We start from the raw sequence: 282,445 nt of genomic DNA, 5'->3' as shown, positions 1-282,445 counted from the left end.
ATTTATGTTTTTGCCAGTGAACACTTGAAACACAAGAGGGTTTAAAGTAAAGAGTGGGGAGGCCTTTGGACCATTTTCAATATTTCCCCCCTCTGTGCCCCATAGGGCAAGTGAGGGGTTGCTTCTTTATAATAGTCAGGTGACCAGAGGAAAATAGTGTGGCCTTAACAAGCCCAAATTAAAAAAGAACATCATTTTCATTATGCAGTCAAACACAATTACAAGCAAATGTTTTCTCTGTGGAGCTGCCCCCGCTTTCAGGGTCTTTGTCCCTCGCTTCTTAGTGTGTGCAGAGAAAGGCCCTGGTGGTCAATGGGCAGCTGAGTGGCGTGTTCAGTGGAGGCCCACATCCTTAGCCCCCAGCGCAGAATGCGTTTTGTTAGAAGAGCAGCCATACATTCTGAGCAGATTTGTTGAATTAGAGAGCGCAGCAGGAGACGAGGAAGCGGGGGGTAAGTGATGGGGAGGACTTGTTGCTAGGTGACTGACACACAACTGCAGCATGCCAGTTTTCAGAGCTTGGCACTCCTTGTCTGTTTTCCTTTTTTGTTTTGTTTTATTCCTTATCACTCCCCCTCCCCTCCACTCCCTTCCCCTCCATGCTCCACCTTCCCATCAATTCACTTGTCTAGCTCTCCTTGTAGCTGAAGTGTGGATAACAAAATGAAGAGAAAACAGATAAAAACAGGGTGAATCATGGAGGATTCTACAGTACTCCTCTAGCACCTACTTAGAACATAGTCATCAGCTTTTCAACTGTGTTGATACTTAAAAAAAAACCGTACTGCTGCTGAGTGTTGTGGGAAAAGAAACGTGCTTTTATGGGGAAAGTAAAGGTGGATTCCTTCTTTCTAGCGCTCTAGTTAGTATAGAATCTGACATAAAGCATTAGCTTCATGGAGGCACACTATCAGCAAAAAAATAAAAATAAATAAATAACGTCATCTCTTGGGGAGGACAGATAGAATATACCTGAACCTCCAACAAACTCCCCTCCCTTCAGGATTTGCTGCAGGGTTTCTGTTTGAAATACTGCTGCTCTCAAAATATAAACCATGATATTCATCACTGATTTTCAGCTGATTATATTTTGAAATCATCACCTCATTGCTTGTATCAGTTCGTAATTTCATTTGATAATTAGGTCCACTTTAGGGGTTTAATTTTTCTGACAGCCTCATTGAATTTTCCTGAGCAAACACTTCCTTCAGATGCTCCCCTCGCTCACTAAGTGTCTTGTCTGTCTCTTGGACTGCCTGACTTAGCAGTCTGACCACTTACCCACTCAGCCTTGTCCCTACATGTCAAGCATCTTCGACCCTGTCATAAGCAGAAAGAAGTTAAGTACATCATGGAAACATAGTGGAAGAGTTTAAAGTGTAAAACCATGAAATGTATTTCTTTTATTGTGCTTTAATTTCTGAATTTATTTCTGAATATGTTAATATACAAAATTTCAGTCATCCCTGGTTGATTTAAATAATTATAATTGAAATGAATCTGCAAGTAGTGAGCATTCAGGTTTTTCTAACAGATGTGTGTGTATGAAGTCGCTGTAACATTCATGATAGACATGAGCTTTAAGGTATTTTTATTGTCATTTATATGTATATGTGGGCAGCACGTCTGTCTTTGAGAGTATTAATACATAAAAAACAAAATCACTGCAGTTGCTGGTGCTGCCCATTGTGGAGAGGCATTGCCTGCACACTTTGTCTCTGTTTGTCTGAAAATGTATTACCCTTTAAGAATTACACTTTTTTCCCAGTCATCTTTGAACAGCATACATTTCCCCTCGGTTTCGCATTTATTTGAAGCTTTAGCTGAAGGTCGAAACCAAATACACCCAAAGGAAAAACCCATTGTTGATCTGTTTCTCCACCTCGTGCCTGCCTATTCCTTTTCACTAAGAAAGCATCTTTCTTTCTTTGTGGTGCCGGGGGCTTATGAGACTATCAGGGCACACCTGTGCCCTGAGGAAAATTCCCCTGCTCTCTCTAAAGCTGTATTATACAGCACAAGGCCATGACAGTCAGTGTTTCTAAAAGCATTTAGAAGATTGTAAATGGTGATGCTAAAACTGTCACGAACCCACCAATGTACAAAAAGCAAAAATATACTGTGAACAATGGGCGCTACATATGTTGAAGTTAGATAGAATGTCTCAAATAAGATATTGGCACTTAGATTTGATAGTAAAATGACCCGCAGAGAGAGTGTCGCCTTTTTTTCCCTGGATAAGCTTCACTTTGTTGCTTTTTGATACAATATGTTGTCAAAGTATAACAATTTTACTTGGAGCTTCTCCAGTTTTGCTCACTTTTAAAAATCTACCTGTTGAGACAATGCTGCTGCTTTCATAACACCATGATCATATAAAGTTCCCCGACAAGACATAAAATAAAAAAATAACAAACATCCACCCACTTAAAGCCATCAGTTATATTTAATGCAGTATATTAATGAACGGGTGCTATGGCATTTTTCAGATGTTTACTATGGACATGTAATTATATAAAAGACATAAAAATTTGCCAATATTGCTCTGGAAAAAAAAACAACTCTAAAATATCTTATGAATATATTGATTCAGTTATACTGTATAGACATCTGATAAGTCCATGAAATAATAGCAATTTTATTTTATATTCCCTGATGATTTTTTTTTCTAAATATTTTTTTATTTCTTAATTTTTATAGCAACTTTAATTTCTTGACTCCAACAATTAATTGTAGCAGGGATTTTATTTAGTCATTTGTTCATTTATTTACTACCTTTTAGATTTGTGTGCGTATGTGGCCATAATGCTGTTGTTACTTGTGTGGGTTTTTTTTTCCTGTTTAGCTTTGGTCTATTTGTGTGTGTCAAACTGGTGTGAGCGTAAGAAAGAAAGAGAGCAGTTATTGATTTGTGTGAATTTAGAGTTTTTGGTGAGTGGATTAACAGGACATCTGTTTGACCCAAGTCAGTACATTAACACTCAGGTGTCAGCTTTTACTGGCTCAACCTCTCTCACTGCTGCAGTGTTGTATCATATTTTTAGACAATTATGCGACTAATACATGAAGCTTTTCGGCACTCTTACCTCCCTTCCTTGCATGCATCAACCTTCTTGCTATTTTAAGCTTGATTTTTTTTTTTTTTTTTATGAACCAACATAAAATGAAATGTTAATTGCAACAAACTCTGGTTTCAGCCTCTGAATTAGTGCTTCCATATCACCGTCTATCACCGCTGGCCTGTACACAGGCTCACAGCCAGGATTTTATTGATCATATCCTCTTCTTTTCTGTGATATGATTATTTTTTTTCTTTTTAGAAAAGCCACTGCTGTCTTCAGTGTTGCTCATTTACATTGACCCGAATTCCCAGCATGTCTTTTAAGTAGCATGATTTAATCTACCCTGGCAGGAGCACCCAGAGCACCCCTCTGCTTACCCTCCAAACATGCATTTTTAATCAGTATATTAAGATGTCACATAACAGTCTGAGCTCATCATCAGTGCCTTTGGCCATAGCAGATATGGATTCAGCTGTTGAAAGTAGTATTAGACCCTGGCTGCTGGCTATGAGACACTAATCATTGAATGTTGATGTGTAAAATGCATTTTTCTTACATGAAACCATTCCAAGTGAATATTCAGCTGCAAATGTAATGTAATGTGTTGTTTTTTATAAGAAATCATAGGATGTTTTATTCAGTTTGTGGCATAGCACAGCAAGGACCAGTGAGGAAATCATTTGACTCATAATCTCAAGGTCCCTGAAGTCTCCACAGGGCCTTGTCCTTGTAGCACAACATTGCTGATGCCACACAGTACAGTGAGAGGGCTGCGCACAGTTAAATATCTGAGTATGTGTGAGTAGCAAAGGCGAAATGACTCTCAGCCTGTCAGTTATGTTTGGAGTCGTGGCATCAAGCAGGGACCTGCTCAGTGACACTAGATAACTCAAGCAATGACATAAATACATGCACATATACTTTTTCTCTCTGGACTCTATTGCCCTCACCCACCCCGTTTTGTGTATCTCTCACTCACTCACACACACACACACACACACACACACACAGAGATAACCCTGTCAGCTATCTCCTGTCAGAGGCATCAGCCTGTAGGTACATTGGAGAGCTTTGTGCACACAGTGATCAGGCGGCTTGCTAGCTCTGCCTTCTCCTGTCTCTACCTAGACAACTCTTCATCTTAATGAGCTTTGTCAGAATGGCATTTGACATAAGCCATCAATAGAGCACAGCTGACAGACATTGAGAGTCCAGAAATACAGGTCTTTGCTCCCAAATCTGAGTTACTGCTCCCTTTTGCAAGGAGAAGGCAGATGATTTTGCTCAGGGTTTTACCTGATGCTGAAAAAGTGAAAATCTGCGGAACACCAGCATGAAATCCATCTGTAACCTTCTACGCTTTGAATATAAAATAACTACGTGTGTTTGTATATCAAAATGATTTGTTCTGTGCCTTTTATTTTGAAATGCATTTAACGGACAAAAATGCATGCATTTATTTAAAATCGTCAAAACTTTAGCCAATGAAATCATTTCAATTTTCAGTCGACACTGAGTGTAATAGTGCTGTATCGTACGCAGAGGCTCCTCTTGCTGTGAATCTCCACACCAATATAAACTCCAGATTGAGAAAACAATTCTATTTTATGGACACTAATCAACTTGAGGGCGTCTTCTTGATCTTTATAGTATAGGAGAATCAAATGTAATGATGAATGTACCATTTACTATAAAGTAATTCTGAGCTCAGGGTGAAGTCACTGCGCTATGATGGGATGGTATGAATTATTCCCCAGAGCTAATGGACACAATCCAGGCTTCTTTTTATTTTTTTTCTCTCTCTAATAGCCCGAAGATGTGTGGGTAACTGTTAGGGGAATATGTACAGCAAAACAAATTCAGGAAATAAATTAATCCAGCAGACTGCTCTGTATGTATTTTAGAGAAATATTTGTAGGCTTTTATTTTTTTATATGAGCCTCTTTTCTTCTTCTTTTAACATATTAAAGCACACACATCCTAAAGAGACTGCGTAAAGGTCACTGTCAAAAAAGCTGCTATACTGCAGACAAAAGAGCAAAGTCTGTTGCTAGAAGAGACGTTTATTGACAGTTGTGTGTGTGTGTGTTGGCGGGGGGTGGGGTAACTGGGAGGAAGAGAGGCTCTTAGACAATGTGAAGTGGAGGTGAGGCCCAGACGGGCATGGCTGTAGCGTTGTGACCTGTGCCCTGACTCACGCATCACGTAGCTCCATGGTGCCAGAGGACCTCCTGACTGTGATGAGTTTTGACTCCTGTCACCTTTGGGTGATGTCAAGATCCTCTGATTTGACATGCACAGATTTTTTTTAATAATAATAATAAAAATTCTAGAGAGGGTGCGTTTCTGTGGCATAAATGTTCTACGGGTGACCACTGTCCCAACCCGTCAGGTCTAGAGAGAGGAGATCTAGTTTCCAGTAAAAGACAAAAAGAGGTGAGCTTGTGTCACACACAAACTGATTCCCTCCAAAAGTAACAAGGTGTTGTCCTTTAGAAACCTCTGGAAATACTGATGCTACAAACTAAGTCAGAAATTTTGAAACAATTAATTAATGAGATTGATAATTTGCATTATGTAAAAAAAATATTGTAAGTCTGGCATCTTATAAATGGTCTATTTGTGAATTAAATACCAAGAGGGGAGGAAGAAAAATTGTGTGGGTTGCAGCAGAGGACAGTCTCAGGACCAATCAGTAAATGCACCTCTTTTGACTGTTTGCAACTGTTGTTAATTTGCTGAAAAGCTGTTGTTTTTTTGTTTGTTTGTTTGCGTTTTTTGGAGGGGGCGTTTAGGATCATTGACTTTGCCAAGAAGACCATTGTTTTGGACATTAAAAAATACTTTGGATTGGTTTTGGACAATTCACCTTCGTTTACCTATGCACTCAGCAGCTGCAGTTAATTTAGACTGAAAACAAGCTTGTGATCGGAAGGGAAAGCATAATTGATTAATTCCATGCAGCCTATGTTTTGTATGCTGTAAATACTGCTGTATTCAATTTCAGGCATTCTATATGCAGCTGTGTGAACAGATGAGCCACTGCTCCTAACTACAAGCCATGTCATTTTAGCTCTAAGGGAATCACTTTGTTGTCCAAGTGCTATAGGTGAAGGATGCATTTGTTAATTTGCAATCTCTGCTCCCTACTGCTGTGCCTCCCGCATAAACCCAGGTAATGTATAGCGGGCTGTGTGCAACATGCACTCACCTTAGTTTCATTTAGCCCTTTATCTGGCTGGAAATTGACTGCATTCAAGAGTGGAATGGAGGCAATAATTGTGTGTACTCTATAACATGTTCTCTCACTTACATTTACAACCAGAGGGGGAGGATGACTCTGGGAAGCCTTGGAAATAGAATCTCACCTTTATGCTGCATGACAATAGCTAGATTCATTGAAGTTATATTTACAGGCCGCTGATTGTTGATTCAGTCTTTCAAAATATGTACGGCAGAGATTTACACAACAGAAAACGTCTTTGACCAAGGTGTGATGTTACTCCTGCTTTTACATGACCTCACTGTGTGAGTAATCCACAGGTCTGTTTGTACACGAACGTACATTCACCACCGCTGTCAGTCTTCGATTCAAATCAAGCATTATGGAATGGTGTATTTCATGGATCATGCGAGTGTGAATTGGCTTAGAGGATATAATGTCTGATTTGACATGCTCTGTGTCATAACAGTGGTCTGGTAGTGTTGTGTAGTATATGCGGTGTCAAACAAAAGCTTGGGGGAGGAGTTTGTGTGTCAGGGCAGGGCTGGCCATGTGTTTGCCCCCACACTGCCTGCTCCAGTGTATTGGCGCTAGCTGTGTCACCAGGACTATGTAATGGAAAGGCAATGGATTACATACAGTTGGGGCCAATGGGTCAGTGGATAAGAAGTCTTCTCTGTTACCACAAATCCACAGATTAAATGCAGCGTCGAGAGCTAGTAGTGCCCTGAGGGCAAGTGGGTCTGAAAACACAACTCTCGGAGAGCTTTGGCTTAACCCCTCTGTCACTGTGAAGCCATGAGGCAACATATGAGCGCAGTGACTTCTCTTAAAGATCCCCCTGCATGAGCTTGGCCTTTAAATACATCCGGGCCATCCAGAGGTCACACACAGTGTTACCAACATGATATCTTAATTGTAAAGTTAATCCTGCTCAGGGACTGCTAACCCTGCATTAAAACAGTCTGTCACATAGGGAAAAGTCAACAAAACCTGCCTGTGGCTGCACACACTTGGATCCTAAATCTTTGCCAGGCAGAAGTGCCTGCCCACCCAAGGCAACTAGCAGCATACATTTAAACTGTGAGGCACTGTTTTATATCACTGCCTGTCTTCTCTCAATGCCATTTAAGTGCTCAACAGGCTCAGTGCTGATAGAGACGGATCTGGTATGTGCGCGAACAAAGAGTGTTAACTCGAAGCAGATATTATGTCTACCAGGTTCAGATCTTCATGTAATGGTTACATTTAGTGTGAGCAATGTCTGTTGTTCCCCTTTTTAAGTTTGCATATATTCCAGTGGGCTTATGAATATGAAGAGCAGCAGTGATGTGGGGGAGGGCAGGTTCTGGCGGTCTGTATGGGATAGTGGCAGGATGGCTGTTGGTGACAGGCTCTTGTAGTGTCTCGTCTGCTCCAGTGATCCTAGGGAATCTGGGTCATTTCCAGCCTGTTCACATGTAACTATTCCCCACTCCTTCCCTCCCTCTGCCCAGGGCAAACCGGCTACATGCTAATGATCCCACAAGATAAATATATATATCAAGTCTTACCAGAAACCAGGAGGAGAAGTGAGCGGTTGGCTGACAACAAGGTGCATCAAGGTGCACCGTAACTCGTACCCCACAACTGTTTTTGCTGCTGCTTGTCACTGAAATGCCCCCCTCCACCACGGACACGTGTCAAGATATTTCTGTTAATCAATAATTCTTTCATTTTGGGGCAGTGGTGTAGTGTTGATCAGTCAGCTGTGTAAATGAAGTTCTTCAGAGTCTCCTTTAAAATAATCTCTGGAGCCATAATGATAAACAGAGAAGTTATTTCACTTAGAGTTGAAAGTTGATTAATATTTTTGACATTACATCAGTGGAAGATTTAAGTTTCCCCAACACTTTAAAGACTTCTTGCAGTTCATACTTTGCTTTTTTTTAAGTTCAGAATCTCAATGCTGCTGTCCAATATCTCCAGAGGGTTGTCAATATAACAGGAAAACCTCATAGCATAGACCTAAATATAATTCAATGCGAAAACCCTGCAACACGTTTCATCGGAAAATGAGTATTTGTTGCTACTCTGTGTTGAGTGTGTGAAATATATTTCTAGTTATTTTCACATCCCAGTTTGCATTGTGGTGGTTTGTATTATATTGTCAGGCATTCCTGATATTTTGTCCACACCCTGCCCCTCTCCTTTTAAATCTGGTTCACTTAAACCTCAGATTATGTGATTTTTATTTATTTATTTATTTTTGTGTATAACTTACAACTTTAGGTACACTTTAATGGACATGGGGATTTTATTCATTGGAACAAAAGCTTCAATTTAAACACTAGCCACTGGTATAATGTAAAAATGGCATCAAAATCGGTTTTAGTCTGATGGACGATTGGCTGCAGTGAAACGCATGAAACAAATGGACAAAAGAGTGAGAAAACAGATGTGTTTGAATGAGAAGCACTGTGCTGCTGAATGTGTGGAGATATTGGTGTCAGGAGGCCCACCATCTCCTGATGCAGTGACATAGGCGTGGATCATTCATATGCACTACAACTCACTGGCCTTATTTAAGGTAACATATTGTATGTATCTCTTTATAATGAAGCTAAGATGATTTGAGGAGAAATACGGACAATTCAATAATGACACTGAGCGCCAACCTTCTCCAAGGCCAAGCAATCCGACACTGCTTTTGTGCTTTATTTATTGTGTTCAGTCTTTATGCCAGGCAGCCGTATGGTTCCATTACCTGCTGTGTGAAATAATCACGACAGTATTATATAATTTCTATAGGTCTTGTGAATTGTGTAATTCCTTCTCATATTGTAGATTTGTATTAGTTGCGTGTTGAATGAAGCACTGAAGAACTAAACATTACTATTTACAAGAGCTCAACTCTCTAATACGGATTCTACATTTTCCTATCATATGGATCTGTACCAAACTGAATGCCCCTAGGCAGCAGTTGTGTTTTATGGATGTTTGTTTGTTTGTTTGTATTTTATTTTTACCCGTAGATCCACATTGATTCCTGCGATACTGACTGGTGTCAAAAAAATATCTATTTCGCAGTGTTAAGAAGTGTGATTAAAAAAAAAAAAAATGAGCAAATCGTATCCGCGCCTTTGCACAGACCTGCGCTGAACTTGAATGGTTTGTTCCTTGGCTCAAGTCCCACCCCTGCTCCAAGTTTTGTGCAGATCAGTCCAGTGGGCCTGTTTTTGTAATTTTACCTACAAACAAACACGTGTAACCTTAATGTAGCTAATAGTAAGAGACTAAAAAAAGAATTTGGCAGCCCATTTGTGATTTATGGGCGCACTAATAACACAGTAACACTGGAGAAAAAAACCTCGCCAGACTCACTTCTTTTTTTAACATTATAAATCATTAAACTGTTGCTATAAGATGGGCGTGTTGCTTACAGAATTCAGTCTACAATTGTTATTTCCACCCCTCCGTTTAAAAGATCCAAAACTCGCCTATATTTTATTGATGCGCACCTCCTAGAAAAAGTATTTGTGCTTGTAAATTTAGGTTGGGTGCTGCAGCTTGCAGGGATGAAATATTTACCGGCAGCTAAATATTTCAGACCAGCACCTTGTCAGTCTCCCCCACAATTTACCTTCACTGCTGCTTCGGGTGGAGCTCGTATTCTTTATTTACCAATATTTATTGGGTGCTGTAATAATATGGGTGAACGAACTGCGACCCCCTAGACAAAACCGTCAGCTCTCTGCTCATCTGCTACAAATGGACCCTTTCATAAAGATGATGCGACCTATTTATTTGGTCAAGCAGGCCAATCTACAACAAACGAAGATCCTTTATTATTAACATTTTTTCTTAATCTGTAATGATGAAGCAGTCTCCAGAAAACCAGCAGGAGAATAAGCAGCTTCCTGCACAGAAGGCATTTGATAACCCCGCATCAAGAGTGTATAATTCATGCAAAAAGACCCCGAAGGGGATTTAGCTCCAGTGTGTGGGGTGTGCGCGTGCGTGATGGGCAGAGAGAGAGGGAGAGTGCGTGTGTGTGTGTGTGTGTGTGGGGGGGGGGGGGGGGGGGGTTCTGTGAAAATAATATCAGGCTTTTCCGTCAGAATGAACTTTACTACTGTATCCAGCCATGAAATAATCTGACCCGACACTTCAAACCATCTGCGCTATCTATCCGCCCTCTTATTTACTAAATCAGCCTGCGCACAAAACGGAGTGTGCCTGATACTAAAGCCGAGTAGCCTGGCAGGACCATGTTAATCCTATAGACACACAAATACCAACGTTTCTGCCCTGCCATGTTTTACAGCTCTCACAGCTCGGAATCAGCCGCCCTGCGCTCATGTTGTCGCCACTAATACTATCATATTGTAAATATAAGCGTTAAGTCTGCGGGGCTCACCAGCACGCACAAAATAAACAGTAGACAATTAGCCCGTGTTTTCAATAAGAGAATTTATTCATGTACCACTTTTAAAAGCACGCGTCAGGTTAATTTGGGTTGTAAAATAATTTATGATAAATAATAAAATTGTATGCGTCTTGAAAGTGTAGATACCCTTTACTAACTCTCTTGAAGGATGCGAAACTCTGTTCGGATATAATAGACGATTTAAAGATAATTTCTGCAATTCTTCTAGATAACTCGTAGGTTTTAAATATTAAATATAAGGCCATCTGAGCAAAAATCAACTCTAATCTTATTTTAAAAAATGAAAGCTTATATTCAGGTTGTAAAACCCCCCGGGTCTTATACAATATAAGAGTATTAACCAGGCCAAATGAGACTGAAGTAGATTAAAAGAATAGTCCATCATAAGTCAGGTCAGTATAAAAACCAGAATTTAGCAGCCTAAGCGGAACACATTATTAATATCGTGTTAATGTGCGCAGTAGTGTGCGGTGTAATGCCTGATCTCAGGGCTGGACGGGTTTAGCCTATAGTCAGCGGGGATGTGTCATTCTGCCCTATAAGAGCCGTGAAGGAGCCGCTGTGGCACTTCACCACATCCTGAAGAGCCTTCCTTTAACACCGCCGGCCGCACAAAGGCATCGGCTGTTTGGGAACCATGGTGGGCCAGCTAAACGCGTGAAGACTGCGAAGCAAAAAAGGTCAAAATGTTTATATTATTTTTGAAAAAGGGAGGTGCTGAGCTCTGCTTTCCGCCTGATTGGCCGAACTTGACAGTGATTGACGTGCATCCATGGCAACCGGGCAGCCAATCTGCCAAGTCCAATAGGAAATCATCGGAGGGGGCTTGACTGTCTTTTTCTCCCCCCTTAAAAAATACATCTCGGCTGAGGCATTAATTCTTTCGTAGGCTACGTTCAATCCCAGCCTACCTTGAAAAACGCATCGCTGCTCCGGCTCCGATTTCCCCGAAACCTTCAGCCCTTTGCCTGCCAACTTTGCCCAGCCCGAGGATGATGCGGTAGCCGGCCCCCACGCTGCATCGCCCCTTCCCTCCGCGGCGCTTGGTCTTCGCGTTTTGGACGGCTGGTCAGGCGGCCGGGTCGGTAACTTTGGGATTGCCTCGGTTTTCTTCCTTTTCCTCCTTTTTTTTTCTTTTTTCTTTTTTCTTTTTTTTTTTTTTTTTTTTTTTGGTAGGGTGTCTTGGATTATCTTGGCGGACGGAGAGAAGAAGCGGCGGACCCGACGCGGAGGAGAGAGAGAGAGAGAGGGAGAGAGAGAGCTAGAGAGAGGAGGGGGAGAGGGGAAACACGGGAGAAGCCTCCATGTTTCAGCTGCCCATCCTGAATTTCAGCCCCCAGCAGGTCGCCGGGGTCTGCGAGACTCTGGAGGAGAGCGGGGACGTCGAGCGCCTCGGCCGCTTCCTCTGGTCGCTCCCCGTAGCGCCGGCGGCCTGCGAGGTCCTCAACAAGAACGAGTCGGTGCTGAGGGCCCGGGCCGTCGTCGCCTTCCACACCGGCAATTTCCGCGAACTTTACCACATCCTGGAGAACCACAAGTTCACCAAAGAGTCGCACACCAAGCTGCAGGCGCTGTGGCTCGAAGCGCACTACCAGGAGGCGGAGAAGCTGCGGGGACGCCCGCTCGGGCCGGTGGACAAATACCGGGTGCGGAAGAAGTTTCCCTTACCCAGAACCATCTGGGATGGAGAGCAGAAAACCCATTGCTTCAAGGAGAAAACCAGACACTTGTTAAGAGAATGGTATTTGCAGGATCCCTACCCGAACCCCAGTAAAAAGAGGGAGCTTGCACAGGCTACCGGACTAACACCCACACAAGTAGGAAACTGGTTCAAAAACCGCAGACAAAGAGACAGAGCGGCGGCTGCGAAGAACAGGTGAGCTGCACGCATCGCCCCGACAGTAAACAACTTCTTTGGTTTCAGTAGAGGTGAAAAACACGCAGCATCAGGACATTATCAGGGCACCATGTCTGCTCATGTGCACATTGAGTTTGATGCAGAAAAACAGGCCGTAACCCCAACACGCTGCTTGGAGAGGTTGTTCTGACATTTCTCTGGAGAAACAGTCATCCTGCGACCCCCAAACCTGGGCCCTTTTTCTTTCTCAGTAAATTCTACTGACAGTGAATATATTGAAATTATGTTTTCAGGGGACTAAAATGACCCGTCAGCACGAGCAAATATGTTTTGAGAGAGCAAATTACTTACCACCAGAACAAAGCTTTGAATAAATGCTTCCGTGTCTAATTGTTGTAAATAGGATTAAACACAATACAGGAGAATATTCGGGCTAATAATGGCATTTGAACTACATCGATATGCTGTTTACTGCTTATTTGATTGCTTTTACATCCCGGAAGAGCTGTGGCTTGAGTAATACCAGGGTATTTTAAAACCTAGTGGGTTAATTATCGGTGCCAATTGCACCCTGTGTGTTGACAGGATTGTGTCGTGGGTCGAGGTCACACACCTTTCTATTAGTCATGTTTAATGTAGTTAAAATAGCCTATAATTTTCCGGGAGGTGCCGACAGTGTTCGATATATATATATTCGTTTCATCGTCGTTAACAAACCTGCATTGACCTCATAGTGTATTCTAAATGATCTTGTTGTGGTAATCTAAAATGTATAGTTGATAAAAACATAACAGTGGTATTTTTTTACAACGCATTTTTCAACAAGCGAGCAACCCAAAAAAATGCAATTAATTTGTAATTTATTTTTATAAACGAAAATGAAATAAATATCATAAGCTCTTAGGCAGTTATTTGAAAAGGCAGAAAATGCGTCATCAAAACAAAATGACCTTCAGTTCAAGAACCTTCCAGAAAGAAGCTGTTGTTATTTTCTCATCCATTTTCCCACTAACATTGTCTGAGGAGGAGGAAGGGCATTTTGACAGCCCTGAAAAGACTAAGTCTCTGCTCAGTGGCCGTTTTCACGCCATGTTGTCTCTCCGTCTGTCCGTGTCCTCTTCAGGCTCCAGCAGCAGGTCCTCTCCGGCAGCTCGGTCCGCTCTCTGGCGGACGAGGACGGCACCGTGGACCGCTTGGGGAACTCGTCCAGTCCGGAGGCCAGTCTGTCCAGCAAGGCGGCCGCCTCGGCCATCTCCATCACCTCCAGCGACAGTGAATGTGACATCTGACGGGCAGATCCAGGGTGTCGATGAATTAAAGAGGGATACGAGTGAAAGACAATCTAATAACACAAGTCATAGTGCCTGCGATGAGTTAAAACATACACACACACGCACACACGCACACACTGATATATGACGGCTGCCAAAACGTGAGGGGATCTGATCTGACTGTCCGTCCTTATCCTTTTAGGCCTACTATACTTTTATTTGCGTTTTACCCACGTGTGGATAAATGAACTAAATACGGACAAAACACATTTCACGGACTAATAAACCAACGCCCCGAGATCAAACGTAAAAAAGAGGAAAGATTAAAAAAAAAAAGAAAAAAAAAAGGAAAGGGGGTGAAGGCATTTGAACGCCTAACCTGCTGTTCTCTGTGGGTATTTCATGTTGAAAAAGAACTGTGATATTTTTACTTTACTTTCAAAGTTTTATAAATAATGTTTATTTGCCTATTTAAAACGATCTGCTCTGTCTTCGAATTTCATATTCATTTGCTTGGTGTTTTTAATACTTACCTTGTGCACAGGTGAACCTGTTGAGCATGCGCGCTTTAGTGAAAATGTGTTTCCGTAAAAGAAAAAAAAAGTACAGATAACTTAATAAAATAATTGTTCATCAAAATCAAATTAAATTATTTTTTGTTGTTGTCTAATGGGGGGAAAGACACGGAGTGACCAATAAAATTAGAAGATATTAATATTTCCTTGTAAAAATCCTCTTGGCTGTTTTGATAAAGAACACTTTTGATGATATCACATTGCTTTTTTTTTCTCTGACACGTTTTTAGAGCGAGGCCTAATTGGCCAACACGCTTGGTGTCCATGTAACGCGGGGTGACAGTGAGAGGTCACGCAGAGGCCGACTCACTAACCCGGATGATGTGTGAGGGAGCTCATACAGATCAAAACACGGTGGACTAACGGGCAGCTTAAGTCGTGCAAGTGTCCCTTTTCCCAAGACTGTGCTTTTGGCAATCAGGCCGAGCATCACGGAGCAAATGAACACAATTAGTTAAAAAGGACTCCAGCTTCTGTTATGGATAAATCTGTGTTTTGTTTCTGTTTGGGTTTTTTTTTTTACCTTAAAACACAATAATATTATCTGACAATTACAAGTTCTAGGTTTTTGTTATTCGAGTGATTATTATTTTCTTTAAATTATTGCTTATGCCCTCGATATACATACTTTTTATACCATTGTAAAATGAGCCAAACACAATATTCACAGGATAGTATTTCCCTCTGTAATGCAGCCTAAAGCCACTGTATTATTTTCTAAAATAGTCATTGCCTGACGAACCTATGTTTAATTATTTCATCGTCTTTCCAAACTGAAATCTGGGATCAGGCTGCAAATTGTCTCCAAAGTGCAAATAATTTCAATGAAATAAATCTGCCTGTATTAGAATTGTAGCCCAAGACATTTTCACGGACTACAAGTCAGAGACTATAAAATTTTAATCAGCACAAAAGAGTCAGTGTGAAGTCTGGATACGAAGAGAGCCGGGATAAAGCAAAGTGAGCTAAAGCAGATGAAAGCAGAAGTTAAAGTTGAGCTTTTCCGATTGACGGGACGGACACCTGGTTTCCTCTTATTTACAGTTAATGAAGCAACAGTAACTTCTTAACAGACAAAAGTCTGTCAGCCTGAATAACAGAGGCTAAATCTGTATGGAGAGAGAGGAAACGCGTGAAGGGAAATAAATGGGGATGGGAGCTTTTTTTTTTTTTTTCTCTACACTTTTGCAGCTTGTCTTTCAAAGCATGGGGACAAAATGGCTGAATATTTCCGTTTCTATTGAAAATAAGGACGACCGGGGGACAAGATGAAAAAGTCTTTCTCGCAGTCAATAAGGTTGTCAAACTGGTCAGCGGTAATCAGCGCTAATGATGGTCCCGGTCCTGCCCGGACAAAAGGGGCCCTGCCGCTGTTTTGTGAAGGGAAGCGACCGCGGGTCCCTCTCCAAAGAAAGGCCTCCTGTGAGGGGAGTCTGTGGCACGGAAATCACAGCTTCTCCAGTGTGTGTCTGTGCGTGTGCGTGTGTGTGTTTGTGCAGGCCTTTGTGTGTGTGAGCTCATGGCTTTGCCCATTAAAAGAATTTAATTACCAGTTGATTGTTTCCTAACTTGTGCCTGTAACAGGATTGACTTAGCGCCAGTTATTTCAGGATTTATTCGGTTTGTTGGCTGCTGTAAGTTAAATTAAAATGCCTCGGCTGCGTTTTTTTTTTTTTTTTTTTTTTTTTTTTAATAAATTTTTTTTTTACCTAACCTTGGCAAACATTGGTGTGTAGAACTTCTGCAGGTGTTTAATCTTCAGACTATCTGACAACTTGCGGTTTGTTAGATAAGTGCTGTTGTGTAAGTAGAGGCTCTTTCCGCTGTGGTTTTGAAGAATTGAAGGATGGGCTGCATCCTTGACTATATGCGTCTTCACTGCGATTGAATCTGTCAGCCTCGCTCAGTGTCTGGACACTGAGGCGCACTATAGTTGGATAAATGGCTGTACGCATATGACAACTAAATGTTTTCGTGTGTGTGATGAAGCCTCAAACCGATTAAAAACCATATCATATACTGTAATAATAGTAGTAGTAATAGTGTGTATATATATATATATATATATATATATATATATATATATATATATATATATACACATACACACACACGATAGTACAGGCCGTAAATCCATCAGTATCTACTGACGGAAATTCCACTTGATAATAATAATAATGGGGAAAAAAAGAATTTAAGCTATTCTATATTATTTTGTATTGTATGTATTGTATTGTTTTATGCTAACAATATAGCTGATATTTGATTTGATTTGCATGTGAAACTGATTAGAGATAGCTCTAGAAAACTATGCGAGTTTGAGGATTAAATAAGAACCATTAAAACTATTAAGAGTGGAAAAAAAAAGACTGAGGGGAAAAGAGATGAAGAGGATTAAAATGCACAGAGGATCTTTAATTGCCATTCCCAAAATCTTTCTATTCTCTGAGAATGATGAGACAGACCATAATGAACATTGTTTGATTTCTCAGACTCAAAGCAAAATGACACAGTGGATCTGTGATCCACTGATGTATAATACTGTGTCGGTGTTTGAAATTGAAATGTCTGACCGGGAGGGAACGGAAAGGTCACGGACACGATACACCACAATAAACAAGGAAACACAACTGTTGTGTAGAACACCGCCCCCCCCCCCAACACCTTTTTTTTTATTTTAAGTGAACAAGTCGACATTTTTCTTTCCAGTTTTGACAATGTGATTGTGATTGTGTCCTCGAAACTTTGAAACGCCATCTCAGTTCTTCAAAACCCTTTTTTAGGATCTCGCTCTGTCTCTGCACTGTTCTTTGCTTTGATGGCAGCCTATAGGACTTTGAAGTGAAGCCTGCAGCCTTAAGGAGTAAGAGTCTCACCGCTTAAATGTGCCACACACGGACTCCCTATTAAAAGTTGTCATGTGGCTGAAAAGAGTAAAAAAAAACGTTTTGGAGTTAATGATCGCTCGTCTGAAGAAGCTGAAACGTTCAGTTAAAATGCAGGATAACCTGGAATCAATGTTTTGTGTCTGTAAGAGACTTGCAGGGTCCATGCTGAGCCATGGCCGCACTAAGAATCAATCAGATCCCTTATTTATCTCGGAACAGAGCCGTCTTTCGGGGCGATGTTTGTTTTTATTTTCTGCCTTCCAGCTCCTTTGGCGGAGAGTAACTAGGGGCATTTACTGCAATTTAGCTTCGGCTTGGACTGCTCGCTCTTTACTCGAGTATCTCGTTGATGTTTACCATCACTATATCTTTATCTGATTTCTATAAAAATACACCCGGTGTCCATTTATTGCCTTTCTTCAACCTATCTTAGCTGTCCTGCCATACAGGCTTGGCTCCAATAATGTTCCGTTTGTGGTTTCAATCAAATTATGTTTTAGCACTGAAACATATTATTAAAGAATAAGCCCCCTTTTATGTAAACGAGCTCCACTCTTCACATCTAGGCCTGTACAAAAAAGCTTTGACCGCTGAAAAGATACCTTATGCTATGAAATGGCCTCTGTAGTGTAAAGGTTCGCCATTCTTGATGATGATGATAATATTTGACATTTATCATCCATACTGTTACTCACAGCAGCAGGCCTTTTGTCCAGTTGTCCTGCCACCCTCTATATCCCTATATCTTTATCTATAGAGTCAGATAGAAAGGTGTGTGTGTGTGTGTGTGTGTGTACAAGGTTATACAAAAAGTGATGTGTTCCTTTGATAACTTCAACATAGTTTGGTTAGAGGACCAAAGAAAACAACAATTTTCTGTAATTGTGTGTAAAGGCCATGAATTTGTATCAAAAATATTCCTTCAGAAATGCTCCTTCTATCAGTGTTTCCCAACCTTGGAAATACAGTTATTCCAAGGTTTTTGTGCCTCTGACATGTAATTGTGACCGCATCGATGTTTTTCTGCTCATCCGGGAGATTTGGTGTTCAAAGGAGGGAAGAACAATCCCGTTTGTGGTCTTCTGCCTGCTGCCTCCCTCTCCGGGGCTTCACAGGCTGCAGCGCCATCATGACGAGCTGAAGGCACAAACAGTGAGAGAGTGTCGCCCCCTGGTGGCACACACTTCTGTCCCGGATCAGCATGAGCATCCCATCTGTCCCAGCACACATTACATCTTCCTTGACAATTTCAGTCCAGTCCACTTAGGTACAATTAGATATTAGCAGGTAACTTGTTGCCTTTTTTGTTTGAGGTTACTTAAAAGAAATCAAACCAAACATGTTTAGAATAATGTGTCAACCTTTAGACGCTGATATGAAAGATAAAAAAAAAAAAACAATGGGGAGAAAAATAAATTAAAGATTATCTTTTGGGTCATAAAATGTTAGTCAACTCTAATCCCACAAATTTTAATTACCCCCTAAACAACCTGCATATAGTGAGAACTTAATTTGTCCAAATTATACTTATTAACTTGACTGCTGAGTAAGTTTGTACTTGTTAATGATGATCTCCCACATTTGGAGTTTAGATGCAGATGTATAAAGAAACAAAAAACCAGGATACAACAACCCAAAACGAGCACTGAGTAATCTGTCAGCAGATCTAAACACAGATTTTAAGCCCAGTTGCTGCGGTTTGCACAGATCCCTCCAGCCTCTGGATCAGCAGCGAAAACCTGCAGATGTAACACCTGATTTATCAATAATCTGCTCTGGAGATCAGATTTAACAAAGCATGTTACTGCAGTGCCTCAGGGTCAGTCATCGTCCTAACATTTTTCCCATTTCTCCTGTGCTCCCCCTGCTGCTGATCAGCCTACAGTCTATCTACAGTTGAAGCCACACCGCACATCCTCGTCCTTCATCCCCTCCTTCCCTCAGCACCTCCATCCAAAATATGAGTGCCGTTGGTATTCTCTGCCGAGCTTCTCCCACTGAGCAAAACTCCATTGACCAATCAAATCACGTTCCCTTTTTGCCATCAACTTGGCTCTCTGTCCTTCAAGCTGTTCCTTTATAGTAATATCCTCTAAAGTGTGTATGGAGGTCAGGACAAATATATGAAAGCAAAAGTATGTGGATGGTGTGCTGTGAGGCAAAATACTGCAGTGGAGGTAGGTCTACCTTAAACTACTTCAGGTAAATAATAGACTATCATTTAACCACAGACTGCATATGCGTTACTACAAATTGTGATGTAATTTGATCAAAACCACATGACTTCTCGAATGTCCACTCAGCCAATAGAGAGGAGCAATCTCCAAGGAAGAAGTACCCCATGTGAAGACCAAACATCCATCATTCATCAGAGGTGAAGTCCACCCAAAGGTCAGTGTGCTGCCTAAAGGTTTGATGTGCTGCCTTCTACCCTTCCTGTCCTTGACATAAAAAAAACCTTCACATTGTCCCACTGATTTATCATTTTGACAGCACATTTCACAGCATGTTGAATTCTGCTTTGTCTTTATAGTAAATGTTTGAAAGCTATTATAGTCAGTAAATGCTCAGTCCTCTATTTAATATTCCCACCTTCATCTTTATAGTTAACATCTAAAGAAAAAAAATTCACCAATTTTGTATAACCAAAATGTTTTTTTATAGAAGGCCTGAGGTTACTGAACAAAAGAAAAAAACATGCAAAGCAACACAATACAAACACAAAAATAGCTCAGACACTGCTGATGGCATCTTTAATTACTTCCTCACTTGTTCTTAAGTGCTCACGCAACCCAAATTGACCAATGAAGAGGCTGCAATGTAAAAAGTACATCAGAGAAAAAAAATCTCACAATTCCAAATGTTACAAGACTGCCAAAGATCCTGAACTTCCTGTTATTAATAGATCTGTTCTTAAAAAATGTTCAAACTTCTAAGACAGGTGCAAGAGAAAGAAAATCAATCACAGAAAACTGAAAGCTGGTAATGATTGCAGAAAAAAAAAACATCACCCCAACAATCTAAAAAGCTTTAATCTGACCTGGACCAAGCTGGAGAGGAGAGTTCAGAGAGTACCATTGCACCACACACAAAAGCGAGGAGTGCTCCATGAGCAAACACCAAGAACACCCCTATTGATGGAAGCACCAAAGGGCAAGACTAACATTTGAAAATAACTTTTACATGTACAGATGATGATGTGTGGGGGAAACCACAGTAGAGCTCTTTGTGAGTGTATGTCATCAGTTTGTAGGCAACAATATGAGGCCCATTAAGAAAAGTGACAGATTGTAGGCTCCTCTGATGCCTCTAGCTGCTGAGGCACTAGATATATTAGAGGAATAATGACATCAGAAGATTACCATTCAGAGCGTTTCAGAGCAAAATATTTCTACCAAAACTAAGTTTGAGGTGAAGGTCTCGGGTCTTTCGGCCCAAAGAACTCAACAAGCAGCTCAAAGGAATCGGTGATGGACCGTTTTACACTGGTCAGCAGTGAGACGCACTGAAAACCTTTGTACGCTCTTCTTAAAATACGCTTGAAAGGCTTACGAGTGACTGAAACTGCTCAAAGCTTTTAGATTTCTGATAAGAAACTTACAGGTTTTAAACATAGCAAATGCTGCTGGAGGTCCTGCAAACAAATGCTTGTCAAGGATGGGAATAATGTCTGGGATACCTTTTGTGTTTCGTGTTTACAAAACACCGAACGGGTTAAATAAGGGGTTGGCATTTATTTCTGAAGATTAAGAATGATATTTTTGAAATTAAGGGGTGAGCTGAGACTTGGGGTTTCTGCATTTCTTTTGATTTATCAGGGCACACTGTCCACGTCTGAGAGGTACTGGGTGTAATGTATTGGCCTCGTATTGCTTTATATTCCAGAAGTCTAAATGCAACCGATGGTTTACACTGAAGACATGAAGTTCAGCCAGCAGCAAGTTCGGTTAACATTTTTCTGATTTAAAAATGTGGCCTTTCTCAGACTGTTGCCACAAAATGAAAAGTGAAGCTGCATAAAGCTTCATCTGTGCTGCTGCATGTAAATACAAATCTTTAGTTGACAGTGATTCTCTACATTGACCTAATACAGTTACGACATATAGCCCAAATATTCTCAAAATCACAACAGCCTCAAAAACGCTTCCCCTCTCCTCCCGTTCGGTCTGCTCATTGACCATGTTGAGCCACCATTCATGAATACACTGATGTGTTTTAGGTTAAGCCTATTGCTTCAGTGGAGGCCTCTTAATGTTCAGTGATTGACCCCTTTATTTCCTTCTCTTACTTCTCCTCTCAAATATATGGTGTTTCTCAGCAGCAGATATGATACAGGCAGGCAATTATATGGCTGCGTTGAGCAAAGTGAAGTCAGTGAGTTGCTCATATCACCAGGCTGCTGTGAGCTGGTCCCAGCACGTCGTGGGAGAAAAACCAAGGACTAGTGGATAGATATGTGTTAGATTTCTTATTGATTCATTTATTTTAAAGTCAGTCTGACTGAAATGTCTGATGAGAGTGATAATTTTTTTCTATGAAAAACATCTGAGGATTTAGTTTTTATTTCCAGTTATCACCGTAAAGTCACCTTGTGTTTTATGAGCTGCAGTGATGAAGAAGGTTTACTCAAACAGGTTTGAGTAAAATGAATAAATCAGCGTTACACTGTTGTGACTTGTACAGGAACTGCTGTCTTCTATGGCTTTTCCTGCTCTCTGACAAGTCAATATGTCAGCTGTGAAAACAAAGTGGGGCTGGGTGAGTTTGAAATGCATTTTAAATCCCCAATAAGATTTCTATGAAGACTTTCTGACCACATTTACTTCAAACTAATTGGCTTACAGGAAATCCTTTTTTTCCCTCTTCTTATTCTTCTTCTTCTTCTTCTTCTTCTTCTTTTTGGGCGGTCCTGACTGTCTTGAGTCCCAGGCCGGTTGCCCACTTTGCCTGGTTGGCAATTAAATCTAGCCCAATGTTGAGATAAATATACAACTTGTCAACTGGCAAGACATCAGTGTTTCATAAACTGATGTTTTTGTGTCTACATTCTGGATTAAAAACACATGTGAAACACACTACACCATGTGGGTCAAATATAAATCCACTCTATAAGAAATGCTTGCATAAAAAAACCTGTGTACATCCAAAAACCTCCACACACAGTGCTTAGAAACGCACCGGTGTAATGGAAATAAGATTTAAGTGCCACACTGGCAGGACTTACAACCTGAACAGGTGTGATTTGTTGTCTTTTAGTGATACGCAGCATCTGGCCGCTAGATGGAGACAGAGACTGAAGAAAGACTCCGTCGGAACGAGCATTTATTTATCTTGCTCTCATAAAAAAAAATCGTCTTTTTTATTTATTCCACGGCTCTTTGAAAAACATTCAAACATATTCTTTCCTGAACTAAAAACATGTGGCCACTTACTGGAATCTGAATTCGTATTGTTATACGCCAAAAATGTCTGTGTTTAAACTGAACCAGCGAATTACTGAAAAAACATAACAGAGGCAGCTTTTAAAATAAAGGTTCATCATTTTTGGAGCTTTAGTGTATCAGTTTTTATTTATTTAACGTGGATATAAAGCGCAATTGTGTCAAACTGTTGCTAATCTATCTTCTCTGCCAAAAAACAAAAAACAAATAAAACAAAAAAAAAAAAGAAAATGACAGACTTCCCAAATACTGTGAGATCTTTCTAGACTTTGTATCTGTCAGCCCCACCTATCACTTATTTTAATGAAAGTATAAATAATTAATTAAAATTAAGAGAATAATAAAATAAAAAATACAGTACTTATCCTTACGTATCCTTATTTGTACTTCCGCCTCTCTTCCACATGATGGTGCACATGAGTCGGGATAGGAAAAAAACAGCTCAACAGCGTCACAGCCTCCGGTTTAAAGACCTCTGTCCTGTTTCAGTACATTAGGAGATAATAAATTATGTACATAAAGGGCCTCAGAGAGCATTACTCTTTATGGTTGTTTTTACTAAATAAAAATGAATGTTTCTCTTAGAAGATATTCAAATATTGACTTTTCTCAGTCCTCTGTGTAATGAGGGACAATAATTACAACTGTAAAAAAAGGATAAGTTTAAAGATTTTAACCAAAACCAACCACAGCTACTCACTGCACTTACAGTTTTGACCCCGGTGTAAATGAGGGTGCAGCATTACTGAGTGGAGAGTGTGAATGTACATGTGTAAGAAAGTGTTGAAGCGGGGCAAGGGCACCAGTTGGGATTTTAAGAGTCTATATTTAAACTCTCTGGTCTCCAGTTTCTGCAGCTGTCGCCAAGTTTAAGTTCAGCACCTTGAGCCTTTCTCGGTCATGCTGTAGGGTCATCGTAACAAACCTGACAAACTTGACGGCAGAAAGAGTGATGTAGAGAGGCTCGTCTTTCTCTTCATCTCTTGCAGCTTCACAAAGTCAAACCTTGGAAGTGCCTTACTAACCCAGGGTTAACTTGAGACCTCATGCACAGTGAAATGCATGGAAAAGTTTGCTGTACATATCGACAGCTTTTATCATATCAGCCACTTCCTGCCTTCCTCAGCTTCAGCCCTTGAGGTATTGTGAATTGAGTATCAATGAACACAGTTGCCTTCCTAATGCTCAGACCATCCTTATCTTTTATTTATTTCTGACACTACCTTCTTGGTTTTCCAAAGATAATATAGCATGATCAACCATTTGGTTGTGAAAGTCTCTTTCTCATTTTATCTAGCTCTCAGTATATTATGATGAAATTGAAAGTTGAATATGTTACAATTTAATTGATCATCATTGTCGAGTTTAAATTTTAAGGCAGGTCATTTATTTGATACCATTCATCAGTTTAGTAAGAGGAACTCATAACCTCACGACCATATGAATGCTGATGAATGCAGTTTGATCAAAACTTCCTCCTCGCACTAAATACTTTATGCTAAATGTATTATTTAGTTAATGGATAAACAAAAAGAAGATGAATAGAAATTCTTTTTGCTTTCTGTAGTGTGGAGCTCAGATCAGAACCAATTATGCTTACCCAGAATTAACAATTTGGTGTGATTGTCACTGCAGCAGGAAGTGAAAACCTTTGGCACAGTAACCAGAACTTTTTACAGCACTGACAGTGAAAAGCCAATCATTGTTCATAAACAGAACCAGCAGAAATGCAGTCAGTTATTCTACAGAGAAAGGCTCCCAAAAGTTTTAGTACTACTATTCTAAATAAATGTATCATCTTAAAAAATGTAGGGTACGTTCATAGTTTGAAAATATTGTATATAGGGATAATTCCAAAGGGCCTGAAAAGGTTAAAATTGAAATAGTTTCATTTCACTGAATATTTATCAGTTTGCAAATATTATTCATTCTTATACCATACTGCTCTGTAAATTTCCATGTGGCTTAATATGCTATACATTTAACAATCAAATTTTTTTTTTTTTACATGTTTGAATGAATGTATTGGTATAAAAATATTTGAGTCGGGTTTAAAAAAAAACAAAAAAAAAACATTTACAAGATCCATTGGGAGACTCGTGTATGTACACTGTTCAGAGTGCTGAATGTATCTATTCAATCTTTCACACAAATTTCAATAAAAATATGTGTCTAACTGTGTAACTTCTCTTCAGGTTTCTCCAACATTCACCTGGCAGTCTGAACACAACAGGATGATGAGCAGAGCTCTTCTTCGCTCCGACTGGTCCAATCGGTGAGTGGCTTCCTGAGGCTTCACAGCTGTACTGATGTGACTTCACGGTTTTTTGTGTTCCTTTTGTCAGATGGAGATGATAACTCTCCTGTGCATAATTATAGCAAACGCATGATAAACATGTTTCCCCCCATATGACAAATATCCTACTAATTTAGCACCCTTGGCCTGTACTTTACAGTGAAGCAGTAAAACAATCATTCATTATGTAGACAGACAGGATGGATAGATAGACTCTTTGACTGCTAAAGAAGCGCCTGCTGTGCAGTGGCAGCTCTGGGCCTAATAACAGAGCTTAGCTGGCATACCAGAGCCGGTGGCACATTGGTGTAGCGGTAACTCAGAGAGAGCCTGGTAATTACCACCGGCCGCTGACACCATGCCACAAATGCACCAGTCAGCAGTGAGAGGACCATTGGAGCATTCCCCCCTCCATACCCCCCATCCCTCTGCTGCCAGGATGATCTGGTAATCAGCCATGGAATACAAGTGGTTAGAGAAAGGGAGGAAAAAAAAGAGCTTTCACCCAAAAGCAGAGAGAAAGTTTACTTTTGTCAATGTCTTTTTTCCCCTCCCGAAATGAGCGTTAGACTTTTTCCCACTTTGCTGTCAAACTTCAAAATTCTCTCTCTCTCTCTGTCCTCATCTTGGACACACTCAACTGGACCATAAGCACTCAATGAGGAGTCATGAAGGCTTGCTCTCAGGAGAGGCCCGCTGGAAAACATACTGCAGGGCCGGAATGGGAAGTTTATTTTGCTTGGTGCATGCATATCTGAGGGGTTTGTGGGGCTCTGTGCACAGAGGGCTGCAGGAGCACTCCAGTCTCTGCACAGACCAGTTCATCATTGCAGAACCTGCACAGCCCCCCCACCCCCCCCTTCGCAGTCTGAGGAAATGGTTTTAGCTCATCTGCACTCTCGATTTCTAATCCTTAACTCCTCATAATTTTATTCCTTCTCTTTCCTTTTCTGTTTACCCGCTCCTCACCACCCTCCCTCTTCTTTTATCATCTGCAGGCTAAAATAGGCCCAGCAGCTTTTCTCCTTTTGTCCCTGCTCAGGGAGACGTTTGGCACACAGAGGATCGTGTTACAACTTTCATTTCCTGAATGTTTTTCTTTTTTTCCTGTATGGAACCAAGAGGGGTATTTTATTCCACTCTGCAGTATGAAGATGAAGGGTGAGGGGAGCAAGATGGCAGCTCAGATTCAGGCTGCTGTCACTCCAACGTTGGCAAACAAAGTACAAACTGCACATAGCTCCGAGGCCCTCGTAGAGAGTGGCTGTGGTGTGGTTTGGGCACAGCGCGTGTGAAGTGGGGAGAGACTTGTTACATGAGCTATTTGTGAGCCCCAGGAAAGGTGAGGTGATGCCCCTTGGGAGCGTGAGGTAGATTTCATTATCCTATATCCCACACCACTTCCTCTTGTTGTGTCTGCCACCGATGCTCCTCCCCAAAAACCCCTTCTGATCAGCGATGTCTGCGCGTTTAGGTCCAAAGATCTGGCTTGGCTGCACATGAAAGCAGAACAAGCCATGCTGACAATCTGTAGAATAATCAATTATTAATTGTGAAATATTTCCCATAATATGATATTAAATCCAGACAAATGTGACTCTGGTTAAGCCTGGTCTCTGTAAAGGTCCCGTAAGGCTGATTTATGCTCAGCGCCTCCCTGTGCTCCATAAAAACAACCAAATCCCCATCTTTTGCTCAACTGTTTTTATATGAACTTGTATTTTATATGATTGAGGAGAATTTTGGTGTTGTTTTGTTTTATTTTTGTTTGTTTTTTTTTATTGGGATTAAATCCCATTAAAAAGGGAGAATTTAACTCTTGGTACTTTTAGACGTCAACCCTAGCATGGGACATGGAGCTTCAGGATATATTAATCAAACAGAGATGAACAGTGTGCATGTTGCAGATTGAGTTCAGATTGTGTCACCCTGTGCAGTGGAGGCCCCCCTTTAGTATCACTTACTATTGTCATAGTTTCAGGACAATGGAGGCATCTCTGTGACATAGGGGAATAACATCTATCTTTGCACACGCAGACAAAGACTTTTCTTGGGTTTTGAAGTTTATCACCATACTCATCCTTGAAGTGTTTGTGATGTACTTCACCTGCAGCATTTTTCTGTTTCCATAAGCATCAGCAAGAGAAAAGTAATGGAGACATTTTCAGTCAGTTCAGTCATCCGAAAAAAGGAGAATGTGTGTTTTATTTTATATCTGGTTTTTGCATTTTAAATTGTAACTCCTAAACCTTTCAAAGCAGTGAGATAAAAATGAAAACAGTTTAATGGGCTGCTGCACCGTTTCCGTTTCTTGACTTGCTGCTGCTGTAAATTCATACATATATTATAAAACATAGTATCGTGTGGCTCAGGTAAAAATTTTTGTAAAGTTTCAGAATCACCCAAAGACTCTGATACGTTCGAGTTTTTCAAAAAATTAAATATGTTTGTCATGTGCATTTTCAGTCACAAATGGGTTGGGGAAATTTGAACATTCTGATATTGTTTTTGATAATAATATCCAACATCAGCCAAAACTTTCAAAGATTCCAAAATAAGATTAAACAATTTCAGCTTTTTCAAGAATGAAAATCAGTCACATTTTCTATAATTTTTCCTAGATTTCGTGTAAGCATGAGGCAGCGAATGACTGCGTACAGCAGCTGTCTCTTGTTTTAAGTTCATTTCTTCATTATGTATCTTGTAGCTCACATGGGGAAATATTTACACTAAATTTACAGTAGATAGCATGCGGATCTGTTATAATTTGGCTTCATAAGGCTGAGACAAACATAAAAATCTGTTATATCCCCCCAAAGTATTCCAAAAACATCCCAGACTGAAGCCACTTTCCTGATCAAAAACATGAGACTAATGCCACTATCACTTTTCTCTCCGAGCTCCAAAAATACAGATATGTGACTCTCAGCAGTCAGGGCTGGGTCTTGTCTCAGGAAGAGATTGTTATACGAGCCTGTGGCTCCTGGCTACATTTCTTTAATACAAGTCCTCTTTCGTAGACACACACACGCCTTATCTTGTCCTCTGTCGTCTCTTGTAATATATTAGAAAATGTCTCCCCCTTTCATCATATGTATGACTCTGTCCTTTATTTGACATAGAACACGCTATTTAACACCTTAATTGTTAGGGATCGTCTGCAGAGACTCCTCCTCCTCGTGTCTGAACCCCAGGTCATGCATCACTCATCCCACTGGAAGAAAGAGATAAATATTTCTTTCAGCTCTGTCACATAAGAGCTTCCTGAGCGGCTTCCTATTCTTCTGTGAGGAAACTATGTTTGGCTCACACCTCCCGCACCGCTGCGATGAAGGCCGCATACTATAACCTCTCTTATCTGCACACTCTCATGTCACAGAAGTAAAGCAGACACATGCTGCCTTTGAAGAAATGTTTTGCAAGAGTTTTACTTTTCATCAGTTTTAATTTTCGCAGATATACAAACACTCAAAGCCTAGTGCACATTGATACACACACACACACACACACATGCAGACACACAGCCTGCATCTGCCTCTGGGTATGGCCATGCAGGAACATTGTCAGATCCATGCATCATTGGTAAGAAAATCTCTCCACCACCCCCACCCCTCTGAGGCAGACCTGAAAAGATCCTTTTGTCCCTCATCACCCGTCTGCCCCCCCCCTCCCCTCCACCCCCTCCTTCCCTCCCCCTGTCGTGACACACACCCCTCACACAGCCTGTGGTTATGGATACCTGGGACTGTCTTGCACCCGGCTCCCATGTGGGGTAAAGCTACCTGCAGGCACCAGACCATGGAAAGTCTACACTACCGAAAGTTCCTCTGCTCTGGATTTAGTCCTAACTCGAGATGTACACTGATGCTGATGCCAGAGAAAAACATTAACCCAGCTGAGGTAGACGGCTCAGGCTCATACGGGCTTCTCTCCATGTTTATTTGCACACGTCAGGGCCCTTCCTGCTGTTGATTTAGAGCCACTGCCACTTACGCCCATGACAAATGAAATGCACTTATGACGACTCGCACTCTGTTTGCCATCAGCAGCTGTTGTTGCTGGCACTGGCCTGCTTTAGGCTGACGTTAGCTCCAGCTTTTGTCTGTAGTCTATAGGCAGGAATGAGTAGATGGCTTGCACTTGTGGCATAGCTGATACCAGAGGAAGCCACACTGTGCGGCTGATATGGCCCATAAATTTATGAATGCTGGTCGTCTGAATTTCGGAAGCCAGGGATTCAAGCTTGATTAAATGCACTATCAGAGTCTCTGAGTTGGATTGATTTTAGTCTCTTGCACATCCTGAAGGTGACTTAGAGCCTGTTTAATCCTTGCTGTGCCTGTTCCCTTCTGTTGTTATTAGATTAACGGGTATGAGGAGTCACTTTTGTGGCTTTGTGATCACCTGTTTGTTAATTTGTGAATATTTAGCCACACTGTGTGCCAAGAGTGTGGGGGCACCTGCTGTGGTCACAATTATATATGATCTGCAGAACCTCTACTCTCTGCTGACCTCTGCTGAATATGGCATTAATGCTGTAGGGGTAATTTAAAATGTTTTAAATCTGTTTGGATGCTCGTTGAACACTTCTATCTTGTGTTATCTTTAGATCAGATTGGTCTGTGCTGTAACAGGTTCTCTATTTTCAAAACATCCTTTGATGTTTTTAATTTGATGCTTGAGTACAGTTGCTTTTTCTACAGTGTAACAGCAAATGTCGTCAAGTAAAAGTATAAATAATTATCCCCAGTGATGATTTTGTACTTTTGTGCCAGATTTTTTTTTAAACACACGTCGTAATAACACTCATCATGTTTTACAGTGTACAATCGAGCGAAAACATACTTCCTAGTGTGAATGACGCAATTTGCAGCTTAAATGAAAAAGTTTTGGTTTTTTTTTCTACCTGAGAAACTTCAGCTCTTTTTCACTTCATTGATGGGCCTCAAATTGAAAAGCGTTCAGTCACATATTGTAACTGCACCACCCACAGTCCTGCAACTTTTGAAATCAAAATCTGGTGAATGGTGTGGACTGTTAGCTAATGGTCACAGTGCTGCTTAAGGACATTTTTTGAATGATGACTATTTATATAGATTGCTTATTACTTCATATTTCACATTATAAAGAAATCCATAAGATTTCAAAACAAGTGTTTAAGGTGTTTGAATATAATTTTCAGGCATTCAGATATTTGCATTTTATGCCTTCCTATTTTTTCACTTTTATCAGCAATTTAAAGCTTTACAAAAAACAAAAAAAACAAACCTCTGCTCAGTTAATAAAGTATACTGATTTGTTATAGATTTAACAACCCAGAAACCATTCACTCTGGTCAACAGCAAAATTAAAAAATACAAATCTGTGAACTCATCTTATACATTGTTCCAACATTAATAATAACAGATTGATAGGAGCCATTAAATAATATTTAACTTTCTACACAATTTTTTGTATCCTACTTTGTAGGTAAAATGAAGTAACATTTTGAATATCACAGAATACTTTTATTATGTGGCCCGAGTAAATGGTCTGACTACCTAACCCGTAAAAATAAGACTGACCCAAAATCCTGCTGATGGAGGGTCTGCTGAGGACAGCCAAACAGAAACTTCACTCAAACACAGCCATATGGAAAGCTGTGGCTGATGGATGGGGGGCATAGCCCTGGTGTTTTTAGTGGGCCTAAGGGGTTGAGAGAATAAGAGAGAGAGAGGCCTCTGGGATGCAGAATACTTCAAGGTCCCTCGACTGAAGCCAGGGCACTGCAGTCCTGCAATCTTCGCAATCAGGCAGTAATGCTAGCAGGGACTGTTTCAGATTATGCTCAGGAAATCCACGGTGCTCTCCGCTCAAAACAATTTACCCTGACATGAGCCCAAAGAGAGAGAGAGAGAGTGTGTGTGTTGGGGGGGAGGCTGTCCTCACCAGATTCCTGCTCTTAGGCCACCATCTTCTCATATTCTGCCCTCTCTGCGTTTATTATTATTATTATTATTATTCATAATAATAATAACAATAATATTAATATTATTATTAGGATACGTGTAGCAGTAGGAGTGTCAGCTAATATCTTATTTTCCCCTTTGTATTAGTATCGTATTTCAAATATTAAAGTCCATATGTTTGTTTGCTTTAGTTTAGTTTTGTTTACAGGGCATCTATATTGATGCCATCAGGCATTTGGGACCTTTTTTTTTTTTTTTTTTGCTCTGTCGGAGGAGCCGGAGCCGGTGGATGCCGATCAGCGGCTGTTTCCCATGGCCCGGAACCGACAGAGCAAACTCTCAGAGAGGGCAAAGAAAACACGGCAACAAAAAGCCAATGATCCGCAGCAGTGCAGCTAAAAATGACGAAAACGAGAAACTTCTTCTACTTCGCTCTCTCTCCCCTTCTGTCTGTCTCTCTGTCCTCCAGCCAAACGTGTGTCACAGAGCAGACACAATATTCAAAGCAACCAAAGCAGCTTGGTGTGTACACAACAGGCTCCTGGCAGACAGCTGCTGATGCTGACTAACACTGGTATAATTAAATTTCCCTTTGAATATCTCAGTTATTATTGTCAAAAAGCAAAGAAGCCGGAGCGGAGCAGAGGCTTTAATCTCCTCTCCGTAATGACTCGTAATGTTGTTGATGGAGATTCATATCACAGTGTAGATCTGATCGCCTGAAGGAGACTTTACGCGTATCATTTTTTTTAGAAGATCCACGCGATCAATGCAGCAAGCAAAATAACCATTAAATGAATATATGTACACTGCCATTCAAATGTCTGGACAAACTTTCTCACTCAAATGAATAGGAAAGTGTGTCCAAACATTTGACTGTGTGTGTGTGTGTGTGTGATGATAAAATTAATGAAAAATTTCCCCCAATTCTCAGTGAATTGATAAAATGTCAGATTATCCCCCAAGTCATTTGCTTTGAGGGCCACGATCTACCGGATAAACGTCTACATTAATGTCTATAGGCTTTTGTATTATTCCAAATACACAAATAACACAGAGACAAATGTGTTACTTTTGTTTTATTGGAAACTAATTACCATGACTCTAATGAAAACGTTACCTCTTAGTTTCCATCGCAGAAGGTTCCTATAATTATTTAGTTATCTTAACAAAATATCATAAATTAAGCAAAGGGGCAGTCCAGTTAAGTGTTTCGTTGAGTTAAGAGTTTCAGACAGCTCCTGTTTGTGTGTTTCCGTGTGCAGGAGTTCAGAAAGGCTCCTGTCAGGGGGATATACAGGTTAAGCGCATAAAGGAATTTTTTGTTCTAACCAAATTTAACGACAGACAAGTCAGTCTATATTATAAGGTAGGCTACTATAGCGTTATTTCATACATGTACTCAATCTGTTACACTTATCAGTCTTCTTTTTTTTCTGCTTTTTGTTTTTGCAAAATAGAATAATCTGGCAGCCTCTTTAAGAGCCCAAATCCACAAGACTGGAGGTTAGAGGTCCCAACAAGGAGTCCTGCAGTTGGTGCGGGTGTCCGTGCATGCCGTGCACCGGCTGTGGGGCCCCCAGGCCGGACATGGGGTAAGCGGAGGCCCCGGGGTGGCTCATGTTGCCCTGGAGCAAAAGCGCTGAGTTCTGGTCGGGACTCTGAGGTGGAGAAAACTCGTCCTCCGAGCTGGACATGAGAGACTTTCCTCCGTCCAGCGGGGACAGCTGGTTCTGTTTGTTACCGCCTGCGTTGCTGTTTTCACTGTTCTCCCTGGAAATGACAACAAGGGGAAATATCATAAATATGTCAGAGGATGGCATGAGATCAGTACGTCAGTTTGGGTCCGTGTGATGAAAACGGTAAATAAAACATTATGAAAGAGGCAGCCATGACTGATTTACAGCAACACAGAAATATAACAGGCCTGCACGTCGAAGGCGAACTGAGCAGAGGAGTTTAGATTTTCTCCATTTGTGAAACCTAGTTATTTCATTTAAAATGTCGAGTTTGACTCTCTGTTGTAAGATACAGAGGAGGTGTGTTTTGTTGGCTTCATTCTGTATCCTCAGCTTTACAGTGTTATTTAAAAAAAATGTGGCGTCTCTCCGCGATTTTTTTCCATCATTACTAAATATCAGAAGCATCGTTTTATGTCCATATCCGCATATTTCGGATCAGCCTAGTTTGTTATAATTCAGGTTTGGACTTTTCTTCAGAAAAACGATGGCACTGGCTCTGTTTACCACCGTCCTGACATCAGGACTCAAACATGTAGAAATACAAGCCTCAAGTAGAAAATGAAACGATTGCACCACACACTCCTCTCCCCCCCCCCCACCCCGTGTTGTCACTTCTCTCCGGACTGAGTATCGTCAGATCCTCCTTTATCTACGCGGGATGGCGTCGAGCTGGCCGTGAACTGGCCGTGTGTAATCTGACAGACTCACCTCTCCTTGGCCTCTGCGGCTCTGTCCCTCTGCCGTCTGTTTTTGAACCAGTTGCTGACCTGCGTGGTGGTCAGTCCTGTGGCCTCGGCCAGCTCTCTCTTTTCCCGCGGGGACGGATACGGGTTGTGCGTGTACCACTCTCTGAGCACTCCCCTGGACTTCTCTTTAAAGCAGTAGCTGGTCTCCTCGCCGTCCCATATCGTGCGGGGCAGCGGGAATTTCCTCCGCACCCGGTACTTCCCTACCGCTCCGAGCGGCCGGCCGCGCAGCTTCTCCGCCTCCACGTAGTGCGCCTTCAGCCAGAGCTGCTGCAGCTTCGGGTGGTTGTGCGGGGAAAACTGGTGGCTCTCCAGGATCTTATAGAGCTCTCTGAAGTTCCCCCGGTGGAAGGCCACCACCGCCTTGGCTTTGAGGACGCTTTCGTTCTTGTGGAGGTGATCGCAGGCGGGCAGGGACCAGAGGAAGCGGCCGAGCCTCTCCAGATTCCCTCCCTGCTGCAACACCTCGCAAACGCACGCCACTTGCTCCTGCGTAAACCCAAAGGACGGTAATATAGACATGATGTCCGAGCTCACTCCTCCGTCCAAAAACGGTGGTATCCAAAACGATCGCCTATTTTTTTTCTCTCTCTCTCTCTCTCTCTCCCTGTGTGTGCTCGTGCGTGCGCGCGCGCACGCGTGTGTGTGTGTTTCTTCTTTCTTGTCGCAATGCAATCCAGCACGATCCTTCCGCGCAGCACAGGCCTGTCGGGCTATCCACTCCGCTGCAGCCCCTGATGCGCGCAGCAGATTGGGGATGTTGATTGTAGGGACAATTTGTTCCTGCTGGAGATATGTCAGGCTTAAAGGGAGCCTGTGCGTTTCGGTGATTGGCTCTCCCTCTGCCCTGCACCCTGTACAGCAGAGCAGGACTGACTTTGCAGCTCCGTTTCCTCCCCAGAGGCAGTGCGTCAGGGGCTGAAATAGGAGCGCTTCCACCTCCCGCCCCCACAGTCTCTCTCCAGCTTCAGCTGAGGGAGCTGAGCAGCACCTAAACACTAATCAATTATTGCAGACCTCTTAAAAAGCCTTATTAACATCTTCTGAATATACATCTCCAATAATGGGGCCTATATGGGCGTCCCACGTGGGCCAAACCACATGCTGCATCTCCACATCAGCAGTCACAGTCAATGGAGAGTGAACCCACAGAAACACACATCTCTGTTTTGTGGAGGCAAGTTTATCCACTTTAAGGGGTGAAACATCCTCTAGACCAATATAAATGAACAGTATTAAATAACAATACATGCAGTTAAAAAAAAAAACAAAAACAAAAACAACTTTTGGCTTATTTTTATTTTGTTTTCTTTTGCAGCTTTATATTGTGAAGCACTTTTTTAGTCTCCCCACAATTGCATCTGTTTGCAGTTGTCGCCCACCAACTTAATTAAATTCAGATTGGACATTTTTGTTGTATTCCCACCTTTCATAGTCTATTAATTGCCGAAGCCGTTTATTTTATGGGATGATATAATTTAATAAGTTCCTATGGTAGGTGCGTACCATTACGCATGTCTTTTAAATGAGGAACCTACTACCTGCCAAATGTGTTATGGGCCATAGAACAGTAGTAGGAAATCAGGCACTTAAGGGTGTGTGTGTGTCAGAGAGAGAGAGAGAGAGAGAGGGAGAAAAAAGGGGCTGGTGGAGGGGGGACTGCTATGAATTGCCACATGGTCCAAGCTTGTTAGACAATTTGACTAACACCTTCAGGATTCACTATTTCAGGAGCGCACACACGCCCATCACCTGCTGTAAACTGGGCGAATAAACTAGTTCATAAATTTCGACCTTCACACATTTATATTTATATCCATGTAAAACCTGCTGAATTGTTTATTTGTGAGATCCAGTTGGTAAAATTCTCCCACTGAGGACCCCCAAGTTGTTTGAGTGCCTCTCTAACACAGATAATTAAAGGCCCCTAACCTCTTCATATTCGCCGTGTTTCCTACATCACTTGTTTCTGCAGAGCTTCCTCCGCCCTGTAGCCTACATTTATATTTCAGGGATTATACAGGCACCTCACTGGCTCCAGTGTTTTCTGTGGGGTGAAACATTAAACCAATCCATTAGTAAATGAGTTCTGTGCGACAGTGGTTCTTGGTGGTACAGTTGTTGGTTTGGGCCATATAGATCACGTTTCTTTATCTACACTAACGTCTGAAACTGAATTCCCTTTCAGTATGTCAAAGAATAAGAATGTGCCCGAGAAAATAATATTAAACGTCAACAAATTCACATAAAGCGTTTGGAGGAGACGACTGCTTAATAAAGGGTTTTTATCAGAGGGATAAAATGCTTTGAACTTTTGTTTTTGGGGCGACAAAAAAAAAAGAAGAACAGAGAGTGCTATGATGGAAAATCCAGTCTTTATGGTTTAGCCTTCAGGGTTTTGATGGACCAATATGTTTTGAAAATGATTTATTTTTTTCAAAATTAAAATTTCAATATCAGGAAACGGTGTAAACCTCCTTGTTTAGGATACTGAAAAAATGTCATTTTAATTCGAGCATGACAACTCAACGACAACAAATATGATTTTTAAAAAATAAAACAAAACCGCAGCTAATACGTCTGTAATTTTGTCCATTGTTTTATCTGACGTTTTAGACTTTATCGTGTAATAGACTGGGCCCAATCGTCTGACTATCTCCTGAATCGCTCTTTATTTCTACCTGACAGTGCTGAAATTAAAAATGCTTCACGTGAGCATTTGATTTTCAGCCTTTACTTCGAAAGGCATCGCGTATGATTTTGTTGAACGCTGATGCTGCTGATGTGGATTTGGAGGTGGACACGCAGACTCCCAGGCCTCTGGAGCCCCGGGTCCGGGTCTGTAGCTGTGTAAAAACCTCAGTGCTTCAGTAAATGAGCTGTCTGATGAGCGGCTCTCGGGTTTCTCTAATATCTCTACCACATTGCGCCGCGCCTCCTCCTTTAACCCGAGCAGCCCGGGGGGCGAGATTATTTCAAGATGTGGACTCTCCGCCTCTGCCACGGCCAGTGCGAGGCTCCTGAGAGCCCGACGAGTAATGCAATGCATAGGTTAGTGCGATCGGTCCTTATGCGCCTTTATAACCGGCCGGGGGGTTTTCTGCCTGACCACAGCACCTCCTCTGTGGGTTCAGGGCTGCTGGACGCTCCCATTTGTTGTCATGAAGATCCGGGAAATCTACAACGAGTCAAACATTTATCCAACTAAAATAAAAAAAAAAACAAAACAACCCTTTTTGTCATTTCGTATTAAATAGCTTTAGTTTAAGGTCCAGGCGTGGAGACGTGTGGGCCCCTGGCTTTATTGAATTAGTAACCTCTTTAATAATGACCCTCGTTGCCGACCGTAGTAACTGTAATCTATTACAGACACTGTTGGGTTAAAGAAAAAACAGCGTGTGATGTCAAAATTACACCTCAGTCCGGTGGGAGAGAATAAGAGAAGGAGAGGGGATCAACTCAAAACAGGAGAAAACACTCCATAAAAATGTCATCATCACAAAAAGAGACTTATGTTTTCTATTGGATGGGTTATTTTTTAAAAAATATAGGGGAAAATCGAAACGGCCACTGGCTCACTGAACAGATGGTTTTCCCTCTATCTAAATCCAAAGAGCTATTTCAGCTGTATCGACTGGAACAAAGCCGATACTGTTTAAATCAAGTAAAAAAAATGTCTGATTTAGTTCCCAGGATGGGGGATGTTTATTTAAAGTGGGGTGGCTTTGGTGACACTCAGAAAAACTAACATGCTAAAAGTAGAATTTCTTAAAACCACTTTAAAAGTCGTTTTCATCGATTACAGAGAGCGTCCAGTTTTTATTAAGAGCATTTATTATGTTGAGTTTGTTTTGTTTATATTTAAATATTTCGAAGTTTTCTTAAATTTTTCCCAAGAAATTAATTAATAAAATTAATAGCTTGTCATTGGTTTAAAGTCTTCTGGTTTATTGGTTGATGCGTGAGGCAGTGGGGAGAAAAAAATGTACTGCTTCTCTCAAAACAAAACACAACTGTTGACATGAGTGAGTTAAATGAAATTGGAGCTGCAATTATCAGCTTAACAGAGTTTCCTGTCATGTTGGAAAATTAGACCTGGTACAAGTGCACTGGGGTTAGCGACCCTCTCTGCCCCCCCACCCCACCACCCCCCCACCCATCATGATCATTACGCATTTCCTCAGAGGACAACCTCCACAAATACACTATTTCGGCTTCAGCTTTTACAATGCCGTGCTCGGAGAACACGTGATCGGGTCATTTGTTTTAGGGAAATGATTGTTATTAGTATTAGTATTGCTATTTGGATGCGGGGTAGCAGTATGTAAACAAACCAGAGGAGCAGACAAGCACGTAAACAAACAAAAGAAAGGATTTCAGCGTTCCGTGCGGAGGCCATGTGAGGCTGCTGGCAGGGAGGGGGCGCCATGGGGATGCAGTCTTACAGTCAAACTCCTGATGGAAGACTTGTTGTTTGCGCTCTTGCAAATAAAGTTTAGGCTTTCGTGCAGTTGAGGAGCAGGTGTGTGTGTCAGTGCATGGTCTTCACTGGTCATGTCATGTGGCCTGCTCCTGTTACAAAGTGCTGTTTTTCTGTTGGGGAAATACCATTAGACCACTGTGGTGTGGCCATGATGCTGCCTCCCAGCTGCTGCCACTGCCTATCCCTGTCTCTCTCCTTTCCTGTGTATGTGAGGGCGAATGTTTATGTGCACATCACACCCAGAAATACACTTGGACACTTAAAACTGTCCTCACGTCTTGTGTTTTGCTGTCCTTGTGGTCCAGAATGAACTGGTGAATCACGCTGGTTGAATCTTCCCCTTCCCACCGGGGGAAGGGGAACATAGACCTGTAAGGATTTATTTCCTCCAGCCTACTGTCCGTAAACACCACCTACTCCATGGCTCAGTTAGAGCCAGGAGAAGACTTTGTGTCTGGACGGGGAGCTACATGGGCAGTAGTGGTGGGTCTGTACAGCAGGCTGGTACCCGCTGACCCTTGCCCTCTCATTAGTGGGACGTGGAGCAGTGGAGTACCGCTCTCCCCAGGTCATGTTACATATGGCTTGCAGTCTGCTGCGCAGCATTAAATGTCAGCTTTGAAACCATCTGAAAGATCAGAGGTCAGTGTTTTTAATAAGGGCAGAGTTCTGGGGGAGTTCCCTCTTCTTCTTCTTCTTTTTTTTTTTTTTTTTACTGCACACCCAAGTATGTTTTATATTGCATGTTTGAAATTGTGGACAGAAATGTTCCACTATTTAGATACGGGGATGTCCCAATTTTCACACATAAAGAGAGCAGTAAAATGTAAAAATTCAGCAACTAACTGTGTCCAGTCCCCATGAAAAATGCCCTACACATCCTCTCCGAGGATGCAATAATGTTCCTTTCCCAGTCTAATTTATAGGCATTATACAAAGGTGGAATTTGGAGTTTTCTGTGGCCCCCTCCCCGTGAGACCTACAGACCATGGGCTGCGGCTGCAAATGGGATATTGTTCTGTGCTCCAACAAAGCTGTTTTCACCCTCTTCAATATTACAGGAGGAGTTACCTGATACCTAACAATCAGCTAATCCACTGCCCATGGCGACGAGGTCACCTGTGCACAGGTAACTTTATCCTGGCAGCCTGTCTCTCCCTCCCTCTCCTTCTAGTCTCTCCCATTTTTTCTTCTCCCTCTCTGTGTGCCTCAACAGTGAGCACAGACAAACAGCCTCTGTTTATTTAGGTCATCAGTTAGATCATATATAACTCCTCCAGCCAGGATATGCTCAGAGGACAACTACTATAATTCACCACAGACACTGTGAATAAAATAAAATCCCCTGCTGTTCATCCATTTGTCAAACTTTGCCTCCATCTTATCTCTCTGTGCGGGTTTGGTTGAGTACCCGTTGAGAGTACGAGACCTGGGTGGAAATTCATGAATTCACTGAGAATCCCCTCAAGCCGTGAGAAGAGTTCAGGCTCTCTTTTGGATAGAAACTCAATGTCTGTGAGTGACAGCCCCTCAGATTCCTTCTTCCATGTTAAAACCAAGTGGGGGGGGGCGGCCTTTGCTCAGGGAAAAAGGCTATTGGATTGGTTTGAGTTGTGGGGAACTGCAGACCCCCCACCCAAAAAGAGCTTTACCTCTGGAAATCTCGTTGCTGTTTATTTGAATTACTGGGGCTGAGATGAGAAAAGGAGGGCTAATGAACTCCAGGTTGCCAGGCATGTGCAAACGATCACTGCAGGTTTGCAAAGAGAAGCGCCAGGCTTGCTGGATTACTGCATGCCCCCTCACCCCTCCACTCCCGATCCAACCCCCCCATTCTCAGCTTTTGGCAAGATAGACATGTTCCTTCTTGTTTTTACCTTACATGTTGTAATCCTGAAATCTCGGTGGGGGGGGGGATACAACCCAATTCTTTAATTTTATTGGTGACCTTGTCACTAAATTAGTCAGAACAAATTAAAAATGCTTTGTTTTATGTTTTTATAAATATAAACTTTTATTGCAGTATGGAGATTTAGAAAAATACATTCACATAATTTCAGATAACAAACATATTCAAACTAAGATAAAAAACAAAACAAAACAAAACAAATGACCAGGAGTTTACTATTTGCCCACTCATTTTTGGTATTTTCCATGAAAGCACTGAGGATACTTTCACTTAAATGTCCATTCAAATTGATAAGATCATGCCATTAATCCTGACAAATGAAAATGGTGCTAGTCCTCTCAGATGACAACATATAATGCACTGATGCATGTGCGTTATGAGACTTGGCTCTGAGGCTAAAATGTGCTATTATGGTCATCTATGACAGTGAGGAATTCGACTCCTGTTGTGAAAAGCTCTGGACGTGAAAAATGGTCTCTACATTCTTGTTTTTTTGCCTCATCTGACACCCATCAAGTGTTTCAGTGATGGCAATGGCAGAGTTAAATTTCTCAAGCTGCTGCCTGCTCACTAAACGTAAGATCTACAACTGTTTATTCACAAAATAGTAAAAGGCACTAGTGTCCAAAACATTATGACGCCATGCAAAGAGAAATGATTACAATTCCTCGCCGGTTTAAAAGGTGGGACTATTCCAAAAACAGATTCCTTCACTTCTACTGTCTGTCCATTTGTTCCTTATAGTTGAACATACACACTGTAGATGTTTGCATCTGGGTTTATAGAAAAATATTCATGATTACTGACATTTGGAGAGACACATCAAAATGAAACACGATATAGTGTAGCATCATCACATCTACATAACATAGTATGGTTTGCAGCGTAATAAACAACAAATGATGAACAATCTGTGAACAGAGTGACCTTTCGATCATCATTCATATGTCGGTCTCACTTGTTGATGATGAGGCTTAAAATAGGAGTCACTGCTGAAATAATGCACATTTGATGTTGTTGCACATGACATACCACCCTATATGAGGGCAGCTTGAAATGTATACATTGTAATGTCATCATGGTTAGTGCAAATGCCAAAAACAGACCAATGCCATGGTGTATTTTAAGTAGCAGAAAGGCACATTCAACTTAACTCTAGTCCCATAAACAACACTCCTAGTTTATTTGGTATGATATAAAACACAAAATCCGGGTCTTTGCCAGTGACTTGAAAGGCCATCAGAGAAATTAAGGTGCTTACTGAAGGACACTTGTATCCTAAATCAGCAGCTTTCTGCCTCCAATTATTGTCTGTATGTGTGTGTGCAGTCCTTCAGTGAAGCCGCCGCTGTTCAACTGATCATTTTCACAGAGGCTCTCTCCCTCTTCCCCCCTACTGAATGACCTTTTTGGTTTGAGCCAGATGACACATTTAGTTTGGAGGAACATCCTGGTCACGTGACTCGAGGCATTCCAGCACCTGCTTCAGTGGATCAAATCCACTCAACAGGAAGTAGCAGGTGTTGTCTATAAAAATGCATATTTAAGCATGGCCCGAACACATACAGCAACTTCTTCCATTGTGTTTCACCTCAGAAATGGGCCTTTCAAAACTTCCCACTTTCTTTTTTAACCTTTATGATAAACTGATAACACCCACCCAAAGAGCTCTCCTCTGACTAGAGTGCATTGCAAAAGTCAAATTAACACAAATAATTTAACATTTAAAGGAAACGAATTGTAAAAAAAAAAAAAAAGAAAAAAGAAAGAAAGAATAAAACACACACACACACACTCACACAAAGGTAAAAAGATTCACCATATCACTGCTTGGGAGGACACGAGTGCTTCTGTGAGGGGACTGGTATGAGGTTAAAGGTCAGCCATGTCCTCATCCATTTGCACTGTCTGTAATTTGGCTAGCTCCTTCCCCTCCACAGCCTCCATCTCCCCACACATCGCCCGCACCATCTCATTCACTCCTCCTGAGCTCGAGTCGTCCACTTTGTTCTCAGAAAGGTTCATGTATTCGTTGTTCAACAGGTGTGAGGGTGGTGGACCCCGGACCTCATGGCCCCTAAGGTACTCTGTGGATTGGAGGTGGTGGCTGCTTGGGTCCGTTTGGGCCAATAGAGGCGTACTGACGGTTAATGTGGTGTAGACCTCTGGCTCAGGGCTGGATGAGGTAACAGCAGTGACATCGGTAGTCGAGGTGGGACCTTGGCTGGAGGGGGCCTCTTCTGAGTTGGGTGTAGTGTAGGTGATCTGACCGCTGGGGGTCAGGTCCAGGTGAAGCCCGTGGTGGTACGAAGAGTAGACACCACCCTCCAGAGGCTCCTTCTTGATGGACGGCTGGCCGGCATTGCTCATGCTGTAGAGGACTGTGCTGTGGTGCAGAGACGTCATTGTCAGTTTGTCCTGCTGCTGGAACGGCTCGTCGCTGGAAGTACTGACTGCTACATTGTTCAGAGGCATGGTACCTGTGGCAACACAACGACAGATCAGTACATATACTACCTCCAACTCCGGTAGAGATCGCATAACTTCTGCTGGATCCCCCTTCGTGTTCCTCAAAGTGTTAGATGTTTCATTAAGAGCAGACCTTGGCCCCAAAATTGCTGTTGTGTGTCTCACACACTTGGTGCTCTTTAAGCTTGACCCCACAGTGCCCCAGAGAATGAATGTGGACGAATACCCAGCCAGAACTCAACAGGCAAGCCGCAATTTTCTGTTTTTCCTTGTAATTCATCCTGGTGCAGATTCTCTGCTTTCTGTCAAAGTAAGTGCTGTTGTGGTTTATACCCTGTTAGTGCGTTTCGTGGCCTCTGATTGTCTGAAACATATTTCTCCACCTCCCTGCTCTGCAGATCAAGAGCGCAATGATGATGAGTGATGGTGACTTCAGAACTTGTTTTTATCCATCTCTGGGGTTTTCAAAGGACCACCTCTTGTGTGTACATGTGTGTGTGAGTGCGGGGCCCTTCCCTGTTTCTTCTGCTCTGTGTTATGTGTAGTATCAGCCCTTTGGGCTAAGGCCCAATCACACTCAAGCCAAGAATAAAGCTGCTTGGATATATTGGGTGGACGTAGTGGAGAGCTGTTGACAAACTAGAAGGGACGTGCGGCACTGCACTGGAACATTTAAAGAGGGCAACGGGCACCACTGACACAACGTTAAGCTATAATATCTATTTGGTGGTATAAAATCCTTTACAGTAGACCTTATTTCTGTCTTTTCCCGGTCATAAAAGCTGTAATCATTTAACAGCATACGTTGAGAGCTAATTTGTTGTACTTAACTGACAGATGAGATGAGAGAACGAATGCCTATAAATGTATTATTTATAGGTTATATACTGCTATCACTTCATATCTCCCACTACTTCGGCATTAACATATGATTCATCAGTGGTCACATGATCAAAGCACTGTAATGTTTTTGATGATTATTGCTTTAAGTACTTCAGCTGTATGACTTATTTAGAAATCACTTCCTGTACAAACCTTGCTGTGGGATTGTTGAGGCAGAGGATGAAGAGGAGAGCTGCAGGGGAGGAAGACCTACGTCGCTGTTGAGTAATGAGCTGCCATCGCTGTCAGAGACTCCAGTCGGTACTTGGACCAGACTGTAGCCGCCCAGCTGCAGAGCACCTGATGAGGAGCTGAACGTCAGCACAGAGGAGCCCCCGTTCTGGGCGGCCATGGTGTGAAGTCCCTCCAGCTTCACCTCAGCTCCATTCACACAGCCAGTGTAGGGCGCATACTGCAGACTTGAGTCCTCAGTAGAACTGCCCAGTCCCTTCTCCTGCCCTGTCTGCATTTGCATGTCCACTCCAGAGCCCCCCAGCAATACCCCTCCAGATGACCTCAGGGGGTTGAAGGCCAAGGGCTGGATGCCCAAATTGAGCCCGTTGAACAGGATGTTTCCAGGTGTGTGGAGGTAAGATGAGCCGCCGTTGTGAAATACGGTGGAAGACGTGTTACTTGTCACTAGACTTCCATTGTAGAGACCGCCACTTGTGGATCCAGCGGGCATCTTGATGTCCCCAATCTGTTGGATGACCACCCCGCTGTCTAAAGATCCCGTTTGAATCCCATGAGTGATGGCCCCATCTGAGGAATTAGAGAGGGGCCGGGGTGACAACTCCTCTTGGCCTTTACTGGACTCGTCCTCTGTGCTGTGGTTTCCATCTGATTCACTGTCAAAAGAAAAGAAAAAAAGAAAGAAAGAATAGAAAGGAAGTTAAAGACGACAAATTTATCACAAATCAAAGGAGAGAAAGACTTATTTGGGGTAAAGAGTTATAATATAAAATTACTTTAATTCAAACTGCAATACAACTGCAGGGAAATCTAACATCCTGGTATAGAAGTGGCTTGTTTTCCCTTTGTGGGTTTTTTTGGGAAAGAAGACACACTCTAAAGCAACAATTAGAGACTATAAACCAGTATAATGGCGTTTATTTCCTTTCCGCCCACATCTTGCATATAACCCAGGCAGACAGTCACATTTGTTGGTGTGTTATTACACAGCTTTGAAGAGCAGGCTGTGTTTGTCAATGTGTTGCCCTCTCTTACCTCATGGAGAGAGCTGCACTCACAACAACCAACCAAGAACCAACAACCGTGCAACCATTTGCTGCTATAAATTCTGCTGTGACGAAATTCCAGAGCTGGTGGCATGGCAGAACAAATGGTTGATTTATTTTTGTTATCCCAGCATAAATTAAATTATTCTACCCTTTTCCAAAAAGCACATTTCAAAATCTATGAAGATGTAGCTGTAAGATTTTTTTTTTTTTTTTTTTTTTTTACTGCCCCTGTTTGAGACTGATAAAAGCAGCTGCTAACACCCCCCCACCCCCCATCCCAACACAGGCATACTCCAAACATCCAAACCCCCCACTTCCAGACAAGAGATATAAAGCAAGACTCTTTAGACCTTCTGTGAATGTGAGAAGATTTTGTCTGTTCAAAAATATTCACAAATGTATTAAAGCAACTTTTCGTTATAACAGTAGTTCGGATCTAAATGCAGGACTGTGATGGTTTGTGTTTGCTCCCACTCGTCTTTATGTGTGTGTGTGTGTGTGTGTGTCTGTGTGTGAGAGAGAGACAGAAGGGGTGACCTCCACCAGGTGTGCCTCACTCACTCTTGTTCATAGAGAGGGAAACATGAAAGAAGTTAAAAATCAGCGTGTTGGTGTGGAAGCCTTTTTACCCTCTGGGATCCCCTTTGCTCTGAGAGGAGGGGAAAAGAAACGTGATTATGAAAAGGATTTATGCTAAACTTGGGGGACGTGCACGCACTAGAGTGTGTGTGCGTGTGCGGGATTGTGCACATCTACACACACTTCAAAATACAGGAGATTAAAGCGAGTCCTCCGGTCGCCATTTGAAATGTTTGATGAATGTTAGTCTTCATCTGTGTGTTGGTGGAAACACCGAGCTGTGCGAGGCGAATTTATGATATATATATAGTTTCTTATGGTTTCCATGCCTCACACCTCCAACACACCTGAAACCGGATCTGAAAGGCAACCGCTTCATATTTCAAAACATTAAAAACGTGCTCCAAATCCGTTTGCGCCTACTTTCTTTGCTTCTTAATTATTACCAGTTAATGGCTCACGTTGTTGGGTCTTATAAGTGAGTCCTACTGGAGATTATGAAACACACATGAGCACTGTCAGTCACTGACTTAAGTGTGAATGGTTACAGACGCCCTTCCCTGGAATCAAGAGCTTTGGAATAGTTCGTTAAATTTAGCCCGAGTGTATTTAAATGCGCATTTTACGCACAGCGCGCTCAGGTAATTCCTTTAGTAATTAATTTCATGTTAGGACTAAAATGCATCGACTGTGCCTTTTGTTCCTCACCTTTTTGATTGTGCCTCGGACGGGTTTCTGTCTCTCTGTCTCCTGTTTTTGAACCAGTTGCTGACCTGGGTCAAGGAGAGTCCTGTAATTTTGGCGAGATTTCTTTTCTCGGCAGGAGAGGGGTACCTATTCTGATTATACAGATCCTTCAACGCGTTCCGAGACCTCTCTTTGAAACAATACACAGTCTCCTCGCCGTCCCAGATAGTCCTGGGGAGGGGGTACTTTCTCCTGATTCGGTACTTGTCCACGGCGCCCAGGGGTCTCCCCCGCGCCTTCTCCGCCTCGGTGTACCGGGCCTTGTACCACAGATCTTGCAGGAAGGTGTGGTTGGACGGACTGAAGCTGTGGTTCTCCAAAATACTGTACAGCTCCTGGTAGCGAGCCTGGTGGAAAGCAACGAGGGCTTGGGCTTTCAGGATGCTTTCGTTGCCGCGTAGCAGGTCACTCTGTGGCAGGGACCACAGGAACCTGGCCAGCCGGTCCACATTGCCTCCCTGCTGCAGAGCCTCGCAGACGCACGCCACTTGCTCCGGGGAGAAAGCCAGAGAGGAAGCGGCGCTCACCAGCAGCTCCGTGCGCACCGCGTCCGTGTTGGGAGTCGTGCGCTCCATGGACAACTCCGCCGCGTCCAGCGCCACAAACTTGATGCACTCCCGCTTATCCACCTCCTTCACATTTTCCCTCTTGATGTCATTTGCTGTTGTGACTTCTCCGGCAGAAGAAGAAGACATTTTTTTTGTTCAAGCCTTCCCTGGTAAAGTCACTCCTCCCAGCTCGATCAGGTTACCTCCTCGCCATGCGAATGCGATCGGATATCTGACAGCAGCTGTAAGTAGATATCTCTCTCCCCTTTTCCTTCCAACGTGACTTTTACTCTGCGGGGACTGGAGCTGGAAGGAGATACACTGGGGTCTATCTGCAAGAGAGCCACGCTATTGGCCGCCGATGGGCCCATAAGGGAGGAGCAAGCCGATTCAGACCCGAATGTTTGCTTTTCAATTGTCATTCACACAACTTCCAGCATATTCCCGTAGCTCACCTGTCCAAGGTGAAGCTGTAGGGATCGTGGGAACGAGGTGTCCCCGTTATCTGCATGGCCAGGAGCTGCGTTTACTGCATGTTTGAGGAACTATTAAAGCTTAAGACTTTTCTTATGCTCTTCTCGTGATAGCGGGGACATTGCAAATAGCCCGTCACTCCTTAATTGATCAATGTGACAAAAAAATGTCAAAAAAATAAAAATCTTCAGCGTCGAGCTGAATCAGTCGCAATTTTAAATTTCAACGCGATCTTCCTGAAAGACTCCTGTTTCTGGTTTAATGATTATTACTGCAACTCTGTAAACCACAACTTAGACACCCACTGAATAAAGTCACAACGAACGCAATATGACCTCAATAAAGACTGAGATCAAACCCAAAATGTCTCATATTGAATAACAACCACAGAGACGAACATCCATGTGAATACAAAATTTAGACCACCCCATAAATATGTGTGGTGGAATATGCCTTATTCCCCTGGAGCTGGAAAAATATACTATTAGTATTATTTTTCACCACTCTAGTATAAACATTAATATAAGATGAAGTGATATTTGCAAAGTAGTGATCTCATAAAAGCTTATATCATGTGCCAGTTATTCAGTTTGCTGTTTTTTGCAAACAGTTTAAAAGCAGGAGTGGAGTCTAACGTTGTCTCAACAGACATTCATACACTGTCAATAAATCCATATAGCACATATGCTTAAGCTTTTAGTAGCCTAACTGAGATGAAATATGCAGCGCATTTGCTCTCTTAGCTATAGCTTTGAAAAGACTGGATTTGGAATTAAAGTCTTCAACAAGCCAGCCTCAAATTTAACATTTTTCCACCATGATATTACAATAGACGTTTTCTGTCTTCATCTTAGGCAAGGTCATAAATCAAATAACGTATCCATCATTCTTGGTGAAATATTTCCTTCAAACATTAACACATTAAAGCAGAAACTGTATGATGTCAGATGCCCTGGGGAACAACATCTGGACAGAGTTTTGGTTTTAATTATGTTTCTGTTCAGATTTACATTGAATCACGGAATATATATATAAATACAAACTAATGAAAATAAACACCTCAGCATTTATTTGCTTATTTATTACCTCAGACCCCCTGGGACTCCTCAGGGACCCCCAGTGTGTGCCTGCACCACAGTGACCACTTTTGCTCTGGAGGTCGTCATTAAGTAGGAACCTTTCTTATTAGCGCAGGTTCCCCATCGGACCAAACTGAGCGGGGGACGCAGTGGTTACGCTCCTGAAAAGTGACAGGAGAGCAGCAGGCTGTTGACATCCTTTCTCCTGGTGAAAGTAGTTTTGCGTGGCTCTCACAGAAATGGACGACCAGGGCTGTCCCAGATGTAAAACAACCAAGTACAGGAACCCGTCGCTGAAGCTGATGGTGAATGTCTGCGGACACACGCTGTGAGTATTTACGTCCGACAGCTAAAGAAAGCAGAGAAACAACCCCCCTCCACCAACACACGACGTTTGTTTGGTTCAAAATGTGCAGAAAAACACACACACCAACACCAAGAGCCTCTAAAGCAGGAGACCCAGTCCCATTTGAAGCCCTTTATTATAGTTAATGTTGGGACGTTGATACATTGAAACGTATTTCAGCTTCTGTAGCTTGTTGCTAACAGCTAACAGTTGATATGCTCAGCAAAGAGGAAATATAAAGGTGGATGATGAACTGTAATGGTCCTGTTGTTTTATAACTTCCTTAAGATACTGAGGCTGAAGCAGGAGGAACAGTGGAAAGTGGGTTTATCGTTTGTCACACAAAGTGCTGTTTGAGAACACAGTCTGTGTCTAACCCACTTTCTCATACCAAAACTTGGTGGGAAGAATAAAGACTGTCGGATGATATTAAACTGAGGGACTTCTAAAGGAGAGTGTAAAATGTTTAGGCCATCCAGAGGTGTTTAAAGGTCCATCTAAAACAGAATTTGACTGACACCAAGTTAGGAATCATCAGCAAGCCGTACCCATCACCTAACCCAGACCATCAAATGCATCCTAAAGGCAGCCGTTTGCACTTCTATACCAAAGTTTACACATCCAGCTAAGGCTGACCCAAAGTCCCATCTATATATCTATACCACTGTGGCAGGTCTGTTTTAATGGGTCAGAAAGACGGCATAGAATACAGGTGTCAGCACAACAGCAAATAAATGTCAACAGCAATGCACCATGACATACAACCAGGTGATGCTAGGCAGTCTTTGCCCTTGCACATTTGTAAGCCAAAAAAAAAAAAAGTTGTCATAAGTGGAACATTTTATTTTGACTGACTTGGTGTCTCAATATATGCATTTTTCTGGCACTAGTTCATACTATTCCCCACATATTTTTTTCACGACAGATTTGATTGTGCGCTAGCATGATATCAGTGTTTTGGGAAACACGTTTGCTGTGTTTGACCTTGGAAAATGTTTAACATTGATATCTGATTTTAAAAACCTGGTCATTCAAACCTAGGCAGCATGTCTTCATGTAATGACTGCCATAACCTAATGAGGACATTTCTTTGACCATGTCTGTTTATTGACCAAACCATCAGGAAGCGGCGGTGCTTTGTCATCAGGTCAGCATGCTCATAACTCACCGGCGCTGTCTAAATGCAGGGCTAGAAAATTAAAATGATTCTGCAATGAAGCAATTTGTAGAGATGTCCTAGCTCAGGTCACCTTGTAATTGTTCCTCTGAGCTGGTGAGACAGTGAATTTATGCACCATTTGGAAAGTGCCGTACTCTCAAACTGTATTAGTATTTTCATCACTGATGGCATTTGTCTATTTGTTTCCAGCTCCTTAAGCTAATTATGAAGCAAAAATGCAGTACAGTGTTATGTTTTGTTGTTTTTTTTAATCTTATTTACATTAATTGATTTTATATTAAAAAAACTTTAGTTATTCTATGTTGTAATCTGTAGATGCAGCTCTAGCATGACGTTCTGTACATATAAGTGCAAATGGCTACCTGTAGGATATGTTTGATGGTCTGGTTTAGGTGATGGGTATAGCTTGCTGTTATTCATTTAATTAAGTGTTTGTCTCTCTCTGGCCTGACTGAGCAGCCATTGCAGTCTTGGTTGACCAGGCTTCCTGTTCCAGCAATGCAATGCAGTATTGAGCTTCTCCACCTCTAGCATGCATCTAAATTTAAACTCCACCACAGCACATTTTGTATCCCTGTCAGCAAGGATGTTTGATGTGTGTTATTTATTACCTTTGCACAATGACACCAGGCTTATGTCCCTTTGGCATTTGACACTGGGCGCACAGGGAGGCACAAACAATGTGGTGAGGTCGACATGTTGGGGTTGACAGGATGGACACACCTCATTAAGTAGAAACTAGTTTCCTGTGCCTTATGCATGTATGTTTTTGGTTAATAAACAGTAGTCAAATGGTAATATTTTCCTGGCTCCAGAAATAAAAGTGCCTTTAGTTTTCTCCAAAGACATGGAAAGGCATGTGGAATGATGCAAGGGTGTCCAATACTCTGAGAGTAGTAATCAGTGCAGGGGGTTAGTTACAAGCTTAAAGGAAAGTAGTTTAGATGTGAAGATAGACACATCCATAAGGTGATTTTCCAATGAGGGTTAACAACACATTTAAACACTTGTTAAACTTATTTCATTTTGTATCTTGATTCATCAAATTTGATATGATACACAAATCATAACCGAATGGTCCAAAGACGACATGTTTAGGTTAACTGTTGACTCTAAATGGCCTGTAGATCTGTGTGAGTGTGAGTGGTTGGTCGTCTGTGTCTGTCTGTATATGTTGGCCCTGTGATGGACTGGTGAACTGTCCAGGATGTACCCTGTCCTCACCCAATTTGAGCTGGGTGAGGACAGGGACAGAACCCTCCCCCACCCCCCCACCCTCACCCCCTCAGATATGACAGTAGAATAAGCCTCAGGGAAAAATTCTCCCAAACCATATTTCCTAAATGCCAAAGCAATTTTTAAAACAAGACGCCAATCATAAGTTCCCTGAGCCTAAACGCCTGTTCCGTTTGTGACTAACAGGTAGCTTGTGTTCTGGATCACCTTAGGTTAATTTTAAGGGTAAAAGCTTGTGGTTCTCTCTGTATTTACAGTAATATAATGAAAGTGATTATATCCCTGTGTTTTATTTCAAGAGACATAGAGCTTATTACTTAAAGAAAAATCCTGTCTGACAAGGAACCTCTACCCACTTTGTACCTTTTCTGAAATACTCCAAATTTGTTGTTTACTGTGTTAGAGCAAGCCAACACTAGTTTCCTGTGTAAACAATCATACTTAAGGGCCTCAGCATTTTTCGGCTGTGCTGCTACAGGTATTGCAGGTCACAGGGCAGGATAAAGCGTCATAGCAGGTTTCAAGAAGACACAAACCCAGCTTAGCTCTGTGTGAACTCAATCATGAACTGAGAAATTCCTGAGAATGTCATGAGATTCCTGTTAGGAGCAGGTGAATCCAGCTCCTCCGTCGTGTTTTCTTTTTTTTCCTGACCGTACAAAGATACAGGCAGTGTCATCAAGTGGTGGTGGTGGTGAGGGAGGCTTTGCTGAGCCAGGACACTGTTTACCCCCTCTAGCCACCCCCTTCTCTGACCTGCTGACAGCTGCAGATGGCAGAGATAGGAGCCTGGAGCTCTGAGAAGGACAGGTGAGAGAGGGCGGAGTCGGGAGCACTCAGTCAGCAACAATAGCCCTGGGACATAAAGATGGCCAGTTGCAAGAGACCTGACTGTTCCCTTAAGTGTTTACTGTATATGCCATGCACTATGGGTTGGCCTTGGTGGAGCTTTTTGAGTCCTCCTTTTATTACAAATTGCAACAGGCACACACTCCAAAAGCTGTCATTTAGAGAAGGATCGTTTCATAGGAAAGATGGCAAATTGTCACTAACAGTCTCCTCCCTCCCCTTTAGACATTCACCGCCTTGCTCTAGAATTACAGATTTCCCCTATGGAGAGTTCATTTGTGTGGTCCGTTTATGGGGCAGGGGGCAAGCTACGCCCCACTCCTTGCCCTGTGTTGATGAATGGTCTCTTTGTGGGCCTGTGGAAACAAGCTGAATCCCTCCATCTACCTCCATATGGCCAGGCCTATACATCTCCTGTAGCCTGAGGCCACAGTGAACATCTGCCTTTCCAGGGCGCACTTGAGCAGTGAGTCCCCGTGCTCTGAAGCACCAACTGCACAACGCAGATGTTTCTGTCAGTCGTTCAACTTACATTTTCATATTACCGCTTCATTTAAGCCAAGCTAAACTGACATGCTTGTAAAATAGTCCCCTGTAGTGCTTTGTGTACTTTACATCTGTGTGTGTGCGTATGGCTGGAGTCATACTTGGCAGGTTGAGCTTGTTTGACCCATATCTGGGACGCTTTGCGTAAATAGCCAAACTCCATGGCTCTGCAGTTTCTTCTTTAACTGTTTTTCTTTGTTTTGAATCCTGCTGATGAAGTGAAATGTCCTACAGGATTTTGCTAATAGGCTCAGTCCTGGGAGACAAGCTTTTGACTGGGCAAGAGTGTCTCATGTCCAGGCCCCGACTTTTGGAAAGAAGTGACTCAATCATATTGTCAATGAGTTATGTTGGAAAATCAGTTTTGTTTTTTTTTTTTTCTTCCAAACTTTGCTATATTTTATTATGAAAACTATCAGTAACCAAATGCAGATTACATTTGGAAAACAGATGTTATTCATTTTTGCAAAGGTGATCATAAGCAGGAAGGTGAAGTCCTCTGGAAATAAAGCTCCACAAGGACTCAATTAAAAGAGTGTACCGTGCAAACGTTTATCCAGGCCCTCCGCCCCATCAGGGGAGATTTAGGAACATTCCCTTTGTCCTCAGTGTCCACTCCTCACTTGAGTGTGACTGATGGGTAAACGCCTACCTGCATGAAGGTGTGATTGATGGCTAAGCTCAGGGTTGTGCCCTTGGGTAGGTTGCTAGTTCGTTGCTGTGGCGTCATGATGGTACATGAAGTAAAACTTCCTTTTTTTCTTCTCCTTTTTTTTTTTTTACCTAGGCTGAAATACCCTAACATTGTCTGAGAAGTGTTTCCATCCTTTGGTCCATATTGTCTCACTGATGTGCTCTTAACTGAATAAATCATGATTCATTGTGGCTTTATATGAGGAACCAAAGGCCGCCTGAAAAACTCATCATGACTGTGCTGTTCTGCTACATATTTTGTCTTGGAAAGTAATCATGTCCATTAAACAGATTTATAGTAGATACTTTGATCAATAAGTATCTGGATTTTCATGGTATTTAAAAATGCGGCTTAAACTTTCTTTGAGAAACCATGTGCAGAATAATAATGATATTTTCTGCTGAAAATTCAGAGAGATTGGTATTGTATGTGCACCACTGCTGACTTTTTGAAAGTGAGAACTTTGAGATCAACACAAGTTTTAAATGGTTCACTTCACTACTGAAGTAATGAATATACAAAGCTCTCCAGTTGTATTTTTTTTTTTTTTTTCTTTCTTCAACAAATTACGTAAGACTTAGTCCATTCTTATGATAATGGACTGAATTACTGAGCTGGATTTTATCATATTATACAACGTGGCAGAATGACTGAGGCCCACTGAAATAACAATAAAGCAAATGTTTTTCCAGACAGACACTCCACTGATGGAGTGTCAGACTAATTTCCTCTTGTCTGAGAGTGGAGGGCAGCCTAAACGACATTCCAAGCATAATCCCTGCCATCTTTGAGCACTCAGAGGAAATAGTCATATGCTCCATTATCACCCACTGTGCCTGATGATAACTTGTAGGCAAGAAAACATAAACTTGCTTTTCTCTGGAAAATTATGTTTCAGCAACCACATACTTTACATGATCACATGCTGCAGAAACATCCAAGTCAGGGGACATTAAGGAACGCTGCCAATGTCATCAGTGCGCTCTCCTCACTTGTTTTCTATTTTGTTGTCTCCCCCAGGTGCGAGAACTGTGTGGAGATGCTCTTTGTACGTGGCTCGGGCAACTGTGTACAGTGCGACACGCCCCTGCGGAAGAGCAACTTCCGCGTGCAGCTCTTTGAAGACCCGACCGTTGATAAGGAGGTGGAGATCCGCAAGAAGGTGCTGAAGATGTGAGTAAGGGGGACAGGGAGGCTGAGGGATGCGGCCCTGTGTGTTTATGTGTCATCTCATGCCCCCACCCACTTCTTAAGCCACCTTTGTCTTTCTCATTACACTGTTTGTTTTGTAGACAATGACTCTCCCCAGGGGGGCTCAAACGGGAAGGCTCTTTCCCTGCCAGGTTTTTACTTCGCAGCCCCTCCCCACTCCTCATTCTTTCCCTCTCATCTGTTCTTTAATAGCCCCTTAATTGACATCTAATGTGTGCCTATTAGGCTCTATGCAGACCTGGTATTATAAAATGGTTGATTTAATGGAGGCTATTAATGTCAGTGCATATTTGCTTTCCCCAGGTTTTACTCTTTGTATGATACGTTCTGTTCTCCTTCTGCAGATACAACAAGAGAGAGTTTGATTTCTCAAGCCTGAGAGAGTATAATGACTATTTGGAGCAAGTGGAGGACATTGGTAGGAAAACTTTTTTTTTTTTTTTTTAACCATCTCATGCTGAAAACAAGGGCAAAAAGGATGGTTACAAGAGGTTATTTCTCTTTGATTCTGGCACTATAGGGCAATGTTTTACAACCATTCATGCCTGCCAGGGCATGGATCAGAGAATAGCTTTGCCAACACTAGCACATTTTGACTGGCAAACCACCGTGGAGTTGTAGCTTGGATCTACTGAGCCAGCCTTGGTTCCAGGTCGTCCAAGTGGCCCAACATACTGTTGCAAACAAAAAATGCATGTATAATGCGGCCCTCAATGTTTTGTCAGGACACACAGCACTGCAAGCTCAGTTACCACTCTTTGTCTTACACAATGAAATTATGAGGGTTCAGCCCTTTTCCAAGGCCCAGAGAAGCTGATTATGTTGTGTGAGAAATACCACTTCAGAGTAAAGTTGTTGAGACGAGTGTTAGTGAAAAGATGGGACCAGGAAGAGCAGTACTAATGTAAAAGTCATGTTGAAGTCAGGTGTTCAGTTTCTATAACAAGTTAATGGCTTTTAGCCTGTAATCTGGGTAAAAATGCTTCCCTAACAGTTTTGGATATAGCTCTGTTACTATGTTAAAGCTGACTAATAAAAGAGGAATGATGACTACCAAATTCTCCTGAATATTTTCAATCAACACATATTTATGATATTGTGATCTTTTTGGCCTTTGAATAGAATTAAAAGTTTTTGACATTGCTTCTGCTTTCCTGTCCAACCGAATAACTTAAGCTACTTAGGTTGAAGTGGCAAACTTTCATTTGTGTCTCCTCTTTGTAGTATATAACCTGACGAACAACATTGATGTGGAAAACACAAAGCTGAGGATGGAGCAGTACCAGAGGGAGAACAGAGATCTCATTCAGAGGAATAAGGCGACACTTGTATGTATCTTTTTTGTTTTATTAATCCTTCCAAAGTTTTAGGTACAATATGGTTTGATTGGGTGTTCCAGCCTCCAGAGAAAATGTGCCACAGTGTAGTTTTCTGCAACATGCTTTTGCTCTTGCTAACCTGTCACCTTCTCAGACCCGAGAACAGGAGCAGCTGGAGGAGCTTCTGTTGCTGGAACAGCAGGGGAATGAGAAGCGGAGACTGGAGGCACTACAGGAGGAGCAGAGGCAGCTGCAGGCCAAGAGGAAGAACAAGCAGGCTCTGCTGGATGACCTGGTAAGAAACATACATGTGTCATGTACATAGGTCCACAGAGTGACAAGCCTAGTAATGCAAAGGGCAAGTCACATTATGACAGGTGTCTCTCTCTCTCTCTCTCACACACACACACACACACACACACACACGCACACGCACACACACACAAAACAGCACAAACTCTCAGCCTGGGGCTTCATGGCTGTGAGATCATTAAGAGCTTATTACCAGTCATTGTGCTACAGGCTGCATTGTTCTCATTCTGTGATTCCAAAGCCTCTTGGCTCCATTGTGTTGAGCTACAGGCTTTGGAAGTGATTGTTCCTGCAGAGGGAACTGCTGAAGGACCATCACAGATAGCAGGGTAAGCTGTGTGTTTGTTTGTTTAAGGCACAGGGCCTTTTGAATGTAGGCAGATGAGATCAGCTCTCACACCCCTGGGGGAACTCTCCTGAGCTCTGACATCTGTACCTCCCCGTTGCCAGAAAGCTCACTGTTCTTACATTTTCTGTCTTGCTTTTCTGTTTCCTGGCGCAATCAGTGTATATAATCAATGAAATGTATCACAGGGAACTCGGAACACGTCTTGATTATTACTCTAATGAAAAATAAATATTGAATTCACATACATTTTCTGGAGGCAAATTTTTTGAATTTGTTGATGAAATGTGACCCATGTTATTCTTAAAATAAAGCATATAAATTCACGACTTAGGACTTAGCCATTAAATCAATTTTAGTTTACTGGTAAATTCTAAGACACCTTTACACTCTCCAACTATCACTGTCAACAATGTCCTCCCTCTTCAGTGAATGTGTCAAAGCTTGTGTTCTTAGACCTCTCTTCTTGGCAACACTCCACTGGAGAAACTGAAACATCCGACCTTGCATTTAATGGAGGTGAAGGCGGTGCAATGCACTAGAAGCAGCATCCCCCGCAGTGCCACAGTTTTGTTGATATGGCTGGCATTAATAATGTGGCAGCTAGCCTGAGAGCACCGGTTATCCAGGTTGACAGAAATGTTTGATATGAAGAAGAGAAACCAAGGGTTGGTCTGTTTGTGTTTTTATCTTTTCTCAAAATAAAAATAACATTAGAACAAGTACCAGCTGTTTTTGCAGAAAAGAAAAGTATGTTGCAGCATGCAACATGTACATAAAGATTCTCATGAATCACATTTGTTTCTCCAGGAGCAATCTCAACTTCCTGCCACCATCTTGCTTGCCCAACACAAAGTCCGTGCTGCCCAGCTTGAGACCCAGATAGAGCAGCAGAAACAGGCAGTCAAACCAACTAATCTGTTTTCAACTGGAATTCATATGGTGAGTGTATATTTGTTCTTCAATGGCAGTTCACAGATAAAACTTCATAGAGGCTCTGTGGTGCCTCCCACAGATGCTTGTACACACATTTCTAACACTAACCACACTAACACGTTGCCATTTTGAAACCAAAACAATCCCAAGCCAGACGAGAGTTTTAATTTCAATATGGAAACAGATTCTGTCCATACCATCATACCTGAAAACACATTTAACATGACATCACAACCACTGGGTAAACAATAAGGAGGCTGTCTGATCTTGCAGCTGATCAGTTGCAAAATTATATTGACATCAAAAGAGGCAATTGAAGCATTATAAAATACAAATTTGAACTGTACTGGCACTAACAAAGACAGCAATGCTTGTAATTTGCTGTGTATGTTGCATTCACTACTCGCGTTTCCAAACCACAACTCAACCCCAGAGGTTTCAAAACTAAAAAGGGCCACCTGCATTTCCAAAAGCCTTAGTTTTTGTTGCCCGGAAACTCCCTAGTATGGACACCATAAACATAATAGTACGAATCAAGTGTGGAGGCAGCCATAAACAACTATAGTTTTATGTTGTTCAATTGGAGTACGGAATAACCATGCTCAGTTTCCTGCAGAATTCAAAAACGGCACTGGGATAAAGCTGAACTTCTCTCAACTTCTCTGTCTGTTGCACTCTGCGTGCTTCAGTCTGTGTGTGTGTGTGTGTGTGTGTGTGTGTGTGTGTGTGTGTGTGTGTGTGTGTGTGTGTGTGTGTGTGTGTGTGTGTGTGTGTGTGTGTGTGTGTGTGTGTGTGTGTGTGTGTGCGCGCGTGCGCGCAACAGAGAGAGTGAGAGAACAGAGTAGTTCTAATGATTTTTGTACATCAAACATCGGTTAATTTGTTTTTCACAGTAGAAATTATTGAATTTTTTTTTTTTTTCAGTTGCAATAATTGCGACTTAGAGTTCACTAAGACTACACTTCACAATGCTTTGATTTCTTCGTCAAATGCTACTCCTCCTGCATTAACGGGGACCTCTTGTTCAAGTGAATGAAGTTGGTGCATTTTTTTCATGCAAGGGTGGTTTCATAATGTTGTTCTGTACATAACCTTATTATATGCATTAGTCAGTATGGACTCTGCTGTTTCAGGTAAAAGCTGTGCAAACTCAGTGAAACACAGGACCTTGAACAAGCTATACAATAGTACAATGAGCTTATGTAGGTTAAGGTCATGTGGTTACATCTTTCTATCCAGAGGTATTAGATGGTTTTAGTTTAGCTCTATTATGAACTGAAGGCTTGTTGACAGTAGAGCGGTGTTAACAGTCCAGACCTTCAAAGGAAGGATATGGGTCTGTGTCTCGTGCGTCTTCAGTGTTGGAACAGGCCATCACTCCTTCAGTCATGTCATTGCATTCTTTTGGGCAAACAATGTGACACAGAGAGAGCATGTGGGCTGGTTGCTCTGAGCTTGCAGCTTTCTGCTCATCTTGTCTGGTGAGATCTTCTATTTGGCTGTTGCTCAGGTTTGCAGTCATTTATTTTCATTTTACAGGGATGAGATGGGCTGTGTCATCAGCCCCCCCCCACCCCAAGCAACCCTCATGAGACATGGTTGTCTTCCCACAGTTCAGTGATGTGTAGGAGAGATATCTGCTCACCTCGACTCAAGTTGTAGCTAGGTGACATATTTCCAAATTCTCTCATAGCACCTTTGTTGGACGATTCAGTCAGAATCAGTTTTACTGCGTTTGCGGTTTCATTGCTGTTTCAAATTCTTGATGAAATAATCAAATGCGGTGATGAGCAATAAAATCCTATAAGAAGTTTTATTTTGTTCTTTAATTCCAAAGAGGACAACAGGCTCATCTACCACCACCTAAAGGAATATGGTACTGTGTATCTCACCACCATGATATACAGCTTGAAGTTAAACTTGCTGATGGAGGAAGAAACAGCATGATTATGTTGCTCTTGGCTTCTTCGGTGGCTGTTTTTCTTCGCTTCTCTTTTCCAGTTTCTCCTCATCCTTCCATCCCTAAGCTCCTGTTGGTGGAGGAGAGCTCTCACCATGCATCTGCTATGTTGGACTGAGAGACTTGAGTCAGGGGAACGTGTGGGTTTGGATTTCCCTTCATCTCAGAGTCCATAAGAATGACTTCTGTTTGACTTGGTGGGGTTTCAGCACAGAGCGGTGGATTCCTGCAGATTGCTGGAATTCATTTATCTGCTCAGTTGTGGTCCTTTGCTCTGAGCGGGACTTAAGTTTTTCCTCAGAAGAAATTAGGCTAAGCAAAGGTGAAAAGCATATTTCTAAGGTTGGGACACATTTGTATATTGGTTGAACGGATTTACACCCTTCTCTTTACAGGTAGTAATATCTATAAGGACTGTATTGTGAAGTCAGTTGATTAAAATAAGATTAGTCAACAACACATTGGTAATTAGTCATATTAGTAATTAATTAAACAAGAATGAAAAATACTTGCTTGTAACGTTCTGGTTCCTTTCCTGTATAACTGTAGACACAATATCTCTGGGGTTAATTTACAGTTGCCAGTAAAAGCTTCAGTGTCAATGTTTTCGTGTGAAACACTCACACAAAGGAGACAATTATGAATGAAAGAGGATTCATTTGGGTGGATTCATGCCCACTTGTCTTTCTCCTCTGGGTGTCTATGGTGAAATGCAGATTCATCAGTCACAAAAGCAGAACATCATGCCACCCCCCCCCACCCCCACAGCTATCTACCACACCCCCCAGCGACTCAGCCAGCTGCTTCACCCAGGACCAAGGTGAGCCGTCAATGGTGGAATGACATATCTGCCTGTCTTTAAGCCGTCCATTCTGTGGAACGCGAGGATGCCAATTCTTGTTTGGGATCCCAGCAGCTCTCGTATTTATTTAAAGAGTGATCTAATGATGTATCTAGTTGTGTCACGCTGTTTACTAGGGACATCTCGGCCTGCTCACATTGCTCTTAGCCTGGGTAATTTTCCAAGAGTTGGTAAAGGGGACTTTACTGATCCTGATTGCTGAGGTTTTGTGTTAACATGCAGCTAAATGGATGCTTGAGGAAGTAGTCGATACTGAGGGGAAAGTAGTCTCGGTCCAGGTGTGATGTGAGGTGGGATGGGCCTGGTCTTGCCTCAGGAATGGTCTGAAATCACTCACTAATCCCTCACTTTGTAGGCACTCTATTGAACTAAGACGCACGCATTCTCATGTGCGGGTGCATGCACACACACAGAAACCTGCACTCCCCCTACCCAGTCTGAGTAAACATCCTTTGAAGAATAAAGTGCCTTTTTAAAGTGGATGTCCGCTGATATCAAAAGAGACTGTCTGTGTGGGAGGGAGGTGACTATTCGCTGTTTAAACAGGTTGCTTGTTGTTGTCTGACATATAAGACCAGGCCCTACTGCTAAGCATGATAACAAGAGTCGTCATGCTTAGCACCTGCTCTGAAAAAAAAAAAAAAAACACACACACATGAGATGAGTGTTATTGGCATATGAATTGTTTTGTAATGCATGAATAGTTGTTTCTCCTTTTGTTTTTGATTTTATATTGGCTTTGTTCATTCCTACAAAGTCATTGTGGTTCCCAGGCTAAGAGTGCATGTAAGAGTTTAGGGATTGTCCTCAGCTGCTATAGTGTGCCATTCCTGAGAACAGTTGACCGATGGGGAATCTCTCCACCTTAGGACAGCTTTCAGCGCCATCTTAAATGAAAGGTCCCAGGTTCCAGCACTGCTGGGGCCCAGTACACTCCTCACAGGCGGCAGAGCAGCTGACATACCTGATGAAGCCACCATGGGCACCTAATGAAAGCAGGAAGCGCGCCCACACACACACAAACAAAGTGGAACTCACATACACAATCAGCTAAATGTGGGTGGAAAGTTTATCCCTAAACATAGATGTGTAGCTGACTGAAATAACCCCGGGTCCTCTCTGGCCTTATTCCATTCTAGACTTAGGCAGTGGAATCTGACTACCACAGAAAACACAAGCACAAGTACATACACACATGCTCATGCTGTGAGCCTGTTTGCTCAGGTCTGTTTTACTTGGTTAATTTGTCCTCTACAGTGACCTCTGCATGGTAGACATACTCGTCAGAGCAGGCCGAGCTCTGCTTTATTCTGACAGACTGGCCTAACCTGTTTTGCCTGGGAGATTGTCACTACTTTATGCAACTCAAACTCACTCTCCCATGATTCTCATTGTTATTGTTATTTGTATTTCTCTTATTTACACCCCAGGCATATATTAACAGACACAGATAGATTGAGATATTTATGCTGTTGCTTATACTCAGAATTGAGAAATGTAACACATTAAGCAGTTACAAATCAAAGTCATTTAATTTTATGAGAATGTGCATGACACTTTTTCTTTGGCCTTTCTTTTATTGGATTGTTGGCATGTAGCTCAGGCAGCAAAGGGAGCTATCAGTCCTGATTGGCACCAGCACATGTCAGTATTCACACATCTGCCCCTGCCCCAGGCTTGGCCCTGTTAAAGTTGGCCTCAACAACCCTTGCCCATGGGCAAGCCAGCCTGGCCTAGCCCAGCAGAAAAAGGAGTTGTCAGCTTTAGGGGCTTTGCGCGTAGGCAGCTGCCACTAGTCAGACAGTTATATTTAAACTTGTAAGGCGAGGGAAAGAACTATGTGAGCAGCAGCGTTTACACTTGCTACTTGCTGCTCAGTGGGCCAATGGGTAGCCCAAAGCTCTTTATCCATACAGAAGCACTGGCAGCGCCAGGGCACAAGGTGGAAGTGAGGGCTGTGGATGGGATGGCACGAGTCTGGCTCCTAACTAGGTTTATTAATTTTACCCTCTATACAATGCAGACCACTATTTCCATTTCCATTGTTCTCATTATCACTTTGCGGAGAAGTTAAAGGGGCCTTGCTGCCTCTGTAGCTGTGCTTAAGATAACAGTAGCCCACCAAACCCTTGGGAACCCACCAACTGTATGCCTTTCCCTGGATGTGGTCGAGAGGTGCTGATGAAGAGGTCAGTCTCTAACTGACCTTGATGTGTCCTGCTAAGCTGCAAAGTCAGGGGAGAAATGGGCAGCCTGGAGAGTGCTGATGACTTTGCTGTGAAGGTGTCTGTCACGTGTTTCTGAGGGCACTCTCTCAGCAACCTGGAGTTTGAGTTGACCAGCCTTTGAAGTAATACACCCAAGGTGTCTCTTGGTTTTTAATGTAGATTTTTGTCTCATCATTGCTTCTGCTCAGGGGTAGACCTCTCATATCTTACAGGTAATGTGACTTTTATGAGATCTCTGTCCCATTAAAGTCACATGAATGTTGGCCACATCACTATGAGTCAGATGGGCTAACCCCATTGCTTTCCCAGATGGTACTGTTAACACAGACAGCAAAGTTAAGAAAGAGTAATGTGACAGCACATCGTGAGCCAAATTCAACCCCGCATGGGGTGCAGAATGCTTAAAGGTTTTCTAAGCCAGCACACCTGTCTCTTCACCAATTCTAGGATTGGCATGAGTGGCTGCTTTACTTGACCTTTCAAAATGGGCCCATTCCTAGAAGTTGAATTTGGTATTACTACATTCGTAGGTATCGGAGGATCAGAAGAGCAAAAAGAGGAATACTCCCTTTTGGTACAATGATGATTTCCTAAAATCATCCTCTCCTGTGGTTTTATTAAGATTGATGGTCCCCAGTGTTTCATTTTAGTGTCACAGGAGTAATATTAGAGCCCTAAATACCAGTTATACACAAACATGAAAGCATCATGAGGGCCCACATAATTTTGCATAGGTAGTAAGATAGGCCTCCATGATGTGAAAAGCAGATGTTTGTGTTGGCTCTTTCAGTTTCAGTGGCCCCCTAGTCTCTTAGCCATTTCTGTCTTGCTGGGCCTGGCTGGGGGTCCACACTCTCTCCCCTTCTGTTGCTTTCTTTCACCAGGGCATTTGGAAAACAACATTCATAAGCTGTAATTCACACAAGCTTTTAATAGGATGTGATGAGTTCATGATTAAAAGTTTCAGCAGTATTATTTGTGGAAGGTTGTGTGAGCCTGAGGGGATGCAGGTCTGTGTTAGATGGACAGTTAGACAGCCTGTCTGGTATCACAGCAGTTTATATCGTTACATTAACCCATTTTTGTAAATACATCCAAAGGAGCAAAACCTGTTCTCGTGTGTGCGTGTCCTATGCTCGGTTTGTTTGGACTGATGTGTGTGTGCCAGTTTTCAAGGTGCCCTTGCAGAGGAATTCAACAGAAATTTCTGTAGTCTGAGAGTTGGCTCTGTTCTGCTTGTTGTTTTAAAAATCTGATTTACTGCCCTTTAGCTATCTGCAACTCCCAATTTGCCCCTCTCTTTCTCAACCTCCCCATCGTGGTAGTCTTTTCCTCTGTTTCTCCACCCCTTTGTCCTAGTGCGTCTCTTTCATTGTTGCAGTAGAAAAGTTACACAGTGCTGAAAGTCTGAAAGAAGATGGATGGAGAGACTGAGGGAGTGTGAAAGACAGGGAGAGTGACTGGGTATGGGTTGGTTGGTCTGGGTTTCATTATCCTGTGGTGGAGCTCAACTGTGTTGGATGAATAGATGGGATAGGATAGGGGATCGATGGCACCTTGGGGTTAAAGGTTGAGTGAAAACTGGGAAAAAATGTGTGCCTAGTATTTAAGATTTTTAAGGGAAACAGAACTTTTTAATGGGAAAATTCTGGCATTCCCATATGGACAGTTTTTTTTTTTTTTTTTTTTTTTTTCTCCTTAATATTTTGTATTCAAAAAATTCCAACCATGGATGTGTAAAATATCTGCATTCCTCAGAGTCAAAGAGCAAGAGATTGATATGACTGATTAGATGATTTACTCTAAAAGATGGGGGGGAAAAAAGCAATGGTAGTTATTCTACATTTTGTAGCTTCAAGAGAATAAAGCAATGCAGCAAAAGGAAATGTTTTGAGTAGACATTCAACTTTCATTATTTCTTTGCTCTCTCACTATTAATACACTAGCACTGTTGGTATCCATGCTACTCTCCCTGCATGTATAAACCACTGCTAATGCAACAAGTTCAGGCTTGTTCTGTTACGTCACAGAACATGTTGTTTTGTATAGATAATTGTGATGTATATTGCATTTTAGTATATTTTCATTGGATAAAAAAGACCGTGCAAGTATTTCAGTTTTATTGTCGCTAAAGCTGTATAAAAATACAATATTCTTCAATTCACATTCTGAATGAGACACATTGAACTGAAATGTGTAGAAAAAACATCAAATCCTGGAATGCGTCACCACATATCGATCGTGTATGTTAAAATGTTAATGTATAGCATAAGTCCTTTTTTGTCTCTCTGTGTTCACTCACAAGGTCCAAAGCATGTGTGAGGGCGGGCTGACCGGGGCCGCAGGGCACATGTTATTCGTTTAGTTTGGTTTTCATCAGCTCCACTCTGTGTTCTGTTCTGTTGTTTATACTCCCCCTCAGCTCGTTTCTTTGCTTTATCTCTTATCTTTTTATCTCTCCTTTGTCCATGAGTTCTCTTGCTACTTTGTAGAACAGTGCATGTTTGTTTAGACATCATCTTTTTAATTCCAGGTTTCTTGACTCTGGCTTGTCTTCTGAGTCTCATTTCTTTAATGCTGGCGAAAACATTGCGGTCTAACGCTGTGTGGAAATTCCCCTTTTGATGGCAGAGCCCTAAATCGAGCAATTCTACAATGTCCTTAAGAAGTATCATATTTCTCACTTGAACACCATGGTCAAGAGCATTAGGAACTTGAGTAGCCTGACTGAAATCTCAACTTTAAGTAATTGTAGATCTAAGGGGTTTTGTAAAACAGACTACAACTTTAAGTTTTTAACACTAAAAGGCTCATAAGGTAAAACCTCACATTCAGACTCACCCAGTTTGAATGGACATGGTTTCACCCAGTTCTCCAGAAAGACAATTAAATGACAGATAAACAAACTAAGCACTTCCTAGTCACACACTAGATATGCAGTCCACCTTACCTATGTTTGAATAAATAATTTACTTCCTCTACACTGATACGATTTCAATTGATTTATCTTCTGGTGCTTTCATGGATGGCTGTCTGCCAAAATCTGCTTGCTTTCAGTTATGTGGAACTACATCTCCTCATCAGCCTTTCCAGTTATTCTCTCTGATTTGAATGCTCTTTTTTTCTACAGATTTTCATCAGGATTGGTTGTTAAGTTGCCAAATGTATAGTTGACTTTTAAAACATGCTTACTCATTGTTCCAGCGAAGTAGCCCTACCAAAGCAGCCTGGGGAAAGACAAAATGCATTTTTCCTAACCGGTCTATCAAGAACTGGTTGTTGTAAGGGCTGCAGTTTGACTGACATTAAGTTTTTCCAAATTGTGTGTGTTTTTTTTTTTTTTTTTCCATTTCACTCTGTGTGATTATGCCATAGCTATAGTTTCCAGTATTGCAATGCTACTCAAGGGACAATGAAGATAATTGTTCTGTGTTGAGTGATGTCTCTCTGTTATGTTTTTTCATTCAGCGTCAGACAGTGTCCCTCCTGCCTGTGGCCAAGATTGAGGAAGTCCTGTATGACTACAAGCCTCTTCATGTTGAAACCTACGGACCCCCAGTGCCAGAATTGCAGCAGCTGGGAAGACTAGGGTAGGGCACCAACTTATTTGACCATGCTCCTAGTTTGCTCAAGCCACACAGGAACTATGTTTTAACATAACATTGACATTAGTATGGTTGACTGAGGAATTACAAGTCCTTGACTTCCTTACAAATTCTTCAGGAGTCTCCTGGAAATAATTCTGCAAAGTGGTCCTCAGATGGTTATAATAGAAACAGAGACAAAGAAAAAGTTGAGAGAGAGTTAGATAGTTGACATAAGCTTGCTCTGTCAGATTCATAAATAGTTATTGATTTTCAGTAAAATTTCCTTAGAAGAATTGCCTCTTTTAAACGCAAGTTAATGTTAAGCAAAAGTTCACCTAACTTCAGTTCACTGTAGTCTGTCCAAGCATCCACTTTATTACAATGAATGAATAAGTAAATACATGTGCACACATACTCGTGTACACACACACAAAATACAGTTTTCTATATAATTAGTGCCAAATTAAGACACTGCAAGTGCAAATAAAGTGTTCATGATTAAATTTAGATCATGGAGTTTTGGAATTCTTCACATAACAACAGTGTATTTTTAAGTCCTTGGTGTTGGGTTAGAGCGTTGCTAGAAAGCCATTCTGCTTGGTAAGCCTTGCTCGTCTCACTTGACTCTTCTATGATTAACTGGGAGAGTGAGAGCAAATGAGGAGGAGGAGGAGGAAGGCCAAGAGAAGTGGGGGGAGTAACAACCATCACCCTGCCACAAGCCGCCACAGTGCCTCTGCAGAAGCGTCCATTAACACACACAGGAAGTGCTTTCCCCGACAGCCCCTTTGGGCCAATCAATCCACGACGCCATTGGTCCAGTCCTCACTGAATGTAAGCTATCCATCAGACAGCCCAGCGCCCAGCCGTCTGCACTGTAACTGGCTGGCACTAAAGCCTGCCCACACACTGAGAGCGGCCTGCTTTTATTGGGTGAGAGGAGCAAAACAGGGTCATATTCTTTTTAGGTGAGCTCATTGACTTTCAGTGCTGCTTCACCCTGACAATAACCTTCATTTGGCTGAGAGGTGCGGATTTGAAGATAATGTCAGCATGTTTAGGATAAGGATTTTCTAGTTTATTCTTCTTTATTTTCCAGATAAAAGGTGCTATTGACTTTTTTGTGCAATCACATTTACCTAATTACTTGGAAAAGCACCTACTTAATGTAAAACATTTTCCTTAACGGATTGCAGGAGAGTTTAAGCAGAATAACTGGCATTTATTTACATTATATATTCAGTGAAGTGCTGAGGTACTACTTCTTCTGGCCAGGCTGATCAATATGCAGATGAAACACATCTCACAATTTTTGCCGCATACTGGAACTCAGAGGACAGTGGTAGAGGAGTGGGGGGTGGAGGGGGGTGGTGGTGTCAGCAGTTCAGGGGTCCAGGAGGACCGAGGCTGGAGAGGAAGGGCTTTGCCACAGAGATAAATGAGGTTCAGTTCAGGAACACCGGTCCCACTGGTGCAGACCTTAGGCAGCGATGCAGACTAACTCGCTCAGACAAACCACATCTCCCAAGATGCAATGGGCTGTTTGAGAAAAGCAGGGAATAGTGCTGACACTTGTGAGCAGCAGCTAAGTTTGAGGTTATGCACATGCAACCTCATACATACATACATAGAATCTTGTGTCCAAACACGTGCATAGACGGTGTCTCTTAAAGCTTCTATACATTTGTTGTCATACACACTCATGCTCACCATAGTTATTGCAGCCTCAGCATTTTTACCACAATGGAACTTGTGTGATGTGGTAAACATTCAGAATCGTTTGTGAGAGAGAACTCAGACAGTGTTGAGAGAGTGAAAAGTGAGTCCCCTGTGTAGAGCTTGACACTACAGCTCCAGTCCTATGACCTGTGAAGGGAATATGCTTGAAAGTGTGAAGAGATACGGATGTGCCTGAGCTTGGATGAGGTGAAAGGACCCTTGAGGGGGCAGGTACTTATTTTAAAACATGGCTGTTTATCTTGGTCAAGGCCCAGGGTGACAGAAGCACCACTGGCGATTTGTCTTGAACACAGCCATCAAGTGAGACTGGAGAGTTAAGCTCATACACCCCTGTCCTGGTGGCCCCAGGGCCTCTGCGTTTAGTTGCTAGCACGGGATGTCCAGTCACACAGGAGTGACTGAAACCATGCTTTTCATTTCAACTCACTCTTTTCTTCTCCACCACTCTCTGTCTCTGTGTCTTTTTTGCCTTGTCCCTTTGCCCCCCAAAAAACCGCAGGAGTGTTGCACAGCTGCCAGGAAAATAAGGGCCACGCCTCTTTCGCTGTCCCTCGCTCTCTCAGTCTCTCTTTCTCACCCCTCTTCGCTCACTCAGCTGTACCTGAATAAATATGGGCTGAGCTGAGCTCTTATATTAAAGACAGCTGCCTCAATACTACAGCAGAGTAAAGGCTACATGTCCAGGCAATATGGACATCCAAAAATGCCCATTCAGCTTCCCCTTCACACATATCTATAACCAAATGCTCTTGCTCTGATGTGCACAGGCATACATGATTTACAACACAGGACTGGACCCCGACTGTGTTGGCTTTCTGTAATCGTAGTTTAATACTGTCCATCTCATTGACTGGTACATACTCAGAACCATGCGTGAGCCGTAAGGATTATGAGCAGACTATGAATGTAACACTACAGCCCATATGCCAAATGTCCTGCCATGGCTCTTTGCTTTTATGTTGAACTTTAAAAGCCTCTAATAAACAAAATCAAAGTAGAAGTAAACACTGGTTTTGAGACACAAACAGAAACATATGATGTTTATGTTGACATGGCTGTGATATGAATCCCATCACACAGCAGCCAGAGACTAAAGTGATAGCTGTTTTAACTCCCACCTCCTTCCATTGGTCCTGTGTCTGCTGATGGACACAACCTGAATGGATGCACTTCTGTACATCAAAACACACTGCACCAATGGAGTCATGTCTGCAGTTTAGTTAAATGAACACTTGCTTATGAACAAAAATACCGGTCTCAATGCTCAGTTTTGTTTTTGTCTGTGTAGATGAGCATCTGGATCCGAGTTCATTCTCAACAAGGATACTTTTTAAAATCCTTACTGCGTAGGCGATGAAAGACTGACTGGGATCTTGGACAAGGACAAATCATATGGGGGGAAAAATTGGGGAAAGAGAAATTGGCTGCGGAGCGTTGAAAAATTCGACTCAAACCTCAAGTGCTGACAATGAAACCCAGCCAGAATAGTTGTTTGTGTTGGCACGCGTCGCCCTGAAATTAGTCCATCTCTTTCTGACAGACGTTGCTCAATGTGCATCGCTGAATGCCAGTGTGTATAATATTTTGAAATTTTGCCTCCTCCCCCACTTTGCATTGCTTTTTGTAATTGGCGGAAAAAGTGAGGTTTTCTGTTGGGAGCGCTTGTCACGCATCCATCTCTTGTCGGTGGGGTAAAAGGGAGCAGCTGAATGAGCAGAGTGTTTAGTCTGGAGCTCCTCTCCAGGGGTTGCACTTTTCTGCACAAGGAGGCAGTCCCCAGACAACTTGGTCTCGCCAGAGCAGACAAGCTAAAGGGTTAACTAGTCATAGGTAGTTTGCTGTCACCATATTCCATAAATATAGAGGACAACTAGTACTTTCAATCACCTGGAAACTGCCCCTACAGCTTCATTTACAATGATGCAATATTTTCATGGACATAGTACAAACACATGGACTTACTGAAGTAACACATAAATCATTTGTGCTCACACACATAGAGTAGAAATGTTTAACGGGTGCCTGCTCACTGTTCTGGTTAGAAGCCAGGGGTTAATGGGTCTCTGAGTGATGTTGTCCTCCTACCTCTGTTCTTTAGCTTTCCAAGCATCCCTTTGCGTCGGCGTGTTTATGTGAATGGTGTGCGTATCTGTTTGTTTGTTTGCTGGCTAATACTGCATGTTAAGTGCTTTGGTGGGCAGGAGATATCCAGAATAGTCAGTGGTGCCATGACAGACATCAGTTCCTGGCAGTTGGCTTTGCTGGCCTCTCCCTGCCGGGTTGGACTGACTCCAGGTCTCAGCTCTCCATCTTTCCAGCTCTGGCCTAGCTGGCCAAGCACTACCAGTGACCCTTGATTTGGCTTTGGTAGTTTGCAGGACCACTAAACATGGTCCATAGAGTACTCTTGAATCCATTTCTGCCATCAGTAAATTAAAGTATATGAGGTTTAAATTGCATACAAATCATTCATTCCTTCCTCTGTTTTCCCATCTTACTCTGTGATGAAAGTGCAAGTCGGCCATGATATACTTTTTAGCCAGTATGCAGAGAGCACTCATAGGAATCTTGTGTAATGGCCATGAATAGCTTTTCCATGTATCTCATTTTCTCTGATCCCTGCAGGGCACATATCCATCTGATGGTCCTGATGGGCCTGCAAGAGCCTGGGGGGGTTCAAAGGTCACTGACCCCTGGAGACCTGAGGTACAGCACTGGGATGTCAGAGTGCTGAGAGTGACAGGAACAGAGTGATGGCACCTTAGAGAGACGGGTCTTGTGTTTTGGGCCTCAAATAGTCATGCACACATGAACACTCTCTCAGCTTTGATGCTTAAGTTATGAGGTGGAGACTGAGGCGCCGGCTAGCATGACCTCAGATGAACTCCCTTAAGAGCAGTGGTCCTTGATCTTCTTTTACTACTATTAGATAATGTCTCAAGGCACGAGTTTTGCTTTCATTCAACCAATTAAAATGTGGCCAAATAGTACCATTTATGGTGAGTGCTTTAGTTGGGTCTTGCGTAACAATAGTGCTCACCCTAAAATACTTTAGGGCTGCCACCATAACCAAGACCTGAAGGTGAACTTGGTCTCTCAGATATCTGATATCCTCTGTTCTTCCATACTACACACACATTGCACGTGGTCGTGTGTTGTGTTACTAGAGCCAGTAACTATGGACTTCATGGCCAGACAGTGCTTGTCTGGCCATGAACATGTTTCCATAGCCTAGATGTATGAGCTTCACTGCAGCTATGAGGCTCACAGATTTAAAATTTGCATAGCCAAAAGAGAGTGCAGTCAATGTACTAGTGTGGAGGCTCAAGTCTATCTAGGCTATTTGACTTGCAAAACTGTCCGTGTCAACAGGATGCGCCAACTTCATTCACAGCATTTAGCCACAGCCTTGCTTCGGTACTCAGCCTCTTGTACTGTAGATGGTTTCTTTCCTCGTTACTAACTAGATCAGAAATGGAGTTGAGTGTGCCCATCGTCCTCCAGCCCCCACCCAGGCCATTATCCAGTCTGCCTCAGTAAACAGACCATTAACAGACAGAGCTGGTGGAGGCCAGATCACTATTGTTTTCCCTCCCATAGATCTGTGCAAATATTGATCTTCTCTTGAAGCATGAGTCAAAATAAGCACCCACTGTAGTTGACTAGAGGCTTTTTACTTGTGGGTGAGTCATTTTTGACCCAGAGAGCAGGCGGAAACAGGAGGAGCCTTACAGAATGACAGAGCAGGAGGTACATTTGACTTGTGTGTATTCTGGTCATCTGAAAGAGATCTGCTTTTAGTGTTATTGTTTTCCTCTGTGGGCTGTGTGCCAGACAGACCAGCAGTCTCCTGCTAACATGAACCCGCCAGGCCAAACCAGGCCACTGAAGGAGACACCAACGGGCAGGGAACTCCGGGGATAACAGCCCTGCTTGCCTGGTTGTATTTGTGTCACAGCCTAGAGGGAGCAGGGTCAACACCCACCAAAGGGTGAGGTGATGTCCCCCGACTATTTTAACACACTGATCTCTGTAGAGGTCTGCAAGGCAGCCATAGGGTTGGGTTGCATGCTTTGATTCTGAGTCTGATTGTGCTTATAACTATGCAGTTTACACAAGCAGACTGAGAATCTGTCTCTCTCCATCTTGCCTTTGCTCTTCATCCCTTGGGCAAAGGGCCTGTCAAAGTACAGGAGTATTAGCTGACTGATTTTCCCCTCTTAAGAGCTAGAGAAAGAAAACAAGCTTGCGTCATGTGGAGCTGGGCTGTGGGGACCTGCCGCACACACCTTATGGTAGGAGGTACTTATCTACCATGATATATGAATTGTTGCCCCCCTCCCTCTGTTCCTTTTGTTTTCCTGCATCACCCTTGTATATGTTCTTTTCCCATCTTTCTCCTTGATTAAAATCCTCTTTGCCTCTCCCCAGTGGCCAAGGTGCATCAGTAACTGATACCTGTGGAAGTGAATCCCCCTTGGGAAAACTCTATTCTTCTCTATGTATTGGTGCTCTATTCCCGTGATGTTACATCTAACTGTCAAGGCTTCTTTGCTGTGTGTGCGCTTGCATGGGTGTGCCTTATGCTAGCAGCCATTCACTGGACAGCATATGTCCCTCCATTGTTTACAGCCCCATTTGGTTAACGATGACACTGATGTCATGTCATTATCCTCCTTCTTCAGTCCAGTTTGGCCCCCTCCTCCTTCCTCCACGCTCTCCAGGGGGCAGAGTTATCAAGTGGCAGCTCAGCAGACAAGAGAAAGATGCTCTCTGTATCAAGTGGCTAGTGGGATGTGTGATGGCTCTCCAAGCCCCAAGGCTGTTGCAGTTATGTGTAGCCAGTGGCCTCTCCAGTCAGTCAGTCTGCCAGTCACTGTCAGTCAGTCAGCCTCTACTGCCCCCATAAGGTTAGACAGAGGAGGTGCAAGGCTAAGACACAATTGAGCTCTGGATGAGTAGTGACAGGTGATGCTTGGAGCAGGAAGAGGTTGCGTTTTAAACACGACTTTGACATTAGGCTGTCATTATAGGCACGGACACAATGCTGTTTTTCTGAAACACAAAAAGACATATGTCTCAGTCGTCACTGGTACTGAAAAGCTGTCTTTAAGACAACTTACAGATCGTCAGCCACTCAACATGTGAAAGCATTTCTATAAGCGCTAATGTCAAGTGTCTCCCAAGTCTTCTGTTAGCACTCTAAACACATTTTACAAGGTCTGTCCTTTACTAAGTGTTAGTGATACCGACCTCCCTGTCCTCCACTGTTTTAGGTTGCAGAGAGGCAGGCCCAGCCTGTCGCTGGTGATGATATGACACATGATAACAGATAAGCAGTCTGCAGGCTCGTGAGGATATGATGTAACCACACTGAGCCCCCCTTCACAGTACAACTTGAGATAATCTAGTGGACACTGGGTCGGCTCATGACTGAGGATCTGTCTCTCACACTTGCACATCCCAGAGGAAGCTGCATTCATTAGAAAAGAGTGTGACCTCTGACCTGTGTGGAAGAGACACCTTTGTTGACAGATATAATATACCTGTGAGAGTCCTCAGAGTTTGGCTTGTCTGCAGGGGTTTTGTTTCTGGACTACAGCCTGGTCCAATTCACACGTTCTCCACTGGTAAACGTTGCTCCATCGCTTCATCGTGGGCATTGAGAAAACAGTTCTGCCCCTAGATAAACATGTATTCACACACATGTGAATTGTGTGGAGATACACATGGGGACATAAGCACACATCTCATATCCACACAATACGCTCAGTGTGCTGTCTCTCTCACAGGGGTACATTTTCTCTCAGGGTAGAGTATAGGGAAGGAGGGGCAGATGGGGCAACAGTGCTGTGAGTGAAACCGGAGCTGCCTGAGGAATGCTGGGGGTGTTTTTTGGAGAGCTGGAGTGGAGTTTGGGAGGTGAACGAGAGTGGGGGGGACTTAAGGGTAAGATGGGTGATTAGGGGGTGACAGCTGAGTGCTGACCCCTCTATAATGACAAATCATCTGGCAGGTGTGTGGCTCTGCTCCCCCTACTCCACCATCATTCCCAGGCGAGGAATCCTCAACCGCAGCCTTAGCAGAGTGCTAAAGGAAGACTTCCGGACATTCACTCTGCCATCCAGCAACCTCATGACTGGCCTTTCAGCCTCTGTTCAGATATAGCTTGCCTCTGCTTGTTAGCTGCCCTCTTTATGCACTCAACACACCAGTATAAGCTCCCTTGCGTTAATAAACATAGCTAATGAGGCTGTAGTCTTTGGAGGAATCTCAGGTAGGGTAAGATTTATTGATTTGTCTTTCCAGATGTAATTTTTCCTTCCTGTGTGGATTGAACAAAATCTAAAGTTTGACTACAGAATAATGATGATGACAAGATGAATCCAAGAACGTTTGTGCTGCGAGAACAAATGCTGACCCAGGATCAGTTTGTTGCTGAGAAGGGGGACAGATGCCATGCTTAGGCCTTTTTGATTGGAAAATGTCAGGGGGATTCAGAATTCATGGATTTTCTCTGAAAATCCCTTTCATTCTTATATTGCCTCAAATTTTCTGTTCCATTGAAAGAGCCAGTTTAACTGCTTTGAACTTTCAGTATGGTGAAGAGGAATTTAAAGACTTTGTGTTTGAAAGCAGCCAGACCACATGCAGTAATTCTACAGTGTGCGTTGTTTGTAAGACTGATTCAGATTTCTCCATTATCTTTGTGCGTCTGCTCTGTGGTTTGAATGTTGATTAAGTGTCTTGCTGAAATAGCCACTGTAGCATTAAAGGCCTCTTTTCCTTCCCATCAACCCTGAGCTTCCACAGCTCCTCCTAATCCAATTCCAGCCAACACGTGGAGTCTAGACAAGAGGCCCAACACAGCCTGCACCTCCGTCTGATATCTACCGTTTTCCCTCTGGAGTCGCAGCCTTGCAGCAATTTCCCAGAAAGAGCCAAACAACCTTCATTCCACAGCAGCATCAGCCATCCAAACACAAAGAGGAGCCACACATTCTCAGCTGGAAATCACACAGAACCCACTGGAACATTTTGCCACTTATCTTTTCACTTTGAATTAGGGACGGGGCGCTGCAGTGTTTTCCAGGCAGTAGAGGGGAATAGTTTTGGTGTCCCATCAGAAAAATCTCTGACCATTTATTAACTTTAGCAGAAGACACAGTCCAGGTATTCATAGTTCCAGACACAAATGGAATACTGCCATTGAACATTTTTGACCCAACTGCACTTTTTTTTAATAAATAGAGATTGGAAAATAATGCAAGCACTTTAGCATCTTCAGTATTATGTACATGAAAACATAAACATTCTTGCCATTGTTGACTTCGAGGAATTACCGCATTGATTCCTTTAAAGTAAATGGAAATATGTTGGAGAGCTGGCAACCTATACATGACTAATTTGAGAGCATATGCTAATGGAAAATCCCATGTAGCACTCCCTTGTGGCAATTGTAGTCTGACACACAAAATGTCATACCGTGTCATTCGGTTGTCTTCATCACCTGCATTCGTCTTTTCCCGCTTCCCCCGAGCGACATAATGGGCCAGTCCAAAGTGACCCATATTTACCCAATAATACAAGGCTTTGAAAAGACCCATATCAAGTTGCAGCTAATGCTCCAGTGGGGCCTGGAGAGTGAAAGATGTTACCGGCCGAAACGGCTTGGGTTTCAGGGCCCTGCGAACAAAAGCCAGTCCAGTCCTCAGAGAGAAAGGGAGAAAAAGGGTGCAGGGTGGGGGGTGAGCGTGTATGAGTGTTAGTACACACATTGAAACAGTAGCACAGCGTGTGTTTCAGAGGGGTTGTGGGTAGTGTAAAGAGTTTGCCTGTTTTTTGTAAGAACATGTGCTGCACATTTTCAATACATTTCTTGTTGTTGCACGTCTTTGTTGTTGCCAGTTGCTCCTCATTTGTCAGCATTGTCAAGTACAGTCATGTGAAAAGACTGGAGTTTATCTTTCAGCTCCATGAACATCCATAGCTGGTAATGTGTACCTACATGTATCCGGCTAGCCTTTCCAGGAAGATGCGGATACGCCACTGAGTTAATGGAGCAGAACTGAACTAACCCCGAGTGTTAGGGGTGAGCAGAGGGCAGACAGGGTTGGTTTAAGAGGAGAGCGTTGTGATGATGATACCCAAAGGTGATTTCACCTCATATTTCTCCTCCTCTCTCTACCCCCCTCCCCTCTCGGTTCTCTTCTTGCTCTTTTGCTCCCTCTCTCTCCTTAGGGGCAGGCAGGTATAAAGTTACACAGAGCTCTCAGCTTTCTTGGAAGGAATGACCACATGAGTAGCTTGGGGATTAGATTAGCAGGAAGAGCAGACTTAGCTGGGCTGTAAATAGCCCACTTTTTTCACCATTAAAAAGGCCCAGTACAATATAATCAATAGATAGCACTCATCTGATGCAGGAAGCCATATGAGAAGACCTCCCTCAAGTGCTCTGAAGGACAGGCTACAGCAGCTTGGGCCTAATGAAGTTATTATTAATCACTGGACCTCCTGTTTTGAACTTGTGTGTTGTTTCTCTAGTGGCCGATGAGTGGTCTTTGTGTGCAAGACCAGACTGACATCACTTGCTGCTCTTCTTCTCACTTTCCCTCTCTATTATATAAGACCTGACAAGGTCGTCTCCTGCTTGGGATATTCATGCACGTTTTTCTTTGTGTCACAGTCTGGCCAGAAAGTGTTTCAAACTTTTCCGTTAAGGCTGTTTTTTATTGTGTCACAGGGAATCTACCAAAATACCTGAAGTATCATGACAGCAAACAGTAAAGCAAAAAATATGATCTATTCAGTGTGCAGTCTCACCGGCACCATTTACTCCCTGTCCATCACTTTCACGCACACACATGCACACATCCATCCATCTCAGCTGTCTCTCTGAACCTCCCCACAGGTGTTAGGTTACTCTGTAAAGCAGCTTGAATTGGCACAGAAATCACAGAGGGCTGTCTGTGCTCTTGATTCCTGTTTCACTTTGAAGTTTCCCCAGCTCACAGGAACAAGGGCTACAAAGCCAGACTCGTGTGAGGGCTTTAGACCTCTCTGCCAGGGCTGTGAGTTCTGTGCGGTGGGGGTTGAGGGTGAGATGGTATTGATGGGCAAATCTACGTGTTGTCTCAGTTGTTGGAGGACTTTGCTTTTTTAGCTTTGTAGTCAGATGCTGCTGGAAAGACATAAAGACGTGTGGAGGTTTTCTCCCCCCGTTGGTTCTTTTTGATGGCACCCAACAGAAGAGGAAGGATTAGAATAGGGACACAGGTTAACCCCCGACTCCAAAACACACAGAAGTACAAGGGCATCGATCAGTTTGGGGGACAAGATGTGGAGACTAAATTAGTAGCTCGGCTGTCTTTGTGCCAATGTGAAAATAAACAATGACTTTTAGCTTTACTAGGAACCTGAAAAAGGGGTTTGGCATAATACATCTGTAAGCACTTAAAAAATAAAAGACACCTATAATACTTTAATGGAGCTGTGTTGGAGAGGCTTTTAGGCACAAGGTGTTCCAGTGTTAGGGTATGGGCACGTCTGTCTACGTTGATCTCATCAAAGGGGCCCAGAGAGCCAGAAAAAATAACTTCAAGTGTGGATTTAATGAAGAATAAACTTGCCCTCAAGTTACACTCAGAAGAAGTACTTTTTTGAAAACAACCCTCAAGCTGCTTGTCACTCACGGTATTTACAAAATGCCTCACTGCCATTACTGACCACAGCTTTTTGTGTGTTCTCAGTTATCTGAACCACGTGCGGGCTGCCATGCTTCAGGACACAGCTGGAGGATACACCTCAGCTCTGGCGTGTCATCGAGCTGTTCAAGATGCTTTCAGTGGACTGTTCCCTCCAAAAGGATGACGTTTCAGTACCAACTGCTACTGGATAGACATGTCACTGAGTAAACTATAAACACTGCCCCAGTGCGGCTTCGGAGAACTGCTGTGGTTGATCGTGATCTGACTCATTATTAGTCAAGTTGTATATGACTTTTTATATTTTATGTTAATTTTATAATTAAATAAATCACAGTGCACACTGATTATCTGTCCATCGCTGTACAGATTTATTTAAAAATGAAGCAGTTCAGAGAGCAACACATAACTTCTCATTGCATTCTGGTATAAACAAAAAGGGGAGGTGAAGCATTCAGCTAAAGCTCAGTCACGATTTCTGATGCTTCAACATCTCTTAGCAGTGCGCCAATTACACAAATTCTTTCCCATTTAAAAAAAAAAAAAAAAAAAAAAAAAAAAATTCACCTTAAATCTTTCTTTCTTTGTGTTTATTGTGCTGTGTTAGGTTGATTCTGTTGTTTCTTCACACTTTTGTTTCTTTGGGGCTGGTTCTTCTGAAGGTTCTGTGATGATAAAAACAAATATTAGGTGAATACATGAGGAAAAAAATGTCAGTTGGAAGCTCAAACATATTCATTTTAGTATTGATTAATCTGATGATTATTGTAAAGCACTTTATTAATATGCTCTTTTGGTATAAGCGGTATGCATGTTCACATTTAAATGCTTTACACTAAGATCATTATCACTTCACCACTCACTTCCTCACCATTTTGTAAATTAGCTCTCACCTGCTTGTACATGATGGCTGCTGAAGAGGACTTCTTTAGGGAGTGTGAATCTCACGCACAGCATATCTTTGTTTGGGGCCACATTACGCACAAAATGCACAGAGCATTGTTTGTCTAGGGGGAGCCCGAGGCTGCCCGACGCCCTTTTCACTACATCAGTGTCAGGGTTTTTGTCCTTGGAGAAGCCGTAGCAGTAGACTGTGGGCAAGTTGTCATCACAGGGAACCTCATGCTGCAAGAGGCCCCTGAAGGCATCCAGGAACTCTAAAGCCAAGGCCGGCAGGTTCATTACCACGTGAACATTGGCTTTTTCTTTCAGAAGCACAGGCAGCTCCCTCTTCACAGGGCCCTGGATGAACGCTCTGCCATCAAGGTTAAAGGTGCGGACTTTACTGTCTACCTTGTTGAGCTTGCAGTTGTGCTGTAGCCAACGGTAGGACTCGGGGTTGAGGTCATTTGCTAACACGTTGGCACCCAAGCGAGCTGCAGGGATGGCGAAAGGCCCAACACCAGCAAACACATCCAGAACTGTGTCGCCACGTTTGACAAGCTCCACCACACGCTGGTGCTCTGTGCTCAACCGAGGGTTCCAGTACACACGAGAGAAATCAAACTCGTATGTCACGCTGTTTTCTTTCACCTGCAACACACAAAACTCAGTGGATATTGTGTATGCATTTAGGACCAACTAACAAGTAAGAAAAGGTACATACTGTATAATGGATGCGTAACTTTATTGGCAGATTATTTCATATTTGTACTGTAACTTACTTTGGCGACCATGTTCTCCTCTCCAGCCAGTACCTCCATCTTAAAGTTGCGGTAAGTTGAGTCTATTATGTTTGTTTTATTGACCACACAGGTGACACCTGGGTTTTTGTCCATGATTACTTGACCTACAGTGGAAACAACAGATAAGTTATGGCAATCAAAAGAATTTCTTAAACTAACTATGGTTGTCTTACAAATAGAATTTAGAAATACATTTAAAATAATTGTCTTTGTTCCATTTTTGTCTTAAAATGCATACATTGTTTCCAATAGCTTTATATGCAGGGGCAGCTTTAAATAATTAAAAATATTGAAAATCCCAAGCTTTTCTGGCAGCTGATATAAAATATGTGCACCTCAACCTCAGGTTTGAGGTAATGCTTACCTTTTAAAGCAGTGATTTCATGCCAAAACAGGTACTAATTTGTTAGTTTATGCCCTTAACATTTCACTTGATAGTTTATTAAATCTTTATAAACGAAGTGAAACACAGTTATAATTCCTTCTAAGGGATAGCAGCCAGCTTTACCTGTTGGCTGCCTGTGACACAATTAAAAAGAAAAATCACCAACTTTGCTAACCTTTATTAGGAAGCTGCTCACATCAAATGAAAGCACCAATTGTGAGTAATAACTATTGAAGAAAAAGGAGTAATACTTTGTATACAGTCCTTTATAACAGAAGCAATATCAAATCCCCAACACAAACTTGAATGCAGGCAGCTGAACTTAGGAGAAACCTGAGTGAGTGGACGAAGACAACAAGTATGCCTGAATGATTTGATCAGTATAAAGATACTGGGCCCTTTTCCACGATGTGTTGAGGTCAACACTTAAATCCTTTTGATTCTTACCAATGAGGTTCTTGTAGGAGAGCTGGTGGTCCCTCAGGTTCATGTGGGCGATGTGTCCGACCCGGCTGAACGCAGAGGTCACATCTTGCCCCTGAGGGAGCACGGCCTCCAGCACTTCTTCACTCTTCAGGTTGTCGTAGGTAAGCTGGAGCTCATGGTACTGCAGCTCCTCAGCTACACCGAAGGACCTCAGGGCCTCTGCTTCGGCCTCAGAGAAGGAGCTTGTAGAGGAAACTCTGTGAGGATCCAGCAACACTAAACGAAAGTCACTGCTCTCTTCTGTGTCTTGGACCACTTTGGGCACCCCTGGGCGCTGAATGGTCGACTTTTTCAGGCTCTTCATCACTTTGTTTAAAACCCGAGTGGGCACCCTCAGAGCTGGGACTGCAATGGTCTGTGTGAAGGCGCCTTTGTCCAGAGAGGTCATCCCCCTGACCTCAGGAGGGGCCTGGTACAGTTTCGGCTCCATGACGGGCTTCACAGCTGAGTGGCTCAGCTTTTCTGCGGCAGATGTTGCTTTTCTATGTATGCAGGCGGATGTTAAGACTCTGCTGAAGAGCCTGAAATAAAAGCGGAAAAGTTGACTTAACATTTAAACATTAGGCCGTCTATTAACAACAACTGACTTAAAAGGTGATAAGAAGTGATTGTTATGAAGAAAATCAGGAGTTCAGACCTCGACATCCTCCGGTCGCAGACAAGCATGGAATATGTCATCAGTGTTGGACCAGAGCTAACTGCTGATTGGGCAAGCGGGTGCAGCGACGGCTCCTGATTGGACAGTGTCCTCATGACGTGTAAAAGCGACGGAAGAGTACTGCATGTCCCCCGAGTGGACAATAACAACACCAAACAGCTGATGAGCAGACATGACGTAAAAGTAGTTTAAAAGAATCGGCTCTCATGTTAACGCAAAGTGGAGCTGTTGTGGGGTCACAAACGCAACACTGAGCATTTGTGTTCTGTAGGTTGTTGAGTTTTTTCCGGAGGAGAAAATGAGTGTTAATGGAAATAGAAACACAGTTTTATACGAGTCCATCACCGGCGACTCAGGAGGGAACGAAACGACTCATTTATTATCAAATGTAAGTACAAAAACAACAACGATCCACAACTTGCTTGAATCTGAAAATGTGAACTTGAACTTTGACGATGCAACAGTCGTGGTTTTCATCAACTGAGTTTTTAGCTGTGTCAGCAGTCACATGCTTGCTTTAAAACTTTCCTTTCAGTTTGCTCTGTCAGCAATTATGGAGTGATTTAACCCCGAAACTTCAGCTATGGCCCTCTGATTATTTCCACTGTGAACATAGCTCAAGTTATATCAAACTACAGATATATTGAAATTTAAAAAAGCAGTGTGTCACATACACATACACATGAAATTTACTGTCATTCTTCGCATATTTGGTATTCAGAGAATGAGAGTTCCTTCCATATCACACACTAAAATTAATAACATCATAATTAGTTATATTCATATTCAGATCTTTTGAGACTGGGGGATGCTTTACTAAACATTTGAAGATATCAATTCTAAATGCTGATAGAACCAGAGTTCAAGAAAACTATTTGTCATTTCACTGTATCCACAAAATATAATCACGTCCTGTGAGTGTTAGAATTTCATCACCAACTTGTCATCGTTTTGGTGTCTGTCACTATTGAGGCATCCTTTGATTGTGTCAGTATCACTGACACCGATATTTTACCAATATAGTCCATTAAAACTGTTCTAGTCATTGATTCATTACACAATGCTCCAAGAGTATTTGGTTTAATTTCAGCAAGGTGTATTTAAATTTGGGTCGTCTGGTTGGAATTGGTTATTTTTCTCTTGTCTCTTGGAGTCCCATCGGTGCATACGGTCTGTTGTTCCATTGCTCAGTGGCTTCAACAAATCACAGGGTCATCTAGTCTTTTGTCCCTTTGATACTGAGCAAAGGAAAACATGGATTAGATTAAAGAAACAGCCAGTATTGTTTTGCAGGATTCATCAGTAGAAATAAATAATTAACACAGTGCCAGTAGATGCAAATAACCCCAAAACGTAATCATCTTTATCAGTCAGTGTGATTAATTTACTGCTTTGATATCTGAAACACAAAGGAAGTAGACAATAGAAGAGACAGTAGAGACAATGGAAGCTGAACTTGATTGAATCACACGTCATGTAAGTTACTAAATGAAATGTGTCTCAAAAGAGTTACATATTATCTAGATTGGCCCTATCACCAGAATGAAATCAATCACGAGACATCAAATAGAAGTTTTGAAGATATGCAGTGAATTGAGTATGTTTCTGGTGGACCTGTATTTTCAGGTTCAGCTAGGGGTCAAGCTGTGCTCGGCCCACACTGACTCTGAAAAGGAGCAAGACGATGACAAATCAATCTTTTCATCGCATTCATGTTGTTTCTGTCAAAAGTCACATTCTCAGTAGTTTGGTTTTTATTTTCCTAATTTGATCCAGTGTATGTTTATATATCTGGTGTCATAGTTTACTTCCTATCATTCATTACTATAACTCAGGTGTTATAGCCCAGGCGGCAGACGTAACACCAGGGTGCATCAGATTCAGCGGCCCACAGGTCAATCTGAGCTTGTGGTGACACTGACACCAGAGTTGCCACTCATTCTCTCCAGGATATCCCCTATTAGAGAGGTCAAGCAGTTCGGGCAGCTCCCTTATCCTGAGCTCAGGCAGCTGTCCCACAGCCAGCAGCTCAAATCCCACACCATCCATTCCCATTTCCATTGCCTGATCCTACATACCACTGCAGTGTTGTTTCATGACATCCATCATCAGGACTGGCCAGTTGTTCTTAATAGTCAGGTGCAGCTCTCTTATAAAAATAACCAAATTTCTTCTGCTTCATTTTTTCCTTCACAGCCACTGATTACAATTTAATCTTATATCAGTCTCTCTGGTTTTTCAGCTATTTATCAATGTGTCATCTCCTCTGTGTGCGCAGGGATCCACGCCGACCAGAGGAAGAGGAGCTTCCTTTGCCTTCTCTGTGTTTAACCTGATGAATGCTATCATGGGCAGTGGCATCCTGGGTCTATCTTATGCTATGGCTTGCACTGGCATAGTTGGTTTTATGTAAGAGTTAACCTATTACCTGTTCTACGACTGTGCAGCTCAAACATTTTACACTTTTTAAAATAAATTGTAAATAAATTTGACTGCATGCCGACTCTAACATTTCTTTTTAGTATCCTGTTGATACTGGTCTCTTCTCTGGCGACATACTCTATACACCTCCTTTTGAAGCTCTGTGACAAAACAGGTGAGAGACTAGCAATGGATGTACAGACTAACTTTATCTGATCCATTTATCCAGTTTACTTTCACCAACTTCACTCATGATTAAAGATCTAGACTGGCTGCCGTGTTGTCTGTTTTCAGAACTAAAAGTCTCTTTGTCTCTATTTGAATAGATTAAGTATAATGTACTTCTGTTGAGACTTTTATGTTTGTGCTGTCCAAGAATGACTTTTATTTACCTTGTACTAGTTGAGTATGCCTGATTAATTTTCATTTGACTCTCATAGGCATCAATTCATATGAAGACCTTGGAGGGAGAGCCTTGAGAAATCCAGGAAAAGTAAATGTTTTCTTTTGAGTGTGATTCACCTTGTCAAAAATTTCTTCCCATACTTTTTAAGATGACAAGTAAACAAATTTATACTGACTTTCCACAATTATTTTTCAGGTTCTGGTTGGAGTTACTATTCTTATCCAGAATGTTGGTGGTAAGTCGGTTGTTTTGGGGTTGTTGTTATTTTTTATTTTTTTTGTGCCATTAAAAGCATCATCCCTGACATGCTGGACAAAAACCCATTCAGAGGTTTTTCTAAAAGCAAGCAGGCACGGGTGCAGAGTGTTATGGGGGTTAGACTCTGGCCAGTTAATTGTGGAGGTAGACAGTGCCTCCTACTGGATGGCTCTGTGTCTGCTGAGGTCTCCCTCCTTCCTGCAAGGCCATTATCTGGATTCCCTGATAACCTTTGACACTGTAGCTGCTGTCCTCTCAGCCCCCTCCCCTGGGCCTGAAATCTGACTTCACATCTAATTGATCACTGATGGTAAACCCACTCCCACCCTCTGAGTGTTGAGTAACCTAATGGGACCCCTCCTTTATCCCCCCTCACCTCTCTCCACTGCCACCTCTACCCATTCCTCAGCCACAAACTGTGCTTCTCAGACAGTATGAAACTGAGGCAGTAGCTCCTCTGCAGTCATTAGTGCCACGGCTGAGTGGATTATTGCCATGCCCTCTGGTATGTTTGTGGTTTTCCCAGCATGGGGCAGTATGTGTAAGAGTGTGAGAGCCAGCACTCCAACATGCATCTGTCTACGTCCCGGGCCCCTTTTATAAGAGTGCAATTAGCCTCACTCTGGGTAAACATTCATCTGTGCTGCCACAGGCTGATGGGCCAATTGACCTTAATTACTGACCAGACCAGGGCTCTCACAGGCTGCCTCTCTCTTCACTCTTAATGAAATGAAAGTGGCTGTGTTCTGTTGAACACACTCTGTCACTATTTGCTGACCACACACACAAGGTTTCCATCAGTTTTCCTTGAATTTTGCGTACATGCTTATTATTGGTATATGTTTTCTTACCACTGGGCCAATAATCATCCCTTCTCTTCACTCAAGGGCCGTTTTGTTTAGAGATGTAAGTATTATCCCTCCAGGATTTCCAATTGAAGCGTTGTTGTGCCTACAGTAACCAACTGCATGAAACTAAACCATTGCATCATTCCTGTTGTGTGATCCCTGTCAGTGTGTGCGTATGCATTTTTGTGGTTGAAAAGATTTTCATTTTTATGGTCTGTTTAAATTGGATGAACTTTCACAGGGAAATATTTTGGCTAAAACACTAAAGCAACTGCTCCCCTATAATATCCCACTATTGACAGATTTTAGTGCTTATAAACAACAATAGTTTGCAGGCTTACTGTCCCTGTCTCTGTGTGGGCTGGACGGTTATTGGAGGAATTCTCTTTTACAAATAAATACAGGATCTTAGAGATTATGGTCTAGGCTTATTTAATGGTGAGTTCAAGATCTGCCTCAGGGGCAAAAAGGTCCCAGCTAACTGGCTATGCCTGACTTCACAACTTTAAATCCCTGAACATTATCTCCCTTTGTGACTGACCACACACAGCATCTGAATCACTGTTTCAGACCAAACACGTTCCATTCTCCTGCTGCAATCTTCGTATCCCCTTTCCCCTTGTCTTTCTTATGTTACGGGGCTGATAATGACCCTCGGGGAGTAACTCGCATCCCTTTTTTCATTGGCTGCCTGAGCGTCCGGAAAAGTATGTTGGAGCCCGTCAGATAATTTGGATAATATCCTGTTTCCTAGTGAGGTGGAGAAGGGGGAGAAATACCTGGATTAGCGTCAGAGATCATTATTGTTAGCATTCCTCCCCCCTTGCAATTCTCCATCCTGGCTTCCACTCTCAGTCTCCAGCAATTGGGAGATCTACATCATGTCTGCTCCTCTGCACCAAGGGCTTTGCTGGTTATCCCCTTTAGCTGCCTGCCCCACCCATCTGCATTAACTCAGAGCCGCGGTACCCCCGCCACCCTGCCTTCGATTTCCTGGTGCTGGAAAGCACACGCCACCAGCCTCACACAGCAGTTTAGGATTGCTTGTAGCAGCATAATCATCTATTGTGTTTATGATTAACTAGTTTAGAGTGAATGCGTGCTTTTCTGTATGTTTATTTGATTTGGAAAACACACATTTACTGAACTTTTTTTCCCCCTTCTTCCCAGCTATGGCATCTTATTTGTTCATCTTGAAATCAGAGCTTCCTGCAGCCATCCGCAGTTTCATCAGCTCAGACAGCACAGGGTAGGTGTATACTTCTGTGAGCTCCTTCACCAATAAAACATTTTGGCTCGAAATCTGTCCCAGCTGCAGTGAGAACAAAGCTTTTTATTAAATTACCTGAACTTAGATAACAAAAGAGACATTTCTGTTCCCACAATGTTGTACATTATACCTTTGGCCCTCAAGAACCAAATTTGATGCTTCTCCACCACAAAGCTGCACAAAGTGGAATTAGACAGGGAATGAGAAATGTATGAATAATACATTGGAAGAAGATCTTTCACCAAACCACAGCATGATAATAACACTTTGTGAGCAATTGGAGGGAAACTTTTGCTCTGGGTTGCGTAGCATGAAGTATGGCCAGAGGAAATGTATTTATGATGGAGAGTCATTCATCACCCTGGGCAGCAGCCTGTGTCTTTCATTGGCCTGTGTGGACGAGCCCTCAGAGCAAAGTCCCTGGCCAAGAATGTGACTTCTATCACTTTATTATTGGCCACACTGGTTTAAGCAAGAGTTGTAGCTGCTCTCAGCCCAATCCGTCAATATCCGAATCTTCCACACACAGCTGCTTTGTATTAGTGCTCTCCTTTCACCCCCAAATCTCTCACACATGTTCCGCAGAATCAGACTGATACAAGGGGATATCAGTTTTGCCATTCTAATTACAGCTCACTGCTGAGGGAAACAAAACATTTCTGTTAATGAGTGGCTTTGGGATGTTAACAGACACTCACTCAATTCGCTCAAAGTCTAAATAAACAAGTTGTTTTATAATAAGAAGCGTTTCTTTTTTCTGGCTCATTTATTTTAATAGAGTAGAGTGAAAACATAGCCGTGCATCAGCCCTTTTGTGTTCATTTGCACTAACAGAATGTATGTCCCATTTAAGGTTCACTAACCTTGTTTAAGTTTAGTAACAAGGCCAGAGACGCAGACAGCTGTAGATCACAGTTTGTGTTGTATTTGCCAGATTTATGCTGATCTTCAACACTTTCTGGAGATTGACTCATTGGCAGCAACAGCCCCACTTGAAGTGAGAGCTTTCCTGCATCTTGTTATACCGTGAAATGTTCCACATTTCATGGGTCTTCTAGACATCCTGAGCCTTTGTAGTAAGCCTTGAGCATCCTGAGAGTGGATCTTAATGGCGGTGGTGGAGATTTTTCACATCCCTTTCTCTGCATAACAGTCTGTAAAAATGGAGAGGGTGGTTAGCTAAGCTGCGCTCAAGCGCTAAACTTAGGTTGGGGTAGAAGTGATTGGACAAAAGAGAGTGGAGGTCAGGAGAGAGGTCTCTCTGACATCCAGTTACAGGGTAGGGACGATGTAGACGCAGAGACAAATCCATCAGCGCCTATGGAAACACCACAGCTGTGAAACTGCCAAACAGGGGTCAGTGGGTGTTGATGTGGCCAGAGCAGGTGCTGCTGACTGTGGGAGCCCCATAAAGAGCGGTGGAGCCAGTCCCTCGTGACCCCATGCTGCGGTCCAACATACAGCAGCGCCAGGCAGCACCCTTTCCATATGACCCCGACCTCAGCGGAGCCGGCATGCCTTCCTTATGCGTCACCTCAAGCACCTCCTCCTCCTCCTCCTCCAGCTTCCCAACCCCGAATAAACCGCCAAGGCTATCCTTCAGCAAAGGAAAATATTATTCCCCTTCTCCAAAAGCCCCACAAGTGAAATGTGGTCTCATCTGACAGGGCGACACAACGTTTGCATGTGAATTACATAATTGTTTTGGTTTGCGAGAGCCTAAGCCCTTAATTCGTACCACATGATGAATATGTCGCCCATGTTTGAGAACGAAATGGAGACAAATTTCCAACCTGGTCTATTTTAAAGAATTCATCTCAGCCTTCACTGACATTTCAGAACCAGGGAGACATTGATGAGAAATGTGGCTAACACAGTCCTTAACATAGTTCATGTCCTCTCTTTGGCTTCCAGAAATGCCTGGTATGACAATGGCAGGTTGCTGCTGATCCTAATCACACTCTGTGTTGTTCTACCTCTATCAATATTACCCAAAATTGGTGAGTACATCAATCAAATATTTTTGATTTGCTGCTTTAATGGTTGGAAGTAATATTTTTGATCTGATAAGTGTTTTGCTGTTACAGGCTTCCTGGGATATACCAGTAGCTTCGCTTTCTTCTTCATGCTGTACTTTGCTGTTGTGGTGAGTTTTGATATTCTCTCTGCAAAGGATTTTATCTTTCAACAAATTTCTTTCAGGAAGCTGTTACGACATTGTCTTGCCTTATCTTCAGGTTGTGGTCAAGAAATGGTCCATCCCCTGCCCACTGCCTCACAATGTTACAAGCCTTTCAGGAACCTTCCAGGTAACAACAACCCCCAGTTCCTTCTATACTTGCCCATGTCCACACAAGCAAGTATGAAATACCACAGATTTGATTAAGCTAGTCTGGAGCAGGCGGTCATGGCCACAGGATTAAGAGGAAAACCCAGGGGACTTAGTTTACTGATTGGGCTGGCTCTGGCTGATGGGGACCAGCAAGGACAGCAGAGAACTGTGTGTAGTGAGTAGTGCCGATCCTAATAGGAAGGAAGTTAAGGTGACCTTGCCTAAGCCTGGAAATGAACTCTGACCTTTAAGAATTACACAGAACATACTATAATGTCAGATGTGGCATGGGTTAATTTAGGGTTAGGGTTATCCTTTTAAGCTCTAAATCGGAGCGGTGCGGTAGCTTTATGTTTCTCTCATTTTCAGCAGCAGTGCAGAAGTCATCTCCTCTCTTCTCTCTTTGCTTCCACAGGTATCAAATTCCTCTGACTCAGAGTGTACGCCCAAACTCTTTGTCATCTCCAGTGAGGTACGTAGTTGAAACTAGTGTTTGTTCAATGCTGCGCACGCAACCTGTGAGGTTGTAGAGATGGGTTTGCTGCAGATGTTTCACTCTGGTGACAATTCAAACTCTACCTACCTTTCACATGTCAGCAGTGATCTCTGCAGCTGCCACTTACATGTATGTTATATGTGCATGTGGCACCACACATGGGCTCCATTTTTTCAGACTGTTTGAGACAATGTCTCAATAAAAGTTCCACTTGAATGGTATTTAAACATGCACATTTACTACAGAAAAGCATACCTTGACCCACCTGCCCCCGCACCTTTGTTTAACAGTGTGTACTAATAATATTTTAATGATAGCTGTGCTTTGGCTGATGTGTTGCAGAGTGCATATGCCATCCCCACCATGGCCTTCTCCTTCCTGTGCCACACGACTGTGCTACCAATCTACTGTGAACTGGACCGGTCAGCACCGACACCCCTCTGCATTTCCTTTACTTCCACTCTGCACTGTAACTCTCTGAAGTGATTGTTCAATACCTGTTATGATGATGTGACATGACTTCCTCCGTGTGTCTTTCAGACCTTCAAAGGCCAAGATGCAGAACGTTGTGACTGTCAGCATTAGCCTCAGTTTTTTGCTCTACCTAATTTCTGCACTGTTTGGCTACCTCACCTTCTATGGTAAGTCTGCATGGACACACAGGGTTGAGTAAGAGTAGTACTGTTTCTGGTCTTCCAAACTAGACTGCTCACATTCTACACTAACTTGTTCCTGTCTCCTGTTTAAAGCTCACGTGAACTCAGAGCTGTTGCTCAGCTACGATGTGTACATCTCTGGGGACATCATGGTGATGACGGTTCGGCTGTTTGTCCTCCTCGCTGTGTTGCTGACCGTACCCCTCATTCACTTCCCTGTGAGTAGACCAACTACACAGTATACTGTTTGTTTGTTTTTTTTTATATAAATGTAAAAGTAAAAACTATTATTTGCAATTTTCTCCCACTAGCCATTTTCTTTTCTTCACTTTGGATTTAATATTAAATTCTATGACATTACACAAAAACAGGAAATAGTAGATGTTGATTTCATTTCAGTGTATGTTACAACAAACCTCTAATACAAAACAAGTTTTATTTAATTCTGTACTTTATGTTTTCCTGTCACATCTTTTTACTCATTAAATCTAAACTGTTTTACACTTTACACTATCATTTAAAAGAATAAAAAGATTAAAAAACTGTAACTATTATTTAAAGTTCAAAAATGTTAAATACCAAATACACACTTTCTCAACTACCGACATGATCAATTTAATTAGTATATGAAGATGAAATAATTTGCTCATAGTATATTATGGTTGTCAGCAGCTATAACAGTTAATAATATATTAATTGTAATGCTCTTCCTCCCATGAGCACACATAAGTTTAGACTTATTTAGGCTGTACTAACAGATAATGGATAATATAGTATAGCAGGTGAAGTGAGAGAATATAAAACATTGAGAAGTATGTTGGAAGAATACTAGCTGATTCAGTCTGCTTATAACTGCATTATAGATGTTTATAAACAATCGATCAAATGATGAAATATTAATATGTAGCCCATCAGTGTGAATATCAGGAGTCCTGGCACAACACCACTCCATTGTTTCTGTCTTCGTCTTATGAGCTGTTTGGACAGAATCATTTTCACAGCGCCTCTTTTCTCAGTCTATTTGAGTGTGTATGAACTATGTTTGTGTGTGTGTGTGTCTTTACATCAGGCCCGTAAAGCTGTCATCATGCTGCTGAGTGGACAACGTCCATTCTCCTGGCTGACCCACATCATCGCAACACTGACCATCCTGGGTGTGGTGCTGATCCTGGCCGTTTTTGTCCCTGATATCAGAAACGTGTTTGGAGTTGTGGGTATGTTTTTGTTTTTTTTTTGCTGGATACTATGGTACTTGTAAATCAATATGATTAGTCGTGTAATTTTCACAAACACTGCAATTTTTTGCCTTATTGTGGCCTTTTAAATATTCTCCTCCGTTTTCAACTACAGTAGACAATAACAGCAGCCTTGATCTCAGCAGTGATGTCAATATTCCACATTTATTGATCATGATGGCTAAAATCACAATATCCTCTCATGCATAATTGATTGTGCAGACCTGCTGAAACTGTTTATGAAACCACTATTATCAGACATCGGACACATTGTCTGTGCATTACAAAGGCCTGTCCTGTTTCTTCCCCAGGATCAACAACATCCAGCTGTCTTCTGTTTGTTTTCCCCGGCATCTTCTACCTTAGGATCAGCAGTGAGCCCCTCAGATCCCCTGACTCCATTGGGGTAAACACAAACTCAAATTATACTGATGAGACTGAGTCATGTTTCTTACTGTACACAGTGTTCACATTTCTTGTTTTCTGTCAAAATGTGCTTCCTTGTAGTTGAAGATGCTGACTGCGTTGTTTGTACACTTTGTGTTTCCAGGCTGTACTTCTGATGGTTTTTGGCATCATTATGGGACTCATCAGCTTCTCTATCATTGTTATTACATGGGTACAGAGCTCCTAATCCCAGCTCTCTTTTAGAAATCAAGGAAAAGAACAAAGAGAGGGAAAATTCTGCCAAACAAAGGAAATACTGGATGAAGAAAGGGAACTGACCGATGCTTATATGAATTATCTCAGGAAGATTATTTGCGGTAAAGGTGCTCTAAACTGTGGTGTTTTTGTTAACTCAGTAATACCAAGTACATACATGCCAAAGCAAAACAAGAACATTTCATGTTCGACTCACAATTTTTTACACCTGAAAAGGTTATTTTTTAAAGCTGCTTTGAAAAGGGATGAGACATTTACTGAGACGTTTACATTTACCTTTCTAGAACAATACTAGCAACTTTTCCATGAATTTTTAAGTTTTTTTATTCAGTCAACCTTCTGACAGCTGTGCTGGTGTTCTGACTGGATGATTGTGCATCTTATCTCTGCCTTCTGCTACATGACATTTGAAATATGCTGTTGACCAAGTCACATCCAGAAATGTGTCAGCCTTACAGCTTACTTTTTGTTTTTGCACATCTTACATTTTTATAAACTTTTTATTTAACTTTTCACAAATTATAGGGATGAATGTAGATTCACAAAAGCTATCGTTCTATCTTATTAGCTTGATTGTGTTGAGGATTTCTTTTAAGATGTAGGTTGCCGCTCTACTAACGCTCCAAACCTCCAGTTTCAAGGCTACTTTGTGTTTCTCTTTTGACCAGCTAATTACAATTCGCTCTCTGTGGTTGCCATGTAAAATAATGTAACATTATGACAAACGGCATGACATTCAATAAAAGGGAAAACTGTTCTTCGACTTACAAATCAATTTGCTGATTTAAGCACTGAAATTTCTTTATCGGTGTTGTGGCAAGCCCATCAGACTATCATGTCACATTTATGGCTGTGTGTTTGATTGACAGGCCCAGTATTGACACTGAGCTCTGCTCCTCACTTTTGTAATGTGGGTTCAGCCTGTAGCTAATGAAAGCCACATGCTCAGTACGTTTCTAATCATGATGCTGTTTAGATTGTCTTCAAGCTGCCTCTGGAACCTACGGTCACCAGACTGCTGCTTTTAATCTAAGGAATTAGACGGGCCAGCCCGCCGCCCATCCAGAAAGAATTGGCTACCCGCTCTTAGCATCCCCTTACAGGAGGTTCCCCAGCGCCGGAAATATCCTTGGCCTCCATCCACTGCTCTGAAGGACACGCCTTTGAATAAAGTGCACCGCAAAGTGGGGCTAGTTTAAGTTAGGTAGTTGGTTGGTTCCTCCTTCTACAGTGGCCTTGGGTTCAAAGAGGAAACTCCAGTCATAAGATAATTAATGGGGTAGAGACAGTGAAGTTAAGCTACTTTCAATTATAAAATAAATTAAACCTCATTTTGTGAGAATTTTAATAATTTTGACTCAAAGGGTTTTGTTTTTTTTTTCTGAAAAGTTTAGAAATGATAGAAACTTAATATCTGAACCATGGTTGTGGCAGTTTAATCTTCAACAGTACTTTTTGTGTTATAAATGATCCTATATGTTACTTTTTTGAATTTGGAGATTTACATGTGAAAATACCTAAAGCATTTCCATCGGCCATCACATCTGTTGAAATACAAGCTCTGCTGTGGGATGAACTAACCTGTGATGCTCATGCTCTCCTTCATGGGAAGCTGAGCTTAAACCATCTACAGCTCAACATTACCACCTGGTGTTGGACTTTGTTCACAGCACCTCATGTTATTCTCATTTCATCGACATTCCTCTTTTGTTTTGTGCAAGCCTAACTAGGAAGAGATAACCAGATGCTCCAGCTTTCTCCCAATTTTATCATGCGTTGGAAACATGCACATTAAGAGAGACCAGGGCTGTTTTTATAGAGGTTTGACAGGGGCATGAGTCCTTAGCCCCAGGTGGGAGTGTTTTTGTTTAGTTAAACTCACTCACACCCTGGGCCCATGTCCAGCAGTATGACAACACATCTCCCATGGTTAAAGGATGGAAAGAGGCGGAGGAATGATGGTGGGCTGAAATTAAACCCCTGTTGTTGGCTGCTGCTCGTATATTGTTTTAAAAGGTGTTGTCTGTGTTCTTTGAAAATGATTTTTTGTTGTTGAAAAATCAGTATTTTTGGATAACAGCTGGGACTGATCTTAATGTCCGCACATTGGCCTTTGATAAATGCTGATATTCTACCATCTGATGAATCCACATTCAAGGAGTAGACGACTTCCTCTGTGAATAATAATAATAATAGAAAAATAGCAGTTATGTTTTGATTAAATACACAAATATGTGGCAAGGTCTTATCAGCCCTAACAGATTAACACTGACATTCACTTGCTTTGTGTTTCAACAGCGTCAGAGCAACATGCCTTCACAGGTAGTGAACATCAGAAATAGCAGAGCTGACAACGGGAACAACATCTGCTTTCTGTTTACCCACATGATCTCGTTTGGCTGACATTCCTGGCTGAAAGGTGCTTCAAGGGTCCTTTCACATGGGTCTTTTAACGCAGGCTGGCATGATGAGTGGTTTTGCTCGTTAGTCATGGTGGTAGGCTGATACTCACAGCCACCATCAATATGCAAGTGTCATCATTTATGAAATGCCCTCTATGTAATTTTTCTTCTTTCCTTCCATTCTCCACATTCCCTCCATCACTCCATGCTGCTTTTCTGGTTTTAATCGATTTCCATGCTCTATCAGTAAACGTGCTCTTCGTGTCACAGTAAGAGCATTCCTCGCTCTTGCTCTGAGGACTCTTTTTGAGACAGCTCTAGTCATAGTACAATTTACTCTTAAAACTCACATACTTTATGTCATGTTTGAAAATATATCGCTGAAAGGCCCATAAACGAGGGAAGAATACATTTCAAGAAAAGACACTTATGGTTAATAAAGCATGCTGGAAGGACGGAGGGACATTTGTCTCATACAATAACATCTCAACAGGACATGCTTGTGTTCACTGGTGTTGATTCGTAACATCACAAGTCTTGATATATTTATCTGCTTCTGCTTTAAATCCAGTGTAACTCAGACAATCTACACTGAAAGGGCCAACAAGTACCATACATCCACTTTCAGTGTCCAACAACCAGAGTACACACAAAGCTGTCTTTCATCAAAAAACTGAAACATACACACATATGTACCAAATATGTTGCTGTCTTAAAGAGAGGCTCCCAAAATCACATTCAGTGGAAAAATTGGCTGTCATACTCATCACCTGTCAGTCCAGTTTGGTTCAACACAATAGCAACAATACAATAATAAAAAATAGACTTGACTCCAAGATTGCTGTCAGCACACTCTCCAAAACATAATAAACCTTTGAGAGAGAATCATCACAGAAATCAAGATTAAGAGTGAAAAACATCTTTTGTTAGAAAGGTGTTCGTAATGTGCTAAGAAGTATTGAGGAGCTTTGTTATTTTGGCCAATGATGAGGGTGTGTGTGGGGTAGGAAGGTTACTGATGGAGGCCAAGTGGTCAGCAGCGCAGTATGGGGTGCAGTCTGTGTTCTTGGGGTGGTGAGTGGGGGTTGACTCATCTCTCTGCAATCCCATCAGCCCTTGGCTGAGCTCTTAATGCAGCCCTGACGCCTTGCTGGCGCAGGGGCCACGCTGCCTCACATCTGGAGCCAATTACCCTGGAGGGGCTGTGACAGAGTCACCCCCACAACCACAACTCTCCACACTCTGCTCTGCTGTCCAACACAGCTCCGACCACTCTCACTGTTACATTCCTCCAGTTTTCACAACGCTGCACTTTTTTTTGCTCCTCTTTCCTAATCATTGTTTTAGAAAAAACACACCCTGCAGACTGACCAGGGTTACTCGGATGTTTTTATCTTATCATCAGAATTGATGTGTTTGCAATTAAGACACTGATGTTATAATCTGTGTATTCTTTTTCCGGCCCTTTACTTCCCCACCCTTCAGTCAGAGCTAAAGAAAGCTTTTGAATGAAAGATGGAACATCCTCAAGAATCTACAAGTCCAACTTCCCTAGAGTAACTTTCTCAGCAAACCATGACATGGACTACTGACAGAAGGACAATTTAAGATATAATAATAATAAAAAACACTTTGTTAAAAAATTATATCATTGGTAAAACATGAAACAAAGTCATTCGACCTTACCACTACAGCTTGGTATAATTTCTGCAGAATTATGTCATCCTAAATCATGTTTCCTGTGGTAGAGCACTGGCAGTAAACACCACTTGTGAATAAAGCATGTTTAGTACCAAATCAGCTTTTACAGGTGTGATTTATGGAGTGCCTTTGCTTCTACACAGTAGAGCCCCTGGGTGTGTGTGTGTGTTTGAATGTGTGGCTCAGTAGAGCATGTAGATTTCTATCCAGCCTTACCTGAGGAGAATTTAGGATCTTGTGACTGTATGATGGGGGTTAGTTCTGGTGTTTGGACTCAGTGACTGATGGATGCAATTGAGTTTGTGGCGGTGCAGAAGGTGTGGTGGGGTTGTATAATGGCCCCGTAGGATTCCTCTCACTGGGGTCAAAAGAGTTGGGAACAGGTTTCGCCCTATCTGGGCCATAGTTTCTGTATTCCCTGCTGCCCTGTTTGGCACCAATACTATGCTTCATTAGCTGCAGCTATAGGGTGTACCTGGGCAGTGAGCCAGAGGACTGAGCTGTCCTGAGTTACACACACATAAATTGGACTGTGGACTGTGAAGTGAATGTGGAAACTCTACCGGTGGCTAAAATTAAGTCAGTCTGCCCTGAAGTATGGGAAGCTTTTGGTCACTGGCTTTGTGCTTATGTGCAAAAAATTTTTGGCATGTTGAAGAAATATATCCCTAGTACTGTATATATTTGTGCACATGCAGATATATCTTGGGAATTTACAGATGGGCTTGAGTCAGCGTTCTCAGTTAGGTGTCTAAAGTATTTTCAAGTTTGGCCATGGGCGCATGATTCACCATGACAGTTAGACAACGCAGTGCAAAGAGCCACAGTTGTCAGAGAAAAAGAAATGAGGCTGCCGGTAGAATAAAGAGACACAATAAATCAACCTGGACTGTAAAAATGCTAGCTCTGGCTCCAGGGAGAAACGAGTAGGAGAAGAAGTCAAATATTCTTTCTTTCTTTTTTTTTCTTGACTGTTCCTTAACTGGAAACAAGAGGAAAGCAGAGAGCAGTAAGAGGTCAGAAAAATTATTTTACTAGTGTTATTCTGCCCTCTGCTGGACAGTTCAAAAACAGTGCTTTGCGTGGAAGGAGCTTCACGGAAAAGAGGAGCACTCAATTGTGAACTTTCTTATCCTTTTCCACACAAAAATGTAATTAAAATACCTTGACTCCGACGCGTTAATTCAGGAAGGTGGAATAAATATCCACGCATAGTTTACTGCTGCTGGTCAAGGTGATCTGCAGCATGAATTCAAAAATGTTTTACTTTAAACTAGCAGGTCAGACAGAGAGTTTCAAGCCTTTGCTGCTGTTTGCTCGGGGTCTGTTCACACTCTTACCTTGAATCAATTCACTATCTGGCGGCTTTACCATTACAGGCTTCCCAGCTCAGTAAGGTCATGTCTGAGAGGTTGTTTACAAGACAGTCTGTATCCCAGTGATGTGTAAGGGACACAGGCTCTTTATTTATAACAGCTGGAGTACAGAGATGTGGAGTGCTGACATTTGGCAGAGGCGGGTGAAAGGTCAAGTCTAACACCAATAAAGAAGAGACTTTGATCATGGCATTTATGGATGTAGCAGGCACAACCCTTGCAGAGAGAGAAAGAAGAGGAATAAAGCTGAAGGGATAGTATGGCAGCATTTGAGAGGATGGATTGGGGAAAAAGAAGCAAGGAGGACATTTTGGAAAATATTCATTTTATACTGTCATTTCAGAATTTATTCTTGCTATTACCAGTTAAAATGCCTATTGATAATTTTGTAGCTTTAACTATGTTGTCTGAAAAAAATTCCTATGTGCAATAGAAATATAAGGGTGTTTATTTCAAATATTGATTTATCCTAGGATCTTTTAAAATGATCTGACTCGTCTTTTGGACTTGGATATGCTCAAAAATTGTGCCCACCATACTTTTACTGTGTCTATTTTTACTTTTATTAGATTCAAGACAAGAGCAGACAATCTTCACATCTGTGACCTTGACATTTCTGTTTCTATTGACTTAAAACCACGATGAGATATCCAACATATGTTTTATGATTCATTTTCTGACAGACTTTTACTGACTTGAATGAACTAACAGCTCTTGACAAAGTATTGATCCACAGTACTAAATTGTTGATGTGCATCACAGCATTTTGGACTTGCCACTGTGAGAATCCTGCTGATACTAAATGTTTCCTGAGCAGAAGTGTGACCCCAGCCAGGATTTCACCAACACTGAAGTCATGAGTCAAAATTCTTCAGAGGCACACAAAACCCTGAAGGAAATGTGTGCAGCCATCAAAAACCCTCCAAGTAATAGTAGTGTAGTTTGGGGGCCATATATTCTGAGATTTTCTGGAGTTAAAAAAAAAAATCCTGATGGTATGATGTGTTATCTTGAGTTAGAGGATTCACATTTTTAACATAAAACCAGAGTTACAACTTGAAAACAGTGGGCATTAAATGCAACTCTCAAGGTGTCTCACTAATTTAATTTTGGGAAAAAAAAAAGTGTCTTTGTCTTGTTTTTTAAAATAATGTTTATCAAGGATTTTCAAATCAGTCCATACTGCTGTGTATGTGTTTCTAATCTATATAAAATTCTCAGATCGTATAAAAAAATGGGGAAACTGAATGTTCCCGCACACAGAGAAGAAAACAACAACACCGTGCCTCTTCAGATAAAACTGTTCTGCTGTCGTGTGCTTCAGTAACATTTCCAGGCGGTGGCACTACTTTCTCAGCCGAGTCACCGCAAGACTGTCCGTGTGCAGAGCAATGCATCATGGTCAGCGTAGTCCCAGGCCTGTCTGTAGGACTACAACTTCAGACATGTGACACAGCAAGCCAACAGTGACAGGTTCAGAGCCTGTTTGTGTGTTAAGTGTGTGTGTTATGCGGAACTTGTTGTGCTCGGCGTGCCAGTGTTGTGTTTCCTCTGTGGCTCACGGTGAAGGAGAGCAGCAGAAATGTGTGGGAGCTCAGAAATAACAGGTTATTAGGATGAATGGGACTTTTACCACAAAGCTGGAGCCAAATTAGACTGTCAGCTGTGATGCAGGCGTGAGTGTGTCTTTGTTGGGTTTTCGTCTTTACACAGTTTTTAAACTTTGCATGCGAAGCTCGGTAAGAGTTGAACTCTGAGATGAAGTTTAACGGGTACCTGAAGCTCCGGATCGGGGAGGCGGTGGACCTGAAGCCGACCACCTACTCCCTCCGACACACTGTCATCTTCAACAAGCCCCCCCCGTCCCTGGACCCCTACATCGTGGTGAAGGTGGACGACTACAAGATCGGACAGACTCACACCAAACAGAAGACCAACATGCCGACCTACAACGAGGAGTTCTGCCTGAACGTCAGCGACGGGAAGCAGATCGAGCTGGCGGTCTTCCACGACACCCCGATCGGATACGACGACTTTGTGGCCAACTGCACCATCCAGTTCGAGGACCTGATCAAAACCTCCAACACCGGAGAGACCTTCGAGGGATGGGTGAGTGGAAAAGTCGCGACCTGGCAGACTGAGCCGAAGCGCACCAGAACAGCGACCATCACACACATACCTGTCATGTTTCTTTAATAAAGACAGATTAGTGTGCTTTCTGCTTTCTGATATATGAGCTGTTTATTGCTTCACATGCATAAAGAAGTAAAGCACAGCTGTCAGCGGGTACAGAGGGGCGCGCAAATTATGGCACTCTGACGTTTTTAGGTCGTTTGTTAAAAAAAAAAAAAAAAAAAAAAAGACTTATTACTGATGTATTGAAAAGGGGGACGGTAGCTCTGTGCCCCAAACTTTATCTAATGTGATGGGCTTTACCAAACTTCAAAATAAGGCCTCATTAGTTAAAATGCATCCAGTATATATCTGTGTTGTCACACTGGAAATGTTACAATTTCCACCTCAATATCAAAAATTGTTATCAGGAGGTGAAAGCAAGTGTGCTAGGGGTTCAATGAGCCCCTACAATGTTAGCTGGTAATGTAGGAATCACAAACAAAAGTTCGATCAACCAAATGCCAAAGATCAGTTGGTCTGCTGGCCCTCATCAGTCTTAACTTAATTCAGTGTTGACTCCAAGACGCAACAACCTCATGAATAAATGTCTAAAGAGTGACATGTTATTTCCCTTATTAGATTAGGGGTCATATTCTTTATCTGGATCATCAGTCGAGATGTGAAATTCCCTCTGACATGTATTTACATTTAGAGAAATATGCTTTAACACAGAACCTAAAAATGATCTAATGGTTTATTAATTTCAGTTGCATTTATATAAGTCGGACATTTAACATAAATCATTACGGACCAGGCTTCTTCACTCAGGAATATTGCTTTCCATCGATGAAAGGTCTGATATCTGCTGAACAGTGTCTGAAAGCAGGTTCAGGAAAGACAACACGGTACTAAGCTTTAGGAAGGGTTCAACACACTTGCCACAGTCACTGAGAGTAACTTTGCCAATTGAGAGAAGCATCAACAGTGCCTTTAGTGAACAACAACACCTCTCTGAAAGCAGATCTACAGTAAGTGCTGTGAAAGCATGGGCCTAATGACAGACAACACCCATTATTATCTTGTCTTAATTTGGTCAGCATGAAATTTACAGGAACTTAGTGTGCCCTTCAGTTATTGGCTTAGCAGCTTTTAGTGTGATCATCATTGTATATGATCTGAAACCACACATGCTGCTGCTCAAGCGATGTGTTAATTCTGTACAGGAAGACTGGTTTGTGTTGGTCTGTGCGAGATTTGACCTCCTTGCATGCTCTTATAGGAGTAACGGCAGGCGTACTTAATGTTAAGCTAATCGTACATTAAGAAGAGAACCTGGGGATGAAACTGACTGGTCATATTAGTTTTATTTGCTTTCAGGAATGAGCAAAAACTGGCCATTCACACTGGAGTTTCCCTCTTCTCACTTACGTTGATCCTTCTAGGACTATAAGCCACTGCAGGTGCTGCTGACTGTAATCTGAACCTGTCCGGGCCTGGAGCTGGCTGCGGTGGTATCGACCAAGGCCGGTAGCAATCATATATTTTGCACATCACTCCCTTGTATGTGGGTAGTGGATGACTTAGAAGCTACTTAGAAATTAAAACCGTTGTGTGTGGCTAAGCCTGTTAGCATGGCATCATCTTTGAGAAGTGAAGCAAAAAAAACACACCATAAACGTGTGAGAAAATCTGTTTATTTTTGATGCAGACAAATGTAAAATATACCGACAGCAATGAGTAACGTTGAAAAGTGATTAGCAAAACCTTCACAAGACCCTTGAGCATTGAGGGGAAGTGGTATGAAAGTGAGGCTTGGTCTGCAGTTTTAGAAGTTGTTGGTTAGTACAGTTTTGTGTTTGTCAGTTCAAGACACATACTTTGCACTTGTTATCCGCGAGATCTGAACTGTGAAGGCTTTTTGTTCTTTGCTGCACAGAAGAAGTGCCGGCCTGGTTAGCTTCATATATGAGGCACAAGCCTCCACACGCCCACGCTGCTGTTTATCACTGTGTTCCCACCATCCGATCAGTGCTCTAGGCCTGGCTGTTGAGGAACTTACTATCTATTGGCTCTTACAAACATTTTTAAATTCCTGTTATCCCTTTCACCCGCGCACATGATCCACTTTGATGCCCTGAAACACTGCAAAAGTGCTGAGTGTCTTTCCTGCTTTTGAATCACATCTTAGTTCAATGTAAGCGGAATCTGTTGGTTACTCAACTGCTTCTTTTTACCCGGACGCTGACATCATCCAAGTGAGACATCCACCATCTGACATTTAGACACAAGGCTAATCTCCTTTGACAGCACATTGACCTTTTAATTGGTTATTTGATGTAAACTACCGGTGTAAAGTTTGGACACACTGTCTCCTTCAATTGAATAGGAAAGTGTGTCCAAATTTTTGGCTGGTTAGTGTATCTCATTCATGTTTTGTTGGCTACGAAATTGTTATCTGTTTGCTATCTGTCGTGTGGGAGGTTTTTTCACATGCTTGAAATAAGTCCTCATGAGGAACACTGAAACTGAAAGCATATTAAATATTATACATTTTCCTGTGTAGTTTTGCTTAGTAGACAAAAAAAGAGGCACCGTGCTGAGTTTTATGCTGCTGCTTGTCCTGACCCTTTCTGAACCCACAAAATAGTTCAGGCGTCCTCATTCTGTGCAAAAACATGATGAAAATTTTATTTCAAAGCAAATATGATGGTTATTGTCCAAATATTGCAAAGAAGTGTCTAAATTCAAGTCAAGTAATTGTAGTAATGGACTGTGGCCATGTTTTTTTTTTTTTTTTCCTTTACAGACACTTTTGAAAGTATTGAGCCCATCTTACGATCCACCTTCATTGTCAAGGTTAGCTGTCTTGAAGGGTGAGAAGGAAAATTCAGAAAGTCCCTACTTTGCAGCTTTATAGTCATCAGGTGAAAACACCTAAGATGGGCAAAAAGAGGAAGTCTTCACAGTGGACATGTCAGTTTCTGTCTAGACTACAGATATAGGATATGAGCAGGCAACAAATGGGCATTTTTGAGAAACAGTTGAATGTGCACTTCCTCACATTTAGTTTTTCACTCGATAGTACCAACTAAGCTGCAGCCTCTCACTGTTACGTGGGCAGTGAGTATTTTCCTGCTGAAGTCTGTAAATAACAAAACCCATTTATTTAAAGCAACAGTGACCTAAGTTTCCAGTCAGTGGTTACTTCGGGGAGTATATGTTTGTATGTGTGTTAGTCATTCACAGCTGAACATCACTCTCAGACTACCTTTGCAACCTGCCCAACCAGCCATGCCTGCTGTGCTGCTGTGGTGTCCAAATTCCTTCAACATTACATATACACTGAAGAATGCAAAGAAAAATGCAGCTTGCATAGCTGAATTTTGAATGAGTTAGAGCTGAAGGGATGATATGAAGTCAAGCTGATACCACCACATCCCTCCCTTTAACTCAGTATTTGAAATGAATACACCTTTCTTTCAACACGTTCCAAGTGGATTTTCAAAACCATATTCATTGTGATTTCACTTTTTGCTTATTGTGTAATTGTTTGCTTATCCTTAGGTATTATTTTAGAATGATTTTCTTGCGTGTCTTTGTCTACAGATGGACTTGGAGCCAGAGGGCAAGGTCTACATCCTTGTTATGCTAAATGGCTCTTTCACTGATGGTAAGTTTGCTACTGTAGTTTTAAATGCAGACCTGAGTCCAGAGTTTTTCTTCATGCCTAATTATAACCTTCCCACTTCTGCTTCTGCAGTGTGAACTATTTATGCCAACTCATTTAGTCACTGTCTTGTAGTAAGTAAAACTCCACCTGCTGTTTTGAATAGCTATTATCAGTGAGCCATTTAAAGAAAATTTCTGTAATAATAGGCTCTGACAAAGTCTGTGTGCAAACATGCACAAATGTGAATTCTTCTTTGTGAAATGAGTAGGGTGGTGGATCTAACTAATTTGTGATGGGAGGAATGTTTGCTTTGCTCAGACTTCAGATGACGTTGGTGTTGTGCACATCTGTGGCTTCGACATGAATAGGATATTTTGTCCAATATGAGATTTAAGCAAGACAAGCAGGATGTGAGCTCACAGTTTACGGAGGAAATCTGGGGATTAAATTCTCAATTTTTGATCTGTTTCCACAATGGCTCACTGCCTAGCAAACTCCATGAAACACTAACTTTCCTTTACTCATGAAAAAGTAGAAATTGTGCCATTTCGAGTTCTCTCTGTGTGCTCTGGCTTCCTCCCACTGTCCAAAGACAGGCACATTTGGAGATTGCAAAAGAAGAGTAGAGAAGAGAAAAGTAGTCAGATTGGTTGGAGCTGAGAAAAAGGCTCCAACAACCAGTCTTTACTCCTATAGAGAGCAGAAAAGCATCTTGGCATGTGCAACACTTCAGACCTTGAGCTGAACAGCAGACCATGTCATGCTCCAGGCCACTGAAACCTGACTTACCAGACATAGACAATTAAAGACTGGTAACTCATTCCGTTCTGATGAATCTTGGTTTCTGCTCATCAGAAATGGAATTTGTCGTCAACAGCATGAATCCATGTGCTCTTGTGATGATCTTGTAATAGCATGAGAATGAATATATTATCAGCCCATTTAGAGCCATTAGAACTATGGTTTGACTCTACGGGCAAGATTTTCCATCTTCTAATGGCTACTTTCAACATCATAATGCAGCACTACACAAAGCAAAAGTCATTTGAAAGTGGTTTCGTGAACATGATAACTTTAGTGAACACCTGTGGGATGTGGTAGAATAAGAAAGGTGTGACATGAATCAGAATTTCCTTTATTAACTCCCTCACTTGCTGCAGGGTCCAAAGGAGTGTATTTTTCAAGTAAAGCCACATACTATTAGAAAACAATCAGCAGTGCCGATGAATCTAAAAGACAGTCCAAAAATTTTTGCAACATCACTGTGGTGGCCACCACAAAGATGGTGCAGGCGGCTGCTGACGGCAAGTTTTAGCTGCAAATATCACTTAAGAATCTCTTCAGAATGATATTGCCTCACGTTGAATAGGCATTTCATGAAGATCATCAATACGGATCAAATTGTTAATCAGAACTCAAAAAATGTGGAAAAGTCAAACAGACTGGGTTGGATCATTTACAATAATTTATTAATTGATAATTCACTTTATTTTTATTCATTGATTTGGAAAATGTGATTATACAAAAATATATCTTCTTATGTTCACTTCATGATACAAATTAACTGAAGGTGGATACATAGCTCTGCAAAGACATGAAGAGAAAAAAACAAAAAGAAGACTTCTTGATCAAGTTTTCTGTTAGATTGTTTACTGTTGGCCTTATACAGACAAAATCAATGTATCTGTGCACAAGATACATGAAACAGAAGATTTTAGTTGGAATATAAAATCATCCTTTTCACACCACCACCACAAAAGAATATGTTTCGCGAGTGGGTGGGGGGCTAAAAACAAGTTTCCAGAATGCACATGTGGTTTTCGCACACACATAGACCAGCGACAGTCACTCAGAGCTAAAACACATAAGGCCAAACTGTGCAGATGTATACTCAAGTAGATTTAGATATGCAAATGAATTGAGACAATATGATGCTTTCAGTTTCCATTTCTTTTATTCCTTCAATCTTTGGTTACATCCTTCCACTGTCTTTTCTAGATGATATGTCAAGTAAGAGGGATGAAATGACACAAGTATCATCAATTCATCATCATCATCAAATGTCTTTTTTTGCAATTTAGGTGCACATAGTAGCCTTCATTCAGAGTCATGCTTTTACTCCTACAGAAAATATATGGTTCTCTGTTAAATGTGTTAAAGGCTCCACTTTCTTCAGCTGGTTGTGAAATTTGTCTGCTAGCCAATGGTGGTGGGTCGTGTGCAATGTTCTGTTTTGTTTTTTGGTTTTGTTTTTTCTTTGTTAGCTGAGAACTGCTACTTGCTGTGGCCTTAAAAACTGACTTCAAATATGCTTTCAGGCTCAGTAGAACGTTGTGATGCAATCCCTTTATGATGGTTGCTGTTTAAAAAAAAGAAAAACAACCCTCAAATCTAGTCTACAGATTGGGAGGTCATGTAAGGGTTTAAGACTCTCAAAAAGCGTTACGCTCATCTTGTTGTTAGATGATGCCCTAGTTAAGGAGAAGACCTTCAAGCAGTTTACAAGGAAGCGGCAGGGAGCTGTAAGACGGCGGATTCACCAGGTCAACGGACACAAGTTCATGTCCACGTTTCTCCGTCAACCCACCTTCTGTTTTCACTGCAAAGAGTTCATATGGTAAGAAAGTCGGACAAGGATAAACCATTGCTGTCTCCATAGTTGGTGCAGACCATAACTGTGTATCTGTCTCTGTTATAGGGGTGTTTTTGGAAAGCAGGGTTACCAGTGCCAAGGTTGGTTGGCCTTATTTTCTCCTCTTCTGCTTTTTGACATGGTTTCTGAGAGATAAAGGCATGAATTATGATTCCTTTTTAGTGTGTACCTGTGTGGTTCACAAACGTTGCCACCAGCAGGTCGTCACAGTGTGCCCACGTATGAAGAAGCCAACAAAAGAACAGGTAACAACGGTTAAATTAGTATTAGTATCATGCTTATTAGTGACAGATCAGTTGTTGTTGGCATTGAACAGATAGAAAGCATTGTAATATTTATTTTATCAGATCTGTAGCAAATAAGAGACTTGTTAAGGCAGAATTTCTTTTAGTTAGTTATTTATTATTATTTTTTTTTTTTACACAGACACACCTCCGACAAACACCTGCAGTGATCACCTCATACTGTTCATGTTCCTCTTTCTTTATGAAGACGGTCACTGACCCAGAACATTGTAATACATAGTAATTTTCCACACGTGCTTGCTGTGGCATTTTCATGTATTACTGTGAATACACGTGTGCTAGTTTTAGCACTTGTACGCTGTCGAACTATTGTTTGCTGAACCCACCATGTTTCTCGTAACTGTGGAACTTGTAGAAGGGAAGCAAAATGCAGCATTAAAACAGCAATAGGAACTAAACAAATTTCACAATCCGGTCTGTGTCCAAATATGTTTGTTTGGTTTTTTTTTTTGTGTGTGTGCGTTATGTATATGGTCAGACCTGCTGTTGTAAAGGATGGTGGTTAGTTTAGTGTCCCTTCTCTGTGTGCCTTTTCTCAGCAACCCACGAACCAAGGTTTCAGCATCAACGTTCCTCATAAGTTCAACATCCACACCTACAAGTCGCCCACTTTCTGTGACCACTGTGGCTCCCTGCTATGGGGAATAGTCAGGCAGGGACTGCACTGTAAAAGTAAGAACCAGTCTCATTTTCAAGTCCTAATGTCAAATTCTCCTGATCTGTCCCTCACAAGTGGCTTTGTCTGTTTGCTTTGTCTCTTCAGTCTGTAAAATGAATGTTCACATTCGCTGCAAAGGCAACGTTGCCCCGAACTGTGGTGTGAACAGTGTGGAACTGGCTAACACGCTTGCAGAAATGGGTCTGCAGGCTGGAGGATTAGCCAAACGCAACTCACTGGTACGAAACCCCATTTTTTTTTTCGCAGTTAATTTTTAAGTTTACCCATGTGTAACTTTTAATCTCAGTTTTGTAAAAGGTGTTTTGTTTGTTTGTTTTCTTTTGTCCTGCAGGCCAGAAGTCCAACTCAGGTGATGAAGGCACCCTCTGAACGGAGAGAGAGTACAAAAACTCAGCAGCAAACCACTCGATTAGGCATTTCAGAGTTCACATTCCTTCAAGTGCTCGGCAAGGGCAGCTTTGGCAAGGTGGGAATGATAGGAAGATGAGAATAAGAAATGTTGTGTGTAATGAAATGACAGCCTATTTGTTGAATGAGAAAGATGGCCCATTGTAATGATATAGATGCAAAGAGAAATTGTACTCATGTGGTCTCATGTAGATCATTTTAAAAGCTATTCATCAGTCAGTTGCGTCCGATACTTCAATCTGTGAGCCCACTGAATTCTTATCATTCAGACTGCCTTTATGTTGTGTGTGCAGGTGATGCTGGCAAGACTTAATGACAAGGAGCGAGTGTTTGCTGTCAAGGTGTTGAAAAAGGACATCATTTTGCAGGACGACGATGTGGAGTGTACCATGACTGAGAAGAGGGTGCTGTCGATGGCATGTTCTCACCCCTACCTCACCCAGCTGTACTGCTGTTTCCAGACACAGGTCAGTCACAGATACGCACACGTGCACTTCTGTCACAGCTCAATAAGTTTTTACTGTGTTGGTAAACTGTTCCGACGGATTAGTGCCGTTTTCAGAACACTGGTGTTCATAAGCCTGAATTGTTTCCTCTACTGCCACTAGCAGGTCAATGTTTTTACTTGCTCAGAGAATTATCACAGTACTTATTGAGAGAGTTGGCACAGGTATTCCAGAGGATGGACCACTCTACTATCAAGTAGCATTAGAAATGTGTTCTCTTTAAATTGAAAGCAAATCTTAACAATAATCATATAAATAGACAGCCAAACACAAGTGGCCCTGGAAGTAAACTGAAAAAACGTTGGTTTTCCTGTGGCACTCCCTTCAGTTCATGACACCGGCTAAACTAAGAGCTGGTAAGCATCAGTGTGTTGGCACATGCTGTGGGGCAGCCTCACACACTGTTACAGCAGTTTAACTGATACTGAGAATACTCTCTTAGTTAAGGCATGAATATAAACACTAAGCACTCCCTTAATAAAAATGTTAAGCCATAAAACTACAGCTGAGTTTATAATCTCTGATATCTGATCTTTGGCCATTAGATACTCTACCGAGGCTGCAGAAAGATGATTCTTACTGCATTTGATAAATAAAAACCCTCGTAATACCGAGCTGTACTTTTATTAACCTGTAGTTGAGGTTTTTGTAAACCATCACTCCAGCACAGTGGAGGTTAATGGAGTTATTTGTGTTGTTGAAAGAACAATGAAAATGGAAAAAAGACCTATTATCCATCAGTGCTCATGTTATTTTGCATTATCCAAAATAGTTTCTAAATGGTCTTTAGGACTCAGTAGCAATTTAATGAGTCTCAATGGATTGTATCGTACTCATGTTATATTTTCATGATGTGAGTACCACAAATGAAATTCTGTCCACTTTAACTGTATCAGGCTGCACGAAACTCTTAAATCTCATCCGCTTATTAGAAATCATTCTGTGGATTGTGTTTCGGCCCTTTCTGTTTAAATATTTAAGGCTGCTTTGCAGGAGATGATAGGCAGGTGGCAGCAGTACCTCAGTCCCAGTCTGAGGAGATTGAGGAGGTGGAAGCCAAAGCTCTGCTGACAGGGGTTGACTATCTGCTGCAGACAAGACACTTAATCTGCTTTAGTTTCGCTTGAACCACCACCAGCCTGCATTAGCTTGGATCAAAATAGAGCACCACTAGAAGTGAAGAATGGAGTCAGTGACGCTTCCCCACTTGCTTTTTTCAAACCCACGCACAAGCACACAGCACTTGCAACACAAGCATGTTAAAAAAAAAATGTCACATTCCACTCCAACCTTTTTTTGAGTGGGCTGTTAGCGAAAATGACTTGAAAGGAAAAGCATTTTGTAATTGTGACTATATAGCAAAGTTTAAAATGTTCTGCATTGTTAAGTTTGGTGTCATTGATATTACTAGAATGCTTATACAGTTCTGTGATTATAGAAAAATGATCCGTGGGAAGGGTGAAGGAGGGGAAGGGATGAGGAGGAGGGTCGGGGCTTTACCTTCAGTGAAGTGGACAAAGGATGTGTCTTTGTTGAATTGTCCTCCACCACAGCAGTTTGTCATCAGTTGCTCATCTTAACAATTAAACAGCAAGTTTATCCTTGTGCAACAAGACATCTGGCTCATCAAGTTCAAGAAGTTTGGAGAAAAAAAATGTCCCAAAACAGGAAAGATTTGACTAATACTGGAAAGACCAGAGGCATTGTTCACTGGCTGTGGAATGAAAATGTCCACCCCAAGAAATGCAATTACGTCAATGTTCAAGAGAAGACAGATTCTCAATGTGGAATTTCAGTTGGTGAAAGAAAACTTTGAATGTTTTATTTTTTCTTTTAATTAAATAGTTGTGATTTGGATGTAAAGCTTCTTTTAGCTGTAAAGCTTCTTTTAGCTGTAAAGCCGGACTCCGCATAGAGCAATGCCTGATTTTGCATTTTACATATTCAGAAAAAAAAGGAAAAAGAGGGCCAACTTGAAATCACTGAGGAACTAACCAGAGTTGAATGTGCCTGAATGTCCTGATCGCTTCTGGAAGCTTTATGGACAAATCTGTGCATCACGTTCCCCTGCAGTCTTTTATTCCCCAGGCTTTCATTTTCCAGATCATATATTGACCAGTGCCTGGAAAGAGACAGAAGGATTAATGGGTTTGATCAAGATTTTTCTGCCCAACTGGCTTTTGAAGTGTGATCAGTTAGATGGAATCCCATTAAAAAGAAATGTAGAATTTATGATTAACAGCCATTTTTCATCCCTGAGGAAATCTGAGTATGCTGAGTGAGATTTATTTATTTATTTTTTTTTTAAATAACGTGAGCTTCTATGAAGGTTGTGTGGGTTGTGCGTATGGGTTTCAATGTCAAGTGCTTTTCTTTTTATTTCAGGATCGCCTGTTCTTTGTGATGGAATTTGTGAATGGTGGTGATCTTATGTTTCACATCCAGAAGTCCAGGAAGTTTGAAGAGCCGAGAGCGCGATTCTACACAGCAGAGATCACCTCCGCTCTAATGTTCCTCCACAGTAAAGGCATCATCTACAGGTCAGACACAAGACCACAAACAGCAGTTGAAGTGAGAGTGTTTATCCAGAAATGAATAGTCTATTGCCATTTGGTCTATTTCTAAAAGAGAACTTTTGTTGTTGGGCAAAAGGTGTTAGTGAGACCACAAATTCAAATGAGGGAACAAGTGTTACGAATCAGCTTCGGACACATGAAGTTTAATACGTGTGGGCATTTATGAAATGGTAGTTCAATTAAAAAAAAAAAAAAATGCTCAAGCTAAATTTCAGTGGACTGTGGTTTTGCATCTGCTTCATTTCCACTGTTTAATGTGTTTTTTTTTTTTTTTTATGCTGTCGAAATTATTGGAAGTAAAATTGGAAATCTCTGGCATACTGGCATTGGAAGAAGGATGTGTAATCACTCGACCCTGTGACCTTGTCTCAACTTCCTCCTCAAACAGTTGGCATTCTGTCTTCTTGAAATGTATTGCATCAGTAATTGTCAGACAGCTTTCACAGCCATATGCTTGGGTTTGGGTATTGAGTTTTAAGATGATTATCTCCAAAATTTTGTCATGAACCTGGCCAGGCCTATATCCTATAATAGCAGGCTCTGTTGTCGACTTGTAGTTCTGTGGCAGTGCTGTGAGCTTCCTACTAGTGCATGAGGATGATAAGAAAAGGGGGCATCATGTGAGCTAACAGTAAATCCTGAGTTATATTTAGTGGTCCGTGTGTTCTGTCAGCCCACACCTTATTGCATGTCTCTTGGCCGCACACAGTTTGCATGCTATAACTTAAATAATGAGCCAAGTAGTTGCTTGCACATGAAGTAAGTGAAAGAGGAGCAGTCACGCTGCCTCCTTGAATTAACTTAATTCACTGTCTTGTGTAATGAATGTTTTCCCGTGACTTGACTGACTGTCTCTGTTTAGCCTTTTAGCTCCAGGTAAAGATGTGGTTCAAAGCCTCTCAGGTGACGTGTTGAAGTTTCCTGTTAGTTATTCTCATAAAGAAATTAAAGCTGTTGAATAAAACATGCAGTAGTACAATCATATTGGCACTGACAACTTGAAAGAGGCCTATAAAGTTTTGTAGCAACTTGAAAGGGAGATGTGAATTTGTCACATTAGAAATTTTGTTTTGCCTCCAACACTTTGCTGGAGAACAAACTGTTTTTAAAGAGGACTTTTTTTTAAGGATTTAAAAAAGTAAATAACTTCATACACACTAAAATGTAAATTGTACTACTGAAGTCTAGGCTTGACTCGGTGTATTTGAAATCTACCAGAAGCGATAAGGCTGCGAACCACAGTCAAAAAAAAAAAAATCATACAGTTTGTGCGTCATAGCCACCAAAACTTCCTCTCTTCTTCTCAGGAAATGTTTATGTTAGAGCAACTGTATCTGGTCTTCTCAGAGTAGAACAGAGTTTAATGCCTCAGTGTGTCAAAGTTCCTGCTGGTATTGTAACTGTGGAGACCACAGTGCCTGACTAACCCACTTCCCATAGAAAGAGGTTCAAAGACCGAGTCAGACTAACAGGAGCTCTGGTGACAGTAGGTTATTTGCACAGTGATATATGGTTCTGTGTAGCTCAGTGATGAGTGCATGTTAGTAAAACTGCCAGAGCTGAGGATTCATTTCTCACTGGACCCATTCAGATGAATTGTGCTGGAAATGTGCTTCAGAGCATAAAAATATTTGTGAAAGAGCAGGACTGGTCATAAATTTTAGAGGGGAAATCACAGACACAATTTCAAAAATCCGTACAATCTCCACCCCCTGTGTTATTTCTCAAGGGTCGGTTTGTTATTCTGGTTGTGTTAAACCCTTACTTTCCCTGTGCCCTGAACTCCACGGGTGAACGCTCATGATGCAGTAGCATCACAGTTGCTCTCTTTCAGCCGGTTTGTTATACTGGAATGGCCAGGCAACACTGAGTCCGCATTACAGAATCGGCTTACAGTAGAGAAGAGTAAACCAATTTAATCCAGCCAAAGTAGTGTTGCTCTCTGTTACATTCAGAATTTATGTTTCTGCATGTGTCATCCTTTTTGTGTGGAAATCACAGAGGCCTTGCATTGAGTTATAGGGTATTGGGAAAGAAATCAGTTGCTGTCAAAAATGTTGTAAGTTACAAGCATCATCCAGTGCTTACATCGCATATTCTCTCTCAAAAGTAAAATGACCTTGGCCTAAAGTGGGTCACCTGATCACAGATTACAGCTTGACTCCACGACCCACACTCAGCAGCTTTAATCACTCTGTTAGATGACAAAGCACCAGCTGACCATAACACAGAGCACAGAGAACAGTTCTCCAGTCTTTTGTTGGGCCATCCTGCACTCAGCACAGTCAGCAATGGGGAACTTGTAACCACTAATATTAAAATACATTTAATTTCGATTGATATGAATAATTAAGATATACTGCTATCATTGATTCCTAAGTCTAATGACTTGCACTTTGAGTGAGTCACCTCAATAACTGCAAAAAAAAAAAAAAAAAAAATTACCACACCAACCTAGCAATGCAGAGAACATAGAAAGACAGATTTTATTGATCTGGAAGAAATGCCTAAATAACTTAACAAAAAGTTCGGTCAGCCAGTTCCAAATGTTTGTTTAATAACTTTAATTTGGAATACAAAGTAAGTAATTAGCAGCTGAGTCAATTGAAATTTCTTCAACTAAAAATGTCATTTGACTAAGAGAGTTTTAAGAGTACTATATTACTGACTGTATTCTTAGAAAGTCCAGTTCAAGCACATGTGCAGTACTGTTCCACAATTTAGCTATGAAAATGAAGTATTTTAACATTTGGGGGAGAATTATAAATCTTATTGTAATTCTCAGCGATTTGGGGAAAAAAACTTAGAAACAATACATGTATGTGTTTGATAATACATAAATTACCAAAACGACAGTCTATATTTATTCACCTCTAATACAGGTGGCAGTGAAAGAACAGTCTGTTTCAAACAAAAAACAAACCAAAAATAAAACAATAGCTCAAGCTTTTTGCCTTTCCTGGAAGCAGAATAAATATTGACAGGAGAGCTCTTTCCCCTTCATACTGGACTGAGATGGTTCCTGGCTGCCATGTCAGGGTCAGGGAGTTGTCTGCTCATGTCGCCCGCTGCCACAGAGACTTCAGTGTCCTGAGACAACCTTTTCCTCTCGTCTCCCCGCAAAAGTCTACCTTCGTCAGATATAATTAGAAAGAATACTCACAGGCAGCCAACTGGAGACTGAACACAAACATTTTAGCAGTTTTTGGCATCACTTGAACAATGCCATATGATTGGCTTCAGGCCTGCCACATTTTATTTATTGGTTAACTTTTTTGCTGAATCATAATATTTCAGGGCGGCACAGCGGCAACAGTGGTTAGCGCTGTTGCTCCACACTAAGAAGCTTGCTGGTTCAGTTCCCAGGCCTGGGGCCTTTCTGTGCGGAGTTTCCATGTTCTCCCCGTGCCTGCATTGGTTTCCTCCCCCCCGTCCAAAGACATGCATGTCTAGGATAGCTGGTGACTCTAAATTGTCCGTAGGTTTGAGTGTGAGTGTGAGTGGTTGTTGGTCTCTGTCTCTGTGTGTTGGCCCTGTGATGGACTGGTGGCCTGTCCAGGGTGACCCCATTCTCACCCAGAGTGAGCTGGGATTAGCTCCAGCACCCCCCATAACCCAGAAATGGATAAGCAGTTAAAGATGAATGAATAAATAATGTTTCAGAAGAAATAATTATTTACTACTATACTAATCTGTTTATTTCTGTGTTTCTCTTTCAGGGATCTCAAGTTGGACAATGTTCTTCTTGACAAAGATGGACACTGTAAACTGGCTGATTTTGGCATGTGCAAAGAAGGCATGTTTGAAGGCGTGGCCACTGGAACCTTCTGTGGGACACCAGATTACATTGCCCCTGAGGTCAATTCCTGCTCTTCAGTTTTAGTCACATTTCTAACTAATAGATTTTTCGCAGTTTTTTTTTTTAACTGTTTTGAGCAAACAGCAAATTGAACCACATGGAGCTGCCTGGAGTTTATATGATGCATGTTCCAGTATTACAACATGTTCCCTCTCCCCATCACACCACTACATTAAAAACAACTGCAATCCACTCCAACACTCCAAACTCCTTCTTTACTAGCACGCCTATTACGTCAGCTTGTGAACAGTTCTGTTGACCTGACAAGTCCTAACCCCCTCATCAGAATGCAGCTTTGCAGGCATGGTTTGATTTCATAATGAGGGATCAAGATGCTCTGTGTCCTCATGTTGGGGAGATTTTCCTTCGACCAAGAATGTGTGTCTGCATTTATGAAAGGCCTCTTTGCTGTCCTCAACACTTACCCCTCAGTCTAGGCTCACCGGCATCTTATTAATCAAACATCTGCAAACTGTACTACAAACTGTCAGTTTTCACTGAGATGCTCTATTGCTGAACTATGATGGGTAACTTTATTTCTGTGTTTTCACATTTCCCCAGATTCTCCAGGAAATGCTGTATGGCCCCTCTGTGGATTGGTGGGCTCTTGGGGTGTTGTTATATGAGATGCTGTCAGGACACGCCCCATTCGAAGCTGAAAATGAAGATGACCTCTTTGAGTCCATCCTAAATGAAGAGATTGTTTATTCATCTTGGCTTAGCACAGAAGCAGTGAACATACTCAAAGCTGTGAGTCCACATCTATTGATTTTGTTTTCACGGTTTGTGGTTTAGTGAATCACACATTTCATGCTAGATTGAGTTGAATTAAAGCCATGTCTTGTTTGTCTGTTTGGCAGACATTTCCTCTCCTTAGGCTGCCTCTGTTGGATTCTGGCCACATTATACAATTGCAGGAAATGTCTCTGAACCTTTTTTTTTTTTTTTTTTAACTGAGCTAATGATAGAGGAAATCAATTTCTCACTGGATTTGTGACAAGCATTGGGGGGAAAAAACCAATAAGCTGTAAACATTTACTACAAAACCTATTCCCTGCATTTCTACACAGTGTAATTTGAGCTTGTAGTAAGATATATTAAGATATCAATGGTTTGATCACGGTTTGTGATTTGTTGCCCTTTAGACTTACTGACACTGTGAGTGGAGCCCCACAGAGCTCTGCCGGCCAGCTGTTTGTCAGACTCTTACATAACTATATTAAGGCATGGTCCACTGCCCAGCCGCCACACCGAGCTATAAATATGATGGCACCTCCTCCCCCCACTCCACTCCTTGCTCCCCGTTCTTATCCTTGTTGTTATACCAGCGTGCTTGAGGAAGCAGCCAGCCAATCTCTGAGGTGGATTTGTGTTACTGCTCCTAGTGTCATACATTACGTAAAGATCATGTCAGTGTGAGTGGATTTGAAGGCTACCGCTCTATTTATACCAAAGGTTGATCTGTTGTGAGGTTCTCTATGATCCTGTAAGTAAGTTCATGGAGTACTGCTGTCAGGTTTCTCATTGTTTATGCAGAGGTGGACAGAGTACACAACTTCACTATTTGAGTAAAAGTACAGATACTCCTCGTCAGATATTATATAGTATATACACTACAATACAAGTAAAAGTAGCTTTGTCAAAATATTAGTAAGTAAAAGTACAAAAGTATTTGCTTAAAAAACTACTTAAGTATAAAAAAGTAAAAAAGTATAAAAAAAAATACCTCAGGAAATACAGGAAAGGAAAGTAGCTTTATTGTCATTGTACAATACACTGATGCAATTCTGCTACAGACATGTTTATAGCTCAAAAATACCTTCAGTTAAAGAGGTCCTACAAGAACAGGTCTCTGGAGGGTTTGGTCTAATCCAGAGGCCTCCAACTCCGGCCCTGGAGGACCACTGTCCTGCCACTGTTAGAGAGAAATTAAATTAAGAAATTAAAATTAAAAACAATGAACAGCAATGTTAGACTAGCGCAAAAGTAGCGAGTAACGAGAGCACCAATTGAAATGTAGTGGAGTAAAAAAGACAATATTTGTCCTTCAAATGTAATGAAGTGTAGTGAAGTAAAAGTAGCCCCCAAAAATAATACTCAAATAAAGTGAAGATACTCAAAAACTGTACTTAAGTACAGTACTCAAGTAAATTTACTCTGTTACTGTCCACCCCTGTGTTTATGAGAATATCTATAAGAAGAATGTTAAGTTTGTTGGCTCATTTGTCGGGAATAATTTTGAATAACTTTTCACTGATAATTTAAAGCTATGTTAGTTATGCTAGCTGTGGCCACTGATAAACTGGTGATAATGAATACCAAAAAAAAAAAATCAACCTGTTACTTGTATTGGTGATTTTTTTTTTTTTTTGGGACAACCATTTAGTCTGAAAAATGTCATTAGAAAGAACACATGCACAACACATTTCTCAGAGACAAAGGTGATGTCTTCAAATTGCACGTTTTGTCTTCCCAATGGTCCACACCCCAAAGATTCTACATTTCATGATATTAAACCTTAAGCACTCACAATTTAGAAGCCGCATTCAGCAAATGTATTTAATATTTTTGCGTGAATAACTAATAGTCAGTGCAATTACTGAGGCAGCCTAACTGCTTCATTGACCTCATATGAGCTTAGTGTTCTTTTCAGATATCATAGAGTTGTTTTGCTGGTGTCATGGAGAACTGCTTCTACATGTAGAAATGCTGACACTGTAGGTTTGGTGGTGAGGATGGCACAGCTGCAGCCACGGAAAGATGGCATCAACTTATGTGGAAAAAGTTTTTCTTCAGTTTTGTGGTCTCTGGGCTCCTGAACTCATTGACCCCTGCTACTCTGTCTATCTCCCAGTATACATATATGTATATATATATATTATATATTTGAGTTGCTTTTTTTTTTTTTTTTACCTAGTTACCAAAAGTTACATCATCAACAGCCTACTTGTGCAGCTGCAAATGCACGTGTACAACGACAGTGAGATTGAAGTGTAACTCTACTATCCAAAAGAGATGCCTTGATCATGTGTTTCCTTATGAACTGATAGCAGAAGCTGCCTACAAGCTCGGACATCAATTCGAAAAAAGGATTGTGGGCGAATGTGAGGCATTTGGGATTTGTGAACTAAACAGTGCAGCTCAAATATAGCATTTTCAGTTCTCCTACTCTTTCCCTTTTCTTGACAGTTCTCTTTGCCCAAATCTTTCTCGTCTCCTTTCGCTTTACTCTGTGAATGACAGAACAGTGGTGTTTAGGCCGGGTCTCAGGTAGTTTATACAACTTGGACCTTGTTTTCTAACCCATATTAATCTTTCAGTGACTTGGGGTTAGTCTGGCTGCTGTCACTCTGAAGATGGAGGCTTATTAGTTTGTTGTGGCCTAGTGTGATGTCAGTGCAACCTGGAGGTGTGTGAAGACACTCAGCTGTCCAAAAACAGATTTGTTTTTTCTTTTCTACAGTTTGTTCCCAGAGGCATATTACAACAAAGTTTTTCAACTTCAGTTTGTTGTTTTTGGGCCTCTCCCTTTAGGCACTCCCACTTGTTTTTCTTCAGTGGTACAGAGGCAGTTGGGGCTCAAAAGGTGTTCCACTGTTCTATTGTTTATTATGCAACACCAGGAAGTTTAGACTCCCTAGCTAGGCTTTAATGAACCCGGTTGAACTCCACTTAAGAAGCGTTGTGGGTGGTGCAACACTGTGCGGGGGTGTCTGGTTGACTTTAGGGGTGGGGTTTGGCTGGATGTCTCCTAAATTGAGTCAGTCAGTTGAATAACTCACACTTCCTTAATTTGGAAAAATCATGCATAAATTATCAATTGAGATGTGATCATTTGCTTGAATTACTCTGATAATATGCCCATATTCTTAAAAAGGGACAGTTTTTTTTTTAATTCCTTATTTAGACCAAAGTGTCTATGTATTTATCCACTTTTGGACTTTACAGTTCTTGACCAAAAACCCAACCCGGCGTCTGGGCTGTGTGGCCTCAGAGGGCGGAGAGAATGCTGTGACCAGCCACGCGTTCTTTGCAGCCATCGACTGGGAGAAACTGAATCGCAGAGAAATAGAGCCACCTTTCAAGCCCAGGATCGTAAGTCACATGAATGACTTAATTGATGGAAGTGTGTGTAAACTAATAAATGGACAATATGTTGTGTTTCACTTTATTTTCTCCCTGTGGCTGTGACTTAGCATTTTTGCAAAAAAGGTTTATTATTGATTGTTTATTATTGTTTGTTATCCACCTCCAGAAATCACCAGAGGATGTCAACAACTTTGACCCAGATTTTACCCAGGAAGAACCCATCCTCACACCAATCGATGGCCCGATGATCTCATCTATCAACCAGGAGGAGTTCCGTAACTTCTCATTCACTTCACCTGAACTGCTGGACGGCTAAAAACTTCCTCACTGATCCATCAGTCGTCTTACTCTTATAAGTTTCTGTGTCTCTGTCTAAGACAGTTCCCACTGGTATGTACAGTATGACACTGACACATTCCCCACAGATAGGAGGCACAGAGGGGTCAGCCAAGCACATGCTCAGCAAGAACTGAGGCTGCACTTAATGAACTCTTAACTACTCCTGTAATTTGTGAAAAATCATTATTAAGTCATCAGCTTGTGAAATGGCATTTTGGTTTTATTGCTGTATTGGAACACATTTCTGCGAGTCACTGCGTAGAGTAAGTATTTGAAATGTTGATTTGTTGTAAACTTATTTGACTGGGATGTACAGCATCGTTTTTTTATTTTACATTTATTGTTGTACAGATGCATGACTTTTTTTCCAGCTAATTCAAATGAAAAACCACTTTTTGAACCAAAATGTCACAGTTTGTGTTTCATTATTTTTTGTTCTAGCGCTTTCCAGAGAAAGGAAAAAATCAACAGCCAGTTTTAAACAGTCTGCCAGACATTCCCAGAAAAGTCAAGCTGCCAGTTGAAATCCTGGAAGCTCTGAGTGAGCAGATGAAATAGTTTCTCAGTGATGTGACTCTGGAAAATTACAAATACACACAGACCAACACACACATGCTAAATGAAACTATGTCCATCCACTCTCAAAATAAAGGCCTCAAACTAAAATTATGCTTGAAAAACAGCAGCAACTAAATTACATCTTTCAGGGTAGAATTATATTAAAACTCTAGCTAAAATAGGAAGGTGGCTTTGTTGAGGTTATTGGAGTGTCTTACAGACGATTTGTCATTTATTGTAGCAGTTACAGCCTGTAAACTTGGCATCTGTGCCAGTGACTCATTGATCAGAGCCTGTTGAGGATGATGCAAAATTTTATCTGAGGTGAAAACTGTGGTGATTCATGCTCACTGTGAAATACACAAAAGTTTAGAGATTTCAACACAGTCACCTGAATCGAATTTCAAATATAAAATGAGTTTGTTTTCATGTGTATAAAGGTTACTCAGTGTCCTGTGCTCCTCTTACGCACTCTTTCTCTCAACAAACATCGAGTCCTTGAAAGCTTCCAGGTCTGTGTGCAGACTGACTGGGTAATGGGAACTCACATGGGGCCATTTTCAGTCATGCTAATATGAGAGTGTTCAAGAATATTTTCCCATCTGAACGTTTTTTTTTTTTTTAATGATTTGGACTGAAGAGTCTGAAATAAAGTTGATTGAACCTATACCTATCTCTCTGTAAGAGCACAAAATTGAAACTAAGAGGAGGCAGATAAACGGGAGAAAGAGAGAAGAAGTCAAACTTTAACCCTGCAGAAACACTGGCCTATTATGTGATAGGGGCCTTTGGTAAATCATTTCGTCATCCAAACTGTCTGAGAATTAACAGGAAGCCGCACAACATCATAGCTCTTGCCTTTGTTAAATAAAAAGACTGAGTCATGCTTTTTGTGTCACTTTGGAAAAATTAACACAGTGTGTCTTCATTAAAAATGTAAACTCTTAAAAATACAAAGAGAAAAATTAGCATGAATGTTTTTGTGCGGCAAACACTGACTGTTCAGAGATTAATAACCCTCCCTGACCTGACGAGGCGGAGATGATGTCTTCCTGTTAGTTTAAAAGAGGAAGCCTTCAGGCGCCGCATCGCATCTGTTTATCTCCTCGGCCTCCAATACTGTGGAGGACTGAACCTCTAAGATAGCAGTATGCATACTATGAAGCCAAAAATGCTACTGCTGTTCTTTGACAGCAGAAAAGAGCTACTTTATTTGTGCAATATTAAGTTTACTTATTGAAACTACAAGGTTAATAACTGCTTCACCTAAATCCCTTTTAAGATTCTCTACAAAAACTATTTAAACTCAAGATGCATATGAGTGTTGAACTCATCGACTTCTCCAACAAAAATGCTCGGTGTGGTATACAAAGAAATTATGATTGGATTAAATCCGTTGAGTTTTTGTTTATCCATAATGTGGCACTTTTTGGTAGCATTCGTCTGGTACTGTCTGAACGAGAGCAGAGATTTAGAAACCTTATCTAAGCTTTCATTACTGAGATTTTCTGATGGCTGCCAGCAGTGTCTGCTTGATTGAATTGCTTTGACTCTGCTGTCTTGTCTGTTTGATTGATGGCCCCCAAAGGTGGCAACAGATAATGAAAAAAGTTCCACACACTTCACACAAAGACCTTACCTCAGTCATTATCTGGAGGAATCTGAATCTTTTCAGTGCCCCATCCTGCTGCTGTTAACTTATAGTCATAACAGTCTCTACGAGCTACATAGAACAAAAACACTCAAAAAGTACATTTAAAAAAAAAGGCTCTGTATGGTAATGCAACCATTCGTGTACATTTAATTTTTTTCCCTTTCAGACGTTTGGCAATTATGTTACTACACAGTGACACTACACTACCCTACTACGCAATTTAGATTGTAACAATATCTGTGTAGTAACAGGTATGAACTGTTCTAAATTGACTGCAACACAAGGTGTGGCTAGCACCTTAGACAATCATAAAATAATCATAAAGTGATCAGAAGTAATCAGAACAAGTCCTGCCAGGCAATGTACTTTTTTTAACCTGAGTCAATGTTTGTAGTGCAGCGAGTCACACTAAAGTGTTGTCTCACCCAGCGACCAATTCAGGGAAATGACAGCCAAAGCTCTGCTGGATTGTAATGGCAAAGGTAAACAACCAAAATGTGTTAAGTAAAGTGATAAAATGTGACAAAAAAACAAGGAAAAGATTTGGGATTTATGGGGACATTGTTATTCTCCTTCCATTTTTTTTTTTTTAAAGCAAGAGCTGAATACCAGGTGCCATGAATAACTGGCAAATATGACCATCGGTGGTTCAGGAGGAGTGGCCTGACTGGGCAGAAATCTCCAAATGAGTACAGGAAAATTACCGAAACCATATGCAAGCCAGGGACTGCGAGGTGGAGCTTTACAGAACTGTTCACATCTGGCTAAAAAGTTTAGGTTCCCTTACTTTCTAATGACAATTATATTCAAACATTGTTTTTATAGATCAGTTGTTGGAAGCAGTCTTGTGTAATCAGGTGAAGACATATCAAGCAAGGGCATCACTTTCTTCCTTTCATAATACACGCAGTTTACACACAAACATGATCTCAGTCATTATGCTGCAATTTAGCTTTTCTAAAGTCTCTCTGTACATTAGTTGACAACAGAAGATAAAAGCTATGCTGGTTTGAAGTTTTCTGCGAGGCCCTGTGGGTATGGTGAAACATCACTCTTTAAATATACACAGGGGACATGTGAAAAACAGTTTTAAAATCAGCTAATATGGCAGAGCCTGGTTTTGGTAATGTTGAACTTTACTGGTTAGAATTTCTTAACAAATGTGCAGTCAAATAAAATACTAATAACCTTGTGAATCCTGGGTGTTGGAGCCCTTTGGATTAATATCCTGGAGACAGGATACACCAAAGATGTACAATTGTTTTGAAAGACAGAGCAATGTCAACAATATAGTGGGAATTGCATTTCATTTTGACAAAAAAATAGTATATAAAAGTGAGCGCAGTCTTTTTCAAACAATATTCCCATAATCTTGAAAAGTACAATTCCTGTTATTTCCTGGTGCATATCTGTAGCACCACACTGCTCCATTTTCAATGATATATTGTGACACATTTACTTTTTACGATTTACTTTTAACATATAATACTTCAATTAACCGTCCAGCTTTTCTAACAAAAAAGACACCTACAACAACACAACGACACAGCTGCAGAAATAGAAGTGTAACAGTGTCAAACCACTGGCGATGCAAACAGCACGGCCGTTTTTGTTGCAGACTGTGAGTTGAATGATCCAAACGCACGCAAGTCTGGCTGGAAATTGAAGTTATTTAGCACGTTGTAGCGCGCACACTCGTGATTCGTTTGCGCGTGCCCGACGGAAGGAAAAGCATGTGATGCCGCGCGGCCTCGCGAGGCAGGGGAGGAGCCAGAGAGTCTCGGCTGAGCAACATTGTCTGAGCGAGCAGCCCGTCTGCAGCGTGGCACTGTCTTCGAAGAGCGGACCAGCCAGCCCACCATCACCGCGGAAAGCTCGGCTTCTTTCACCAATACAGACAGCGACAAAGTCGTATGCAACCCGACTGAGGATTTACGGAACCACTCCAGTGACAAATCGTTGGATTGTTTGGGGGGGTTATTTCTCTGCGGGCCCGGATATAGTTTGATTCCGATAGAGAGAGACAACTCAGGTCCTTCCGTCCTGACATGGACACAGGAATTGTACCCGAAAAGAAAAGGTAAGCTTCGTGCTAGTTAATGCTACGTAGCGGGCTATCTTGTTGTTTAAAGGCTAGCTGGACAACTTTGGTCGTTTGTCGGGGTTGGATTGTGATTATTTATAAGACATTATGAGCTTTCTTTCAATGTTATTTGACGGCTTTTGGTGTTTTTTTCGACAAAATGCGCGTGCAAGTGACGGTTTTACTGCTAGCTTAGTCGGCTAACGCAGCTAGTTAGCCGACAGAGCTAACCCACCAACTGTTGTTAAATTGTTTGTTTAGCGAGCTGTCAAAACGAGGCTTAGCGCCGATCTTGTCTCTTTTTGTTTTTTTTTTTTTTGTCTATTTACATTGATTATTTCTGCTTCGAAATCAGTTTTACCTCATCAGCTACAACGATTTTACGAAACCAAAGCTTGGTTATTGCATCTTACCGGGGATGTGAGTTCCTGGTTGCTATATTTGTTGTTAGCATTTTCCTGAATATACATTTTATTTAAATTAGCACACTTTTTGAGATTAGTGTGCCAGCATTGGCAATGCTCACTGAGAAGTTGTAGTTTGGTCTTTGAAATGTTTAAGATTGAGGGAATGTGGCCTTGGTCTGAAATTCTCAACATTTTCTGTTAAGATACCTGTTCGTGATAAAGTTTATCATGGTTATCAAATTAAGCTATATAGCTTGTAAACATGTGGAATATAGTCAAGAGTTGTATTTAAACTTACTTTAACTTCTTCACGTGTTCAGTCTGTTCCCATGACCTAGGTTTGAAGATGAAAGTCAGCTGGTGAAATATAAAGATGGCTGCTAATCATTTTTCTTTTTTCAGTTTCATGAGAAGTCCAAACTTATTTGGCTTGTAAAATAATAATAAAAATATTTTACCAGAATCTAAAGTGGCTTAGTTGAACTAAATGCTTAATCTTATCAGTAAATAAATGGACAGGGTAATAATTGAATAATTTGAAATGCAGACAATAGTTAAATCGTGAACATTTATTATAAAGTGACATTAGCTTTATAGAAACAACAATTAAGTCTAGCGTTTAAATTGGTCATTACAAACGAAAAATATTTTAATGGCCAGTTAATTGATAGTTGTGGAAACTGATTTTAGTATGTAGATGGCCTTCTTGGTAGTTCCTCTGTAGACAAAACACAGCAATTAACATTAATTGAATAAAATGATAATTTACCTCACAGTCTTAACATCCAGCAAAGTATTGGTCTGGGCCTTCGGTTCAATGTGTGATGATGAGTATATACTCAGGCTTCTGTTCTCTGCTTCTGGTTTGAGCATACACTTAAATGTACTGGTTGAAAAAGTCATCTTGATAAACAGACATTCCTGGGATAAATAAATCATAAGAGTTACCAGCAGATGGTCAGCACCGTAATCAAAGTGGTTGGGGGATGTTGAGATTCCATTGCTGTCAGCTGGGGGCAAAATACTTTCAAAGGGGCAATAGTTGAAAGCTTCACTGTGGAATAAACAGCCAAGAAAAAGCTACAAAAGCTGTAAGTGATTGTTGCCCTTTTAATTGGGATAATAAAAGTATGTGCCTTACACAAACGTTCACCAGTGCAATGTCTGAAGTTACTACCACAGTAAAATTATTATGAAACAGATTTTGGAAGACATCCTGAAATTTACCTTAATTTTGTAATTGGTTGAAACTCATCTTGGCTGTGCTTTATATATATATATATATATATATATATATATATATATATATATATATATATATATATATTTAAATTTTCTTCCCTACATGCCAGCACCATGCTAAACATAACCCTCAAGATGTGCACTTGTATCAAAATAGTTGATTTATATTGGTCTAAATGGCAGTTACTATGTGTTGTTTATATGTTTTGTTTTCAACTCTGTTCATCTACTACATATGCTTCACTCCTTCTGCCATTTTGATACAAGAACTATCAAAAGGTTATGGTATGGTTGGATGCGTTTTCAGCAGGTTTCTGTGAGGTTCCTTGCTATTATTTCTCTCATTTCTTAATAATTTGAGCTCGACGTCAAAAGGAGTGGCCAAATGTGTGTTGTGATTCAATGGCTGGTAGTTTGCCTTGAGACATTCAAATACAATTTGCTGTATCTGTGCAGTCTAGTTCAAACTTGAAAAAGAAATTGGGTTACTTGTCGGTACAGAGCCTCGATTTTTTTTTTTTTTTTTTTTTTTTTTTTTTTTTTGGTGTGTGCGCGCGCGTGTGTGTGTGTGGCCAAAAAGTAAGTGAGGTAATCAAAGAAATCCAGGCTTCCTAAACCTAAATTATTAGGACTAGGAAGAAATTGTCTGCTAGGGTTAAGTTGTGCACTATGATGTGATGTCCTCATTTTCAGTGAGGGTGGATGCACGTCCTTTAAGATTAATCCTAAAATATCATGAACAGACATTTACTAATTGGAAGCCTTTAAACATATAAACTGACTCATGCCTGTACACATCCTGACATTTGTACTTTCTTCAAGAGAAATCCACCATAAACACAGTGGCTTTGACGCTGTCTCATGAACAATGCAAGGAAGGATGTATGAAAACCAAATCCACACACATCCTGGATTTTGTTGAATATATTTGCCACTGCTTATTCATTCTACTATGTACTTAAATACTGTCCACTTGGTGCAGAAATGTATCCCCTAAAAAGTTATTGTAGAATATTGCATCTTATGATAAAGGAAATAAAATCAACATGCAGTACAGTGGGGCTAAAGAAAAAGAAATACCTTTTGGGCTTTAAATCATTAAAAAAAAGTCAGACACTTTTGGTAAGCTGCAATCTATACAAAGTTCTGGGGAGGTCCTAAGGTCAGTAGTGTAGGTGGTTAAATTTCCAAATGTTTGACTCTGTCAATTTGAGGGACGAGCTTTGTAAATGATAATGTAGAAGGAGCTGACAAAGGTCAATTACTTGATCAACTGGAGTCTGATTTTTCTAATCCATGTTAGGTCAGTCGGGGAAGCCTGAACTCCAAAAAAGAGGCTCTTTTTCCTGAAAAATGGGCCATGTATATATTACAACTTACTGACTTCAGGTGAAATTATTTTGGTTTGTTTTCTAGTTCTAGTAAATTAAGGTTCTTGCCAGGCTTCAAGTTATTACTAGTAAAAATTTCAGATGCAATCACAAGTGAACTGTGTAAGAGGAAGGAATATAAAAGTTATATAAAATGGGGAAATAATACTGTCAGCAAGAGCTTCCCTCCACTGTTCTATATAATTAGATGATCAAATATGCAAAATACCTTGGCAATGTACTGTAATAGTATTAATAGTAGTATAGTGTTATACTGTAATAACAGCAGATCTGTAGAAAATGTACTCAAAATGTGATTTCACATAGCTGATTATAATGCAGAGGGTGGACGGGCTTTATTCTGTCTTGCTTTGTTTTTTTCCCATATTGGGTAGAGATTTTCTTTGTGATGTTTCCAAAAACTGGATTATATAAAAGATATCACCATGTTTACTGTCAAACTAAACATTACTGACTGAAAATGTTTCGCTGTTAAATGGACCAGCCCCTAGGAACAACATATACAAGCCACTTGGCTGAACTGCTTATGGAGTATTTCATGGTGTACTAATGTCCCATTAATATCCCATGAATCCTCAATCCTCCTCTCCACATCTGGTGACTGCTCAATAAAATTTTGTTCATCTAATGGCACTCATTCTTATTAAAACAAAACGAGCCTAATTAAAGCAAGCCAAACTGTAAATATGTGTGTGTTGTGTTATGAGGCATGTTGAGGAGACGACAGTTGGGCATGCACCACCATGTGAATAAATAGTGTTATGTAATGGTTGCCTTTCTGCTTACCTTTGTTTTATCATTGAAAGAAGCATGTCTGTTTGATGTAAACAAATAAAAGCAGAATGTTCTGTCCTTTTTATCAGTTTCAGGAGGAAGTGGAGGTGGGTCATGAAATATTACGGCTTTACTTTTTATTATTAAGTTTCATAATTCTAATTAGGCCAGGAAGTACACAAGTAATAGATGTTGGTGTCTCAAGGCTACGCTTTTAAAATTGGGTGCTGCTGCTCTATGTGTTTGGAAGTTAACACAAGATGTGTACAGTGACTTAAACATTGCATTGTTTATCATGATTACCTTTGGTTTAGTAAAATGCCCTACTCTATGTATTCACTACTGGCTTAATCTGAACAAGTTTAGTGTAGTCATTTGACATAACAGGGAGCAACCACTACAGCAGAAAACAAATTGTTTTCAGGCAAGTATTAATCGGTGGTCGTGCCTCGTGATGGGACTGCAGTTAATAACGATGTGTTGAGTTTATTTGCCATTAGATCATTAGAGGTTCTGCCAGTTGCATAGCAAGAGAATTGCCCCAGTTTCTAACCTGTGTACCAACAATCATTTGTAATAACTCAAGCCTGTGATTTTATATCAACCTGTTTACTTGAATATAAGATGGGGGAAGCTCTTGTGTAAAAGTGGAACATTGATAAAGAGTTAAAAATGAAGGAAAGTCCACTGATCACTCTGGCTGTGTTTCATGCTGCTGGTAGAAGATATTGTAAACATTTGTCTGTGGTACTTGTGCAAACATCTGACTGAATACAATCCCTTGTAGTTGTAGTTGTTGTTTCAGCCTAGGTTGAAGCATGCTTATCTTCCAAACAAGTTATTCATAGTGGGACTTTTGGTATGTGAACCAACAAAAATTTCAGTATGAAATCATATAGGACTGTGCTGGCAACATTACTCAAAATCTGTTGGTTGAGGGGATCTTGTTCATTATTTTATTCTTTCAACTTTAAATATCTATTTCTGAACAGTGGTTTCTACTTATCCTCTTTTGTACTGAAAGGTTGCCCCTCGTGCACTGTTTGTGCTAAGTGCAGGAAGCACCAGAGCAAATGTCTCAAGATACAACTCTCATCATTCCAGGATGTTTGTTGCAGGCTTAGGTCATTGCTAAGCTATGCTTGGTCTTGTGATAATCTTACCCCAGAGTGAAATTGTCATAATTTTTAGGGAACATTGCCTCTTTGATGGATAGTTTAGGAATAGAGCAAAATGCTTTACTGCAACCCTGTCAGGTGATTTGATAGGATAGGCTAAATTTAGTTGGATGCATTTTCTGAGCACTAAATAACAATGTGACCTTGGCCAAAGCTGTAAGTCCATGCCAGATCAATTTGAATTAGGTTTACATTTCTAAGCCACAGGTTTTTGAAGCACCATCCATTTTGTAGTGATGCTGCTCCAGTGTCTTCTAAAATGCAGTTCACGCCATGTCATGGCTAACAGTCTAAGTGAAAAGTCAAATCAGTGCTTTGTTTGAAAGCCATTGTGAAAAAGCATTAAAATCAACATAGTGTGTTTTGCAAATGGTATTCAGTCCTTTTTATTATTTCTGCCATGTGCTGTTAGATCTTGTTTACAGTGTGGTGAGAGTCCATTAGCCTGACCTTAGATGACTGCCTGGGATGGGTAAATGCACAATCTAAAATCGATAACGGAGAGAAGCTGTGAGGGATGCTGATGGAAAATGATAGAAACTTTTGAGTTTGTTTGTTTGTCCTAGTAGTTGAAGGCATCACTCATTCTTCTGTATATGTGTAATATCTTTGTCAGTCCAAATATTTTCGTTCTCCTCCCTGCAGATCTGTTAATCTAGGCTCATAAATGTCATTGTGATTGGTGTCCCACTGTAGTTTTGCTGCACTCAAATACAGAGAATCCATTCCCATCCTCCCAGCCAATCACCCTTGAGGGGGTGGGCTCCATTTCATTTGGTCAGGGGCCAATAATAGGCTCTCAGATAAAAATGCATTTAAATGTGTCTGGTAGGAGTCCAGACGGCCGCCTGGCTGTGTGAGCTCTCTTGTTGCTGCTGCTTTCTCCCTCCAGATTGTGCACACACTTGAGTCAGTAAAGAGCAATGCCAGCTGTTGCAGTGCAAATTGTACAATCAGAACCAGTTTGTTACAACTCTGTTTTACCCTCCACCTGTCTGCTTCAGAGTGAGCTCGGAGCGGAGGAAGGAGAAGTCTCGGGATGCAGCACGATGCCGGCGTGGGAAGGAGTCAGAAGTGTTCTATGAACTGGCCCAACAGCTGCCCCTGCCCCACAGTGTCAGCTCCAGCCTGGATAAAGCCTCCATCATGAGGCTCACCATCAGTTACCTCCGCATGAGGAAACTGCTCAGCACTGGTCAGTGTCTCTGAGTAGTTATACAAAATGGTTTTTAGGTTGAGCCCTTAGTTATGCATCCATTGTCTTTATTGTAGAAGGAGTGAAGAGGCCACATATAGAATTTTCATTAGATTAACTTAAATACCATCACATTAAATGAACAAAGCACTACTTGATGAAAGAAGTACTCCCTGAAGGAAGTGAGATAAATAGCTGGCACAGCCTGAGCTACAGAGGAAGGAAACTGTTAAATATTGAGTTCGCCACTCTAAGAAATCCACTCACATACATAGGGACCTATTTAGCAAACATACTTGCCTGTGCAGTTTTTGTGGTGCTGCCTTCCCTTCCAACATGTTCTTTTAACAACAGGGATTTCTGATCATATCCTGAAATTGGCTTCTTCATGCTTTGCTTTTCTTTCTCAACCTTCATTTATCCCTTATCTATCTCAGATGACCCAATGGGAGAGGAGGAAACAGACCTGGATATCCAGCTAAACAGCTCCTACCTTAAGGCTTTGGAAGGCTTTCTCATGGTGCTGTCTGAGGACGGAGATATAATCTATCTCTCTGAGAATGTCAATAAGTGCCTCGGGCTGGCGCAGGTTAGTCTAATTTAACCTGCCTGCCAGCATAAAGACTGGTGGGACAAAGTCAGAAGCAAAAATGTTGTAGTCAAAGATGTGTTTGTGCTTCGAATGTAAAATGGAAAAAGCATTTTTTTTGCCATTTTTACAGATACAGCTTAATAAACAAATACAAATGAGGCTTAATGTGGAAAAAGATTAGAAGAGGTCAGATAAACTGCAAATTGCATGTACATATATGTGTAAGAGTATTTAGATTCCACTCTCAATCTGGCCACCACAGTTTGACCTGACTGGGCATAGCGTGTTTGACTTTACACATCCCTGCGACCAGGAGGAGCTGAGGGAGATGCTGATCCACAGAACGGGTAAGGCAGAACAACAGAGCACTACAATGGCGGGGGAGGGACAAACACAGGGGGCCCATACTGTAGGCAGGGAATCTTTGAGCTGGCAGGTTCAGACTAGGAAGCTGTCAGAACCAGTTATAATTTCCCCCTTCAGTACTGAGGTCACAGTGATTAGAGTTTACTAGTGTGCAGACTTCAAACCTTTCATTGAGCAATACTGGAGAGTAATGCACACTGGCATGTTTCTGTTTTGCTTGCAATTTAGCCTTCGTTTGTGTCAGTGTATATAATTATTCCAGTCTTTTATTACCAGTAATTTATAGTTTCTCAGTACAAATTTTCAGGGACATTAACTCAAAGCATCACTGAGAATCTACTTCAAAGCATTTTTTTTAAATCATCAAATGCTCATTGAGCATGTTCTGTCGTCTGCTAGACATTACATAGTGATATTAGCTATAGCAGCAAGCAACCCTACTTCCTTTATTTAAATTGCAGTAGGTCATCATACTGCAAAGGCTTTCGCGCTCAATGATCTTTCTTTATAAGAAATCTGAAATGTTGGCAGGGAGAAAAATTGTTGATGCAGAAGGATTTGCAAATTTCCATACACAGATGATGTTTCTCTGAACTGAATGATTCTCATTTCAGGCTCAAAAAAGGGAAAGGAACCAAACACAGAGCGCAATTTTTTCCTCAGAATGAAATGCACTCTGACAAGCAGAGGCCGCACCGTCAATGTCAAGTCAGCAACATGGAAGGTAAAGACCTACTGAAATAATTGAAGACATATACTCTCACCAATGAATCAGAAGTAACCTTTAAAATCTTCTATTCAGCTTTTAAAAATAACATGAATGACTAACTGTCTTTGAGTTTGTAGGATTCTTAAAATGTGTCTTACATGCGTCTTTACCTCCTTTAGTTGAGAATTTATCAATTCGAAGTAATCCAAATAGTTCTTAAAATTTTCTATTGTCAAATGCTGACAAATTATGGATTAGGTTTATAGGGAGGTCAACATGACTAATTTCCTTGGATTTCCATGTAAATGCAGTAATTTGCCCTAAAATGTCCTCTGATAATTAGTTCCCTGTCTCTGAAAGTTTTTAGTAACGCTCGACTGTGGGAACCACGATGCAACATGTTATGATCCTTCTGTGATCTTCCCCTAGGTTCTCCACTGCTCGGGTCATGTGCGTGTTTATGAGAGCCACTCTGAGCAGGCCAATGGGCACAAGGAGCCACCAGTCCCCTACCTGGTTTTGATCTGTGACCCCATTCCACACCCATCCAACATTGAGGTCCCCTTGGACACAAAGACCTTTCTCAGCCGCCACACAATGGACATGAAATTCACATATTGTGATGAGAGGTGAGTCGGTTGGACTGAACACCAACAAGGAGCTTATCATGGACAAAAAAATGGTTCAACATCTTATGCCCCTTTTTTAGTACTTTTTCTATTAGTACCAGAGCTTTTATCAGCATAGGCCATAAAAAGCCACCTAGTGTTCACTGTGGACACTACGGAAGCTTTGTCTCACTTCCTCGTTTCTTCACCAGGATCACTGAGCTCATGGGTTATGATCCAGAGGAACTGCTGAATCGATCTGTCTATGAGTACTATCATGCTCTGGACTCTGACCATCTTACCAAGACTCATCATAACTGTAAGCAGTAATATTAAATTTCAACCGGAAATTAATTAGGATTTGGACCATCTTCATTAATTTTGTTTGTATGAAACCATATTCCTAATTATTTCTAATTTCCCTTTTTGCTTTCCTTTATGCGCTCAGTGTTTGCCAAGGGCCAGGTCAGCACAGGACAGTACCGAATGTTGGCCAAGAGAGGAGGCTTTGTGTGGGTGGAAACGCAAGCCACTGTCATCTATAACAACAAGAACTCCCAGCCACAGTGTGTCGTCTGTGTCAACTTTGTGCTCAGGTAATGATTCTGTTTCTTATTACACTGACTGTTGTGTGTTAACGTATTGGCTAGTTTAAATAAACACTAAGTAAACTTCGATGTATGGCTGCTTAGATGTAATGTCTTTGTCCTTTCCTACAGTGGCATCCAGGAGGAGAAACTGATCCTGTCTCTTGAGCAGACTGAGGATGTGAAGCCAATGAAGGAGGAGCAGCCACAGGAGGAGGAGGAGGAGGTGGTAGAAAAGGGTGCAGTTGAGAGCTGCATGCCTGATATGTCTCCAAAGCTACTGAAGGAGGAGGAGAAGAAGACTCCAGAGCTGGATGTGGTCAAGTTATTCACCCAAGCGGGCGAGGCCCAGCCACTGGCTAGCCTGTATGACCAGCTGAAGGAAGAACCAGAGGCCCTCACTCTGCTGGCTCCTGCTGCTGGTGACACAATAATTTCCTTGGACTTCAGCTGCCCTGGTTTGTAACTATTTTATACAAACTTAAACTTTCACACAGCGTTACTTGTGTACTTAAGTAAATGCATAATTGCAATAATTTGAACCTGCTGTTTTGCTACAGATTCTGAAATCCAGTTGCTGAACGATGTCCCTCTCTACAATGATGTAATGCTACCCTCCACCAGTGAAAGGCTGGCTCTGCCTCTTTCACCCCTGCCAAACAGCAAGCCCCTCCATGTCACCACCACCTCAGAGGATGTAAAAGTTGAGAGCTACACTGCAGCTCCATCCACTACAACGACCAGCCCCAACTCCTCCAAGGTGAGTGAATTATTGACTTGGAATATACACTTAGCTTTTTGCCTGTTTGGTAATATGAACCAAGATGTCACTGACCTTTGACTTTTCCTCTTCTTAGGCACACAGTCCAGTGGACTTTTGTTTCCCAATGGACTCAGAGATGAGCTCAGACTTCAAATTAGACTTGGTGGAAAAGCTGTTTGCCATTGATACAGAGCCCAAGACCCCTTTCACCACACAGGTAATAATGTCAGGAGGTGTTATAGGTCTTACTATACTTGATTTGACTGTCAGTCAAGTTCATCAGGGATTTTTTTTTTTTTTAAACCTAGAGTAGCTGAATTAATTTGAATCTTTTCTTCCCTTAAGGCAATGGAAGACTTGGATCTGGAGATGTTGGCTCCCTATATACCCATGGATGATGACTTCCAGCTGCGCAGTCTGACCCCAGAAGAACCTCTGTCTTGTGGACCAGTCAAATCCCTCCAAAGTTCTCCAGATCCAGTTGCACAAGATGTCAGCAGCTATCCCAGCTCCCCATTCAGTGCAGCGGGCAGCCGCACAACTTCCCCGGTTCCACCTGAGCCTGTGAAGGCCCCTCACCTGGCTACCATCATCGCTAAGAGGTAATGTCTCCAAAATGTGCTGTATTGATTAATTCATAATATCACCAATTCGGGTTTAAGTATCAATTGTGCTGTTTTGCAGGACACCACAGTTGGACAAAGAAGTTTCACTCAGGACCCTGGCAGCTCAAAACGCACAGCGCAAAAGAAAACTGGGTGACATAAAAGAGACTGTTGGACAGGTGAGCCCTCACTAACCAAACATGACGCCTAGGGGAAGCTTTCCATTCAGGAATGAAGTTTGAACATCTTTATCCAAATGCTATTTGCAGGGGAATTTGCTTGAGGCACAAGTGGAGCAGGGCAAAAAGCTGAAGGCGTCTGAGTCCGGAACCACCAGGACCATACTTCTGCTGCCTTCAGGTGAAAAAAATAGATTTAGACTTGACTTAACTGTTGCCTGAAACTCATTTTCAGAAGAACCAAAACTCTATCTTTTTTTCCCCCCTTCAGATTTGGCAAGTCGTTTGTTGGGCACCACATTAGACAACACCCATTCTCTCTTCACCTTACCACAGCTCACTCGCTACGACTGTGAGGTCAACGCCCCCTTGCAGGGCCGTCAGTACTTGCTGCAGGGGGAGGAGCTGCTGTGCGCACTGGACCATGTCAACTGAGTCAATGCTTAGCCTGCTCACTGTTGGACTAGACTGGACACTACAATTTCTTCCTCACACTGTCACTCCCTCTCCAAGACACCCCCGACCCCCCACCCCACCCTACCCTACCCTGCTGCCCCTTATTTATGTATCTGTATGAGTTTGATAGTTTGGCTGCTGTTTGTGCACATCATGTGATATCTGCAGCATTCCACCGTGACAAACACCATAGCAGCATCTGGGTTTTGGTGCAAGGGATTCAGGCATCATGAGATGTCCATTTGTCATTTCCTTGTTTTGCTTTGTTGTTCTCTCCGTCTCTCTCTCTCTCTCTCTCTCTCTCTCTCTCTTCTGGGGAGTCTTAGCACACAGCGCCTCGACAGATGACCCTTCTCCAGAAGGTCACCACGGATCCTGGTGCTACTGCCAGCAGTGTATTGTAAGCTTTAGTCGCACAATTTATATTTTCTTAAAGAAAAATATTACCAGCAATATATATTAAGCCTTTTTAAAGTAGTTTTGATGGGATTTGAACAATATTATTTTTTCTCCCATACTTGTATGTTGTAGTACTTGTACTTAACAAGATGTCTTTAGTCCAGAATTCTGAAAATATTGTTTTAAGCCTAATGTTGTCTGAATGTTATCTCCATTTAATAGCGATCAGTCTGAGGTAAATACATTTAATTGTGTAGCAGTCCAGTACATGTCACTTTATTATTTTACTGTAAGTGTGTGTTACTGTACATATACCAGGGAAATTTTAATCTACTCATTATAGCTTCACAGCTTTGCCACGTTCTCACAAAATCAGAGTAAAGTCATTACTTTTGTCTCTGTCATGGAGGATTGTCTTTTTCTCGATGTGAACTGAAGTCATGTTTTGGGTTTTCATTGTGACATTCAAAACTGTCCGTATAAATTAGTGGGTTCTGTCATTCAGATTTTACTTGTGTAATCATTGTCATCGTAGCAGCATTTGTGAGTTGTCAGACTTATTTGCTGTGTTAATCTCTCTGCCATATTGTTGGGTCACTCATGCTTACTGTTGCTGTCTAACATTAAATGGCTTTAAAGTGCATTGTTTCATGAAGTTATTTCACAAATACTGGATTTTGGACCATAGATACAAAATGCTTTGTACAAAAACGTGGTTTATTGTAAAACCTGGGATAAATACATGCTGGCAAACTCAGCGATTCAAACGGTTTGAGAATAGTTCAGAGCCATCAGCAACTTAAGAGACAACACTTGAGTTGATAAATGTAGCTACATCCACCCATTGCTTTATTCTAAGCAGACTCTGCACTAATAACAACTTAAATTCTTGGCAATAGTACACAGTTTCAAAACACAGTCGTCACGATCAGTTTTCACAGTTCGCTTCTCATCTATCAATCAGGTCATTGTAAGTGTCACTCTGTGTACTCCGGAGTCATTTGCAGTTTAATTAGCTCATCCCTTCTCTGCACCACCATGGTGATTTTATCGCTGCTGCGGACGGCCTGGTAGATCTCCTCTGAACTATTCACCTTTACACCATTTATCTGCACAACAATGTCTCCTGGTAGCATGCCAGCTCTGAAACAAGTGTGACAGCAATGTGGGTAAACAACCATTAATACATGCTGAATATTTTTCTGGTGGAAAACTTTCTGGAAAAAAAAAATTGTATATATTATGTATTTGTTCTAAATTATGATTTATTAATATGGTAATGTTCTTCATTTTAGTAATCCCACCAGAACACTGTCAAACGTGAGATGAAATTCAACGTTGAAAACAAGAAAAGTTCTACCACTCGTCCTTCTCTTCAGCAGCGCGGTCTGCTTACCTGTTGGCCGGGGAGCCCATGATGACTCTGTGAATCAGGATGCCATGTGTCACGTCTGGGAAGGATGGATCTCTCATCTTCAACTCAGCAATGATACTGAAGTAAAAGTGACAAAACAGAAATACCTGATTTCAAAAACATAGCTGCAATGTTTCTGTGCAGACTGCTCAGTTTTCCGACAGACAGATTTACCTTGGGGTTAGTGTCAGCATCATTACGCCGATGTATCGACGTTTCGTCTCCGACTCACGAAACCAGGAACCTTGAGGTATATGCACACATAAATGGGATGCTTTGAATTTGTCATGTGAAATTTCCTTCACATGACAAGAGTTTGAGGTTACAGAGAGTACAGAAGAAGAGGTTTGACTTGTCGCTTTTGATTCTTCATCTGTTCTTACTCTTTCTTTTTGCCGATTGATCCAGGAAAGTTCTCAAGCGATCAGATGGAATAGCAAAGGAGATCCCCGCTGTGACCTTCATTGTATTTATACCAATGACTTCACCATCCTAATTTGAGGAGAGAAATTCAGTTGAGGTTTGAGATCAGATCACACCTATCTAATCAAAAAAAACAAAAAAAAAAAACAAAAAAACATATGCAGTTTTTACATTTTTTGTGTGTTATTTGGCAGCATCTTGTGCACACAAACAAATTACACTATGCTAAACACACCGAGTTTGAATTTTCTGCTACAGCAAAAAAGGCAACACAAAAATATTAAGGTTCCTTAAGATTATCTTCAAATTCAACTTTATGTAAATAACCTACTACAAACACTAAATTCTACACTGATTCTGCAAGCTACAGCAATCAGAACAGGTTTAACCTTTAAATAGGAACTGTGACTCACCAAGTTAATTAGGGGACCTCCAGAGTTTCCAAACTGTTAAAAGAAATTAGTCAAATGACATAAAATCATGAGAACTCCACAATATCCACTCCAGATTTCCTTTACACTACCACCAGGTTACATGCAGAGATTTCCCTGTTCCTTAAAGTAGTTAATTTGAAATCTTATAGATATAAAAATGACAAACATTGCAATCCTGAATACTCACATCAATGGTTGCATCTGTCTGTATGTAGTCCATGTTAGAGTTGGACAGGCCCAGCTCTTTACTGCCTCTCTGCACTGAGCTGACTATCCCCGACGTGATTGTATTCCGTAAAGCAAATGGGCTTCCCATGGCGACCACAAACTCTCCCTGTCGGACGTCGGATGACTGACCCAGGGGGAGTGTGGGTAAAGGTTTCTGTGTCACAGGAGAGAACAGAACAGCTAAACTTGAACAATCCAAAGAAAATATCTCCCCATTTCTGCCCATGCTCCATTTTTATACAGATGCTGCACCAGCATTCTATTGTAGAAAAGGCCAGCAACAAGATGATCTCTAAATGAAATGGTCTTTTGTTTAAGTCATTAGCCAAGGAACAAATTCATATTTAAGAAATCTGGCACTTTGAAAACAGGAATAGTTCCAGCTTTGTTGGACTTAGGGGAACTAGAGAACCAGGATGAAGCCTGAATGTTATTTCATATTAAAGTCATCTGCTGTGATGGCATTTCAGGTTGTTTCATGACATTTATACTCCATTTATCTTATTTTAAATGTTTCTTTTCTGATTTGTTCTGTACATTCATTGTTCTAAAGGGACTGTGTGAACGCATGGCGCTCTCATCCATCTATTATAATGGAAGATGGTGAGTGTCCAGTGATATAAAAACATTTACTCCATTCAGTAGATACAAAATGTCTACACACCCATGTTAAAATACCTGGCTTTTGTGATGAAAAAAAAAAAAAAATAGACCAAGAGAAATCATTTCAAAATAAATAACTAAAATAATATGTACTACATAGCCAGTACTTGCCAGAAATTCCTGCAGCTCCTTTAACGTTGCCATGGGCCTCTGACCAGTTTTCTTCTTTTAATTGATTTTGGACAAATGTCCAGTTCTTGGTAATGTTGCTGTTGGGCCATCCACTTGATAAATCACTCCCATGGCATACCTAATGCCTTTTAACAATGAGATCTCATTGATGCTTTGGAGGCTATCCGAGGCTTTTGCTGTAAGATTTGACGAATAAAATGTTAAGGAAAGTCTGCTACAACAGTTGAACCTTATTTGGGGTTAAATCAGAGGTGCTTGAATTGATGGCAGATGTGTACCGAATCCTACTTAACAAGAGTATGAACCTGAATGGTTCATTCAAATCACAGCCACGGTCCCAGTTATAAAAGGTGTGCACAGTTTTATAAGACCACATTTTTTTCCTCTTCCTCTAAAATATTTCAGTTAATTTTATAGGTTATTGGTCACATTAAATGTGGAAGGGTTCTAAAATGATTTATCTTGGCCTCATTTTCTTTACATCACATAAACTTGGCATTTTAACAGGGGTGTGTAGACTTTTATATCCTCCAAGTTGTTGCTCACGGTTGCCATGATCTTGATGGTGGCAATGTCTGCTACTTGGTCAACATCCTGTACAGTGGCCTGGTACATGTCCCCATTGTTGAGCTTCACACGGACACCCCTCTTGTTGGCCACAACATGGGCATTGGTGACGATAAGACCATCGCTGCTGATAATGAAACCAGAGCCATTGGACACTGGGACTTCTCTGCCTGAAAAGGGGTGTCTGTAAACAGAAAAGGCAGGTTGTATTGTGATGTGTAGACGGATTGTTTTTTCCCCCTTAAAAATGCCTGTGAGATGACATTTGATTAACTGACATTACAGCAACTTTCCAGTCAGCTCACCTGCCCATGATTTCGATGTACACAACAGCTGGGTTGGATTTCTCCACCACATCTGCGATGAAGTTGTATTTATAGCGGGGCCCGTCGGGTTTGAAGGGGGAAGCGCACTGAGCTGCCGGCAGGATGCGTTCAAGGACCCGTCTGGACGTCGAGATACTTCCGTGGTTCTCCTTCCTGTCGCTCTGGCTGTGGAGCAGAGCCGCAGCACACAGTCCCAGTCCCAGAGACACTGTCCCGAGCAGAGACCCGCTGCTGCTGTCCCCACCAAGGGCTGCCCTGTCCAGACTAGTGTCCCCCGCCCCTTCCCGGTGGTTCTCTGTGACTACAGAGGACACCCGGCCGCCTCTCCTGTCCGTCTGTCCCGTCCATCCGCGGCTTTGACACCGACTGTGTGTCCTCAGTCCTGACAGTAAACGCCTACTGACAGCAGCTGTTGCCATGTTGCATCACTTCAGTCACACGGACTTTTCAAAGCAACAGACAACACTTTTTGTCCAAATATATTTACAATGAGAATGCCCTGTTTTGTATTTATCCTAATAATCGTCCTCGTCCCTTTAAGTAAGTGACAAATCTAATTAGAAATACTCACTTTGAACCGTATGATTCAATCTGCCAGTCAGAAAGGTCCACACTCGGTGGACTGACAGCTGTCTTCCGTTCATGCGCAGTGCGCGTTTCTGCTTCTGCTTCTGCTTCTTCGTCTTCTTCTTCTTCTTCTGCTTCTTCTTCTTCGTCTTCTTCTTCTTCTTCTTCTGCTTCTTCTTCGAAGTTTTAAGGCAGCTGGTATCCTATTAGTTTCATTACCGCCACCTTCTGGTACTAGTTATATCTACTGTCTAAATTACTGTTTACAGTTTAAAAAAATAAGTTCAAATAAATATCTCCGGCCTTGTCCACTTTCACCACACTCAAGAATACTTTTTAGATCTTTGCCTATCATTCCAATTATTATCATCCCTGTAATCATGCTCAGTCTTTCTTGGGTATAATTTCTATTAATAATGACATGTTCTATTGTTTCGGTTTGTTTACAGGTGTTACACTCACCAGTTGGATATTTTACAATTATATAAAGCGTACCATTTAGATGACTATCTGATTCGACTCATCGCTACACTTCAGCCCTCCAATGGATTACCGTCGAAAATTTAATTTTCCCTTCCATCCTTGCAGATGGCGGTAATTCACCGTAATACTGGATGTCACGCGCTTTCAATGCGAAGTAGAAGAAGAGCAGACGGAAGTGACACATTTGTTTTGGCATTACGTCACAGCATTCTAGCCAAAGGCGGCAGTGATTAAAATTTTGAAAATTGCGGTTTAGTTAGCGAGCATCCCGTCGGCTGTTTGTCCACATTTCTTAAAGGCCATGGCGTCGTATCATTTATTAAAACACACAAAACCCGAGTCAGAATCTCCGGCCAAAATATTCGCGAAGCTGAAATCTAAAGTGCAGAGAGAAGCGATGTGCGCGAAGGAGCGGCCGTGTAACGTTAGAGACAAGCGTGGAGCAGATTTTAACTCTCCGCGGGACAGACCCGACAACTTCCGGATGACCACCAAGCTCAGCGAAAATCAGACACCCGAATATTATCACGGTGAAGCTCGGGCTTTGACCCTCTCGCCTATATCGACCCCCCAGAAACACCCGGATCACTCCTTTTCAGACATTAAAAACGACTACACGGAGGACGTGCCTCTGCTGATGGGGGCCGCTTTCATGTCGAGGAACGCGCACACGCCAGTAAAAAGATCTTTCCTGGAGTCAACAGCTGTGTCCCAGCCTCTGTCCGAGGTCAACCGAGAGCAGGCCCGCACAGATCGGCCTCAGACGACCAGCAGGACTCCCGGGCGTGACCGTGCCCCTCCCAGCCATCAGCTGTCTCCGGTGAGGACGTTTTCCCCCAGGAGGCTGAGAAAGAGAAAGTGGGAGCAGCAGGGGTTCGGCGACATCAGCAGCAAGGCACAAAAGGTCAACCATGGCGGATCAAATGAGCCCTCTGCTGCATTCAGCAAGATCACCCACGACAAGACTGTCGGGGAGGATTTGGGAGATGTCAGAGGATTCCCTGTGGGCCGATCAGAGATGAGCCAGTTCATGCCTGACAGCATGTACCCACCACCAAGATCCGTCGTAGAAAAACGTGAGGCATGACTATTGCTTTCCAAGTGAAACTCGTTTTCTTGTGTCATCACATCTTATAGAAACATAATGTGGGGTGAAATAAATATTATGGATGCACGTTCTTTCTCTTTCTTAACAGGTGGTGTCCCTATGATGGGAAAAATTCGTCCGATGTCCCCTGCCAAAATGTTTGCTTATATGAAGGAGAGGGAAAGTAAAAAGGAGCAGCAAGAGGTTCATGAAGTTAGCAGTAGCACAAGGGATCTCTTTGATAGAGGTAAGGGTATCAAAGAGCAAGTAGCTAAATATTCAGGTAGGCATATACAATACATACATACATACACACACACATATATATATATATTAGACCATAATAACATTTTTTTTCCATAGGTAATACTTTCCATCAGTCCAGAGATGCACCTCTCTCCAATCCTCATAATATAGCTGACATGGAGGATGTTGCCTTCCGAGGTGTTCCTGAAAGTGCAGTTCCTGTCAACTGCTCTAGTGTAGAGTCAGCAGACAGCCAATCAGAAGATTTCCGGACCTCTCCTGCCCCGCTAGAACCGGTGTTGCTCGAAGACCCGCTTGTGCTCAATTCACCACGGATCTCCATCCCAAAGAAACACCAGCCTGTGTTCAAGCGCAACAAATGGCCCCAGCAGGCAAAATTCCCGAATGTGAGTAGAAACAAATATATCAGCGATGTTGCTTTAGGAAGAGCAAAAAACTAATTTATTATGATTGAGCATGGAAAAATCAAGTGACTGACTGATTGTGTATTGGGGCAGAAGGTTTTATTTGCAAACATTTTACATGTAGGAAATGAAAATCAATGGTAGTTTATCCTTTTTGGCCTTTTGAACTGTCATAGTGTTTAACTGGATGTGTTTTTCTGTTTTCCTCTGACAGGAGAGTGTCATTTATCTAAGAAATTGGTTTTTGAGGAAAAATCACAATGGCTTGTTTCTTGATGGAACACACTGGTAAGTATTTCTTGATATATTGTGATCTCAACAATTTTGATGTTTAAAATAACGTAGTTGGCGTCCTCTACTCTGAAAACATTTTTTTTTTCTTGTCTCTTCCACTAAGCCAGGACAATATACCATGGAATAGCAACATCATTGTGGACAGAGTTTCTAATTCTGTGGTTAAGACTGTCACTGGCAGGGTTTACATTTTGGTTGGCAAGATGTATTCACGTGCTGAATCAGGTAACTCATTAATATAGGTGGATTTTTTGCATTAAGAATCTCGGCATCTTTTCCAGAGAAAATTTTAAAAGAGAATTTAAAATATAAAGCAAACATTACATTACATTCACATTTCCAATATGTATAATTGTGTATTTGTTTTTCTATCCTCTTCCTTTTTCTCCTGCAGTGTTTCCCAATTGGTTTTTGAAGAAGTTTGTCAATGGTTTTCCACCAAACTGGAAGGTGTTTTTTGAGAAGTTTCTGTCAGAGTCAAAAGAGTAAGGACATTTGGTTCACTCCAGAGTGACCTGCATAGAGTAGACAGAATTTATGCTTTTATAGATACTCAATTGTTGTTTATTCAATGTTGTTGATATTCTATTATTATATATTTGACATAGAATTTAAATAATGTTTTAATTAATATATATAATTATCTCTGCCCCAGCAGAAAAACAGAGAAGACCAAATGTGGGAGAGCTTCCGTATCCAAGACCACATCTGAGACATCCCCCATCAACCTCTCTTTGAGGCAACAGAGGCAAAAGGTTTTCAAGACACGTAAGCAGACACATGCAAAAGCCTCAAATGTCCTATTGCCTTCTTTCATCATTTGCTGGCTGAGAGCAATGTAAAAAATGCCTTTTATTCTCAGTTTTTGTTATCTGGACATCTGTGCTAAAGTAAAGCAAAAGTAAAGTGCTGTTTGTATGTGCTTTTCTTTTCTTTTCTTCTACAGCTGATTCCTGTCCTCCAACACCCTCCTCAACAAAAGTGTCTCGAAGTGGCCGGGTCATCAAGCCACCCCTGGAGTATTGGAAAGGAGGAAGAGTCATTCTGGACGCACAGATGAATGTTACCATCCATGAATGTTATGATACCTCCAGCTGTGTCCCTGTAAACACCTTAAATTTGAGGGCTAGTTTTTATGATTTTATACAGCTAATTGATATTGGTGATGAACGTGAACACGTCATTTCTATGTCTCACAGGTAGTCAATCCAACAGTGTCTGCAAGAAAATCACCAAAACCTGCCCGTGTGTTTCTACCCTGTAGTGAAGGTAAAAATAACTGAAGTTGTGATGAGACAAGTTATGAGTTGCATGTAAATAAACTTTGCTGTGCTTTTAGGGAGTGAAGGAAGTGAAACGGTTGGGGATGCAAACGTGTCAGCGCCATTGAGGAAGGTTAAAGTTTCATCCCACAGACACAACCGAGCCAAGGTCAGCCATGACCACAGGCTTTCTAATCCACCTGAACCTCCTGTAGAGATATCTAGCAGGCAGGAGCAGCCTGCCAGAACAACAAGGTCTCGTAGAAAGTGTACAGCTGTGGAAAGACTGTCATATGTGGACACGGTTCCTCAAATGAAAAAAAGGCATGAAAAAGCATCAACCCAGAAGTCAAAAAAACAGACACATGATACAAACTGGCTTTCAAAAAATGAGAGGAGACAGACTGTTCGAGGATCCCCTGAATCCTCCACTATGAGTGATATAAGCTTACAGTTAACAGATGAGGAGTTTTCGTGTAAGACTAAGAAGAAAACAAAAGGAGTCTACAACAAGAGTGGGAAGGTCCTTAAGTCGCAGTCATCTCATGTGACTCCACTGAGAACGTCTTCAGAGAGCTCTGACAAAAGTGGGAGGAAGCAACAGACAAGAAGAAGAGTATCAAAAAAAAGCAATGAAACAGAAGCAGCACAATCTCAACCAAAGTCGAAAAAGAGCAAATTTATCAATGTTTCACCCCCCACACAGCCCAACAGCCCAAGTCTGCCCAAGTCTACAAAATCCAGCAAAAGACACAAAGCTCACAAAGGCAGCACAGTCATTCCAGAGGAGCGAGATGAAGATGGGTGGTCCGAGGCAGAACTCCTGAAGCTACAGGAGTAAGTCATGTATTTCTGTAGCATAAGTTTAAATCCCTTATGAAACAAAGCCCTTATGGCTGCTTGATATTTCTTTGTACGTGCACAGGGCTGTGTCCTACTATCCTAAGTACATGCCAGGCTACTGGGCAAAGGTGGCGAGTATAGTCGGAACACGCTCTGCAGAGGAGTGCCACAATCAGCACACCTGCCAGGGAACAGCACAGAGTCCTGCTAAGAAAGCTAAGAACCCCAGAAAGGAAAAAGGGGAGGCACCAAAAGATCCAGGTAAAAAAAATAATCCTCCAGGTAGTAGATTGAGCAGCCTCTCAGTACGAAACAGCAGGAACTATATTTAAACTTGTAGAATCTAAAACTCCGTAAGAACATCCATATAATTGACAAGCTATAAATATGTGTAGTTACAGATCATCCTGTAATATCTGCCCGAGTTGGAACATTAAAGCGAAAGCAGCAGGTCCGGCAGTTCTTGGAGGCGATGCCCAGAGATGTTGACGACGTTTTTAGCTCTGCATACATGCAGGATAAACGTTGTGAGGTTTGTCTCTTCCTGTTGTTTTATTTTTCAAAAGTAACATTTTAAACTAAGTCTCCATCCAAATTATTATACAAAATGTGTGACTTGCTTACACTTGTGTCTGTCCTGATTGACAGATCCCTTCCATATGTCCAAGTGAGGACCAGGACTTTGCAATGTCGGACCTGGAGCCTTTAACCCCCATGTCGAAGATCTTCCCTGAAGTGAAAACTCCTCAGTGTCTTCATATCACTCCTGGCATGATGGGTTCTCCAAATAGGTGAATAACTGTGATTACTGCATTCTAGAAGGAAAGGGATGCACTTGAGTGCAATAATGAACCTGCTTTTTTATTTATTTATTTGTTTATTTTTAAGGAATCATGATGACAAGTATGTCTATCAGCTTCAGAAGAGGATGAAAAAAAATCAGTTCAACGTCTGCAAACAAGCTCGCCCTTCAAAGGTATAAAGTCATAAAGATTCATGTCTGGCTTTCTTACTGTCTTTTAGTGCAGGGATTATTGTTTTTTAATCACTGTTTTGTGTTTCCTCCAGAGTTTTACTCCCAGCCCATCAGTTAAACGAACAATGAAGAGATGCGGTAAAACAGGTATATCTTCCAGGGAATGTACTGATGCTGGATTTTACACTTGTGGCATGGCAGTGTTAGAAATTTAATCCATGTACATTAACTCAAGGGACAGCAAAACTAATAGAAATAATCTGGAATTAAGGAGCAATCGTGCACACAGCAACTATGAGTTTGAAGTCTGTGTTGCTTTTTTGTGGCACTGACAGTAAATATATTTAACTTGTATCTTTCTAACCCATTTAGCCATGTTGCTTAATATAATATTTTTTCTTTACTTTTTGACTAGAAGATGATGCCTTCGTTGTTTGGGAGATGTTCCCAGGAAATGATGTAGCACTGTCCGACAGCGAAGCGGAAGAGGATTTTTACTTCTCAGATAACGACTGACTAGAATAAGAGTGGATACGTCTTATCATTGTAAAAAAACAAACAAAAAAAAAACCCAAACAAAATATGAACTGAAATTTATCACGTTAATTATAATCAGTGAAGCCGAGGAGAGATTACTTTGACAACAATACAATAAAATTGTTTCTTCTGTCCTTCACTTGTAATCAGAGAAATCATTGGGGTTTTTTTGTTTTGTTTTTTTTTATGGAAATTTCACAAAAATTACACACATCTGTGTTGTGTCAATATGGCCTGATGCCAAAAACAGACATTGCTGTGTACACTGTAAATAGAGTTGTTGTTAAGACACAAGGCTCAGTTTGAACTTTTGTTTTAATAAACAGTTTTAATTCTTAGTTATGGTTTATTTGTGTATATTACACATTCAGAGAAACAATCTATGTAAGAGTTAAAAATGTTTCATCTTTGATCTTTTTACATTTTAAACTGTTGAATTTAAAAGATTTTTAGAAGCCTGTATTTTACAACAAAAAAGTGAAGTATATGTTAAAATAAACATGACAACTAATGTGGATTTTTTTTCTTTTTACCTCAGTTTGTCATCTCAGATTGGAAGTAGCTGCTTTGACCATCCTCATCTCGTACAGTTGTCAGTGATTTCTCATTTTGAAATGCCCTCTGACAACACGTAATTTTGAAAATAACACAGGGTTGGGATTATGAATAAAATAGGAGTGAGGTACTGAGGATATGAGTTTTCTTGAACCCGATTCTCTCTTTATGCCTCAAAATATTTCCACCATCATCAGCTCAGATTTTAGGAGCAACCAGGTTAGATTCAGGTCCCGAGGTCATTATATAACAGATATCCAACTGCTCCTTGAGGTTATTATGTAATGAATCAAGGGGATGCTGCTCCTCTTTCATCTTGCTGTTTATGCTATGTTTTGGGGTATACCTGGAGGAACTCTCATCCACATTTACTTTAATACACCTGTGTCATATCTGAGCAAAAGTGCGAATGGAACCACAAAGTAATAACTGAAAGCATGATATAAATGAGCCATAAAGACAAGACCATCAGATTCTCCTGTTGCTGCTTTGGAAATCAATAAGGAAATTCAAAACAAAGTGTTGTACTGCTGTAGGGAAATGAAGCTTTCGTATGAGCTCCAGCTTCCTGTTTACGAGCCGTTGAAAAGAACGAAATCAGTGCTGCTGATCACGTGAGAAGTTGTCATGTGATCGCTACGTCACAGTGCCCGCCCACTGGCTGCAGCAGCTGAGTTTCCTGGAGCGGCGGAGGACAAGATGAAGGAGCTGTGAGTGCCTTTAAATCACTTTCCAGTTCAAGCCTTTCCTCTAGACACACAATGAAAACAAAATAGTCACCCAATCTTGACTCTTTTGACTCGACCGGCCGTCACGCAGAGCACGTTGTGTTTGTTTTCACCGGCTGCAGTGACCTAGATAGAAAGGTGCCGTTAACATGGCAGGGTGAAGTCCACACGAGGTTAAGGCGGAGGTCAGTAACGTTAAAAAAAAATACAGAAACAAACTAACTGTAAAATCTGCCCATTATATCCTGGATGTAAAGTAACGGTGTGTGTCTGTTCAGAAATGCGTTTAGTTTGACGTGCTCCGTCACAATAAAGACTCACTCACTCACTGACATGAAATTAAACGCTGAAATGATGTTGTGTCGCTAATATTGTCGGCTCCATTCGTGTGTGTGTTTGTTTGTAAGGTGATTTAAGGTTTTGTCTCGCTTCCCACAGACTGACCTTCTCCATCCCTTTGTTGCTCTGCTCGCTGGTCTGGAGTGGATATCTGGAGTATGACCAAGATGTCTTGTGAGCAAATATATATTATATAAATACATAGTTTAAAATTTCGTGTGACATCTTGTGTGAAGACTTGTTTGTAGAGGCACTCTGGTCCTGGCAGGCCAAATGATCAGTATAGATCTACATGAGGTTGACTCTGATGGAGGTCTGCTCAGCTTTGACCTCATTGATTTGTAACACCAGAACAATCTTAGACCATTCAATCAACTCATGAACTGTGGGGGAGAGTGACATCAATTCTGGCAAGCACTTTAACTAAAATCTGGCTTTGGAATTCTGTTTGCTTCTAAGGGTCATTTGTATTTAGAGTCATTACATAATCAGCAATCCAAATACATATTCAAAAGATTGGCCAGCAGCTGTAAATAATAACACAACACCTCTCAGATTCCAAGGTCATGGAAAAGCTCTGTTCTTTGTTTAGGATACCAGCTGACTGGAATCATGTTGGTCGGGTTGATCCCACAGAGGAGCTGGAGCTGACCTTTGCTCTGAAGCAGCAGAATGTTAATCTGCTGGAGGAAAAACTCCGACTTGTGTCTGATCCTGACTCACCCCAGTATGGTAGGACACGGTTGGCTGACCTTAAGCAACCCAAAAAGATCTGCAATCATTTGTTCATCCTTTCTATACGGCACACGGAGTGACAGAGGCCCGTTTTGTTCTCCACAGGTAAACACCTCACCCTGGAGGAAGTAGCCTCACTTGTGCGTCCATCTCAAATGACCCACAAGGTGGTGCATCACTGGCTGCGGAGTCATGGGATTACAAACTGCCTCACTGTTCACACTCAGGATTTTATACAGTGCAGTATGACTGCAGAGTAAGCATATCTTGTTTGGCAACATTTTTTCTACTTACTTAAGGTTAAGTCTCACTTGCCCATGACACAGTTACAACATATGCTAGGCTTCTTCCTGTATTTAAATCTTGCAAAATCCCGTGAGATAGTTCCTCTTTATGTGGTTACTGATTCAAATCAAACTGAGCTGGAGGCTTCTGCTATTCAATTCAAATAAAGCCAAGCTTGTTGGATTCTAACAAAAATAACATACTACCTTAAGCACTTTCATCTCTTAAACTTGGACAGGAGCAAATTTAACTTGCATTATGTTATATAAATTTTACATACAAGCCAATGAGTTTCTTAAACACAATCTTGGAATACAACATTTGTAGGCCCATGTTGCACGAGATGATTTCTACAGCCAGGTTATGATTGTCTTTGTTTGGTTTCTATGTTTAGGGTTGCAGAGATGCTGCTTCCAGGAAGCAGGTTCCACCGCTATGTCAGAAACGGACAATCGATAGTGAGATCTTCAGCTCCGTACTCTGTTCATGATGATGTTCACCAGCATCTTGACTTTGGTGAGTATATTAAAAATATTTATCTGTCATCTAAAATGTTCTTTGTATTCTAAGATCAGGATTGTTAATAATGGCTAAAACTATTAGATGAGTACTGATTGCTTCCTTCATTTTATTTTTTTCTACAGTTGGGGGACTTCATCGCCTCCCTCCCAAAGGTCAGGAACTCAGTCAGGAGCAAAAGCAATCTAAAGAAGGACTACACCTGGGAGTGACCCCCGCCATCCTGAGGACTCGCTATAACCTGACAGCAGCTGATGTGGGAACAGCCCAGAATAACAGCCAGGCTGTAGCTCAGGTATAACTGTCACTGAGTGTTGTTGTAAAACGTCACACTCCCAGCAACTTGTTGTACTCACCTTAGTTATCTCTTCTCAATGTTAGTTCTTGGAGCAGTACTATCATCCCGCAGACCTCGCTGAGTTCATGAGCATGTTTGGTCGGGGCTTCCAGCATCTGTCTCAAGTGGATCGAGTTGTAGGCACCCAGGGAGGAGGAAAGGCTGGCATTGAGGCCAGTCTGGATATAGAGTACATCATGAGCACAGGGGCAAACATCCCAACTTGGGTCTTCACCAACCCAGGTTTGTAGGACAGAAGCCACTGCTGTATGTGTTCATATGTGTTGTCCTAAATGTTTCTGAAAAGTGAATTATTAAAATTTGCATATGGCAGGGCATGAAGAAAAGCTAACATTTTCATGTAGTCATGGCACATTTTACATTTTAAAAATAGTACCTACAATTCCTAATTTTGCCGTAGGCCGTCATGAGAGCCAGGAGCCTTTCCTCCAGTGGATGCTTCTGCTCAGCAACATGTCTGACCTGCCCTGGGTTCATACAATCAGCTATGGCGACGATGAAGACAGCCTTTCCACTGCCTACATGATGCGCATCAACACAGAGTTCATGAAGGCTGGCGTCAGGGGAATCTCCCTGCTCTTTGCTTCTGGTCAGTAAAATGTAGTTATAACACACAGAGACATTGTAGAACACCAACAGATAACACCTAGTAAGCGAACAAAGCCTTTGCTTGTCCTCTCTTTGAAAATGTGATCATCACACTTTATCTGTTTTTGTTATCTCTCCTGATACTCTTTCACCTCTAACTGAAGTTTTTTTTTTTTATCCACTTAATCAGATCAGATCACAAGAAAAATTCCTTTGTTAGTAATACTAGACACATACACATTACTTCAGTTAACTGTAAACTAAGGCCACAAAGACATAAAAACTTATTATGTAATAAAAGATGAGGGGGGAAAAAAATACCCTTTGTGTCTATGTGTTAACTGATTGTAGTGACTTTGCACCGTTCCTATAGTCATTATGATATAGTGATTATCTTTCTTACCAATACCACAATGATGTCATAGGAAATACTTCTTTTCAGCATTTGAACAGTATAATTTACCAGTAAGAAAGGCTGCATTATGATGGATTATAATTTTTTTCCTAATCTCTCTTATTTTGTTTAATGTTCAGGTGACAGTGGTGCTGGTTGTAAACATTTGGGTAAAGAACAAAACTCCTTCAGGCCCAGTTTTCCAGCTTCAAGGTAAAACATTAATAACCTGTTTCTACATTTCTGTGCCAAACGACTGGAACTCTGCATGTGGTATTATACAGGAAAAAGAAATTACATTAAAAAGTTGTTAAGGAAAAAGGACAAATATCTAATAATCAGTGCTTTGCATCTCGTTCACAGCCCTTACGTTACAACAGTTGGAGGAACCTCGTTCAAAAACCCATATGAGGTCACGTATGAAGTCACAGATTACATCAGTGGAGGAGGCTTCAGCAACGTCTTCAAGATGCCAGAGTACCAGGTAACAATAGTTTTAGATCATCAGCTCTTTTCGTGCTCAGTTATTACAGGCAATTTCATTCATATTTACATCTGTTTCTACTCCTGCAGGTCAGTGCTGTGGAGCGCTATCTGAAGACTGTGGCCGCAACCCTCCCTCCCAAATCATACTACAATATCAGTGGCAGGGCGTATCCAGACATGGCTGCCCTGTCTGATAACTACTGGGTGGTCTCCAACAGAATACCTGTGCCCTTGGTATCTGGGACCTCGGTAAAGTATACCAAAAATGCTAACTGCAATTTTTTATATATATATATATATATATATATAGTGTAAAATACTAAAGAGATACAACCTGAAATATTAACAGTATCCCAGCTACAATAATACAATATTTATACTGACAGAAGAAAGATTAATTTTACTTCATCACCTCAGGCTTCAACCCCTGTGGTGGGAGGCATGCTGTCTCTCATCAATGATCATCGGCTGCTGAAAGGCCTGCCTGCCCTGGGTTTCCTAAACCCTCGCCTCTACAAGCTCAAAGGACAGGCTCTATTTGATGTGAGTCGAGTTGTTCGGGATGAGATTTATGTTCTCATTTGGCTAAGATTTTCATTCATTTATTTTTATTTTTTTACTTTTTTGGGTATTGGTTACTTCAGTGAAAGCAGCACGTGTGTTAATGTTGTGAGGAATTGAGTTTAAAGATTGAAAGCTTTGGCACTACAGATTGGAATCACTGCCTGGTTCCTAAATGTTATGCTCTCTTGTCTCCAGGTGACAGAAGGCTGTCACCTGGGCTGTATCGACGAGCAGGTCCAGGGAAAAGGTTTCTGTGCTGCACCATCATGGGACCCTGTCACAGGCTGGGGAACACCAAACTACCCTGCACTGCTGGCCGTCCTGCTGGCTTAATCAACACCTACTGCATACACACATCCAAACTCAAGACCAGGTGCCTGATGCCAAAGACAGAATGGGGTAATGGATGCAAACGCTTAGTTTTTTTTCATTTTGGTTTGAAGTTAAAAATGCATTATTCCAAATGGTAACAAGGTTTTCATCTATTATCATAAATCATCAATTGTTTTTTAGCAACTTTCATTTTTACGAAAAGGCTAAAGGCCATTTTCTTGACTATTTTTAGTTCAAGGATGGTTGAATTTAGGGATTTTAACGGCAAACTGCAGTTGCCTTTTTTTTTTTTTTTTGCTGCTAAGTGCATTTTAACTGACCCAGATCTCGTTCTAACAAACTTACAAGCTGCTCGGTGTTCATGCATCTTATGCTTTAAAGTAATGCCTCAAGATACTGAGCCATTGGGGGCATGGATTATGGTTGCTATGCATAAAGCCTAAGTTCGATTACTTAAAATCAAACAGAAACAAGCCACACATTTTAGATACATAGTACTATTTTCATATTTTATATATTAATATATATTAAGACTATGTTATATGTAATATTTCAATTAAAACTAGACTGGGTACAATAATTTAGCTAATAAACTGACATATTTAGTTTGTAGGTAACACTGAAATTACCTTAATGTTTAATGTGTTGCCGTCTTAATACTCTAGGGATGAGCAAGCAGCAAATGTCTCAACTTAATTTAATAATATATAGATTTAGCATGTAAAATCTCCATCTGTATTTTCAATCTAACTCTTTAAAAACCTGATTTTACTTTTTTGCTGATTGTTTTATAGCTACAAACAAACTGCACTGTAATTATGTGAGTTCAAATGACACAGCATTTCTACCCACCACCATTTTTGCACTCAAAAATCTTTTATGTTAATCCTCAGATTTGTTAAATATGCGTAATCACATGTAACAAATGATTTTTTTAAAATGTGTTTTTTTTTTTTAAGCTGGCCTTTTACTTTGAAATGTCCTTTGATTGCTCAGTTTTATCCTGAGTTGTGTTTGTGTGTGTGTAAAAGCTAGATACTGCAGGTTTTGTATCAAATGCTCGAAAATGTAAAAAAAAAATACAATAAAAATCTGACATTAAAAGTTAACTTTTGATTTACAATACAATACAACACAACTCTAGTGTTCCCTCCAGTTTGTTTTTGTCTAATGTCTTGTTTGAAATTCTGAGTCAAACTGTATTTGACTGGAGCTTTAAAATGTGAGAACCATTGTTTAAACCAAGATTTTTCACTTCCTTTTTAAGTATAACAGAAAGAGGAAATTCACCCAGTGGCCGGGTATCACTACAAATGCTGGTTACACCACATTGAAATTTACCTGGCTATGATTGTGACAGGACAGATGACAGTTTTTGTGGTAGTGCAAGGGGAAAAAAACATTTTAATCAGTGATCACTATTGAAAATTACATGGCTATTATCTACACGATTGGATATTGTGTTCAACAAAATGAAAATATGCAAAGACCACCAATCCGTCTGTGAAACAAACTCACATGAAGGGGAAAGGGGGAGGCAAAACAAACTGTGAAACCTCTTCCAGAGGAGCTACAGGGACACTCTTACTACATACATTACCACAGAGCTTATGTCAAAAAGTGTACAATATGCACACTCAGGGAAAAGTACAAAATTGAAAAGGCGTCATTTCTGAGGATTGATGCAAATTTAACTTACATTGCAAAAACTTTGTAACTGGCTATGTCAAGGTATAAATAAGTTTTAGGTGCAGATCCATGAATTAACATCTTCACAAGAAGAAACAATAAATTGTTCAATCCAGGTAGCGCTAAAGTTGGGTGGGAGGCCTGAGGGAGGTGGGTTTCTCGTGAGTTTATTGTTCAAACCCTCCAGGTGTTTTATCAAAAAGTTTGAGAAAAGGTAATTTCTCTTGTTTCAATCTAGAGATGATACAAAGGGGATTTCTTATCTCACAACAAAGCAGGCCACGGGACAATATCTTGTCTGTCAGGGAGCGAAGATATATGATCAGATCCTCCGGTGTATGCTCACATTGCTGTTGTTGTTAGCCTGGTTCAGAGATGATTCACTGGTTGTTTTTGGCTTTGGCGTGTGTGAGGATGTGAGACTTCAGGTTGGTTGATTGAGCAAATTTTTTGTTACAGCCGTCAAATGGGCACACGTATGGGCGGTCTCCAGTGTGAATACGCACATGTGTGCGCAAGTTAAAGTCCAGAGAGAACCGCTTTCCACAGCCTTCAAATGTACACTGGAGATGAGAGAGACTGGATTAATGCTTTGTCTCCGCTGTGCACACAGATAAATTAAATACATGAGTAAAATAAATATTTTTTTACATACATACATTTGCTTGCAGACTTTATATAGCTTAAGATCTTATTATATATAAATATGCAATACCTGGAAAGGTTTCTCTCCTGTGTGTACAAGTTGATGCCTCTTCAGTTTTGAACTCTCCACAAAGGCTTTGCCACACTCTGCACAGACGTGCACACGAGGCCCATGGGTGTGCAAGTGCTTCCTCATTGCCGAGTTGTCCCTGAACATCTTGGTACATCCCTGAGAGGGAGAGAAAGTGAATCACTGGGGTTAGCTTGACAACTGAATCATGTCACTGTTAAGAGCCTGAAATGTTCCTTATACCAATTACCTGAATGCCCACATGATCTCAGGAGAGTGATGTCAATATGAATCACATACTGAACAAACTGTCTACATCTACCTCCATTTCACTGCTGTGACAAATAAAATGCACTTACTTTGTGTGGACAGGCTATCGTCCTGGGTGCATCGTCTTCTTTTACTTTTCTTGGCTTCATTCTGCAAAAGAAATAAATCACTATGCAATTCCGAATCACACAAATATTCTTATCGGTTTACGTAAAAACCAAAACTGTACACAAAATGTGTAAAACACAATCACATGTATGTTCAATAACGTACTGCATACATAAAGAAAGATAACTCTGCAATGGCACATGTGATCAACTGAATGATTTTTTTTTACACCAGTTGTTAATAAAGCTGGTTTTGCTGGCTCTAGTGAAACCTACCTTGCAAACTCTGCCAGCTGTTTTGGATCTGAAAGATCGATGCCGGGGATGCCCCCTGGAGGAAGTTTCTTCCCTGTCATGTATTCTGAATAATCGGGAGGCGAGTTTTCTCCTGTGATTTGCTCTTCATGGTCTATGTCCTTCTTGTCATCTAAATAAAAGGGATATTTTAGTACCAGAACATGTGGAAAGAACCGATTAAAGTCCTTCAGAGTTACAGCTTCATCCCATGTCCCAGTCGTTCCTGTTATCCTGTACGGTACTATACAGATTCAGTATGAATAATAAGGGGGAAAAAAGAAAAGCTTCATAGATGGATATGTTTTGTGATATAATATTGTTAAACAGCAAATCATCACATCATCTGTACTTAGAAACCCAGGCTGTAAACATAATCACTAAATGGGGCATGTTGCTTTACAACACAAACAGTGTGGAAAAAAATATTATAATGAACAATTATTACATTCTTGTTCTGTATTTTTTCCAGAATATGGCAAGTTAATCACTCATATGAAACAATATCTGAAAATTCGTGTTACCACGTTTAAAAAAAAAAAAATAATAATAATAATAAAAAAAATGTAACTCATGACATGTCTACAAGCATAATTTACAAATAATCCAACATGTAGAAGTCATTTAAACACTGGCAATACCGTTTTTACCCCCCCCCCCCCACACACACACACACAAAAACACATATTTCAAGCCATGTGGTTTGTGTTTTGTTTTTTTTTTCCAAATCCAGCTCAGATCAAATTTACATCCCGTCCCCCTCATGGCTGATGCTTTGGTGTGTTGGGCCACCGGCTTCAGCTCACAGCACCGTCCGCACCAACTCCTGCGGTGCGTTTAATGTATGAGCGGCTCCTGAAGGCACCGCCTCCGCCGCTCCGGTTCAACTGAACTGCGCCACAGCGGCCTAGCGGAGCCAGCTGCACTCGCTCCCACTCTCGCCGCCATCTTCGTCGGCCAAATAAACGCCATTTTTTCGGGCCGCCATACTTTCTAGACCGGGGAAATATGGCGGCGCCCATCGACACATAAAACATGGCTTCCCATAAAAACAAAAACATTTCAAATGGGGTTTAAGTGGCTCAGAGTTGGGAAACAGCCCCCACTTTAGCCGTCGACAAGGCCCCAGCTCGGCCCGGTCACACGGCACACACGCCGAGAACAAAGCTTACAGGAATTCACTCCGGACTCTGAACTTACCTGATGCCCACATAGTGACTGAAAACTCCCCCTCCAAAGTCTTTATCTGAACCTGCTTCTGTTCCCATTTTCGACCCATTTCCCCGCCGCCCAGGTAGCTCTTTTTGCCAGCTTTCTTTCCGCTTCCAGCCTTCTTCATCCGGCCCGACGACGAGCTTTTCCCGGCGACAGTAACCAGAGTCTGTTCGATATAGTCCTCCTCCACGGCGGGCACCGGGATGAGGATTTGGTCCTCGAAACCGTCATCCGTGTGCAGTTCAGAGTCGTCCTCGCCCACCACCTCTTCCCTCGTCTGCACCAAAATCACCTCCTGGTGCGGGTGAATGCTGTTCGGATCATCCGTGTCCAGAGGCTGTAAGGCGATCATCGGCTGGTGCTCACCGTCGTCTCCAACTACTGTTGTCTCGATTGTCTCTACTTCGATTTCGTGCAGCTCCACTATCTCGGCTGGCATCTCAGACCCATCCGTTTCTATATACAGGGTGTCCCCCGATGCCATGCTAATTTTTATATTTCCTCCTACTTAATGTGCAGTTTTTTCCCCCCAACGATAGCTTTCCCTCTGCCGACTCTGAGCCTTCCTCCTCCCTCTCCGACAACAACTCTGCCCCGGTGAGCTCTCGTCGCCACAACGCTCCAGTTATGAAGTCTCGCGTGATTTGGCGAAGTCATTTCAAACATTACCTGCAGCAGAACGGAAAACAAAGTGAGTGTGGATGTGTGTTATCTATTCAGGACAAATAAATAAATAAATAAACCATCTACTTCTATCAGTTCTCATGTTCTTTTCTTTTAAAAACGTCTCTCCTCGTAAACTTTACCTAACACAGCTTCTTGTTCCACGTCTGTGTAGCCGCAGATTTCCTTTTATAATTTATTAAGACGGAAATCTCTTAAATGAATGTATTAAGTAATTATTCTTTGAAATGCTCAAAAGTCTATATTTTGAAAAAAGACAAACCAACTCTTTTTCTAAAGCTTTCTAGCGGCTTTGATATTGCTCTTTGCCCATTCTTACTGTGCACAACTGATGGAAATTGGGAATAGGACCGCCGATCAGAGGCAAAGATGAGTAGGCGTTCACGCACGAACCACAAACGCCTCTGAACAATTCAAGGTATCATTTTCAAACTGGAACTACAGACATTACAATGACCTCTGTTAAATATGTACTGTATTCAATGTCCAATTCATCAATTTAAAAATATATAATATATAATATTCACATACTAACCCATAAACAATTGAATAATTGGTTAGATTTAATGTTCCATAAAAGCCCCATAAAGTAACATTATAGTTACTTTTCCTGGTAAATAGTTAGTTTTATGTGACTAGATTACTAATTTTATGTGACTAGATTACTAATTACTTTTGAGAGAAGTAATTAGCAACTATAAACATTTTTCAGTAACATTCCGTGTACGCAGAGAAATTGCCAATATTTCCAAAAAAATAACCCAATTTTTACATAATGGATTCTCCTATTAAATAGTGTTCATGGCCAACACTTCACTGGGTTCTCAAGAATTACAGTGTAACACTGTGTTTCCGTGGTGGGGGTCTCTTATGAATACAAAAGGAATGGCCTTTATCCTACAATGCCGAAAACTACATTTAAAAAAAGCTCTGCTCTGGTGTTGAATGAACAAACGTGCCTAATTAAAACAGGACTGCGGTTGTGATATTTTTAGTGAGGAGTGGGAGCTCACGGTGAGCGGAGGATGCGGTCTGTGTGTCGGACAGGTGAGCTGTCTGTCGGCTGCCGGCGGGGGGGCGGGGCCTGTGGTCACACCTTCCGCCCTCACCCTGTAACCTGTGAGAATGGGTGCGCCCCGATACTGGGAGGCTCTGATGACAATCACAACTCCACAGCTCTCAGCGGCTGACACGCTGACAAACACACGGGAAAGTCATGGGGAAGACAGGTGGAAGAGGCGACTTTGAATGGGTCTACACTGACCAGCCGCACACGTCAAGGAGAAAAGAAATTCTGGGTAAGAAAGTCTTCAGATCAAATCAGATGTGTCCCCGCTGTGGACTTGCTGCTTAAATCCCTGTTTAGCTTGCGAAGTAAGTTAAAGAGTGCGTCTTTTGTCCGACTATATAAGTGGTGGCCGGTCGAACCTGTTTACTTGCTGTTGCTTAATAAACCATGCCAACTATGGACGCAGGGCCAGTTTAGAAATTCAACCCTCATGGAATTATTCCCTAATTGTAACTGGAACTTATTTTATATTTAACAATGCAAACAGAAGCTGATAAAATTTGATCATTTTTAGAGGTGAACAGCTGAAAGATTGGATTTCATTAATCCACTTCACGTGGATGTTACAGATAAAAGTTCAATCCAAATTCCATTAAACTTTAGACACATGGTTTTCATGCATAACACACCTGACGGCGTTGCTCACGTTTCTTCTTATCACAGTTAACTCATAGAGTTTTAGGCTGCATTATCTTCAGCTACAATTCTCTCATGACATTTTGTAAGAAAAAGTCACTTATTCCTTGAAAGAGGAATTTCAAATAACAGAGGAGGAGAAAGGCGACAAACGTGTCTGCCCTCTCTTGTCAGGGCAAAAGCCTCAATGTTAAAGATACCCAGATAGCTGTGAAGGGAATATCCTATTTCAGACTCTGAGGAAAATTAGATAAGTCACAGAAGGGATTAACCTGTTCTTTGGTGCAAACCAGTCTCTGTCATCTTTTCCTGACCTGTACTGATAGCAGGTGCAGTTGACAATGCCTCTAGGCTTGCTAGGCAACAAGACACAGCCCTGGCTCATGACAAACACTGAAACAATACTATACATGAAGTGTGAAGACAGGCTTTGTTAGGGGATCTGGGAGGATCCCTGAAATAGCACCCCTCATTCACTTAAACACCGTAAGCCACATCTTCCATCATTACATTATTAATTAAATGCAGCAGAATATTTATCCAAACTTGTATTTGAGCTCCTGCACATGTTCTTAGTTTTTCAAGCAAATGAAACCTGCACGAGCAACAGTGATCTTGTTCGACTAATCTTTCAATTGAAAGCGCTTCAACTTAACAAGGTCAAAAACAGGTGATGTATATTTGCTTTAATAGCTTTGTTCGGCGGTCACATGGTAGCTCTGGTGGGAAAGAAGCACCTAGAAGCTAATGGGCTGTTTATTGCCACTAAGTCATGAATTATTGATGTGTTTTGTTTTAATTATCCCCTGCCCCGCCCTGAAGGGAAAGAATGTCAAGTGGACACTGTGCCTCAGTTCTTGTTGAGTTATTTTGATTTGATTTTGGCTTTATCAGTTGAAAGGCTTGTTGCTGGCTTGGTCTGAAGTGAACTGTTGCCTCAGCTTTTATTTTATAAACTTGATAATGTAAACTTTGGTCAAAGGAAATTGGGCCTAGCGGCCTTTTTTGAGGCCACGGAAAGGAATTACGACACTACACTATAAGCCATTGCTTTTAAGCAGCTCAAGAGAATTTCAACTCTTTCACGCATGAGTCAGGGGGCTTCTGTATCTCAAATAATTTTAAGTTGAAAGGGGGGACTGAAACCCTATAAGAGCAGTCACTGAAATGACTAGTTGTCTCTGTGAATTAGTAAGACTGAGATCCAGTGATGGCTTTACACCCTGCTGCTGTGGCTTTAAGGATTCGTTTATGGTGTCTGGTTATTGATTTAACTTTATGCCCTGCAGGTGAGCTAACACCTACATCTGAGAATAGTAGGGGCTGTAAAGTATGGCTACAAATGGCAAGAGGAACTGACGATTTGTAGGTGAGGTCAATTATAGTGCAGATAAAAAATAAATTGTCAATATCATGTTGGAACAGCTTATTGATTGTTTACTTTGATAGAGCAACCTCAAGGGAGCGGTAGTGAATTTTTCTTTGCTCAACGTGAGCTGATGAAGGATGGTGTGGTTGCTGAATTCTGTCATTGATATCTTTAAGGTTAGCATGTCTATTTATCATAAGGATATTACAGAGGTGAGCTGAAAAAAAAAAGAAAAAAAAAGAGGCCAGCCAAATTTGCATGTGCCATCACGTGGTGGAGGATGCCTGATGGGATATGTTCCTCCAGAGCTCATACTGAAATTTGGATGAATGTAAAGTAGTTTGCTACAAGGTGTGGTCAGAATAATAAATCAAAGTCAGTAGCTTCTACTGAGTAGATGGTTTAAAGGTCTCGGGAACCAAACCCAGATCTTGTCGTTGGAGTGAACAGCTCTTTTGTATCTTCCTGATTCATCTCCCTCAGCAAGACAACACCTCTGCCAATTAAAGATGACTTTAGTCAGCAGGCTCTTCCCAGGAGAAGGGCTGGTGCCGTACAACATGGTTGAATATGTACTTTGGGTGTTACAGCATGACCAAATAACCTGTTAAATCCATATATTACATCCTACAAGGGGATAATATTATAAACATGGCAATAAACACCTAGTATATCCTATAATTACTTCCCCCCCCCCATTTGATTCCCTCATTGTCTAGTTTTTAAACTGTCTGCCTTTTTGCTTTTTGTGAACCGTTGTTGCTCTATTAGCCTGACTCTTCCTTTCCTACTATCGTCTCATCTCTGGCCTCTTTCTTTGTGTTTATCTCCTCAGCCAAATATCCAGAGATCAAGTCTCTGATGGGTCCAGACCCCCAGCTGAAGTGGGTGGTATCAGGCATGGTCCTAACCCAGCTCCTGGCGTGTTATCTGGTCCGCAATCTTGCCTGGAAGTGGATCTTCTTCTGGGCTTACGCCTTCGGAGGTTGTATCAACCACTCTCTGACTCTGGCTATTCACGACATCTCCCACAATGTGGCCTTTGGCAACAAGTTGGCGAAGTGGAACCGGTGGTTTGCCATGTGGGCCAACCTGCCCATTGGGCTACCCTATTCTGCCTCTTTCAAAAAGTACCACATTGACCACCATCGATATTTGGGAGGGGACCAGCTGGATGTTGACATCCCTACAGACTTTGAGGGGTGGTTCTTCTCCACCCCGGCCAGGAAGGTGTTGTGGCTCTTCCTCCAGCCGCTTTTCTATGCCCTTCGGCCTTTGGTGGTGAATCCTAAACCAGTGTGTCAGCTGGAGATTCAGAATGCAATAGTTCAGCTCGCAGTAGACTTAATGATCTACTATCTTTGGGGGCTGAAGCCCATTGTTTACCTAATTGCAGGATCTATCCTGTGTATGGGATTGCATCCTATTTCTGGACATTTCATAGCTGAGCATTACATGTTCCTGAAGGGACACGAGACATATTCTTACTATGGACCGCTGAACCGAATCACCTTTAATGTCGGGTATCACATGGAGCACCATGATTTCCCCAGCATACCTGGCAGTAAACTACCTCAGGTGAGACTTTGCCTGAGATCAATCATGGCTTCATTTCCAACAGGCAATTTCTGAACTCAATTCATTTTATTATATATTTTTAAGCTATTATTAGTTCATTGTGAGGAAATGAGGACAGTTACAACACTTACATTTCCTCCAGGCATTAACAGATAAAACAGGCTTCTCCTGTCTTTCAGAATCCAAAGGAAATGTTATTAGCAAACACCACCTTTTTTTTTTTCCATTGACTGCAAATATTTATCAGATTAAAGACAGGTTTTGTAACTGATTAACTGCTGCCTCTGTAGCACCACCAGAGCATGAATAGATTCAAAGTGAGCTACTTCATGGAACAATTAATGCAGTTTGTCAGGGAAGCATTTCGTTTATGAACTAATTTTGCTATTGACAGAGGGAACATTTTCCAGTTTAATCATCAAATGACAATGTTTAATTCATTGTATCTACCATTTTGCCAGGAGTAAGATAAGATTTGTGAATGTGTTGTCCTGCCTCTCTTCAACAAAGGCATTAAATGTCACCTTTTATTATCTTTTGTGTCTGCTCTACAAAAGTTATCTGTGCATATCTGCAATATAGAATAGCTGTGTATTTCTGATTGGTATTATTATTCTTTTCCCACGCACACTCAATTTTATTTTTGTTGACAGGTCAAGCAAATTGCAGCAGAGTATTATGACTCCTTGCCTCAGCATTCGTCCTGGACCCGGGTATTATGGGACTTTGTATTTGACGACAGCATTGGCCCCTATGCCAGAATCAAACGGGAGTACAAGCTAAGCAAAAAGGAAAAGATTTGTGACTGATTTACACTTTACATTAAACAGGATTGTGAATTTCCGTTGTAAAAAAATCTATTGTCCACCATGAAATGTTTTCTAGTTTCAATTGTGTTTTTGTGTTGTGTTGTTTTTTTCTATGTACAGTGTGGTTGTCACATCTTAGATATTGGACATTTTCAACCGAATTTTGCCCAGTGCTGGAGTTACTCTCTGGTAAGGTAACGTGCACATTATGAGTTGCATACATGCAGTTCATGGAAACTGGAATTCAGCTAGTACACATGTACAAGATGAAACTAATTCAAGGTCGCCCAAAGTCATGACAGTGACATTTTTCTTGCTCCCAGAAGTCAGTAAGACACCAAGTGACGATGATAGTATAACAGTACACAGCTGTCACCACCTCTGATTTCTTTCCAACCCGTGAGCATTACACCAATTCTCTTAAGGATTATAGAATGTGAAAACAAGAGCCTCTTGGATCACACAATGCAAGTTTACATCTATCATGCAGTGCAGTGCTAAAGTGGAAAATGAGCACTGAAACTTACCTTTTAGTGAGAAGAGCTTTTTCGTCTGCTATCTCCACTTCTGCAACGTTTTATTATATTTATCAGGTATAGATAAATATAACATAAACAATGTACAAGGTGAATTCAACTTGCTTGAGATTTCAATGTTTGCTGAGATTGTCAGGACTCAATTACACTTCATTTTAGCTTGCAATATTCATGAAATATAAATGTGTTGCTGAGGCTCTTTTCTCTTATTTACCTTTTGATCATGCTTTGCAGGTTTTTTTTTTTTTTTTTTTTAAGTTTGTCACCAGTACCTTAGACAGCAGCTCCTGACAAGCACAAAGAGGGAGACCTATTAAAGTGATATCAATCTTTTTTTTTTTTCATGCTGCCATGAGGAGGAGGAAACGCCCTCTGAAATCACAAGAAAACACAAGTTAAAAAAAAAAACAAACTGGCGGTCATGAGTAGATGTTGAGTGTCACTTAGAGGAAGCCTTTTAATATAAGCTGAAGAAAACACTGATGACTGATCTATAAAAACTTAATGTTATTTACTTCTCTGGGTGTCATGTGGCCCCATTAGTTTCTCCTCCCTCTGTAGCCACAACTGAATCTATGTGATGTACAGTAATTGTAAACCTTTTCTATTTAAATGACAAATCTTAAGAAGATATCCAGGAAGAATGAGTTTGTGGTTGACTTTCTGTCTGTTAACCAGATCTGACCCTTTCTTTTCTTTTGATATAAAATTCAACAGGTAAAAGCATTTAGACCTTTTTACCCCAAAGCGCGCACACACACACAAAGCAGGATATTGTGTAGAAGGTCGACACAGCTATGGTTTGTTTTTTTTTGTTTTTTTTTTTAATGAGTTTACTTCCAGCTTTTAAATCAGAACGTCGTTGAGAGTGGACAGAGTGGATAGAATGCGACATCCGATATTCACCCAAACTCTTCCTGCAAATACAAATTTTTCTACCATCACATAGTCCTACCATTCACTTTCTGCACATTCTTATCTAGGTTAAATTTGCATATTGCCAGAGCAACCCCCTACATTTTTTCACATTGCTATCATTACCAAGTTCAACATCTCATATATAGACAGGGGAATCTTCATGGAAACAAACCACTATAAATAAATGTACCACCGTGTGTGTGTGTGTGTGTGTGTGTGTGTGTGTGTGTGTGTGTATATACATATATACACACACACACACACACACACACATATATATATATATATATATATGTATTTTTTTTTTACATTTTTGTGAAACCAAATGAAAAACAGAGAAGGGAGTTTCATGCATACTTGTTAGCTTCACAAAGCATAGGATGAATAATAGATAGTACTACATTGCTTTATACCTATTTAAAACCAGGTGGCACATTTAGAGTTATCGGCCTGTTTTGTGAATGATCCCCATATTTCAATTATCTCGCACATCTGAACAGGTAGATGGGACCGTGTAGCTCAGTCACACTTTAGTTGTAGAGCATGGTTGTGTTATTTGATTAAATGCCAAGAAATGTTTTGGAGGAAAGAGGTAATTTAAGTGGTTAACTGTAGTTCAAACATTAACATGTTTTCCACCATCTCTGGAGAGAAAAGGTTAGTCACATAACACCAGTATGAACAAGGTCATAAAAAGCCTGTTTTGCTTTTATATATATATGCCAGTTGTGGGCAGGTGAGCCTGCAGCACCATCTTGCCCAAGTTGTGCTTGTCATCATCAAATAGTTAGGGATAAACTGAACAAGGAAATAGAAAATATAAAAGGCTGACATGAATGGTGTGCAAGATTCCTTTCTCCTTCTCTAATATCAATAAAATACTCATTGTCATCAACAGCATCATCATTATCACCACAGTTTTTAAATAATAAAACAGTAAAAACTTAGAAAACAAAAATATTTTCCTCTCATGACTTGGACTGAACAGAGAACAAAGAGTTGCAACACTGGGCTGACTGAGTCTATAGGTGCACAGAGAGGACCACAAACACCGAACTCAGCACAAATGTTCGTCCTTCCATTTATCTTTCATTTTAGTTTTCATCCTCTGTTTGGTTCAGAAGTCTTTTAACCTTTCTTTCTCCATCCATTTCTGCTGCCCTTCTGTCTCATTTATTCCTTCTCTCGCATCAGTTTTTTTTTGTTGTTGTTTTTTTTTTTTAAACTTCCATTTTCGCTGTCCAGCAGACTTAAATGTTGGCACAACATCTCTGCAACTTGCATCATCACAGAAACATTGAGAGAACATTCCTTGGTCCTCATGTCTGTGCATCTGCATGTCCATCCTCCTCCAGTTCCTCTACTCACTCTCCTCCTGCTGTTGCTTAGATGAGATTAGGATGTACTGATTCTGCCAATTTCTTGTCTGATGGCTGCAAGAAAAGAAGGTGGCATTTAAAGAGAAGCCAGCTTTCTGCAGCAAAAAACACGGTGCACTCATTCTGCACTGCATTCAGATCATTCACATCAATGACCAATATTTTTAGTGCAGGAATGTGTATAAAAATATTTTATTGGCGGTGGGTTGTTAAGAAACTACTGTGTGGAAAAGATTAAAGATTAAACATGTCCAGTGCTACAGGCTTCTGTAATCAACTTTATAAAAACTGCACTGCTTACCATGAATGATTTCGTCCTTCACCTTATGCAACTCACGTACAACTTCATCCAAAATTTCCTGCAGGACAAGATCAGCTTGTGATTTTTACCTGTACAGGGTGTGTAAAGCCATTTAATTCTACAAACTACACCAACCTGTTTCATCCTGTCAAACTCTGTATCTGTTTCACTACTGCTGCCGATGGGTCTCACTCTGCACACAAAGAGATGTTGTTAGAGGATAAGCCTCCATAGACGGTTGCCATTTAACACTTATGAATAAATGAAATATTTCATTTCTGGTGTATTTCATAGCATCTGCCGTGCAAAGGGATGCTTTAATGTGAAATCCCCCTATTTGAATGTTTCATATTCAGGTCACAATTCCTTTACTACTACTCCTCCTATCTGCTGACCTGGACACCAGCGAGGACTTTTCTGCAGAGTTGGATCGCTCCCATGGCTTCTTCACAGCATCTAGAGAGGGGGAAAGAATAAATGACCTAAAATAAAACATTTTTGAAACAGTGATAGAGCAGAGCAGGAGCTATCATGTTGTCATTTAATAATGTGGGTAAAAGGTTCAACTTTACCTGTTGAGTTCTGCTGACCTGGCCCCCGACCACCAGAGTCGTCCTGTAAAAATGGATGATCATGAAATTATTTTATTGAGTGTTCTTACTTCCAGCTTTGCTTTTCACTAATACAACTAGTCTTTGTATGAATTAAGAAAATCAGCTTTCAATCACCACTGAAGCTCCACCTGAACTGAAACACTGAAGTGTTTCTGAAGTGTTTCAGTTAAATGGAAACCTGATATTTTTATGTCACACGCTAGACTTCTGCTTCATTTTATAGAGACAGACATAATACATATAACATATAGTTGCATGAATTGTTTTTTAATGTCCATTGTTAAGTGTGGTTGCATGTACTCATGCTGACATACCTACTTTCCACTCTTGCTGCTCTAACAGGTGAATTTCCCCAAATAAGAGATTAATAAAATAAAGTTTATCTTATCTTATTCCTTTACTCTCACCCAAAACTTACTTCATCAGGTTTCTCTGAAGCTTTCCGCCTGTGAGAGGGAGGAATGAGTCAAAATGGGACCAACATTAAGTCGGTGAACAGAACCAGTAAGATCAAACAAAAATGTCATCATGTGTAAGAGACCAGCATGTAACCTGCGAGCTAGTAATGCATTCATCTCCTGCATCAGTCCCTCCCCACCACCGCCACTGCCGCCACTAGACCGGTTGGAGTCACTCTTTCCACCAGACCCTGGAGGACTGCTCTCATCCTGAGGAACACATTATAAAATGGGTTTCAATCCATGGCTTTCTGGACTTTGAACTCTCTTTGTCTCTTTGCCTTTTTGTCCATAAATAACTTGGCTTCAAGAGTGAAAGACTGATAAAAACAAAACCACAATGACTGAATCAACACCTCCTGAGGTTCAACCAGGGAGGCTCACCCTCTGTACTTTACGCAGCTTGGCTCCAGCCAATGCTGCAGCCAGTCCTGAGGGTTGGTGCTGGACCCCAGGCGGTGCCCCAGGAGGCCCCCCGCCAGTGGGCAGTGGAGGGGGCATAGGTGGGGGCACTGCCATTGGGGGTGGGGGACCAGGTGGTGGTGGTGGGGCTGGAGGGCCAGCCATGGGTGCTGGAGCTGCAGCTGGAGGAGGTGCCACAGAAAGCATAGATGGGTGACCTGCAGAGACAGGGGGGCCTGGGAGGGGCAGATTTAGAGATGAGTTAATGCCTGTATTGGTTTTTGATCTTAGCCCCCCATCAGGAAGATTTGGAACATCATCTCAGGAATGATAAGCTGCACACTCTCACTGTGTTACAAACACCTATTAACTGCTTAGTGCAAATGATTTGCAAATGAAAGGTGTTTGTAGGGGACAAAAACTGGATGTTTGATAATGTAAGAGGTAAACAAGAAAATGGTCAAATGTTTTTGTTGTTAAAATTCATACCTGACTGGTTTCATTTTGTGTAAACTAAAACCAAATAGAACTAGAAACTCCCTCACAGTTCCATGGATTCATATTTGTAGTCCAACTATATCATCACCTCATAAAGAAGAGCAAGAAGTGAGCACTGTAGGAGCATGAATGTTTTTATGTAGATACTAATGATAGAGATATTTTTGACAAGTTAGCAAAAATGAAAAAAAAAAAAAAAAAAAAAAAAAAAAGTTTACGTGCAATATTGAGTTGGAAACCTTTTGCAGCTCATTTACAAGTTTACAAGCTGTCACTTGGAAGCCCTGCAATGTAGCTGCCATCTTTCTTTGCTTGCTTAAGGATCTTTTTGTCTTGTGACACAAAAGAAACACTCGTTGAACTGGAATAATGTCAAGTTGACCTGGCAGCCAAATATCTAATCACTTGATCATAAAAATTTCTTTGTTGCTTGTTGCTTTAGATATGTGTTCAGACATTTTCACATTCCCCAGGAAACAGCTGCAAATAACATTTGGGAAATATCTGTTTCGCCCATTTACTTTACATGGTCCTGTTCATGTTCACCTTATAACTTCAGCACACCTAAAGCTTTCATCTGTCTTTGGTCTATTGCTATTATCCTGGGAATTATCATTCACATTTCCCTCACCCTAAAGCTAGAACAGGGTGAGGCAGAGTGTGTTCACACCCTTGCACTCCTGAGAAGAGGTGTAATGGAGAAATACAACATCTTTGGTGTAATACTGTAGGTGAAGTACATTCCTTAAAGCAAATGTACATGACCCACTTTGCACACACAACCACACACATTATTTACGTATTTAACATGCCTCTGCTGAGAGACCACCTCCTCCTCTCTCCTGCTAATACTTACTGCTGTTGGCCATGGGGACCTGCTGGGGGACGGGGGAGGGGGTCTTCTTGGGTGAGCCCCCGTCAGACATTGCAGTGTAAGAGGGGGGCGAGGAAGAGGTGGAGGAAGTGGTGGTGAGGGGCTGGGCCTGCTGGTGGTACACCTGCTGCTGTTGTTGCTGATGCTGCTGGGGGTGGAAGGTGGATGTGTAGTGGGAATGGTGGCTGGGGGCGGCGCCTGGGCCTGGATGACTTATCAGAGCAGGCAGGGGGACAGCCTCACAAAGCTGAGGGGTGAGTGGCAGATGCTGAGAATGAGGAGAGTAGGAGTCCTCTGGCTGGCCGTTGGAGTGAGGGTGGGGCTGATGCTGGGTGTACTGGTGAGGGCCAGTTATGGTGTTTGGGTCAAGAGGTGGGGGTTTCATCCTAGTGCTGAGGGGTGGGAGGGGGTGGGCCACCGGCAGGACGGGCTGTGGGGGGAAAGCTTGCTTCACAGGCATGGCCATCATGATTGGAGGGGAGGAGGAGGGGGGCAACTGGGAATACATTTGCTGCATGTGAGAGGCTGACCAGGTGCCATGTTTAGGGGGAAGCATGATGTCTTGCTGCTGCTCTTGTTGAAGGTGTAGGTGGCGGGCTGCTGTGGGAGGAGAGAGGGGGATCTGACGGACCTGTCGGCCCTGGGTGGTCACTCCTGCCTGGACTGGGGAAAAGGCTGAGGCCAGCGAGGTGGAAAGCTGGGAGGAAAGCTGGGCCTTGTCCCTAGCTGCCCCTACCTCTTTCTCCTGAGAAGGAGAGGAGGAGGCAGAGGAGGGGGGAGAAGAGGAGGCCACACGGACGTAGGAGGGTGGCAGTGTGCTAGCTCTGTACTGTCTGTACTCAGGAGGGGTGTCTGGGTGGATGGGAGGGGTGGAGACTTTATATTGGAGAGTGGAAACGACTGGACAGGTAGAAAAAGAAAGACAGAGAGATTAGAGAGAGAAAAGAGGAGATGCAGACGAAGGAGGGCAACAAACAAAGGAAAACAGAAAAGAGAAAAACGTGAGAATGAAAAGCAACCAACTGAGCAAACCAAGCAAGTAAAGATGAGAAAATCAGGAGCAATCCAAAAACTGAAGCCAATAGCAAATAAGAAATAATCAAAATATCATAAAAAGAACAAGCAGCAGAATGCAACATGACTGAGCCATGATCAGAAAGCATATGGCATTTCCCCCCAACAGTAGCTGGAAGAAAGAGATGGCAGTAGAGCATGTTGCAGGGACGGGGGGGTACTGATATCACCACTGGGAGCAGGGACAAAGGAGGATGTTTAAGTCTCTGTGTGTATTTTGGTGGTGATAGTAGTGGTGGTGGTGGTGGTGGGGGGGTGGGGGGGGGGTTTGCATGGATAAAAAAGCGTAAGGGCGTACAGACTGGGGAGAAGTGGTTGAAACTAAAGTGGGGAACACTAACAGACCACAGTGGGGAAACCTATTTACCTGCTGTATCAGGGAATCTCTGGTATTTATTGATAATAAAATCTCTTGTTTGCTTTGGTGAAGTAATGTGTGCTTAGCCTGACCCAACACAGATAACTCCCCCTCAATTAAAAAAAAAAAAAAACAGACAAAGCCCAGCAAATATCCATTTGCTCCCCATCAACATTGTTTACTGACACCTGGAATGAGTCACAGGGTCTTCTGTTGACCGTTTTGTCCCAAATGTTTGCGCAGCTAAAGCCATTTGCAGTATAGCCCACAATTCATTTCGGTCTCCGGAGCAGTGTGTGTGTGTCAGAAATAGAGGGCATGTTTGTTTACTGTAAACCTCACCTGATCCTGACGTCCGCCGCTCCCGCTCCTTGTGCGCCTGCATCTGATGTTGCTCCATCATCCTATGAATCGCAAGGATGTCACAGCTTGTAAAAGCTGTAGCTTTTGAGTGTGTGGGCTGTTTATCTCTGTGTGAGTAACACTATTGTCAGTGTTAGGCTGCAAAGTCCTAATGTGACCTGAGGTTTTCAGTGCACAGTGCTGCTGAAGTAGTCGTAAGAGGAATAATTAGCAGCAGGGATGATCATCATAGCTTTTTTCTCCCATCCATAATACCAAAGCCTGGTGAAGCCAAATCAGTGCGTATGAATGAGACACATCATTGTATTAGATGACATGGGCCTTCGTTAAGATGAATTATGGTTAATTTGGAGTCAATTTAGCACCATCTATTAATAAATGTGTATTAATCTACCCATTATAAGAACTGGGTTTAGCTGCACTACAAAAAAAAAATCATACCTCCTCTGTGCCTCACTTTCATCTGAGGAGGGCCCATTTTGGCGCTGCACAACGGGACCTAGGAGAGAGCAGGGGCGGGATATAAAATCTGCCATGAAACCCATGAAAATAAAAAGTATCAGTACACAAGTGCTGGACCCAACATCAAAATGTAGCAAATAGACAAAAGTGTGGGAATAACATTTCTCCTTATCCTGCTTCTTCCTTGTTTCTGATTTTTGAAATCTTCTCTGGCCTTTGACCTCGTTCTTCAATCCTGTCATCTGCTTTGTCCCTTTGTTTCCCGTCTTCTCCTTTCCTTTCTTCTCACATTAATCAATCAATCAATCATCCTTCTTCACTAAGGGGATTCTCTCCTGATGACCACTCAGGCATTCATAGCAGCTCCAAACAATAAATACCTCCCATCTTACCCTAAATTTATAGTTGTTTTTAATCAAACATCTTTGTAGAACAGTATCAGTAATTACATCTTCATAGGGAGGAGAATCCTAAAGATTACACAGACCAGGGCCTGTAGTGAGTACAGAAAGAAAAGCTGTGTTTACCGAATGAGCACACAGCAGCAGGCATCATGTGAGGTACAGTGACTTTGTACCCAAGAGCCAACAAGCTGTTTATAACGTAATTAGCACAACATGTTGCAAGCCACAGGAATCTCAACTACAAACCATGTCAGTAAAAGGATGGAGAAGAGAAGCGAAATAAACAGCAGTACAGAGAATATCACGAGAAGAGATCATGCAAATGTAAAAGATCTCAAAACTAAAAAAATCTGAACATATAGCCTTCAAATTCTTTCAATAAAAGATCAAGATTTATCAGCAGTTTAACTGCTATGTAAAAGCATTTAGTAATGTTACCACAACACAAGCATCAGGTTAACAGCTGGTGCTTAAGGTCAATTAATCAACATCGGCCACATGACCATCTCAGTTTAGCACTTCACTTGTTGACCAACTACAGGCAATACTCTCACTTCAGATTCTGGGGTGGCTATTAACAGGGAGCATCAGGGAGAGTGCTTATCACATATCACCAGAATACCAGTCATTAAACCTCAGCGCCCACTCTGACATCTAGAACACCCACAGGTGATATTTCCGTTCGCTGTGTCTGGAGCATGAGGGTGGCAGGCGGCACCATGGGGGCTGTCAATATTAAGCAGTCTGGATCCCGGCAAACACTCAAAGTTATGAAATCTAACTGCACTGCAGTGATTCATCAAATGAACTAAATACAGTGTTTTGTTTTCATTTGAGTCTTTGCTTTTTTGCACAAAATGGCTCCTTTCTTTAAACCAGCTAGAGCGTTAAATGAGCTCCGTTCAATTATAGCTTATATGGAAAAAATTATACAATATATTATCTGTATTATTTACTGTAATAGTTACTATTACTATTATTTTCCCAGAGTGCATTTCTGTCTGTCTAGGAAGAAGTATCACTCCTGTGTTATTTTTTGCAACATTTTTCTTATGCATAGAAGTGACTTGACTGGTGGAGATTACCGTCATCATGCGGTAACTGAAGAAGCTTGCAAAATGCAGCTCTCGCTTGCTTTTTGGTGTGCTGCAGAGTAAAAGGCGCAATGTCTTGTTTCCCTTGCTCCCTCGCACTCCCTTGAACTCTGCTTGTCAGCTGATGGAAATTATGTGCCCAGCAGACAAAGCTGTCAATTAAATTTAGCAAACATTCTAAGGTGTAAAAAGAAAGGAACTGTGCTGCTCATCTTCTCTCACTGTGCCACTGCAAAAAGACAACACTGAAGTAATCAGTTTGCTTTGATCAGACATAACTAGGAGTTTCAGAGCTGCGCTCCTGATCTATAATAATCACACAAGACATTAGATGCAAAGAAGAAGTGGATAGCAGACTGCAGAAATCCATCCTGACAACATTTTGTTGCAGACTCTATATAAAGAGCAGATGCAGCATCTAATATTTGATTATATTTGATCTGCCCCACCTTCCACCGACTAGCCTGCAGTATGAACGTCTTCAATGAGGCCTCAGGGATTCAGTCTTTAGGCACTGAATCAGCCTCTCCTTCTCCTGGTCAAGACATTCATGAAGTAGATGTGATGGAGACAATTATCACCCTGTTGGGCCGTGGCAGTGTATTCATGTGTATGTGTTTCTGCTCTTAACATGCTGCAAGGCATCCAGCTCCGGCTGTTGCTAAGGTGAAGGTCAAGTAACGATGGGAAGCCCAGGGGATGGCAGGGCCTGATCAGACTTGTAAGTATTTTAATTGGAACTCAGGAAAACATTGTGGGTGTGTGCTAATGTGAGCTGTCTTAATGTGATCAAAGAAAATGTGATTATTCATCGTGCTTGTATTCTGCCATTCTCCCACTACATCCAAACATGATGAATTACAAGAGACGGAAACAGACAGTGGGCACGATCAATGTACCACCTTCCTTTCCATCTTCAGCTTCCAGTTTAGTATTATCTTCTTTAATAAAATTAAGTACAAAATGCCATTTGTAAATTAATCACTTTCACATCACATCACATCATTTTGCCCTCTGAGTCTGAGCAGATAGTTGCTGAGCGCCAAACAGCATTTCCATGGTGTCCTCCTGTGTGCAATAAAGCCTTCTGACTTCTCTTTGTAAATATATTACTCAGAGGCCAGCTCTCTTTCTGAATCTATTCCAGAATATCTGGAATATTTTCAACAGCTTCATCTCGTTCTCTACCTTGCTGTTTGGGGTATAAATGCAAAAAAGATATTTTAAGGTTGTAAGAAATTATTATTTTCATTATTCACCAGTCAGCCTATTCCTGTCAATGAAACACCCAACATAACTGGAGCCCAGTGGGCTGTTTTGTAATATTTCAACACAGTAATGACTGGCATGCAACCCTTGCAGGACATGCAGGAAATGGCATAAGCACAACTTCTCTCCCCTGTACCATGAAAACATGCACGAATAGTCGTCATATATCACAGTGCAACACTTACTGAGGATGATGATGGCTGAAGAAACCCGCCTGAGGACACCAGGTGAAATCTCTGGAGTCAACATAATGAGAAACTTTCCTAATGTGCCCAGTGTACTAAAGAATAAACAAGACTTCTGCTAACAGTAAGCAGCGTAAAAAGCGAATAAGGAGGTGTTTTCCATGAAAAGAGGTACGTTTGTCTTCCATGATTCCATCCAAATGCACTCCAAGAGAGGAGGGCTACCATATGAGCATGCTAGGGTACGACACTAAGGCTCCATGTGGGATATTTTAGCCACCAATGGGAGTCACAAGGATGGGATGGGATGACACTGCAGTTCGACACTCACACAACTTATAAGTAGTTTGTAACCAGAGCTGGTCAGAAGCTATTTAGTAAACGAAGAGTAGGTGTGAGTTAGACTTAGACCAAATACACTTCAGGTTTCCAACAGCCTTTTTCCACTGCGCATGGAGAAAGGTTTCTGCCTCAGAGGCAAACCAGGTAACTGAAATGCCGCTGGTTTGATTCCAGCGGTGGTTTGTGTCAATCCTCTCTGTCCACACATTTTCTATCTGTCTCTCTATCAAGTGTCCAGTAACACTTGATGCATAAAACCAAATCTTAAAATAAGGACAATATAGTTTTCACACAGTGGTCAAATTGATGTTGGCTGTTCTAGTGTCAAGTGGCGCTGTGTGCTGCAGTACATATGATCAACCAGTGGAGGGTAGTACAGCTTAGTTTAGTGGGGACACTTCATGGGCTTTTCACATTTCAGTTTACTAGATGTTGACACATGAGAATAATCAACTGCTCCAATTATTGTGTATTGCATGAATCTTGTCTCCATCATGCTTCATATTTCATCTTCAACATGCTTGTGCCGCATATATCACCAGTCACCTTCTGTATAAAACAGGAGGGTTTGCTGAGAAAATATACACCAAGCAGTGCCTAGACACGCATGGGGATTGTTTGATTGTGGTTACCTGACATTCTTCAGAGAGAAATTACAATTTTAATGGACCACAGATGACACAATTGTTCAAACTCATATGCATGTAAAGCCGGAAAACATCAGTCCTTTCCAACTTCCATCCCCCATTCCTCTGTGGAGATGAATTGTTCAATGTGACTCACTGAAAACATTCAGAAAATGTCTTAGAATAACCCAAAAGGCTGCCTGGAAGCCAAATACAAATCAGGACACACAATCATAAGAAGCATTTTTCCACATATCATGAGGTCTTACCTCCGGTATCAGGTGAGCTGAGAACATTGAGGGCGAACAACATGGCGTTGGAGAAGGTGGTGGCCTCCTCCTTACTGGCAAAGTTCAGCCCATAGACTTGGCGAGCATCACGCCACTGGTGGAAAGTCGGAGTAGCCTGATTATATTTCAGGCCCTTCACTATGGAGTAGTTGATAACCACCTTCGAATGAAAATGAAAAATGATACTATGAATTCAAAAATTCTGTAAAAAATGTTGATAATGTGCAAATCTTATGGGAAAAAAGTACAAAGATAAGCACGAACAACTGTTGCTCGTCAACAGCTGGTGCTGAAGAAGTCTGAGGGAGATTTTTGCTTCTAACCCAGCTGCTTGATTCAATTTGACTCCAACTTCCCTCTCACATCTACAGAACCAAATGTCTGAAGATGCCAATAATACAATAATTGTTTTGTTTTCTTTTTCTTGTGGTTATATGACAAATCATTATGTTGCACATTCAATAATCATATTAAATCAAATCCATAACAGGTCAAAAAGAAACACACGGCCCTAAAAACATTAACACAAAATTGGATTTTGATGAAATGACCTGTTAACTTACCAATGTTTTGTGTAAGTCAGATTCAGTTGGTTACAGCCTTTTTGTGACAATACATTAAAACAGGATGTGATGTTGTTGCAAATGGAGTCGTCGTTGAGCTACACTAAAAGTTGTTCTCCTCATGAGTAACATGAACAGCTTTGTCGATCCCAGGAAGAGTAGTTACTGCCCAATGCAACTGCTAATGAGATCCTAGTAACTACAATTAAATTAAATTGCATATTTGCCACAACTGGAAGTTTGGTTTAAATGTTTGGCTATTGCTAAAGCTGCCGTACCTGAGATGTCACAGGAGTGAGAATCAGATGCAAGTCTTTATGGGAAATGCGGGAAATAAATAGATGAAGAAATCAGATGTGTTTTGAGAGATAATGCTTCAGTAATACTCAGAGCATCACAGATATGCGATCTGTGAAAATGTGAGGATGAACAATGAGGACTGATAAGCAAATAACTGTGGAGGTCCAGACTCACAAGGAAATCTTTTCACATCACCAGCCATGTAGTGCTGATCACTTCATCGCATCTCTTACCTGCTGGTCCTGCAGTTTGACGCCCACCACTCTGAAGGTATTGTTGGCAGTGTTGTGGTAAATGTTGATGCGACTGAAGCCCTGCTGTCCTGGTTTGATGGGCACCCACTTCTTACTGGCATCATCGTAAACCATCACAGAGGCCCGTGCCTGGCAGATACTCTGTTCACTGGAGAGCCATAGAAGGAGAGAAAAAATGTTTTGTTAATATTAATCTGGAGGTAGTTAGTCAATGTAATTCTTTCATCTACTCTGTGGGACTTCAATAATTGTAATAATAGTGATCATTTTGTTATCATTCAACAGCAAGATAAAACTGTAGATGTGCACAGTGCTATATTTAGAGATGGTGTTGGATAATATGAAGGGAAAATAAAGAATATATCTACACAGCTGATCAAAGCCTCTATGACTGGGTGAACCCAAACCTCACCCCTCACCCTTCGCCACAGAAGACTTCAGAACTTAGATAAAACACAAAATCTCAACCATAGTATTTCCTGTTTTTGAAATAGACCAATGAAAGGAGTGCTCTATGTGAAACCAAATTGAATGATGAAATGGAATAGAAAATGACTGTAAAGGACCCAGCCCCCCCACTGGGGATAAATAATGGGTTAGAGGAACTCTTCACTGCCTTGTTACTCTTCATACTATTAAATGTGTTGGAGGTCAATAAATAATAAAAAAAAAGAAAAAAAAAATCGAATTTCTTTGTGATTATCTGTTTATCGGATTGGGCTTTGGGAGCCACACCTTTCTGCAGTTTCCAGACCTGGACATCAAACTCAGCCATGGTAAATTGCCGTTTCCCTCCTAGTGTTGGGTGTGGTGTGGATACATCATTAGAGCATATGAAGAAATGTGTATTGGTGTCATTCCAGAAGAGTGTTTGTGATGTGTTGCATAATGATAACAGTGGGTTAAAAACGTAAGTGCATTGCCAGCTGGAGACACATTTTAAGTAGTAAAAATAAAATATCAAACATCACACATGCACACACAGCTATGCGGGAGCATAAATGAACCACAAAGATACGGCTTGAATTTGTAAAAGTTTATAATGGGCATATGTGTCAAGCTTGACAACTGTTCTCACCGTGGCACCTTATGAGTCTAAAGGTTTTAAAATAGCATCAGCATGGAAACACATAACAAGGAGGTGACATGGACGTGGCAGAGGTGACATTAACAAGCAGAACATATGAAGTGAATAACTGGTTGTCTCATTACCACTTTGCACAGGTCAGGAACTGACTCTCTGGCAATTAACAGTGTGACGTGTCAGGTCCAGGAAAGGCTAACAAGGGAGCATTGATGATGGCCTGAATGTCACTGAAATACACTGGCGATAGTTCACACAAAGATGGCATGAAAGAAAAAAGTAAGAAGTTACATTTTCACATCAGGATTGTGCCATAGTTCACATTTCACATCTAATTTTACATTAAAACCAACAATGGCATAAATAATACAAATGGGAGGGCAGATATGCATATACTCGTGAGGTTGGGCCGGGACTTGTTTCCAATGTCCTGAGGGCACTGGTCGTATTTAAATGCCAACATGTGAACACGCTGCCCCTGTCCTCCACCACCAGCACCTCCATTTTCAAAGATGCTGCCATACTGTGTTAGAGAACCGCCACTTGGTTTGGTCTCAGCTGGTTTCCCCTTTCCTGCTCGGCTCCTCTGCAACTCTCCTTTCTTTGCAAAGTCTCAATGAACTCAGCAGTGATGAGATCGCAACATTGTTTCAGCTCCGTTATTTCGAATGAATAGTTTTATATTAAAGAAAAGGGTTTTAAGGACGTGACACAATTGTCCTAATGTTAGTTTATGAAGCTTTAAGGTCACAAAATTATATGTATTATATGTATTATGGTTAAAAATCCTTGGGAGTATATGGTATGCAACCTGTTATATGTCTACAATGCGACAAAATAACATAACATCGATATACTTTTACTTCAACGTGAGATCTTTGACGTAAATATCACAATCCCCCCACAGCAGTCTGGATTTAAAGTAGACTTTATCACTTTAAACTGCATAGTGATATTACATCCCATCATTCCTCAAGGAAAAGCCTTTTAAAGCTTAAAGCTCCTTCAACGATTGCACGCTCCTTCTGCCAAATGTCCATCTTATTACTTATTGACAGTTAGTTTACAGTTAAACCACATAATCAAAGGCATCTACATTGCAGGCGCAATCTCATGTTTGGATGTTGAAAGAGTCCAGAAGCAAAACAAGCAAGATGCCGGAGGTTGGAAAATGGTTACACAATAAATGGTAAAACAGGAACTTGAGAATCAAACAGGAAACACATTTGTCATTGACTCAAGCAAATCCCAGTGTTATGTTTTTTCCCTAACAACTGTTAGATCACGCTGAGACGGATGCAAACATTCAAGCTTAACTTTATGTAAATGTCATCTTACTGCAAAAGGAGGACATAGCAGAGTGAAAAGTTCACTGCCTCTAAATTTGGGAGGAAGCTCCTAACCTAAATGCAAAACCACGAGGGACAACCACAGACATCATGTTTCTTATACCTCTAAATAAGTTAAACAGACTCTAATCACATAACAGACACCTCATTCCACTTCAGAGACTCCACAGACCACCAGAGTCCCCTCTCTGGGAAAAGGGGGGGAGGGGGCTGCACCTCACATGGATCCTCTTACAAAAACAGGCCCTATTTCTGGAGCAGTTTGGGTCAAGAGGGATGGAGTGCCCTGAGCCTGATGCTGATGGTTGCAGTTGTCCTCAAGCAGTCACATATAAAACCACACATCTGCTCCCTTTTTACAAATGACATGTTATTCAAACAATATGAACAATGATGAATGATGAGTTAAAGAAAAAAGGAAAAAATAAAGCAAATTAGTTTCTCTGCGTGAGCTTGACCTTTGCAGAGCAGCTCAAAATATTTCAGTAAAAAACATTGACTGTGTGCTAAATGCCTCTGTGTGTGATGTCGTAAGCGAGGGAAGCAGACTCTCTGGATCAGATGACAAAGATGAGACAAGGCACAATAAATCACATGATAGCTGCTGAACATCACAGCTGGCTCAACTGTGATGTTCCTGTGAAATTCCAGAGGCCCATTTTTCTCAAATGCTTTTAAATTGATGAATTCTCAGCCTCACTGACCTTGCAATGTCAAAAGGTCAGACTGCTGAAAATCACAATCGGTGACTTTAAAGTCAAGTGATGAATCGAAGTTATGTTGACAGCAGGAAAGTGCAAAACATGACAACTGGAGCTCAAGCTTAAGTGATCTGAAATGTTTTTTATGTACAATTTATCTAAATTGAAAATAATGAAAATGTATAACTAAGATTAAATGTAGGTAGTTGGTGTTTTACCTCCTCCTACAAAGACTCTACCAACATTTTCAAACTTGTAGGTGTTGGAGACACAAAGTGCCCGAAATTCTTTACAGATGCATTTTTTGTTTCCTCATCTAATGGAGATGTTTGCCTCTTTTGCTGACAAATGCTCCACTATGTTCACGAGCTAGTTGCTAACTTTGTGGGCTGCTGTGCAGAAAACACAGCAGATTTATCAGCTTAAAGTAAATCTCTGTGAGCAATGAAAGCACAGCAGAGAGAGAGGAGTTGTTTTGGATGATTCAGTCAATGACCTAAAAGATGCTGTCATGCTTATTTGTGTGACATTTCTGTGTGGTGGTCCATTGGTACGAAAGGTCCACAGTACTGTATGATCTGTTCAGCTGACTAATCACCTGGTCTAGTCTGGTCTGGTCTGGTCTAGTCTCTGCAGATAGTAAAAGATTCCCACGCTTAAAAAAACAAACAAACAAAAAAAACGCACAAACTGCATAAACTAGCAGCTCATACATAAAGAAATACACACTTTACCTTTCTGACACTGTTTTGACAGACTAATGAGGTGAGTGTGAACATTTGAAATGTTGTTTTGAAGCTCTGCCTCTCAAAATATCCTTTGGCCATTAGCTGATAATAATTTATTTTAATTTTAGTCTATGGACAGAAAACACACATACTCTGAAGCCCAAGTGTGATTCTTTTTTTGGAAAAAAGGATCATCTTGCTTTCATATATCTTAAGGCTCCTGCTCTAGAATCTCACCCAGTTTTTGCCACAGTAGCTGAATAATATTCAAAGACATCCTGAGAAAAGCAAGAAGAAAAAGGTACAGAGCTCAGGGTGAAGACCACAGAGAGAAAAAGAAGAGCAGAGAGGATATGATGGTTTCTGCCACACTGTGCGCTTCCTTCAGTCAAATAGGGCTTATCTGCGAGTGGTGAAATGGAGGCCATATTCCCAGGCTTTTGAATTAGGTAAAGAACTTTCCTGTACACATGGTCAGACATATGTGCCCCCTCCAGCATCCAAATAAATCCTACAAAAGCACAATGACTGACATGACTGTGGTTTTTCCTCCCATTAGCACCCAATTCAGTGCTGGAAGAAATTATTCCTCAATCTGATCCAGTCCAGAAAATAACAATGTTTAAATAAATGACGGGAACATATCAGGAACAGTAATTTTATGTTTCTGTGAGATTAAGCAGCTTCATAATTACATCATTCCATGCATTTAGGCTGGGAAAGTGTTTCCCTGGCATATTGTGGGAGTAGATTGGGGTGATGGGGAGTACGAAGCAAGCACCCGAGGGCAGGGCTTCTGCTATCACTGCAATTAACTTTTGTTGCTGGGGTAATTGTTTCACCCTGCTGGTTCACGGTGGAAGGCACCCGAACCGACCTGAACAAATGATGAGTCATTCAGCACAGTCCAGCTGCTCATGGCAGCGGCTCAGATAGGACTGTTGTTTCTGTCATGAAGCTAAATGTTAAAAACACTTCCGAAGGCTAAGCCTTCACACTAGTTCATAGTCAGCAAAAATACAGTCATAAAATAACATGGATACAAACCTATGTAAGACTGGGGGTACATGACAAAAGCCATGTGCCCCCAAGAAAGTTCAGTAGTATTTCTTTGAATGAAGTAGTTAGTTAGGTTGAGTTAATTAGAAATGGGTAATGCTGCAATGGCTTTTTTTTGTATTAATGCAGGGATAATTACACACCAACAGCACATTCTTCTGCTACATCTGCTAGTTTATCCAACAGACATCCAGCTAAATGAGCCAAGTCTAACAGGCCATCTCTACGCCCCTGGTCTTTCATGTCTCAGTCAAAGCTCCACTGGCTGATAAAGTCTAAACTGATGTATGAAGTAATGAAAAGAAACCAGACAGTTAGCTGGACGCAAACAGAAAATCCAAATCATTAGCATTGATTGTTTGCTACATCGTAGGGCTGCAGCAGTTGATCTGCACAGCTGGTTACAACTTGATTTATCCAATTAACGAGTTCACTTCATGCTCATTCACTACACTGAAAAACTCACGTAGAAGGAAGACCAACTAAGAGAAAAGGAAGTATCCAGAGGCACTCAATGTGCAGCAGGAGCGATAATTACACAGTTAAATGCACATCAGGTTGGTGCTGTATGCTAATAAAGATGTACAATCAGTATCAGGGGGTGTTTCAACTCAGGGGCTATATAACAATTAAACAACTGCATCTTCTGACTGAGGAATATTCTGTTTTGAAAGGTGAGCGACTGAAAAATGTCAACAGCTTAAATAACTTACTTAAGTATAGTTAAATCTGTAAAATAAGCAGTTTCCAAATAATCCATCACGTTTGTTTTCATGCCAGAAAGAAGGAAAGACGTGGACACACTATACAACCCAGCAGGCTGCTGTGAAATATAAAACGCAGGAATACAAATGCAGTTTCAACTCTGCTCTATGTTGCAAATCTTTGTTCAAACAGGAAAAAGAAATGGATAATTATATGCCCATCCCAGCACATTATGGTACCCATACTGCGTATACACCCAAAATAATAGTCACTGATATTTTTAGTGAAGGGCCAGCTTAGGGCAACAGAAAGAGATGCACAGGGATTGGTTCCTGCGTATGGATTCAGTTAGTTGTCTGTTATTATTATGCTCACCATGAGGATTAAAGCCTCCAGGGTTCACTGGAAATTTTGGGGCAGGGCACAGCCACCGCCTGTGTGTAGCATGAGTGGGTTTCGCTGTACACATTTACAGTATGGATGCCTGTGTGTGTGTGTGTGTGTGTGTGGGTGTTTGGGTGGGTGTTGGGGTCCAGCTGACAGAAGGAAAAGGGCCGACTGACTGGATTACAGACAGAGCCAGGCAGGCAGCTCATTACCTCACTGCAGTCTTAAATCTAAATTAACCAGGACTTAACTCTCGCACAAGACCTCTAATCTGCTCCACAGGGAAAGTACTGTTCACAGGCACACAGCGGGAAGGAGGCCCAAGGGAGCTAAAAACAGCACACACCAACTTTATAGCTGCGAAACAGCATGAAGCCTGGTGATTTGTAACTGAGTAACTGAAGCACAGCTAGTCTATCTGGAAGAAACAGTGAGATTTAGGAGTGATGCCAGATTTTGATGTCACACTACAGATGTGTGGTGTAACTCTGGTGCCAAACTATACAGAACAAACTAAGACTAGCATATAGCCACACAAGAGGTATTGTTATCTATACTTTGTTGTGTGTCTGTTCTCAGTTTCAAGCACCATCTGTACTGTCTGTCCGTCTTTACTATCTGATTAAAATGGTGAACATGGTAGATATACCTACTGCAGTTAAGGGTTTGGGTTAGCCACATTAGCACTGGAAAAGCTAATATGTTGCTAAGATAGCTTCAGCTGTTTTGCTAAAAACAAAACACAGCTGTTCTAAAATAGCTCAGAATAAAGTTACAAGCATTAAAGTCCTGTGCCATTAACGCTGCAATTTGGGCTTGAAAGATTCAACTCTGATATCTGTCTACAAGCTAGAAGATGATCTTCAACAAAATAATATTTCCATGCCAAAATGAGCAAATTCACACACTTATCGCGTAACAGCAGTGATCATCCATCCAGAGCGGCCGTACCTCCGATGAAACTTTAGCATTATCTATCTATCATAAATGTGAATAAAACACCGACCGTTAAAGTGTCCACTTTTAATCGATGAATGCGAAATAAAGGCGCATGTGTCAATTCCAGATATTTTTAGATAACTTACTCCAGTGATTTGTGCCGACACACCCCCAGCATATTGAACTGGCCCGTCCAAGTCACGTGACCAGAAGAGCCGCGCGTTGTGCGTTTACATCCTGCTGGCAACAACAGCGAGTGTGTGTTCTGAGAAAGACAAGCTAACTCGTTTTTGAGAAATGTTATTATGTAAAAAAAAAAAAAAAAAGGTGTACACTTACATCTCTGTCAGGACCAAATTATGCTGGTCATCAAAGTTATGGTTAATTTGACAAAAATAAAAGTTCAAACGTGTACTTGTTTGTTTTTCACTTTTATTTATTCTGTTGTATTGTATTGATGGTAAATGTATTGATTTACATTTCTGTCAGGATCATTTAATTGTTTTGAAAATAATGCAGCTCAGCAACAGTTCAAAGAAAGCTCAAATGTGATTTGGTTTATTTAATTCATATTTATGTGAATTATTTGTTTAACTTTAATATTTTGAATTGTGCACATTAAAGTTGTTACATGGCCAAGATTTGACATGATTTTTTTTTTTTTTTACGGTACTAATATTATGACTGAGAAAAGTTTCACCAACAAGAAATTACCAGTAATAGGTATTGAATATTTTATGCAAAAAGTAATCAGTACTATATCGAGTGTGTGGTATTGCCCATTACTATGGGAAATGGAGTGGTCAAGTCCCATGTCACTGTACAGAGGTGATGGTGGGAAATTTAGGATTATCATACATCCGTCAAAACCAAAATAATAAGCCCATTGAGCTGATATAGTCAAATATGGTTGATTGGGTTGCACTAATGCATCCCCCATAAACAAATGAAAACTGAGAACTAATAAGTCAAATCAAGAGGCCTGGAGGCCACCTCCTGTTGAGGAATTGACATAGCGGGTTAATTTGTTTTCATACAGACACCGTGCGACAAAAAAATCTGCCTAGCTTGTTTGTTCTGAGACGAACGTCATTCGTCTTAAACTCACCAAAGCTTGATTGGCTGGAAACATGTCACATGGGAAGAGATGCCTGCAGAGTTCACAAAAAACTCAGACAGACTGTGGCAGAGTGATCGTACATCGTACGAATCCGATAATTATCGTACACCTGGCAACCATTATTTTGGTGTCAAACCTTTCACCCAACTCCAAGAAAAACAACAAATAAACATATTTTCCAAAAAGGCAAACAATCTCTTTAAATGTACTTGGGGTTTTTTTATGTCTTAATTCATCAATTCAGCAATTGCTGTGACATCACCCTCAAAGGCAAACCTGCTTTTTGAATGTTGACTTCAGTACTGAGTCATACTGCAGATTTTCAAATGCCAATGCTCAAAATTATGTTAAGTCTTATTTAGTGTCACAATAGCTGAAACTGCATTAGTATTTCTATTATATAAATGAGGGTATATGAGACCTTCCATTAAGAATGTTCCTGCTGAATATAGGCTAAGATTTCCTATGTGTGAGCAACAATAATACATATTAAGACCGTACAACTAAAGTTTAAAGGCATAAAAATATTTCCGTCTCCTTGACTAACGCATTATAACTCCACTAAACAACAAGACACAGCACTTCATATTTTCATAATCTTTACAGCGTCCAAACCTCAGTGTCTGTCATCCATGATGTCACCCAGATCGTGACCACAGTCTTACACCGTAGTGTTTATCTAACCCCTGCCTGAGACACTAAGTGCAATGGTGCAGAACGGGCTAAAATTAAGCCCTAAATGGGTGATGGAGAGAGCGGGAGAGAAAGAGCTGGGTACTGCAGACTTAATGGCATTAATGCAAACCCAAATTAATGTGCTTATGCGCTTAGCTAAATGTCCCGGTTGTTGTGAGCAATATGCCCTGTGCCAAGCCATGATATATCACTATGCAGCGCTGCTACTTTTAATTTACACACAGGACAGGAGGAGTAAATGCCTGACCTATATTCTGTAATTCTTTCACTGTGTAGTTCACTGTATTGCTGTCCACTTCAGTACATCATATAAAAATACTGTAGGAAGTGCTGAGGGCTCTCTTTTTTTCACAAAAAAACAAAACAAAACAAAACCAAACCACGAATAGGAATCAAAAGGATCAACCACATCTATGTTACCAATCAACCTATTTACCCAATGCATATGTCATAAGCTCTGCACTTTATAAACTCAATATAGTTTGTCTTCAATTCTACTACTATGACTTATTAATGCACTGAAGCAAATTCTTTTACAGACTACTGAATCAGGTATTGAATTTTTGCTAGTTTGTAAAATGTTAATGGATAAAATAACCTATGAATGGCATGAATGTCTGTTTTGACAGTTAAATATCAAACTAATCAAGAAAATCTTCATTTTAAAATAGCCATGTGTATGTTACACAGTACAAAAACAGCATTAAATATTTTTATACATATCTTTCATCACTTCCTGTATGTTGTTATCATTAACTGTCACAATTAAATGTACTTGTTTGTATCTGACTCTACACACATAGCAGTAAAAGAGACAGAAACCAGAACCATCATATTGGAATGGTCAGGAATGGGCCTGTGTCTTAAAAACTGAATAGGCCGGGGCAGTTTTAAGCAGCAGCTGGACTATACACATAAATCCAAACCTCTCAAGATAACAGCACTGTTTGATCCTACACTTTTCATCTGGAACAGCAGCAGAGACAACACCCCGCTCCCCTTTCTCTCTCCCTTCCCTGTCTTCCCTGTCTTCCCTCCATTCTGCTCCAGCAGAATATGGAGAGCAAAACAGAAGGGCACTGGTCCAGAATGAAGTCGTTCTAGCCGGAAGACATGCTATCTTCAATACTTGTGTGAATTAAACATGTATAGAGCCATGCTATTCTGAGACAGCCCTTGCGAGGCTGTGGAGCCTTTAGAATAAAGAAGACACTTGCTGTCATGTTTACACAGTGGCCTGTCTCACTTCTCTCTTCTTCTGAAAAGATGCGACATGGCGAGAGGAAAGAAAAGAAAATGATCATCAAAAGAGTCCAGATTTCTACAGGAGAATTTTTTTTTCCCACAAGATACAAGCAAAATGTTGATTGCAGTTGTTTGCCAAATGAAATTATTTGCACAATAACTAATCCAAATCCAATCCTCAATTCTGTGTCTAAATGACAGTTTGCTGAGGCCAGATTAAGATTAAAGATTAGTATTTTAGCTCTGATTAAAAATGCAGATTTGCCGGTCTGTGCTGCAGGAATATCACATATCTTTCTTTACATGAGATAATGAGACTCTTTTGAGCAAATTATCTCATGGCAAGTACAAAAAAATCTGAATCACGTCTCACCCCAGAATGTTTGAATTTCTTTCTGCTTTAACTTTACTTTCTGCCTTTCACATTAAAAATCATCCATCACTGAAATGCACTGGAAGCAAACTTGATTACACACTCAGGTATGCACAAAGACACACAATGCCAACCAAAACGTTGGTACAAACCTGGCAGCGATGTGGCTGTAAAACAGTCCTGAGTCACTGACACTCTGAGGGAGGCAGTAACGCAGCACTTGGAGCCGATGTATGTCCATTTTGCTCAGTAAAGTAACACCTGCAGTTTATAAAAAAAAAAACAAAACTCTCTACTGTGATGCTCCACAACCTTAAAACAACTAATTAAAAGCAGTTTAATCTTCATACTAAGAGCCCATGGCTTAAATTACAAGGAGTGATGGGCAGACAAAAAACAAAAACATCCACCTAAATATTCCAAACGTCCACCGGGGTTGAATTCTTCTGCTGCTGCGTCCACTGTGATGAACAAAGAGACGACTGATGGACAGACTGGCAGAGATGAAGTCATCGATCAGCATGCCGTCTGACTGCATAGCAGATGAGCAAGTGCTTATGTCTGTGTGTGTGTCCCACTGAACCTCTGTGCTATTGTCATACTCTTAACCCAGGGGAGATTACCTCATATCCGTCTCAGCTTCGACCCCCCACCCACTAGCTACAGTTTTGAGTGTATGCATGTGTGTGTGTGTTGGCACCGTTGCTGCTGTTAACCCCCCCACCCACAGGACCCCAACTCCAGCCTGCTGTTGCCATAGCGGCCAATTATCAAGCAGAGGCTGAATGAATAACCAGCACTCACACTGTGCTCTGCATCTATTGACTGGGATCCCCTTTGCCTCAGAAGGCCATCGTTGATTGTACATCAACATGAACTAAACATTAACTGCAAGAAGTGTGCGTGCTAAATGTCCATTAACATCCACCGAGCAATTGATTGCCTCTAACATTCAATCAGAATGTGACCCATGCGAGCGGCAGTTTGCAGGTCATCACCCTGATTGTTGGCTTGGGAGGAGCTCACTTTAGTCAGAGTGTTTCCAATGTGTATTTATACTCGAGCTACACCAGTAAATCAGCTGATGTTGGCTTAGAAAATAGCTTTGTAGTAGGGAACACAGCTGTCAATCAGATAAAAAAAGCTATCCGGAAATAAGGATATTCTTATTAAAATTCTAGATTATAATGAAAAATGGTGGCAAGCTACTATGAATATATACCAGATGGTTTAATCTATCAATCTGTATCTGAATTGCAATTAAGTAAAAGATACAGATCTAAGGAACACATACCAATATATCGCGATTGGACTGCTTCTACCATAAAAAAACAGCTTTTTCCGGCACATTGAAAGAAACATACACACTCAAATTCTCTCTCTTCCACACACACGTTGATGTGCATGACAACATATTATTCTTTGAACTTTGACCTCTGGAGTTCACTAGCTTCAGCCTTAATAGCTGACCTCATATGCCATACTGACAGCAGAGAACACCAACAACAGAGTCACATCGCTGGGGGGGACAAGACGGGGCACTGGGCATCACTTGTGATTGGTTAAATTGGGTCACAGTCAGCAGGGATTGGTTGAGCTTGAGTGCCCCTCTAGAGCAATTCTTTTTTTTCCTGAAGTGCTCTCAGTGATGCCTGTGCCAAGCAGTTGGCTCATTTGTAGCTCAAAGTCCAGCTGGACTGCAGGACACTCCTGTGGTAGGCAAGGCAAATGTTAACTAGCTTGATCCGTGACAGGAGAGGCTGTGTCGTGCCACCGTCTGTGAAATCACATTTATATAATAACTACAGGCAACAAATGATCACATTTTGATATCTACGGTGCTGGGAAAATGTGGATGTGACTATTTCCAGCGTGACCCATGGCTAAATATATATACAGTACAGACCAAAAGTTTGGACGAACCTTCTCATTCAAATGAATAGGAAAGTGTGTCCAAACTTTTGGCCTGTACTGTATATATATATATGTATATATGTATAGCTCAAATGGTATGGAACATGTAATATTATAATAATTGTTTACAGCTGTAGTTTGGGTTATAGGTAATACCATGATTGTGACAAAATAAGCAAATAATAATAAGCAAAATGAATACAAAGAAAATGTATACGGAAATGAGATTATCTCAAATTTATCCGGCTCGTTTCTCAAATATGTAACCAGTTTCTTTTTGTTCTCAGACGATTCCTACAAAAAACAGAAATACACAGCAATTCCAGTCTATCAGTTTCTCACTATCTCTTCAGATAGCCTTTACTTAACACTTTCCCCACAAAAAAACCACTGAAAATAAAGATCAAGATATATATAGTAGATGTACTCCAATATAACCAGAGCATAAACTAAGTGACTAATGCGGCTCAGCAGGTATTTATTGTTGATTACAGTCTATTAGCATCCTTTGACCAAAGTGTGGGGCTCTCTACTATATCACCATACTGGTTGATGTACGGCATCTTTTTTTATTGACACTCACTGATTCTTGGATGGAAGACTGATTGCAAATAATTTTCTTAATAACTAGATGTACTTTAGGCATATTTACAGCAAGCAGCATATTGCATCCCTCAACGGCATCACTTATTCATTACGTACAAGAGATGCCAGTTGGCCCTGAGGCTAATTGTCACATATAGCACAATATGGATGGCAACCCCCCACTGCACTTCCACCCATCCCCCACCTCTACTCTGTCCTCTCCTGTCACTAATCCTGATCCTTAAAGGGAAATGCTGCTTCCCTTTGAAGAAGATACATCTGAGGATGTGTATTGGACACATCCACAAGGACACAAGCTGACTAACTAGACCATAGCCATATCTGATATCACTCTGTGATTTAGAAGTGAGTGAAGAGTTATGCAAACCTGAAGCCTTAATTTAAGCTGTGCCACATCAAGAGGTTTTCCTTCTGATGTTCTGCACTTTAGATAGATTACTCGAATGCAATGTGGTCAAGCATAAACCTCTGACGTTATCTCTGCCTCGCATCTGTATTTGAGCTTTAACAAATCACCATTCCCTGCTGTAATCTGCCCAGGCTATATTATACAGACCCCTCTATCCTTGCATCATCTGGTTTTTGATAGTCCCACTCATTCAGCCATTCAGAGATTAACTCTATCTCTATCCCTTTCTTCCTGTCCTTCTCAGAAACACACACACACACACACACACGCAACGAGTCAGATGGGATCAATCCATGAATGAGCGAGAACAGCTGAGCGGACACACTGACAGACATGGAGAAGCTCATTCCTTCTTCCCAGGAAAAAAAAAACTGAGGAACCAATGACGGATTTCTAAAGGGTAACCAATCAGGCTAACAGCTGGCTACAGAAAAAAAGAAGAAGAAGAAGAAGAAAAAAAAAAACACAGACAGACGAGTGGAAAGGAGGAGACAGACAAGAGAAAGTTAGCAACTCCAGAGTCTGCCCCCTTACATTTTTCCTTGCTCTCTTTCTCCAACTCAAGTTATATTATTCAACAGGAGCTGGAACAATATGTCTGGGGGTTACATAGAGAGAGAAATAGTTTCAAAGTTTTCAAACAGTGTGTCAGGAACCGCACGGATTCTGTGGTCTGGAAGCTGAGCCATGCTTTAAACAGAAACACTAGAGAGAATGAGCAACGTCGTTACCACACACACACACACGCCCAAAACACAAAACACAAAGGCTGAGAGAGCCAGAGAAATAGATGACAGTGATCAGGAGTGGTAGTTTGCCTTACCCAAAATCGTCCAGGGAATACATGTTGCTGGACAAGACCGCACAGCCCTCAAGCAAAGGATGAAAGCAGGTAGAGATTATGGAGGAGAGGGAGAAGAGTCAGCCTGAGAGGAGAGCGCCTTACACATGCTGGCCAACACTGGAGCAAACGCAGCGTTTTCCCCCTCCTTGTTCACATCCTGCTCTAAAGATCCACTACGCCAACATAGCAGACATACAATAAGACAGAGAGAGTAGGAGGGAAGAAGTAAGCTGGAGAGATGAGGAGTGTTGCAAAAGAGTGAGGGAATGTGTGTGTGTGTGTGTGTGAGAGAGAGAGAGGTAGAGAGAGCGAGAGAACATGTGACCAGTGCAGACCAGTCACCTCTCTTTGCTTGAAGGATTTCAGTGCTGTCTTTCAACCTCTGAGGAGTCATTTCCACTGGATGGAAATTACATGTTAGACTTTATGGGAAACTGGAGTGTTTTGACACCCGCATTTCTTCAGTGTGTTACATTTTGAAGAACTAGAGTGAAGCTTTTAAAACATTTATAGTAACAGAACTGTTTAAATTAGCAATAAATGAACTATTGTGGGAAAAACTAAAATCCACCAGTACATTAATGTAGAAGCACACACAACATTCCAGGTTAAAATCAGCCACACTGCAGGAAGCAATGGGGTGATTAGTTTTATATTATGTTTACAAAGGTTTCATTCTTCAAGTGCAGCAGTTGTGGTTTCCTTGTGGTTTTATCAGAATTTGCCACCCGGATGGTCCATCTGGCTGAAGCAAACTTAAGAGACGATTAAGCTTCTTTGCTACGAGGCTGAGGTGTGGGAAACAAACAAAGAACAGTGTAGTCCATGAAAAGATTTGGAGGCTTTGTGGGTTTTCAAAATAGTAAGAAACATGCAACAATAACAGACGCCTGGGTCTAAAATAGAAGCTGAATGGTCAGAGAATTAAAAGACTAAGAGCTGAATAAATAGTGGTGCAGAAGTTAATGTATGTGTATGTTAACATAAGGTTAGAGTGTTGGTTGGTGCATTCAAACGCCTGCAGAGCTGAGACAAACAAGCCCATTGTGCTGTAAATATACTTTTTTTAGTATGTGGTGGAGTCATCTCATACAGTCTGGTCGTCTTCTACCAGAGCGAAGCATGCAGATTCATGGCCAAATCCAGTGACGCAAAGCCAATGTATGATGCATGTGATCTGAAGAAGATGGCCCGATTACAGTGTGAAGGGAATGCATCAATAGGGAACCCTCTAGGCCTTCTAGGGTTCGAGGAGATAGAAAATATGAGCATCTGAGCAGTTGTGTGTTATCGCTTTCATTTCACAAGTATTATCTTCTAATTCTAACTTCAGCGACAGTTTTTATCACGTTTGATTCAGAAATAAAAGGAATGTAAAGACAAAAACTTGGGAAAAAGTAGGTTCTTTGTTGTTGCCTGGTCAGAGAAAAGCCTTTCTGGCTCACTCATTGGTTAAGAGTTCAAAGCATGAACATAAGTCCCATAGCTGTGTGTGTCTGTTTGGAAAATGGCAGGTGAATTCACCAATCACATTCTGAATTGAATCATTTCCCCAGGCCTTTCCAAAACTCAGGACTGGATCCACCTCACAGAGTTTTCCAGGGTTTACCTTGTTCTGCACAGACTGGCAGATCAGTCGGTGAGTCCCAGCACAGATGGCAAAATAACATCAGCAACAGATTTCACATGACAATGTTCACAAATAAGAATTTCTGAAGACTAGATCTTTTTCATCTATTGACTGGAGGAATATGAATAATTGAGGAACAGACATATAATCTGACCTCATGACCACTTCCTATATTATTTATATTGCAAACTCATCATAAAATACATTTTCTCAAGGCACTTAGGTAAAGTCAATGCCTTACATTATCATAGAGAGAAACAGGTCCCACAATAGAGCAGCACGTGCCAACAGTGGGGAGGAAAACTCAAGAGGACATATCCAAGAAAACCAGACAAGGGTGGGTCGCTGTGCCTGAACCTGTTAGGTCAAATGTAATCAGTTGTCACCACGCTGCGTTGCTGGTTCAAGAGGACTGAAAATATGAATGAATTATACTTTTGTACTCATGACTGTAACAACTGAATTGTGAAGAACTGAGCTAATTAAAAATGTGTAGCCAATATTAAGAAAAATGTAAGCATTTATGTCTAATCCCTGTTTGGTGCCCCTGTGAGGCGTCAGAGCCTTTGTGTGAGGCGGTCAGTGATTGTGCGTTTTAAAACTTACTGTCACGTCCACTGACAAAAGGGCTGCGGTCTGAAGGGGGCTCAGGCCCCTCATTTTTCACTCCACCTGTTTAAGCTTGATGTGAAATAATGATATAAATGAAATAAAAGATACACGAGGAGTCACAGGAGAGAGACAGAACACTCAATTCTGTAAGTGAGAAAAATAACTGGAAGACTTTTTCTTATAAATATATTTTTGCATAGGATTATTAGATTTTTTTCTTGCTTCATCTAAGTAATCTCCATGTAACTCTTCTTCTCCTCTTCATCACGAAGGCCCTTGAACGACAAGAAAAATATGCGCATGTGGAAACTGTATCAAAAGATGCTAGTTTGGATGAAATCTAAAAATGATAATCGATGTTTCTTTAGGCCTGTGTAACAACTCAGATACAGCACCATGTGTTTAGACAACACTTAAGGTTTGTCTTTTGATATATTTGGTATTTGAACACAACCATTGCAGTGTACAGGAACGTGTAGTTAAAGCTCTTCCTCCCATTAAGACTGAAGGATTATGTTATCCTTGTCGATAAAAGCCCGGAAGACATCTGAGTGCTGGAGTTGTGCGGGCACTGCTCTGTGATCAGCAGCAGCCTGCAGTACGATGCATAACTCAGCGTTTTACCTTCCACTCGCTGCACTTGCTCTTTCTACCTTTCCCACAATGAGTCACCACAACACATGCTGCAGGAATCTTGCATTAATAGCACGGGACAGATGCCTCGCTTTTTGCCCTCACCCACTCTCACTCTTTCAAACTCCGCTCGACCTCTCTCTATCGTACACGGCAACACCCGCAATCAGCCAACCAAATGGCAGCAGCCTGTCTGACGGCACAGAGGAGCCATGGCATAATAAAACCAGTAACGTTGCCAGACTAAAAATAACATCACTCATATCTGTGTGTACACACACACACACACACACACACACACACACACTCATGTGCACATACATAAATGCATGTGTACTCTTACATAAATGCTGCAATAGAAGTAGTGATGCTGAACAAACCCCCTCATTGAAATAAACCTTCTTCTTCCCTTCTCTAAAGAAAAGGGAGGTGACCTTGTTGTTGCTTTATGGAGATTTAAGACTTCCCTCCTGGGTTTGAGTCAAAGAGCAGATCAGCCCCTGGCAAAAACATACACACAGGACGAGACACAAGCAGCACAGCTTTACAGGGAATAGGAAACGGTGCGTTCATCCAATTGGACTGGAATATATAAATCTTACATGTTGACTGTCTGACAGTGAAATAGTTCTGCTGCTGTCTTTGAGTTGAATGAGGTCACAGGAAAGGGCCAAATTATCTGAATCGAGACGGCATGAAAAAAAAAAAAAAAAAACACAGCCACACTTCTCTTAAGACATCCAGATGTGAAAGCACCTATGTTTTTCTGTTTTCCCCCTTCTCTCTCCATCTCCCTTTCCTCTCTGAGGGGCTACACATCCACACATACTTTACAGACAAACGTGGTAGCTACAGCAAAAGCAAGGTGGGTATCTCAGCTGGGCCATCAGAGTAAACCTGTGGCTATAAAACAGAATGGAGCTGGCTGCAGATATAGAGAAGGTGTCAAACTACAGACAGCAAGGGGAAATATAAAAAGGACTGTTTCATAAATAGAGCAGAATATAGAGACTCTGCTGCTAGGGGAGAAGATGTGGGCCTCGGTGCATTCTGCATTCCAACATGCCAACAGGGAAAGGGCTTAAAATATCACCCATAAGGTCGGCTATAGAATAAGGTTTCTATCATTACACACATTTTCTGAAGGCATGTGTGGGTCCGTCATTGGGTGGGCTTCTGTTGGTGTGTGTGTGTGTGTGTGGGGTGGGGAGTGGGCGATAACCTGCCTGGCAACCATCAAATTGAACACCCTCCTCTTCCTACGATAGATATGATATAACGCCCTAATTTACCCCCCCCCCCCCCCCCCCCATCACTCACACCGGCCGGTGCAACATATCGAGCATTTTATTTCACCACTTGCGCCGCATCACTTATGTGAAGACATACATGATGCTGTTGTTTCCATGACAACATCGGACCGGATCAAAAAAAAAAAAAAAAAAAAAAACTGGATTCAACACAATATGCGGGTGGGTCTTCAGCTGACAATAGGATGGAAAGCAACGCAAGTCAAATGAAAGGCTTGTATGTTTTATGGGTGAAGGAGCACCGGGCTGTGTGGAGCTGAGGCCCGGTGGGTGGGCCCTTGGATGCTCAAAGTGTTCTCCCCACAGGGAGAAAAACGAGCCATTAGATACCTATGGTCCTGAAAGTCTTCAGCACACGAGTATCTTTTGTGTATTCTGATAAGAAACGCGGACAAAGAGATGCGGGCTGGAGGCGGAGGGCTCAGTGTCGGTGCGCATCTGTCATGACGCGTCAAACGGAGCGCATGGTGCCGAGCGCCGCTTACCTCATTTTCTCCTCCTTTCTTCACCCGGAGCTGATGGCACCGATGAGGCTGATGAGACGGAGCGCCAGTCTGCCTTTTGTCTCTGTGCGGACAGAATCCGGGCAGGCTTGAAATCAGCCCCACCGGCCTCCTCTCCACCTCGCGTCCCTCGCGTGTTGTGAGTCTGTGGAAATCTTCTCAAAGGCTGATGGACGAGGAGCGGTCACTGCGGGGCCGCTAAGCGCAAAAAACCCGAGCGGCGTTTCCTCCGGTCGGCTTTGTGCTCCAATGTCCCTGCTCTGTCCGCGTCTCTGCGCGTCTCCTGAAGTCCATGATCAGCCGGAGTCCGAGCTCGGGAGAAGAAGGTGAACGGTGATGATCGGCCGCCGCCTCCTTCAGGCCATATTTCCTTCCCATTCGGAGTGTTTTGGTGAGGTGGAGAGATTTTTGGGGGGAGAGAGCTGCTAAAACGGCGTGTGAGGAAGGAGGAGGGGGAGAGGGGAGGGGGACTGGATCGGCTCAAGGCTGCCCACCTGCGGAGAAGACGTATACATGCAGCCCCCCCCCCCCCAAACCCCACCCTGAGATCCAAGACACACAATCACTCCCACACAATGCTCCACACAAGCTGTTATTCCACTTCAGCTCAAAAAGGCTTTCACCAGGATAAGGTTAGGAAATGTCAAACTTCTAGGAATACAAAAGTGACTTCAGGGCATGTCAGCGTTATACTCACGTAGAAAGAAGAATACATGGAAAATGTATAAATATAAGACACAGCATCAAAAGAATTTTATGTTGCATTTACTTCCAGACAAATGTTAAATGACGAATGGTGGGCTTTTCTGCAGCCCCAAGTGTTAGGTGGCAAGACAAGTCATGTTACATTCACTCAGTGGAGCGGTGACCTTATATCACTTCATGTTAGATATCAGTGGCATTTCCTGATAAGACAAGTCCAACAACCAGCCACCCGCCTGGACTTCAAAACAACACCAGCAGAGCTCATATCAGAGGCAGTTGGGGTCACACTAACTCCGCAAAATGATCGTTTTAAAGTGGTTATAATTCTTCATGCATGTGTGTAACTTTTGCTTTGCTGTTGCCCATGAGATGTGGCACAGTGTGACATGCGATGAGCCGGTCTGCAGATCTGACCAGAGGGTTCACAGGTTGGAAGGTTTCCAGAAAAGACATCGGTTCATGAGAAACTCCAGTAAGTGCTAAATGGTGATTTGCTCAATAGACCTGCAGTGTTCATCAGGCTGAAGAAGCAGTGCAATAAAAAACACCAAGAGGGTTCAGTTCAGTTAAATATTTTGCAAGTGACTGATTGTGTGCACCTGAGGAGCAAATCAGACATAAACAGTTACAGTGTAATGGTCTCATCTTTCCCCTTCGTTAATCGATCTGGGTGCAAAAGAAACTGGAAAAAGACAGATCTGAAAAGGTTTCACATCATTGAAAACCCCCACTACATGCTTGAATAACGCTTAAAAAAAATCTTTAGACAGTTTAAAATCCCATATATTCACCCACATAGTTCTTCTGCCTGTTTTAAGCCTCTCTGGATATTTACACATCAGGGACAAATCTGGGTGTTATTATTGGAGGAAAGTCAAAGGAACTGATATTTGCATCAATGGATTTGAAACATGATCAATAAATAATAGGAAAGCATTTTAAGACCTGGAAGCACAAACATTTTGAAAATGTCAAGATTATTTTTCTAAAAATGCTTGAAACTTTGACCTTTCTTGACACCCAAATAATACAATTCTTCCAAAGGGTGGTTTCTTCTGAGCAGCGCGTCAGCTATATTATTCTCCTTGTACCAAATTCAGCATCAGCACTGACTTTATATGTAGTTTTAATACACAATTAGTTGCAAATAAGCCAGTCGTGGCTACAGTTGAATCAGAAATCGGGTATGTATATGTCAGGGAGATGTATTTAGGGCAGCGATGTTAATAACAGGGGAGGGTCCTGCTTCACTTGGGCTTTCCTGAGTTGTTGAATACAAAATAAAAGGAAGTTTAACAATTATAAAATCTCTATCCTCTTTCTTTCTGTGCACAGTTTTTGTCCCAGTGCTCTTGGATCTCCATCGTCATGATATTCAGCCTAGAACAGGTATTGAAGAAAAACCTATTCAGTCTGTTATCTGCGGCAGAAGTTTGCATGATACAAGAACAGTGAAAGTCCAACTGTACAAATGCAGTCAGAAAGTCAGAGCCTTTGGTTCTGTGTTGTTGGATTTGATTTTTTTTTTTCTGTCATGTCATTGGTGACTAGGCTACAGTGCATGAGAGAGTGAGTGAGAGAGAGCGAGAGAGAGAGAGAGAGAGCGATTTCTTTCTTTTTTTTTGTACATGTAGTGTGAATAAAGGAAGAGGAGAAATATTCATGATTTTTGTATTTTAAGCAACCACACTTTACACCTCTGCCAGTTCAGGACGCAAGTTCCTCTTCTGTCACCTCACTTCATTTCAGTCAGATCCACATCTTTGTAGCATCTGAGTTCATTTAAGTTTGGTTCGGTTCAGTTTAGTGCAGTTCAGTTCGGTTCAGTTCAGTTGAGCTGGGTTTCAGGTCCCTTGCTCAGACTATCCTCCACTGCATCACACTCATGTCCTTCCCACCAGTTGACACCAGGTAACTGTCGTCGTAAAGGAAGCTCACGTTGGTCACATGACTGCTGTGGCCGCTGTAAACATGGCATGGAGCCTGAATAGAAAAAAAAAATTATAATTTCAAAAACGTTTTACACATTTCCCTCTTAGTGTCACTGGGATGTATATTATGCACGTTAGTTCGCTTACCCTGAACTGTGAACAAGGGTATGAGAAGAGATGGACCTTCCCAAAGTCATCTCCAGTAACCAGGAGGCTCTTGTCATGAGACCTGCAGACCGCATTGATGTCGGTGCCGTCCGAGCCGTCGGGCCACAAACCTGAGGAAGCGAAGGCAGCATAATCTTCTGTTTGGTGCTGCTAAAAGGAACACTAAAATGTGCAGGGGGAAGGGAGCACTGCCTTACCAAAGACCTGGAAGCCCAGAGCGCAGGTGTAAGTGTCCCACTCGATATCCCTGGTGGTCTCCACACTGACCACCTGCTTGCACACTGATGGGATCCCTTGGAAAACACATATCAAAACCAAAAACGCATCATTAAATTCACACCGCTGTACGTATCGGTTAATATCGTCCATCACACTTCTAAGTCAGTTTGACGTGTGTGAGCACGTTCCACAGCAAACCTTCAGCACACGTCAGCTGCATATTACTGTCACTGAAAAATGTATTTTTATATTTTACTGTTGACAATTTCTTTTTGGGATTTGCCTTCACCTTTGTCTTCTGTCAGACTTCGTGTATTTCAAACTACCTTAAGATAGATTTTTAAAACTGACATTTTGCTGTCGTGCCTTGCCTACTTTTATCTCTCACATTACACAAATGTAGACACAAAAGATAAACGGGCTGTGAGAGGGTGATGGTGAAGGTGGTCATACTTACAGTACAGTATCTCATAGTCTCCTGAATTTGACACTAGATACTGGGAGTCCACGGACCAGTCCAAATGGGTGATGAAGCTGGAGTGACCCTGGAACAGGATATGATTGCACCATGTTGGACAATGCCTCCTCTTATGAACACTAAAACATTATTCGGAGTGTTGTTGCAGTGGGGCCAAGATTGGTTTTCAAGTGCCACAAATGATCCTAAAAACACTGATCCAATTTGAGACAGCAACCACTAGTCATCCCACCCACACTGACTCAGCATTGCATGACTCAGCTTATTGTCATTTATCATTTTAAAGCCTCTCAATCAACACAGTCAGGACAAAATGTACAGAGCAAATATAGAGCCCAGAAGGGAACTAAACACTAATTAGTTGATACGGACAGGAACTAAAAATAGAAGAGCCAAGGATGAGGCTGGAATATAAATACAGGTGCTCACCGAGCATTTCCCCACTCGACTGTACTTCCTCCCATTTTCTGCCACAGCGTAAATATAGATGTAGTTGTCGTGGGAACCGATGGCCAGGAAGTTACCATCTAAATAAAATAAAAGACCAAGTAAAAATATTGTAAGAAGACATTTTCACGTCATTGGTTTATTAATATGTAGAGAGACGGTATATATACGTATGTGTATCTGTCAGTGGTTTTGAACTTACCTGGCCCGTAGCTCATAGCCGACAGCTGTTCATTCCCATCTGTATGCACTGTGACCAAGTCCTTTGAGTCTGTGTCCAGCACCAGCCACCTGCAGGCGACAGGACATCAGCGACATGCTCCTGAACAATCTGCTTGTTCGTCAGTTTAATAATCAGTTAAAGCTCAACTTCATTTCTTTTTTTTTTTTTCTGTTTTTGTTGAAGCAGCGAGGTACTTCAGTAACTCTAGAGATACACTCGAGGTAATCTACCCAGTAAAAGATTTTTGGTGATGGGATCTGTACCTGCCAATTTGGGTTCCTATGGCAACCACAGCTCCAGATGGGTGGAAGCCTGCTGATTGTACAGCATCCTGTCAGGGTGAACAATAAACAAGTGGAAAATTATATCCACGGTGCCTTGACAGCAAAAATTGATATATGATATACAGCTCTGTTTTATTGATTTGTTTATCTTGTTGCCACACGTTGTTTAAATAAGTACGATTCCTTCAGTTTCTCAACGTAACAGTTGCAATCCAGTTGCAAAGACATTTTGAGTGCTTTGTAATTCCCCAGACTGAGCCCTAGAGGGCAGTGTTGACTAATATTACCTCCATGCTCTTGGTCCAGATGAGGTGATGGGTGCTGGAGTCCCACAGGCTGACCTGCCTGTCATATCCACAGGTCAGGAAATGAGGCTTCGAGGGGTGGACAGCCAGACCCCACAACTCGTCTGTATGACCCTGGACAAGAGAGGAGAGATTTTCATTAGAGGTTTTTTTTAATCTAATATCGATTATATTAATCAATGTTAAAAAATACATTAGCCTTTATTTTTTCCACATGTACAAAGACAATTCAGCTTAAACAATATTCAGGCAGAGCAGCAGCAACAATTGGTGCTTTTATTGATCGGTCAAAAAAACAGAAACATAATTTACAATTATTATAGTTATGTCATTTTCTTGTAAAATAAATAAATAAATAAATGTTGCGCTTTGTCAGCTGTTGGTCGGACAAAAGGGGAGAGTTGAAATAAAATTTCCAGATTGGCAGAAAAACGCTGATATTAGCTGTAGTCCCGCATTGCAGATCCACTGTTGGAATACTTGACTAGAAAATTGCATCTACCTGTGTGATAGGCATGAAGTCTCCATCCAAACTGCCTTGCAGAACAAAGTTCTTGGTGGTCCCGATGAGTACGGTCTCCCCCCTGCCCTCAGCTATGGTCCTGATGGGACCAAATAACTCAGGCACCTGTAGTACAAAAATAAGAACCACCTGTTCACCTGAAATTCTGCACCTGCCATAAAAACACCAACTTATCTTTTCCTGCATAATGTAATGTGGCCTGCTAAGAGAAAATAAGGCATAAGTGATTCATGAATGTCAACACTGTGAATGTCCACGAATCTCCTTCAGAAGGCAAACCCATTTAACCTTCTGTAATATTTATAATGTGGCGCTGTATTCAGAATGATAAATCTGCAGCCTCAGGGAGGGTCGCAAATAAGAACTCACTCTTTTGAAGACCTACTTCAAAAGAAGGCGCTGGATGTGCAGTTTAACATTTTAATGATCCATATTAACAGAATGAGGTTAAAACTTAAAGCCTTGAACTACTTTTATTTCATAATTTTCTCTCACCTCCACCACTTGCGTCTGTTGGTAGCTGTTGTCCCAAGAAATGAGCCTGCGGTCTTTACCGCCGGACACCAACGTGCCGTTCCTCAGCATGGACACAGCAAAGATGCTGCCCTCGTGAGCTCCTTGGATGACGTGGCTGATTCGATTAGTGCCTACGTGACAGAAATGGGATGAGAAGGTAGGATAGGACATAAAGGTCGGCTGCTTGGATAGAACAGATTAACGGTCGCCTGTCACACTGCCAGACAAAGTGATCAATAGATAAATCAGAAACACACAAAGAGAGCTTGTGACACCGAGGAGGGAGAGTTTTCCCTCTGAATACTTGCTCATGAGATCCAGTTCTGTCTCTATCCTTCCTGTGACCCCTTCCTGATCCCTGAATCCCTGATCCCTGAAAGCTCCAGAACAATGAGGCATCTTTGAGCTCATGACCACAAAGATATTTTTTTATAGATGCACATTTTCCAATTGGCTTTGACGCTCTCCTAACACAAGTTGAATCACTTTTATTCACTTTTTTTATATAATTTGAAGAGAAAGAAGAATTTTTAACCCTTGGACAGCCTTACAACTTCTGTTCCTCTGTCTGTCTCCATTGAAACCAGCTAGAAATCTTTTGGGGGCATCTCCCTTACAGACACAAAGCAGCACAGACTTTCTGATGTACCTTTCCCCCACACCAGGATGTTCCCACTTGAGTCTCCAGTAATAGTATCTCCATTTTCTGCAAAGGTTACGCACAGAACAAACTTGGGCTTCTCCTGTTTCTGCAAGACCAGAACACACATTAAATCATCATTTAATTTTTTGCTAGACCATAGATTTTCTATGAAAAGCTACACATATACATCATATCAAAGGCCTTTGATTGAATCTGTGCATTTACATTCAACTTTCCTTCTTTACGTTGGAGAAAACATTTGATCTACCTCAAACAGTCCTTGCTTCTTCACCAGCATGCCTTTCTCCAGGTTCCAGAAATAGAGATGCGACTTTCCGCAGGTGACGATGATGTGGCTGTCTGTTGGGTGAAAGTCTGCAGCAAACACTGACTCGTTGGAGCACTGAACCAGAGCACATAAAACATGCAATATGCTCCGTCAACAGCGTAAGAAGTTCAAAGTGTTTGCACATTTGCACATTAGAAATAGACTAACCTTCACCTCAGCCAGCCTGTCCCCTCTCTGCCAGTCCCAAACAGACAGGACATGATCGTTGGAGTCATCTACAGTACAAAGCGTGTTGCCTCCATTCTAACAGACAGACATAAACACAATGCTTCACACAGGAGTCAAACAGGAACTTTCAACTTTTTGTTAAAGGTATCAATGGACCGTCCATACCGACTTGGAGAAAGACAAGCAGACCAAGCCTCGGTCAAAGAAGCCTGCCCCCAGAACATGGAGGGTGTTGAGGCTGACAGAGTCCCACACACGGATGTGAGGAGCCAGCTGCTGCCAGGAAAATAAAAACACATAGACACACAAGCATTGGCACAACACCAGGGGAGACATATAATCAGGGTGATAAGAGGCTTATAAGCACAAACTGAGTTCACACAATATGTAAATGAGCTCAGGTGGAACGTGTTTCAATTTCTCAGTCTGTTTATTTAGCAGGATTGCCTGAAGTGGTTCAGTGAACATCAGCGCTTAAAGAAGAAAGGAAAGCTGTAACTCCTCGGCACGGTAATAAATCAGATGTCGAAAGCTAAAGTAATAAAATATCAAAAAGAGATTTCACTCACTTTTCCATCTGAGGAGGTGCCTGCCACCTGACCGGTTGCTATGGTGATTTTGTCTGGATGGACAGCCAGACTAGCGAGGAAATAGACATTAAATGTTTAAAAGGATGTTTGACATCAAAAGCACCATTTGAATAAAGATGGGCAACGTGCTGGCAGCACATGAAAGGTGAGTCTGCTGACTGAATGTGATTTTCGCTGCAGCTACGACCCCTCGTCTGCCATAATGTGTGTGGGGCGGATGAAACAGTTTAAGATGAATTCTTCTTCTTTTGGGTGTAGCGGTGCAGCAACACTTGTGAGACTTGTAACACTCCAATACTTTGTCTTCAAAGCAGTGAGAATCTGTCTCATCCTTTGTACTGTGATCTGAAGTGATGATTGAAGCTGAACCTTCATTAACCTCAGAGTGTGATAACAGTGGGAGTTATGGCAGTGGCTGCTCAAGGGCACTGCCAGCGCACAAGAGACTGCACAAAAAATGTGACTACATCTGTTTACTCCTGCTTTTGCTGGAGGAAAACACGGACCACCTAATCACGGCATCCTGCTCCCTGTTTTTCTGCTCTCGTTTGGTGTAAAGACATGAAAAGCTGTGAACAACCTCAGCAGCAGGGCTATTCAGCTATGTTGTCCGGGAAAACATTTCTAATAGGCCTGCTGTTCAGCCTGTGAGAACGGTAGGAATGGAGTATAAATAAAAAGATGCCGGGCATGTGGCCGGCAGGTGGGACAGTGAGGAAGCGGCTCCTTGGCTTGTGTGTGTTTAAATACCCAAGTTTCTCTTACCATTTGATGTCGTCTGTGTGTCCGGTGTAGTGTCTCTGCAACTGCTCATCCACATTGAACAGAACGACCACTGATGCAATGAAATACACCGTTTCTCCTGTGGGCAGCAGGTAGAGGTTGGAGCGACAGTCTCGACCCCGGTAACCGTAGCTTCATATTAAGAAGGTCAAAGGATCAAACAAAACTAATGTCCAAAGTCAGATTTGTACAATTAAAAAAGAGAAAATTTATCAGCAGCTATTTGACAATTCCACTCAATAATCCATTAGATGTTTTTCAAACAGGAAGTCAAACATTTCCTTATTCTAGCCAAAGTGACAGAAACTTGATGAGAGGCATTTTGCACAGTTTTCGAGTAACCAACTAATTAAGTAAGCAGTAGATGAATTAGTAATGAATATCACTGCAGCCCTAACATGAAGGGTGAAAAAGTGAATCACCATCAGTGAAACCAGCTGCATGGCAATATAATTACTTTTATTAAATACGGTCCACAAAAAGAAATGAAGATGCATGTTCAATAATTTCATTAAATCACATTATCTAGTATGTGCATGTGTCTAATTTATTTTTACAATCCATCCGGTATTATCCCAGATTTAATATACACAGCTCATGCAGTCCACATTTCTGTTTCTCAGAGTGTGGGTGTGTTTTTCTCCCCAAATGTAATCATTTCTTTGTATCTCTGGCATATTTTTCCCTTGTTTTTTTTTTTTTTTTTTTTCTAAATCCCACACTAAATTCATGTTTTCAAAGCCAAAATAAAAATAAATCAGCACAAGATGAGCTGCTGACTGTTTTTGCAGTGTAACAGTAACCGCAGGCTGCAGAGCTCTCACTGCGTAAGCTCTACATGCTGAAGGTGTCACAGTTGTAGCTTTCTTTCCGAGCAACATCACAGCACAACCTGGGTTATTTTCTGCAGAAGTCTGCATTTCGAAACTTTCCAAATCTGAAACTGGGCTTGTGTTGGAAGAGCTAAAAAAAACAAAACAAAACAAACAAAAACAGACACGAGGCGGTATCGCTCCGTCTCTATCCATCTGTAAAAGGATACACCCAGTCCAGCTTGAGTTTGCTGATGGACAGCTCGCCTCTGGTCTCCAGGCAGTAGCTCTCCACCTGGTCTTTGGGCATGTGCATGGTGATAGGACGGCCCTTCAAATACATTTTCACATAACCTTCCTCTAGAAGAAGCAAAGTATATGTTCAATAAGGTGACATACATGTAAAAAAAACACAACAACAACAACAAAAAAAACACATACATGACATCGGTTTTTATATTGACATTATTTGACATGATAATGTGAATACATTTATCGATGACATGGCTGAATGTGTTGAATGGAGTGAAATGAGATGATGAATGCGTGATTTTTTTTTTTTTTTTTTTTTTTTTGCTGTGATCAAAGACTCAATTAAAGACAACAAATGACAGAATTTACAAACACAAAGAAATTAGCTTTTGATCTGACTTTATTAGTCATTTCAAACACATTTGTATGACAACAAAGAGCGCAAAATGAACTGCAACATTTGTTAAAGACTCCAGCTCATAAATATTCAGCTCACAGCAGAGATTAACCAACATAAAATGCAGACACAAGCAGAGCAAATGGAAATGTTATGGGGGGAAAAAAAACACATACTCAAACTTTTTGAAATTCTCATTAATTTATAACATGCTAGGACTGAAAATAAATCATGCAGACCAAGGGAACCAAAACAAACAAAATGAACCATATTTTTTCAAAACTCATTAGAAGAGAAAAATATGATAGCTCTTATCTTTTTTAAAGAGGTGTTGCTGTAAAATCTGTGATTTCTCTTGAATGTCCATTGACAGACATGTCCAGACCAAGACATTTGGTGCAAATATGACACCTACTGTTGACCGTCTTTTCCTGTACTGACCTGCTCCCACTGAGTATATGATGGTTTGTCACTGAAATAAACCTACAGGAACTAGTAACATATCTGGAAGTACTGGCTCGGGGATTTAATGGGGCTTCTGTAACTGGGGGTGTCAAGAGTGGAGTACGAGGACAAACTCCCTGACTTCCTCAACTGGAGGCTAAAGTTTGGGGTCTTTCTTGTGGGTGGCACCTTGGTGACACCCCCCTTTCTGGCCGTGCTGGCCTTGAAGTTTTCTGAGGTTTGCCGGGGGCTGGCAGCTGAACGGGTTGTCACAGCTGAAGCAGCGGCGCTGCCGCTGGTCCCTTTCTGTTTGGCAGAGCGACTGAGGTAAATCTGTACTGTGACTATAATGTAGATGGAGAAAAGAGCAGATGACGAAGAGGGTGGTGGAGGTTGTCAGGACCAGTTGGGTGGAGGGGACAAGAAGGATCAAGAAATGCAGAGGGTGGAGGAGGTTGGTAGAATAAGTTAGACGGATGTAATGGCTATTTTCAGTATTATATATCGTAAGACCACCATCAAATTGTAAGCAACACAAACTATTCAAATTAAACTAAGAGAGTTGACTCCTATTTTGATCCACTATCATTTCTTATTAATATCCAGCAGACTTATTATTAGTCCAAGTATCAAGTAAGATCTGGCTCAGTGGTCTAAATCAGTGGCTCCCAAACTGGATTTTCGGATCCATGCAAGAGGTCACAATATAATTACTGGGACAGCAAAGAAAGGATAAGCCTCCTGTCCTTGGTGCTATATCAATAAAAACATATTTGATTTGATTTTAAGATGTTGGGAACTACTAGTTAAGATGCTTTTAGCGTTAAATTTCTGAAACTGTCTGAAAAATAGTTATCCTGTCACAAGCCTGGATAAACAGCAATATTCTGTAGAGGAAATTAACCTGGCTTTAATAGCAGCCTTTTTTAAATCCTATTCAGCTTTGTGAGCACTTTGTAGAAAGGGACTAAGCCTACATACAAACAGAAAACACTTCAGGCTGGGTGAGAAAACTAGAAGCAGTAATATCAAACAGACTCCAATAGGAACTACCTCAGAAAAGAGACTGAATGTGTTTGTTATGCAAATATTCATTTTGAGGGTGGGAAGATAATAAGAGCTGGGGCAAATCTACTTGCTCTGAACTGCAGCGAGGAATCTCAGAAGAGAGGATTTAAAGAGTTTGCCAAAAAACTCAAAGCGACTGAGAGGAAGCGAGTGTCAGAAATCTTTGTGCTGTTACTATGGTGACAGAGATAAAATGCCTACAAGTGAAAGTGAGCAAACAGACACTCTCTGGTGAAGCTCCAACTTTCTCTGAAGTCAAACAAGTATGGCGGCACACAAGAGAACTGCAAACACTGCAATCACACTCCGACGCAGCGTTCGGTGGGAGTTAAATAGGGTGGTTGCGTGTGTGTGTTAATTCAGTCTCAAAACAATTTACAGCAGGATAACTCACAGACACACACACAGGCCAACTCCTGTCCCTGTCTGGACAGCTCTCTGATCATTGCATTGAAGACATTGAGGCAGAAAAACCCGGCACATTACTTATAATATCAAAATAATAGTCCAGATTTCCTTCCCTGAATATGTAAGACAGACAAGAGCAGAGGTGAAGCATTCATATGGATAAAAATAATTCATCTGCATTGTTCAGAGAGCTGTGGCAGCTTGGGGGCATTGGAGGAGTGGGTGGGTTGGGGGTGGGGGCATCCTACCTTTGCAGTGGGTCACACGTCGCATCCCTTGTAAAAGGTCACAGAGAGAGAGACACAAGCACCAGGTGAGGGGTGGCATGGCTTCCTCACTTCCTGGTTCATCCTAATACCAGTGCACTTGCACTTCCTTGTGCCAACGAACAGCAGCGTTTGTCCTTAATGCTCTTAATGACACTCGTTTTCTGGGTGATGAAGTCTCACCCTCTCCTGCTATCTGGTGTGTAAATTATTAAATCTAACTGCCTCATTGTTGGTTTGTTTATCCCACTATGAAGAAAAAAAAAAAAAAGCAACAGACTTAATATTCTAAATTAACCTTTTTTTAATTGTGGAAATCATTCCAGCATTTTTTTTATTGAAACTCCTACAGAACACTGTTGCTTTCACTTTCTCAACGTACAGTTTATTGAATTAGATAAACCCCTCTGCATGTAATCTTCATGGATTACAACTAAGCAGAATATTGGCAGAATTCACTGTTGTAGCTATCATGTGTATGGTTGATTGCCATGCGGGGGCAGTTTGGTGGCCACCACAGTCCTGTAACTCACAGTTTGGAATGTGATTATTGCTCCATAATCAATTCTAGTGTCCATCAATTGTTGTGCATCAAAGACGATTATTCCTGCAGGACCAAACCAGGGAGCAGAGCTATTTAAAGCCCTTTAGCAGGTCAGACTTTCACATTGACATGATTCATTGATAGGGATATGAACTGACTAAACAAGTCTATGCCATAATATGATGGGTTCAGTCTGACATGCAGAGAATACATAATAATTTTGCATTTGGATCATAGTCATTATAATGATACTATTAGTGATGGAGCACCCAGTTCTACATTTTCAGTCTACAAGGCTCAGATAGGCTCATTTTGGGTCCAGCTTGAAACCAAGATATTGTGGCTCAGATGTGGGAACCAAACGAAAAATTGTACTGTAGTTCAATTTAGACCAAAGTCAATAGCATGCTGGGGATGAAAACTCTGATCAATACTAATCTCATTACACATTCAGTGCCAAGTATTTCCTGGTCTTCAGTTAAAAAATAACTGTGTAAGAGTATGTGTAGCTGTCAGGTTCATGCTTTTGAAAACATTACAGAAGTCATTCACGACTCATTCTCTGCTCTTTTCAAAAGCTTTCAGATCTTTCTCTTGCTCGTCTCCTCTGTTTGTCTGTCAGCCTTTTTGCTGCCTTTTTGCTGAGCAAAAGTTGCAAAGTGGTGTATTAGGTGTCATTACTTAAATGGAAGTGAAAGTTTTTTCAAACTAGTTGAAAATTGCTCCCTCGTAGCCATTTTGACTGAAGCTCAAGTTAAGATTATACTTGTAACCACGGACCCATAGCCAGAACAGCAGGATATAAACAGTAGCTTTTCATCAAACTTAACTGAAAACCACAAATAAACACTCGTGTGTTTTACGTAAATTATGGAGAAAGAATGTAACAAAAAGAAAATGTGAACAGATATTTGGATGTGAAGATGCAGTAATGGATGATGTAGACAAGTTACTTGTTAAAGAATGGAACGGTGGAGAGGATGATTCCTTGACACTGGCATTCAAGTAGGAATATAGAAAAAGTTAATAAATAATTCCTTATTTTTGTTTTCCTGCTGAATGCATTGGTGTGTCTCTAACACAGAGAACTGCTGAGCAGCAGCCCGGTGTAATGCTCCATGGGTTGTATCATAGCATGAAAACTATCATAGCTGTCAGGCTACAGCGCCATAACAAACCTTCTGGGTCTTACCTGCGTTGAACACTGGATCCCTCTGTTTGCTGTAAAGTAAAGGAGGGAACACGCAGCTGTCAGTCAGGAAATGTATGCCATTGTGATGAAAATGCTTTTAATCTATTGTTATTTATTTATTATTATGCCCATCTTACCTGCTGTCACTTCTTTTGCCGCTGGAGTTGCTGCCAGTGGATCCGGCGCGAGTTCGGTTGCCCTTGGAGTCACCTGAATCTTTCCGTGTAAGTGTCCCAACGTGTTCGTTTGAGTTGGCCCTCCTCACAGTGCTGTGGTAAGAAGGAAGGTGGACATAGGAGGTGGAGGGGGGCACAAGAAATAGGTCATAAAACTAACTGACGGTGCTTTCCTAAAAATGGCTTCTGCTAAAGTTTTCATCCAAGAAACAGCCTTGTAAGCATATTATTTTGATTATTCAGCTGAGATGTGTCTCTAGACGTTGCAATTTTAAGAAAACTCTCACTACCAGAGAAAAGTAGCTATTTGTTTTTTTCCCCAAAAACTTTCACTGTGGTAATTGCAAATGCAGTCAGTGCAGACCTGTGCAGATCTGCATATCGCTGGTGCCGACACCCTGCCTATTCACAACAATGAAAAGGCTCCATCAGCAATCCAACGGCCAGTAGGCGCCTAATCCATTCTATGGGAGCATAGTCTTTTCAAATCCTAAAACTGGCTGGTTGTTGTTATCCCTTCTGGAGAGCCTGCATGTGTTCGGTCAGTATTGAGCAGAACAGCAGAACATAAAAAAAAAAAAAAAAAAAAAAAAGAGCGAGAGACACTGCTGGACTGTTTGCTGTGTTGTCCCATGAGGAGTCATAGTAATTGGACATTTGGGAAGGCTGTTGTGCGGAACGCTAATGTGACCAGTCTGCAGGTTAGACAATCTCAGGCTCTGCTGGAAAAGTTTATGGATTTCTTAATCAAAATGAAGTGAAAGTTACAGATGAGACGAATGGCCAAAGTCACACATTTTTAGTGTAGTTTTAGTGATTTAGTGATTTAGTGATTTACGGTCACAACTGAAGATGATGGTTAACACCGTAATGTCTGTGATGCGGTGATGGTGTTATACTGCGACCAGTAACATACTGCAACTGAATGACGCTCTCACCTCAGGGGCAGATAGAGAATTCTGGTAGAGCGAGACAGAGAGGACAAACTGGACAGACTGGCAGGACATAAGCAGGATACAAAATGGTTGAAATGGTGTGTTTTCAGAGAAGAACAACACAAGAGAACAGACAAGTAGACAGGAAAGATGGTAAAGACAGATGACATCTGTTTATCTTGTATCTTGTACCCACAGTTTATATCCACATGAATCTCATGAAGATTTCTGCTCTACATCTACACCACTCAAGATGAGATCAAATGGTGACAGCTTTGGATTTAGTGTCAGGAAGATGTCCTTTATGTTCTGTACATTTGAGTCAAATATTTAAGACATGGAAGAGAATATAATTAATATATTTTTGGTTTGTATAAATTGGGGGGGGGGGTTGTTCAAGAGTGTATGATCTCTGCACTTCTTTATCAGGAGTAAATGATCTTTGAGTAAAGGAACAAGTCAGCTAAGCTGGAAACTGTTCAGAGAAATACAAGTCCAGGTACCATCAGGACAAATGGCACTTCCTGCATCAACACTGTCCTGCTGTTTGCCTAGACGCTCCAGTATCACGCTGGTTACATTTCAATTTGTCATTCTTCGTCCTCACCAATAAATCTCACTGCGTGAGTAAACAAATATTAAAAAAGTGTCAGCTCTCAATGCTGTGAAATAGCCCCAGGGGAGAAATATAGACACACATGGAAAAACAAGAAAACAACACCTCAGGAGAGTTAACATCTGTTCTGGCTGGAGCTGTTCTCTGCTGTCTGCAGAGCTTCATCTGATTATGGTAATATCATTCAGACAAAGGAAAAGCTTATTATTTCGCTGACAGACAAGACTGATAACCTGCACTCCACATTCAGGCACAAACACTCACAGATGCACACACACACACACACACACACACACAAAAACACGCACACAAACATATCAGGGCGAAGCAGAGATCGTGATGACAGCACAGTGTCTCTGTTTATCAGCCATGTTTGATGGCAGGGGTTTTCGGCTGATAAAAAGCCCCAAATGAGACGATTTATTGCTAAAGTTAGCTGATACGACAGAATATCTGCAGGAAAAACTAAACGTGTGGAAACAAAACAAGCTGGCCTCCTTTAAAATTGAAAACGATGTCAGTTACAATAATTCACTTTGGTTGCCTCACCTCTTGCTGGCTGGTGTGCTGGTGTCCTTCCTGGTTCCAGATCCAGATGGAGAGGGCAGAGTGCTGCTGCCCTTCTTTGGTAGGATGGTCCCATTATTTACCGTGGGCCGTAATGGCAGGGTGGCAATCATTGGCCTGGCTGGAAGTGACAGGACAACAGCAATGACTTAACTCTGGCCTTCAATCAGCATCAGCCGCACTAGTGACAATTTAAGTAACATCCGGGAGTGAGCCGTTGCAGCATGCTGGCCTCAGAGGTTGGCATTCCTTGCTGTATTATATAATCTTGATAATAACTGCGACGAGAAAATAATCCAAGATTATATTTAGAGAATAAAAGAGTAGATGAAGTGCAAAGCCTCCAAACATGCATTGGTTTATTTCTTGTTATTTCAGACAGAATGAAATAGAAATATGGTTAGACTGAGACTGTTCTGCTGTTAAATTATTTAATGAACTGACTGAATTATAGTCACCTGAATCTAATGAATAGAAAACAAAACAAAAACAGTGTAGCAATGATACACGTGTGTCTCTCACTGTGTAAAGTCCACTTGTGTGTGTTTATAAGGACAATAATAATATTACCAAAATGAAATCAAATTGAGCCTTAAGCAGCACCTGTATCCAACGTTCCCTGGGATGTTACTGTGCCCTTAAGAGGGTTTGAAGAGGCACAGATACACACATACCATACAGTCTCTGGAGTCCTCCCTATGAAAATGCATTTTCTCAGTTTAAGGCTTTGTTTAACATTTAACATTGTTCTATTAAATTGAGTTTCTATATAGCAGCTCTTCATGTTCATACATCATTTGTAGAAGTTGGTGCGCCAACACAAAAAGTGCATCATGCACATACATAGACATGCACGCACATGCCCCACCCCACCCCACCCCCCACCACACACACACACACACACACACACACATCCCTCAGGCCCAGAATAACAAATCCAAGCCCCAGCTTTATCTGCAGTGATAAATATTTAATAGACACTGTTTCATCCAGCACAGATACACAGACACACAGACACACACACGCACGCACACGCAGACACAAATGTGCACTCAGGCCTCCACACACATTTCAAATCGGTTATCTTTCATGTAGCAATTACGCAGCAGGGGTAAACTGAGGTTGTATTTTAGTTAGCATGTTAAAGAAGACGAATGTGTGTGTTTCTGTGTATCCATGACTCTCTGTCTGCAGTCTGCATGCATGTATTAGGCTTTCCAAAGCAGATCATTCTGCCTCGGCAGAGATGAGCAGGCTGCTGGCTCCCTGCAGCTCAAAGTGGAAACAATGAGGGAAAGCGGCTCTGAGTCTGAGTCATCATGATTCAACTCCCAAATCAGACCAAAACTCCTTCCACAGAGTCACTGGCAGCAGCTCAGACTCTTAATCTGTTCCTGTTTTGGGACCCAAATGCACATAAAACGCTGCATAAAGTGCAGATGATTTCATACGCAGGCGTCACTGTAATGTTCGAGTGCATCAAGCAGCCCTTAGCTGCAACATAATTGTAACTCATTCTCTTGCTAGAGTTAGATGGAATGAATAAGACCACTCATGTTTATTCAACATAAATGTAACCTTTTCTCATTCCTCTGGTGTCTGTAATATGGTATAGTTGTATAACAAGTAGCATAACAAAGTGCATCATACTTCCTCGTTATTGTGAGTTTTAGAGGGAATTGTCCTCCAACAGAATGAACACAGATACGTCATCACCAACTTACTTTTGCAATGGATAATTATATCATAAAGTTCTCAGACCCAAAAACACTGGAAAGGGGCTTGTTTAGTGTTTCCCAAGGTAAACAACATTATTCCTACTTAGATCACAGTGCATTGACCTCAGGCAGTGCAGTACTGACAGTCAGAGTCTGTTTCCAAGTGAAATACTAGACTATAAACAACACTACAACAGTACTAGCAGGCAGTGACTGAAATGTGTTTGTTTGTACACACAACAGCAGGCCTGGTTAGTGTAGAGAGACTGGACACAGTCAGCCTACCTGTCTTCCCAACATTGCTGTCTGCTGAGGGAGACTTTCTCATCACAGCAGGGTCTATACATGTAACACACAGTACATTTCACAACACAAAACAGTCCAGGAAGAAGAAAGGACAGGAGATCGACAACTAGTCAGCCAGAAACAAAACAGGATTTGAAGGAGACTTCATCTGAAGAGAGAGGACAGTGGGAAAGGACAGAAAGGATGCCTACCAGAAATCAGGCGTTAAAGCTTGCGTGTGTGTTAAATCAAATTAGATGGCAACGAAGTGTGATACCAGTGAACCTGCAGACCCTTTTCTTCACTTTCCAGATGAACTGGCTCAACGACTCATTACCAAACACAAGCGCTTGTTGTATGTTACCTTTGGTCGGTCCCCTGCGTGATCCCATAGCCTGCTGCTCCTCAGACAAGTTGAGCCTGCGGACCACGTCAGCCAGAGCGGACTTCAGCAGCTGGATTTCATCCTCCTGCATCTGGACCCTTTGCTCCAGGGAGGCGATTCGGTCGGTCACCTCCATACTGCTGGCTGCTGACGCGCTGTCATCTGAGGAGACACAGAGACGCTGATGTTAGAGATGCAGTGAATGACACTCAGCTGCCACAACAGAGGTAAAGTTGTCTTGTGAGTCAGTGTGTGATTATATGAGTTAGCTGGTGATTCCTCATGAGAGGTACACAACATTTTTATTAACAGCTTGATTAGTTAGAGTTTATTATTTACCTCTGCCCAAAGCTAATGCAGTGTAATTAGTGTAATACCATAAACTGCTCCCTGCTAAAGCCATACCAGATGAATACAGATAAATACATACAGATGAATCAACAGCTCATAAAGCAGTTCTACCAAGAACTGAGCAGTTCAACCTTCATGATGTGTCCTCATCAATTCCTTGGCAAGAGTTAGATCAAAAGATCAATATCATGCTCACATCTAGACAGTAAATGCCACGCTGGAGACAAGAGACAGCAAAGATTCACAGGAAGTCTGGAAACAGGACTGGAAATGTATTAAAAACAGACATAAAGTACTAATAATTAAGCTTTACAGTTACATGGCTGTTTTGCCTTTGGCTGGCTGGACCCAGTTTTGGATTTAACTATTTCTGTTTGGTCGCAGCAAAACTGGAGAATACAGTACAGAGTACAGAGTCTAACTGACATACTGAGACTGTAACATTTTCAGCAGACATCAGCTTGATGTATCCATCAACATCTGTACATACTTTTAATTGTACAAATGCAGAATGGAAATTATTTCTAAGGAGTATTTTTTTTTTTATCATGTGCTCTTCTAATCTTTCAATAACTGTGTGAGCTTTTGTTTATCTTATTTATTTTTTTATTTTTTTATTTTTTTATTTATTTCCAGCAGGGTTACGGTTACAAAATACACTGTACATATATATATATTCTCTGAATTATGGAGTTTTCATTGAAAGAAAATGAGACAGAGAGAAAATCCAGCACTGGAACAAAAACAGTAAACACAAGCTCAATTTTACCCTCTTTGTCTGAATGTCTTGTCTTTGAAGCTTTCACTTTGTGCAGAGAGCAGACTGCTTTTCTTTTCATTCATGAGCCTGTTCTCAAGGTCTGTTCTTTGAGCTTAAACCAACTTAACACATTATTATCACCTCCCCACCTGACACCCCAACAGGAGCCAAGCACTGGCCACCAGGGTCTGCTCCATTATAACACTCGTTGATGCACACACACAGACACACAAACACACACAACCTTCCTCATTAGGGCTTTCATGTCACAGAGGTTTGATGAAATATTAATGTAAATCACTGCTGTGTCTTCCCTGCAGACTTGTAATAACAGTCTGATGCATTATGTATTAGGGAGCAGGCATCTGGTGATTAAGCAGATCTGCGCCGTGTGTTCCCCCGTGAATCTGCGTTAGACCCCAACGGTCTGCCTCTCGACTTCAGTAAATAAAAGTACGGCAGTCTTGAAACTGTGCCTGAAATCAGACAAAGTAGTCTGATGATCATCTGAGTCTCCCTGGGGATTCAGGAGGTCCCTGACCAAAGCCTTTTCCTAAATAATCACTTGTTGAGAAAAGAAATACAGTCCATTCGATCAGTGCTGTAATGACACAGAAGGATTGGAACAATCACTAAAATGTATAACAAAAAAACTTTTTTTGCTGTGATAATATCATGGGAGGAGTGAAACCCTGATGTGTGTTGCTGTCGGACTAATGATAAAATATACTACATTAATATTAATCAATGTTGGTAAAAATAATGTACTATTTAACCAATCAAAACATGTTTCTGCTGCAAAAATTACACATACTCAGGCTTGAAAACTATCACATACAGCCAGATACATCTACTAAACTCTCTCTGATGATAATTAGTGAAATGATATACTTGTGCATGGGCCACTGCAAGATTGTCAAACTCTTTTAAATACCCAGCAAGTAATCCTAACACAAAGAGGTCAGGGAGGTCATATTCATTTAATTGGCAGAACAGGTAAAAAAAAAAAAAAAGAAGCAATTTTCCAGATTTTTTTGTGAGTGGGCAAATTCCATTAGTGAGGAGAATCCTGCAGCTGTTAGTTGGTTATGAATGGCTTTACTCAAGAAGACTCTCCATCGGACAGGATGGTAAATTGGTGCATTAAGGACTGCATTGGGACGCCTGAAGCTTGTAACAGAAAATGGAAATGAACAGATTCAGAATGGCCGAATCAATCAATTACAATTTCTCACACAGAAACACAGCAGTTCCATCTGTAGCTGCACACACAGGTATCCTCCGATGTCCTGCTTTATTTTAGTCACTCTTGTTGACTGATCAATGTTACCACCTACTCAACATTTCTGACTTAGAAAATGCAGGAAAATATTTGCACAGTGAAATTAGACTTCAGGGTTCATGAGCTTTGACAGCCTGCAATTTCATGATTGTAATACTGCCATTTCACTTCATTTATGAACTGTCTAATATTTTCATCTGCCCACCAAGTGAGAATCCCATAATAAAAATCCCCCATCTGGAGAAATGAAGTCAGATGAACACTGCAGGTGTGCAGTCTAAGACATTACACTCCCAACAGTGACCATAGAAGTGCCATGAAAAATATGTCTGCCTCAGTTAATGCACTCATACTTTCATTTACGGACTGGTTTCTCCTCAAAGATGAAGCTTTCTTGTTTTATAACACACAATGTCAATCTTACTTCTCCACGCCACAGAAAAAGCACACTCCAGATATAGAGCTGGATCTTAATATCTTTCTGCTCACCTGAGATGCTTTCCTTGTTCATATTCACATGCGGATGTGTGTCATAGAGTGAATATCCAGAGATAAAGCTTCTATTATCTGCTCAACATCTGTTGTGGATCTGTTCCCAGCAGTGACACAATGACAGCATGATACCATCAGCCGCTGAAGTACAATGACTGGCTGTCATGGCCGTGATTCTCCCAGCTCTGTGCTAACATCCTCCGTCTGTCACCCTGCTCCCTGGTTGAAACCTCTGGGGTAAATCAACGCCCCGAAGTGGTTCAAGGAAGAAAGTCAGAAAAGGTCAGCAAGTTTGGTGTTTGCTTTCATACAGAAAAGTGTGTTGACGGAGTGACGCTGATGTGCTAACAGTGGGGTCGTTGGGGATTTGGCTAAATGTATTCCTGATGTGTCTCGGCTCTCTAAGGTTTAGGTCACCTGCTTGGCTGTCCAGAGAGGCTGCATCATCGAGATGCCAATCTTAATTCAACAGAAAATCCATCTCCACATGTGTCCTCCTGCTTAACTTTAATTCCCACAAAAGCAGTTCGTTGCACCCCACCGACCTCCTCCAGTGTGCCGTTCACACCTGTCAGCCAGCTGCTTAAATGACTTCATTTGTGTCATTCTTCTTCAGCAGCTGGCTGTCTTTCTTTTTTTTGTGCCCGTTTCATTATCTGGTTAAAATGTGGCTGGGTCACGAACCCTGGACAGCTTCCTGAGATTTATTTGATCACGCTAATACATCGTGATAGGCTGCTCCCAGTTACCTTCTTCTGCAAGTCAAAGTCACTCTGTCAGGACTGCATTTATCTTTTATGTATCCCTCCATCACTTCAGCCACAGACATTCAAAGAAGGGCAAATAGTAAACAAGCTCTCTCTGCAGGTCATCGTTCTTGTTGTAAACCAACCACAGACACTCCACTTTAATCTTTTCCTTATTTCTGAGTCATTTACTGACCTCATTGTCATCAATAATAAATGCTGGGGGGTAAACACATGCCCTGACCCCCACTTAGACTCTCATCAAACAAAAAGATCAATACACAGAAGGAGTAAAAAGATTAAAATAGAGCAGTGGAAACATTTTTGATCAGCACAGAAGGTGCTCTCTAACACTTTCAGCAATGCACCGCAATATCATGTATAAAATATCTCCCGCAGCATCCCTCTGCTGACTTGGGATGTCTGTCCTTCAGCTGACTCACTCCCTTGCTTGGTAAACACTGGCACATTTATTATGTAAGGACGCACACACAAATGAAGGATAAAAGAGGAACTAGGTTAAAGTGATTCTTTTGGAGGAAATCCCATGAAATATTAGCATGTGCTCAAGCATCCCTGCGACTCTCCACTGAGAGCCGAAATGATTCATGTGTATTTTACTTTCACCCAGCAGTACAGAGAAACCAAACGATACGGCTGAATTGACTTGATGGAAAGTTTAGCTGCCAGATTAAGCCCCGCCACAATGGAGGGTTTTGAAAAACCACAACCAATGTTTGCAGAAAGCCAACAGATCAAAGAAACAAGAGGCTGCAGGAAATGGCCTGTCACAACAAAATGTGAATAATTCTCGTTTTACAGAGACTAAAAGCTGGAGCTGATATCTTTGCTGCTGGCACACCTATCATCTAACTGATTGCAGACAACGCAGTCCCAGTTCAGCAGCACCTTGCCAAACAGTTTTAATTTCATAACATAAATGCACATGGCCAGGTGGTGTGCTGCCATCCAGCCTGCTACAGACTGAGCCTGCAGGAAAGACGTTTCTGCAATGAGACCAATAAGTTATCACACTTATTAAAAAACCTGACTTCAGTCTGCTGTTGGTTGCGCTAATGGAAGTTTGGCCCTACTCATAATGAAACGTCGCAGGGATGTGATTTAGAGACAGAGTGAATGACGGCTCAGGAGTATGTAGAATATGTGAGAAGGAAAATGGCAACATTTTGAAATAGCAGACTCTCTGAGTATGACTGAAGCCATCCATCAGGTACATGTCAGAATGAAAAATCGCAAAATAAATGTAGTTAGAAATTTGAGACAGAATAGAAAATGAGAAAAATGAGAAGGAGAAAGTTTTTGGTTTCAGTGCCATGAATCCTATGCATCACTTGCAGTAAGCTGTGGTGGATCTGATGGAGTCGTATTAGTTGTTTTAGCCAATCAACAGCCAGATAAGAGATATAGACTCTTGGTTTATTTACAGCTCCTGTTGGACTGGGGCTTAGGAGCTATAAATAGGTGGATCAGAGAAGGGAGGGAAGCCCTCACACACGACCAGAAAAGATTAAAATGAAAAAATCAGCGCAGGGATGGAGGGGTAGCAAGGACAGATTGTTTTCATGTCAAATCCGCAACACTGAAGAATCACGAAGATAAAGGACTAAAAAAAGAGCTGGAAGTGTGAGTCCGAAGGGTCAAAGAGGGGACATGATGAGAGCCCTAATACCCACCCCAGAAATCCTACTGTCCTCATATGGACATGTTAAACCCTTCCTTCCTCCCATCAGTCACATCCTTCCTGAGGTCACATGCCATACACCGTTTGTACACACACACACAGCTTTTAAAAAGAGAGATGCTGGAGCCAATGATATAAAGAAGCAGCACTTGGTTTGCGTGATTAGATGGTACAACAGACACCATCTGTATTTTGTCTGTCTCCTGAGGGACTCAACACAAATTTATTGGGACAGAGGTAAGGAAGGGAAAGGTTACAACTGTTCCTCTCAGGAATAACAGTGAAATACAAACAAACAAATCCTGATCATTCTGGTGTGCAAAGTGGCTCACATCATATTTCTCCCATCACATTGAATGGTGTCATCTAAATTTTATGTGCCCTACAAAATTATATTTTTAAAATTCATGATCTGATTTTTATTGCGTGTCCATTTTCAAAACTATAACATCAACTTCCTGTCCTAATACTTTAGTAAGTCCTTAAAAATATTCTAAGACAGAGAGGAATTCGAAAGCCAAAAAGAGGAGATAATGAAAAAGAAAAAATATAGGAAAACAGTAAACACACACCATTAGATTAGCAATGGATCAAAAAGAAAACAGTAAGACTATTTTTTCGCCTTTGTCTAAATTGAAAAACCAACGTGTTCAGCGCCTCAGCTCATGTAGGAATCAGGAGCTTGAGAGCTTTTGTATCCATCTTCCAGCTAAAATGAGCTGGAATGTGAGAAGAGCAGGAGACTGACAGCTGTGAGCTCTGTGGTTTTATCTGTTTCTTTAGAAGGAAATTTCTGCTCAAGGAGACTCACCTTTGTAAGCCAACAAACCTGTAATGGGGCTCTCTGAGTTTTGAGCTGTCTCTTGACTGCTACTACTTTCCTTCTGACAACAATATATATCAGGGGCCCAGTTATGACAGCAGCAAATTTGATCACAGAACCAAGGTCTTAACCACTTCCAAGAAAATCACACACAACTTTATGACATCTCTGTTTGAATTCAACCACACAAACAATAAACAGATTAAGAAAGACATCTCTCTTGTTGCTCTGCCTTTTAAGGAGGAGAACAGTAGCACCAAGTCACGCTTGGCAGCACCTCCAGGCTGTGACAAAAGCCTCTTTCTCAGTCTCAACCTTTCTCCACATAAACCAGTGCTTTGTCTCTCAGAAACAAACAACCAGGAAGGAACAGGAGGCGGGACGCTCGTTCTATCCAATATGTGTGTGTGTGTGTGTGTTCATTGTTGTTCGTCCATCCAGTAACAGTGTTGTTATGGGAAACCAAATTTCCATTTTGGTGTGAGAATGGTCTCACACACATACAGAGACACTGAGCGAGAGATTGAACATGGGCCAATCATATATCTGCCATCTGGAGGGGAGAGAACATGCAGTCGCACTGTTGGCAGTGGACAAGATCATTACACAACAACGCTGAAGAGAAGTGTCTCACTTTTGGTATGTTGGTGTCTATTCCTGAATTCTGTCCTCCAAATGCCACATTGCATGGCTACAGTGAAGTTCAGTACATTTCACGCGTTATTATCTGAGCACTTACATGTTGGTGGTCTGACATTCAACTAAATCTGCATGTAGTCTATTTTCATTACCCGACCATTGACATCTCCCTGAAACACTTGTAAGGCGGCAACATCCAGCTTTGTTTTGTCTGAAGCTTATTATATTTCTCACTGTGGTCACAGTGGATTACTGGACAGACCTATTGCCCAGCAGCCACTGTTTGACTGGTCAGTGAACAAAGAAACACCCAAGAACCACACAGAGACCGAATTCATGACCAAAAAGACACAAATTAACAGCAAGATGACACAAAACAACCACAAAGACAAAGGTCTGTGGAGCCTCTGGACCCTTTGTCTCATAATCTGTCCACATGTACACAAATCTATACACAAGCTGCACATTTAATTCACTGGATGCCAAGTGGGTTATCAATATGATGCAATATGACAATTTGTAGCATCAAAAATTAGTGCGTGTTCTGTTCAATTTATTTCATTTGAGAAAATACCTTGCTGCTTCAGTTGTGCTTTATTTTAATCCTGAGCTTCATTTTTTAACAGTCCAGACATCATTTAAATTCTTCCCATAGCTCACTGGGTGGACGTTCATACAGTCACAGGGCTGAGAATATCACGTTTTCCTTTACCCATCACTCAAACTGACAGACCGACGACAGCAGAGGGGGAAACAAGCAAAATAATCATATCCACCATCTCTGCACCTGTGTGGTCAACATGATTTTTTATGGAATATTAAATGGGATTCTCCTCTTATCTTGTGTTCCTCCATCTGTTACAGACAGACTGAATGCACACACAGACACACAAAGCTGGGGCTTCCCACTTGGGTCTTCCATTAACAACAGATGTAAGAGACCAATTAGGGTGCTGCAGAGCCTCTGGGAGCTGCACTGCGGGCACCGAGAGGTTAATTATATCTGTTCACATCATAACTGGTCAGATGAAACCTTGGCCCAAAACTACCGGTGTGAAATAACCACACTGATGGGCCACAACTTCAGGGCCACTTGAGACAGCGATGAAGATAATTACCATGACTAAAATTGAGCTGATGCTCAACTTGTCACAGTAATTGAATTTATCTGTAATTAACCGTAAAACGGTTTGCCAATGTACTCTGATATTAAAGTGGGAGATCTATGCAACTGCACACGTAAATGCAGGAAAACATACTTTCTGATGCAACTCATTAGCATACTGGTTTGAGTTTTTTTTTTCTTACAGGATTTTAATGTATAAAAATCTATAATGCAGTTCACTTTATGGCCTGACTGCACTGAATACATTTAGTGATAGCATCAGGAAACAAGCGCAGACTGAAAATAATGGCATCTCTTTGGGATTCTGCTGACTTGTGTGATTTATTACTAGTCACCCTCCCCCACAGGTAGAACTTAACATTCTGCTAAGCACATTTACTGATACCATGTACAGTGAAAACATCCAACTTGCACACACACACACACACAAAGTCAGTGATTATATTTAGCACACTCCAGTTTTACATGCCTGATTGTCTTAGTGGGCCATGCCGGGAGGCTGTGTGAATGTATGTCAGTGGAGGAAAAGATAGGAATGACAGAGAGACGGGGTGAGGAAATACTCATTTGAACAACAGTAGGCATCTTCTGCCTGCTGGCTCAGGGAGCTGCTGAGCCACTGACTCCTAACCTTACCTCTGAGTAAAATACAATATGAGACCTCTTAGAGATCTGTTGAGTCTGCTGAGAAAGCTTTGTGATGCTTTTCCTGGGTAATGTAATGTACAAACTATTGGATATCTCAGGATATCCAATTTCAGTTATGAGAAAATAATATAGATAATATAGAAAATATAGTCTATAAATCTGAGAACTGAGTTGCAGTAGTAACTTTCCAGTGTTGTAAAATTCAATTTCTTGACAATTTCACTCAGCAGCGTCAGTGTACTCACCAACCTTGCATGTTGTCATTCGTGATAAATATTAGTGACTGATGATACTCACTGGAAAATTAATCAGTGAGTATCAGGCACCACATGGACACCAGGCTCTTGAGACAGATCATGAGGCAGGGGGCATTGCTCCTCAACCAGCAGCAAGCGAGGCTCACCAATGTCAAACACACACAGCTTGACTCTCCTGCAGTACAATCTGCTGTTTTAGATGGCACACCACAGAGAACGAGAAGCAGCTTCTGGGGAACCTGCTGCGGACGCTAAATACAGCTGCAGCATGTACGTGTTTAATCAGAACGCATTGGCGCTCTTAGTTAACGTTAGCAGTTGAATGTTCACCATTTTGCAAAATGAAAGAGAAAGTGAACCGCGAAGCCTTATCAGGAGAAAATAGGGGGCTGAAAATGTGGGACAGATAAGGACTGTGGGTACAGGAGGGAAAGGGTGCAGCATGACTTGAGAAGTCCAAACTGCCACGCTCGACATCTAGAGATAAGAAAAGAAAAGGCAAAAAAAAAAAAAAAACAGCGCAGAAAAGCACTTTGAGAGCCACTTGGGGCATTTTCTCAAGATCAAACAGTGTGGGACAGAGTCTGACGTAGTAATGAGGGTGGAATGTAACAGAGAGAGCTCAAGTCAAGGATAGAATAAAGTAAGGTCAAAGCTAGCAAGAGTCTCTGGAAATCCTGTGACACTGAGCAGGATAAAAAGAAGTGGAGAGCAACGTATGCTCAACTCTTACACTGCTAAAGGAAATCAATGTGAGCCTTGAAATGAACCAGCAGGAGTGGATGAGTTATCGCTTTCAGATCAATATGTAAGATATTGCTGCTCTGATACATGTTACAGATGAATATGGGCACACACATCATCTCAAAATATTCCCCTGTCTCAGTGCTTCACCATTGGCAATTTTTTATTTTTTTTTTTACAGCTTTGTATGATAGATGGGAATGCTATAGAAGACAGAAGAAAGGTGAAACATGCAGCAGGAAAAGAAAATAAATTAAATAAAATATTTTGAATTATTACTATGTGGCATAAATTTGAACTAAAGCAAAGGTCCTATGATCACAACTTCAATTAGCGTTTTTGTTCAGCTTCTAAATCAAGGAAAACAAGTCACCTTCCTCCCCCTCTTCCCTGCCATCCTTTCTTGGCAAGTGGTCGGTAACGCAAACAAGACTTTAATCCTAATCCCTCAACACGTGCCATCACCAATTGGGGTTTGGATGGAGACATGTACAGATGTACAGCCAACAACGGGTGGAGACTGGATGGAGTCACATCACCTCTACTGTGGATCAAAGCACCTCAAAGAAACATCAAACAAGCCTCATCTTTATTAATTTCCCTTCATGTCCCATGTTTCCATCCCATTCATCTGCACTCCATTTTTGCTATGGTTTGCTGACAAAAAGTTTCTGTTTAAGTCAACATTTGGTTTTTCAATTGAAAAACGTTCTTCCTTTTTCTGGGTTTGGGCTTCAGTTTGCAAACTACCCCGATCATCCTTCTCATCCTGCCCCCTTTTATAACGCTCTGGCATGTTGTGGTGCCACAGTCGGATTATTGTCGGGGTTAGAGCTCCGTCAGAGTGTCTGTGGCTGAAAGGGAACAAGTATAGATCAGGAAGATAAAAGGATGTGTGATCTGAATCTGAGCAGACATTATTATCTCAAAAGGTAATTGGGCGAATCACATGAGTGAATGCAGGAGGATGGATTTATTAGGATGGAATGTCAGGTAATGTGAGATTAACATGAGTGGGTAATCATCAGCATTAAAGTGCTATAACCGAGCCGGATTTACAGATTTACTTATTAAGACATCAAGAGCTTCGGGTGCATCAGGAGCCAATGAACAAGGAATCACATGAACTTGTGTTATCGTGGTAGCAGATGTGGATGTATTAGCAAACACAAACTCAACATAAATACTTCTCATTACCGTCTAAAGCAGCCTTTTAAACCCAATTTAACTCATTCTCTACCTTGCATACAGCTGTTTTTTTTATGTGTCCTGCAAAATGTTGCAGAGAATTTAAGGCCTGTTACACATTTTTGAAGTCGGCCTAAAACAATATAGATGTATGCATGCTAGTATGCTATGTGTTATTAGTTAGTGTAATTGTTTTAACTTGTCCACAGCAGCCAGAGATCTCTTTTTTCAGTGTTGCAGGATGAGAAATGGGTCTTTTAAATTTTAGACAGACACAGAAACTAGAATAAGCTAAAGTGACAATAACACCAGAATGAACCAGTAAATTTTATAAAAACAAGGTCAATCTTATTACCAGCTGCACACACCAAACTAATTCAATCAAACCTATCTTCTCCCAAAGTCCCAGCTGATTGTAAATGTGATTTAACAGAGGAAAAAGCTTCTCTCGAGGATTCACGCCCTTCATCCATTGTAAATCAGTGTGTGTATCCCAGTGTGTAACAGGACAAATTCTCAGTTAGCCTGAGCTAGAACCCAAAAAGCACGCAGCCTCCTCTGGTTCCTGCAGTTTAGCTGACCTAGACTCTGAACATTAGTCTGGTCGGATGCTCCACAACACAGAGGCCAAGAGAGGGAACGGATGACATCATTTTGCATTGAGTGTAGCTGGATTCAGCTGGACGAGTAGCATGAAGTCATTCTAGCCTACAGGCCCAACACATGCAAACACATGAATGTACCCTGCTCCCGTGCATGTGAGCATCCTCCTACTGACATACACATATCAGCCCCCACCACCCACACACACACACACACACAAAGCTCACCCAATTAAGCACTCTGTTGGAACAAGGAACAAGCCAGGGCTGCCTTTCTGGGAATTTGTTTTTGAGTGTGAAGTAAAGAGAGAGAGAACGTGGAGGCTGGAGGTTGGAAAATCCCTGGCAACAGGCCCTGAGCAGCATTTGTAATTTCATAAGCCTTCTCTCAGAGAGGGAAATATGACATTGTGAGGGATTACAAACAACCTCACACTTTCAGACATTGTAAAAATGTAAAGGAGACAAATATTATTACCTAAAACGTAGTATTCAAAATTATTTTAATATCTTTGAGAAGTATCTCAAGTTTAGGGAAATAGAAGACAAGACCACATTTGAAAAAGCGCTTAAAGTTTCTTGACATATTTCAAGGCTTTGATGGCAAACTTTTGTCACAAACTCACTGAGCCTGGAGGGCAAATTGCACAGCTTATAGTGTATTTGACAGTAAAGTAGAATTTTAAAGGTCAGTCATTTCCTCAGAGGACGTTCTAAACCTTCGATTGGTGCGCAGCTGCCTCTGCACCTGTTTTTCAGGTCCATCATACCAACCCACCTCAGGTGTTATCATTGGCACGCTGTCAGCAGTTTGATCATCACACAGGAATACAGCACCTGAGCAGGAAAGACACATTCACACTTCTTTTCTCACTCTGCCACCACAGATCAGGACCTTTTTTTTTTTTTTTGTAACTTGTAGGACAGAGGCTTTTTGTTTTCTAACACGCAATCCGCAGACACAATCCAATCAGTTTTGATGCCTCCTCGTTGTTACTTTTTCTTGCTTCGATTGTATACAACATGTACTATTTCTTGGGCAGGAAAACCTCACTTCCCTGTAAACATTTTCTGCTTTACTTAATCTATATCTCAGTGATAACCTTCTCTACGTCACCCATTTCCCTTTGACTGCATCGCCTCCTTTGTGATAATTAAATAAGAGAAATCCATGATGTGTAAAAGCTTTTAACTGGATTCATGACATGCGTGATTCATGAAAGTAGTAAAGTAACCAGTATCCATGGCAAAAGCTACATCTATGCAATTCCACAGGCAGGATTTGCACAGTTGATTTGCACAGACAATAATATTCCCTCAACCTGTCAACTGATAGTGCTTACACAGCATAGTACGTAATATTGATTCTTTCATTATCCACCAATGGCAACTGTTTTACTCCATGTCTTGCCAGTGATGGTTGGTGCTCACAAACCAGCAGCACTGAGTCCTTGGAACTGCTAAGTACAGTGTGGGGGGGGGGGGATTCAGATGCCCCGCTGATGTTGACAGCTGGTATCTGTTTTAGGGAGATTCCTCCCCACAGGCTTTTAAGTTTATCTTTAGTTAACTGGCTAAGCAAAGCTCAACCACAGCAAATTTAATCTCCCTTTGCTACAGTAATTTCTATTAGGGACACAGGAGCTAATCCTCTTTGTGTGGTGAGTTCATTAACTGTCAGTAGTGATGTATGACTCAACTTGCTAACATACATTTAAAAACAATACATTATTTCAAAGGAAACGTCTAAGACGGGTTGAACTGGGATACAGGTATGACTCTCAACAGAAAATTATCAAGGTGGGACATTTTTGAGTTTTTAGTTCAGTCTGATGATTTTGATTTAAAGCAATGAATTGAGCTTCTTGGACATAAATCCTAAACTGATGGCATTCTGATGTGTCATGCTGCCGTCCCTCTTCCCTGAGTCACCCTCACCCTCCCATAACATTAGCAGCCTGAAGTGTGACTTCTCTCTCTGCCAGCAAAGAAATCACACTCGGACACCGAGCAGAACACGGCCAACAGTTCAACAAACTGATCACAATCACTGAACAGGGGAACGATATATTCATGATATGCATTCACTGCATCGAGCAGCGTAATCAGAGCAGCACTGCAAGTGAAACACTGTTCCTCAGCTTTCCTTGTTCCTTTGGCTGTCATAGTCTGTTATGTTATGTTACATTATACCGACACTGATTCCAGGAACTTCCTTTGTTTTTTGTTTTTTTCCCAGTAAATATCCCCTGAAGTAAAGGCTTGACCTCACACATTTAAATGATGTCTTATACATTTATCAGACAAAGAGCAGGGTGGTTCAAACAATGTTAAAGTCATGCACAACAGCATAAAGGCTGAGCTCACTGCATTTTATCCAAGCCCTGAGAGCTGGAGCCAAAATAGCTCATGCCTGCAACACAGACGCACAACACACAACTCTGCTTGGTTTCAAGTTTAGCCAGTCAGCTGATGACATGTCAAGTCCAGAGAAACGACATGCACCCGGCTGAAGGAAGGAAGGAGGGACGGGGGAAGGAAGATGGATGAGTTAGTTTTACCGTTGCAGAACTGTAGCAGTGATGAGGTGTCATATAAGCTGCTATAGCTGGAAAAGCCGTCCTCCATTCTCAACGTCTGCTCCTCTCCTCAGTGCTCCCTGTTATCCTCCACTCCTCCACTCTCCCCTCTGTCGCTCTCTCTCTCTCTCTCTGGTGTCTCCCCTCTCTTAGTTTATCGTTCACTTGGCGTCCAAGGCTCTCCCTCCATTCACTCTGCTCGGGTCAGGCTCCCTGGGTGAGTCACCATGGCAACCCATTCACTCTGACTATGTCATGTGAACTCCAACCCTTCTTCTTCTCCTCCTCTTATTGCTTCCTCGCCTCTGACTCTGGCGAAAAGTCTTGAACTACAGCAGAAAAACACTCCCTGCTGAAGAATGACTGCGCCGGACTGCCAGACACACACACATACACACACAGACAAGGAGTTCAGAGGCTGCTGGTGGTTTTGTTTTTCCCCTGAGCTTGTCCTCTCCTCTCTCCTTCCCCTTCCCTCTCTTCTTCTCTTGTCCTTCTTCTGTCTTCAGCTGAGGCAGATGTGTGTCGTTAGCACTCACTGATCTCCAGCACAAAAACAGCTTTAAGAGGGCTTGAGCTGGGAGCACATTGAGGCTCTGGCAGAGGCTGTTCACTGTGTGTGCGTTTGTGCATTTGTGTGTGTCAGCGGCTGTGTGTGGGTGAGTGTTTAGATAATGCTTGGGACAGCCCAGCCTTCCTCTGTCAGACCGTGTGGACGAGTCACAGCACAGGGGGCAGGGCCTGTCAGATAAACCCGCCCCTTTTTGGTTGGCAAGAGAGCAGAGGAGAGATGAGCGGAGAGGAAGATTAAGAGTTTACAGTGGAGGAGGTGAGGACCAGAAAGAAATCAGGGAGAAGGCGGGATTGGTAATAAAAAGGGAGGAAAAAAGTGAAGAATTAGGAGAGAAGTGGGGAGCAGAACATGAATTTAAGCTAAGTCATGACAGGAGAGGGGAGGACAACAGAGGAGAGAAAATGGGAAATGACAAGAGGAGATGTAGGTTAGGACTGAAGAGCAAGAAAAGGGCGGGGGGGGGGTTAGGAAAGAAGAAACGAGAAGAGAGGAAAAGATAGGGATACGACATGAGGAGAGAGGAGAGAAAGAATAGAAGGTGGAGAGCAGAAAAGAGGAGCCAAATGACAAGGTAGAAGCGGAGGGGAAAGCAGTTGCCACCATGTAAAGTAGCGCGCATTCACACACACACACACACTGTATTTCTTAGTACGGAGTCACACGGGGACACACCATAACAAGCCAGCGTCACATCTTTCCTGCAGCTGCCACCAAACACAGTGAATACAGCCAGGGGAGCTCAACTATGGCTAAACATGATTATCATTCTGTCCTCTGTCTGTCTTATCTGGCCCAGTGCAGACTGCTCAGAGACCGAGGGATCCTTAAAACAAGGACAAGAGGGAGAGAAAATGAAGGGGAGACTGGGGGGTTGATGAAAGAGAGAAATAAATGGGATAGAGGGGGAGGGGGATGGAAGCGAAAAAAAGAGGAGTGGTGGAGGTGGGTGAGGGGTATACCAAGAAGGCTGAAATTAAAAAGTGTACAGGGTGGGAGTTTAGTGACGGAAGAAAGGGGCATATCCTACAGAAGACAAGGGGGAAAACTTGGTACTTCTTAATTCTGTTTGGAGGTTTTGGGTATACATGCGTGTGTGTGTGGGTGGGTCTTTGCATTATTTATAATTTATAATTTAAGCTTGCAGGGAAAAATAATAAGCCTAAAGAAAACACAGTCTGTGGCCTACATTCATGTTGGAGACACTCCCATCATTTCTTCCTGGAACACACAAGGAAACTGACAAAATTACACAAAGGCAGGGACGATTTAAGGAAGACCATGGTAGATATCTTCAAAGGAGACGTTTGTTTCTCTCGCTGTGTTTATTCCTTTCCATCTGAGATGATGTAACCTGTGTGCGCAGGTATCTGCGGTTTCTGTGGTCATAGGCTGCCTGGTTAAATTTGACCTTTAACTGGAGGATGAAAGGTGGGCAGTAAAACACATTTTTGATGGTAGATGAGTGAAGCAGTGATCAGTTTACAGTTGACCTCAGAGCTCCAGCCTTCGCTCTCTCCCTCTCCTGCCTTGCCCTGAGGAAAGCACAGCACTCTGCTTCACTTATTACACAATAACATCAAGCCACCCAGTAGATCTACTGAGCTCAGCAGCAGCAGACAGGATTACGTGAGAAAAACAAGGTGCTCATTGTGACGCACTATAAGGTCAACATTGCATTTGCACACTACAGCACTTGTTTTCTGAAATCACATGGATATTCCAATTTCAAAAAACTCAGAACGGAAAATTCTGCATCCATTTTTACACCAAATGTACACACAGCTCCTTGTCTGCATTTAGAGCTAATGATCTGACAACTGGAATATGTAGAAATCCACCTAAATATTTATATTCATGTGAATTCAGCCTTCAGATGTTCCATAAAACCAAAAAGCAGCCACCATTTCCAGTGTTTTGATTCAGATACAGACCCATACAGACCCAGAGTACAACACGTACTATAAACACCCTTTGTGTCACCACAGCAGTCGGTGAATTGTTTTGTCTGAGAGCTCCAGATTACTGTAAAGCTCATTCTGGATCCAGATTTGGGATCTAGATTTGGGACAGGTCTGGTTTTTGTGTGTTTGTCTCTTTGTGCATATGCTCACGTGAGAAGAGGCTGCTAAAACTGGGCTATATTCCCTCCAAAATCCACCCCCAAGGGTCTCCTAAACCCCACCTACGGCTCAGTGGGTGGCAGGTGGTGGACACGCTGCTGTTCCACCCCTCCTCGCTCTCCACTTCACCCTCGCCTCCCACATTCATACCACTGATCAGTGAGTCCAGAGGGGACACAGACAAATATGGGAAATCTAAGGAAACAAAAAATTAAATCCTGCATAAACAAAATAAAAACTTATTTTTGCACAACCTGCGCGGTCAGAGCATCTGGTCAACTATCTCATCATAAAACATCTGTTAGGGGCTGACTATCTTGCCCAAAAGCAATTTAACAGGACTTGGCAACAGACCTCCTTTGCTTTCTCACCTGCCCTGCTGACTCTGTTTTTACAGCTTTTTCTCTCTCTCTTTTTTTTTTTTTTTTTTGGAACCACTTTAAAGTTTGTATTGAAACTGAGTGTGTTGCTCATCTCTTTTTCTTGTTTCCAATTTTCAGAGAGAAACTGCTGACAATGTTTTATCCAGAGTTTATCAGTCACTCTGTCAGTGGGCCAGGATTATAGACAATAAAATCCAGAGCTGAGGAGGAAACAAGGTCAATCCTCTGTATGATCCAGCCACCATCTGTGTGCCTGTCCTGGTTATTGGGCTGCTTTGTACTTTGCACCAAATTAATCCAACCTGTGGTCTGACCTAAGTCCTATAAACACTGAGTCCAGTCAAATCCTTGGGACACATATGATATTTACTGTCAGTCAACCTCATCCAGCTGTATACACACATTAATGGCAAGGTTTAATCAACCTCCACAATAACGTAGCAGTGACAAGCTCAAATGAGATTTACAAGCGATTTTATAACTGTCCTTGTCATGACAAGGACAGGTTATTTTTATTGAAGACCAGGGAAGTGAGACATGAATGTGTTAAATCTAAAATGCAAATGTGGCAGCAGGTAGCAAAGGTCACCTAATACGAGCCTGTGCGAAAGAACAAAGAATATGAGCCAACACGAAGAAGAGAGAGCAGAAACCCCTCACCATGAAACATTTATTTCCCTGATCATAACATTCATCTGGACTTCATGAGATTAACAGTCTGGTTATTACGCCAACCTATTGTCTCACAGTGCAAGCAGCAGCGAGAGACTGTAGGGCTTGATTTTACACCCAACGTTATCATTTTGTGGCAGTACTAACAGTTGGCTATAGCTACGTACATGGTTGTCAAGACCCAAATATCTGATTACTTTGTTGCCTGCCACTGAATTTATTGTGTGGAATGGAATGGAATTTGGTTAAATGTTATATATTACATATTATATTTACATTTAATGCGAATGAAGAAGTTTGAATGCTAGGACGCTAACTAAGATAGTGAAAATAAGTAAGAACGACACCTGCTGAGAATCAGCGCGCCAGCAGGGTCATTGCAAGCATGTTAGCATGCTGATCTTCGGGCTGTGAGTGCCAGCGTCCAGGGGCACAGGCTGCTTATGTTGTTTTGTTATGTTGTTGTCATCGAGAAACACTAAATCTTGAATGTGATATTGATTGTACATAAACTCTAACTTGTCCATCCTACCAGACTAAAAAATCACCTTTAGAAACATTGATATTAATATTGTACCTCATCTTAGGCTTTGGTCGATAAAAGCGCCACATCTCTTAACAGTAACAGGGACCAGACCAGCCGGGGGTGAAATACTGCTTGAAACGGACAGGCTCACTATTTTTAATAACTGTCTGGATGGGAAAAGGAGACAGATTGAATGTGAGAAGGCAGAGTAAATCAGTGAGCAACTGAGTGACTGCTGAAAATACATCATTTCCCCCTGCTGGAGAAAGTAACCTGTCATTTCTAATACTTATCAGGGTTGATGTCAGAGTCCATATTAAACTGCATTTTATAACTCTGAATTAGGAACTATGATACCCTTCAGCTGGTAATTATTAGCTTCAGGAAGTGAAAGTAGAAACACTGCATTTGTGTTCATGATTCCAGCTCATGATCCATTTATCAAAGTCCGACAGTAATTAGGAAGAGCAGACAAGGGTCTGTCTGCTGTGTATGAAGGGGAGACAAATAATTTAGTTTAACCCAGCAAGACTGACTTTAACCCACATAAAAGCCTCTATTGAAAGTTTCTTGTAGGCATAAATTTTGTGGTAGAAATGTGACCTAGTTTCAATGGGGGTAGAATCCAGCAGATTGATAACATTTCATTCACAGCTCTGCATAATAAAAAGCACTTGGGGCTGCATAGAGCACAAGATGAGGACTGTCATGGCAACAGAAATACATTCATTGAAACATTCAAACCCACAGTATAATCCATCTTTAAAGGTTCATCCAAGAAAATAATCTTCTCTCTTACCAGCCATCATTTGTTCATTCATTCATCTTCTGCTTATCCATTTCCAGGTCGCAGGGGATGCTGGAGCCAATCCCATCTCACATCAGGCTAGGGCAGGGTACACCCTGGACAGGCCACCAGTCCATCACAGCGCCAGCACACAGAGACAAACAACTCACACTCACACTCAGAACAACAGGTATGATTTAGACATGCTAACTTTACCTGATTGCCTTTAAAGTGGCATCAATAAAAGTCAGGGGTTGACTAGAGTTAATGTATTTCATCCACATAATTCTGACCATAAATGGAAACCTCATAGTGGCAGGAGAGGAAAAGTCAGAAAAGGTCGGTTGAAATTAATCTCTGTGGTCTATAAACGTTTGGCATTTCTGTCTGGACCTAAGTGGTCGTACAACAGATCAATACTGCCATCCATTGAGCTATTTCCAGGGCTAAAAATCTTAAGATCACATTGTATGCAAATATGTATCAATACTTTATTGTGCCATCTGCTGCTCCAAACTCAAACTTTAAAAACTAGACGACTCACAAGATTGCACAGAATATTTTTTGTGCCTTCAATACAGAAATAAAGCTACGGGATGAAAGAAAATGGCAGCAACACAGGGCAGTACACTGGTGTGGGCCACACGAGCTACAGCAATGCCAAATGATGATGTTATGATTTGGGAAAACTGGGTCACCCCTTGTGTTTTTAGTAAAGTCTTTTGGCCATGGTCTCTAGTAGCATTATGCGTGTAGAAATCCACTGCCAGACTGTATAATATCTACAAAGACCCTCATTTCAAAATTTTAGAGAAAGGAGGTGGGAATGTATCACATATTACTGTCACAGTAGGGATACTTTAAAGGTGAGGGATGGTGAAAGTGTTCAGTGGCTCAGAGATGAAGCACAACTAATCCTTTTTCTGTGTTTAGTCTCCATGTGTGCTGCATCAAAAACAGACTATATAGGAGAGAGACAGTAAAGGCATGTGAATGTAAATAGGGGGATCTGCTTTTGGTCTGTAAATAGCTTCTAATCCTGAGGCTGTAGAGCAGCATTATTATGTCAATCACAGGTTAAACATAGTCTGCTCTCCTTATAACAGGTTAGCTGACGACGCTCTACCGAGACTGTCTGACATAAATACTTTTGGTAAAACATTTAAAGCATGAAATGTGTGTGTAGTTTTTTAGGACAAAAGGTTTTTTAATTTCCCGCAGAGTTTAAAAAATGCGTAACATGAGTTTTAAGATTTGTTGTCTGACAAATGCTACTTATCTCAATCTGCTATGAATGTTTCACCAACTGTCCAGTGTTGACTCCTGACTTGGGCTGTCTGTCACCACCTACAGTATGTGGTTGTAGTTACTGAGCAGCAGTAACCTGAACCCACAGCTGTCCGAGGTGTAAAATCTACTAAGATAATGATGACATGAGTACAAGGCTGGAGATAAAATTCAGATCCTTCCCTTTAAGAGTAATAATAAATAAATTACTTTAGTAAAAGTAACGCATTCAAAAGAAACCTTTAGCTGTTTTCAGCATATTTGTGTGTGTTTTTTTTTTGAAGTACTAAGTACTGATTGTAAAGTGAAATTCCAAATTGTGTTATTATATTGTTGTATTATTGTATGAATAGTATTTTGTAGTTGTTAACGTTGGAGCTAATTATATCTATTTTGTGTACTGCTGACTAATACTGTCAAATGGATTTATTTATTTTATAACCAGTGACTGACTGTGTGCATCATGCTAGCTTTCATCATGAATGAAGTAGAGCAAGAAGAGGCCTGCTATGTTATGTAGAGTAGAACAAAAAAAAAAAAAAAAATCTAAGTATTCAAGTAAAGGTTTGTCCGAAATATGAACTTGGATCCTGTATCAGAGTAAATGTCCTTAAATCTGCTTCACTACTGGTTTAGGTTGAAGGACAGTTAACAGAAGCTGCTACATAAAGCTTATATGTGAAGCCACAGTTCAAAAAATGAATCTTACTGACAGCCCAAAAGTGAATAAAATGAAAAATTAAAGTGAATTCATCCACCACAGGCAAAATAAGTGAGCCCTCAATCCAAATATAAGCTGAAGACCAGCCCCAATGGTTTGTATACAATATATGGCCTAGATTTAAGAGAATATACTTCCACAGCTAAACAGCCAACTGAGCTTTCATCTTTTATGCACCATAACAATACCCCTGTCTCTGTCAAGTTTGTGCAGTAAGTCCCCGAACAAGTATCTGTCTGGAGTCAAGTCAGTTTTGTTTATGTATATGTATAATTTATTTATGTAGCCTAAAACCATCAGCCATCTGCCTCAAAGGGCCTTGAAATCTGCACAGAATAAAAAACCCTCTATGTTTAGACCTTCAATTTGGATTTATTCCTGGATTTAGTGGAAATATTCCTGTAAATCCACCCTAAAGAGGAAACAAATTGTAAAAAGGAGTGCTCCGTCCTGCAGGGTAGAGCGGGCAGACATGCAAAGTAGATAATACATATGTCTGGAGAGGGGGATTATATTTTCAGTGAGCACACAGGGACTTTGAGAGGACCAGCGTGTACAGTATCAGCAGTCATAACATCACGGCACTGTATCAAATCATATTGTGGATATTACTTGATCTTTCCTTGTGTCTGTGTCAACCTTTGGCATCTCTTCCTGCCTGACCGCACCACCCCCACCCCCGCCTTCACACTAATATTGCCATAGAAGTGGGACAGAAGGGTTATAAACCACACTGAGTTCTAATCTATATGTTAATGAGTCATAACTTGGACCCAGAACAGGATTGCTGTAGTTCAGTTAATGGGAAACAACTGCTGTGCATGTGGCCATTAAAGAGCAGCAAACAGCACCTTGCAGGTCAGTGCAGGACAGTGTAATTCCTCCTACAACCCTGACAATGATCCATCTATGCCACCATGGCAATCCACGCTATGAGAACCCAAGAGTGCCATGGTGTGTATTATGGACACACACCGTGCACTGCAGACTGTGCTGTGTGTTCTCTCAAGCATCAACAGCATTAATGACATTTGACTTGGCGGCAGAAACATCCATGTTCACCCTTCCCCCCCATTTCCTGAACGACCAAGAACTCTGCTCTGCTATTTCTTTCTGCGCACAGGGAACACGCAACATATATGTACTGTGAATACACAGGAAATGGACATGACCAAGCGTGAAAACACAGCTCCTCCTGCAAACAGTCTTATCTTTCATTCACGTTTCATGCACCGCTGCCCACCACCTCACACAATCAATTATTTTTTGTCTATTAAATTGAGAAATTTTCCATTTCACGTTGTTCTGTTTCTATTTAATCTTCATTTTGTCTGCATCAAAAGTCTTTCCTTCTTGCACTCTCCAGTACTTCGTCTCCTTTTCAAAGTCAGAGCAGTCCTTCAATCGATGCAGCCTAAAATAAACTCTGCTGTAGGAACATGCTGTCTGCTGCTGCAGAGTTGACTGTAATGCATATTTTGTGGCAGTCACCCACCCGTCTAGATGTCACAAATACACACGTCCACAACAAAACTGCATGTAACTGTGCTGAAAGCTGTTCAGCCATTTTGTTAACTAGAGAACTAGGTTTGAGCAAAGCTACTTGTCCTCATTCAGAGCACAGATGGAGGGCTGACGTCAGTCGCCACTGTCTTCATCTCTCATCTACCTCTCTGAACACACACACACACACACACACAGCATCTGTATTACAGGTGGATGACTTCCCCTGATGCCCCCATGAGCCTCAGTTATGACACACAGCAGCCAGTGCTGCTGTTCATTTTTCACCACACTAATCTGCCTCTCCATCCATGTCCACTTTTCATTTCCCACTCACTTCTCTTTAGTTGTATCTGATTTTCTCCAGTTTTTCCAATTTCACTTTTCGTCTGTCTCAACACTTCACTGCACTCGGTGGTGAAAACCACCATGCATACAATATACTAATACTGCCGCCTGCAGGACATCGGTTGGACTTCAGCACAAGGAAACCGAATCTGGATTTCAAAATAAAACTCCACTTGGGGACAACATGAGCAAAAAGGGTTAATCCTGTCTGGAATAACTGTCACAGCTTCTATTGATTTACCATACACTTTGTCATTACAACAAAACAATCCTAAAATAAATTACATTCAAAACTGTATAATATTTGCAACTGAACCTTGTACAGGAGTGTTGAAGATACATTAAATTTATATGTAAACTGTTGCTAAAATGTATTTTGTGTGTTGCTCAGTGAAATCATTGGAACTAACTTAAATAACTTCCCTGGCTCCCAAGCTTCTTTTCCATATTTCCAAAGTGCTGTTTCATTCAGATGATTCAACACAGCCTATTGGTAATGTCTTCAATGGCGGAGATGTGTAAAATCAGTTGAGTTCACTTTTACTACTTTCATTCATTTGGATAATTTCCACTACATACATACATAAATATTATTCCCTGTGTAGAAAAACATTTCCAGGGTGACATATAGGTTTGTCTTATCAGTTGTTTGGACCAAAGAAGAGTTAAAATAAGGATGTTTCACGGTGTCAATCAGAGAATCACTGATTCAACTTAACAAGTTTAATGCCATTTCCTAGCAAATGATATGATCTCATATGATAATGGAGGTTTGGTCAGTCGTCTAGCAAAGAAATTAACTACAAGCCTTGTGGTTGTTGCCAAGGCAGTTTATGCAGCTGAAAAACATCAAACAGTTCTTTTACTCCTAAGTGATCTTCAATTACACTAAACAGGGAGCCATGCATGAGTTGATCCAAATAGGAAACAGGAATAGAGGGCATAAAAGGAGAGGGAGGGAGGATAGCGAGGAGGAGGTGGAAGGAAAAGGAGTAAGGGAGTGAAACATGAGCGAGTTAAAGGAGAAGACAAGGGGAAGGTTTCTATTTATAACTGATTGTTTTTGTTACTCTGTCAACTGGGTGGTAGTAATGCTTCAGCTCTTTCGTCAGCTTGGCTGCACTTGAGGGAAATGACCATTCATTTAAAGCTTTGCTACCACAAACACACACTTGTGCCGGCACGCACACACCAGAGTATATACACAACACATCTGTGTAGCATTTGACCACATGGACCAGGAACAGCCAGGTCACATGCAGCACTGTTGAGTCCACCAACCCTCGTTACAAAAACAGTAGGAGAGACTGACAAGAGGTACAACTTAGTAGAAATTTTGTTCCTCTGCACTGTTTGTATCCTCTCATCGGTTCTCTCCATACATCTAATTAAAACTTCTGCAGAATCTTTCCCCATTTTTTTTTTATGAAATCGGAGGGGAATTACTCCAAGTTTCCATATAAGGGCGCAAAGTGAACTGGCTCCTCTTTGAGGCTGAACGCTAGCTGGGTGAGCTGTCCCTGTGGAGGGGCTTAGAGTGAAACAGGATGGGCTGAGAAAGACCCACGCCCTCAAACATATACACAGTGACAGAGAACACTCATACACACACACACACGACCTCTACATCCAAACAATTTACAGACATGCATCCAAACACATGCACCTCATATATCTCTCTTGAACATGGACATGAGCACTATTCTGTGGAAGAGACGAGCAGACTTTCAGTTTATTCTTACCCACTGGCAGCCCTTCACAGTCAGGCATGGCCACAGAGAGTGAGGAGTATCAGGGCAGAGTCTTCTTGTGTTGGCTGAGTTCCCCCGGCCTGTTGCTTAAGTATCTGCCTCTCTGTTCTCTACTCCAGTAAAACTCTGTTTTAGTCTTTTGGCTGCTGGCCTCTCTCTCTTTAGCTTTCTTACTTTACTTCTACCTCCTCGGCCTCCCCCTGTTCCCCCTCTCTCAACAACCCGACCAGTGGTCAGTAGATGTGCCAATCACACATCACACACTGTGTTATTGGACACTAATTTTGAAATGAACAGCTCTCACTGGGGATATGGTTTCCTGTAGATATAGCAGGGGTTTTTTTTGGATATGATATCACGCACTCTTGAACATTACATATCACCACCTATTTCACCGTGAAAGTCAAATAAGAGACGGAAAACTTCACAGAGAAAATCAGACTTTCTCAAAATCTTTCTCAAAACATCACCAGAAAACTTTCCCAATCCCACTTGTTTGCAACCTAAATTTTTCACTTTGTCAAGAAAATGAGCTTCATTAAACTTCTTATCCCTTGAGAAACAGGTTGGCCAAACCTTGTCATTGCAGCTGAGAACTTTTTTTGGAAGGTAGTAGTTTTTGTTTCCTGTGAGGGGCACTAGTGTCTCATTGTAAATGTGCTTCCTCATAAGAGAAGAAATTCTTTGTTGTTTCCAGCTCTTCAAGTGTCCCGAGAAATTTTCAGGGTCAACTAACTCAGGATTACAGTTCTCACAGCTACGCTTAAGCTCAGTGTTCTGTTTTATCCCTATGAATAAATCAGGAGACATGTTTATGAGTAGCTGCAGCTTGTATGGAACCCAGGCAGACAGCCAGGCAGGCAGATGGACAGACATGAAGCTCCGTCTTTTGCAGCGAGATGAAGTTAAACCATACATAAAGGGGAAAAGCAGGGGAATAAAAGAGCACAGCCTGCTTTGTCTCTCCCTCTAATCCAAAGACAAAGAAAAGGGATACCAGGCATTTCACAATGCTGTACAGGTCACTGGTCCACTCGAGTGCAAAAGTATTCCTTAGAGCGTTCTTTAATAATAATAAAAAATAATAATGAATCAAATTTATACAGTGCTTTTCATTGTATGCAAAGAAGCAAAGAGAAGTAAAAGCAGAACAGGACAGATGTACATCAGGAGAATGGGTGGTTGGGGGGGGGGTGGCTTTGATTAAGCTCACTGCAGACCATCCTACACACTCATTCGTGAATTAATTTTCAGCTTACTCAGCTGACCCTTTGTCACTTGACTTAGAGGTTATCACGAGGGAAGGCTCCAGCATGTGACTAAGAGGGGTCAGATGGCAGACGGGTCCATCAGTGCCAGTGTCACAGAGGTTAGGATTTAGTATTAGGGGACCAGGGTTATCTTGAGATTTGAGAGGGAACGGTACGAGACGTAAAGGGGATTCCTGCTCCATTATCTGTTCTCCACAGCTGTCAGTGAACCCCGCCTGCCTAACACAGCACCCGAGCCTTAACGCTCAGGACCAGCTTTGATGTTTGATCTCCATCCCTTATTTGCAGAAGAGCTTGCAGGCCCTTTTGCAAACGTAACCCAAGCCTTCACCCGAAAGAGACCTCTCGACCCTTCTCACTCTGGTAAACAGAAAGTGGGCCATTCACCACTGCGACTGTTTATGCACACCAGTGATCACATGCAATTACTTTCGGCTGAGGTAATATACACCAGTGCCAGTTATGCTTAACCAGATTGTAAAGTAGCTTAATACTGGTTTTCAGGATTTGCAACTGTTGTAAACATTGCAAAGTTTCCACAAACAGAAGACGCCACGGTTGGTATGAGAACAAGTCAGGCTGAAGCAGGAAATCAGTGAATTTGTCTAAATGTAAATTGCAACAACCTGAGTACTGTAAAACATCTGTTCACCTCTGGTTACTTGGTTCAGATAGCTTAAGTGATAAACTGGCACCCTTCAGCCAAAATACAGAATATTTGAAACAAAAACTATTTTAGTCAGTCAATGCTTACACATCGATCCTTAGTAAAAGTTAAATCACCAAGCTTTTCTTTTTATTTAAATACGTTCTCAGAGAGCGATCCATCATTTTCAATGGTGAAGAACAGTTTGTTAAACGCAATGTTTCACTTTGTCAATAGCACCATCAAAGATGTGGATCTAATATCATCCCTCACAGACTGCACGCTGGTGAGGTTTGGTTAACTTAACATAAAGACCAAATAAATGTGTAGGAAGAATTACATATGGTGACTATTTGATTGTTGATTATTTGAAGAATTTCCTCAACTTCTGAATTTGCCACCAAGTTATTGTGTGGCAGCAACGTTTTCACAACTGATGTTCACAAACTACCTTTCTGATGCGTAACTTTTTCTCCTCAGTTCCGCTCTCTCCGTCATAGTCTGTGACTCATCCAGTCTCTGTCGACCTGGTGCTCAATCACTCTCTCTTTCAGCCAGGATGTTTTTCTTTCTCTCCCCTCCCCAGTCAGCCCTGCTGTCTGTCTGCTTCAGTCTCAGTGACACTAAACTTAGCAGATATGAGCTGAAAGACAATGACAGTGGGTTATTGATAGACTTTGTGCGATCTTAATTACATAATGGTGTGGTTTATGTAAATTTGCGAGTTATAATTTTAATAAAAATATGTTAATGTTTGTTAGTCTAATGTGTGTAATTATTCTATATTTCTTCAATAGTAGTTATACATAAATTATTTTAAGTAAGAATAATGAAATAAATGAACCATTCTATAATTACTTTGCACCATTTAAAATGTTTTCTTTAAAAAAGAAGCTACATGAAATTCTAAATTGAATTAATCATTTTGGAAAAGTAAAAATGTAATCAATATATTGCACTAATCAATTACCTTAATCAGTTGGGTCTTCATGCTCTCATTAGGAGACTGTTAAGCTGATTTTCAATCCAGCTGGAGGTTTAAGTTTAAAAACCTGTTTTTGAAAAAGACTAGTTCAGTTTCTGATGTCATACAAAATAAAATTAGATGTGAGTGTACGATCAAAATGCACTGCAGGTGAATGCCAAAAGGGAGTGTAATTAATATGAGTGAAAAGGCCTGTGGGTTGTTTTAATGGGTCCATGTTAATGATCCTCCAATGTCAGCAGCAGTTGTATATGCAGGTACTAATGAACTCTTAATAGTGTTAAATCTAACAGCCTCTGAATGATTCCACTAACTGTTTTATGGCTGTGTGGGCAGAACCCTAATTGGGGACTTGTGGCAAAGAGCTGCAGTTCACAGCTCTCCCCAGGTTTAACAACCTGCACAAGCCATCTAAATCTACACTTCGCTGTGCTAGAGACAAGTATCGCTATTAGAGGTATACTTAATTACACTATTGTCAAATATTTTTGCGATCAAAAATAGAGTAAGGCCGATAACGTAAAACTCCTGCGAGAAAGATATCGGTGACTTGAAGCAACTAAAAGTGCATTAAAAATTAAAAGTCTGTGTGAAATGGGAAGAAACATAGGTCTAAAGCTAAAATCCCTCATTGCAAAGCATACACCTCATAAACCTTCAACATGGCAGAAGTGGAAGTTAGTGCATCGACAGGATTACTCCGAGAAGAGTGTTTACTTGTTTTCTCCGAAATGAAAAGGTCAAATTTTATGAGCAGAACAAGAACGAAATTTATTTGTGTGTTTCAAGAAATTAGAAAATCTTGTTAAATTTAAGGTCCTGAACGCACAAATTAATCTAATTTGAGGATTATCCTGTAACTCAGTGGAGACAAAGGATGTATTTGAGATAGAGGATTAACTGTAGGGGAGGAAGTCTTCCTCTGTCTGGGGGCAATAGCCCCCCACTGAGAAATGGCCGAGGTGTGACGGAGGGGATTCCAGAGCATGCAACAAAAGGCAGGCACTTTGATTTGAAAAGCAGTGGTAGTCAGCAAAACACACACACACACACACACACACACACACACACACACACACAACCACAGTTCCTGATCCTCAGCAGACCTGCCCTCAGGTCTCAGCTAGTTGAAAGACGGGGGAAACTCCAGATGCTTCACAGCAGCTGTGGGTTGGAAGAAGACGGAAGCCATGGAAGACTGGCAGGCGGAGGACAATGTTGGAGGGGAAGAATAATGTACAGAGAGGAACAATTCAGCAGCAGCGGCGGCGGCGGGGGCTTAAATTAATGGGAAAGTGGTGGTGGGTTTTTTGGCATGGGTGTTTTAAACAGAGAGGGAGCGCAGTGGCAGAACCCCCACAGGTGGATGGGTGGGGCAGAGGGAGGTTCCACAGACTGGCTGTGATGGATGCACGGGAAGAGAGGTGGTACGGGGGGGTTCAAAGGAAAGATGACCCAGTCTGCTGCTGCGATGTAGTGAGAGGGAATGCTGGGTAGAGGAACATGTGGGGATCTCATAACGAAAAGGTACTTCAGTTCTGAGCGGTGAGACACAGAACATGACAAAAATACATTATTCTCAGGCTGCTGTGAAATATGCTTGAATTGTTCATTCAACCTGGACTTTTTGGGCAAAATTATGCTGCACTTAGATATATAGGTTTTGCCATAAAGCAGGGCCCATGGAGATGTCACTGGATACAATACTGAACTATTATACCTTTCAAGATGCCTCTGCGGCTTTAGCGGTAGGTATAAACCTTTTGACTGGGGTTAACTTTGGGGCTTTTAAAACATGATCCAACCACACACACACCCCCCCACCCCGCACTGCAGACAAGCAGAAATGAAAACTTCTCCTCCGCACACACACCTACTTGCTCTCTGCTTCAGGGCCTGTGAAAGCCATTATGACTAAAAGAGATAGTATCAGCTCCAGGCAGACAGACAAATAGTCAGTTAGACTGTTAGATATATAGACAGCAGCTTTCAAACTAAGAAGCCTCTGTGCTCGGGACAGGCCGGCTAAATGTCTGGCTACTCTTCAGAGGCTCTCAGGTGTGACCGGCTGGTCTCCTGTGTACGGCAGCCAAGGCGGCAGACAGGCACAGAGGTGTTTCTGTGAGCCTGGAGTCGAGTGAATATCTGCTCTATCTCTCCCGTCACAGGCTACATACGCTCCTGCAAGCAACTCAAACATAAGCCAGATCTTCTTTCCTGCAGAACTATGCAGGCTTTCACTGAGTTAATGCATATTTTTAGTCTGAGCCAAGGTCAAACATTTTGCCAAAGACCTGCCTGACACGTAATTTTTCCCAGCAGCTGCGGTTTCTATCATTTGATGACTAACTTTGCATTCGAATCAAAGACTTTAGCCAGACCACAAATGCATTGCATGAGGATTTTAAGAGAGCATGAGCGAAACTTTGCCTCTTAGCTCAGTTTCTTGCTGCACTAACACTGCTGCACTGGTGGAGCCTGAATCCCACAGAGGAGGCCCTAATGTCCCCCTCACACACACACACACACACACACACACACACACACACACACACACACACACACACACACACACACACACACACACACACACACACACACACACACACAAGTCTTCCCTGAAATTGCTGATGGCTTGTTTTCATGGACATATATTATTTCCAGATGGAGGTCATGAATAAAACCCGACGGAAACAAGTTGGGTGAAACTGGAAACTTGAAAAAACAGAAATGGAGGGGTATGGAGCTGAGTAAAAAAAAAAAAAAAAAAACAATCTTTCTCCTCCCCCACTTCTTCCCTGAACCTTTCACAAAAAAAAAAAACAAAAAAAAAAACTTGTCAATTACATGGTTAAAAACAGAGGAGCACTGTACCGCCAACGACTACAAAGACAGTAATACGACATGATCATCCGAAATGTTGCACCACAATTTACCATGGAAATATCCAGAAAAAAAAAAGAATATGACTCATAACTAACAAATACAAACAAGCGAAAAGGGGCTCTGGGCCTTTTCAGCTTCCCAGCTAAATAAACAAAGTCAGGAAAGAAAGGGAATATTTTCAGTCTCGACTGAGAATACAAAAACTTTGCTGTGAAGAACTCCTCTGGAGCGACCGCAGAAGATGGTGCTGATTCACCAACCCCAGGCTCCCCGCCCATCCTGAATATGAAGAAAGATGCATTGTTAGGTTAGGAATATCGTCTGTATTCAATCAAAGAACCTAATGAATATACCCCTGCTCTTTCTTTAAAAAAAATTGAGCAGAAAACAACATGAAAGCTTTATCTGAAGCCAGAAAATCCATTAATTCAGTCCAAATAATTGCCAAGACAAACTGCTTCAGACACCAAATGCCTTATATGGAAAAAGATGAACCACAGCTGTAAGTTTTAATAAATAACAGCTCGTCAACAGATGAAATTCTCGGGACAAGATGTGGATTATCACATCGTTCACGAGTTTAACTTAACATAAAAAAAAACCAGCACGAAAAGGAAACAAAAAGAAATTCACCAACTAACATCTCTTAACCCCACAAAATAGCGTGGTATTGGTTTGTTTAATCTTAACCTTTTTTTTTTTTTTTTTTTTAAAGAGCACATGTATCATGTTGTTTTTTTTTCTTCACATTTCCTGTCTGTGTAATTGGCTAATTTGGCAAGCTGCTAGCTGCGGCTTTTCCCCTGAAACTATCCTTTCACTGCGTAAATGACCGAAACACATAGCTGTTGGAAAGTGCCTCGTAGTATCAATCTCCTCATCTGACTTTTAGTAAGGAAGGAAATACATTTCTCAAACTATTCTTTTGCTTTCTGACGCATTTTTGTAGCTCTCTACAGCTCCAGCAGTGTTTAAGTCAGTTTAATGTAGCACAGATAAACAGTCCCCACCATGCAGCCAGTCCTTCTGCTCAGTCCTGCTGTGTTGGTCCAGCGAGTTAGTCTTATCTAATCTGAGTCAGACTCCTTATCTCCATAATCAGAGCCTAATCAGCAAGCTTTGTCCAGACAAAAAGGGGCCAACATGAGCCAAAGAGGATCCTCAGGCCTCTCTGGTGTCTTAGTCATAAAAGTGTAATTCGTGGACAGGACATGTCTTTTCAAGTCAGTTGTGGTGGTATGGATGAATGGTAAAGGAATTGCCACCAAACTATGAGGAATTTGCTTTATCTTCTCAACTGGAGGACTTCTGATTTCCCGTTGTGCTCTTTTCTTTGGTTTAGCTGTGTTTTTCTCTTTAAAAGAGCAACAGGAAATCATGTTGAGATGTTACAGAAATCTCTTGCTTGTATCAAGACATTGAAGGTATTTGCTCTGCTCTTTCTCTCCTGTCACAAACTCTGTTGAATTTTGATGCTACAAGTCCGGACCTCACAAACCCTTCAATCTGCCACCCAGCAGGTCTGCCATTATCAGAGCCTCACCGGGTTCCTCCTGGCAGGCACAGATGGCAAGTCCATTCGTGTGCAAACCGCAGATTCAGCTGATTGTCCTGATTACTGTCTTTGTCTCACAGCATCACCACCTCTCTCACCATGACAAAGGGCCTGTAAGTAAGCTCATTTACATGTATTAATTAAGGCTCATAATGAGCACAGCATGACAAGGCATTTGAATGCATTCCTCTGGTATTGTGCAAACTCCGCGGAGCCCTGAAGGTTTGCAGTCTAACCCATTCAGATGGGCTACAGATATGAGATGTGGGGGAACGCAATCAGATAAAGAACATACACAAAACCAGGTTAGTATACACAAAAAAGTTTCAACCCTTTCCACTGAAGCGTGCACGTGCACGCACACACACACACACACACTTGCTAAGGAGAAGTACAGTTATTAAAGGTAGCCTAGATGTAAAGAGAGTAAAATGAAAATAACTACAATATGAAAAAGTAGAAACAATACATTTATATTACAAATAGTAAAACTGTACAGTTACAATTGGTGAAGAAGTAAAAAAAAAAAACAAACACTGAAGTGAAGAATTTTTCATTGAAAATAAAAGTTTCACCCACAAGGTGCACATAAGATATAATGCACAATCATGTAAGAACAATTACATTTCACTTGATCATATAAATATTTATGAACTAAGCAGGATAAAGTTTACAAAAGCAGACTGCTCTGGAATGGTTTTAATCATCTTTGCTCACTGTTGATGCGTAAATGCTTACATGGTTGTTGCCCTCTCATACCACAGTGCAGCCAAGGCACGGAACCGTGAAAAAACCGCCGCAACCTCAGTGCATTAACTTCAAAGTGTATTTCTATAAGAGCTTGTTTTCTTTTCTCATCCTCAGGCTTCAAACGCTGAGCTGCAGTGGCTGTTCTCATTACCTCTTTGGCTTAAAAATCCTACTACGGGGACACAGCCTCACAACAAAAGCCAACACACACACAGCAAATAAAGACAAGGTAGGAAAAAAAAAAAACCTGTCAAGGGCAGAAGGCTCTCCCTCCTTAATTGTACCTGAAGGGAAATCCCTTTAAATAGCAGTTGGCAGAGGCAGTGAGCTGGCAGGCAGATCAAACAGTCACTGAGCAGAAGCCCTATAAATACATCACATTCACTTGCCTCACTTCAAACGCCTCCTCCTCAGCCCCTACGCTCCTCCTGTGAACCCACAGAACTGAGCTGCACTCATGTTCGTGATGAGGACTTAAGTTTGTTAAGCGCAACATTTAGCTTTGTTTCACAACCGGCTGTGTGTTATCTTTCATCCTATTCCACAGCAACTCCAGCTCGAAATAAACAGGACTACTCTGTTTGTTCCTCACGTCACACTGCAGACGTTTCAGCTTTGGTTTTCTTCACATACACCTCTGATGTCCCATCAGGCACCAGATGACTGAAGCCGCTCCTGAAAGAGGCCAGGAGGCGACCTGCAAAAACATGGGGGGGGGGGAAGAGAGAGTGGAAAAGAGGCATGTTTAACACGTTGGCAACATCAATCAAATTGCACGTTTTGGCTTAATAAGCTTTTATAGGCCATTCATACTTAAGGCCTAGCTTCTTGATAAGAAATAACTATGAGACTTTTGAATGTGGTGACAGATTACAGGAAAATAAAAGGTAATAATGTGTGACTCCACAAACCCGTCCACGTCTTCTGTCCGGTCAGAGTGAAGCTGTTGCACTGAGAGTGCGAGTTACAGATGTACGCAGCCTCTCTGGCACTGTGGACCGACAGCACACAGCCCTGCTGGCTGTAGGAGGGCCAGCAACGGTAGTCCACATTCCCAGAGGTCCCCATACCTCGCATCAAGGTGTAATCTAAGCACAGGAGACAAGATGTCATTTTAGCAGATCAGACTACAGGAAGATTTTCAAGTGTTCTCCAAGGGCAAGCAGCAAGAAGAGAGTACAGATTAGGAAGCTAAGGAGAGCAACTAATAAAACATGTTAAAAATATTCAGCAAGAGACCACAAAGCTCCCACTGAGTCAGAGGGATTATTACGGTTATGATTGACAGATTTAAAGTAAACAGGAACACCATAATAAAACAGTCTTCAATGTGTTTTTGGCCATTTTACAGCATCAAGTTAAAAAAGGAATTTCAACTAAATTATTTTACACACCTTACGGATCTACGCGCTACCACAACAGAGAGGATGACCATGAGTGCCTAACAGATGCCTAACAGATTTACCCTCAAAATTTGCTGCCACTTTTCCATGAGTCGGGCAAAAAAAAAAAGAAAAAAAAAAAAGCCTCACAACAGAGAAGCTGGAACCACAAAATATTTGGCAATTTCTTGAACAAAGCTGGAATATAAAAATAGTTGTTGCCAATCTACTAAACATCTAATTGCTTGAAAAATGCCAAACACACACCTTTTTTGTTCATAACCCCGAGGCTTGGACATACTCTGGTCTTTGTAAAAAGGAAAATAGTCTCAGTTTGACACCAGTTTGACTTCTTTCCCCACAAACTGTTGCTCTGCGCTGAAAAATCCTCTCACTTCCTCCCTGCTCAACATTTGCATTACATTTATCATTTTAATTCTTTCAGTCAGACCTCTGGTGGATCTGGTCTTAAATCATCTGCTACACATTAGCAGGAACAGAAACACACATGCCTGCAAACATACTGAAACACACACCAGAAATGGACAAAAGCCTAGTCTGTGAGTCTGTACGGAGGAGGCACACTGTTGCAAACTGTTAACTGTTCTAAATGGCAGGAGCTGGTGTCTGTGTGTAGGGGTATTGTTAGGAGGAAAAAGACACGAGGATCTGCCTTCTTGATATGAGAAGAGGGAACAAGGAGAAGGAGTCTTTAGAGGATCCTTCTCAGGGGAGAAAAAAAATTTAGCCCTGTTGGGGAACTAAAGGGTGGTGGGCCTCAGATATTGAGGACACAGGCCTCTCAATGTAAGCATTGTCTTCCATTTTAATATACAGACAATCAAAGTATTTATATGTTTTTAGCACACAGCTAAATTTATAGATGCTGTAGCAGCTGTGTTTTTTTTCTTTTTTTAAACCAGATTTTGGTTTCCTTCATCAAATCACAAAGGATCTCAGTAAAAGTTACATCCGCATTATCATTGATTCTCCATCTGTCAGTAATTTCAAATTAAGACTTGGGATGTGATCAGCATCTTTTTTTGTACACACATGCACACTTGCGTTATTGCGCCGTCTTTCTCTTTGAGCTCTGCTGCCATTTGGCTTCTTTTATCAAGTTTTAAATTTGTGTCCTTGGCTGCAAATCTGACCGTTTTCTCTTTTTAATGGGCTCATGTGTTTTTTAATGTACAATAGCAGAATCTTTTGATATTTTCGCCTCTGGCTGTTTAGTCCTTTTAAGTAATAGCTTCACAGTCAGGGAAATGCACTCCTACATTTATTAGCTGGCCATTAGAAGATCACACCACACTAATAGCTATCTGGTAAATACACAGCTACAAGTAAAAGCTGGATAGACAAGCCTGGCGCTGTCCAAAGGCCCGACAAAAACTACCTCCCAATACCCCAAAAGCTCCCTCGTGAACATATCATATCACATCTGATTAGACTGCACAAACGTGCCGGAGTCTGAAGCTGTCTAAAGTATAATGTGATAAATTCATCTAACCGGTTGCCATACATTTACTGGAAATATACTTAGAAAGTGGTCACCATAGCTGATTAATAATCATATGTTAAACTATTAAAAAAATTAAATAAAATATAGGGTGAAATTGAACTAAACTGAAAAATATCATTCATCATCATTCATCATTCGGCCATTAAAATATAATAAAATTCACATATCCAATTAAAACTCTGTGTCTTGTTTGATTAAACCCTATAAAATGTATAAATGACAATTCAGCTATTTTGGTGGTTATTTCCTGAAACTTAAGAACTTACATCATCTTGATTTGAGTGGACTGTAACTTGAGATGGTTATGATTTTATGTATTTCAACTGTGTTGAATAAATAAAAAGTAAAAAATAAAAAAATAAAAATATAACATCTGTTATTATTTCTCCGCAGACAGAGCCAAGCCGACTAGTTTCCCCTTGTTCCCACTCAGCAAGATAAATTAAATTAACTGGTTGCTATTTTTATGTTTAACTGGCAATTACTGTTTCAAATTATTAATCTCCTCCTAAAAACCACACTAAACTAAATTAATCTAAACTAGGTTTAACTAACACAACAAGAATGCCACCAGGTTCGTCCTTGACCCAAAGTGGACTTCACTTCCAACAAAGTGCACAAAATGCTGAAAGAATACACACACACACACACACACATTTCATAGGTCTTCTCACACACACTTAGCAGCAGCAGGGTTGCTCATGGCACCTCCTTGTTAAGCTAAAACATTCCAGCCTGGTGTCGGCCTCAGCGCCAAGACCTCTTTACCCTGAATCTGTGATTAAATTCACAAAGCGCTGCTATATAAACAGTCCAGCATCTGGGGGATGGAAAAATCTTACCGCAAGAACGCATGCCAGTCATTCTGTTATTAATATTTCATAGAGCTGAGTGGAGCGGCGGAAGGGACGTGGGGGCTGCAAAGTGAGCGCAGGAAAGTTGGAGAGAAGAAAAGTGAAGGACGTTTGGTGCTTAAACTGAAAATATACAAAGAAGGATGGAAAGTTTTCACAAAAAAAAAAAACCAAAACAAGAAAAACCTTATCCAACTTTGTATGTTCATTTTCAGAGTAAAAATTCTTTAGAGTTTTTTGTTGTTTTTTTTTTTTTTTTTTTTTCCATATGAGGAATCCAAACCTCTACACAAGATTTTCTATGCGGCTATCTTTAAAAGTCAGAAGAGCTAAATAAAACACTTCATTCGTAAAGAATAACTCACTGTAATCTCAGCACTGTTTTTTTAAATAATGCCAACTATGCTTTCTGAGCCAGAGACACACAGGATTAATCCTACTTTGTTGGTCTTGTCCTGTCATTCCAGCTGCCTAATAAACCTGTCAAAACAGCCAGAATGGGAGAACACCCCGCCTTCATTTGTTTAAAGCTAGAAAATGAACGTGGCATCGGTTGTCTGAGTTTTCTCTCAAAGTGAATGAAAAAGGGGCCAAGCATTCTCTCCAAGAAAGGGTCCACTGTACTTCATAAAACACACACACACACACACAAAAAGCAGCCTTCATTCCAGTCTCCAGCCTTCTTACCTCTGATTATTGATGGAGGCAAGTTATCCAGGTGCAGGCCAGACTTGTAGAGCAGGAGGATGTGTTCAAAGGCCTCCAGCGTCTGATTGATGTCAGCTTTCAGCTCCCCTGGACACATACAATGCATTAAAGTTGATAAAACATCCAGCTGACTACAGGCAAGAAATGATCTGATGATTTGTGTTTTTCCATCCTCTGCTATCTAATCCAAGTGCTGTGATCTTAACAGATAACAACTTGTGTTCACTATTGTCTTACATGTCGTGAAGCATTTTGTCGAGATCGTTAAAAGAAGCACTTACACCAGGACATGTCATTACTCGACCAAAATCATGGAATAATTTGCGTTCTGATCTTCAACAGTTAGTGTCCTGTCATGTCAAGACATCTCTTGTTCTCACCTGTGGAGTTCATGATGTGGTCTACCAGGTGTGTGAGGCCGGGCGGGGCCTGGTGCGGCAGCAAGTAGGTAAAAAAATACCTGGAGCCAGGCAGAGACAACTCATTTAGACAGACAGAAACAAAGACAAGTCCCATCACATAACTCCCAAAGGTGTTAAAACAAACAGTCCATAAAGCTGTCAAAAATACAGTTTTCCCGATGGAATACCTATATAGATCACAACTTGTCCGTCAAACATGACATTTTCCGCCACATGTCTCTACTATCTGCAACAGTTCAGGTGTCATCGGAGCCTATACTTAAGTAATCATCGATTCAGCGGCTGCTTCACCCGTCCATCCATCATACCTATAGGCGTTGTAAATGTTCTTCTTCTCATTCAAGCCATCACACACTCCACGAGCCGAGCAAGGCAGAGTGAAGTTTCTGTGTGGAAACTGCAGGATGCAGTCTGCATCGCTCTGACAGCGAGTTTCCTCTGCGCTGGCGTCATCCAGGTCTGTGAGCTTCAGCTCGCCAGACACAGTGACGAACTGACGGGGCTGGAAGTCCAGCAAGGCTACAGAGCCCAGAGGAGACAGGGAGAGAAAGTGGAGGAGCCGGACCAGGTCCAGACACACCTGGGAGATAAGAAAACATGACTGTCAATGCTGCTTTATGCTATTTTTAATGGAATATTTTTGACTTTTGTCACGCCATGTCATGTTGACCAGATAAAATTCAATTTAATATACGTTTCCTCCAACTCCGGAAGCATCGCTTGGGATGTCCTAATATTTTATTATAATTTTCAGTGGAATTTTTTGGGTGAATTGATAATTTGGACGATTAAATGTATAATCAGCATAAACCCCACCATGATTTCCTGAAACCCAATTTGAAAGATTAAAATTCTTTGTTTCAATCAACCAACCATGAAATATTCAGTTCAAAAGCCAAAGTCGGCCACTTCAGCTTCTTTCACTGATCTTCAAATAAAAATGTGCCAAAATTGTTGGACAAACCAGCACATTTCCTGATGCAAAAGCTACAAACTGAGTGAAAAACACAAAGAAAGTGACAATATAATTAAAGCTCCATAGCATGGCTAAAAATAGTATAAAATAAAAATGTTCGCGCTTGCAAAAAACTTGTATTTTCTTTTAAGACATTTCAACAACCACATTTGCAAGCCATTTCCCGAGACAGTTTTTATAGCGCTCTTAAAATATAATAATAAAAACAGAAAGAGAAAATCAGCGGGCCACTGAAGGCAAAATAAAGGCATTAGCTACGCACTGACAGAGCATGAAAAGATTCTGTCACACTGCAAACATAGCAGCAGTCTGAGGTAATGTGAGTCTCTTGGACGTCACTTGGTGGGATCGAAGCACTGTAAAAACAGGGCCGGGTGAAACCAAACACCCCCGGATTACTGTAGTCTGCGCAGATGCAACGTAGCTGAAGGGGGCCGAGAAGCTCAGGCAGGGGGTGTTATGGACGGCTGTTTGAGTGATGTAGCAAAATGAGGCCCACGGCTGAGATGATTCTTGCAGGCTGACGCTACTCCTGCTAATTGTAACATAGAAACATGCAGACTGACATTTTTGTTTCGCGCGTCCACTCATTCTGTCTTTCTTTTTCCTAACACCAAAGTTCTTTTTCCAATCCATGGATGAAGGCGTGCGCACGTGCACACACACACACACACACACACACAGGGATTCTGCCTCAGTGGTTTCCCAGAGAGAACATACCTGCGGTGGGGGTCGAGCTGAAGCTGTGTGTGTGTGTGTGTGTGTATATGGGAGGAGATGACATTCCTAACCTCCAGTGGATTAACTCCAGGACCCATCTCCATTTCAACCAAGGGCTGATCAAATACACTGAGGGACAGATGTCAGAACTTCAGGAGTTTCAAATGTCCACCTTCATCTTTCTTACCAAGAAGAGCATGTGCTCGTCCATGTTTCACATGCACAATGTGTGTAGTGCAGTTCTGAGGATAAATGGCACAGTGTGCGCATTGAAAGCTAAAAAAGCTGAAACTAAAGTCCTTACCCTAAACCTGTCCTCCCAAGGACTCTGGAGCAGATGGATCATCTGGAGAGGATCCCCCTGCTCTAGGATCACTGTGACTCTTCCTCTGTCTGATCCTCTTCCTCCCTGGTCTCTTCCATCTCCTGCACAATGGCCTTTGAGCTGTAAAGTACAACGTTAACATTGTTACTCACAGTAAAATACAGCAAATGCTGTAGAGCTTTTATTTAAATCATTTATTTGCAGAAATTAAATAAAGCAACAGGCGTAATTGTCCATAAAGTGTGTGTGTGGGGGTAAATTGTGAGGACAGGGTGTCCTGCCAGCTTTCTGCCCTGCGGCTCGGGCTTGTGACAGTAAAATGACATTATAGCCCAAAGGGGAATGTGTTTAATCGAGCTGTCGGACACACTGCTGTCAAACGACTGCTGGATGCGACAGACAAACTTGTCTGCTTAGTTCTAACTAGTTCTAAATTGGGCTGTAATAGTTTGAATGAGTAAGTGCTCGGGGGTCTCAGATGCAACCAGGGATAGCAGACATGGACAGAGGCACATTGTCAGCTCCTGCCAAACTAGACCCAAAGGTCAGTAGAGGGTCAGTGAATTTAATTTAATTACATGGGAAGGTCCCGCAGAGCCAAGGAGGCCCTTCTTTCTGCTCACTGTGTGAGACAAAGGAAAATGTGAGCAGTGGTGCATGGATTATGGAAAAACCTAAGTGTTTAGAAGTTAGATGGAACTTCTGATGTTACACATGCTCCACAACTTTAAAAGAAAATATATTGTCTTTAATGTGTAACTGGTATTTGAATTCTGGATTTATTCTTACATGGATAAAGGTTTCAAATGGATGGAAGCAGGCAGAGACAGACACTTTACCTTTATGACATTTGGGTGGTGGAGCCTCTGCAACAGGACAATTTCTTTCTTCAGCTTGTAGGAAACGAGCTCCCGGCAGCCTTGCGGGTCTTTGAACTCCTCCAAACATTTCCCCATATCAATTCCCTGCTCGTTGACCAGTTTTAAAGCCACGGGCCGACCTCCGGCGAGATTCACTTTGACCACCAGCTTGGTGTATCCAGAGCCGAGGACCTCCACCGCCTGCATGTCCACCAGGGAGTCACAACCCATCTCATCCAAATGCGCTTTCCTGGAGCCATGCGTGATCTCGTTCCACAGACTATGATCCCAATCTGAGTCCAGCCGAGAAGCCCCAGATAGTCCGCCTTCATCCTCTTCGCGGTCGGGTAGAAGTAGTGGGATGATTTCTTTGCGCCTCTCGTTGAGTTGTTGGATCAACGCCCCGCGGAGCGACGCGGACTGCGGCTCATCCGCAGCGGGGGTCGCGTTGGAAAAGTGCGATATTCTGGCTCCAAACTGCTGCATGCTGCTGATCAGGAGTGACACCAGGATAGAAAGAACCACGAAAGCCAGCAGGGCGGCCGCGCGTAAAGAGTTGCCCATCTCGGGCATGTCTCCCCCGAACCACCTCCTCCGGTGTGCCACGGACTGCTGCGGGAAAAGGACGCACGACCCGCAGGCTGCGAAGCGCCTCTCGCTCCGCTCTGGAGGACTCCTGGTAGGTTTTCTGCGGCAGGAGCGATCGCCTCCTTGTTTCCACCTCCCCGGGAACTCCCTCTAGAGGTGTGTCCTGCGCGCTCGTAACTTTACACCCGCTGAACGAGTCTGCAGGAGAGCTCGACCTCGCGTTATCACCCGGCCGGTCCTCCCGCAGCTGCAGCCACCGCACCAATCAAGAACCGGGTTTCACGCATCTGCAGACAAAAGTGAAGCTGCGCGACCAGGAGCCAGGTTTGATTGAACACAGGCACAGGAGCGGGTCAACTGTCAACACCAAGTTTTATATTTATATAAAATGACATGAAATGTCACTTTGAGGAGTCATTTAGTTTAACGTGCGGCCCAAGTCATGGTGGTACAAAGTAAAACGTGTGTTTAGAGAAGTGTTCTTTTACAATATGATCGAAAAGGAGGGAAGGCTGACTGCGTCCATGTGCTCAATCTGCCCAACAGGTGGCAGCAAAACGCCCCTTTTTCCCCCCAGCCGGTACAAAATGGCCTTTCTTTATCACCAGGAGCCTCATCAGTTGAATCAAAATAACACATCACATCTACACAAGTTCTCAGAGTCACTTTTCCGTTGTGTTTCCATTCAGTGTCTTGTGGCTGTTAGTCTTGTTGTATTTCTGCTTACGCAGCTGTCCTTGTTTCACAGATCTGGAGGCAGCATTGAAGCCATAATGAAGCGTTTCCCAGAAATCTGCCACAGGAAATTACTATGGCTGTCACTTCAACAGCAGCCAGAAGCCAACCCCACTCATTTCATTATGTATATGTGTGTGTGGTATCCTGTATGTGCTTGTCAGCCTTTGGGTCTGTGTGTGTCTGCGTGTTTTGTTTTTTCTTTCTTGTGTGTCTCTGTGTGTGTGTGTGTGTGTGTGTGTGTGTGTGTGTGTGTGTGTGTGTGTGTCTGTGTGTTTGCAAAGCTGGACAGCTAAACAGTGTAAGTTAATCAGTGTCTGAAGTCAACAAGGCATTAGCCACGTCAGCTGTAACACAGGCTGTACAGAAAACTGTGGCAGCCAGCATCACAGCAGGCTTTCATTGGATATGAGCATGACATTTCACAAAAACATGCCAGACTTGAGCTCATTAGTAGTAAAGAAAGTCCTTGATTCAGTGATTCACTCACTCATGTAAAAACTTTGTCACTATTTCACTATTGACATTGTGTTCAGTAAAGAGAGAAAAAAAAAAGTGGCTACATTTTTGAGATACAATTAAAGACGCCTCCCTCCACTGTCTCTGCTTTTTTAACACCATGAAATAGTACGTTCATTTCTGCTTTGAAACTTTCGCACACCCTCCTTTTCTTGATCTCTGCTTTTCTTCCAATAAATCACTTCCTCCTTTTCCACTGTGGCCCTCGGAGACGAGGGCCCAATGCCATGAGTCATATTTATAACCAGAGCCAGACCAGCGGCCGCCTCATTAGCAGTATGTCACACTGGTTTGCTGTGTCAGTTTCTCCTTTCTTTTAAACCACTTGGCCTTGGCTTTCCTACTTTCCTACAGCTTGCTCAAAGTTGTAAGCATCTTTCTTCCTTCCTTTCTTCTCTTCTTGTGTTGTTGTGTAATTATTTTAAATTTAGAGCAATTTCCAAGAAACTAGCTTAGTCTATTAATGTTTTTTTCTTAGGAAACTGGAAAACATTTTTCTTGTTCATAATGCAATCACTATGAAGGAATTCACTCTGCAAGTAAAACATAAAACATAATCTCATTAATATGCCAAATTAGTACTCTGCTGTTCTACTTTTAGAGAAGGCCTTTGGCCAGAATTACTTAATTGAAAGACAACGCACTCAATTTATAAAATGTCTGGTTTTGTTAGCAAAGGAAACATTTTAAAAGTGTAGTTAGTCCACACAATGTCACTTACATACCATTGATAAGGCACCAATTACAGTGTGAAAGCATTAATAAGTAATTTTCTATTGCCTCAATTGTTAAGAGTAAAATTTGAGATGCCAGGTTGTGAAAATTCTCTTGCATTGGTGATTTTGACCAAATTGAAAAGCTAGTTATGACAATGCTGCTTAATGTTAGTCTGCAAATAAGAAATGTTAGTTCATTAAAACAAGTAAAATGCTTGAAATAATAATAATAATAATAACAGTAAATTTGATCTATAAAGAGCTTTTAAAGCGCCAAAAGGAACTGAACAGGAGGCAACAAATAAAACGATAGATACAGAATAAGGACAGTCAGTGCAGCGCAGCTGTTGTCTCAGAAATAAAAGAAATGGATAGAAGATGGGGCTTTTTAGTGGAACCCCCCCTCTCTCAGCAGCTGACCGTCCGCCGGCCGGCTCTCTGAGCTCCAGCACCGCGGCCGGTAGGACAGCGACCGGCCAGCGTCCTCAGCATCACCGCGGCTCCGCCAATCAGAGCGCAGCTCGGGGGCAGATTAACCCGAGCGGCCTCGGTGCTGCCGTGCACGAGCAGCCTCGGACACGGGAACGCGTCTCCGATCCTCGTGGACCCAGCCCGGGCGGATGGGGGGCTGTTTGGGTTTACCCCCGGTCCTACAAACAGCTCTTTGAACGTTTAGCCCTCAGAGAAGCAGCAGGGAGCAGGGAGATGGATGCTGGCTCGGTAAAAGGAGAGAGCATGGATGCGATAGTGATGGATGATTCTCCCTCAGATGAAAGGGAAATTCAGGAGGTTTGCCAGAGGTGGGTTGTGTTTGTTTTGTTTTTTTTTTCTCTGACTGGGGATTTTACTGTAGTTTACAGACTAACTTAATCAACGGAGTAAAAAATAAATAAATAAAAATAAAGCGAATCTCCTGTGAGTAGACGCGGACGTGTTTTTACCCTCATGTGGTCGTTGGGAGTATTGTTCATCTATCCTGCTGTGGACAATGGGAGTGTAACCAACATATGTTATTTCTCATGTTACTACTTTTACTTTCCTATTATTTGTATCATCACTGTTCTGCACTTGGTCATGGCCGATGAGCTCAGACGGTGCAGATGTACTGTGGTACATTTCGTGTTTTGCTTCATTGTTTCTGGTTTAATTCATCATAAATAGGATTGCGTGTGGTTATTATACAGTGATATATAATCTCTGTTTCACACCCAGCAGGAGGACTGTGAGGTCTGTTCTGTGTCATCTGCCTCCTGCTTGGCTCATGGTGCCTCTCTGGGTCGCTGCTGTCACCCTGTCACTCACTCTATAAACTGGGCTTGTATATGTGGCCCAGAGGCTTCAGACATGAAAGTGGGGCTGGAAACAGCTGAGGCCTGCCACTGTTTAGCCCAGCAACAGGCCACATATGTGTCCCTCCAAGAAGGATCCTCAAGCTCTCGTCCTTTAATAATACCCCCCACACAGGAGCAGCTCTGGCTCTGGCAGTTCGCCTCCCTCACACAGACTGAGCTTTAGCCTTTGCTGTGTGTCCGTGTGTGTGTGATTGGCACTGTGGAAGATGTCTGAGGGCGTGACACTGACAGGTGTCAAGAGAACTGATGAAATAGCGATGTGCTGCAGAAAGGGTGAAAGACAGAGGCCTGAAGGGAAACAGAGGGGAGAGCAGGGATTGGCTGACACGACTGTAGACTCAGATATACTTTGTGAGTGTCTTTGCTGGAGGTTTTTTTTTTAAAGCCTCAAAGCTGTGCTTAGACATTAGTTTCCAAATAAGCAACTCATGCACTTACCAACAACAGCCAAACTCAGCTTTAACCACAATAACATTACACTAAGTACACTTAGCTGATGATACATGAATGCCTGCATCTGTTTTAACTTAAGTAACATTTCCAAGGGATAATTTTTACTCATAACACATAATTTTCAGTAGAAAGAAAGAATATGAGTACCTTGCTGCCTACACTCAGTCACAGATTTCACCTTGCTGAAGCTCATGCAGCCGAATCCAACAACTCTGTCAATAATCCCTCCTTGAGGGTTACTCAACTTTTAGCTGCAGCTTAATGGTTAATTTGCATGTGGCTGTTTGTGGTGATGGTGAATTGTCACACTGACAGATGCTTCTAATTATCGCTCTGCAATGATCGCTATTGCGGGGGCCCTTATGTATACGTAGATTTGCTACGTGACACCTTCCTGCGTACATTTCTGTATTCATCCACTGAAACATTCATACTCTGACTACCACAAATTGTTCTTCTCATAGGTGTGTGCCTACATTGGCCAGACTTGTAAATCACCACCAAAGAGAAGTAATGGGCTGAAATACTGATAACCTGAACGCTATGACAAGCAGGCTGCTACAAACATGTTACACAGGATCTGCTAATAATTTATGTGAGCAGTTACAGCGTAGCAGTGTTTTCTAACCCGCCCCAGTTTCTGAACACCACAGCAACAGAGATTGCTCAATTAGCTGGCAATGTTTACTTCAACACAGTCTTTATGGGTGTATTTACTCATTCACTTCATCTTCTAAGTAGGCTAAACTAAATGACAAACATTTACAATGTGACTAAGAGCCACTGAGTACACTGTGAGCTATTTATTATTTAGATCATGTTACAGTTTTATTGTGATACGAAGATAAAGTCTCAGTTTGTTCCTCGTGGAGCTCCTCCATTAATCAGCTCCATAATGCCTCTGCTACAGTATACCACCATTCAACAACCGCTCATCATCTGTGTGCCTATTATGGGATGCAAATAAAACTGTGTGAGGCGATTTAGCTACTGTTGACTTACTCCATTGCCATGGTGACAAGGCAGGAAGTGCAACTGCAGCGAGGCTGCTGTGGAAAAAGAACCATATGGTAGACTGTGCAGCCCTCACTGAACCACATCTAGATAATAAATTCAGTTGGATCTATTTATTTACCCTGACTTGTTAAAATTAAAATTCTGGAAGTAATATAAAATTGGGGGAAATTATTATTTTATCTCAGAAAGGTAAAGGGAAGTAGTTTACCACAATAGTACAGTAAACAAATTATATCCAGTATCTGCTTTCACATCTATTAAATGTAGATCTAGAAGCCTGTTTAACAATCTAATCTGACTGCTGCCATTACCCATGAGTCATCATTCATGATATCCATCTCACACAGCATTGGCCTTGCTACTTCCAGTAGCCACAGTGTGTTAGAAAATCATTCGTTACCTCATTAGTCCAGTTGGCTCTCTCAACTCTCAGCAGAATACGAAGAGAATCTGAAACAAGAAAATAGGCAAGAATCTGGTGTGTCAATCAGTGTGTTGTGGAAAAAAATTGATTGTTATACCTTGCTTTTGTAAACAGGCTGAACTTTAAATGAAATTTGTCTTTTTTTATTATCTCCTCTTCTCAGTGAGATCCCAGCAGTGTCTCTTTGCCCGCCTGACAGTGAGTGCTCTACTGAAGCTCCGTTGACACTCATCCAATATGAGGGGGAGCTATGTGACAGCTGCAGCAGCCTTGGCCGACCCTCTTCTTCCTGCCAGCTTTATCACCAAGTATGCCTGAAAACTGACTGTAGTCATTGTGGCTTGTTGAGGATGGCTATATAGGCACCCATTACAATGGTCTCTGAATATATAAAAAAAAAAAAAATAAATCAAAATGTTAGATTGGATACAAAATACATTTGACATGTATATAATTAACCATATTTAATATTCTTCTTTCACCTGTAGGTCCCCCAGGGTCATCGGGCAGGGCCCTATGACTCACCACAGCCCCAAAAATGCCCCCACTGCAGCCATCACGGGCCACGCAAACCAAACACCTGCCACGAGTGTAAGTCAAACACAACAGGTCTTCATGCTGAAGGAGGTGTAGTGGTGAAAGTGGGACATAGCTGTTCTGCTCATCAGACATCACATCACGGTGCAGTAAGATGCCACTGGCTGCACGGGTCAAACGAGAGCGGGACACAGAAACCAACACAGCAACATGTGGTGGCAGTCAGGTATGTCTGAAGGAGATAGTTTGACATTTTGGGGAATTTCACTTTCTGGTAGAGACCTCGAACTCCACAGTGGTGGCAATCTTCTCATCTAAGTCTGAAAAGCTATTGAAATGAAGATGAATGAACATTTGGCAAAAACTATCATTTGGGTGACACTTTCAATGGCATCTAATCAATTGTATTTTCACTATTTCCAGTGATGGAGGACTCCACTGCATCCTTAGAAGGTAAGTACTGGAGCTAATTTTCACTCTAAAGCCAAGAGGTATGGGAGGTCACACGTCCTGTGATAACAACTAATCTTTTAGCACAGCCACTGATGGCTTTTTCTTGGGTGGTGTTGCATTTGGCAGTTATTCCCAGGTGATAGTGGACTACCCTTTATTGGTCTTGGTGGGTTGTGCTGCGCTGCTGCTAGGATGCTCATTGGCTGGACTCTTCATTGGTCCACTGCCTGACTTCTCTGACCCGCTGCTGGTGAGTTTCACTCATATGCACACAGTCACACCACATAATGCAAGTGCATACAGTTGCTAAAACGTTCAGTGAATGCATCTGTACTGCAACACAAATCAAACCTCTTTCATCACCTTAGAGTGTTGATTATTCCTTCCCTAATGACTCAGAGTCTCAGCCACAACCATTTAATATTTATGTCAGATCCAAAGGACTGCTCTGAATCACATCATGTTCACTGTTGTTTCAATTAAACATATGTCTTCATCTTTGAGATGCTAGTATGGGGGACAAAGGGAGGATTAGGAAATTGCAAGATGTGTTTCACAACAATGTGCTGTTAATAACTAATCTGAAAGGATTTACATGAAAACTAAACATTGGGTTATGCAAGGCTCTCTACTTTATAACTGTGAGGGTTTCTTTTGTTTTTCTTTTGAGGATGCTTGAAATGCTGATTAATTCAGTAAGCTACTGCATTGCCTTCATGAGCACCTGCAGCGTTTTTGGCTTTGATGTCTCTGTTTATGTGACTGTGTACGTGTGTGCAGGGTTTTGAACCGCGGGGAACATACATCGGAGTTCGACAGTCCAGCTTGTCTGAGCTGCAGGAGAACACTGGCCCGGGGAAAGCTCTGTCTCCTTTACCACAGCAGCTCAGTAAAAGGTCAGCAGAGAGCCTGAGTGGAGTGCACAGGGGGGACCACACAGATGGTCTACAACTGGAAATGAGCTGTACACGTCGAACAACTATGGTCACATTGTTGTGTAGATGGGTGCTATAAGTTATAGTTTCTAATCCGATAGTGAATTGTTCCTCCAGTTAATGCCAATAATGTTTTACTTCTATAACACAAGAAAATAGTCATAAACAAAAAGGGCATTCAGGTTTTTCTCCCTACTTCATGTTAAAAGTACATTTACTATTACAATAAAATTAATGAAAGCTGCTGTAATTATTATTGTTTAAGTAAATAATGGATGCTCAATTGAGAATCTGATTCTTTAGTTTCATCAGCTTTGCAGAGCTGTTGTAGCTTGTGTGTCATGCACACACATCCACTGAAAAGCTAGAAAGCTCTGTTTACAGCTTGTTTCTGCTGCTCTGAATTCCAGCTTGGAATTAATCATTTGTCTTACACTTACTTGCAATAAATCTGTGTGTATGACGTAGAAAACGTGTGGTTTAACTGTGTTATAGTTTTGGGGCTCAAGCCAACGGAAACATTAGTGTTGGACAAGACATCTTCCGGCTTCGCATCAAGAGGATGCTGGCTCGAGAATCATCCCCAAACACCTTCCTGTGTGACGCTCCAGGTAAGCCAGTCCTGATTACTTGATTACTGGTTATATGTATATTTAGTAATAACTATCGAGATGGTAAAAGCATACGAATAATAGCTTCCAGTATGGCTTCAAAAGGAAGTGTTTGCTCAACGCTTTTCCCAGGGCTGGTAATTTCAGATTTTCTTTAATGTCTAGTTTGAAACAGTTTGCTGCAAGATCAAAGTCCACGTTTCTGTTTGGCCCACAAAAACACAAAAAGCTCCCTGAATGGCTTCATTAGCACCTATAAGTCTTCAGGTTTTCATTATAGGATACCTTCTTTTTAGTCAATACAGACAGCAGAAATTGTCTGTTATCCTGCTTTGACTTTTATGAATTAATACCTTACGAAATAGAATTACGGACAATAGTTTGACCATTGTTAACATTTCTTAGCATTCTCATGAGTCCACAGTTCCCTGCTGGTTTTCCTTACTGTACGTCTGTCTCTGTGTAGGCGAGCATTTGGCCCAGCTGGTGTTCAGATCAGAAAACTCGGCCAGTCTCTGGAGCCTGAAGGCCATCCACGCCATGTGTGAGATGGAGCAATCCAGGGTCTGCTATGATCTACTCAGCGCTTCTTCTCATTTCTGTCGTCATCACCGTCTGTCAGTCTCTCCTCTCCTCTGGACCCTGACTATTCGTCACATTTCAATGCTCTGTTGGAATGAAACAAAAACACAACCCAACACACTACTTAGCATATATTACCTTGTCTGAAATGAATTTTTTTCCTCTTTTTCTTTTCCCCCAAAACTAGGCATGCATTCAGAAAAATCTCTCTCTTGTTTGTTTCAGATTCGCTCCCAGGCTCAGTTCCAGGACCTGTGCCAGCAGCACGTGAGGGCGGAGGCCGAGGGAACATCCAGGGGCAGCTGCTGTCCGAGCTGGTCTCTGGGGAATTACTTGGCTGTACTCACTAATGCCTCCTGCTGCCTCAGCCTCACCTCGCACCAAGTACTGTTGCCTTCCTTTTATTTTAAAGATTAACCTACAAATTACTGCTGAAAATAATTATGTGCATTACCAAATCTCTATAAATGCGTAACCAATATATGTACAATTTCCACCTGCTAAAAATGACTCAGCCTTTATGTACACTGTCAGAGGTCCATCTTTAAAGTACTGCTACCTTTTATCAACTGGAGAACCAGAAATTGCAGAGAGTATGAAAATTTGAAAAAAGACAGTAGTTCCCATCTTTAAGGGAAGGTTGATGTTCTGTTTATATTATAGTTTCTAAATGTAACTTCTATTTGACATCAGGTTTCTGAATCTTTGAACCTTCTACGGGAATGTGCTCAGTACTATCATGAAGGACGTCTAGTGGAGGCCTGTGTGGACAGACCTAAACATGGCAGCTGTTCCTCTGTCCCATCCCGCTGCAAACAGTCGCATGTGGTTTTCCAGATCCTGCACTTCCTGGTCGATAAAGACTTTCTTGGCCCGCAGACCATTGAATATCAAATCCCGACACTTAAGTATAGCCTGCTGTTCTTACCTGTCGTCAAAGGAGAGCACATGATGGAAATATACATGAACAGTCTCGAAGGCAGGGATCTGACCTACAACAACACCACTATCACTGGCATGGACTTTGGCATCAAGCAGACACTGTTCAAGCATTACCTTGCAAAAGATTTGGTTTACCCCGTCCTTGCTGTTGTCTGCCTTCTTTTCACCATGGCTCTGTATCTCCAGTCTCTCTTCATCGTAGTGTTATCGCTAATAGCAATCACAGGCTCTCTCCTGACATCTTATTTCCTCTATAAAGTAGCATTTCGTCTGACTTTCTTCCCCCTGGTCAACCTCTCTGCAGCTCTGATTCTCTTGGGAAGCTGCTCCAATCATGTTTTCATCTTTGCTGATTTCTGGAAACTGCAGCTGTCCCAGAGGCCCTCAGCCTCCCTAGAGAAGAGAGTGCACAGAGCTTTGCAGGAAGTCGGTTATTTGATTCTAGCATCAGGGTTGACCTCCAGCGCTGCGTTTTTCTCTGGTTATCTCAGCAGCATCACAGCAATCAGATGTTTCTCAGTTTTTCTCGGAATGGCCTCTTTCATCAGCTCAGTCCTGGCGTTGGTGTGGCTGCCATGCTCTTTTGTTTTGCGGGAGCGCTACACAGAGGCATCTTCTGGATCTCTGGCAGTGCAAGGGTGGAAACCATGCTGCTCCAAAAACACCGGTGGCTTCTGGGATACAAGCTCACGAAAGAAATGCCTCTTTACTTTCGGACAGAAGCTGAGAGAATTAAAACGAGGACTTAGTGACACTTCTAATCTATTATTTTTGAAATTCTTGCCCTGTGGCGTGGTAAAGTTTAGGTACATCTGGGTGTGCTGGTTTGCAGTGCTTGCTGCGGGGGGCACATACATGGCCTGCATTGACCCAGGAATGAAGCTCCCCACCTTAGAAAGCAAGGTCACCCAGCTTTTCCGCTCGAGTCACCCATTTGAGAGATATGATGCAGAGTATCGCCACATGTTTATGTTTGAGAGACAGAGAAACGGAGAGGATAAGCCAGTTACATTAAAGCTTGTTTGGGGAGTCAAAGCGACAGATAATGGGGATCACTTCGACCCTAAAAGCAATGGCTCTTTGGTTCTTGACCCAGACTTTAACATGAGCCAACCAGACGCTCAGGTGTGGTTGAGGGATCTGTGTGGAAGGGTCCAGAACCAAAGTTTTTACTCCACTCCAGCACCTGAGGATAGAAATGTCATGACAGAAAATATCTGTCTTGTGGAGCAGCTAATCCACTGGGTGTCCATCAGACGGTGCTCAGAGAGTGATGACGCCCTTCACTTCTGCTGTAATGACATCCGCTTCCCCTTCCCTGCTAGTGTTTTTGAGAACTGTCTCAGCATGATGCTGGCAGAGACGTATGCTCAAGGCCATCTGGCCCACAGCGGAGGCCTCTACTACGAGCCAGATGGCAGAGTTGCTGCCCTCGTGCTGGAGTTTAAAACCACATACCTTAACAGCTTCAACTTCAGCAGAACCAGTGTTTTTTACAGGGAAATCTTGACATGGTTTAACAAAGAAATCTCAGGAGCACCGCAAGGACTCAGAAATGGCTGGTTCATCGGTCAGCTGTCTCTTTTTGATCTTCAACAGTCTTTAAGCTCAGAGACTCTGGTAGTAGCTGGATTCTCAGTAGCCATCACATTTGCTTTGCTTCTTCTAACCACCTGGAATATTCCACTGAGCATATATGGGACGGTGACTGTAGGAGGCAGCGTGTTTGTCACTGTCGGACTCTTGGTTCTTCTTGAATGGCAGCTGAGTGGCATTGAGGCTTTGTTCATATCATCAGCAGCAGGACTGTCTGTTGACTTCATAGCCAATTATTGCATATCCTACAGCCTAGCTCCTCACTCAGAAAAAATAGTCAAAGTAGCACACTCCACTAAAAGAATGGGATGCCCCGTAGCAATAGTTTCTGGTGCATTTTTCTCCATGGGTATCATCATGTTGCCTTCTACAGCATTGCTGTTTAGAAAACTGGGGATTTTCCTGTTTTTGGTTAAATGTGTAGCATGTGGATTTGCAACCTTCTTTTTCCAGTCCCTGTGCTGCTTTTTTGGACCTCAGAAAAACTGCGGAAAGATCGCACTGCTGTGCTTTTCAGAGCAGACGGACTGTGTGCCGTCCTCTTGCTCTGCAGCAGAACCTGGTTCCTCCTCAGCTGCTAATGGCGACTTTGGCAGATCGAGATTGAGGAGGGGTTATGACAAAGAGGCAGGTGGCTATCTGTACCCTAACCACCAGCGTCAGCACAGACCAAAGCAAACTGGGGGAGGGGGAGGAGGTGGGGGCAAAGGGCCAGAGCAGTATGAACTGCAGCCGCTGGCTTATCGGCTGAGTGACAGCTTTGAGAACAGCACCTGCACCAGTAAACTGTCCAACCGTCCATCTGTGCTCTCTGATGAGATTGAATATTGTAGGAGTGATGCAGAAAGAAATAGCATTGATGGGGCACATGAAGAGACATGCAGTCAACAACATAAAAACTGCCAACATGGCTTCCAGACTTCATCACCTTACAAAGAAAACACCCTGCAACCTGTAGGGCTAAAACAAGAGGGCCTTGCAAAGGACAAGCTGCTGTGTAAGACATGCAGAGCCCAGCCAGGCGGCAAGACACCCTGGAGCAATGACTCCTTCTCATCGTCGTCAAGCATACACGACACCATAATCAGCCACACGCTGGAGACCACTGACCAGCCATCTCTCTGCACAGACGAACAAAACTCACCAGACCATCCCCATCACCACTCCCACAAAGAACATCGCTCCTCCTTTTCTCAGAGCTCCTGTGAAGGTGTGGAGGATTCCTGTGAAACGTGTCTCAGCGACATTGAGCCTGGGCCTTCAAATGCACAGCAACATGAAGGAGATGCTCGGTTACAACCAGGATACCTAAATGGAAAGAGAGACACGCTCCGTCTCTCACTCAAAGAAACTGTTTATGAGACCTGTAATAAGGGCCGCACCAGTCAGAGTGAAGAAGTAGTTATTTTGCCCAACAGTAAGCCAGACTTGCCAGATGTTTGGATAAAGAGAGATGGACAACGGGAGGATACGTGTTGAGCAAAGTTGGAGGAATCTTTGCAAACACTGTGCATTAAATGTTCTGAATTTACAAAAAAGGAACACAAAAATCATAAATAACGAAAAGAAGTTTTACTTTTGTACACTCAAAGGAAGCATAAATTAATCTAAGTGTAATGTGTGGCATATGTTTTGCCGCTAAGGTTGTTAAAATTTCTGCCAGTAATAGGTTAACGCATGAGTGTTTCTTCAGCAAAGGTTCGAATCAAAGCATGACTTGTTCAACCCAGCAGTTCCAGAGAGACCAAAAAAGACAAAGTTTTTTCTTCTGCCACAATTTTGAACTGACGTCACACTTGAGGAAACTACAGCTACAGTATGTTGTCTGCAAAAAAAGAAAAAAAAAAAATCTGCATCTGCCGCAGAAATTACTTCGTGCCTGGAACTCTTTAAAAAAAATGCATCACATGGTTTAATCAACAAATACAGTGTCACCTTCAAACGCAATGAATTATTTACATGAATGGACTTCAGAATCTTAAAATATAAATGTGAGCTATACAGAAATGTGTGCCTGTGTACAGAATTACATACAGTATATTGGAGTCAGTTATTACATTTATAGTAGCGAACGAGTGTCACTAAACCACAGTCAGCTGCTTTTGCACTTGTGATATTATGTACAGAACGTCCACTGTGACCATGAGAAAATAAGAAACGTGTCATTTATGGTGTCATGGGTTGGTTGCAATTAATGTTTTAAGTCATGCTGTTTATTCCAGTGTCAGTGCCAAAAATATGTTTACTTCCTGTACAATCCTAAGAGTTTCTAGTAGAGAGATAACACAATATGCTGTGGGTTTATACAATCTTGGTGATTTAAGATGCATACTGCTCCTGAATCTGTGGACGTCAGTACGTGCTCTAGACTTCCTAAAGAAGCAGGTGTGAGCTCTAATTTTGAGTTTCAAAGCAGTACTTCTACCATCACATGCCACAGCTTCAACAGCAAATCATTTGGAATTAAACCTTGCTGTGGCACTGTTCAGAAAAAAATAAAACAAAACGTCTACAGGCAATGATCTGAGGAACAGTATGCCTTTAACTACATCGCAACCCACCACCAAGATGTCATATCACATCTTTATTCATTTTAAGTGATGGTATTTATGACGAGCAGCATGTGCCAAATATCTATCAATAGGTTGAAACAGCTAAAATGCGTTCTGTGCAACGGATGTGTCAAATAAGAGATGTATTTATGGTCCTAATTATGATATTAAGTCATAATCAAAGAAGTGTAGGAGGTGTAGTGTTGGTGGAGCCTTGACAAGAATATATATAGGATATGCCAATGAGCAGGTTTATTTTCACGCTTTCTTGTTGTAAAAAGGGTTTGCTTTTGACATTTTAAATGTATAATTGCAGTTTTTCAAAGAAACTTGACTTTACACATCATTCAGCAGAATGACCTGTTTTAGAGATGAAGGAAATCAATCACAGGCTTTCTATGAACAGAAGATATTTAAAACAAAAAAAAAAAAAAAGGTTTCCACCACTATTATCTACAGCTCTTAATGTTAATTTTTCACAAAACTGAAATAAAATGACAAAAATTCTCCTGCAGACTGGTTTTCAATTCATTTCAATTGTTAGCTGGAGTATCAGACAGAGTACAGGCTAAAATTCAATTAAAAGTAAATGCCTGACAAACTAATAATGGGGGTAAATTGAAAAAGAATACAATTCCAATATCCATTTGTACTTGTATCTATCAGACATAAATAGCTTTGAACCAAGGGAAAAAAATTCTGCAAATTCGACACTGAAATTGTTAAAATAAGTGCTGCAAAATCAGAAGCTCTTGAAAGATGTCTCATCTTTTCCATGACATTAACCCCACAGTCTTAATCAGCTTTACTCAGCTTCCACCCAGTCTTCTCTAGCCCAGTCAGGTAAACGTGTGGAATATTCAAAGTCAGGTCCTTTGTAGCGTAAAGCATGGAGATACATTATTAGCTCCTTTTCTGTAGGATCTGGTCGTACTAGTTTACATTCACTACACAGGTGATCTCTCATGTCTGTGGGAATTTTCTGGGGAGAGTCAGTTGCTATTGTTTCCTTTCCATGTAATTTGTGAGGGCTCTGAGACTCTTGGGGTGATGTGCTGTTACTGTTTGGGTAAGTGCAGCCCTGACTCACCTCATTTACTGTCTGATTGCTTGAGCCACAACCATCCGTCCCTTTGTCGCCACCACATTTATCAGTCTGTGTCCCACGATTTTCTCCAGTCTTGCCAGGTTCAGACAGACAATCTGACATGTTTTTCTCTGCCTCTTGTCTGATGCCAATGCCATCATCAGGTATATCCAACAGGTGAAGACTTTCCTGAGATTGATGTTCCTCTACCAGAGCCTGCAGCACCTCCTCATCACTTTTCCCTACCAGTCCGCCCTTACCCCTGTGAGGACCCCATGCTGAGGACCCATAGATTGGGTCATTGACGATTGGGAAACCCAGGTACTGAAGGTGGACCCTGATCTGATGTGTGCGTCCAGTAAGGGGTAAACAGCGGACAACACTGGTTTTCCCATTAAAGCTAAGTCTCTGGAAGACAGTCCGGCACTCCTTTCCTTTCGGATCAACCCGGCAGAGGCCAATTTTAAAGGAAACAACCAAGATGGGTTCCTCACAGATCAACTCACCCCCTGGAAACTCCCCCTCGACTCTGCACACATACTCCTTTACAAGCTGGGAAAGATAGGAAATGTGAAGAACTTATTAAACTCACTGATCTATTTATTACAGCCAGATATCATAAACAAGAGTGCTTTTGTTTCGGTCAAAAGTCAAAATGTAAACACAAAACCATCCTGAACGTACCTGTCTGTCTCTCACCAGCTGGTCCAGTTTCTTTGATGTCTCCAATGTTCTGGCAAACAGCAGCACTCCAGATGTGAGTCTGTCCAGTCTGTGGACAGTGTGAAGCTCAGAAATGCCGCTCTCTTTCCCCAGGATGAAAATGACTGTGTTGTGACGAAAGCGACCGCAGGGATGCACTGGGATGGAGGCAGGCTTGTCAACCACGAGTACTTCACCGTCATCCACCAGAATCTCCAGTGGTTTGCTCACTACCGGTGGCTCATGGCGGTGGACAGTGTTTCTCATGTGGTCATTATTCTGTGAATATTAGGAATATATTTATAAAAGGAATAAGCAGCTTGTTGTTGTCTGCCTCTGCCTACCTGGCATGCTGCAAGAACAATGGTCACAGAATGACCCGGTTTAACAATGGCCACAAGTATTTTGCAGAACATGATGTCATAGTAGGGTTGACCTTTTGCATTTATCATTTTATCTTTTTACCTCTGAGTCTTTTAGCAATAGTAATTTCTCTGCACAAGATACATATATTTAGATCTCCATTAGGACAATCTGATATATGAAGAAGAGGGTTAAAAAAAAAAAATCACTATTTTCTTCTGCTAAGACTAATGCCAGTGGGACTGTAATTTTTTGATAGCATTTCAGAAACAATTAAAGTGATAATCCGACTTGATAAAGCTGTGTAACACTGGAAATGAATTAAAAAAACATTTTTAATTCCCTTAATCTAATAAAAGACAAACAATAGATATTCAAGAATTAGGAATTTAGGACATATTGCTTTTTAATCATAATGTGTGATGGTGCAGAAAGTTTAAGAAAGCCTCCATCTATAATGCTCTTGCAGTGATGATATTAACGGTGTAATGTGTGGAGAATAATAATAAATATCACCGACCCTGAGCACCACTGACAGATCCTCCACGGGGGTCTGGTTGAGGCGGATGCGGCCCTCCTTGGCAGCCCTCTGGTAGTACTCTATGGACTCGGCTCTGAACTCGCTCTTGAACACCTCCAGCAGAGTCTTCCCGACCCACCGAGCCTTGCAGTAGGTTTTGAAGTCGAAGTAATACGGACGGACTTTGCGGAGGCCTCCCTCAAAGTAGTAGGAGGTCTCTGTGAAATGCTCCTGGTTGAAGCTGACGCCGGGGTTCCGTTTCTGCGGTGGGGGGACGTACCTCTCTCCCGGACGGAGCTTCTTGCCCCCCGCTCCTCTCCGCCTCTTCCCCCGGCCGCTGGCCTCCGGTTCACACGACTCGTCGCTTTTACGTTTGCCGGTTTCGGTCGCCTCATTAGCGGTGGCTCCCGGCGTGGACACCGCCGCTGACCCGGGAGTCACGGCCGCCTGCGCCATGGTAGCGATATTGTGTCGACACGGCGGGAAATGAAAAGGATTCACGGGTTTACTGACGACACGAGACAAAAGAAACTCACTTTGACCTCTGAAGAGTAAAACGGAATGACATTTTGTCAAAAGTCTAACCGACACGCTCATGTGGCTCGCCTTCTATCGAGTGGTCCTTCATGCTCGGCGCGCACGCTGATGACCTAAATATGTAGTCCAGTCGGACGGACGTGTAGTCCAAACAATGAAACCATGGCGTTTCTTCTTTTTCTTGATCTAAAAGAACCTCCTCTTTGAGCGTTATCGCCACCAACTGTTCACAATGTGCATCTAAATAGAGTTTATTCAAAATTATCTACATGTGACTTTACAAATAATTTACAAATTATGTTTCCAGAACTAACGCGAGACTGAAAGTGTTTCCCCATATCAGCCCAGGGTTTGTTTAAGAGGTGAGGCCTTGGCCTGTGTCTCTAAACGTTTCCTGGAAACAGAAAATAAATAATTATTATTTTTTTGGGTGTGTGTGTGTATTCGCTTTTCTTTAATGTGTAATTTTGTCCCCTATAATGATGACGTGTAATTCATGGAGCATTTTGTGTAAAATATTCAGTTGTTGCACTGAAGCCACTGGAAAAAGAAATCATGCTTCTGATGATCCTTTGTGTTGACAGTGATGATAATGTCGCGTAGGGCCTTTATGTTACCCTCATTAATTAATTTCAGCTCTCTTCGTCACTGTTCAATTTGAGCCCATTTTTACACACACATATGAAAAGATTAGTAAAGATTGACAACAATCCATAGACTATCCATTTAATAGGTTTTACTAAGAAATCTCATATGTACATGTAATCATACTATTAGTTAAGTTACAAAATCTCTCCTCATTTAATAAAATTTTAGCACAGTGCCTCCTCTGTTTGAGAGTAACAAAGTCATACACATGTTCTATAGTTACAGTTCATTAAATTTCATTTTCTAAATTTTATTAAAACAACATTGTCAATGCTTTTGTTTGACCTTATGTGTTATCACAATCATAATAAAATAATTCCCTTACCATCAAACACTATTTCACCAACAATGCATTAATCTGGATTGAACGGACAAACCCCAGTGGTAATCTTGTCTTTGGTGAACTTCACTGACTCATGCATAAATAATAATGAGACAACCATTTTCTCTCATCCAGAATATTCTTATTAGCCTTTTACAGTCTCTATGGATTCTGGTAGAAAGGTTATTAGTCCAGCAGCAGCCACTTATTCATTCACTCACTCACTCACTCACTCACTCTTGAAGCACTCTTGGAAGACAACCTGATCAGGCAAATAGAGCAAAATTGTCTTTACATGTTGCTAGGTGACAACTCAGCAGTAGGTAGTTGTTCATTCTGGAGCTCAGTGAACCAATGACGAGTGCTATGGGGCCTTGGAGACGCAGCACCAATGCCATCTCCTGCGGAGGCAACCACACTGCAGTCAGAGCTCACCTCTGGGGAGAGAGGGATAAGGATAGCATGGATGCCATCAGGTACAAGCTATTTGATGTAGGTGGATGTGACTAATAATTGCAAAAAGCACTCTTAAGATTACAGAACTTCTTAATAGAGGTAATATCCAAAGATAATGATAAGGTTTTTTTCTCAGTACATAAAGTGGTGTTGTTAGCTGACTTTGTAAATAAAAGTAAAAAAATATTTGTATAAAATACCCGGGCCACTGACGCCTCTTATCAGTCAGGGGGACATAAACAACTCCCATCAAAGCTTTCTTGAGGAAAGTCCCATCACTCTGGCGATCATACATCTCTAAAACTTGACTGCCACCATCGGGACCCACTGGGAGAACCAGTCGTCCACCTGGCTTCAGCTGTTCTAAGAGCTTTAAAAAAAAAGGATAAAGGGACAGAATACAAGAAAGTAGAAGAAGAAAACAGGACTCTGTCACAAGGTGATGGTGAAGTTCAAGATACAAATTCAGTCAACTGGAGACGTGAAAATTATTCTATTTCACTTTACTACAGCATATTCTTTAACCTTAACTTATGTGTACGTTTTATCTTCTATTATTTTCTTACTAATTTTTACAAAAGTAGAAGTGATGTGTGTCCTTACAGCTTTAGGAACAGTAGCTGCAGCTGCACCAACATGAATTGCATCATATGGCCCTCCTTCTGGGAATCCCAGCCTTCCGTCTCCCGCTGAGGACAGATGTTAGAATGACTTGTGTAGTTCCATATAGCTGTGCAGTTTGAACATCTATATTTGAAGGGGTAAGACCTTCATGTTACAAGACTCACCAACAAGTCTGATACGCCCAGATGAGAGCAATTCTGGGTCATCGGCTTGAACATTTTTTATTGACATTTGGACCAGTTCATCAATGTGTTCAATGCCAACCACTCGACCGCTGGGTCCTGTCTGCATACATTAGGAAAATTACAAAAGAACACTCATTATTTGCATTATTAATTTAATAATAGGTTTATTATAAGTTTCATGCCAAATTTATACAGAACTTGCCATCCTTGCAAAACAGGCAGTGAGGTATCCACTTCCTGAACCCACATCCAGTGCTGATGCCCCTTCTTTTAGCTTATCACTTAGCAGCTCCAGAGCATGAGCATGCTGTAAAACCAGGACCACAGGAAATTATTCAATAACTAGGGGGTGATTTTAAGCAAATCAAGTGTTTCTGCCAACTGCATAACTCAAGTCCTGTGAGAGCTTGTTACTGACCATGTGTGGTGCACTGATGGTCGCCCTGTAGCCTGCAATAAAAAACAATGTACATGTGCTTACTTTGGAGAACAACATATCAACTCATACCTACCAATCTGATAATTGTGTGTGCATGTTTATTACGAGTGAATAAAATTAATACCTATGGACTGAGGAGAGTCTGCATAAGGATAGTCTCTAGAGTAGATCCCTCTGTCAGTGGCCAGCATGGCATCAAAGACTCGGTCACTCTTTATCACTCCATGATCTAACAGAGAGAGAAGAGGAAATGATGCTCCATTGGAAGTGAACTGAAAATTGAATGATAAGTTGCAGTGATAGTAAAAAAGGAATATATTTTCATAATGTTAAGGAAAAACAGACAGGCTTTCTAGACAACAGCTGTAAGGAAAGTAGAGAATTAAGTCAATACTTAACCCTGGATGGTCCGTCAATATGCTAATTATGAGCAGTGGGACTTTGGTTATTCTGATAAGTTGTAGCTTTATGAACTGTGACTGGAGCCTTGAAATTTACAAACAGCTTAAATGAAGAAAAGATGTAAAAAAAAAAAAAAAAAAAAAAAAAAAAAAAAGTATTACTCCCTTTCCCATCAATTTTGACACCTTTTTTAGACCTTTTGAATCTAATAGTAGCATTTAAAATTCAAAATTTCCCCCAAAAGGGCATATAATTATGCTGCATGGTTTGAAGGACAAAGTAATAATTTGCTTGTCAAGTTCCCTGTTCATCTTCACTTGGAATGAAATAATCTCGTTATCATTTTGAGTCAGAATGAAGCAAAAAGATGCACACTTCCACAGGCTTGGTGGATATCCACACATTGTAAGAGGAAAAAAAAACCCATCTTTGACACCTCATCAGTGTGGATCTAAGAAGTTTGGGGCAAAGACTTAATATGACGATGTCATTCCATTACCCCTCAGCCTGCTGATGAGCTCTGGATGTGTTTTGCCACTGGACATCCACGCCATGGTCCGAGACAGCAGCACACCCATAGGGAAAGCCACTGCTGCCAGGCGCAACGCTGGTCGCATCTCTTGTCTTAGTTCTCCCTGCAATGCATGATGACTGTGTGTTTTTTACTCAAGATCAAACAACTACGATATTACACCTGACTGTTGGTCATTGGTGAATTTGCAACAGGTCAGTAAACAATGCCTGAGAAGCTGGTTATTCACACTTTGATCTAGACAGTAAGCCTGCTGGAGCCAATCCCAGCTCACATTGGGTGAGGGGCCAACACAACACAACAACCACTCACTCTCACACTCAGACCTCCAGACAATTTAGAGTCACCAATCAACCCAGACTTGATGTCTTTGGACGGTGGGAGGAAACCAACGCAGGCAAGGGGAGAACAAGCAAACTCCGCACAGAAAGGCCCCAGGCCCAGGAATCGAGCCCACGACCTTCTTGCTGTGTTGTGTTGCCCTACCCTACAATCACGAATTACACAAATAAACAGATGTCAGAGAGCTTGTTTACCTTCGCCCCGGCTCTTTCCTGCAGACACAAACTTCCTGGTTCATTCTCGCGCAAACACAGACCTGGCCAATCACATCGGACCTTAGTTTGATAGGCAGTTAAGGTGTCCAATCATATGCCCCCAAAATAAGGAAGTGGGCTGTTGCGCCTTAACTCTTGTAGAGTATGGATGCAGTTAGCTAGGAGGCTAATCTTACATCTTTTATTAAAAGTATCAGAATAAATACCTGTTGACCTGCCAATTATTTACCCAGGTAAGACGTCGGGATGACATATTTGTTATTGACGATGGTGACAGACCGTTTGAAGTGCTCCAAAATAGTCGGTAAAGGAGGTTAGACGCCCCTTATTCTTAACCTTAATGGTAAATAGTGCTCGGTTTCCGTTTGACTTGTGTCCATTTCTGTGCTTTTTTTTAATTTGTCCTAAGCCTTAAAGTAACTGCAGCTCGGTCGATGTTTCCGTCTGTAAGGGCACCGGAATGACAGACGACTTCGAGCGACAGCAGGTCCGGTCCAGCGGGGAGCTGTGGTCCGAGATCTGCTCCAGCCTGCCGGAGGTGAAGGCTGACGTCGCGCCGGAGAACACAGCGTTCAGAGACTCCTTCCAGCCAGCTGCACAAGAACAAGTCCGGGTCAATGGACAATCAAATTGTGCAGATGTTAGGTCCCCCAGAGCCAGCTGGGAACCCATGGAGGATTCTGAGATCTACATAGCAAGTTTAGGTAATGTCTAACCCTACATGATCCACTTAGCTGACCCAGACTTCCATCGACCACATGGTTAGGACCAAAAGGACCAAAAGAAGCCATCCCTCTGATAACGTTGTTTTTGTTTTTGCCTCTGATTTTATTTTATGAGCTATTGTGCCTTAGTCTAGGTGGCTTTTTCATGCTTTCTATTTATTTGCAAAAAATAAATTAGCAAACCATCATTATAGTTGTATTTTCAGCTTGGGCCCAAGAAGCACCTGCTCCCATTACCTAATAATATTTAAAATCACTTCTGGTGAAGTGACCTGCTTGAGCTTTTCTACTGATTTATATATATATATTATATTATTATTTTAAAAAAGAAAGAAAAAACAGAGAAATAATGGCTCTTGCGCTCTTCCAGCCCAAAATGTCAATTATAACTGATTCAAGTAAATCCAATATGTTGTGCCTTTTATTTTGGTACAGAGAATCGTCTTAAGAGGTTAAAGGGCCAGTCCACTGACGTGACGTCAAGAGACATGTTGCGCTCATTGTCTCAAGCTAAGAAAGAATGCTGGGACAGATTCCTACACGATGCTCAGACCTCAGAACTTTTTCAAGGAGATAACATGGATGAGAGGTAGGACATGGACTTGTGCTATCCTGGTGAATAAATTTGTTTTTTATATACACAAAGGAAACATGACCATTGAATCTGAAGCATAGACTAGTGTTACTAGTACTACACCCACAAACACACAGTATGACAAATCAATGCCTCTCCACACCGGTGTAAACAACAGGTTTATTTCGAATTTTGTGTTACCACACTTGGGGCTTCGAAAGCAGTAAGGTGCTTTAGATAGACCTTCTCATCTTTTTACTTTTTGTGTATCTCCCTTCTTAGTGCCCTTGAACACTTCAAGAGGTGGTTGATTCCTGAGAAGGTGGCCATTAGCGCAGAGGAGCTGGAATATCTGCTGAGGCCATCGCAGTGTAAGGAGCCAGTGGGACCAGATCAAACACAAAATGAAGAGGACACAGAGGGAGAGAGAGACAACAACACTGAGGAAGATGATACTTCCAGCCCAGAAAAATGAGTGTGTTAAAATAGTAACACTGGCAGAAAGACTAATTTGACGAGTATTCATTAAGGCGGACTTGTTAGCTGCCTCATAATTTCCAACAGTTTGTGTCATACTGCTGTTTTTGGCAAAACCTTTTGTCATTAGCGGTCAGGGACGTAATTGCAGCTGGCCATTATTTGCTGTATCCTCAGCAACGGAGTATGAAGTATTTATTCAGTCACACACATTTTGTCTTTGTGTTTCAAGCTTTCAGCCACATAAAACCATTAAAAATACAGACCAAGAGGTTTAAATTTAGGTTTTTCTTGTCTTCTAGCAGCAAAAGAAGTATCTAGTCTCTGTAATGACTAGACTACTATGACACAAACACGACTATACATGCCAAGTTAATGAAGTACTAAGTTTTCTTGTAAATTACTTGTATGACGTAAGTAACATTATTTTCCTAGAATAGTTTTTTTCCTGTGTCAGAAGATTGTGACATCTAAAGTTTGATGTATTCCAATATTGTTGCCTATTGTACAGTGTCTTTATTTTTGTCACATTTGTTTTACCCATTCAATAAAGACAAGGAGTGTTGATTCTATTGATGTACTGCTCATCACCGAGTCTTAGTGTAGTAATATGTAGTTATCCTATGTGTACATGTGTGCGTTTTAAGGCTTGTTTTTAGGCACAGTTTCTGAATGGAGGATAGTGTACCAGCACTGATTCCTTTGCAAGGAAATTACAGGGCCCTGCTTGATCATATCAAAGACCCATTTCACGAAAGAAAAAAAACAGGCAAGATGCAGGTACCACATGAAAGTAATCAAATGGGGCTTCGAGCTTTTTGTGTTTGGACCCAGACACATCTGATTTTAATATTATAAGCTTTTTCATCAGGATTGACTGTCCTATATCTCAAAACTATACTGCTTTTGTTGGAGAACTTGTTTGTCCCATTTGTTCCTAATTTGGTCTACAGTGGCTATCCTGTGTTCCACATCTGTGTTGACAAAGACATGGGAGGTGTGGATTCACCCAACTTATTAAGGTGATATTAACCATTTTCACTGCGAACACTGCGAGATCCCACACAAGAGACTTACCTGAGAGAAGATGAAGCAGCTCATGTCCCTGCTGGTCTTCTTGGATCCACTCTCTGGCGGGTGATGGCACCCAGTGTCCTGCTGTGTTCAACAACAGTAAACATTTATACATTAAAAAATGTTATTTGTTTTTCTTTGTGCTGAAAAAAACAATATCCTGTCAAATAATTATGTTGAATTTATCAGATAGTAAGGCATCAGGAAAAGTAAATAATGAAACTAAACCAATATGCTGTAATTTATTGCATTGACAGTGGTCAGAATTTGTTCTAAATTTAAAAAGAAAAATATTTATAAATCCCTAAATATTTTCCCCTGTAATCAAGTTCACCTCCAAATCAGTCTTGTCCTTTTGTATACGTTCATAAAATTTGTCCTGGATCATCCTTTGCACCTCATTCGACGAATCACTCAGCCCAACTTGTTTTGGACGGCTTCAGCAAATAGTCATGACCATGTAATTGGGTTTAGTAATCTGAATATTTAAGATGTGTACTTCTGGAGAAAGATCGTGGTTTGCCTCGTAATTGTTCAATTTTTGTTCCGCTGTCTCCTGTTGGTCTCTGTGTTAGTGGTGAAAATATTCAGTGTGACAAATCACACAGCAGGATGTGTACTATTCAGCGATGAAAATCATTCAGAGACGCTGGGACAAGCACAGGCTATTCAAGATAATTATTTGTGAATTTTCCTTTCTCAAAATTTTGTCAATACTCTGTTAAACTGTCATTTCCTGATTAAATTGGGATAATGAGTGATAATACAAGAGAATAAATAACATCAAATGTACCAGAGTTACTATAAATTGACTGCATTAAACCTCACACATATTGTAAGTTCCACCAAGAAAATTATAATAATTTCATGACAGACAAAAAAAAAAAGTACTGTAATACGTTGCAGTCATTTAGAAATGTATTTTTTGTCACGGAGTCACTATAGTTCTCAAGAGCAATATCACAGGAGACTAAGATGACTAGTGATTGGGGGTGATACTGACTGAGATTGAAATGATACTGTAGGTCATATGACTGCCTGGCATGCACACGTACTGTATGCTGTATGATGACAGAGACAGAATGATCACTGCTCGCTTATCTGGATCATTGCTGGCTGCACTGAAGAGGAGAGGCTGCACACGAGTAGGACTGAGCTGCACACACAGGACACAATCTCCCTGTCTTAACAAATTACCACAGTCTGACTGACGTCTCTAACAGGTATCTTGTTTGTTTGTTTGTTTGTTTGTTTTTTTTGGTCCTTTCTGAAAATTCATTCACTGGAGCTTGGCAATTTTGATTCCTTAGAAAATTAAAATGTTCCACAATTTGAAATACTGGTGGATTTATCAGGATTGTTATTATCGTATGTTGTTGTGTCTTAAGAGATAAGTCGTGGTTATATGGATTACTTATCAGCTCATCTAAGTACGACAGAGTTAATTATCCGAAAAGAGATTCACATTGTCTGATCTGTATGAAAATTAATATGAGATGTTGTGGTCAGAAGGTTTTGCGGTTGAAGTGGTTCATTAATAAGCACTAACTCGTGCTCTCCATGAGACCAGAGAAGGCTTGCCACTTACAATCGTCCAATAATTTTCTTATTTTATTTGGCAAATTTGACTAAATCTCTATTGTACTAATTTTCCCTTCGTTTTGGTTGGCTTTGTAGATAGTTTAGAACATATATTGTTTTTATGAATAAAATTGATAGAACAAGTACACTGTAGGAAGAGAATTATGAAATTAAGATCTCTAGCCCAAAATATATTCACTGTAGGAAGAGTTGCGATAGCTTGTGTCTTCATTTTATCTTGATATTAAAGCAAATCTTTTAAATCAGAGCCGTGAGAAATACAGATTTTAAGAGCTGGAATTGACGTCAGTATATATTACAGATAAATTAGCTGTTTGTGATGACTATTAAAAGCTGAGAGAGAAAAAAGCAGAGATGGAAAGGGTTTCAAGAGGCAGAGAGTGAAGAGAGGAAGATGAGATGGTGTGAAGATGAAAGTAAATGGATATATTATTGAAAAGTCATGCCTCAACGTTTTAATCAACAAGTCTGTCAAAATATGAGTCGTCCCATCATTTTCCATATATTATCATCAGATTAATGCCACTTTGGGCTCAATCATCACGCTGCACAATTAAATGTGTCAGTTAAGATTGTAAATCAGGTATAAAATATGCAAAATATGCAGCATTTTGATGTGATGTGTTATTTTCCTTTCTGGCTTCTGCAGCAATGGACTGGCAGAATTCACTGAACTCCTCAACCCCAGCGCTTCCTTCTCCATCCCCGCCCTTGTCAGACTCTACATCCTCCTTTTCCTCCACCTGCTGCAGCTCTCCCCTCCCCTTCTTCTTGACCTCCCCATTCTCACCTCCGTCTTTTTCTGGCCTGGACCTTCTGCTCAACCTCAAGCTCCTCTTCATCCCGCTCTACTCTGTTGTGGTCCTGATCGCCTGTTCTGGCAATCTCCTGTTGCTTTTTCTCTTCTGGCACAACAAGAAAAGACACAACACCACAAACTTCCTCATTAGCAACCTTGCGCTTGTTGACCTGGTTATGTCCATCTTCTGTGTCCCGTTGACGGCATCCTATGCTTTTGACAAGCGTGGCTGGATATTTGGATCTTATATGTGTCATTTTGTCACTGTAATGCAGTCTGCAGCTGTCTTTGCAGCAGTCCTGTCCCTGATGGCCATTGCTGTTGATCGTTATGTTGTTGTGGCTTATCCTATTCGCAAAAGGGCAGGTTGCCAGTTTTGCTGGTGTCTGGTGGTCTTCATTTGGCTGTCTTCTCTGGCTTTGTCCACACCGACGGCACTGCACACTGTTTACCTGGACTTGCAAGCTGCAGGCATGCAAATGGCCGTGTGTGAGGAATTCTGGGATGGCCAGGAGCGAGGGCGCCTCATCTACTCTTGTTTCATTCTCTTCTTCTCCTATTTTGTCCCTCTGGCTGCTGTCTCCATTTCCTACTGTGCTATATCTTATCAGCTGAACCAGAGGACCACATCCAGCTTGACAGCATGTCTACAAATAAGATCTGCAAGGGCTATTTGGAACAGACGGAGGAAGAAGACCTTTTGCCTGCTGCTGGTGTCTGTCCTCTGTTTTGCCTTTTCATGGCTCCCCTTACAGGTATACATGAGAAACAAGTAAGATTTATAATGGATAGCTTGAGTATTTTGGAAAATATGGCCAGTCACTGTCTCTACCAAGAGTGTTGAAGATTGATGCCACCCTGCTTGATTCAGTCAACAGCAAATTAGTTTACTTACAAACAATCACTTCTGTCTATTTTCTTGCTGTCTGTTTGTATAGGCCTTGTTTAACAGTGAACTGAATGTAATACCTTGAACTAGCAACAGTCTGAGAGTACAGCTGAAACTAAGACATTAATGCTGTGTGAGCAAGTAAATTGTTGACTGAGTATTGACTGAGTTACTATACATATACTTCTACATAGCTGAGACAAGAACAAATTCCTGAAGGATTTCATTTATTGTCAGACATACCTGGATTGAATGCCTCTGATAACACAGTTAATTTTTGCAGGTGGTCAATCTGATCCGTGACTTGGACACTGACTTCTCCATCTTGACGAAAAATTACGTCAATGTCATCCAGGTGTCCAGTCACCTGTTTGCCATGAGCTCTGCCTGTTACAACCCCTTTATTTATGCCTCACTACACAGCAAGTTCCCGTCATATCTTTGTCGCCACTTCATGTCTCAGAGAAGAAGAAAAAGAGAGGATCGTGCTCAAGTATCCAGCCTCCAGACAACATCTCAGAGAATGCCACGTCTTCACACCACCACGACTGTGGCAGATATACCAGGTACTTCAAATAACATGGCTACTCAAATTTACAGTTAAGATGAATTGACAAAAAAAAAAAAAAAAATACAGAACTGAACTATGTCCTCTAGAGCTCTGTTGACCACACATAAACCACCAAACAAAACCCACACACTTCAGAAGTAATTTAAAGTACTGTTTTTTAATTGGATTTGAATTTCAGCTGCAGCTAGTCATGGTTAAAAACAAATGTACTATTTGCTAGCATTGACTTATATGTAAAAATCACCCTGTTTGATCTACGTGCGATGATGTGTGCTTTGTATGGGCATTTGTGTATTATCCTAACCTGTATCTGTGCAATGCTGAGAAATATACTCTTATGCTGATCTTATCTTCGAAAATAAAACATGATAAAGTTTATAATTTTGCATTAGTAATGATCCACAAAAAAAATCTTACATTCAATTTGATATAAAAAGTGCTGTTCACTGTGATATCTGCCATCTCTGCTCACTTTAGTTCATAATAGAATATAGATCATAATTTGAATTTGTTTAATATTAACATAAAAAATAAATAAATAAATAAATCCAGTCTCTCTTGACTTTCCGATTCTGTAACAATTTCATATTTTCACTATAGTGCAAACTCCATCGTATAACAAATAAAACGTAGCAGGTGGTTTCTAACTTTTTAACTAATAAACATTTTCTCAACATTTCCCTTCATTTTCCGTATTTAAAAATAACGCATATTGTCAATTTTCCCTATTGTCAGAAAAACTCACTAACCGCTCTGCTCACCATGTTTTCCTTCCTCCGTTTTACGGAACTGTGCTGCCCTTATAGATATTCCATGAAATGTGATGTGGAATTTGTTTGTTTGGTGTTTGGCAGAGACAAACATGAAATAGTTTCTTTACCTCCAGCTGTTTAACGCTCTCCGCCGAGCCAGTGCACCTGAGTGACGTCATCTACCCGCGACCTCAGTCTGCAGACTGAATAGGTGATGGGAGTTTTTTTTTTTTTTTTTTTAATAAGTCATTCGTTTATTTCGTTCATTGGAACCAGTGTGGCGCTGTAGCTGTATGTAAACGTAATTTTGAGGCGCACATGTAATATAAATTCACGAAGCATACGATTTGCATTGCAATGTGCATTTACGAAATCTCTACGTTGAATTTTGAGACTGCCCTGACGTCGCAGGTCAACCAACGTCACCGTTGGCTGATAAAGCTGTCAATCAAAAGTATGTTTCTGATTGACAGATTTCTTTTTCAGCCAATCATCAAATGAGAGCAGCTTCAACAAAGTCTCCATGTCAATTGTGGAGATGTTGTCAGCAAATGATTGTGTACAATATCTTAAGGAAATGGTCAGCTTTCATTTTGAAGATGTAGCCATTACTGCTCTGTAAGTTGTACATTTTTACCTTCTGAGACCTATGAATGAGTACAGAAACAAGATAAATCAATGCTTTGAAAAGAAAATATATATTTTGAAAGAATTCAGTGTAAAGCTGAAAAGGTTGCACATGCTATTCGTGTGGTATTTGTTCTTTTTTACTTGCTTCCTCTGCCTTTGGTGCAATATAGATTTTATACAGACAAAAAGAAAAAAAAAACGTAGGAAAAACTCTTCTGAATGAATGAGATGGCATTTAGCTTCAGCTCTTCTGAAAAAAGAACATCATCATTTAGCACAACACCAAATACCCTTAATAAACTAAAATGTCACATATCTCATCACTCTTTGTGTGATTCGGTGCATTGCTGATGTGCTCGGCTATTCGCGGCTATGAGAGCAGTTGATGAGGGTGAAAATTAGAATGAGTGCTTCTATGCAAGTAATTGTAATTCAAAAAATGAACAAATAATGATAATTTACATACTGCAAGCTCTCTACTGCAGGACACCTGTCCTGAACACAAGATCATAGCTGCCTTGAGGAAATCAAACATATCAAAAATATTATTATTAATTTACTTTCATGTGTTAAAGAAACATGCTGGTTTTTGTCCAAATTGAGGTGTCATAGTTTTGACATGCTTCAGCTCTTGACACCTCATGACACGCCCCTACACTTCTATATCCAAACAAGTCCTGAGATCCTCTGGTGCTTGAAACCAGGTATTGTCTTTGTCCATTTTTAAATAAACTATATTACATATTTTACATATATAATATGCTTTAATAGAAAGGAATCTAACCACATGACTGCTTATGTGCCTGAGGAGAGTCAAGGAACCTCCCACGGTCTAAATGAAAAATTTCAGCATAGCCATTAGAAACTGGCTTTTCTCTTTCAGCTTTTACTTAATCATTTCAAGTGTTTTGGAACTGTTACGCCAGGATTCTCCCCGTGTGTGAACACACCTCTGGTTGGAAATCATAGATCCTGTACAACAAGGAATATCAAAACCACACAATTTTAGTGCCCTCAATATTCTGTGAAATGAAGCAGCTGAACTGCCAGACTTTTACCTACACATCATGTTACAGATGCAAATGATTTGCTTCATCATGTCATTTAAAACCTCTTACCCTGATTCAGAAGAGACACTGCCTCCATGAATATTCATCGGAGCCGTGATTATTGAAGTTAAGATGATTTATATCTCCTTGTACCTGCTTTCAAGATGCTCATTCTCTTGTCTTTCCCATTATAGCCTAAGCAAGGCACATGGGATCGCAATCAATTCAGAAGCAATC

The 282,445-nt window shown here is 41.6% G+C and overlaps 20 protein-coding genes across 39 annotated transcripts; 10 read left to right on the top strand and 10 right to left on the bottom strand.

The window, feature by feature from the left end:
• Window positions 1–12,018: 12,018 nt before the first annotated feature.
• On the top strand, window positions 12,019–13,861 carry six6a (SIX homeobox 6a). The gene is made up of 2 exons (XM_029494005.1): window positions 12,019–12,590; window positions 13,696–13,861. The coding sequence occupies exons 1-2, from the start codon at window positions 12,019–12,021 to the stop codon at window positions 13,859–13,861; spliced, it is 738 nt and encodes a 245-aa protein (XP_029349865.1).
• Window positions 13,862–32,062: 18,201 nt separating this feature from the next.
• Window positions 32,063–34,353, bottom strand: six1a (SIX homeobox 1a). Its single transcript, XM_029493741.1, has 2 exons — window positions 33,442–34,353; window positions 32,063–32,764 (listed from the first exon to the last, which is right to left on the bottom strand). Exons 1-2 carry the CDS (start codon window positions 33,999–34,001, stop codon window positions 32,470–32,472), a joined length of 855 nt encoding a protein of 284 aa, XP_029349601.1. The 5' UTR covers window positions 34,002–34,353; the 3' UTR covers window positions 32,063–32,469.
• Window positions 34,354–39,950: 5,597 nt separating this feature from the next.
• Window positions 39,951–46,644, bottom strand: six4a (SIX homeobox 4a). Its single transcript, XM_029493338.1, has 3 exons — window positions 45,751–46,644; window positions 43,376–44,070; window positions 39,951–42,351 (listed from the first exon to the last, which is right to left on the bottom strand). The coding sequence occupies exons 1-3, from the start codon at window positions 46,482–46,484 to the stop codon at window positions 41,744–41,746; spliced, it is 2,037 nt and encodes a 678-aa protein (XP_029349198.1). The 5' UTR covers window positions 46,485–46,644; the 3' UTR covers window positions 39,951–41,743.
• On the top strand, window positions 46,091–77,295 carry mnat1 (MNAT1 component of CDK activating kinase). Of its 3 annotated transcripts, none has more exons than XM_029493341.1 (9): window positions 46,095–46,581; window positions 48,006–48,218; window positions 53,762–53,914; window positions 54,298–54,371; window positions 55,178–55,281; window positions 55,427–55,567; window positions 56,741–56,872; window positions 65,385–65,506; window positions 76,993–77,295. In XM_029493341.1, exons 2-9 carry the CDS (start codon window positions 48,130–48,132, stop codon window positions 77,111–77,113), a joined length of 936 nt encoding a protein of 311 aa, XP_029349201.1. In that variant the 5' UTR covers window positions 46,095–46,581; window positions 48,006–48,129; the 3' UTR covers window positions 77,114–77,295. The 3 variants fall into 3 exon arrangements, with proteins under 3 accessions (XP_029349202.1, XP_029349201.1, XP_029349200.1); XM_029493340.1 differs by having other exon boundaries at window positions 48,001–48,218; XM_029493342.1 differs by lacking the exon at window positions 48,006–48,218 and having other exon boundaries at window positions 46,091–46,581.
• Window positions 77,296–77,480: 185 nt separating this feature from the next.
• trmt5 (tRNA methyltransferase 5) lies at window positions 77,481–80,171 on the bottom strand. Its single transcript, XM_029493339.1, has 5 exons — window positions 80,141–80,171; window positions 79,465–80,024; window positions 78,612–78,736; window positions 77,841–78,480; window positions 77,481–77,612 (listed from the first exon to the last, which is right to left on the bottom strand). Exons 1-5 carry the CDS (start codon window positions 80,167–80,169, stop codon window positions 77,551–77,553), a joined length of 1,416 nt encoding a protein of 471 aa, XP_029349199.1. The 5' UTR covers window positions 80,170–80,171; the 3' UTR covers window positions 77,481–77,550.
• Window positions 80,172–80,324: 153 nt separating this feature from the next.
• slc38a6 (solute carrier family 38 member 6) lies at window positions 80,325–91,462 on the top strand. The gene is made up of 16 exons (XM_029493880.1): window positions 80,325–80,549; window positions 82,440–82,570; window positions 82,684–82,757; window positions 83,023–83,075; window positions 83,184–83,223; window positions 85,265–85,343; window positions 87,279–87,364; window positions 87,452–87,510; window positions 87,602–87,673; window positions 88,112–88,168; window positions 88,535–88,614; window positions 88,733–88,833; window positions 88,942–89,066; window positions 89,918–90,062; window positions 90,395–90,489; window positions 90,634–91,462. Exons 1-16 carry the CDS (start codon window positions 80,460–80,462, stop codon window positions 90,715–90,717), a joined length of 1,371 nt encoding a protein of 456 aa, XP_029349740.1. The 5' UTR covers window positions 80,325–80,459; the 3' UTR covers window positions 90,718–91,462.
• A 6,286-nt stretch (window positions 91,463–97,748) lies between these two features.
• On the top strand, window positions 97,749–117,830 carry prkcha (protein kinase C, eta, a). Of its 2 annotated transcripts, none has more exons than XM_029493286.1 (14): window positions 97,749–98,334; window positions 101,947–102,010; window positions 104,474–104,627; window positions 104,709–104,743; window positions 104,826–104,908; window positions 105,508–105,640; window positions 105,732–105,865; window positions 105,979–106,113; window positions 106,349–106,522; window positions 108,947–109,101; window positions 112,857–112,995; window positions 113,558–113,746; window positions 116,945–117,091; window positions 117,252–117,830. In XM_029493286.1, exons 1-14 carry the CDS (start codon window positions 97,984–97,986, stop codon window positions 117,399–117,401), a joined length of 2,043 nt encoding a protein of 680 aa, XP_029349146.1. In that variant the 5' UTR covers window positions 97,749–97,983; the 3' UTR covers window positions 117,402–117,830. The 2 variants fall into 2 exon arrangements, with proteins under 2 accessions (XP_029349146.1, XP_029349147.1); XM_029493287.1 differs by having other exon boundaries at window positions 101,947–102,024; window positions 104,491–104,627; window positions 104,826–104,917; window positions 105,997–106,113.
• Window positions 117,831–121,421: 3,591 nt separating this feature from the next.
• hif1aa (hypoxia inducible factor 1 subunit alpha a) lies at window positions 121,422–133,807 on the top strand. The gene is made up of 15 exons (XM_029493641.1): window positions 121,422–121,716; window positions 127,716–127,906; window positions 128,344–128,495; window positions 128,761–128,845; window positions 129,479–129,588; window positions 130,003–130,202; window positions 130,394–130,500; window positions 130,630–130,777; window positions 130,901–131,226; window positions 131,329–131,528; window positions 131,626–131,748; window positions 131,877–132,133; window positions 132,216–132,315; window positions 132,406–132,496; window positions 132,587–133,807. Exons 1-15 carry the CDS (start codon window positions 121,685–121,687, stop codon window positions 132,748–132,750), a joined length of 2,286 nt encoding a protein of 761 aa, XP_029349501.1. The 5' UTR covers window positions 121,422–121,684; the 3' UTR covers window positions 132,751–133,807.
• LOC115035691 (serine protease HTRA2, mitochondrial) lies at window positions 133,780–138,029 on the bottom strand. Of its 3 annotated transcripts, XM_029493642.1 has the most exons (10): window positions 137,337–138,029; window positions 137,007–137,215; window positions 136,440–136,461; window positions 136,030–136,072; window positions 135,629–135,823; window positions 135,421–135,453; window positions 134,968–135,076; window positions 134,759–134,828; window positions 134,567–134,662; window positions 133,780–134,313 (listed from the first exon to the last, which is right to left on the bottom strand). In XM_029493642.1, exons 1-10 carry the CDS (start codon window positions 137,774–137,776, stop codon window positions 134,148–134,150), a joined length of 1,383 nt encoding a protein of 460 aa, XP_029349502.1. In that variant the 5' UTR covers window positions 137,777–138,029; the 3' UTR covers window positions 133,780–134,147. The 3 variants fall into 3 exon arrangements, with proteins under 3 accessions (XP_029349502.1, XP_029349504.1, XP_029349503.1); XM_029493643.1 differs by lacking the exons at window positions 136,030–136,072; window positions 136,440–136,461 and having other exon boundaries at window positions 133,786–134,313; window positions 137,011–137,215; XM_029493644.1 differs by lacking the exons at window positions 136,030–136,072; window positions 137,007–137,215; window positions 137,337–138,029 and having other exon boundaries at window positions 133,785–134,313; window positions 136,444–136,991.
• A 608-nt stretch (window positions 138,030–138,637) lies between these two features.
• On the top strand, window positions 138,638–144,506 carry mis18bp1 (MIS18 binding protein 1). Of its 3 annotated transcripts, none has more exons than XM_029494086.1 (16): window positions 138,638–139,483; window positions 139,604–139,741; window positions 139,858–140,147; window positions 140,380–140,453; window positions 140,563–140,684; window positions 140,854–140,944; window positions 141,118–141,227; window positions 141,406–141,563; window positions 141,659–141,728; window positions 141,799–142,558; window positions 142,647–142,825; window positions 142,960–143,096; window positions 143,213–143,355; window positions 143,453–143,540; window positions 143,633–143,687; window positions 143,956–144,506. In XM_029494086.1, the coding sequence occupies exons 1-16, from the start codon at window positions 138,709–138,711 to the stop codon at window positions 144,054–144,056; spliced, it is 3,291 nt and encodes a 1,096-aa protein (XP_029349946.1). In that variant the 5' UTR covers window positions 138,638–138,708; the 3' UTR covers window positions 144,057–144,506. The 3 variants fall into 3 exon arrangements, with proteins under 3 accessions (XP_029349946.1, XP_029349947.1, XP_029349945.1); XM_029494087.1 differs by having other exon boundaries at window positions 141,115–141,227; window positions 143,959–144,506; XM_029494085.1 differs by having other exon boundaries at window positions 141,115–141,227.
• Window positions 144,507–145,274: 768 nt separating this feature from the next.
• tpp1 (tripeptidyl peptidase I) lies at window positions 145,275–151,084 on the top strand. Its single transcript, XM_029494122.1, has 13 exons — window positions 145,275–145,342; window positions 145,799–145,873; window positions 146,292–146,431; window positions 146,540–146,690; window positions 147,114–147,235; window positions 147,364–147,533; window positions 147,620–147,818; window positions 147,997–148,185; window positions 148,719–148,791; window positions 148,942–149,062; window positions 149,152–149,313; window positions 149,482–149,607; window positions 149,824–151,084. Exons 1-13 carry the CDS (start codon window positions 145,332–145,334, stop codon window positions 149,959–149,961), a joined length of 1,677 nt encoding a protein of 558 aa, XP_029349982.1. The 5' UTR covers window positions 145,275–145,331; the 3' UTR covers window positions 149,962–151,084.
• Window positions 151,085–151,339: 255 nt separating this feature from the next.
• yy1a (YY1 transcription factor a) lies at window positions 151,340–154,837 on the bottom strand. The gene is made up of 5 exons (XM_029494123.1): window positions 154,237–154,837; window positions 153,019–153,169; window positions 152,725–152,785; window positions 152,366–152,524; window positions 151,340–152,213 (listed from the first exon to the last, which is right to left on the bottom strand). Exons 1-5 carry the CDS (start codon window positions 154,733–154,735, stop codon window positions 152,031–152,033), a joined length of 1,053 nt encoding a protein of 350 aa, XP_029349983.1. The 5' UTR covers window positions 154,736–154,837; the 3' UTR covers window positions 151,340–152,030.
• Window positions 154,838–156,089: 1,252 nt separating this feature from the next.
• Window positions 156,090–162,070, top strand: degs2 (delta(4)-desaturase, sphingolipid 2). Its single transcript, XM_029493873.1, has 3 exons — window positions 156,090–156,233; window positions 158,845–159,587; window positions 160,241–162,070. Exons 1-3 carry the CDS (start codon window positions 156,152–156,154, stop codon window positions 160,394–160,396), a joined length of 981 nt encoding a protein of 326 aa, XP_029349733.1. The 5' UTR covers window positions 156,090–156,151; the 3' UTR covers window positions 160,397–162,070.
• Window positions 162,071–163,000: 930 nt separating this feature from the next.
• Window positions 163,001–193,212, bottom strand: evla (Enah/Vasp-like a). Of its 4 annotated transcripts, none has more exons than XM_029493870.1 (15): window positions 192,790–193,212; window positions 173,940–174,108; window positions 172,823–173,003; window positions 171,586–171,636; window positions 168,613–168,670; window positions 168,151–168,212; window positions 166,359–167,276; window positions 164,987–165,240; window positions 164,697–164,812; window positions 164,563–164,590; window positions 164,103–164,145; window positions 163,926–163,986; window positions 163,666–163,723; window positions 163,531–163,588; window positions 163,001–163,283 (listed from the first exon to the last, which is right to left on the bottom strand). In XM_029493870.1, exons 1-15 carry the CDS (start codon window positions 192,792–192,794, stop codon window positions 163,246–163,248), a joined length of 2,100 nt encoding a protein of 699 aa, XP_029349730.1. In that variant the 5' UTR covers window positions 192,795–193,212; the 3' UTR covers window positions 163,001–163,245. The 4 variants fall into 4 exon arrangements, with proteins under 4 accessions (XP_029349730.1, XP_029349731.1, XP_029349729.1 ...); XM_029493871.1 differs by lacking the exon at window positions 192,790–193,212 and adding an exon at window positions 188,099–188,356 and having other exon boundaries at window positions 163,531–163,605; XM_029493869.1 differs by lacking the exon at window positions 192,790–193,212 and adding an exon at window positions 188,099–188,356.
• A 1,830-nt stretch (window positions 193,213–195,042) lies between these two features.
• Window positions 195,043–235,921, bottom strand: eml1 (EMAP like 1). Of its 7 annotated transcripts, none has more exons than XM_029493490.1 (25): window positions 235,807–235,921; window positions 211,184–211,366; window positions 210,820–210,873; window positions 208,799–208,937; window positions 207,637–207,693; window positions 206,660–206,791; window positions 206,523–206,551; window positions 204,769–204,795; window positions 202,182–202,311; window positions 201,122–201,271; window positions 200,336–200,405; window positions 199,932–200,042; window positions 199,746–199,841; window positions 199,518–199,652; window positions 199,256–199,355; window positions 198,586–198,737; window positions 198,070–198,195; window positions 197,550–197,681; window positions 197,242–197,309; window positions 196,958–197,046; window positions 196,738–196,835; window positions 196,288–196,375; window positions 195,809–195,904; window positions 195,591–195,721; window positions 195,043–195,495 (listed from the first exon to the last, which is right to left on the bottom strand). In XM_029493490.1, exons 1-25 carry the CDS (start codon window positions 235,832–235,834, stop codon window positions 195,370–195,372), a joined length of 2,547 nt encoding a protein of 848 aa, XP_029349350.1. In that variant the 5' UTR covers window positions 235,835–235,921; the 3' UTR covers window positions 195,043–195,369. The 7 variants fall into 7 exon arrangements, with proteins under 7 accessions (XP_029349350.1, XP_029349347.1, XP_029349348.1 ...); XM_029493487.1 differs by lacking the exon at window positions 235,807–235,921 and adding an exon at window positions 225,126–225,776; XM_029493488.1 differs by lacking the exon at window positions 235,807–235,921 and adding an exon at window positions 225,126–225,776 and having other exon boundaries at window positions 199,932–200,039.
• Window positions 235,922–243,684: 7,763 nt separating this feature from the next.
• Window positions 243,685–252,353, bottom strand: pkdccb (protein kinase domain containing, cytoplasmic b). Its single transcript, XM_029493933.1, has 7 exons — window positions 251,660–252,353; window positions 250,800–250,940; window positions 249,108–249,379; window positions 248,758–248,837; window positions 248,357–248,464; window positions 244,820–244,996; window positions 243,685–244,605 (listed from the first exon to the last, which is right to left on the bottom strand). Exons 1-7 carry the CDS (start codon window positions 252,251–252,253, stop codon window positions 244,502–244,504), a joined length of 1,476 nt encoding a protein of 491 aa, XP_029349793.1. The 5' UTR covers window positions 252,254–252,353; the 3' UTR covers window positions 243,685–244,501.
• Window positions 252,354–254,918: 2,565 nt separating this feature from the next.
• On the top strand, window positions 254,919–265,903 carry disp2 (dispatched RND transporter family member 2). Its single transcript, XM_029493769.1, has 10 exons — window positions 254,919–255,038; window positions 257,648–257,792; window positions 257,973–258,247; window positions 258,445–258,474; window positions 258,601–258,724; window positions 259,255–259,370; window positions 259,905–260,020; window positions 260,487–260,584; window positions 260,828–260,986; window positions 261,296–265,903. The coding sequence occupies exons 1-10, from the start codon at window positions 254,944–254,946 to the stop codon at window positions 264,617–264,619; spliced, it is 4,482 nt and encodes a 1,493-aa protein (XP_029349629.1). The 5' UTR covers window positions 254,919–254,943; the 3' UTR covers window positions 264,620–265,903.
• On the bottom strand, window positions 260,221–268,982 carry rpusd2 (RNA pseudouridine synthase domain containing 2). 3 transcript variants are annotated; one of them, XM_029493772.1, is made up of 4 exons: window positions 268,365–268,982; window positions 267,464–267,760; window positions 267,286–267,331; window positions 260,221–260,688 (listed from the first exon to the last, which is right to left on the bottom strand). In XM_029493772.1, the coding sequence occupies exons 1-4, from the start codon at window positions 268,959–268,961 to the stop codon at window positions 260,681–260,683; spliced, it is 948 nt and encodes a 315-aa protein (XP_029349632.1). In that variant the 5' UTR covers window positions 268,962–268,982; the 3' UTR covers window positions 260,221–260,680. The 3 variants fall into 3 exon arrangements, with proteins under 3 accessions (XP_029349632.1, XP_029349631.1, XP_029349630.1); XM_029493771.1 differs by having other exon boundaries at window positions 260,223–260,688; window positions 266,783–267,331; XM_029493770.1 differs by lacking the exon at window positions 260,221–260,688 and having other exon boundaries at window positions 264,783–267,331.
• A 638-nt stretch (window positions 268,983–269,620) lies between these two features.
• Window positions 269,621–273,621, bottom strand: pcmtl (l-isoaspartyl protein carboxyl methyltransferase, like). Of its 2 annotated transcripts, none has more exons than XM_029493617.1 (9): window positions 273,046–273,621; window positions 272,477–272,612; window positions 271,700–271,804; window positions 271,555–271,586; window positions 271,339–271,443; window positions 271,116–271,236; window positions 270,931–271,016; window positions 270,528–270,697; window positions 269,621–270,272 (listed from the first exon to the last, which is right to left on the bottom strand). In XM_029493617.1, exons 2-9 carry the CDS (start codon window positions 272,592–272,594, stop codon window positions 270,236–270,238), a joined length of 774 nt encoding a protein of 257 aa, XP_029349477.1. In that variant the 5' UTR covers window positions 272,595–272,612; window positions 273,046–273,621; the 3' UTR covers window positions 269,621–270,235. The 2 variants fall into 2 exon arrangements, with proteins under 2 accessions (XP_029349477.1, XP_029349478.1); XM_029493618.1 differs by having other exon boundaries at window positions 269,621–270,308; window positions 273,046–273,620.
• On the top strand, window positions 273,200–275,414 carry ccdc32 (coiled-coil domain containing 32). The gene is made up of 4 exons (XM_029493619.1): window positions 273,200–273,409; window positions 273,518–273,770; window positions 274,227–274,380; window positions 274,648–275,414. Exons 1-4 carry the CDS (start codon window positions 273,407–273,409, stop codon window positions 274,838–274,840), a joined length of 603 nt encoding a protein of 200 aa, XP_029349479.1. The 5' UTR covers window positions 273,200–273,406; the 3' UTR covers window positions 274,841–275,414.
• Window positions 275,415–282,445: the final 7,031 nt, after the last annotated feature.

This window comes from Echeneis naucrates, chromosome 22 (assembly GCF_900963305.1).
Source record: "Echeneis naucrates chromosome 22, fEcheNa1.1, whole genome shotgun sequence".
Classification (NCBI taxonomy): domain Eukaryota; kingdom Metazoa; phylum Chordata; class Actinopteri; order Carangiformes; family Echeneidae; genus Echeneis; species Echeneis naucrates.
The sequence above is the reverse complement of the archived record's forward strand: the minus strand, read 5'-3'. Positions and strand labels throughout refer to the sequence as shown.

Excerpts from the sequence above, each read along its gene's own strand:
- six6a (XM_029494005.1), top strand. The coding sequence starts at position 12,019 with ATGTTTCAGCTGCCCATCCTGAATTTCAGCCCCCAGCAGGTCGCCGGG. Across the intron at positions 12,591-13,695 it reads GCGGCGGCTGCGAAGAACAG|GCTCCAGCAGCAGGTCCTCT; the intron begins GTGAGCTGCACG and ends TGTCCTCTTCAG.
- six1a (XM_029493741.1), bottom strand. The coding sequence starts at position 34,001 with ATGTCTATATTACCGTCCTTTGGGTTTACGCAGGAGCAAGTGGCGTGC. Across the intron at positions 32,765-33,441 it reads GCCGCAGAGGCCAAGGAGAG|GGAGAACAGTGAAAACAGCA; the intron begins GTGAGTCTGTCA and ends TGTCATTTCCAG.
- six4a (XM_029493338.1), bottom strand. The coding sequence starts at position 46,484 with ATGTCTTCTTCTTCTGCCGGAGAAGTCACAACAGCAAATGACATCAAG. Across the intron at positions 44,071-45,750 it reads TCCGAGGCACAATCAAAAAG|TGAATCAGATGGAAACCACA; the intron begins GTGAGGAACAAA and ends TTCTTTTGACAG. Across the intron at positions 42,352-43,375 it reads CTCAACAATCCCACAGCAAG|GTACCATGCCTCTGAACAAT; the intron begins GTTTGTACAGGA and ends GTGTTGCCACAG.
- mnat1 (XM_029493341.1), top strand. The coding sequence starts at position 48,130 with ATGGACGACCAGGGCTGTCCCAGATGTAAAACAACCAAGTACAGGAAC. Across the intron at positions 48,219-53,761 it reads AATGTCTGCGGACACACGCT|GTGCGAGAACTGTGTGGAGA; the intron begins GTGAGTATTTAC and ends TGTCTCCCCCAG. Across the intron at positions 56,873-65,384 it reads TTTCAACTGGAATTCATATG|CGTCAGACAGTGTCCCTCCT; the intron begins GTGAGTGTATAT and ends TTTTTCATTCAG.
- trmt5 (XM_029493339.1), bottom strand. The coding sequence starts at position 80,169 with ATGCTTGTCTGCGACCGGAGGATGTCGAG. Across the intron at positions 78,737-79,464 it reads CTCCTACAAGAACCTCATTG|GTCAAGTAATCATGGACAAA; the intron begins GTAAGAATCAAA and ends TTTCCACTGTAG. Across the intron at positions 77,613-77,840 it reads CAGCCATCATGTACAAGCAG|AACCTTCAGAAGAACCAGCC; the intron begins GTGAGAGCTAAT and ends TTATCATCACAG.
- slc38a6 (XM_029493880.1), top strand. The coding sequence starts at position 80,460 with ATGAGTGTTAATGGAAATAGAAACACAGTTTTATACGAGTCCATCACC. Across the intron at positions 83,224-85,264 it reads TCTTATCCAGAATGTTGGTG|CTATGGCATCTTATTTGTTC; the intron begins GTAAGTCGGTTG and ends CCTTCTTCCCAG. Across the intron at positions 87,674-88,111 it reads GCCTTTCAGGAACCTTCCAG|GTATCAAATTCCTCTGACTC; the intron begins GTAACAACAACC and ends TTGCTTCCACAG.
- prkcha (XM_029493286.1), top strand. The coding sequence starts at position 97,984 with ATGAAGTTTAACGGGTACCTGAAGCTCCGGATCGGGGAGGCGGTGGAC. Across the intron at positions 105,866-105,978 it reads TAGCCAAACGCAACTCACTG|GCCAGAAGTCCAACTCAGGT; the intron begins GTACGAAACCCC and ends TTTGTCCTGCAG. Across the intron at positions 106,523-108,946 it reads ACTGCTGTTTCCAGACACAG|GATCGCCTGTTCTTTGTGAT; the intron begins GTCAGTCACAGA and ends TTTTTATTTCAG.
- hif1aa (XM_029493641.1), top strand. The coding sequence starts at position 121,685 with ATGGACACAGGAATTGTACCCGAAAAGAAAAG. Across the intron at positions 130,778-130,900 it reads TGTGTCAACTTTGTGCTCAG|TGGCATCCAGGAGGAGAAAC; the intron begins GTAATGATTCTG and ends CCTTTCCTACAG. Across the intron at positions 132,316-132,405 it reads TAAAAGAGACTGTTGGACAG|GGGAATTTGCTTGAGGCACA; the intron begins GTGAGCCCTCAC and ends TGCTATTTGCAG.
- LOC115035691 (XM_029493642.1), bottom strand. The coding sequence starts at position 137,776 with ATGGCAACAGCTGCTGTCAGTAGGCGTTTACTGTCAGGACTGAGGACA. Across the intron at positions 136,462-137,006 it reads CAAGATCATGGCAACCGTGA|GAGCTGCAGGAATTTCTGGC; the intron begins GCAACAACTTGG and ends GCAACGTTAAAG. Across the intron at positions 135,454-135,628 it reads AGACAGATGCAACCATTGAT|TTTGGAAACTCTGGAGGTCC; the intron begins GTGAGTATTCAG and ends TTCTTTTAACAG.
- mis18bp1 (XM_029494085.1), top strand. The coding sequence starts at position 138,709 with ATGGCGTCGTATCATTTATTAAAACACACAAAACCCGAGTCAGAATCT. Across the intron at positions 143,356-143,452 it reads ATGATGGGTTCTCCAAATAG|GAATCATGATGACAAGTATG; the intron begins GTGAATAACTGT and ends TTTATTTTTAAG. Across the intron at positions 143,688-143,955 it reads GAAGAGATGCGGTAAAACAG|AAGATGATGCCTTCGTTGTT; the intron begins GTATATCTTCCA and ends CTTTTTGACTAG.
- tpp1 (XM_029494122.1), top strand. Across the intron at positions 145,874-146,291 it reads GAGTATGACCAAGATGTCTT|GATACCAGCTGACTGGAATC; the intron begins GTGAGCAAATAT and ends TTCTTTGTTTAG. Across the intron at positions 146,691-147,113 it reads CAGTGCAGTATGACTGCAGA|GGTTGCAGAGATGCTGCTTC; the intron begins GTAAGCATATCT and ends TTCTATGTTTAG.
- yy1a (XM_029494123.1), bottom strand. The coding sequence starts at position 154,735 with ATGGCATCGGGGGACACCCTGTATATAGAAACGGATGGGTCTGAGATG. Across the intron at positions 152,786-153,018 it reads CAGCTGGCAGAGTTTGCAAG|AATGAAGCCAAGAAAAGTAA; the intron begins GTAGGTTTCACT and ends TTTCTTTTGCAG. Across the intron at positions 152,214-152,365 it reads CAGGAGAGAAACCTTTCCAG|TGTACATTTGAAGGCTGTGG; the intron begins GTATTGCATATT and ends TCTCATCTCCAG.
- degs2 (XM_029493873.1), top strand. The coding sequence starts at position 156,152 with ATGGGGAAGACAGGTGGAAGAGGCGACTTTGAATGGGTCTACACTGAC. Across the intron at positions 156,234-158,844 it reads AAGGAGAAAAGAAATTCTGG|CCAAATATCCAGAGATCAAG; the intron begins GTAAGAAAGTCT and ends TTATCTCCTCAG. Across the intron at positions 159,588-160,240 it reads CTGGCAGTAAACTACCTCAG|GTCAAGCAAATTGCAGCAGA; the intron begins GTGAGACTTTGC and ends TTTTGTTGACAG.
- evla (XM_029493869.1), bottom strand. The coding sequence starts at position 188,121 with ATGTATTCCCTGGACGATTTTGG. Across the intron at positions 163,987-164,102 it reads AGGTCAGCAGAACTCAACAG|ATGCTGTGAAGAAGCCATGG; the intron begins GTAAAGTTGAAC and ends CCCCCTCTCTAG. Across the intron at positions 163,724-163,925 it reads AAGTCCTCGCTGGTGTCCAG|AGTGAGACCCATCGGCAGCA; the intron begins GTCAGCAGATAG and ends CTTTGTGTGCAG.
- eml1 (XM_029493487.1), bottom strand. The coding sequence starts at position 225,192 with ATGGAGGACGGCTTTTCCAGCTATAGCAGCTTATATGACACCTCATCA. Across the intron at positions 199,653-199,745 it reads ACAGGCTGGCTGAGGTGAAG|TGCTCCAACGAGTCAGTGTT; the intron begins GTTAGTCTATTT and ends GCTCTGGTTCAG. Across the intron at positions 196,836-196,957 it reads GGCTATGAGCTACGGGCCAG|ATGGTAACTTCCTGGCCATC; the intron begins GTAAGTTCAAAA and ends TATTTTATTTAG.
- pkdccb (XM_029493933.1), bottom strand. The coding sequence starts at position 252,253 with ATGCCCGAGATGGGCAACTCTTTACGCGCGGCCGCCCTGCTGGCTTTC. Across the intron at positions 248,838-249,107 it reads AACATTTACAACGCCTATAG|GTATTTTTTTACCTACTTGC; the intron begins GTATGATGGATG and ends GCCTGGCTCCAG. Across the intron at positions 244,606-244,819 it reads CGGACAGAAGACGTGGACGG|GTCGCCTCCTGGCCTCTTTC; the intron begins GTTTGTGGAGTC and ends ATGTTTTTGCAG.
- disp2 (XM_029493769.1), top strand. The coding sequence starts at position 254,944 with ATGGATGCTGGCTCGGTAAAAGGAGAGAGCATGGATGCGATAGTGATG. Across the intron at positions 258,248-258,444 it reads CAACATGTGGTGGCAGTCAG|TGATGGAGGACTCCACTGCA; the intron begins GTATGTCTGAAG and ends CACTATTTCCAG. Across the intron at positions 260,021-260,486 it reads CTTCCTGTGTGACGCTCCAG|GCGAGCATTTGGCCCAGCTG; the intron begins GTAAGCCAGTCC and ends GTCTCTGTGTAG.
- rpusd2 (XM_029493770.1), bottom strand. The coding sequence starts at position 268,961 with ATGAGCGTGTCGGTTAGACTTTTGACAAAATGTCATTCCGTTTTACTC. Across the intron at positions 267,761-268,364 it reads ATCTGTCAGTGGTGCTCAGG|AATAATGACCACATGAGAAA; the intron begins GTCGGTGATATT and ends TAATATTCACAG. Across the intron at positions 267,332-267,463 it reads AGCTGGTGAGAGACAGACAG|CTTGTAAAGGAGTATGTGTG; the intron begins GTACGTTCAGGA and ends TATCTTTCCCAG.
- pcmtl (XM_029493617.1), bottom strand. The coding sequence starts at position 272,594 with ATGCGACCAGCGTTGCGCCTGGCAGCAGTGGCTTTCCCTATGGGTGTG. Across the intron at positions 271,805-272,476 it reads GCTCATCAGCAGGCTGAGGG|ATCATGGAGTGATAAAGAGT; the intron begins GTAATGGAATGA and ends TCTCTCTGTTAG. Across the intron at positions 271,587-271,699 it reads AGACTCTCCTCAGTCCATAG|GCTACAGGGCGACCATCAGT; the intron begins GTATTAATTTTA and ends TTTTTATTGCAG.
- ccdc32 (XM_029493619.1), top strand. Across the intron at positions 273,771-274,226 it reads GATCTACATAGCAAGTTTAG|AGAATCGTCTTAAGAGGTTA; the intron begins GTAATGTCTAAC and ends ATTTTGGTACAG. Across the intron at positions 274,381-274,647 it reads GGAGATAACATGGATGAGAG|TGCCCTTGAACACTTCAAGA; the intron begins GTAGGACATGGA and ends CTCCCTTCTTAG.